Below are 252,900 nucleotides of genomic sequence, written 5' to 3' on the forward strand. Positions count from 1 at the left end.
GCATGGCAACTATTTCTGAAGCCTACATTTTCTTGCGCGTCCATTTTCTTAATCCCGTTTTAGTCACGTATGATAAAAAATAACAGAAGGCGGATAATAGAAGGAATGGGAGTCACGAGTCCAGCTTTAGCTTAGTTTAGTTTAGTTTATTGACACGTGTACCGAGGTACAGTGAAAAGCTTTTGCTGGGTACCAAATAGTTAGATGAAATTGTTGTTAGCTGTGAATCTAATAAAGAAGAAATTACAGCCCGATTTGGGCACTACTTTCTTGAAATCACGATTTTACTTGGAGGTTAGCTGGTTTTGTTTGCAAGTGGTTGATAACAAGTAGTAACATTCGCGAGCCTGTCCGTTACATCGGGTGCTTCCAGCGTCGGCTTCACCCGGGACACTCGGGGCAAGGCTGTCGTTCTCGCACCTGCAATGCCGGAGACTGTGGCTGGTTGAAAACTTCGGGAAACTCAGAGCAGAAGAGAACCCGCCCCGGAAAGTTGAATGCGGGCGGGGACTGGAAAGCCAGATTGACAGCGAGATGCGTTCATTGGGTGATGGGAGGTCCCATTGAAATCTCCCATGATTTGATTTCCATTTCCTTTCCATTTTTCCTTCGATCTCTGACCAGCTGATGAACTCTGCCTCTCGCTCTGTCACTCGCACCCTCTCTCAGTAGTTCTGTCAGTTACCCCCCCCTCCCTCGGCGGATGTCAGTGGTCGGGATCTACTCACCGGCGTTGGGACGGACTGGGAGCCGCTGCGAGTTGGCATCAGTTGAGATCGCGAGGACTTTCCACTAAAGGACATCTATTTTGAGTTGGTGGGGGGTGAGCGCTGAGTGCCGGGCCCCGTCTGTCCCGGGACATTCAGGCTGGTGGCACCGCTGAAGCCTCTTTCTCTGTGCGGGAGTACCCTCGGCTTGTCCCGGGACCCTGCCCTCGGAGATGTACCAGGGTCTGGCCAATCCCCCACCCTACACGACGCACCCTGACCCTGTCGGGGCTTTCCTCCACTCGGCCAGTTCTGCCGTCTATGTCCCGAGCTCCAGGATGAGCAGCGGGCTGTCGGGCTTCCCTTACCTGCAAGGCAGCTCCCCCCAGCAGGCCTGCCCAGTGTCCGCTCACCCATCCTGGGCTCAGGCGCAAGCTCAGGCGGTGAGCAGCGAACCTTCTTGCAGCCGCAACCCCGCTTCCTTCTCTTCCAGCCCGCCGATGTCCAGCGGTTCTCCCGCCTTCAGCAGCCCTCTCTCCATCTCCTCGGCAGCCGCCGCCGCCGCCGCCGCCGCCGTGCGGGACCAGGTCAGTATCAGCTGGACCCTCAGCGGCTCCTTCCCCAACCACTACCCGCAGTACCTGAGCTCGGAGGCGGCCGGCGCCTGGAGCCCGGCTCCCATGGACAATCCTGCCTTCAGTCTGATCCAGCATCGCAGGCACGGCGAAGGTAGGACCATGACTTGGTGCTTTGGGGAATGTGGGGTCATTTACTCCAATTAAAAAAATAGAGGCAAGGAGGTGTTTGTTCGTGTCCTAAAATAACCGTACACCAATTTCCACTTGATCTGTTCGCCAGCGGATCACCGATGCCTACCAGCCCCTCTCCCCTAAAACCAGCTTTACATTTAACATATGTAGATTCAGACAGGAGTGAGAATCAAGAAACGTATTTCTAATCCTTAAAATATCTGAACGTTGACATTTTAATTTGTGTTATGCACAGTCTACAATCTGGAAACGTGAAACTTACTATCACAATTGGAGAGTTGACTCTGTCTGTCTGTCTGATGTACATTGGCGGTCCAACAGTGTGTCAGTTTTACAAGTTGGACTCAAATCATTAATTCAAACAACTCTAAAGAAATTGTCTGTGACCGTAATAGTTTCTCAATTTAATTAACGAAAATATCTTCAGTACAGACTGTAGCATTCTACCCATATTTTTTGGAAAACAAATGCGACACATTCTAATGATACAAACTATGTGACGAATTATTGTTCTAAATATTTCTCCAGGCGTCAGTAAATCTGTGTTGATTACAAATTGTGCTCAAACAGATTAAATGCCGCGAATTCTATTAACTGGAATAGACCAGGGCGGCGCACAAGTTGTTGTTTTTCTAATACTATTGTAACAGCATTGATTATAAGAGGCGCAGGCGAGGCCTTGAAAAGATTTTATGCCTGTATTTAAACAGGGCGTGCGTTGGAACCAGTGATACTGTTAGTTTAATTGAGAGACAGTGGAACTTTATTTTTTAATAAATTCGCCGTCATATAATTTAAAGTGTAGATACTGAAGAAAAATCCCACAGTGTATAAATTCAGAATATCGGGTCTATGTTTGTTCGGCTGCATGAACACATGACAGCGAGAACATTCAGAAGAAAAATAGAGCCCATCTTTAACGCACTTGTTACATTCGTTTGTAGGCCACGTCTTGTTGTGTGGAGCGTTCTGCTATTATGGCAATCCTAGCTCGCTGTCTTTGGACGTGAAATTGATCAAACTGTTGCACTCAAATGGTAACTGATCAGTCTGTAACTGATCATGATTAGGGATTGAGAGCATTAATGTTCCTGATGATCCAGTGGCTGGATTCATAGTTAAAATCTCGCTGTTGGGGAACATCGTCCACCTTGCACATTCACTTGGGAATTAAATATTCCCCACCACTACCCACTTGCACTTCAATTAAATATTAATTGAATGAAGCTGTTGTCCCTCAAGTGTAGAACATGCCGAGAAACAGACCAGGTGTCAACGAGAAGTTAATGACTTGAATTATATATGTTATCTTAATGGACGATAAAATATTTGTTTTCTTAAGGAACCAATGCTATATATTCCAGCTAAAAGCAGTGACTTCCCCTACAATTCCTTCCTGAATTTTTTGATTAGCGCTTTAAGGGTCGATTTCAAAGCTTGGCCGCAAATGTTTATTTTCGTTGAATTTGCGTCGAAGTTTTCACATTTCTCGCGTCGTGCCTGTATGTAGGCTTCAATGTAGTCCATTGTGACGGCTCTGCCCTGTTTCACGGGGAGGTGTCAACTCGTTTTTACACACACTGCATAATAACCCAACGACCCGAAGAACCTACAGAGTGGGGTGGAAATGCGGGTTCATTGGGAATGGGCTAGCATTCAACCCATTGAGGTTAATAAGCCCTCGGGCAGGTTTAAAATACACTCCACCAGGCCTCATTGGAGCTTGCAAACTTTCCTGATATCTTCGTTGCCTGGTTCTCTAGAAAAAGAGTAATAGTATGAACTTACTTGCATTGAGCTGCCATTTTCATCTGCCACCTTGTGGGCTATAGATTATTAAAAATACATAGGAGCAAGGGAACCGACGCTTCCAGATCCAATCTTACACATAAGATGTAACCTTGTTTTTACGTGTTAGACGAACAAGGACAACCTACACTATCCAGATACAGTGATATTACTGGAAGCAGTTTACAAGTATCGGTCTGATGCCGTCTGCGACTATCAGGCAGCGGAAAGTAAGGGCGCTCCAGCCGAGCATTTCAGTCAGAGTTCTGCTCAGGCTTTGAAGGCCGGCCTGGAGCGGAGCCGCTGCTTAGTTTAAGGGGAGTAGATTTCCTTTGTTGCAACAGAATGATTCGGCTATGTGTGGGAGAGTTACAGGAAAAGGTGTTTGGCAGGAGCGGGACATGTTTAGTATCAGGAAGGGAATCATGGAAAGTTCTGTTTTTTTTAACTGAACTTGAAAGCTTTCGTTTGTTTAACTATAAAATCTCCTGAATGTCATTAAAAAAAAGCACAAGGCCCTTAGTTAGTTTAGTTTAGTTTATTGTCACGTGTACCGAGGTACAGTAAAAAGCGTTTTTGTTCGTAATAACGTATAATCATAATTGTATGTATAATAATAATAATAATTATTATTATGATTATTATTATAATTATAATAATAATAATAATTATTATTATTATTATTATAATAATAATAATAATAATAATAATCTTAGGTGATGCTTTCGGTATTTGAAGGACAAATTGCAAGTGTCAAAACGCAGACATAAGATGCTGGAATCGTGAGTGGGAAAAAACACAACCTTCTGGAGGAACTCTGCGGGTCGCGCAGCATCTTTGGAGGGAAATTGGCAGGTGACCCTTCGGTCCATCTGAGGAAGGATCCCGGCACGAAATGTCGTCAGTCCTTCTCCCTCTGCAAATGCCACCGGGCCCGCTGAGTTCTTCCAGCAGTTTTTCTTTTGCTCGCTATACAGTGCGCCGGCCAACACACAAACAAAATTGAAATATATTTTCTAAGGTCCTTTTTAAATGTTCCTATCTAACATTTTCATCTGAATAAAGCAGCTGCTATGCTTTGTTTTAAATAGAATTTTCAAAAGATTAGTTAGCTTGGTTTGTAAAGAAAGTTTCCGCATTGTAACTGTAAGAATGAAATGGTGGCTCGCAAATTGGGCTTGAGATCCTTTGTCGAATGGTCAACACTGATCGGCTTGGTGCTAAATATTCTCTTTGTAAAATGTCCTGTCTACAATGCGACTCTATAGTCTAGATTTGCCTTAAAATGCAAACACAACATTGCAAATGTAATGCAAAATCAACAATGTTTGATTTCAATTGTAGTCGAGGTTCTACAGATAATTAAGGCACAACAGGTTGCAAACGGCCTGTTGTGCCTCGCACGGGGAATTGTTTTCGTCATAGATTGAAAATCTCACAAGTCAGGCCCATTGCAAAACCATCCAGGATCGAACAGATCATATCTGATCCCGCAGTACCATTCCCAAAATAATGCCGCAAGAACCTCCGTCTAATTCGAATCGGTGATCTCTTTGGACTTTGTAAAGGAACGGCGAAACTCATTTGTAAAATAAATGTGACGTGTTCTTTTACCCAAGAAAGGTTGATCCCCGCACCCCTCCCCACCCCACCCCACCCCGAATTCTTCCAGAGTATTTAGGGTTGAAGGGCTGGTGAAACGGATGTTGGTGTGAAAGCAACAGACAGGAACACCTGAAAATGAACGAAACGAACTTAATGGAAATCAGCACTTTGGCATGGGGGGGGGGGACAGATCGTTGCAGATTTGAGGAATTATCAAAACCCGCCAGCCTCAACATTCAGATGATACTGATACTATGCGATACATTGAATTTAGGATTTAGTTACTATCTGGAAGAGACAGGTGGTGACATCCTTCAGCCCTCGGCGCCACTCGCCATAGGGGAGGGGAAACCTCCTCATTGCACAAAGATCACTGATTTGTTTTTGTACCGTGTTGTGGAACATTGGGATGTGCTCGGAACGTACCGCAATGTCCCAGTACAGTCGGCAACCTTCACCCGCCTCGTTATTTTTACACACTTTGGGAGGAGCGGTGGGTGGGGAGGGGAGCTCGCTCAATTGCGAAATGGAGCAAGTTGCGTGGTTTCGACTGGATGGTTTGTTTTTTTTTGCACCAGTCACCGCCATCCATTTCATTAACTTTCTAGCCTCTTTGCAATTAATTAGCTTCATTTCCCCTTCAGCAGCCCGGAAGAGGCGATTTAGCTTGGGGAAATACATTGCAGACTGGATGCAAGGGAGCAGACGGACCGGGGGATGAAGGGTGTCACACCAACAGTCCGGCTGTCTCGGCCAGATATTAACTGACTCCTTCTCTAATCAGCTAAAATGGCGATATGAAATAGGGAGGGAAGGAAAGATTCAGCCAATTCGATTACAGAGTTGGAGTCTACTGCAATATACACAGATAGTATAGTTGGATAAACATCGATGAGAATTGGCAAATGTCTTTGTGAGCGAGAGAGGGTCTGATTCATTCTGGTTTGTGGGTTGATTGGCTTCTGTAAATTGTCCCTAGTATGTAGGATAGAACTAGTCTACGGGTGATCGCTGGTCGGCGCGGACTCGGTGGGTCGAAGGACCTGTTTCCAACGCTGTATCTCTAAAATTAGAAACTCTAAAACTAAATCTAGTTAACCAACGTAACAAGGGGATAATTAAATCCCCTGATCACGATTTGTAAAATACAGAGTGTCTGATGACGAGTGCGACAGTCCAGCGGCTTCCAGGCCTTACAGAAGAAGCGCCCCCTGATTAATGGTGGGGACAAAACGACAACATACCAATTTGACACTTTACGTCTTTCCCCATCATGGGAAAAGTGTTCCATTTTTATTATTACGTACTTCTTTGGGGAATAAAAGTCATTGTTTTCTGCTGAATTTCAATAGGACTTCTCTGTCTTTTTTAACATCCACCGCTAGCAATTCTTACAAAAATAGAAAATGTAAAGGCATTCGAGAAGTCAAGCAGCATCTGTGGAATGAGAAACTGTTCACGTTTCTGGTCCGCGATGCTTTAACATAATTGATTTTCGCCTACAATGGTTGAGCAGGCGGGGTGCCATCGGCCTGCACATTTATGTGAGGTTATGGAACTTGAGGCTTCGTTCGGGCCAGAAGATAACACGGCGCCCGAAGGGAGTGGAGGCAGGCGAGTTAATATTCCTGCCCCATCATCCGCGTGAACAACGCAACCTCGATGGGAGAGGTTTAGGCAAACACGTGCATTTGGCAAAAACGGTCAACTCGGTTCAATCAAATCACCTGTAGTGTGAGCAAAGCAGACGCTAGTGAGAGTAGTTGAGATACCCTACCGGAGGGAGAGATTATTTGCCCTCCTTCCCCGGGAGATTCACTTCCTCTACGGTCTAATGGTCTGCGTAGGGACATCTTCCATTAAACACAAATTCAATGTCCCGGAGTACACAGCTACACGAACGATTGCGTGGATATGGATAGTGTTGCCACGTTTATAGTGAGGGTAGAATTGAAAATTATAGACCGTAACGAAAATGGTCTTGCCATCAAACAATGAATAGCGGCGGGGATTGGATTAGCCGGCACTGAACATTGAAGTCGATGATACCACCGCAAGTTTGGGAACATACTTTTCCCGCTCTGGACAGTAAAACACTACTCTTAGTAAAAAAAGAATCGGGAAAAAATGTTCAATTGTTAAAGCGAAAAAGGAGCGACGGAGAATGTTTTTTGAAGTAGATGAGACAGAGAGGAGGTTACAACGGGGAAGGGTTCGGAGATCAACAGCGGGTGGAGGAGAGAAAGACACGCGAGCGGGGGGGTGTCTGTTTAACACGAACTTTAGACTGGAAATCCCGATCACGCTTCCACTCTTGTCCGATCCGTAATCCACATCACGAATGTAGCCCACAAACTCACAGCTGCCGAGATATGGAAGTCAATCCGAGGCTTTATTGAAAGCCCGAATAATGTGCCGCGGCACATAAGCTGTTGAGAAAGCTGCAGAATTTCAGACGTAATTAAGATTTATTTTCCGATAGTCTGGAATTACATGGTGACTCCGCCGACAGCATAGAAGCGGTGAATATCTGGGCCGCTTTAAAAAGTACACATCTTGCCTTTCAAAGAACGATTCATGAGACCTGGGTCTTTCTCACAAAGAACCGGTGTAACCAAATATTCTTTGATCAGACCTTAACCAAAAACAAACGTTTTCTTTCCAATCAAATATAAATGTGCGTCGCTTCATCCACAAGCAGTGGCGGCGAAAAGACCCCGGCAACCCAAGCGGAATTAAAAAAAAAATCCACTGAACATCGGTTTGCCTGCCCAGGTCAAATGTATCACCTCCCACTTCGCGAAAATAACGCGCGCATTTTAAAGTTAACAGCCGATCACTTTTGTATTTGGGCGAAGAAGGGTCTCGACCCGAAACGTCACCCATCCCGTCTCTCCAGAGATGCTGTCTGTCCCGCTGAATTACTGCTGCATTTTCTGTCTATATTTTGTATTTAATTCCCGCTGCCCAAATACTCCTGCCGCTCACCAACTTCCTGGTCTCTGGTGTGAACCGCAGTAATGTTGGGCCGGCTAGCCTATCTTCCTTAATTATGTAATGTAATCGTTCTATCTCCTCAAATCTAATTCGTCTAACGTGATTATTTTTACAGCTTCTCAAACTGAATATTAAATATCGCAGACACCGGCTGCTCTGCTTCCATTCGAAACAAAAAAAAACGCTTTGTTTTGTTCAGGCCTTTGGAAGCAATTTGACTAACGTTACACAATAAGTAAAACACGACAAATGTCAGAGGCGGGTGTTCCCCGTGGAAAAAATCACACTTCACCAAATGTCACCATCTCAGCGTTCCTTGCACCAAATTTCTGATGCCGATTTTTCTCTCTCCATATTTTCCCCGTCGTTGACGAAACATGATGGCAGTTAGATGAGAAATCTATATCACAACGCGATTTGTATCCATTTTTTGCACGATAGAATAACATTGGATATCCAGTGTTATCCTGCCATGCACAAAATGTGAGCGGTCACTGTCCCAACTACAGCAGAAATGCTAAATCCGCTTTCAATATATTTTTGTTTAAGAAGGAACTGCAGATGCTGGAATATCGAAGGTACACAAAAATGCTGGAGAAACTCAGCGGGTGCAGCAGCATCTATGGAGCGAAGGAAATAGGCAACGTTTCGGGCCGAAACTCTTCTTCAGATTCTTCAATATATTTTTCACAGTTTGCGAAATTACCAGGATGATCAAAATATCTGTGAAAGAGCACGAGGTTATATTGAAAACAGTTCTTGCATCGGGTGCTGAGCTAATAGAGATAGAGGGGAAAAAAGCTGAAGTAACTCAGCAGGTCAGGCAGCTTCTCTGGATAAAAGGAATAGGTGACGTTTCGGGTCGAGACACTGACGGCGATGAAGTCACTTCAATGAGTGCGTGGAGTGGTTTTATGCAGCTCAGCTAGAATTACGTTAATCGGCTTCTGGAAACCCATTGTCAGATTGTGTCAGTCAGTGGTTTGGTGAGACAGTATGGAGGGGGGAGTGGGGCGATACACGGTGATCAAATAAGTAAAGGTTACTTGACGTCTGAACTGCCACCGGATCAACTTCGATCAAACTATTGATTTGGTCTGACTGGCACTCGAACCACAGTGACTTAGTACCGACGCTTATAATCAATGGTTAGAGAAATTTCTCTTGCGAACTAACATTGAATTGGCTGCAGATTAGGACCTCCCCGTTAGTCCCCATCGCTAACCCCCCATGATTCCAAATTCAAAATCATTTCACGCATATTTTTGTAACAAAATATCTTTTAGATAGGGGAGTCAGTTATTTCTTCCAGCTGTTATTTGTGGAAGTTGCACTGAGGTTCTGTGTAGAAACTGATTTCATTAATGATTCCACTTCCCCGACCGCTGTTGACTTGCTGCCAGTATACAATTGATTGGATCCTCCAGTACTTGCATTTCATCTGTGACTGTGTAGAACATGTGGGAATGGAAGAGGGGGCAGAGGGGGCTAATTTGAGCTGACGATGGGTTCAATTGCAGAGTTTTTGAAAGCGCGGTCTGGGTCTGAAACCAAAATTTAGACCCGACGTGAAATGATTTCTTGTTGTTCTCAGCTGCGAGGTGAGGCTGATTACGAACAGTTTTCACTCATTTTCAGCTAAAAGTTGGTATAGCCCATAAGGCCTCCGACATTCAAAGCAGGAATGGTAACGTGGAACAGTATTGAAGTTGGACAAAAGGGTTGGGACAGCGGCGCAATTACCACATGTCGCGTTATATCTAAACTGGCAATTATTGATCACTCACAAGAGGCGCTCAAAATAACTGACCGGTTCCAAACTGTGCCGTTTAACTTCAGACTGATGTAGACAGACGCTTGGTTAGCTTACATACCCCAGCGGTATGAACATTGACTTATTTAACTTCAAGTAGCCCTTGCTTTCCGTATCTCACCATCACCTCCCTTTCCCAGTTCTCCCACCAGTCTTACTGTCTCCGACTACATTCTATCTGTTCCGCCCACTCCCCTGACATCTGTCTGAAGAAGGGTCTCGACCAGAAACGTCACTCATTCCTTCTCTCCAGAGATACTGCCTGTCCCGCTGAGTTACTCCAGCATTTTGTGTCTGCCAAGCTGAGTAAGATTATCTGCGGAAGTTTCGATTCCTCTGGCTTCGGAGACATTTTAGATGCCGGCACAAATTTGACGTTACAATGGAAGAGATAAAGGGTTCAGGCTCCACTAACTGCACTGAATGTGAATCTAATCCAACGTGCAGTTCTGAAACTGTGAGCCGGAACGCAATAGCGTGATTCATCCTTTCCTTCTCAATTGAGTCCATTGTCGCTTTAAGGGAATCCCACCTTCAGCCTTTGTCTTCAAAGCAGAGATACAGACCCATCAAGCCACTAAATCCTGGACACAATAAAGGTCTTCAAATTCATAACACGTTATCATGTTGACGATATGAAGGGCCGGCAAATCTTCCAGGGAAAATGTTTATGCATTACATTCAAGTTATGTTTCATTATGTTCTCTAAAAGGCTGCAAAGTTTTCAAGGTCACCAGACCATACATTTACTGCGAATATTACACCGGGTCTTCCTATGTTTTGTTTTCTGAAAACATCTTGGGAAGGCCGAATCCACTGTCGCCAGTTCTCTATTCTCTCCACTTCCTGGCTCCTCTCTGAAACTGAACCAGACCGTTCACTATCTTAATCTCCTGCTTGACCGCGTTGAGGTTCTGATGGAGACACAATAGACGACAGTGGCTGGAATCTTGAGCAAAAAAAACAAACTGCTGGAGGAACTCAGCGAGACCCGAAACGTCGTCCGTCCATTGCCTGCCCAGCTGAATTGCTGCAGCAGTTTGTTATTCTTCCTTGAGTTCCTGATTCTTACCTCCCCCGCTGCTAAAGACGCCTGTATGAACATCTGTGGCATTACACTGCTGAAAGCCTATCCCCTCCCTCCGACACTCCCGCGCCTGAAAATTCCAATACAATCGGTGGGCCTTGCTTGTTCTACTCTGTGTAACCTTGAAGGCACAACAAGCGGTGCTCGATCACTAACAGCGATCAAATACCATTGACCACCGGCCACATCAGCTACTCTCAAAAGCTACACCACATTTCGATAATTAATTTTTTTTTCAGATACCTTCTTTAACTCGACCTTCCCTAAATCTGCAATCTCCTCTGGCTTCATAACCCTCTGAGATATTTGTTCCTCGAGTTCTAGTGGCTCCGCCGATTGGCTGCTTTCAGTGAACCAAGGACGTATCGTCAAATTTGGGTTGGTTTTAGAAATGTCCCCGAAGTTAAAGGAACTGAAACTCCCGCAAAGGAATCCCCTCCATGCTACCTCACCTTTCTACATAGAAACATAGAAACAGAAAATAGGTGCAGGAGCAGGCCACTCGGCCCTTCGAGCCTGCACCGCCATTCAATATGATCATGGCTGATCATCCAACTCAGTATCCTGTACCTGCCTTCTCTCCATACCCCCTGATCCCTTTAGCCACAAGGGCCACATCTAACTCCCTCTTAAATATAGCCAATGAACTGGCCTCAACTACCTTCTGTGGCAAAGAATTCCAGAGATTCACCACTCTCTGTGTGAAAAATGTTTTCCTCATCTCGGTCCTAAAAGATTTCCCCCTTATCCTTAAACTGTGACCCCTTGTTCTGGACTTCCCCAACATTGGGAACAATCTTCCTGCATCTAGCCTGTCCAACCCCTTAAGAATTTTGTAAGTCACTATAAGATCCCCCCTCAATTTTCTAAATTCTAGCGAGTTAAGACGCATCAGAATCAATGGTTACCAAACCATTGACTATTGTTTTTCGCAGCACGTGTGTGCCTGGGCGTCAGTTTATTTCTCCCGAAAACTTTCATACAAAGATCATTGAAATGTTTTTTACTCTAGATGTTTACAACATGGCCCAAAAGCTCAGCTCACATCTGAAACACGTTTAAAATTCAGCCTGGCATCACCCTAGATTCCCCACCCTGTCAGGCCGCTCCGGGATCATTGCTTGCTGATTAAAGCAAAGTTCGCTGGGGATTTACGCTTGTGAACGGACTTTTACAATTATCATTTACGCTCAGGGACAGGAACTGCGGCTGGCATTTCTGTAACATCTTTAGTGACAGCTCCCTTGCTGAATGCAAGAGCAGTTCCTCGCTGCCATTTTCCCATCAGCAACTTGTACGCCGACAATTAAATCTCATTAGAAACGAGAACGAGAAGTAGTGATGGACTACTCAGCCCATCCCGGCTGTTCCATCATTTAGTGATATATTTGATCTAATCGCCATTTCCAACACGTTTCATGTCTAAATCCATCGATGCTTGGTTGCGGTTATGGACCTACATCCACAATCCAATACCGCTGGTGTAGAGCGATAGATAGACTTTAGTACTTGTCATTTTATAGCGTTGATTTATATTTCTTCTATCAGTGTGCTGACTTGGAATCACTTGGAATCTTCTTTCTACCTAGAGCTACTTGATGATGTCCTTGAAGGCCGGGAGTGCGTGAATTGCGGTGCTATGTCAACTCCACTGTGGCGGAGAGATGGAACTGGTCATTATCTGTGCAATGCCTGTGGACTCTATAACAGAATTAACGGGATTAACCGGCCCCTTATCAAACCTCTCAAACGACTGGTAAGATACAGGAGACGCGTGCAGCGGAGCGGATATAGGGGGTGAGGTTAATGCGCTGTTGAAAGAAACAAAGCGTTCTATTTTATTGAAACAATCAGAAACCTGACCAATAATCTCAAAGCCGTCAATAAATGGGCCCCGCACCTCCATCAAGGTGATCATTCAGCATGAGAAGAAGTTCTTCACGATGACTTTTGTTTTCAATATTTGTGCTCACTACACGTAAAGGCTTTGTGTTAATCAAGATAAAAAGCTTTAGGGGAAATATATAATATTTTTCTTGTTTTTAAACGAGTAAACATAAATTATTGAACGTGCTTTAAGGAAGACAGTGTAACATGTGTATATTAATACTCCTCATTAATTCAGCCATACCTATTTTATTTTTGTTGACTAGTTTTACTGCTATGATAACCTTGGCAATTACTGGTTTTAAGACATCCTGATTATTTTTTTAGGAGGATTTAAAAAAATTATTTACAATTCCCCAACATAACATTGACAGAGACCCGGGTTTGACCCTGACCTCGGGTGTTGTCTGTGTGGAGTTTACACGTTCTCCCTGTGGCCGCGTGGGTGTCCTCCGGATGATCCGGTTTCCTCCTACATCCCAAAGACTTGCAGATTTGTAGGTTAATTTGCCTCTGTAAATTACCTCGAGGTGTAGGGAATGGATGTGAAAGTGGGATAACACGGAACTACATATTAATGTGTAAACGAGCGATCGATGGTCGGCGTGGATTCGGCGGACCAAAGGGCCTGTTTCCATGTTGTATTTCTAAAACTAAAAACTAACAAAATTGGGCTTTGGAAATCGCAGTCTACGTGACTATTGTCTGTTCACAGAAGGAAAACAATGCGGTAAAATAAAATTTAATCTCTTCATTATGCAAAGTTTTCAAGGTCCCCAGGTCATACATTTACTGCAAATATCACACCGAGTCTTCCTATGTTTTTAATTTCATCTCTGGCCTGTGTGTACTTCATATATTTTTATACCCCGTGGCATGGATAGAATGGATATGGAGAGGATATTTCCACGAGTGGAGAGTCTAAGACCAGAGGTCATAGCTTCAGAATTAAACGACGTCCCGTCAGGCAGGAGAAGAGGAATTTACTTTAGTCCAAGAGTGGTGAATCCGTGGAATTCATTAACACGGGAGGCTATGGAGGCCAAGTACATTGATATTTTTAAAGGCAGAGATAGCTAGATTTTTGATTAGTACGGGTGTCAGGGGTTCTGGCGAGAAGGCAGGAGAATGGGGTTAGAGGGAAAGGTAGATCAGCTATGGCTGAATGGCGGAATGGACTTGATGGGCCAAATGGCCTGATTCTGCTTTATCAGTTATGAACTTATGAAGTTCCTTCTGCGGACACGTTCCCTGAACTAGTATTGCAAGCACGACTGTAGCCGATTGGAATCGAAGCATTGTTCATTCATATCACACTGAGTTGATACAAGGTGGGATTCGTTGCTTTGAATTGATAAGACTTTACTAAAATAATTTGAGCTGGCAATGGTTATATGCAGGAATACAACACATTCCAAGGGAAGGCAATATAGACTCACCAGCATGGCTATCCATCCATTGAGTTCGTAGCGCACATGTAACCTTACTTCGAATGTCCCGCGTTATCCTCATTCCTTCTATCAATCCCAGATCCAACATTACAGTTGATTTTGCATCAATGGCTGTTTGAGAGAGAGAGAGAGAGAGAGAGGGTGGGGGGGGGGGGGGGGGGGGGGGGGTACCGAGTCTGTGGAGGGAATCCCCATCCTGTTTCATCGAAACCAAGAAATGGAGCATGAGTAGGCCATCCACCCCCTTGAGCCTCACAACAAAACGTCCGATGATCTTCTATCTCCACGTCATTTCCCGGCCCTGCCAGCATACACCTTCTTCAGTTTTAAATCCCAAATCTACCGAGGATGAGAAAGGCGGACAAAGGGAGATAGAATCGGCGTGGATCGGCAGGAATGGGAAACATGTACAAGTTTCTCATGCCTGTGTTAAATGAAATTGAAAAAATAATTGTTCGTGCCATCGGGTTGTAGGCTATTGGAGTTGTTTTTGTTTTTTGTTTTTTCTACTTCCAAGTTTTCCATTCCCTGCAACCCCCGCACCTCATTAACTAGATCCGGGGGTGACACAATAAACTGCAGGTCTGGAATCTTGAGCAATTAGAGAGGTAGAGGTGGGGCAAAGCCTGGCGAATGACACGTACATATCGGTGAGGAGGGTGTGATTGGCAAATTAGCTACAGTGAGTCATAAAGGCTAGCGGCGAAAAGAAGAAAAGCGGTATCAGAAAAGAAAAGATGGGGAGTGAGTTGTAACGCCCGAGGAAGCGATATCGGTGAATATTTCTCTTGGGCAGATAGACACAAAATGCTGGAGTAACTCATCAGGACAGGCAGCATTTGTGGAAATAATGAATGGGTGACGTTTCGGGTGGAGATTATTTCTCTCCAGAGATACTGCCTGGCCCGTTGAGTTACTCCAGCATTTTTTTAATCTATCTTCAGTTCCTTCAGCAGTCCCTTCCTACACATTCCTCTTGGGCAGTATACTCCTCATATTCCGTTTGGGTGGCGTACAGCCTAACGGTATGAACATTGGATTCTCCAATGCAAGTAAGGCCCCCGCTCTCTCTTTCCCCCAAACCGATTCCCACACTCATCTCCCATCAGCCCAATCACCCTGTACCTTTCCCATCCTCCGTACGCTCATCCCCCATCCCGAGTCTCATATTTCCCTTCTATTCACCATCTCTCCCTCCCCGTCCCCTTCCACCCGTATCCCACCTTCCGACTTCACACGTCACTTCTCTTCATTCTTTATCTGACACCCTGTTGGCGTTTGACCCAGAGCTTGAGTTCTTCCAGCAATTTAATTTTTTGCTGCAAACACTTTCATCCAATGTTAGCTATCGTTTGCAAATCCTCCCGTGGACTCTACAACGGAGTGAAATGATGCAACCTGCAGTTGTCCCATCCTACATTACCGGCACTTGGTAATTTACCAACAGAAGATGTTGGAGTAACTGTGCTACAATGCACTGGCTTTTCCTACATGTCCCAAGACACAATTTGGCCTCGCGATCATGTTCTGACATTTATGGATGATCTATATCATCACTTCAGCTACCGCCCATGGCCCCCAACCCACATCTATTGAATTAGTTTCTTCACATTCTTCCCCAATTACATTTAAAACATTTAACCAAACTAAATGTGTTTCTTACATTGTGACCATTCGCATTCTCAAAAGATCGAATATTCAATGCAACGTTAAACTAGAAACATGTATTAGTATATGTTCTGCACGGGGTTCCCCTTAAACAGCATGAGCAACTAGTTTTATTCTTCCCATTTTAATGCCGCGGGGAACGTAATGGTGCACATGATGTGGTTAGCAACCTTTAAACCAAGCCACGTCAAGCCAATACGACGCCTGGTTTTAAATATAAATTCAAAACGTTCCCAATAGAAAGGTAGAATACAATAGTTTCTATTCGGAGTTGCCTAGTTGTAAAATAATAATTATCTTATTGTGACAGGCAAATATAAACCTTCATTCGATAATTATAACGTAACTAATTCACATAGACGAGGCTCTAGGTGGTTGTTGCCATTCAGAAGGCAGGTTCGTGTAGCATTATCTGTTTCATGGCCGTGAAGAACAAAACAGACTGTGTGGTTTGCACGTTCTCCCTGTGGGGTTCCTCCGGGTACCCCGGTTTCCTCCCACATCCCAAAGATGGGCGGGTCTGTAGGTTAATTGGCCTCTGTAAATTGCCCCCTAGTGGATGAGAAAGTGTGATAAGTTAAAACTCGTGTGACACGTGATCGATGGTCGGCGTGGGCCGTAGGGCCGAAGGGCCTGTTTCTATGCTGCATCTTTCCATCACTTCAATCGTTCAAACCAGTAACAGTGACGTGAGAACTGTTCGACCTCCTTGTGTTTGAGAGCGCTACAACAGGTTCATACTGGGGCTTCCACGACGCTATTTTTGCAGAAGAAACGCTGCTTCATTGAGTGCCACGTATCTATAATAATATTTTGCGTAATTTGTGAGATAATTATTCTTATTTACGCTTTCCCACATATCTACAGCGCTCATTATTAAATACTCGTGAGAAGATAATTATTCTCACGGTGTCCTATCGGAATTCAATCTTGCCCTGACGGCAATGGGGGAGGGAGCTACAAACACCGAAGACTTTACTGCAGTTAATAGATGAAAATAGTAAAACGAAGGTTTCGCTGAGTTACTGAAGGGAATTCGGTTTAATCCTCAGCTACACCCCAGATAATTAAATATAATTTAGATATACCTTGAGCCCATGATGCACACTTCGTTGTGAATTAATAGTACTATCAAAACAATTAACATTGTGATCAGGTTCACCAGAGACGTGTATTTTAAACAAGTAACTGTTAATGTTTAAGGTCCCAAATCCATCCATTAATCAGCAAAACGATAAGGGCGGCAGGAATTTCATTCACTTGTGGAAATGTTTTTTTTTTTAGCCTCTGGTTTATCAACCGGGGTAGCTGTTACGATAATAGTGTCTGTGAAATGTAATCTGGGGGCTTACTTGGACCATTCCCTCCCCAGTGTGTGCTCAGTGTGATGTATGTTTGTTAATGTGGCACCAGTGGTACAATATACACATGTCCGTTACCCCGCTCATAAGATGAAGATTAAAACGACATCCCAGTGTTTGTTTTATTGTTACTCTCTCAGCGCTCGCTGGCAGAATGGGATCCGGAACCCAGATCAAATATGTGCTCAGAAATGATCCTTGGCCAGTCCTTCTAAACGGAAAACAAGCTATTTGGTCAATTATTGACGAATTGTCAGTCCAGCTTGGAGATATCGTGGCCACCTGTCCACACTTAGACAGGTTAATCCGCGCTTTCAATGCACGCTCCTGACATTTAAAATATGTAAATCAGGCAGAGGGGGACTTCCCACTTTGACCCTGCTCTTTGCGACGTGAAAGCATTTTATTTATTAACGCCGTGATTATCAGACAGCGCTAGGAATGGTCCTGACCTCGGTATACCTTTTCAAACCTAGACGGCAAACCCCCTAAAGAGAGATATTGGCTTCCTGGACCACATTTCTGCTTCTCTCGCCGGTGCCGCTACCCTGACATTATTGTGGGATAACGACAAAGTTATGATTCGCTAAGCCAAGGGGGGGGGGGGGGGGTATTGGAGGAAAGCAGAGGGAAAGCAGAAGCAAGCCGGATCTGGTACCGCAGTTCGCCGAGGATATCCAATCTGTTGGGGGAACTGTACATATGAGGTGAAAGGCAAGCAAAGGCAAAAAGCAGTCCCTCTCCATCAAGGTGGAATATGCAACTGATTGATGTTTAATGTGAAAATAAACAGGCGAGAAACAGACATAGATGCAAATGTGTTTCAATGACTGCGCTTACACATTCCTTCCCAGTAGGGCCAGACTTTTCCCCATCCTTTTCCAAGAATAAGCGCGCCTTCGCCAAAGAGAACACAACTGTGTTCTTTCACATCTTTGCCTTGCAAGTCTTGATCGTACAGCTGGCAAATTCGGAACTGCAAATATAAAAGAAGCACTTGGCAGACGGAACGACATCCCAACGGGTTTCTGCTTCTGAATTCACGCGTAGGTCAATTATATTAGCCAGTCATCTGCAGTAACTCATTAATATTATTGTTGTCTCAGACCACCTTGGGATAACAGAGCTGTCCCCACAGTCCGCGATATAACAGTGCACGCCCATTGTGAGGTCAACTATTCAAAGGTGCATAACTAACAAAGGCCACTGTGTATTATTAAAGTCTAACAGCTAGTCTTAATAGCCTTTACTTATTAAGCAACAGTCAATATTAAAGTATGTTGTCTTGACTGTCAGATAGGCTAAATGATTTACGGATGAGACCAAAGGTCCAACCTGTCATTGTTCTGTCAATAAGTTGGATACAATTAAAATGATTCTTGAACTAAGGCAATCTGTGGTGCTAAAGGTTATTGGAAACCAGGGAGCCATTGGCAAAGGTGTTTCTTAGATTCCTAGAAAGTCTTGCGTAATAGTAAATTCCAAGTATCCAATGTGGAGTTTGATAATAAATAACCATCGTCATCTAGGAAGTTGAGATTTATTGCAAAGTGGCTGTTGTTCGTGGGCAGTAACACCGTCTTGTCTCTGTTAGTCTGCATCTCGGAGAGAGGGACTCTCATGCTCCAACTGTCACACTGCTACCACCACCCTGTGGCGGCGCAATGCGGAGGGAGAACCCGTGTGCAACGCCTGCGGGCTCTACATGAAACTCCACGGGGTGAGTAGACTCTGAAAGGCAGAGAGCCGTTCGCAAGCGCGTCTCGCTAAATAATCCTCGCTACATCCAACACACGTAATAAACTCACCGCTGAGAAACTCCAGCTATTTGTGTCTATCTTCGGCTTAAACCAGCATCTGCAGTTCCATCCTGCACATACACCCACAGAGTTAAGGCATGTTACATCTGCTTCTCCTGTAAATGTTAACTTAATTTGGATTTCGGCTGGGAAGAAACCTTTAAAATTCTGCGTAATTTGTAAATAAAATTATGGAATTCAAACGAGGCTTTTGCCGCAAGAATCAGCATTTTTCTTATTGCCCCTGTTCCCAAAGTGGAGCTTCTATTATTAATTACTGTTTGGTTTACAACTCTGTGTTTAATGGAAAGACGGAACCAATACACATATAAAATATTCTGTTTGCTCAGTAATGTGTCAGTTCTAAGGTCGAGTACGTGGATCATCTTAAAATCATTGTCATGCGAACTGTCAAAGAGCGACACAATGGCGCAGCCGCTGCCACACAGCGCCAGAGATCCGGGTTCGATCCTGACCTTGGGTGCTGTCTGTGTGGAGTTTGCACGTTACCCTTGTGACCGCGTGAGTTTCCTCCGGGTGCTCCGGTTTCCTCCCACGTTCCAAAGACTTGCGGGGTTGTAGATTAATTGGCCTATGTAAATTGACCTAGTGTGCAGAGACTGGATGAGAAAATGGGATAACAAAGAACTGGTATGAACGGGTGATCGACGTAGACTCGACGATCTTTCAATCAATCAAAAAATCGAACAAAGGGATACAAAGTGCTAGAGTAACTCAGCTGGTCAGACAGCATCTCCAGAGAACATGTTCCTTCTCATAGAACATAGAAAACGTAGAAAAATAGGTTCAGGAGTAGGCCATTCGGCCCTTCGAGCCAGCACCGCCATTCAATATGATCATGGCTGATCATCTAAAATCTGTACCCCGTTCCTGCTTTTTCCTCATATCCCTTGATTCCTTTAGCCATAAGAGCTAAATAACTCTCTCTTGAAAACATCCGGTGAATTGGCCTCCACTGCCTTCTGGGTCAGAGAACCGATTCACAACTCTCTGGGTGAAGAAGTTTTTCCTCATCTCAGTCCTAAATGGCCTACCCATTATTCTTGAACTGTGACCCCTGGTTCTGGACTACCCCAATACCGGGAATATATATTTTTTGTATCTAGCCTGTCCAATCCTTTAAGAATTTTACGTTTCCATGAGAAACCCTCTCATCCTTCTAAATTCCAGTGAATACAAGCCCAGTCGACCCATTCTTTCATCATATGTCAGTTCCACCATCCCGGGAATTAACCTCGTGAACCTCGCTGCACTCCCTCAATAACAAGAATGTTCTTCCTCAAATTAGGAGACCAAAATTGCACACAATACTCCAGGTGCGGTCTCACTAGGGCCCTGTACAATTGCAGTAGGACCTCCATGCTCCTAAAATCAAAACCTCTTGCAATGAAGGCCAATTAGCTTTCTTCACTGCCTGCTGTACCTGCATGCTTACTTTCAGTGTCTGATGTACAAGCACACGCAGGTCTCGTTGTACCTCCCTTTTTCCTAATCTGACACCATTCAGATAATAATCGACCTTCCTGTTCTTGTCACCAAAATGGATAACCTCACATATATCCACATTATACTGCATCTGTCATGCTTCTGCCCACTCACCCACTTATCCAAGTCACCATGTAGCCTCAAAACATCCTCATCGCAGCTCACGCTGCAACCCAGCATTGTGTCATCCGCGATCTTGGAGATGTCACATTTAATTCCCTCGTCTAAATCGCTAATATATTTTGTAAATAACCGGGGTCCTAGCACTGAGCCTTGCGGCACCCCACTAGTCACTGCCTGCAATTCTGAAAAGGACCCGTTAATTCTTACTCGTTGCTTCCTGTCTGCCAACCAGTTCTCTATCCATGTCAATACCCTACCTCCATTACCATGTGCTCTAATTTTGCACACTAATCTCTTGTGTGGGACCTTGTCAAATGCTTTTTAAAATCCAGATACACCACATCCACTGAATGTCCCTGATCCATTCTACTTGCTGTATCCTCAAAAAAATCCAGATGATTAGTCAAGCATGATTGCCCCTTCATAAATCCATGCTGACTTTGACCGATCCTCTCACTGCTTTTCCAAATGGGTTGCTATAACATATTTATCAATCGACTCAAGCATCTACCGATGTAAGGCTATAACTGGTTTATAATTCCCCGTTTTCTCTCTGCCTCCTTTCTTAAAAAGGGGGTTACCTGAGATGCTGCCTGCCCGCTGAGTTACTCCAGCAGTATATGTCCCTATGTGTAAACCAGTATCCGCAGTTCATTTGTTTCTAAAAATGCGATCAGTCTAATTATCAGGCCCGAGCCGGCAAGTCGTCGGCTGAAATGCCACAACTTCAACAGGTCCGCAGGCTGGAAGCCCAGCGAGCGACTGTGGGACCAATGTGCCGCCGCTTCTTTGAGTGAGAACTGAAACACTGTTCCATCAGGTCGGCATTTAAACGATCCCAAGGCACTATTCCGAAACATAAAGAGCAGAAACGTTATCCACGGTGTGTTAGGTATAGTTTATCAATCAACATCGATTCAACAACAAATTATCGGATCGCCCGAGCGTGATACGCAAAAATCACCTGCCTCGTTTACTAAAACTGAAACCGCCCGTGAAAATTAAAATGAAAAGAAAGGTATCATTGGTTGTAAACCACAACAAATGCAAGGTTCATTTTTGTTTTGTTAAAGATCTGATCTGAAAAGAAAGATATATAAGTGGACTCCACTTGACGAAGCCCGTGACTCCTGAGACTGGGGCCCCATGCACATATCATATGCGACAGCACTCTCGTTTCTTAAATAAATATGTGGTCCTATTTTAGCTCAGAGTGTTATCCCACATACCACCTCCTAATTTAAAGATAATCGAGAGGCGATGCGAGTGAGCAATGGGCTGATTTAAATGCCAACATTTTGTTTCAGAATGAATCCAGGGTATTAGTTGCATGGCACAGCCTGACACATGAATACAGTTACACTCTGATGCCTGATATGATTTTGGAATTCAAATCAAATCTGCGCCGTCCTGCTTTATATTTCAAAAGTGATAAAACAGAGAACAGTTGGGATGGAGTACAGAGCAGTTAATGCACAAAACGAGGCCATTCTGCCCACCATCCCCGTGTTCTCCACCCCCATTATATCCATACAATTATTTGCTTGGCCACTTCACTGAATCTTCGCTTCGCTTCGCCTACTAGATACCGCGACCTTTAGCAATGAAGAAAGAAGGGATCCAGACACGGAAGCGGAAACCAAAGAATGTGAACAAGGACGCATCTTCCGCTGGTAAGCGACAGTCGGCAGGACTGGTAACTTTCCTCTGACAATCTTTCAGTATTTTTGCCAGGATAGTCCGAGCATTGGGAAGGGGCAATGGAATAATGACACGCTGAGTTACTCCAGCACTCTGTGTCTTTTTGTGTATTAACCAGTATCTGCAGTTCTTTATTTCTCCATCAACGCAGGTCCTGAGAACAAATGCAAAATTCACATCGCTTTATAAATGATAGGACATTTTAAACAATAATTTAGAGACAGTTTGTGGGAAATGCAAGTGCTGGCACAGATTGTGTAATTATGTTAAAGGATCGACATCCGAAGGACTATTTGTTGGAAACGGGTTAGTACTGCTCTACGTAGCTCAACTCAGTTGGTTCAGACTGGCCAATCGACACTATTCCGTCTGAGAGCCGCCGCCGCCGAGAAGATAGGTCTGCAGAAGGGTCTCGACTCGAAACGTCACCCATTCCTTCTCTCCAGATGCTGCCTGTCCCGCTGAGTTACATCTGCATTTTGTGTCTTTCTTCTGACTGAAGGAATTTGCATTGGCTCACACTTTTTGTCATTGAAGTTCGGCGGTGTGCTGCTGGAAGATGAGCGCCAGCCAAGAAGGTTTGGTGGACAGCTGTGGGCGAGGGTAGGATTAGTGGGTTCCGGGCAGGGTGGCATTGGTGAGCTTGCAGTTGTCGAGGGGCAGGATTGCAGTCGAGGGAAGAGGAGGTGGGGAAAGGAAGCATAGGTTTACCTGTCACGGTGGTATATCGGGAGTATCGCTGATTGCGGTTCATAGTGATTGGAAGAGGCTCGCTGGTTGAGGGATGCTGCGGAGTTCTGTGCTCAGAGGGGTGACCAGTGGTGAAATGCAGCCAACGATTGTATGGTGGGGCAAGGAGATTGGGCCCGGGGCGAAAATGGTGGGTGAGGTCCATAAATGAGACGGATACTTATTACCCCCCCCGCCCCCTTAAAGGGGTTCCACTTGCATCGATTTCCCGTCAGCTGTCCGTGCCTGCTCAGACTTTGCTCATGCACTCAAAGATTTTCCTGGAGTTGTGAGCATTTGGGGTGGCGAGGTGACGCAGCAGTAAGTCCAGGATCGAAGCCAGAGTCCCGGGTTCGATCCTGATCCGGGTGCAGTGTGACCGCGTAGCTTTTCTCCGGGTGCTCCGGTTTCCCCCCACACTTCAAAGACGTCCAGATTTAGGGCTGAAGATGTCCTGGTTGTGTTGCTCCTAGGCCTGGCCATCCGCGAGTCACGAGTCTGCCCGAGCCGGCTGCCTGCCCCTTTTCCGGGGTTACGCCTAAGATCTTCGCTAGAGAGGGGCTAGCGCTGTCCACGGGCGCCCTGGGGGATACCCGGGACCGATGGGCACCGCGGGGGGTGGAATGTGTCGTCAATAAAGATGGGGTAATAGTGGTTTCATATTTAAGAATATTTGTCTATTTTGTATTGTGGTGGTGGGTTTGGTTGTATTTTTGTGTATATTTCTGTAAATAGTTGATTAAAATTATGTTTGGAAAAAAAAGACTTCAGATTTGTAGGTTATTGTAGCATTATATGTTTCATCGTGTAGATAAAACAGTGCTGAATGGTGTTTGTAGCTTCTCCCTGTGAGTTTCCTGCTTCCTCCCGCACTCCAAAGCCATGCAGATTTGTAGGTTAATTGGCCTCGGTAAAAAATTGTAAATTGTTCTTAGGAAAGCTGCTAGTGTCCGGTGATCGCTGGTAGACACGGACAGTGGCAAGAAGAGCCTGTTTCCGTGCTGTAGTCTAAAGTAAAATGTAAAGTCATTCCTTCTGCCCATGTTTACTGCGGGCGGTGCAGCAGTGGCAAGCGTGCATGCTGGCGGGTGTCTTTGCATTGGCGCTTCAATACAGGGAGGTCCTGAATGAAACTAACAGCCCGAGCCACCTGCATGAAGTCCACCCATTTGCAATGATGTTTCATTTTGCAGTGAAAACGATCACACGCGTCCGAATATGTGATGCTGCTACCAGCTCTGCATTTTGTTTGAATTGACACCAACCCGATGTCTCTATTTTTGTCGTTCAGCGCCCTTTTCCAGTTTGCCATCCACCCCTATTAGCACTTCCGCGGGTGCATTGGAACTTATCACACCAAAGACGGAGCCAGGCCTTTACTCATCTGCATGCAGAGTTCAGAGAGTTAGCACCCAGGTAAGTCCGGGAAGCGGGGCGAATTTCAAGGGGCCAATGGTACTTTATTGTCACGTTTACCTAAATACAGTGACATTCTTTTGTTGTTTGCAAACAGTTCAGTGATAATCCTAATAAATTGATAAGTAATAGGAGCAGAATAAGGCCACCCGGCCCATCAATTCTACTCTGCCATTCAGTCATGGCTGATTTATTTTTTCCCTATCAATCCAATTCTCCTCCCTTCTCCCTATAACCCCTGACACCCTTACTAAGTAAGAATCTGTCAATCTCCGCCTTAAGAATATCCATTGACTTGGCATCCACAGCGTCTGTGGCAATGAATTCACCACCCTCTGACTAAAGAAGTAATGCTAGGTTAGGCACAATCATATTAAGTGTAAGATTGTAAGACGGTAGGCCACACTGAGTCATCTTGGGATCTGAGAAAGGTGACTCCGATATTTTCTTTTGAAGTGTAAAGAAACAAAGTGGTCCAAGAGATTAATAGGTAGAAACTCTAGTTGTGCTCTACTAATTTCCCCTGTGACTTAGTACCACCATAACTCTGTCCCAACATCTTGGACTGGGTTGATGTTGGTATTGCAGCGAGCCACCTACTCTATGGTCAGAGTTTCCATCTGTCTGGGACAGGAGGCAGTATGTGGTGCACATGAATGGGACCCCAGAGCTTGGCGGGGTTAAAGATCCGGGTCAACAGACAATTAACCGGACAGAGAAGGATTTAGATAACACGAAGGTCCAGTAATCTTCTTGGAACTTGAAGGAATCTTTCCTGGTCCTCACCAATTGCAAGAAATGCAGTCAAACTGTGCCAAACTTCTTGCTAGGTTCTTTCTTCCAGGCTGCAAGCTTACACTAAATTACTTTGTGCTAAATGTTAATATTTAACCATTCCAACATGACAATACTAACATAAATAGCACACCCAATGTTTCTAATGTTCCATGTCAACGTGTCCTCTGCTCTTTATTTCCAGGACACATTCGGGCCAGGTGGCAACAGTCTTCGCTTCAGCATTCCAACTTTGAAACTGTCAAACTCAAGTGAACCAAGCACCAGTAGAGAATCCAAGGGGGGCAAATCCTACCCCTTCGGAAGTATGGAGCTGGTCTGACGCCAAACAGACCGCCACCACAATCTTCACGAATGCTAGTTTCATTAATGGAGTTTGCAATGGAGATACATTTTATCTGAATGAAAACTGGAAATGACGAAGAGGATACAAGAATGCCAAGAGGAGAAATCAATGGAATGCTGGGTCATATCATCTTATAATTTAAAAAGAGTGAGTGTTGCCGAAATGATGTCTTATTGCCAAGGTTTAACACCACCTAAATTCTCTGTAGGTGACCTTGGTGCATTCTGATCCAACATTGTTTGTAATTAAGTGCCTTATTTTGGACCACCATTTGCTGTATGTCTCTAACTTTCCACTTGAAATGGATATATTTGGAGTGTGCTCCCTGGACCGTTGCACATGTGGAATAGTTTGAACAGACTTTGCCTCTGGTAAAAATACATTTGCATTTCATCGAGGAATTATTTTTTTCGTAGTGTAAGTAGTTCTTGTTCTATTATGGATGGTTCAAGCTAATAATAAAATACAACTTAATAAATTCAGATTGTCTCTTGGCTATGGGTGTCACGCCTGCAATGTGTTGGTTGTTTTAATTGAAGTTGGTTAAGTTGCAACCTCTTTGGACTAATACCCATAACAATCTGTGTATTTACCACAGGAAGAAAAGTTAATGATACCTTTGTGTCTGGGCTTTCAGGATTGTTTGCTTGTTTATATGAATATACATGAACTCAGGTCGGGCTCAGAGTATGGTAAGGTTTTTATAAGAAGAAATATTTTCAGGAAGAATGCTTCACTCTTTTGTAGTCAATTGGAGGCATTTGTCTTTTTCATTTATAAGGGGTACTGTGCACACAGTAGCAAATTTATGGTTTTGTGAGAAGGAATAATATAATTTGAGAAGAGCAACAGTAACGTGCTAAATAAGGTAAGGCATAACGTGCTGGAGTAACTCAGCAGGTCAAGCAGTATCTCTAGAGAACATAGATGGATGACATTTCGGGTCAGGACTCTTTTAAAGACTGCATTGTCAGTCTGTTCATGAGCTGAATAAGGGTCCTAATCCAAAACATCACCTATCTATGTTTGCCAGAGATGCTGCCTGACCCACTGAGTTACCCCAGCACTTTGTGCTTTTTTATTTATAAACCAGCATCTGCAGTTCCTTTTTTCTGCTAACTAATTTAAGGCCAGATGACCAAATATACCCATGGAATCAACGGTATGCACAATAAAGGACTCTTTCTTGGAATCTGGATGACAAGAAGCATCATCAGATGCACTACAGTAAGTGTACACCAATGGTATATTTACAATAGTATCGTCTTACAGATTGAACAATGTCTTTATTATTGATGGATAGAATGAAGGTCATTTTGCAGATACATGGTCATGATGAAGAAACGTGCTCCAAGATCTCAATGGACTACTTTACTATATTCATAAATTACCCACTGTATGTGAATATAAAACACACTCATATATAGAGAATCGCAGACAGCACCTGATTTATATGGAACCATACGATGTCAGATGCATCCCATTTCTCAGGAAGCCAATATGTGGAACGGTTGCTTTCATTCTTGCACCTATCATTCCATAGAAGACAGGGGGAGACAGAAGGGTCTGGAGGAATGGACTCTTGGGAATTCTATTATTTTAATGTGTCTCCTGGAAGAATGAGTTTGACTTTTCTCCAAATTAAACTTCAGATTCCTTTAAAAAAGCAAATGTTGCATCAGTATTTACACTTCGTGAGTCATGCAATGAACAAATTGACATTGTCCTTTACATGTGGCTAAATGGTTTGCTTCTAAAGCCTAGAATGTATGATAACATAAAGTCAAGAACGCAGCGATGCTCAACACATATGCCTTTGCAGTTACATGTAGAAATCAGGAAGCCATTGTGCAATTTATTCTGCTTCTCCAGAACTATATTTCATAGCATCTCACCGAGAGGCCTAACATTCACAGATAGTTAAAGGTGTGAACTAGCCCGAACTTGTCTATTCAAGGATGTCAATTTTTAATGCTGTGTAGTTTTAATTACACAACAAGCAATATCTCTGGCACCAACGATGTACTTCTATCATGTCTAAGAAGGAACTGCAGATGCTGGAAAATCGAAGGTACACAAAAATGCTGGAGAAATTCAGCGGGTGTAGCAGCATCTATGGAGCGAAGGAAATAGGCAACGTTTCGAGCCGAAACGTTGACTATTTCCTTCGCTCCATAGATGCTGCTGCACCCGCTGAGTTTCTCCAGCATTTTTGTGTACCATGTACTTCTATCATTGTGGTGTTTCATACCTGGAACAACAACGGGTGTATTTTCTCTTCCACTCATCTTTTCTATTAAACTGACCTTATTTCGCGTTCACATACCTTATTTCCATTTTTCCTAATTAAGGGGATCTGCCGTAATTGTTAAAAAATGGATGGGATGGGATTATGTCAGAGAATAAAATGAAAAGTGTGTGGTTTGGAAGCACATGGATTCAACAAGCAGATTCCCTACCCTAAAATCCATCTGTGCAAATCACCAAATATTTCTTCCTGTTGTGGCCATCCACTATTCTGAATCAATGCTGCAAATCACAGAGCAAAAGCCTACAGAAAGCCTGGGGCAAGTGGAATGGTCAGGCAAGTGCTGTCATTTGTGACTGGCAGCAAGTTCTGGCTATTGAACGATACTGAATAAAAGTTATTTTTGATCATAATGTAGTCGAATGCTAAAGATCAACTGAAGGATAAAAAGGACAACGGCAATGCTTACGGTAAAATATCACCAGGCAAAGCAAAGGATTTTGAGTTTGATATGTGCAATATTCTGCCATGGGCCCGAATTCTTGAAGCAAAGTGCAGTCATCCCCACATCAACGTCCCTTACAGACGTCAATTCTAACACCATTCCTTCCCGAACTCTTTGCATTTTATGTTCAAAATAGAACCTGAGGTGATCACAATGTTTCTGGATACAGAAAATCAACTGACCTCCATTGGGAAATGACCTGTAAGTGTGGCTACCTGTCACTGGAGAGGCTCTGGTGGGGAACCCACATCAGATTCACCTGCTGATGCTGGTTGCTTCCATGAATAGGAAGGAACTGCAGATGTTGGTTTAAACTGAAGATAGACACAAAAAGCTGGAGTAACTCAGCGGGACAGGCAGCATCTCTGGAGAGAAGAAATGGGTGACATTTCAGGTCGAAACCCTTCTTCAGGCACATGGATGATGGGCACCCACTTGGTGAGGGTTAAATGCCTTTGGTTTAGCCACAGTTAGCTATTGTGGGACCTAATAGGGAAAACTATCTAGGAATAATTAAGTCATTTTGCAGAATTGCCTACCCCAACAAGTGGTGGAAGCTGAATTATTGCACATATTTAAAATGGTGTTGGTAAAACATTCAATAGATCAAGGAAAAGAGGGGTATGATGTAATGGCGCAGAAGAGGAGTTGAGCCCAACATAGATCAGCCATGATCATATTTAATGGCAGGGGAGGCTTAAGGATATTGATGGCAACAGCTGATCCTATTTTCTTGTGTTCTTCTGTGTTGCGTTCTCTTCAAACTGAAGATTCAGACGTGTTTAGGACGAAAATGCTACGTTGAGAAAAAACAATGATGAATCATGCAAAACAAAATAGATTGATACATTTATATTATTATCCTCACCTAATTAATGAAGCATATTTAAACAAAGTTAATTGAACCCACCAACCAGCAGTTAATGTGCCAAAGTCGTATCTTCACAAACACAATAGTTTGCTGATGGTGAAAAGATACTGGCCCTACTGTCTTCTGTTGATAATTATGATCCACCACTGATAAATACATTTGGACTTTGCATCCTCTGTTCATAAGGTTTCAGGGGCTTCCCAATTTAGGGGGATATAATGTACACCGTGATCACTCATGGAATGTCATTGCCAGACTTTGTTCTGTGTAGATGGAGTCACTAGTGGTTCCCACAACTTCAGTTGCTATATTTGTGCTGGTGATTGAAGCCATAGGAGTGCTGATACAATAATATCAAGACAGTGAAGATATTGATGCAGCAGGAACAGAACACAGGATTTCCCTTGTCAGAGATTAGGTCATGGTGGTGCCAGTAAAAGAGTCCTGTAAAGGGCTGTTGCAATAGTGTATTAAGCCACTGCATATTTACAGTGTTGACTTTAGGAACTGTGTTGTGGTTTCTGTACCTCTGCAAAAGGATTGTATAAACTGTTATCCATCCCTGTTCTTGGCCAGCTTTTCATCAGATTGTGGTCAGTTTAGCTAAGTAATCCTTATAAGACTTTAATAAAAGCAGAACAATGTCTGATTTTGTTATCAGTACAAATGAATCAGAGGTTAGCATCTCAATTGCAGTCTGAAAGTAACAAGCACGTTCAACTATGCAAATTTAGTTCATTAAACAATTACAAGTATATGATATACATCAGTTACACATTTTGTTCTTATGACACACTTGTACTATGAGCAAATTGTGTATTAAGTGTACTCGACAAAACGGCATCATTATTATCAAGAAGATATTTATTAAAAATTGGGTAATAGTCTTTACAGGAGCTAATAGCACAATATTCATTATAGGAGCCAACAGCAACAATAAACCTCAAAGTGCACCAGCAAAGGGATGTCACATTTTATCAAAGTAGCCACTGGTATTGTAAAGCCCTAACATACTGTTTAATTTATTGTTAATTATAGGGTACATTTCCAGCGTTTGAATTGCAAATGTATTCTTACCAACAAATCATTTGCATATTTACTACATTTAGATTAAAAATGAATTACTTTCCTTCCTTTCTTGACAATTAGTTTAAATATATATAATCAAGTTAATTGTTCTCTGAGTATAACCGACCAGTAATGCCTTGGGAACAACGGTTAAATTTTTCTTTATAGAATTTTATTTTTACTACATTCAATCCTCCTTGTTGCTTTACATGAAATCTATCTTAAATAAATCTCAAACCTCATCCTAATATCTCGCCGATACACTCACTAACAACTGAGCCAGAAATTGTCACTTCATGATGATCTCTCTCTGTATTACTTCAGCCATTCTACTGCATGGCGCTGGTGTTATCTGGAACTACACAAACAGATGATAATGACAGGACCTCCTGTCAGTGCTGGCGTCTTAAACTTGGATGGCAAAATCCTGCCTTGTAGATTTCGTCCCTGACTCCAAAGCTGATGTATTTTTTCTGGCACCACCCTTCTCGCAGTTTAGAAGCCAAATTATTCCAGTGCTCCTTATTTATTGCTTAGTGAAAATTTAAATCAACTTTTCTTCGGCATTCTTCTTTGTATAGTTTCTTACCATGTTGCCTGTGCTTGCTTTCTAAAGCTTTCTATTCCTCTTGGAAATACACATATATTAGATTACCTTCCCATTAGGTTTGGTAAAGTTTAAAGAAGTTTAGGAAAGCGACGAGGAGCAAATTCTTTAGACAGAGGGTGGCGAATCTGTGGAATTCATTGCCACAGAATATCAATGGATATTTTTAAGGCACAGATTAATTGATTCTTGATTAATACGGGTGTCAGGGGTGATGGGGAGAAGGCAGGAGAATGGGGTTGAGAGGGAAAGATTGATCAGCCACGATTGAATGGCAGAATAGACCCGATGGGCCAAATGGCCTAATCCTGCTCATATCACTTATGAACCTATGATGATCCAAAGGTTTAATTTTGATTTTTAGACATGTCAAATAAATTATTTTATTATAGACAAGAGTTATCAGGTTAAACACACGATGATGTCCATCTCTTTTTCTTACCATGTTGCCTGTGCTTGCTTTCTAAAGCTTTCTATTCCTCTCGGAAATACACATATATTAGATTGCAGTGTTAGAAAGTAACATCCTGTGCCAGTTTTGTAGAAGGGCTGCTGTAAGTTTGGACCTGTGCATGTTTCATAGCAAAGTAACAAAATCCAACTAGAGACTAGTTGATGGTGGACATCTTACTATGTACTTCAATATCATTTGTGAAGAGATGGGAAACTCTGGCACTCATTTGTATACCAAAGGATTTTAGAATTTCAATAGATACAAGGATAAATCATAAATTTGTAATGCATAGAATAAAAAAGCAAAATGAAGTTTTATTAAAGTCAAGAAAAGGTACAGTACAGCCTGATGCATTTAAAGATTTTTTTCATGCTGTTTGCATCTTTTTGCTGATCATAACACCATACCCACCTGCAAGTAGTTGAGGAACTTGATGCAACATTGACACGAGTGGGAGAAAATCCCTGCAGGCGAATCAATCATTCTCAGAGCATCGGGGATTGTTGTGGAGAAAGAGGAAGATGGGAACCAAAGACAAGATCATAACCAGTGCTCTGAAAAAAACAATCAAGTATCCTTTTCAATGCTATTCTTAGATTGCCAATGCTTTATCTGAACTCCAGCCCATGTTTTTTTTCCCCTTCAATCCTCCATTTGACTTCTACGCCAAGATAATTGGCATAGAAGTCAATTTCCAGAATAAGAAGGTTGGATTAAATAATATAAACATTGAGAGACATGGAGTTTGAAATAAAGCAGCCCAGATCTCTTTGTGATTATTTGAATCTTTGAGTCTCTTGTATTTCTCAAATAATTTTGCATAGTTAACTTTCATTTAATGCATGTGTTTTCAAATGTATAACTGATCCAAATATTTAATTGTCTTATTTGGTCTTGCAATTTTGATGGCATTCATTGATCCATCTAGGTTACGGTTAATCTATTAAACAAAAGGCTTCCTGGGTGGAGATTTGATCAGTTCCTCATTATAATGCACAGCCATTTAATGAATCAACAATTTCAATTATTGAACAGCCTCTATATATGTTACCTATTTCTATCAAATCTCATTGTCATTTACTTGGACACAACGTCACCAGTGCACACAATATCATCAGAATCAAAGTGACAATTAGATCCCTCTATTCCAGCCAAATTCAATTTATCCAATTAGATATATAGAATGTGCAACATAACATTGGATGTACGTTGCCCTGTTTTCAAGATTCGGTTCCATTGAAGTCAATAAAGCCAAAGGTGTAAAGCACATATGTTGCTAAACCAAGAATAAGTGCATGCAACTGGAAGAATTTATACTCCCACCCCCTACCCCCACGAGTCTCGGTAAATAAGTTTAATCAGAATCAATGTTCCCTTAAAATATAGACTGGGTAGTCATAGAGTCACACAGCGCAGCAACAGACCCTTCAGCCCAACTCATCCATGCCAACCAAGATGCCTCATATAAGTGAGTCGCATTTGTCCATTTTTGGCCAATATACCCGTAAACCTTTCCTATCCATGTACCGGTCCAAGTGTCTTTTAATTTATATTATTGTACCTGCCTCAACAACCTCATCTGGCAGCTTGTTGCATATACACACAATTCTCTGAGTGAAATAGTTGTAGCTCAGGTTTCTATCAAATCTTGCCCCTGTCATCATAAACCTTTGTTCTCTGGCTCTTGATTCCCCCAGCCTGGATAAAATACTATGCATTCACCCTATCTATTTCAGATGGCAGATTAAATAAATATCTGCTGGTTCTACTGCATTTTTCTTTCTCTACTCCAACTTTTATATTTATGTAACTGCTTTACTTAGACTTCAGTTGTGTTTAGTAACTTCTGCTATACGCTGTCACAAAGTTGCATCAGTAACCAATTTGATTCTCTTCATATGATATCAAGAAATGGCTGACAGCATGAGATACTGGACAGGCTACTGGACTAGACAATTTCCCAACTCTAGTACAAAGACTTACATTCCAGAACTACTGCAGTTCTGGTCAAATGATATCAGTACAATTCCAACCCTGGCATCTACCCAACAACACAGGAAATTGTCCAGATATGTCCCATTCACAAAAAGACAAGAAAAATCAAATATGGTTATTTACCTTTTAATCATTCTAGCCTCCGTTATGAACAAAATTGTGAAAATTGACATCAACGCTGTTATCAAGTGGAACTTACTCACCAATAACCTACCCATCAATATCTGGTTCAGATTTTTCCTAAAACCACTAGACTTCAGAGCAAATATGTCCCAAAGAGTTGAATTCTAAGGTGAGGTGAGATTGATTGTCTTTGATATCAAAGCAGCGTTGCACCGAGAGTGGCATCATGGTGCCCAGGCAAAACTGGGAAAGCAATAGGCATCAGTTGAAAAAAAATGTGATAGTTGTTCTATCTTGCACCTTTAAAAGGTGTCTGTCTTTCTTATACATTTAGAAAGGAGATGCAGAGGAATTTCTTTAATCAGAGGGTGGTGAATCTGTAGAATTCATGGCCACTGTTGGCTGTGGAGGCCAAGTCAATGGATATTTTTAAGGTAGGGATTGATAGATTCTTGAGTCGTACGGGTGTAAGGGGTTATGGGGATAAGGCACGAGAGTGGGGTTGAGAGGGAAAGATAGATCAGCCACGATTGAATGGCGGAGTAGACTTGATGGGCCAAATGGCACAGTTCTATGTCTTATGAACTCCGGCTTCCTTCCACATCCCAAAGTTCGGAGGTTAATTGGCCTCTGTGAAATTGCCCATAATGTGGAGTGGATGAGAAAGTGGGATAAACATAGAACTAATATGAACGAGTGATTGATGATTGGCGATGACTCAGTGGGCCGAAGGGCCTGTTTCCATGCTAAACTAAAGTAAACATAAACACAATTGTAAGTCCTAATTAAAACGAAACTTTGGAAATATGCAGCAGTCATTCAGCATCGGTAAGAGAGAACGCTTCAGGATTTTATTAAAACCAGGAAAAGTTAGAAATAAAACAAGTTTAACATTTTGGAACAAGTTATATTTCTTTTTTCCTAGTCCTGTTGAAATCTCATTGACCTGAAATGTTGTCTTTGCTTCTCTATCCATTCATGCTGCCTGACCCTTGCATATTTTCAGTATACTTTAGGTGAGAGGTAGAACGCAGAAGCAGGCCCTTCAGCCCATTGAGTCTGTGCCGACCAGCGATCCCAGTACACTAGCACTATCCTACATACTAGGGCCAATTTTACAATTTTTACCTCAGCCAACTAACCTACAAACTTGTACATTTTTGGAATGTGGGAGCGAACCAGAGCACCCGGAGGAAACCCACACAGTCACACGAAGAATGTACAAAGTCCGCACAGGCAGCATCCATAGTCAGGATCGAACCCAGGTCTCTGGCACTGCACCGCTACTACCACGGGCATTACTGCTGCACCACAGTGCTGCCATTAATTTTCCCGTGTTTTCTGTTTTTGTTTTAGATTTCCAGCGTCTGCAGTATTTTATGTTTGGACAGTCATTGGTCAGTTAGGCTGAGCATCTTCGTTATGTTGTGCGATTCAACATAAAAAAATGGCAGTAATGAAATCCAATGCCAGAAGATGAAATGCATTATTAGCACGTGCACAACATTTCACACGATAACGTTAGCACAGTTGCTGCTTTGTGTAGTGTTTTATGGCAAAGAAATAGCCACTAAAATGTAATGTTTCAATTTTGCAAAATATTATCTATGTTTTTGTTATTCTCATGAACGCTATTCTCGACCGTGGCAAATGATGAAATATATCTAAAGTTCTCTGCCAGGTTTGGAGCTTATATTTGCCACAAGAATATGACCAGATCTGGAGAAAGGGAAGCAGGGCATAAACCTGAGTAAATTTAATACTGCATGGCCAATCTGATGAAACCCATATCAGAATAACCTCCTTAAAGTTAAGCTGTGAAAATAAAATGATTCAGCTATTATCCTCAAGACACGCTGGTCTTGAGTACAGACACAAAAAGCGGGAGAAACTCAGCAGGTCAGGCAGCATCTATGGAGAAAGGGAATAGGCGACGTTTCACGTTGAGACCCTTCCTCATATCTTGAGTATCTTTGGTGTAAATTTGAATTAACAGTGATGTTTACAACTGGATATTATGATATGTTCCCAATATCTGACTTTAATATATTATATTACACAATACTATTCATAATATAAATTGTTCACACTATTGCTTTGTCTACATAGATGTCAATGTTTTAAATAGAGTCAACAACAAAATATCTTCCACTTGCCTGTCAGTTAACAATAAAAGTGACCACACATGTGGAATACTTTCCAATCCACTGTGACATATTATGACATACGGTTAAACTCGACAGCATCACAAGTTGGTTAATTTGCTTGTCATTATCATGTTTGGAAAACAGATCAAGTCTGTGACTTTCTGTAAAAACATTCTGTCTCTGTTCTCAGAGTACTGATAAGCACAAATGACAGAGTGTCTGTACTGTGTCTAATGATAAAAGTGTCTGTACTGCTTCATGTATCAGAGTGAAAATACATTACTCTAACTCAAGCAAAGGTAATGATAGTGTGTGTTAACTCTCTGAGCACTGGATCCCTATGGTTTTCAAGATCCATTTGTAACCTCATAAAATATACTTAATGTCAGAAAGATAATTAAATAAGCTTTTGACAGAAATGTCCAGCATCTCAGAAAATGGATGGACATCTGATGCCTTACAGTGGCTCATGTGCTTTGGAGTTCAGAGATAGGAACAAAGGAATTAAAACTAAACACTGGGCATCAGCAGATGTGAGAATACTTCCTGGGAGTATTACATACTAAACAGTTTTGAACAAAAGACTTGCATTTATAATACATTTTGTCGTGTCCTTCAGAAACTTCCTTCCCAGATGGTTTTGCGTATGGTGAATTAATCTGAAGTAGGGTGACTTCCGCACACAATTACAGTGTGAAATCTATCTGCAGCAAGATCCTACTAAGAACAACTGAATTAACGTCATTTAATGAGAAATACAATTCACGGTCAGATATCAACACTGAAGAAGATTAATGAATGTCGGCACACAGTTGTGAACTGAACATCACAGCTTTGCAACTTGTGAATGCATTACAGCTTGTAACTAAGTGGAGCTTCAAAAGACATTGATATATTACCTCAAAAGAGTGGCAATGGGTGCAAGATCATGAAGTTAGGAAAACACTTAAAAATGGATTAAAAGCATATCTAGATAATTGGAAATAGGTATTTGAACAGGAGATTCCCACTTAATTAAGTCAGTAGCTTAATCGTGATTATTCTCAGTGTTCAGAAGCGACTTGGAGGAAAGGTTCAGTGGTTCAATAGTTCCTTTATCATCACGTGTACCAAGGTACAGTGAGATTATCTTTCTGCATATGGATCAGTAAGATTATTGCCATACACAAGTACAATCCCTGGTTAAGTACAGAAACAGCCCACTGAGTCTATATGCAAGAGTGGCCAGGTTTTGGTGCCATTTCACAGTCCCAACTGCAGTGGCCTCAAAGGCCTGTTGAAGCCGTCATCTCCATCCGGGTCACCAGCGAATTGTCGTCCCTTTCTTTCCTAGGCCACCTTCAATGTTTGTGCCACAGCGGAGCCTCCAATAGCTGGTTTTGATGGCACGGAAGGTAAATCCCTCCTGTTCATCTTGCCTTGCCCAGCGTCCACCGCCTTCGCCAACTTCCTCCACCTCCTCTCCGGTTCCCGGTATTCGGGGGAGCGAATAGGGGCCGGGCTCAGTGGCTTCCCTCTCCCGGTTCCAAGTCTGCTGTCAGGGTACAGCCGCGGCTCATCGGGACCTTCTGCCAAAGCGTCATATCCAAACTTAATAGAAAGACATTTCTGCATAGGGAACACGCATTGCACAGGATGCTGTTGTTATTCAAGTACGTTCTGATAAATAATTTACCTGAGCTTGTCAGGGATAAATAGAATTTCAAGTGAATTAATCGACAATGAAAATAGATGCAAAATAAATATATTCAACATGATCAATGAATGGATGTTGTAGAAGGTGGAACAAAGGATGTTGACTGAGTACAGTGAGATGCTCATGAGTAAAAGCTGAGTTTAGATTCCATCAGAGTGTTAGGTGCTTAGAGTTGATGTTCAAGGACATTGCAAACCCTCACTGCAACTCTTTTAAAAATAAATGTAGGAGGAAATATGATACTGGCTTGTAACAAAACAACAGAAAGGGAATGGATAGAGAGCAAACAGCGACAGTGTTCAAACAAAGCAAACAAATGTCGGTTATATGAATCCTAAACTCAATGCATGGAGCTAAATTTATGACAATTTAAGGTTGAAATAATTGTTTTATGTTGTTTCACATTTTGATAGAATCCTTGCACCACACAACATGCCATTCACCCATGAAGTTTGCAACAATTCGTTGTAGCACACATTTCCTTTTCAAAGCTCTGAGTTATTTTTCCTCCCTCATTGCTTCCATGTCATCACCATTCCCTGCAGGATAAGTGTTTCCTCACGTCCCCATTGTGTGAATTGCCCAATTGATTATTGGTGCTTGCTGGTCATTTTTCTTTCAGCTCATGGAAAGATTGTCCCTCCGTCTTTCCCAACTAAATCGCCGAAGGTCTTGTTCTGGAGAAGGTCGCTCTCCTGAAACATTAACGGTCTCTCCTTCTACAGATTCACTGATTTTGCCCTAAGGAAAACAACGAGTGAATTCTCAGTCGAAATCCATGGCTGAAAATATTCCTCACCGGAACCATTCCACCAAATCTTTCTCACACCATCTCTAGAGTGTTTATAACCTTCCTAGGGCATGTTGATCAGAATTACATTGAAGATTCCAAAGGTGGCTTTGCCAGAGTGTTATGCAGTTTAAGTGTAACACCACCAATACCCATTCCCCACCCCTCCCTTCCCCCCACCCCCACACCCACCCACTGGTCTTGAGTCTCTGCCTCTACTTAAATATCCCATGCGTTCCCTTGGAATGTCTTTACACTTATAGCGGTTTATTTGCATGTACACCCAGTCCCTCAGTTCCCGCACATCTTTAATAACTATGTCATTTCGCCGATACTGCTGTTCATCATTTTGCCAAAACTTATATCTTCACATTTTTCCGTCATAAATTTCATCGACTGCTAGTTTGGTCACTGAGCCAGTCTATCTATGTGTCTTTGCAGGATATCACTAATTACCACACCGTACTATCACGGTTTGACACGCTTCTTAGCTTTGTGTCAACTGTAAAACTCAACAGTTTACTCTGCGCACCCATTTTCAAGTAATTAATATACACCAAATCAAAGGAATGGCTGCAATTTATAAACAGTGAACAAAACAAGGAGGCGTTCTACAGATCTCAGCCTTGACTATATTCAGTGACTGAACATCCTGTAACATCAGCTACAGAGCCAAGTTTGCAACAACTGGACTGCGGCATCTAATTATAAAGCATCTGAAGGATAGACACCAGAATTAAACTCATCAGGTCACTTCACTGCCTGGACATTACATTAGAAGTCCATATTTACGAAATTATCCTGCCAACAAAATAGGATCTGTGCTCAGATATGAACCAATCAAAGTTCCATAAATTCCATAAAGATCAAATAATCAAAACTGAAACACTGCAGGAAAGAACTGCAGATGCTGGTTTAAACTGAAGATAGGCACAAAATGCTGGAGTAACTCAGCATGACAGGCGGCATCTCTGGAGAGAAGGAATGGGTGCCGTTGGATCCACCATGTGGATTTTCTCCCAGATCCCAAAGACATGTAGGTTTATAGATTAATTGCCTTCTGTTAAATTGTTCCCAGAGTGTAGGGATGAGAAAGTGGGATAACATATAACTACTATGAGCAGGTGATTGATGGTCACCATGGACCCAGTGGGCCGAAGGGCCTGTTTTCATGCCATATCTCTAAAACTATATTTAATACGGCTTCCATTCATTTCCATTGAACCGCGCACTAGAAAACACCTCAAATCTTGCTGCTGTGTGAGTTGACTTCTAACGGACCAGTCCAGAGTATAGAGGGAGAAAACCCCAACTCCAATACAATGAGAGCACCCTGTTTAACTCGCACATTATATGTTGTGCTTCCTTTTCCCTGATGTGCTCACTGTTTACTTACACTTCAAGCAATTGCTGCAGTATTAACAGCTTGTTATATGCGCAAACTAAAAAGACAGATTCATTTGAAAACGGACAGATGATGACTGAGATGTTCAGGCTGTGAAGTTAGGATTTACAAGGATTTATGGAGATTTACACCCCATCATTGCAGAAAATAAGCATTGGACTCTGGGTGTGATCAATCCATCCACTGCAGAGCAGTGTGAATAAGCAGCATGCCTAATTTAAACAGAAATATCTCAAGCGATTCAAGATAGTTTAATTGTCATCTATACTGAAAACAGAATTATGAAATTCGTACTTGCAGCAGCATGACAGACCTGTAAATGCAATAGATAATATATAATAAACAAAATAAAATCATTACATTAATAACACCCATAACTAATGCAAATATAAACCTGTAGATCTTAGTACAACCAAAGAGACTTCTTAGTTCATGATGTTTTTATGTATTGTTCAGCAGCCCAATTGTTGTTGGGAAGAAGCTACTGTTGAACCTGGTGGTCATGGTTTTAGATTCCTCTACTTTTTTCCCCCTATGGTGGGAATGAAATGAGAGTGTGCGCAGGGTGGTGTGGGTCTTGGATGATACTGGCTGCCTCTTTGAGACAGCATCTCCTATTGATCCCTTTGATGGAAGGAGGTCAGTATCTGTGATGGACCGAGCAGTGTCCATCTACCATGCTCTGGAACCTCCTTCCTCCCTGGGCGTAGGTACACACATTTCTTTGGATGCTTTTCAATATTCCGTTTAATGAGAATTCATCAATAAGAACAACAATGACATGTGTTTGTGGATTTATGGAATAATGCTGCTCCACGTGTAGAAATGAGCTGGATAATGGGACCTACTTTCAGGAGTTACCACAGATGTCTGCAGTTAATCTAATTGCCTCAGAGAAGAGAAGAATATCCCAAAGATTCCTCGCACTCTTTCTACTCCACTCTGGTGATTGTATCAGTGCAGGGATGAAGTGTGAGAGAATTGGTGATGAGTGTGATGGTCTTGGGTTGACACAGCTCAGTAAGACTGTTCCAGCATTTTTATTTTTATATATTTGTTATTGAGCTTATTTATTGCAGAAGAAAATAATGGGATAAACTGATAGGATGTGGGATTCAATGCCCTTAATGTTTTGAAAATGTTTCAAAGAATTTCAAAGGTGGGGCATGTTGGTTGGCGTGGGCAAGTTGGGCTGAGTGGCAATTTGGGCTGAATGGCCTGCTTCTACACGGTATGACTCTATGACTCTAACATGTCTATGACCACACAACATAATTACAGGGACTTCAAGTGCAGATAAAGTATATGGCATACAATGTAAAAACTTGTAGGCTATTGCCAGAGTGAGGCTATTGTAATATTGTGGCCAGAGAATGACTAACGGTCCTACAGCTCCAGCTCTAGAAACATAGACACATGGCAAATAGGATCAGCTGGAGGCCTTTGTCCCAGTGAGATTACTCCACCACTCATTATGATCATGATTCAACATTTATCTTAGTGCCATATTCCCATTCTCTCCCCTACTATTTGATTGTGTATAGAAATCTATCCACCACCTTCTTATATATGATGTACACAAGTTCACCACGCTCTAATCAAAGAAATATCACCTCTTCTCAGTCCTCCATGTCTTAGCTCATTTGTGGAGACTGTAAACCCTAAAGCCCCTGTCCCACGACACAAGTTCACCCAAGAGCTCTCCCGAGTTAAAAAAAAATCAAACTCGTGGTAAGTATGCAGAATGTCTGTAGCGGGTACATCGGAGCTCGTGGATGTCCCGTAGCGGCTCGTAACGCTAACGGCAGGTACTCAGGAAACGCGGAAACTCATGAAATGTTTTCAACAGTGTGAAAAATTTCCAAGAGTCAAAAAATACTCGTGATGAAGTACCACGAGTTTGATTTATTTTAAACTCAGGAGAGCTCTTGGGTGAACTTGTGTCGTGGGACAGGGGCTTTAGGATTTACAGTCTCTGCAGGGAGAGCTCTTGGGTGAACTCGCATCGTGGCTTAATTCTAGACCCCCATTCAGGGGAACCAGTCTCCCTGAATCCAATTCATCTCGTTCATCAATAAAATCCCCCATTCTTCTAACCCCGATTGAATGAGTACAGGTCTCATCAACCTAATCCCTCCTCATCAGTCAATCCTTCTCATCTCAGGCACTAAATGCTCGAGTAACTCAGTGGGTCAGGAAGCAACCCTGAACAATATGGATGGGTGACATTTTGGGTCAGGACCCTCCTTCGGCCTGAGGAAGGACCCTGGCCCAATATGTTACCTATCCATGTTCTCCAGGGATGCTGCCTGACCCATTGAGTTACTCCATCACTTTGGGTCTCTTCTTTTTGTAAATCAGCATCTGCAGTTCCTTGTTTCGACTTTCTTCCCATTTGCGGAATCATTTTGCTGGACTCTCTCGATGGCAAGCATAACCTTTCTTGTGTAAAGAGACCAAAACAGATATAGACTCACCAAGGACCAAAGTAATAAAAATAAAACAAGGCATCCTATAGTTATAACAGGACATCCATGCTCAATTGTGTTATTTCTGCACGGTAACTGCACTAATTCTCAACACATATGTTGACATTCAATGCTGACAATATTTATAAAGACATTGATTATATATAAATTAGCTCTCATGAATAGCCAGCTCTTCGGAAGTGCAAATAAACTTTAATATTTGCCTCAACTTACATTAAAACAGTGAATGCATCATCATCATTTCCAAGGAACTGTAAAGCCGTGTTTGATGCCTTGAAGTCACGTACTGCGCTCCATAAATGGATGGTAATTTTTCCTTGCTGTCAAAAGGTAGCCAGCAATAAATTGGAATAGCAAACAATCTAAGAACTAGGGTGTAGGAAGGAACTGCAGGTGCTGGTTTAAGCTAAAGATAGACACAAAATGCTGGAGTAACTCAGCGGGTCAGGCGGCATCTCCGAAGAAAAGGAATAGGTGATGCTTTGGGCTAAGGCTGAGGAAGGGTCTGAGGCTGAAATGGTTGTCCTATTTTTTAATGCACTTCAGGCAGCCATTCCACGCGTTAATATCTGGTGTTGTAGATTAATTTATGTGGCTGGAAGAAGCTGCAAATAAAATCCCCCTGAGGCCGAGAGGTGTATAAGATCATGAGGGAAATAGAGAGGATGAATGCACAGGTTCTTTTCCCCACAGTGAGGGAATCAGGGACCTGAGGACATAAGTTTAAGGTGAGAGTGGAAAGATTTAATAGTAATCTGAGGGGCAATTGTTCACACAGAGAGTCGTGGATATATCGAATGAGCAGTCAGAGGAGGTAGTTGAGGCAGGTACTATTACAACATTTAAAAAACATTTAGACAGGTACATCGACAGGAAAGGTTTAGAGGGATATGGGCCAAACACAGGTAGGTGGGAGATCTTTGTCGGCATGGGCAAGTTAGGTCGAAGGACCTGTTTCCATGCTGTATGATTCTATGTTATAACTACAGAAAACATCAAACAAGAAAAATCCTTTCAGTTTGTCATGACATTCTTATAAACCCCAAGAAACCTAGTTCATTCCCAAATTTAAATCAAGCAGTTCAGAGTGATTTACATTCGTACATGCCTATCTTGTCCCTTCCTTCCCCTTGTATAGTAATCCCATGACTGCAGCAGGTCAGAAGTACTTGATTTTCAAACGGTTTGATTTAAACATGTCCTAATTAAATTATGCCCATAAAGTATTCTGATATCCCTATTCTTCTAAACCTCAGCCTTATTCCAATTTATTATCAAGTTATCTATGACCTATCTTAAACGACATACAATGTTAGCTCAATCAGGGAATCTATTCATGATTCAATATTCGATGCCCTCCCTTTCTTTAAATTGATCTGAAGTGACCTACATAATTTTGAACAAAAACTAGTGAGGAGAAGTTGATGAACGATCTACACTTGTTCATTTGTGCATCTTAATAAGAGACAGAATGTCCACATCACCTCAGAGATTCCCCCTTCTATTAGCTATGAATAAGGGCAGCAAATCATTCCATGTATCCTTCTGTCACATTGTTAATACTATTTTCCAATTTCTTCAGCTAGCATCTTCAGACAAACTTCACCGCCTTCCTTCATTTGCAATGCTTCCTCTTAAAGGGGAGCGCTTGCCTAAAGATCTAGCAGAGGCCACTTCATTAAATGTTAGATCCAAAACATTTTGCTCTGGGCATTAAGCACTACCTCTTTCTTTACAGAGACAAAAGTTCCTGAATGTTCCACACCGTATTTACGCAAGCTAAGCATTTTATCCAAAATAAAACCTGTAGCTTCACACTCACGAGACGAGAATCCGCTGAACACAAGGTATTTACAAAGCAGCAATGGGTAAAATACACAGGCACAGTTATCAAGCTACTGTGCGATCAACTATTCTTTCCAGAGGAACTGATTATATCCGCTGTCTCACACTCCACTCCAGTTAAGACGCCAAAAGCCGAAAGACTTAGACCGATCCACTTTTTCAAAGAATGTAAAATCCACGTAGAAATCTCATTACAACATCCAAGTGGTATGTTTTCCTTTCATTTACTCCTGCGAAGCAGTGAAACTCCAGCGAGGAATGGATCCGTAATCCTATCAATTGCCAGCTGGAATACTTGGAACATTCACCGGATTGAATTGAAACCTGACCAGAAATGAGGCCTCGGCCAAGCAAAGTCACAGGGCCGTGAGAATAGGCTCAATCGTCAGCAGCAGCTGGTGGCTGAAAGGGTCCTTAGATCAACTAATGTATTTCTTGCTTCCCAGTCTTTTGTGAAACTCTACTAATAATTAATGAGAGGGTATAAAACTGTTAGCTGTACAAATATATGAAAGATCAACAAGCCAATAAAGAACTAACGTGATCAAATTGAGCCTGCTTAAAAGTAGCACTAATGCTGGGTAGCAGAGGACATTTGCTTATGAACTATTCAGTCAACATCCTACCTCAGCATTGCAGTAACAGATATGAAAAGCGTTAGCAGTTTAACGATCTAGGCCTAGTCCTTACTATGAGTGACTGAAGCTGTGACAGTTTCAGACATGGAAGAACATTTTTCGACAACATCTAATATTTCACCTCAACCACACCTCATCTTTCACTTCGGCAGTTTACAATCCAGCGGTATGAATATTGATTTCTCTAACTTCAAATAACCCTTGCTTTCCCTCTTTCTCCGTCCCTCCCCCATCCTAGTTCTCCGACTAGTTTCATTGTCCTCCCGATTAAATATTACTGATTGTATGCCTCGTTGTCACCTTCCCCTCAGCTAACAATGTACCATTCTACATATCCTTGGTCACCGTCCCCATTGATCTGTTTTCACACCTTACCCTTTCATATCTGTCTCCCTCTCTGCTGTCTCTCAATTTGAAGAAGGGTCGCCACCTGAAATGTCACCCATTCCTTCTCTCCAGAGATGCTGCCTGGCCCGCTGAGTTACTCCAGCTTTTTGTGTCTATCTTCGCCATTAGATGTTTGTTCTGAATCTATTCTCATGGGTTTTTGACTTTGAGTTCATTCACGCCTCATTTCTGTTTATCCTTATGAATTAGAAGCAGAAATTAGTGAAGTCTTTCAGGCCTGCTTTGCCATTCAATGATATGCTGATTAATTGGAATGTAATTTTAAATTTACATTCCCACCTAGCCCAGGTAACCTCTCACCCACACACTTATTCATCTACTCTTGTCTTAAAAGTATCCAAAGCTTCTGCTTCCACTGCCCTTTGTGGAAAAGACTTGCAAAGAGTCACAACCTTCTGATTTGAGAAGTTTATTTATTGGCAATCAAGCGTTTTCAAATTCGGTTGACCATGCCTCAGAGGTCATTGACTGAAAAGTGTTCATAAATGCAAGGAAGAGTGTGGCAATGGGCCACCTCAGCAAAACCGACAGGAGAGAAAAACACATTGGATGCCATTCAGTGCCATTCTTGTTATTCAGAGTGTGTTGCTACTTAACCTACTGCCGAGAGTCTTGGGATGCCCTCACTGCATCTGCATAAGAAGAAGTTGTTTATTCCCATGGGCTTGTTTGCATTTCTGACATTCCAACAACTCAGTCTACACCATTTTACCCAGATAATCTGTGGCAAAGTCCTTGAAAGTTTCAAATAAAAAGTATACTCCACAGCACTTCAAAATGGACCCAAGCACCTGATAAATCAAGGTCATTTCTTTGGTTTTTCTGCATTGTTTCCATTTCTCCATACATTTTTTAAAAACATTGTAAGTTCGTAATTATTAATGCTCCGTCCATTTGTGAGAGCCAATGCTACTACAGGTAATTCAATTGTTCCAATCAGTTTCACACTGGAATAATATTACACGTTTATTTGCCTCAGGTAGCATAAGCATGAGCATTAAACAGAAATGGATTTATGACTCAGCAAGTTAACATATCCCATTACTGTACAAGGCAACACAGCCATCCACTAAACTATTACAGAAAATTTAAAGTGGCGATTTTTAAACTTAAATTGCCTTTTACATTCACTCTCCATAAGAGTGCACATCTTGTAAGTGTATAAAATAATATTGAAATATGCAGAATTAATAGTACAATGTCATTTTGGGAATATTAAGGAGAGACATCTGTGAGAAGAATGTGTCTCATTTAGGTGTATGGCTTCCATATTAAGGATGAACCACAAGAAGAGGTTATATTTTGTTTCCATTATGCAGTTTGGAGCTGTTGTGCCACATGATGCACTGGCACATAGGACTTGTGGTTTTAAGGATCCGTAAAAACAATACACCATTTTGGGAAAGATCATTTAACTTGGGCCCGCACTGTGACGCAGCGGTAGAGACACAGATTCGATCATGACTACGGGTGCTGTCAGTACATAGTTCGTACGTTCTCCCTGTGACCTCGTGGGTTTTCTCTGAGTGCTCCAGTTTCCTCCCACACTCCAAAGACGTACAGGTTTGCAGGTTTAGGTAAAAATTGTAAATTGTCCCTAGTGTGTAGGATAATGTTATTGTATGCAGTGATTGCTGGTGGGAACGGACTCGGTGGGCCGAAGGGCCTGTTTCTGCACTGTATCTCTAAAGTAAACTAAACTGGTTTGATTAAATTCAACTCTGTGCCCACTTAATTGAAATACAAGCAGACCCTAATACATACACTCTGTACGATTGAGAGGGTTTAATGAACCATTAAGTTACTTATGTTTCACTCCAAATATACAAGATCACTCAGCAGCACACACGTCTCCTCACAGTTTGCCAGCAGGGTTTATTTAGATTTCTCTCTAATCTGTCGATGCGCCACAATTTGGTTCATTTAAAAGCTTTTGTACTTCTTTTTATCAAGGGTCATCTGGCGCACACTGGGATTACAGTTTAACTTTCAGTTGAACCTCCACGACAAGTAGAGAGCTCTCTTCTCTGGAAGGGCCATAGGTTAACACCAGTGCACTTGGCGGACCAATCCATCCAACAAAATTGTGTCATTGAAAACCTTAAATGGAGATAAACTGTTAACAAATTGGTTGACAGTAGGACCACAAACTTCTTAACATTTTCAAACAAAAAGATTAATTTAAAGGCTAATGTTTATTAACGTGATTTCCTGTGGTCCGGACAGCAATGGATGAAAATGCATGGAACTCGAGGCTGAGGTAATCAGATGTGATCACTCGGATCAGCTTCATCCACAGAATTAGTCCAATTCATCAGCTGATACTGCAGCAGATTCTGTCGAAGCGGTTCTTCATGTGTAATTCAGCATCAATTTCCTTCTTTCTTTTGTGTCGGATATAGATTTACTTACAGTAAACTGAGGCATCTGTCATTTATAAGCTCAGAGGTAGGCTTAATGTGCTTTCCCCTGCTGGTAATGGTGTAGGTAGGTCAAGCAACCAGGCAGTAAGTTCCTCCCAGATACAACCATAGAAATGCCAGCAGATGTTCCACATGTAACAATTAATGATAAGTGCACTGGGCAAAAGTAGATTAAAAGTAGCTGAGAACAAAAAAATACATATTCAGTTATTATTCTGCAGTGCTGGTATGAATATGTGACAAGGGCAGCATGGCAGCGCAGCAGTAGAATTGCTGCCTTACAGCATTTTCAGTGCCAGTGACGTGGGTTAGATCCCGACTACAAGTGCCGTCTGTACATAGTTTGTACGTTCTCCCCATGGCCGCATGGCTTTCCTCCAAGATCTTCGGATTCCTCCCACACTCCAAAGACGTGCAGGTTTATAGGTTAATTGGCTTGGTATAAATGTAAATGGTCCCTAGTGTGTGTAGGATAGTGTTTATGTGCGGAGATCGCTGGTTGATGTGGACTCGGTGGGCCGAAGGGCCTGTTTCCATGCTGTATCTCTAAACTAAACTAAAAAGATCAAGATCCATTCAGTGATCAGAAAACTGCCCCATTATTGCATTTCTCCACTCACTGGTGCTCAGTTTACAACCTTAGTCTCACTCGAAATCCCAGTGAGTTGGGCCTGTGCAAATCAGCTAAATAACTCTCACTAAGTATCTAAAGAGTTTAGTTGTGGGTTTGGAGAGCACTTTACCATCTTTTGTTATCACCAGAATTAATTTCTCAAATGCATTCTCTCTGATAAGTTGCCTAGAAAAGTAACTAACTGAAAGTTGACCACCATAGCACAAACCTTTTATAATTAGTTCAAAGAATGCAATGTCAATTGATCTCTGAGAGCAACATTAGAGGGGCTAAAATTAATCTGTGTGCTTTGGTTAAGATGGAGATGGTATGAGAGTCTCTAAGTCCTATTTGCTATGTAGTAATCCTGCTAAAATGAATTGCATGGGTATCTGTGTGTGAGGGCAGAACCAAGTTTCCAGTTGTCCTTTTCCATTTTGATATTATCTATGGTCACACACGAAGCATGATAATGTAGATGAGGGGGAGCAGGATATCTAATGACCATGTCAATGTACACCAGCACCAGCTAGACAACAAATTCAACTGGCCATCTTAAAGTACTTGTTTTCACTGGATGAGTTTTGACAACTGTCAGCTATCTCAGTCTCTATAGCAGTGCATTAGTGATAAGGTTTGACTAATCTGTCTTCCTCCATTTGAAGAAGCATCTACTAAACATAGAGTGCAGAAGAGATTTACCAGGATGCAGTCTGGATTTGAGGGCATTAGCTATAAGGGGTTGTTAGACAAACTTGGATTGTTTTCTCTGGAGTATCAGAGGCTTAGAGGAAACACGACAGAAGATTGTAAAATTATGAGAGGCATAGATAGGGTGGATAGCCTTCACCTTTACCCAGGGTCAAATACTAGAAGGCAGAGCTATATGGTCAGTGGGAGAAAATTTAAAGATGTGCAAGGCAAACATTTTCTACAGAGAATGGCGGGTGCCTGTACTGTGCGACTAGGGGTGGGGGTGGAAGTTGATATGATACAGGCATGTAAGAGGGTTTTAGATAGATACATGAATACACAGGAATGGAGACATAAGGAGCACATGCAGGCAGAGGAGATTAGTTGATGTAGGCAACATGTTCGGCACAAACATAGTGGGTTGAAGGGCGTGTTCCTGTGTTGTCCTGTTCTATGTTCTACATGTTCTAAATGGGCTGAATCGTGTTTGACACAGACTCAACTCCAACTCACCCCATGATCAATCCACACAGCCTCATTAACGTTATGTGACACTGCGTGTCCAGTTGTGATATGACCATCACCTGAAGGGTGTGTCTCTGGGTCTCAGATGGCAGATCTTAAGGTCCCAGCCCTGCATGGCCAACCCTTTTAAAGCAGATATCAAAGGAACTTAAGGTAGAATCAAATTATCAAAATAACATTACAAATTAAATATGTATTTATAACACATTATAACACTAATATAATTTAAATATTAATGAATAAAACCAAACCATATCACTTAGCTATTCCATTCAGGTTGTGATGCCCTTCAAATGGGATATCTAGGTATACCAGAATTGGCTTAAAGTTACGATGGAGATATGGGGCAGATTCAGCCTCCTGGCTTGACTTGGACTCAGTGTTAAGTCCAGCAGCAGTGTGAGGATGCCAGTGGTTAGAAACTGCAAAATGAAGAGGAATGCAGTGTGGGCCAGTGTTGTGTCTACTCTTCTGACTATTAGCATCTTGAGCAATGCACAGCTGTGCAAAATAACCAAGTTACATCAATGGGTATTTCAAACTCCAATCATCAGTGGGGACACAAGGAACTGCAGATTCCGGTTTACCCCAAAACTACAAACTGCTGGAGTAACTCAGCAAGTCAGGCAGCATCTGCGGAGTACATGGGCCGGGTCCCTTCTTCAGTATCTAAGTTTTGAACAAGGGCCCTGATACAAAATCTTGCCTATCCATGTGCTTCAGAGATGCTGCCTGACCGGCTGAGTTGCTCCAGCACTTTGTATTTTTTTCATCAGGAGGCAGATCAGATGTTTAACAATATTGAACAATTCACAAGTGCAGAAAAGTTATCCCAGAAAAATATTTTTTTTCTTGTGGCATAAAGTATGAGTTAATTAGCCCTGAGATTGAAATTCAATCAGCCAATGATGGCATGCATGGTGGGGAATAACCTCAGTTAAATGGCCTTACAACATGGATGGAACAACTAAAAATAAAGTGACTTGGTTTTATTCTTTATATCAATGAACATTAATGTTTAAATTAATTCATAATATGAAATATGTTATTAAATATACTTTTACAATTTTATAGGCCTGCTTTTTCTCATTTGAACAAAGCACTTAAAAAAAAACCCACTAGGTTCAAAAATATATGGTCCAGTGACTGCTTAACATTGAATACATCTAACAAATATAATTAATATTCGAAGACACATTATATATATCTACCCCTAATTAAGTCAAGGAAATTGTGTACAGTAATACATGCTAAACACTAGGATGTAGCCTGAACAGTTATCTGTTTAACTTAAGGGCCTGTCCCACTATATGAGTTTACCCAAGAGCTCTCCTGAGTTAAAAAAAAATTTATACTCGTGGTAAGTACGTAGAATGTACGTAGCGGGTACATCGGAACTCGGGACGTCTCTTAACAGCTCGTAATGCTAACGGCAGGTACTCGGGAAATGCGGTAAGCTCGTGAAGTTTTTTCAACATGTTGAAAAATGGCCACGAGAGCCCCAAGTACCTCCGAGCGGCTATTACCGTAATTCTCCGAGTTCGAATCAGGGGAAACTCGAGAGAACTCTTGAATTACCTCGTACAGTGGGACAGGCCCTTTATTGGATCAGTATTTGGGTACTGGAAGGCACAGATGCATTTGTGAAAGTGGCCTGACTCTTGAATCTGAATGAAATGTCTTTTGTGAAAACCCACAAGAGTAGTACTACAATATGTAAATAGCAGTCAATCCAAGAACAATATATTTTTCCATTAAATAAATGGATTTAGGGGGATGTAGCAGAGAGATTTGGGTAACAGGACCATTGAATTGGAGACACAATTTCAAATCTTGCCTTAGTTCAAGTTCAAGTTCAAGTTCAAGTTAGTTTATTGTCATGTGTCCCTGTGTAGGACAATGAAATTCTTGCTTTGCTTAAGCACACAGAAAATAGTAGGCATTTACTACAAAACAGATAAATGTGTCCATATACCATGATATAAATATATACACACATGAATAAATAAACTGATAGTGCAAATAACAGAAAGTGGTTGGTAATAATCAGAGTTTTGTCCGAGCCAGGTTTAATAGCCTGATGGCTGAGGGGAAGTAACTATTCCTGAACCTGGTTGTTGCAGTCTTCAGGCTCCTGTACCTTCTATCTGAAGGTAGCAGGGAGATGAGTGTGTGGCCAGGATGGTGTGGGTCTTTCATGATACTGCCAGCCTTTTTGAGGCAGCGACTGCGATAGATCCCCTCGATGGAAGGAAGGTCAGAGCCTTCTCTGATTTAAATTCATGTAATAAGTCTGGAATTAAAAATCCAGTGTTAACAATGGTGATCATGAAATGGCTGTATTATTATAAGATATCATCTAATTTATTAATATCCCAGAGAGAGTGCCTAACCTGCCTAGTGATCATATACCCCTAGCATTTGTGGCCATAATGGTTGATTCTTAACTGCCTTCCCAAATGGACCACAATTCCCACAACTGGTGAATGAACAATCTTTTTTAAAAAAAAGCAGGAACATGAGAGACTAGAGATTGTAGTTTGACAGTGATATTGAAAAGGCAACGGCATTTCTGTCCCTTTCCACCAGTATAAGACATTTCCTTTCAACTTTTGTGGCCAAGATATCGTCTGGAGCTGCGGAGATGACCAGACACTTGTGCAGGAAAGAAAGGCTCGCCTTCGAGTCTCACAGTCAGTTTTCCTTATCCATCTCCAGTGGGAAAACAATAGCCAGCACAAACACAATTGTCCTGTATTGTTTATGTCACAGGGGACTTATCTGCATGTCACTATGATAGCTTCCTATTACACGGTACATTGAAGACTGAGTAGTGGTATTTTCAAATCAACAGCAAATTTGTTAATTAACCAACATTATATTCTGCTCTTAAATAAGGGTTTCGGCCCAAAACATTGCCTGTTTCCTTCGCTCCATAGATGCTGCCTCACCCGCTGAGTTTCTCCAGCATTTTTGTCTACCTTCAAATGTACTTTATTTGCAGTAAAATTAGGTCTTCTTCCAGTTTTTCTGCCCAGGTCAGCCAGGAGATGCCTGATTGCTATAAGTGTGGGTTACCAGGCCGCTACTCAAAGTCAATTCACCCATTTTACGTAAGATGAACAGGCAAGTGGAGGAGGCTGGATGGGCTTGTAAAACAGTGGGAGTATTTTTAGAATGATGCAATTGGAGCAGAGTGCTGCCTCTGTTCCAATGGTGAGCTCATTAAGCTGAAGAACTTGTTATCTCTCAGTTGCTATAAATAAGATTAAATGTGATGTTGCATGTTAGTTAATGGTAACCAAGTCCACATTCATTCACTTAAAGGAGCATTGAGTTTATGAGAATTATTTTTGCAAACCATTTACATTTAATTACAAATAGCACAAACTGCTTCATAAAAAACATTTCTGCAGGCACATTGTTTGAGTTGGAAACTTGAGCGGTGTTGATGCATCGTGATAAGAGGATATATTTAACTATTTTGGACGTGTACTGTTTGCTTTCCGATTATTCAGTTTTGTTGTTTAATCTCTGAGGAAAGGTCATCAACCTGAAACGTTAACTCTGTTCCTCTCCCCACTGCTGCTGCCCAAAATGCTGAGTATTGTTTGCATTTTATTTCAGTTTCAGGTAGGGAAATATAGATCAGCCATGATCGAATGGCGGAGCAGGCTTGACATCAGCTGCCCTGGACATTTTAATGATTGTTTTTACTGTATTTTAATGTTGCTGTTTTACCAGCTTTTAACTATTTATACTGTTTCATCAGGGACTGGATTATTTTTACTGTTATTATGTGTGAAATGTTTTAAGTTTCATGTGCGATGCTCCGGTATTCCCTGGGAAACGTTCTCTCATTTTGCACTGTACAACTGTTGCTTTGCAAGATGACAATAAAGGTTGATTGATTGATTGATGGGTTGAATGGCCTAGTTCTGCTCCTAAGTCTTATGCTCTTATATGAGTCTGGACAGAGGCTCCAATCATGATAGATGTGGACAAGGTGCCTGGTCATTTCTAGGACCAGTCCAAGGAATCATTGTTCTCACAGACCCCACATTCTCTGATCTGGGATTGATCTCGCTCTCGGGGATAGACAGCAAGATCTTTGCAGCAATAAGCGTCAGGTGGTATGAAATAGAGCCACTGCCCCTTAGCAGTCCTGACAGCCCTCGCACAGAAGGCAAAACCAGGGATGCAGCATTGCTTGCTGTCATGGATTGTAATGAGTTTTAAATGTTTCTGATCACGTTTAAACTAACAGGGCAGGGGGATGGGAACCAATGGAAGGAGACAGAGGGCCATAAAAGGACAGAAGTAAAAGGTAGAAGGGAGATAAGATAAAACAACCCTGAAAGCTTTGTGCCTTAATGCGAGGAGCATTCATAATAAGGTGGATGAATTGAATGTGCAGTTAGTAGTTAAGGAATATGATATAGTTGGAATCATGGAGACATGACTCCAGGGTGATCAAGTCAAGTCAAGTCAAGTTTATTTGTCACATACACATACGAGATGTGCAGTGAAATGAAAGTGGCAATGCTCGCGGACTTTTGTGCAAAAGACAAACAACCAAACAAAGTATAAACACAATCATAACACACATATTCTTTTACATAATAAATAATGGAAGGAAAAACGTTCAGTAGAGTTAGTTCCTGGTGAGATAGGCGTTTACAGTCCGAATGGCCTCTTGGAAGAAACTCCTTCTCAACCTCTCCGTTCTCACCGCATGGCAACGGAGGCGTTTGCCTGACCGTAGCAGCTGGAACAGTCCGTTACAGGGGTGGAAGGGATCTCTCATGATATTGTTGGCTCTGGAGTTGCACCTCCTGATGTATAGTTCCTGCAGGGGGGCAAGTGAAGTTCCCATAGTGCGTTCGGCCGAACGCACTACTCTCTGCAGAGCCTTCTTGTCCTTGGCAGAGCAATTCCCAAACCAGATGGTAATGTTCCCGGACAAGATGCTTTCCACCGCCGCTGCGTAGAAGCACTGGAGGATCCTCGGAGACACTCTGAATTTCCTCAATTGCCTGAGGTGGTAAAGGCGCTGCCTTGCCTTACTCACGAGTGCTGAGGCGTGTGATGCCCATGTCATATCCTCGGAGATGTGGACTCCCAGATATTTAAAACAGTTCACCCTATCCACAGGATCCCCATTTATCCTCAATGGAGTGTACGTCCTCGGATGATGTGCCCTCCTAAAGTCCATGATCAGCTCCTTCGTTTTTTTGATGTTCAAGAGGAGGCTGTTATCCTGGCACTAGAGTGCTAGACTTGCCACCTCCTCCCGGTAGGCCTTCTCGTCGTTGTCTGAGGCTGGGAGCTAAACATGCAGGGGTATTCAATATTCAGGAAGGATAGAGAGAAAGGAAGAGGAGGTGGGGTGGCATTGTTGATTAAAGAGGAGATTAATGCAATAGCAAGGAGAGACATTAGCTTGGATGCTGTAGAATCTCTATGGGGAGAACTGTGAAATAGCCAAGGGCAGAAAATGCTTGTTGGAGTTGTATACAGACCACCAAACAGCTGTAGGGAGGTTGGGGATAGCATCAAGCAGGAAATTAGGAATGCATGTAGCAAAGGTACAGCGGTTATCATGGGTGACTTTAATCTACATATAGATTGGGCCAATCAAATTGGTAGCACCGCTGAGGAGGAGGATTTCCTGGAATGTAAACGGAATGGTTTTTAAAACAATATGTAGAAGAACCGACTAGAGGGCAGGTCATCCTAGGCTGGGTATTGTGTAATGAGGGAGGATTGGTTAGCGATCTTGTTGTGCAGAGCCCCTTGTGCAACAGTGACCATAATATGGTGGCATTCTGCATTAGGATGGAGAGTGACATGGTTAATAAAGACTAGGGTCCTGAACTTAAAGAAAGGAGACTTTGAAGATGTGAGACTGGAATTGTCTAGGATAGACTGGAAAATTATACTTAAAGGGTTGACGATAGAGATGCAATGGCAAAGATTTAAAGACCGTATGGATGAACTCCAAAAATTGTTCATCCCTGTATGCCGAAAAAATAAAACGGGGAAGGCGGCTCAACAGTGGCTAACGAGGGAAATCAAGGATAGTGTTAAATCCAAGGAAGAGGCATATAAATTGGCCAGAGGAAGCAGCAAACGGGAGGACTGGGAGAAATTTAAAACTCAACAGAGGAGGAAAAAGGGGTTAATGAAGGGGGGGGGGGGGGGGGGGGGGGGGAAGGGCATGAAATAAAGCTCGCGGGGAAAATAAAAATTGACTAAAAGCTTCTTTACATATGTAAAAAGGAAAAGATTAGTGAAGACAGATGTAGGTCCCTTACAGTCAGAGACAGGTGAATTTATAATGGGAAACAAGGAAATGGCACAACAGTTAAACAAGTACTTTGGTTTTGTCTTCACTAAGGAAGACACAAACAATCTCTCAGAAATACTAGGGGGCTGAGGATCTAGTCTAGTGGGAGGGAGGAACTGAAGGGAATCCACATTAGTCAGGAAATGGTGTTAGGTAAAGTGTTGGGACTGAAGGCAGATAAATTCCCAGGGCCTGATGGTCTGCATCCCAGAGTACTCAAGGGGGTGGCCCTAGAAATTGGTGATCATTTTCCAATGTTCTCTTGGCTCTGGATCAGTCCCTGTGGACTGAAGGGTAGCTAATGTAACTACACTTTTTAAGAAAGGAGGGAGAGAGAAAACGGGGAATTATAAACCAGTTAACCTTACATCGGTAGTGGGGAAGATGCTTGAGTTGATTGTTAAATACATAATAGCAGCACATTTGGGAAGCAGTGACAGAATCGGTCAAAGTCAGCATGGATTTTTGAGGGAGAAATCATGCTTGACTAACCTTCTGGAATTTTTTGAGGATGTAACAAGTTGAATGGATAAGGGAGAGCCAGTGGATGTGGTGTATCTGGACTTTCAAAAAGCCTTTGACAAGGTCCCACACAAGAGATTAGTGTACAAAATTAGAGCACATGGTATTGGGGGTAGGGTATTGACATGGATACAGAACTGGTTGACAGACAGGAAGCAAAGAGTAGAAATTAACAGGGTCCTTTTCAGAATGTCAGGCAGTGACTAATGGGGTGCCGCAAGGCTCGGTGCTGGACCCCAGTTATATATATTAACGATTTAGACGAGGGAATTAAATGTGACATCTCCTAGCTGGGTGGCAGTGTGAGCTGCGATGAGGATGCTATGAGGCTGCAGGGTGACTTGGATAAGCTGGGTGAGTGGGCAAAAGCATGGCAGATGCAGTATAATGTGGATAAATGTAAGGTTATTCACTTTGGTGGCAAGAGCATTATTATCTGAATGGTGTCAGATTAGGGAATTGGGAGGTGCAACGAGTCCTGGGTATGCTTGTACATCAGTCACTGAAAGTAAGCATGCAGGTGCAGCAGGCAATGAAGAAAGCTAATGGCATGTTGTCCTTCATTTTGAGAGTTCAGGAGCAAGGAGGCCCTACTGCAGTTGTACAGGGCCCTGGTGAGACCACACTTGGAGTATTGTGTGCAATTTTGGTCTCCTAATTTGAGGAAGTATATTGTTGTTATTGAGGGAGTGCAGCGTTGGTTCACCAGGTTAATTCGCAGGATGGTGGGACTGATATATGATGAAAGAATGGGTTGACTGGGCTTGTATTCACTGGAATTTAGAAGGATGAGAGGGAATCTTATGTAAACATAAAGTTCTTAAAGGATTGGACAGGCTAGATGCAGGAAAAATGTTCCCAATATTGGGGGAGTTCAGAACCAGGGGTCACAGTTTAAGAATAAGTGGTAGACCATTTAGGACTGAGATGAGGAAACATTTTTTCACCCAGAGAGTGGCCCCATAGCAGGAGCATCCACGTTGTGGGACATTTGTAACAAAATGGGCACGAGAAGAAGAAGAAGACCCAGAGAGTTGTGAATCTGTGGAATTCTCTGCCACAGAACGGAGTGGAGGCCAATTCACTGGATGTTTTCAAGAGAGAGTTAGATTTAGCTTTGAGGTCTAAAGGAATCAAGAGACATGGGGGGGAAAGCAAGAATGGGGCACTGATTTTAGATGAGCAGCCATTATCATATTGAATGATGGCGCTGGCTTGAAGGGCTGAATGGCTTACTCCTGCACCAATTTTTCTATGTTTCTATTCAGAAACAATTAAAAAAAATTAAAGATAATGATTACAAAAATTAAAAACATCTCAAAATTTAAAACACACATAATTAGTTAAGCATAATTAAAAACATTATGTTAAAGCAAAATCATTTTCTCACTTCTACCTAATAATCCACAGGCCTTCACCCCCAATGGAAATTGATGAGGTCTCTGACCTCTTGCCAGGTCTGACTGCAATCTCCATTGAGATGCAGCGCCATCTCTGAGTGGGTCCGACTCAGTGGAAGAATAACACTGGCTGAATGCTCAGGGGCTATGGGATAAGGCAGAGAATGGGGTTGAGAGGGAAAAATAGATCAACCATCATTGAATGGTAGAGTAGACTTGATGAATGGACTAATTCTGCTCTTTTTACTTATGAATGCTGGTGGTTCTGGTCAGAATCACTAAACTCACCCAGCAAGATTCACCCATTGACATAAAAAAAACTACGATTTAGATGTCAACAAATGGGAAATCAGGGAAGGTGGAGATTGCTGAGGAGGCATTTGTATAAATAAATCACCTGTTTCAGCTTTCCCTGTAGATTTGGCGTTCTGCTGAATGAATCATTGCATTGATCAGGTGTTTTTTTTAAATAAATGAATAATGCAGGAGTATTTTACTCAAATGCTTGGCGTTTTAAAATCCCCTTGCTTAAAACAGATTTGTTTGCATCAGGTAATTTTAAAAAGCTGACAGTGTATTTCAGAACAACACACAACCACAATGAGACCAAAGTGCAGGGAGATTCATTAATTCTTTTTTCTGACAGCTGAAATTGTGTGGGGTGTTTGCACTTGAGATACCGTATGCGTGTCAGGCAGGTAGCTGGTACTTGTTTCTTGAGTTGGTCTTCATTTCCTTAAGACATTTTTGAGAGATTAGTCAACTCTGACTCAATAGTTTTGTTGCCTAAGAAAACAGATGCTGGATTATATTTTATTACACGTATATTTTAGCAAGAAAATGTAGGCAAGAGGATAATCTGGGAAGAATGAATTGTTGAAAGAGCAACGTGTAGTTAGTGGTTAAAACTGAGTGTTTTTGGTGTATTTAATAAAGAAACTATTGTGACAAGTGAGATAAAGGCTCTTCATTGCTCTGCTGTGTACATATATATGAACTCTAAGCAGAGAGGTTTGGTTTTATTATGTTTATAACAAAGAACTGAAGTGATTAAAAAAAATAAATAAAGGCCAGTAGGGCAATACATTTTGAATTGACAGATTACAAGTGAAAGCCCAGAAGAGGCAATGCAGTCCATCATGTTTATTCTTCTGATAGAGGTATCTAATTCTAATACATCATTAACCTATAATATGTAGGAAGGAACTGCAGATGCTGGTTTAAACCGCAAATGGACACAAAATGCTGGAGTAACTCAGCGGGACAGGCAGCTTCTCTGGAGAGAAGGAATGGGTGAGGTTTCGGGCCGAGCCCCTTCTTCAGACTGCTAATGCCTCTTCCAAATCAAATCTCTTTATGGAAAATGATCACTGAAGTTTCATCTTACACTTATTAAATATTTTTGCTTCCCATTTTATCCTCACGCCTATTTTCTTTACAAAAGTTTTATCACTTTGTGTTCTGATGACAATGCTGAAATTGTGTACCAATAAAATATGGGCTTTCTGAAGACATAACAGAATGTTTAAAACTTCAATCAAATCCTTCTCTGCATTCAAGACTGGATATACAGTACATAGAATCCCAAGGAGGAGAATGCTACATTGTTACTCAATATGCAGTGTTTGAAGTCTTGTATTTGGATTTGTTTCTTCCCGAGATGGTTCTCTAGATTCTCATCCACCAGACAATAGCTTATCCACACTCAACAACTGCTCTTTAGACTCTTCTCACTTTCTTCAAGTTAGACGTGTAGCCACGGGGACTCGCGTGTGCCCCAGCTACGCCTCCTGCCTTTTTGTTGGTTACATCGAGCAATCCTTATTCCAAACGTACACTGGCACCATCCCTCAATTCTTTCATCACTACATTGACAACTTCATTGGGCCTGCCTCCTGCACCCATGCAGAACTCATTGATCTCATTAACTTTACCACCAATTTCCGCCCTGCCCGCAAATTCATTTTGACCAGCTCTGACACCTCTCTCCCCCTTTTTTATCTCCATCACAGGGAACAGACTATCGAGTGACATCTACTATGAACCTACCAACTCTCACAGTTATCTCGACTACAATTCCTCCCACTATTCCTCTCGCAAAGACACCATATGCTACCCTGAATTTCTCCATCCCCGCTGCATCTGCTCCCAAGATGAGTCTTTCCATTCTAGGACATCCAAGATGTCCTCTTCCTTTCGTAAACATGGTATCGCACTGCTGTCGTGGATGGATCCCTCACCTGCATCTCCTCAGCATTCTGCAATTCTGCTCTGGCTCCCCATCCCCTCAGACGGAACAAGGACAGAGCTCCCCTGGTCCACACCTTTCATCCCACCAACCTCTGCATCCAACACATCATTCTCCGACATTTCCGCCACCTTCAACATGAACGCACCACCTGTCACATCTTCCCATCCCCACCCTTTCACCTTTCCGCAGAGAGCACATCCTCCAAAACTCTGTGGTTCACTCATCCCTTCCTATCCAAACTATCCCCTCCCCAGGTACTTTTCCCTGCAATCACAGGAGATGTAACAGCTGTCTATATACTCTTCCTTCACATCTATCCAGGGACTCTGGCAGTCCTTCTAGGTGTGACAAAGGTTCATATTCACCTGCTCTAACTACATCTACTACACTCAGTGACCTCATTGTGGCCTTCTGCACATTGGCAAAACCAAGTATAGGGGTAGGGGGCGCTGCACTGGCAGCAGCCTGTCGGCAGCGTGTCCGTCTTTTTTCAACTTTTTTTATTTTTTTAGTATGTTTAAAAGTCAGTTTTTAATGTATCTTTGTGTGTTTTGTGTGGGGGGTGGTGTGGGGGGGTAAGGGGGAAACCGTTTTGGCCGCCTCTTCCATGGAGAGGCGACTTTTTCAGGTCGTCTCCCCCGTGGCCTAACAGCAGGATCGGCGCGGACTTTCCCGAAGACGCGCCCGGAGCTTCAGCGGCGGGCACAGCGTGGACTCTCGGCGCGGAGCGGGTGAGACCTCGCTGGAGGGGAGCGCTCCGTTACGCTGGCCCGCGGCAGCCAGCAGCCTGAAGCCGCAGTCTGCAGAACTCCAGCTGGTGCGGCGTCCACAGCCCGGGATCTCACGTTGGGGACCCGGGTGGAAGAAGAAGCTTTCACTGCCGGCCCGCGGCCATCTTCTACCGCGGGCGCGGTATGGACTTAACATCACCCCTGGAGGGGAGCTTCGACCGCCGGCCCTGCAGACTGCGGTGCTTCCGGCTGCGGCACGGTAGGTACTTTAAAACTTTGACCGCCGGCCTGCGGCCTACACCAGCCTGAAGCAGCGGTCTCTGGTTGGGAAGAGCCGATCCTGGACTCACCTTGACTTTGACTTTGTCCCTTACCATCTGGACGCCCGCAGCAACGGCTGTGGAGGGTGGAGGTCCCGACCACGGGGGAAAATGGAGGAGGACTGGCCAAGCTCTGTGTCTTCCACCACAGTGATGAATGCTGTGGTGGATGTTTGTGTAAATTTTTTATTGTGGTTGTGTTCTTTATTATTGTGCCGCTGCTGGCAACCCAAATACCACCGACCTTGGTTGTGTGGCAATTAAATTATATCAATCAATCAATCAATATAGACTCGGCAACCATTTAGCCGTACACTTGCACTCGGTCTGCCAGGGCCTGCTGAATCTCCCGGTTGCGAACCATTTTAACTCCCCTTTCCATTTCCATAATTATTTTTCTGTCTTGGGTCTCCTCCATTGCCACGGTGAGGCCACACGCAAACTGAGAAACAACACCTCATATTCTGCTTCGGCAGCTTACAACCCAATGGTTTGAACACTGAATTCTCCAATTTTAGGTAACTAACCAACAGGCAACCCCATTCCGCCCAAAGATCCTATAGCGGAGCAAGATAGACCACTCCTACTAAATGCAAAGGGCTGACGTGTAGCATGCAACGGAACGGAACGTGGTCCTTTTTTTCATCCATTTCCGTAACCGGACCCGACCCGACCCGACTCGCAGTGTAATCAACGCTGCGGGGGAACAGTTTGTGTTAATTAATTAAAATTCTGAAAATGAGAAGATTTTTACCAAATAAATTTTATTTTTACGAGGATGTTTCTGTAACCGACTTCCGTCTCCGCACTAATATCCTATGGGATCTTTGGTGCAGACACGGAAGCCGGTTACAGAAATGGGGCCATGAATCTGCCCATGACCGTACTACGTCTTTTTCGTCAAGTGGACTATCTTGCTCGCTAAAGGATCCATGATTCTGCCTTTTTCACTTCTTTCCACCCCCCACCCTCTCTTTCCTGCACCCCTCCTGGATGTGCATTCATTTATCCCCTTACATTCCTTCCTCTTGCATCACAATTCTCACCTCCTCGATCCTTCTCACTCACACTTCTTGTCTTTTCATCTCTGGTCTTTGTCCAACTATCTGCCAATCAATCCCCCCCCCCCCCCTTCACCTGGATCACTTATCACTTGCCAGACTTCGTCCTGCACTACCTCTCTTCCTCGCCCACCCCCCAATACTTCAATCAGTTTGAAGAAGGATCCCGATCAGAAACATCGCCTATCCATATTCTCCAGCAATGCTGTCTGATCCACTGAGTTACTGCAGCACTTGGTGCCTATTTTAGTAAACCAGCTTCTGTTGTTCCTTGCATCCCTGCATGAAACGTATTCAGAGTCATGCTCTCTAACCACGGCTCATTCCATTGATATAATCCAAGTGTGAGTACATGTTTATCCTCCCCGCTTAAATTTCCTTTCAAAATTGGGCTTTCGTTTTAAATTGCTGCAAAGTAATTGCTCAAATGACAAAAACTGCATCTTCCATTTCATGAAATTCCTTTTGAGCTTCCACCAACTGGTAACTTTGTACCTTTTCCCTGTGTTCCTGATACATTGTTAGTTCCAGGGTCATTGGACTGGTCTTGGTGTTACAGTCCTATCTTGGGTTCTTGCCTTGAAGGAAATAATCCATATTAAGTGAAGAAAAAAGGATGAAAAGAAAGAAATTGTTAAAAAAAATTTAAATAAACAAAATTCTTGTACACAGAGCGCAATTTAAGAAGGGCTTAAATAGAGTACAAGGAGAATCACATTGCAACATAACAATGAAAATAATGTGGAAAAGAAGAGGAGCAGAATAAGAAAGGAACTGATGTAAAAAATATTTATATTTCCTTAAGGTGGGTAAGCCATTTACTAGCTGTACTGGGGAACTGGTTGAACAAGGTAAAGTCAAAAATTTCCCTTGTACAAAAATAACACTTTGATGGCTTAAAATGTAGAATATTGAACTGCACCACACAGGAACTGGCCCTTCGGCCCACAATGACTGTGCTGAACATGATGCCAAGATAAACTCATCTAATCTGTCTGCATCTCATTTGTATATCCCTCTATTCCCTGCATATCCATATGCCTATCTAAAAGTCACTTAAACACCACTATCGCATCTACCTCCACCACCACCCCTGGCAGTGCTTATCAGGCACTCACCGCCCTCGTGTAAATGATTTGCCCTGCACATCTCCTTTAAACTTTTCCCCTCTCACCTTAAAGGTATGCCCTGCTGTTATTGACATTTCACCCCTAGGATAAAGGTTCTGACAATCTACCCCGTCTATGCCTCTCATAATTTTAGATACTTCTATCAGGTCTGCAAATGTTCCAGAGAAAATAATCAGTCTGTAGAACCTCTCCTTATAGTTAATACTGGGGTAGGAGATTGCAACCTTCACGTGGTCCACCCTGTTTCAATGAATGCAATCAACCTGGCGTGCACAATCAAATAAGATCAAACAGAACAAATTGTCCTACAACTTTAGGCCGTGCACACCATACGCAAGAAGAAGATAGTTAATGCTCTCCAATGCAGGCCACATTCTGGTGAACCTCTTCTGCACCCTCTCCAAAGCCTCCACATCCTTGTGCTATTAATATACTCAGAACAGAAAAAGGCTATTTGCCCTCATCCGCTCTCCCTCCCCCGCTCAGTGTGGTTGTTGATGACCATTTAACCTGGTCGTTTTCCTACCCAGTGCATTATTCCATTGGTGTCCCAAAAGTGCTTTAAGTAAATGGGAGCTGAAAATATACAAGACAAGAGCCGAGAAAGCTGATAGAAACATCGGCAAAAAATATTTTTTAGAGGGTGGCATTGAATGTTGAACGTTTGCTTTTTAATTTTCAGAAAGCAGGCCGATAGTTATTACCCATACTAACAGCCCTTGGGAAGGTGGTGAGTTTAGAGACGCAGCATGGAAACAGGTCCTTTGGCTGACCATCAATCACCCATTCATGCTAGTTGTATGTTTGCAAATTTATTCCCTACACACTAGGGGCAATGTACAGAAGCTAATTGACCTTTGGGAGGTGCGAAGAAACCGAGGCACTCAGAGGTAACCCTTGCGGTCACAGGGAGAACATGCAAACTCCACGCAGACAACACATGAGGTCAGGATCAAACCCGGGTCCCTGGCACTGTGAGGCAACAGCTCCACCAGCTGTGCCACTGTGCCACCCCTTAAATGCAACTTCTTGAACTGCTACAGTTCTTCTGATGTAAGAACTCTCACAATGTCATTTGGTAGCAATTTCCAGGATTTGGATGCAGAAATGAACAAGGAATAGTGATGGGAGATGCATGGAACTGCAGCTGCTGCAATCTGGAGCAAAATGCAAAGTGTTGTAGGAACTCAATGGGTCAGGCAGCATCTGTGGAGGGAATGGACAGGAGGTGATTCGGGTCAGACCCTTCTGCAAACTGATCAGTGATGTATTTCCAGATCATGACACTGTGTAACTTGGAAGGGAACCTATAGGTGGTGATGTTCCCATGTACTTGCAATTTGAGCAGTGCTCAATGAGAGGTAAAGCGCCCATGTTTGTGTGGAGAAGGGAGTGCCAGTAGATCATATTAGGAAGAGTACACAGTGCAAGCCAGAAGGTTGGGCTGGTTAAATTTTACAGATAGGTGTAGTCAAGCATGTTATTGGAATCATTGCTGAAAACAGAGACCCTGAAGTCTATGTGTTTGTGGAGGGCAACAAAATGGGGGGAGTTTGTGGCTAAAGAGGACTTCATGGAGTTGAATGTAGGAGCAGAGGTCTGGTAAATGGAAGTATGGTGGGCTACACTCTGAAAACAAGCAGGCAGGAATGTGGGTCAGCTGAGTCTGAGGAAATTGTGTGTTTCATTTTTATCCAAGGTAGCGATGAGATAGGGAGAGTAAACAATATTACACAAGTGGGATTAATGGTTCTAGGTGATAGGCAGGACATAGTAAATTAGAAATTTGCCGAATCCGTAGCATTATTGAAAGAAATCTGATATTTCAGGACACCTTATGGTTAAATTAAGTCAGATCCATTATTCAAGCTCATAAATCTAATGCTATATAGAGGTTATTTCAAAACCTGCAATGCCCCTTACTATGTTTCAACAGTGTGGTTCTGTCAATCATTATAGGAACTGCACAGTTGATCATTTCAAATGGCGCGACTAAAATGCAAAGTTTGTAGATAGTGCTTTTAAGATATTAGATATAGTGATACATCCTTTTGCATTTTATCATTTTGGTAAATATACTTCATTGCAATTAAAACAGAGCAGCTGTTATGACTCTGCAAAACTGTTGTACTGGCACTTGGACAAGAATTGCAGAGAAAATGGTCCCAAACATGATCTTCCACACTGGAAGAACTAAAATATATTTGTGCAAGCTGAAATACTTTATCTTTGGCAGTTTTTTTGTTTAGGGCCAAGCCTTATGTTTACATTCAGCAGACACCCAGTGACATTTTGAGGACAAAGAAACATTATTTTCAACAGAAGCACTCCCCCTGCAGTTAGTTGCACATATTGCTAAACAAATCGTGATTAATGGATTATAATCTCATGTATGATTTATCACCTATATTTTACAAAAGCCAAAAAGGCCCCACTATTATTTGCTTGAACAGCTTCACTCTATAGGAAACAAATAGTTTGGTAAGCAAATAAAAGTGTTGTAATTGACACTGCAATAAACAGAAAGTGGTAATATCAAACTTTCAATTGGATTCATATAAATCAAATCGCTGTATCATTTATATATGTTTATTGTCTGTCTTACTCTGGTCTGGTTTATTGTGGGACTCCATACTCACCCAGTTAGATGACTCTCTACTACTTTCCAAAATAACCTAGAAAGCCATTAAATTCAGGAGGCGATTAGGGGTGGCCTATAAATGCCGACTGAGCTGGCGGTATCATCACCCTGTGAACTCGCACTTACAGCCATAGCTTCTGGAAATGTCAGTTTTTTAGGAAACTAATATGGGGTAATACTGGGGTAATGAAGATTATATCAATTGTTTTAAGCTTTGATAGTTTATTCTAACACGGGTCATGTTTACTTAGCCCCAGCAATTTACTGGTAACAATTTTTTTTTCAGTTTATCAGATTTAATCAAATGTTATAAACAGGTGGGATGTAGTGGAAAATATTCATCAGCAGTACCACCTGTATCTCCCTAATTGCTGGTGTGGAATAAAATATGTGACTGCATTGAAAGTAAGAATACACTGACCCAAAACAAGTTTCCCCATTTATGCACGATCACTTTTAATTGATCATCATCTTTCACGTGAATAGCAGCTATTCACATTTGACCTGTTATATTGCAATGTTGACTCTTTAGCCACTTAAAGATGTGAAATAGAATCTTTGATGATCCCGCTTTGCTTTGTTTGTCCCTTTGAAAATAATAAATGTAAAAACACGTTTTGGATTTATTTTATCTATTGATTTGTAGAGTACTTTTCCATAAATGGGGAACGGTGATGACACGATGAAAAAAAATAGCAAGGAACAGTTACTGAGATGAAAATATCAAGTCAGATTATTTTTACAATCAAATTTCCATAACTTTTACTAATATTTCAAGAACATCACTGTAGTTGCATTGGTAACAGTCTCAAGCAATTCTTGGAGTACATAAAAAGTATAGGTAAAAATAGATGACTTTGGAAAAAATCGAAAAGATAATCAAAAGGATTATTAAAAACAAATAACAATCCTTTTTTATCATGAATAATGCATTTCTAACAGCACAATTTGTTTTCCATAGATTGTTCACCCCAATTAAGCAGACTTTAGCACAGCTGTATTGACAAGAGAAAACGTGCTTGAGAATTTGTAACACTTACTTTTCTATGTACACAGAAACCGCTCTTTGACCCACAACAGAGTTGCTTGTTCTTAACTTTGTACAGATTTGGTCTTCCTATTTATCTATTAAAAAATAAATTAATAGTCAGTGGCTGTGTTCGTGGAACTACAGCAATTGGGAATGAAGATGCTTATTTTCATCACTCGGTCAGTGACTAGCTGAATAAATGCAGCTCCGTACAACTTCAATTGCACTGATTGCAGTTCAACGAGCTTCAAGCTCAATGATCGATCCGCACTATCCGGGCCTCTGTTTAAAGTTCTTTTCTGATAACAGACTCAAAGTTCAGGGACCACTCCTTCTTCAAGATATCATTCAAGAGTATAAACCAAATGAATGCAATTACTTGTTATCTGACTAGTTCAGAAACTGACCATTGAAACCAGTTAATTATATTCTGAAGAGAAAATATAGGCATAGTAGCTGTTGAGAGTAAGGATTTCATGAGAGAGTTGACTCCTTTTAATTCAAATTATTTATCAGCTATCGGTAAGTTCTTTAAAGTGATTTAATTCCATCCTTATGCAATTTGCATGACTGTTCATTTTTAATGTAGAATTCAATTTTAAATTCAAGAGCAGAATGTATCAGTTTTTTTTTAATATTCCCATCATTTCCCCATAGACTAGAGCTGAAATATATAAAAATAGGCATGTTGGCAAGCTAGAACTTGTGCAGGAGCATAACTTTCCTTTCTTTGAGGAGGGAACTAAAGGGATGCATTAAATAATGACTTTACATAAATCATTACTTGTGCAAAGCATTAGTTGTTCCAAAGTTTGCATGACAACCATTTCTTTATGTAATCACAACATTGTAATATAAATTGCATCAATAAATCAATTGCAACTGATATCATAATGATTATATGTAGGAAGGAACTACAGATGCAACTTTAAACCGATGATAGAAACAAAATGCTGGAGTAACTCAGAGGGACAGGCAGCTTGAAAGGGAAACGAGAGATAAAGAACAATGAGGTTTCCCTTTCCCGTGACTTTCAGTCTGAAAAAGGGCCTTGAACTGAAACGTCATCCATTCTTTCTCTCCAGAAATGCTGCCTGTCCCACTGAGTTACTCCAGCATTTTATGTCTGTCACAATGATCATGTTCTTCATCTCAGAACCATGGTAACATTTTCCTCATTAAGGTAATGAGGAAATAATTAGGTAATAATTAGTAAAGTAAATTTAGTGTTGTTTTTGAAATGCATAATACAATCCAGCAGAGACACTGAGGTTTTAAGAGAAGGAAACTGGGTTTGACAGATTTATTATAGTTCTTTGAGAGCATAACAAGTTGGATAGATAAAGAGGAAACATATTGTGTATCCGGATTTTCCGAAGACCTTTGATAAGATGCCTGTAATGATTTATTAAGAGAATAGAAAGTCTGGATCAATATAATTATTTTCATTATAACTAGTGGGGTGCCCACAGGGAACACTGTCAGGTGTAACGTACTGAAATATCTGTCTGTATGATATAGATGGAAGGGTTGAGGAGACTTTACCCAATTTTTTGGCTGATGATACAAAAGTAGGAAAGCAAATTGAGAATAAATCATTGTGGAGAGAAATGTAGATAGGTTAAACAAGTGGGCAGAAATGTGGCAGATAACATATAATGTGGGAAAATACAGGGCTAGATTCATTTCAACTGAATGTGATCACAGAGGCACAGCAGGCAGGTATAGCTAGTAATTGGGAAGGCAAATATAATATAGGCTTTCATTGTAAAGGGCGTGGAGTATAATACATCCAGAGCACACCTTCAGTTTCTTCCCAGCTGTTATCAGGCAGCTGAATCATCCTGCCACAAGCAGAGAGCAGGACTGAACCACTATCTACCTCTTTGGTGACCCTCGGACTATCCTTGATCGGACTTTGCTGGCTTTACCTTGCACTAAACATTATTCCCTTATTATGTATCTATACACTGTAAATGGTAATCATGTATTGTCTTTCTGCTGACTGGATAGCACGCAACAAAAACGTTTTACAGTACCTTGATACATATGACAATAAACTAAACAGAACTAAACTAAACTGAGCATAAAAGTAGGGAAGTCTAATAATAATAATAATGAATTTTATTTATGGGCGCCTTTCAAGAGTCTCAAGGACACCTTACAAAAATTTAGCAAGTAGAGGAAAAACATGTAAGCGGAATGAAATAAATAGTAGAGACATGACTAGTACACAAATTAAAGACAGAATTCAATTCAAAACACAATATGAGGCAATTCAAGCACAGATGAAAAGGGAGGGGGACGTGGGGCTAAGGATAGGCAGAGGTGAAGAGATGGGTCTTGAGGCGGGACTGGAAGATGGTGAGGGACACGGAATTGCGGATCAGTTGGGGGAGGGAGTTCCAGAGCCTGGGAGCTGCCCTGGAGAAGGCTCTGTCCCCAAAACTGCGGAGGTTGGACGTGGATGGAGAGGAGACCGGCTGATGTGGATCTGAGGAGGTCAGTGAGATATGGGGGGGGCCAGATGGTGGAGGGCTTTGTAGGCGAGGACCAGGATTTTGTAGGTGATCCGGTGGGAGATGGGAAGCCAGTGAAGTTGTTTGAGGACTGGAGTGATGTGATGCCAGGATTTGGTGTGGGTGATGAGTCGGGCGGCTGCGTTCTGGACCAGTTGGAGTCGGTTGATGTAGGTGGAGCTGATGCCAAGGAGAAGTGAGTTGCAGTAGTCCAGTCGGGAGATGAAGGCATGGATGAGTCTTTCAGCAGCGGGAGGTGTGAGAGAGGGTCTGATTTTGGCGATGTTGCGGAGGTGAAAGAAGGAGGTTTTAATGACATGGCGGATGTGAGGCTCAAGGGAGAGGGTGGAATCAAAGATCACGCCAAGGTTGCGGGCCTGGGGAGATGGGGAGACAGCGGTGCCGTCGATCGTGAGAATGGGGTTATTGATTTTGCTGAGTGTGGATTTGGAGCCTATGAGGAGGAATTCTGTTTTATCGCTGTTGAGTTTGAGGAAGTTATGTTGCATCCAGGTTTTTATAGCTGACAAACAGGAGTTGATATGGGAGAGGGGGGGGGGGGGGGGGGGAGGGTTGTGGGGGGATTTGGTGCCGAGGTAGATCTGGGTGTCATCGGCGTAACAGTGGAAGTCCAGGTTGAAGTGGCGGAGTATCTGACCAAGGGGGAGGATGTAGATGATGAAGAGGAGGGGGCCGAGTACGGAGCCTTGGGGAACGCCTTGAGTGACTGTGGCTGTAGCAGAGGTGTGGTTATGGAGAGAGATGAAGTGGGATCTGTTGGAAAGGTAGGAACAGAGCCAGCTGAGTGCAGAGCCTTCAATGTGGGAGTGGCGGCGCCTAACGGCAGCGGCTCGACTACAGTCGTCTGTCTTTTTTTATTTTTGTCTTGTTAAATGTATGTCTTGAGTTAGTTTTTATTATTTTTTTATAGTTGTGTATATGTGGGGGGTGGTGGGGGGGGGGGGGCTGTGGGGGAAACCGTTTTAAATCTCTTCCCTGTGCAGGGACCCGATTATTCCCTGTCGGGTCCCTGTCGAGGCGGCGACCTCCGGCTGGGACTAACCTGAGGGCTCCAGTTGCAGAGCCTGCGGAACTGAGATCGCGGAGCTGGCCAACTTCGGAGCGGGAAGAGCTGTAGTGGCGTGCGGCTGCGACCCGACTTTGGAGTTCGGAGGCACCGGCGGCAGACCCGGTGAACAGGAACATCGGGAGCTCGCAGGTCCCTGGTGGGAGACCGCTTTTCCGAGCTCCGCAACGGCGACTTCTCCCGCTGGAATCGCGGATTTAAAGGACATGGAGCCGGGGCCTAACATCGCCCGGCGTGGCTTAAACGGCCTCAGGACTTACCATCGCCCACCGGGGGCTTTAACATCGGAGCCCCAGTTCGCCTCGACACTGCAGTTGGACTGCTGAACCACGGGAGAAGGAACAAAGGGAAGAGATAAAGACTTTGCCTTCCATCACAGTGAGGAGATGTTGGAGACTCACTGTGATGGATGTTTATGTAAACTGTGTTAAGTGTGGGTCTTGGATTGTTTTGTAATGTAAAAAACTGTAGAAATTATATTTCGTTCAAACCTAGGTTTGAATGACAATAAATGCATTCTATTCTATTCTATTCAATGCCAAGGTCCCCAAGTCTGGTAAGCAGGATGTTATGGTTCACTGTATCGAAGGCTGCACTCAGGTCGAGGAGGATGAGGATGTTGAGGGAACCAGTGTCAGCAGAGGTGAGGAGGTCGTTGAGGACTTTGACGAGAGCAGTTTCTGTGATATGGAGGGGGCGAAAGCCAGATTGGAGGGGTTCAAATAGGTTATACGCAAGGAGGTGGGAATGAAGTTGTGACGCAACGATACGCTCCAGGGTTTTTGAAAGAAAGGGGAGGTTTGAGATTGGGCGGTTGTTAATGAGAGGAGGAATCAAGACCAGGTTTCTTTAAGATAGGTGTGACAGCAGCAGTTTTGAAAGTGGAGGGGACAATGAGGAGTTGAAGAGATTAGTGAGGTAGGGGCAGAGAACGGGGAGGCAGGACTTCCCACCCATGACAAGTCTGGCTACAATTTATTAAGTTGTTGGTGAGATTAAACTTGGAAGTGCATGTATTTAAGGAGAGATAGGCTTGCATTGGAAACAGGTCAGAGAATGTTCACTGTGCTGAATTTGGCTAGCTTAAGAGGAAGTGTTGAGCATTGGGGGCCTGCTATCGCAGAATAATAGAAACCTGCAGCTCAGAAACAGACCCTTTGTCCCACCTAGTCCACCTATTTGCTGTCTTTAGGCCTGTATCCCTCAAACTGTTCCTATTCCTAGAATCCAAATAACTTTTAAATGTTGGAATATTATCTGTCTTGACTTGTGAAAAGCAGGGGTAGATCTCCACAAAACGTCTACTCGCTCACCTTAAATCTGTGCCCTCTAGTTCTAGACTGCTCTGGTCTGAGTAAAAGACTATAACTGTCTATCCCATTAATAATTTTGTAAACCTCTATAAATTCACCTCTCAATCACCTGTTTCAGTAAAAATAAACCCAGCCCAATCAATCCCTCCTGATAACTACAGCCCTCCTGGCAACGTCCTGGTGAACCTGTTTGGCACTTTTTACATTGCTCCCATAACTTGATCGCTACAGTAACCCACTTGTTACAGATTTCCCATCAGAAGAACACCCATTCATCACCATCCTCTCCCTCCGATGTATCCAATTCACTCACACGTCTTGAGCCTTAGATAGGCACAAAGTGCAGGAGTAATTCAGCAGGTACACAAAAAAGCTGGAGAAACTCAGCGAGTGCAGCAGCATCTATGGAGCGAAGGAATTTCCTTCGCTCCATAGATGCTGCTGCACCCGCTGAGTTTCTCCAGCTTTTTTGCGTACCTTCGATTTTCCAGCATCTGCAGTTCCTTCTTAAACACAGTAATTCGGCAGGTCAGGCAGCATCTCTGCAGAAAAGGAACAGTGAGGAAGGGTTCCGACCCAAAACATCACCTGTTCCTTTTGTCCAGAGACGCCTTCAGTGAATCAAGTTCAACCCTGGCCTTCGGTGCTGCCCATGTGGTGTTTGCATGTTCTTCCTGTAACTGCGCAGTTTCCCTGGCGTGCTTTAGTTTCAGCCTACATCCTAAAGATGTGCTGGTTGTGAGGTTAAATGTAAATTACCACAAGAGGGTAGGTGAATGACACCCTGTAAATTACCCAAGAGGGTAGGTGAATGACAGAATCAGAGTGTTAAAGAGAATAAAGGGATCAGTGTACAATTAGAGTAAATGTACGATTGATGGTCGGCACAGACTCAGTGGGCGAAAGGGCCGGTTTTGATGCTAAAATTCATGTAGCAGCAGCACTGGCCTCAGTGACTAGCCACTGCCACGTAACCTATTTATTGCCTTAGTGCATGCCCACAAGGTTCAACGTTGTTAATGGGCAGCACCACACTTCACTGAGTACTGTTGACTGCAAAATCAAAGAGGTGACAATCTTTATATAAAATATCACCTAACCACCTCCAGACTCGACTGCTAAAGACATTTTAAAACAGTGATCAGACATATTGACCTTAAACATATGATTTTATATGCTATCAATTAGTAAAATCGCAGTAGTAAGGCAGTACTGTACATTCAGGGGTGTTGTCTTTAGTACGGTCATGTAAGTGGATATAAAAGCTGATGCAGTATATTTGGAAAGTATTTGATTTCATGTCGTGCTATAACAATTTTACAATGTTCAAATATTTAACGGCAAAGTACTTCGGGATCTCCGAAACATTAAAATATTGATCCGTGTCTTTAATTTGTAATTTCTTAGTAATTGTGCTTTTCAATGCATTTTCATTTTTCAAGTGGATTTTAAGCAGAAATTGTGGGGATGGATCAATAATTCCCATCTGTGTACTAATGAAGACATGGGTTCTGTGCCTTCTCTTCAACCTTGTCTTTAGTGATTCTTCCCATAAGACAGTGTAGAATGAAGTTCAGGTTCAGGACCGTTGGCAGCTCCAGGGATTTCTTGCTGAAATGGCAATTCTTAATCTGAGTCCTGATGAACTACAAACAGGATTATGAAATTACCAGAGTTTAAATCTGTCCGCAGAAGCAAATTTCAGCTGCAGTTAGGAGTAGCTAAACTATTTTAGATTTCTTTGTCTTTACATAAAGGAAAGCGAGGCAAGAAGTGTAAAGGATTAACCTTGATCGAGACTTGTGAATAGGGGCCCCAAAAAATAGCAAACTCACTTTCATAATGGCTCTAATAGAGCACTTGGCTCGGCCTCTTGACCATTACAATTGCTACGTATATATAAGAATTGAACTTGTACCTTTGATTCTAATAGAGCCATTTATTATAAAAAGCTATTGGTTGATAAAATGAAATAAATCTCAGCACTAGAGATTGTTCTAAAAAAACGGATCATTTATTTTGCTGCTGGATTCTGCCAAATTTGTATTAATTTATCCAGTTTCAAAAGGACCTTGATAACAAACCACACTGTGAAATTTTACTTTCTTTCCTCCACTCAACCAGGCTTAGTTGTATTAATTTATAGAATAGTTTTCAAGCACTTGGCTCTGCCTCAGGACCAGTACAATTGCTACGTATATACAGGAAGTTGGACTTGTATCTTTGATTCTTTACTTCATTTTAGCTGGTCAATCTCTTGCGTTGCCCATGTACTGTTTTATTGTCTTTTATGATTTGGATTAATTACATTTTGTATGTTGGCTTATCTGCATATCCTCAACTGGTCTAGCTAAAATGTGTCCAATATTTTCTGTTTTTATTTCTAGTTAAAACCATCTTCATGCCACATGAAGTTTCCTGATCTAATCCAGCATCATCCCATTAACTAAAACTATATATTTCTTTGCAGGTCAGTATTCCACAAACTTTCTGGATATACACTGAACCACTGAGTTACTCCAGCGTATTGTGTCCTTTTGGGCAATTTATTATATAGATCATTTGGGAAAGATGCAATATTGCTGATTATGGGACAACTGACACATTGATCATCTGGGAAAGCATATATCATTGATGTTAATGATAACATGTATTATAATATATTATAATATGAAACATACATATTATAATACATGAAGGCCACGCCCCTTCAGGTGGGAGGGGGGAGGGACTATAAAACCCAGAAGTATGGGCGTGACTCAGTCTCTGCAAGATGGAGGAGGGAGAGGTCACGACTCGCTGTCTTTAGTGGCCTTGCACCCTGCTTGAAGGGGTATGAAACTGCACTTGAATTTGGTGGAATTGCACCCTGCTTGAAATGGAATTTCAAGGAATAGCCGTGAGTCAACTGCCAGCCCACCAGCCGTGAGTCAACTGCCAGCCCACCAGCCGTGAGTGAGTGAGCTGCCAGCACAACAGGCTTGAGTGACAGAGCCGCCAGCCCAAGAATCCATTCAGCCCACAACGTCCATACTAGCCCTCCGGAAACCAGTCCCTTCAGCCCACAACACCCATACTAGCACTCTAGAAAGCCCCCCCTCCCCCCCCAATGGCCACCAATATTGGAATTGGTGGAGAGGTGGAATATTGCATTGGGGGACCACCCCTCCCATGTGATGCTGGGACCCAACGGGTCCCACTTAGTCTAGTATATATTTAGTAAATGTATAATGTTGATCAGATTAGTATACTGTCATATACACCGTGCGGTAGAATTCCTTGATCGCAATAAGCTTTCAGAGTAAACAGTATATAGACAGTAATGTTAAATACAACAATAAATGCAATGTGAGCATGAAACAGCAGAATGCAGCTAGATTGAAGTGTAAGAACAGCATAGAGTAAATGAAAATTAAAGTACAGTAACAGAATAACTAAAGGCAGAGTAAGAGAATTTGGCTGTACGTCGCAGAAGGGAGTGTGAAGGAAGTTATTGGTTCAGGAGATGGAAAGAAGTGGGGAGGAAACTATCCTGAAGTCTAGACATCCGAACATTCAAGCTCCTGTATCTTCTCATAAAGTAGGAGGAATGCCACCCTACAACCCCAGGACTGCTTTGATCGCACTGACTGGGACCTGTTTGCACAACAGGCAAACAGTGGTACAGAGGTAGACTTGGAGGAGTACACATCCACTGTGCTCTCCTACATCAACTGCTGTGTGGAGACTGTCACAGTGGACAAGCAAATAAAGATGTTCCCAAACCGGAAACCCTGGATGAACAAGGAGGTTCAGGATCTGCTAAGGGCACGCAACAATGCCTTTAAATCCAGGGACACTTCTGCCTACAGTGCGGCCAGGTCGAACCTGAACAAAGGCATAAAAAAGGCCAAAGACATCCACAGGCAAAGGGTAGAAGACCACTTCAATACCGCGGACACCAGAAGCATGTGGCAGGGTGTCAGGGAAATCACTGACTACAAGAACAGCCCCACCTGCCCCCAGGGTGATATCACACTGGCCAACGAACTAAACACCTTCTTTGCCCGCTTCGAAACTGGCAACACCACCAGGAGTGGAATAACCCCGGCCATGGCGGAGGGACAGGCCTTAACACTGAGCACTCAGGAGGTACAGGGCGCTCTGCGTAGGATCAATCCACGCAAGGCTGCAGGCCCGGATGGAGTCCAGGGAAGGGTACTAAAGGACTGTGCTGTACAGCTGGCGGAGGTATTCACGAGAATCTTCAATCTGTCTCTATCTCTGGCAACGGTCCCCAAGTGCCTGAAAACAGCCACCAAATTGATGCCGAAAAAGTCTAAAGTCACCAACCTGAACGACTACCGCCCGGTTGCCCTAACTCCAATCCCAATGAAGTGCTTCGAAAGGCTGGTCCTCTCCCACATCAAATCCAGTATCCCTGCCTCACTGGACTCTCATCAATTTGCATACAGGGCAAATAGATCAACAGAGGATGCCATCTCTCTGGCTCTTCACACTGTCCTGACTCACCTGGACAGACAGGGCACGTACGTGAGGATGCTCTTCATTGACTATAGCTCTGCATTCAATACGGTCATCCCCACCAAGCTCACCACCAAACTCCACCAGCTAGGCCTCAGCTCGCCGATATGCGATTGAATCCTGAACTTTCTGACGGAGCGACCGCAGGCAGTGAGACTGGGCCCGCACCTGTCCTCCACTATCACCCTGAGCACCGGCACACCACAGGGCTGTGTACTAAGCCCCATGCTCTACTCCCTCTTCACTCACGACTGTGTTCCTGCATTCGACACCAACACCATCGTGAAGTTTGCAGACGACACAACAGTGATCACCAACGGTGATGAAACAAAATACAGAGCGGAGGTGCAGAACCTGGCGGACTGGTGCGCATGTAACAACTTGTCACTAAACACCTCCAAGACGAAGGAGCTGATTATTGACTTCAGGAGGTCCCATAATGGAGAACACGCCCCAATCTCCATTTACGGGGAAAGTGTGGAGAGAGTGTCCAACTTTAAGTTTCTGGGCACTCACATTTCAGAGGACCTCACATGGTCCACCAACACCGCTGCGCTGGTCAAGAAGGCACAGCAACGACGGTTCTTCCTGAGGACATTAAAAAAGACTGGTCTGCCCCAACAGCTGCTGACAACGTTCTACCGCTGCACCACAGAGAGCATATTAACGTATGGCATCTCTGTGTGGTATCTCAGCTGCATGGAGGCGGAGAGGAGAGCTCTTCAGCGCGTCGTCCACAGAGCGCAGAGGATTATTGGGACACAGCTACCAGCCTTGGAGGGCATCTACCACACACGGTGCCTCAGGAAGGCCGTCAGCATCCATAAAGACTCATCACACCCCTGTAACAGACTGTTTGAACTACTTCCCTCCGGCAGACGTTACAAGGCCTTCTACGCCCGAAGCTCCAGACTCAGAAACAGCTTTATTCCCAGAGCTATAGCGGCTCCGAACCGGCCCTGCTGAGTGCCCCCCACCCCCCCTGGACTGTCTCCCTCGGATGGTCACGTCACACAGCTTATTTATTTATTTTACTTTTCTTTTACATCGGTTGGAAGCTGCATACTAAATCTCGTTGCACTGATGTGCAATGACAATAAAAGATATTATTATTATTATTATTATGCTTAGGGGGACAGCATCCTTGACAATACTTCCAGCCTTCCTGATTCAACACGTGAATATGGACTAGATGGAAGGAAGTGATGAGCTCTGTGATGGACTGGGCTGTGCTCACCACCCTCTGCATGTTCAAGTTGGCAAGAACAGAGCACTTGCCATACCAGGCCGAGATGCATCTCGTCAGAATGTTTTCTGTGGTGCATCCAGACAAATTCGAGCAAATCCTCGTGAATATGCTGAATCTTCTCAGAAACCTCAGTAGTAAATATGCTCTCGTGCTTTTTTGGCCATCTCATCAATGTGAAGGGTGATCATAAAGCACATTGGGTTAGGTTGCTGGGAACTTGAAACTGTTGACCATCTCTACTGCAGCTCCATTAATGAATATAAGGTTGAGCCACCTCCACCCCCACTCACTTCCTTAGCTTAACAACCAACTCTTTTGTCTTGCTGACATCAAGGGCTAGGTTATTATCCCGACACCATAACATGTGATTCTTGATCTCTTTCCTGTTATTTGCCTCATTTTTGTTATAGATATGGTGGACAATAGTGGGATCGTTGGTGAATTAAAGATCGAATAGCTCTTGTACTTATCGACACAATCATGTGTGTACAGGGAGTGGAGCAAGGCACTGAGCACATAACCCTGAGGGGTAGCAGTATTGAGGGTCAGGGTGGAGGAAATGTTATGACAAAGTTCTATCTGAATGAGGTCTAGCTGACAAGAAGTCCAGAATCAGGTTGCAGATGGACGCTCCAAGCCAAAGGGCCAGAGGTTGAGGGATGATCTTGTTCGTAATTATGGTGTTGGAAGGCCAAGTTATAGTTAATGAATAGCATCTTGACATAGGCTCAAGATTATGCAGTCCCAGAAACCTGTGAAACAGTAGCTTTGCTCTTAGCTCTTCAAGCTTGTTCTCAAGAAATTGAATATTAGCTATAGGCTGGGGAAATAGCAGTGTGGGGCAAAATTTCCATTGTTACAACCATACCTGGAGCCTGCTTCACCACGTTCCAACCTTGTTTAGTTTGAGTGCTGGGGTAGCAGGGCAAAGGCCTCAGATGGCATTAGGATTAACAAACTCATCCAGAAGGCTGGCTCCATCCTGGGAGCGGAGTTGGATTCATGAGAATTGGTATTGGAGGGGAGGATGCTCCTCAAACTGCGGAGCATCTTAGACAATACAGCTCACTCCCTCCATGACACACTGGTCAACTTCAGCAACAGACTGGTTCAACCAAGATGCTGTACAGAACGCCACAGGAAATCCTTCTTCCCTGTGGCTATCAAACTGTACAACTCCTCCCCTTTCTGTCGTGGGGTAGGCTGACTCCCCTCCCCCTCCCTCCCTCCATCCCCCTCTCAATCTTTGCACATCCCCAATCCTTTCCATTTGTCACTTTAATTTCAAGTATTTTGTGTTTTATGACTGTTAGCAGATCAATTTCTCTCCTGGGATAATTAAAGTTCTATCGTATCGTATCGTAAGCATTCATAGTTGCGCCGGTAACGCTGTGTCTGACAAAGATCAGTAGTTTGGAGAGTTCCTTTGGAATAGCGATGATTGACAGATTTTCACCACTGCAACAAATTACTTTCTCAGCAGTGGAACGAATAATCATGAAATACTGTTTTAAGAGAAGCTTCATGTAACTTTGTAACTTTAAAGTAAATGCACAACATAACCTGCAACCATATCATCAAATGAGTTTCCATTCAGCCAAGGGGAAAAATGGAAATGTAATCAGGTATGATATTAAATGAAATCCATCTTGGACTTCCTACAGCAGGTATCTCAAACCATGGAGAGATACCACTTCTGCCCCCATAAAATAAATCGAATGCATTGCAAGAATAAACAATTCAATGTCAACATACTCTACTTGGCCAACATTCATAGAACCAAGGCCCTAATTATACTCAGTCATCTCCGCATTGTTCCAGGTCCAATAAAGCACCATCGACTTGAAATGTTGACTCTTTTACCCGTACTACATTTGCTGCCTGATCTGCTGAGCAATTCATACGTTTTCGACTTTTATTTCAGATGTCAGTGCTGCTGCAGGTTTTTGATTTTCATTCACGTTATTCCCTGGCCAACGAAACAGACACTCTATTTCAAACTCTAGCACAGGAAGAGATTGCAGCAGGGCCAAGGCAAAGATTGAAGGATATTCTCAAGGGCCCTGTGAAAAGATGCAACATACCCCCCGACTCCTGGGATTCCAGGCCCATGGCTGCTCAAAATGGTGCAGCATTTAGGACACCAAGCCCAGAAGCACAGAAAATCCACAATAAACAGTGGAAGGATGCACCACCTCAAACTATCCACATGCATGTCCCATCAGATGCCACCTGTCTCACCCGACATGCCTGCCCCATGTGACCTCCATCAGAAACCACAGGCGAAAGTGGAAGCAAGTCATTCTCAATCCTACGAGCCCACCTTAGATTAAATGAAAATCCTTTTGTAAGACAGTCCAATTTGAAAACATATGGCATCATTCTTAATTTGGCATGGTATGCAAAAATCAATCTAAAATTTAAAACTCCACGCAACCGCATCTTAAATGGAACAGAATTAGGTTGTTAAATAATCAAAAGGAGAGTTACAGGATAGAACATTATTACATAAACATACTGAAAATTGAAATGCTTCATTTATTGACAGGAGGGCTATTCAAAGCAATTCATACTAGATTTTATCCAGATCACAGTACACAGACATAATTTAAAAATGCAATCAATACATTTGAAACATTTTACATTTGCAATTTGTAAATTGGTTGTTTTTGACTGAGCACAGTAGCCAGAAGTTGACGTCAAAGAAGCCATCCAGAACAATTCTGAGGCAGATTGAACACAGCTCCCCGATGGTGGAAGAAATTCATATTACAAATGAAAGCCAAATTCAACACTAAATTTTCGACATATAATTTTGATCTTACAGGACATCGTACTGGTTTTCTTTATTTTATTGTTTCTTGAGGTGCAATGAATTAAAACAAATATTAAATAGCAATTCTTAATTTAACTTTAAAAATTGAAGAAATAATAATAAAACCACAAACATTGACAAATAACTTTAAGCTTTTTGCATGCATGATGTAATAATAAACACCCAGAAAACCAATGGAGTAGAAATTTATTTGGATATCTAAAGAATATTCCATAGAAATAATTTGTATTACAATGCATTCTTTCAATAAATTGCAAGAACCCAAGAAATAATGAATGTAGTCCTGTCTATAAATGCATGTAATTTCAATTAAATTCAGATATTCTAGCTAAATTTTTGATGCATTTATTCCAGATAAGAGGTAATTTAAAATTGATGGCTCAACAACAACCAACAACATAAACTTTCCAAAAATATTAACAAATCAACGTGGGCCTTTCAATGAGTTTAAACAAATAAAACGCAAATGTTGTCTATATAAATGCTATGCATGGATTGGTTTTGAATGGTCTATCAAAATTCAATTGGTAATGGAGTACTGTTACCTAGATACAATTTAGTATGAACACACCTTTATATTTTAGGAATAAAAGCGAGTTCAACCAACAATTAAAAAAAACTGATGAAGGTAAATTTCCATGAAGGATATATCACAACTATCCAGGATAGGCTCATATCTCCACAAAGGAAGTTGACTAAAATAACTCATCAGGGATGAAAAAAAAGTACATGGGAAAATATACCATTTTGTCATATCCAGTTGGGCCCAATACAACCGAGGAAATAATCTGAATGAAGAATTCTATTTTAAATTACTTTGGGGATGTGAAATCAAACGCTGATGCATTGCCCATTTTGCAAAAAATACAACCTCATTCTGCTGTCATTTTTCACAATCAATCAACCTCCTGGATAATTCAATATCAAAACAATGTAGCAAACAAGAAACTAACCCGTATAAATCAAATTATTAGTTATTTTCTCTTGTAAAATCAAATTTAAACATTGATAAAAAAAATTAAATGTTTGTCAGTTTGCTACTTTTGTTTAAAAAAAAATTATTTCAACTGATCAGCTTATTCTCAGAGACCATCCAGTTACTTGTCAGAGCACAGGTCATGCTTCACAAAAATAAACACTGAACCATTCAAGCATTTTCACAGACACAAATGCTGGTGCATAGTGCATAGTGCAACTTTCCAATACAGTGTATGCTTTACAAGCAAGGGTGAACGATACAACGGTCTTTTCCTACAACTGTATATGTTTACTCAATCTTTACATCTTTAACGTCATTTAGCCGTTAGCTAGCTTATGACATGAATAATTAGCCTCTTGGTATAAATATTATAAACAAATTTGCAAGTTCAAAAGCAACTTACGAGCACTTTGTGATCGCATTAATCCTCACTAGTGTTATATTTATTAAAAGCTTAGTTACAAATCAGATTTAAATATGGATATTTATAAAATATCATAATGAGTAATTGCTGGTAGCTTACTCTGAAATGATACCAATGCTATCAACAAATCAATCTGGTCATTATACCCTGTAGCTGCTAAAATGGTAGATTAATTTTAAATAAATGGATTTAATATTATTGTTATTCTGTGGCCTGAATGACTTAAAGTGTGTTTCTGGCAACGATGAGCTGATACAATGTCAAACTGCTAATGAATACAAACACTTGTTTATTCTCTATCAATTCTGCATGGAGTCAAGAGTGTTTTATTGTCATACATCCCAAAAAGGAACAGAATGGAAAAAAGTGTATGAAAGAAATGCAGATGCTGGGTTACACTGAAGATGAGACACAAAATGCTGGAATAACTCAACAGGACAGGCAGCATCTCTGGAAAAAGGAATAGGTGACGTTTCGGGTTGAGACCCTAAGAAGGGTCTGAATCCGAAACGTCACCTTTTCCTTCACTCCAGAGATGCTGCCTGTCCCGCTGTACTCCAACATTTTGTATCTAACTTTGGAATGGAGAAAAGCTGCATCCAGTAATTTGACAGAGTATCAATAAAAGTAATTGTGAATTTCTGCACTAAACCTTCATCAACCTAGCTGGTAAATCATATACATTATACGGGCCAAGTTTAGAAATTTCTTTCTTCCGTTAGGTGATCAAAAATGGCATCACTGGATATTTGTACTGCTAAACTCAGCTCAATCTAGAAAATGCAACTTTTGAGGATTTGCAACTTTCAGACCACTTGTTAAATTGAAGCCATATGTGCTGTCTAGGGATGGTAAAAAAATCCCAACCTAATCAAATATTCTCTTGAATAAATATGATTGCATATCATGATGCTGATGGAAACACGATAGTTCCTTCTTGCACGTTATCTCCTGGGCCTGATTCAATCTTCTGACATTGACATGTGACAAACCTTTGCCTACAAGAATGTTGAAATTCTCTCTTTCTAGTGCTTCTGAATATGTAATGCTTTGCAGTGTGTTCTCTATTATGTGTTTTCTATTACATTTTTTTGCCTTGACTTGATATCATCAGTATTTTGGCATGATATGCAAAGCATCACCACTAAACACAAACGCATCCACACATGTGCTCAAAATTCAAGACTTTCTGAATCCTTTTCCTCTTCTCAACTCGAGGACAGCTGACAAGATGATGTGGTCCAGCACACAACACCAACTCGGAATCTTCTCAGATGATCGGCTTTGTACCACAAACCACATTCATTTACTCACTTAATGAGCAGCGAATCCTTCCATGTTTTAAAAGTAAAGACACTCAGAGCACAAGAATCAATCTGTAAGCGTACCAAATTTGGCTAATTTCCATTCACATCACTCCAAATTTGGTTTGAATGACCTTTCTGTAAAGCATGTCAATCTTATCATTATAATTAAATGACCCAATTTACATCATTGTTATGTAATTTTTTTAGTCTAATTTTAACTGACAGCAGAGCAATGATGCCGAACAATAGGACAACAATTTCAACATTTGAGTCGTGAAGTTAAAACTGAATATGCTGGAAGCACTCAACAAGTCAGACAGTATCAATGGAGAGAAAAACAGAATTAAGGTTTCAGTTTAATGAGATTTCATCAGGCCTTTAGAAGAAAGGTCAGCAACCTGAAACATTATCTAATGCGGCATGACTTGCTTAGTATTGCAGAATATGTATTTCTAACCAGATTTCTACCATCTGCAGTATTTTAGTTCACAATTGTTCAAGTCTTAGCAACCTATTAATTATAACACAAACCTTTGCGACTTAAAGTCATCATCTAACAGAGCGGTTCTGCATTATGCAGAACAGATTCTGGTATCACATTGGTCTCATTTTTGCCATTTCAATTTAAGGCGCACAATTAATTTGCAACATTTTTTTCATTATTGTCACCACAGCAATTTGCTTGTTGGCATACAAATGGTATATTTCCAAAACGGTTAAAATCTTACCCCAATTAATGGCATTATTCTGGGGAAGATTATCACTTGCTAATTAAATTATGTCAAGTTACCACCAATTGGATCGTTCACCAGTGATGAGATGTGGTCTGGTGCCAGTGTATTAAAAGGAAGACTTCAGTTTTATTAAAATAAAACAACCCAGCAGCAAATATTGACCTACATTCAAAGGGAATAACAATACAATGCAGTTCCTTCCCATCAAAGTATAAATTAAAAACCACCCTGTTAATTTTCACACTAACAAAAATTTAAAAAACACATTCCCAACATTGACAAGAAACAAAGCAGTGAGAATCAGTTTTATAAAGCTAAAATGACTGAGGTCATTACCAGTTGTGCAATGTTCTATACAGGAGTTAACTCAAACTAAACAACAGGTGAAAACAGCAAATCCCCTGTGTGCTCGCCTGATAATTCTTCAAAGGTGTAAGTTCATTGCATTTTATCCAGTATTAAAGGATAGTGTTTAATATCACAGTATTTAGCTTTCCAGAGATTTCAGTTATTAATAAAGTCATTGACCTGAAGAAAACGGTCATTTGCAAATCACAGGTGATAATTAAAGTTCACAGGACATCCAGTGTGTTCTTCACCACATTTTTTGGTTCTTTGAGATTTCCTTCATGCTGCAATACAATTGATTTCCAGCAGGTGTCCCACTGGAAACACAAGACCTCAAAACCACAAGAGGGCAGCGAGACTGTACCCATAAGTTTCAGCTTCAGAAATTAATGAAATGCTACGGTTGCAATCATATACATTTTTTATGACCAGTTTGCATCTCGCCTGTGTCTTTTCTCTGGACTTCAAATGAGAAACCAGTTCTGGTAAACTTATGCAGAGCAGTTTAAGAATTGGGCGATTGAACCGACACATTTCACAGGGATTGCACACAACTTCTCCATGTAGCAGTCACTATTGCTTCAGATCAATCTTCATTTTACTGAGCAGAAACAGTGTAATACTGGGAGACAGGTTCTACCCTAGATCTATAGTTTTTACAGGTCGGACAAGTCGATTCCAGTTATAGGACTTCTTCTCTTTGTTTCTTAGTTTTATGAACTATTTGTCCATTATGGATTGATCCATTCTGATTTGGCAGTAATTTCCCTTTCTCTCTGTCTGGCCAGGTGAAGATGGCTTCATCACTGTCAAGTTCAGATTCCGAAACCATTAAGCTGGTGTTCTGTGCTGGAGCTTTCTGCCTGCCAACTACAATGAGACATTTATCAGCAATGCTGTAATGCAAGCGGTGGGAAAGGGAGTGTTCTCAGGCAGGAAATCATTCTTGAAAAATACCATTCTTAATTCAATTTTTTTTACTCATGCAATAGTTAATAGTTTGATAAAACCATGTACTTGGTAAATGAGAATATAAATTTTCCAAATTCATGTTGCAGAGTTGTAATTTAAAATGCGCATTCAAATCACAGCTGCAAATTTGTATCCACCGGCAACTCCATTTTGCAAATAATGCATTTTGGCAATTAAACAAAATTTGGGTAACTGAATAGCAGGGATCACTTTAGCAAATCTGAAGATATCAATGTTTAATACCCGTCAAAAATGCAACAATGAAAAATAGAAAACTCTGCCAGGATTTTGGGTTGTTGCCCCAAAGAGCTATCAACAGAGACGTTTAATATGCTATTACACTAATTTCAAAGTGATCATTAGTTTTAAACTGGTTATACAAGAACTAATTTGTAAAAATAATTTCAGTATGGACAATAGAAATAAATACCTATAAATCTTACACAGGCCACGTACGCACATTTATAACATGACAAAAAAACATTACTGTATGTGATAAATCACATTTATTGGTGTTTTGGCCACAGTGCACAAGGTTTAATCACAATGTACTTAGACTGTTATGACAGTGCTTGAAAATAAATAATGTGAATCATAAAAAAATCATGAACCTGGGAAAGTTACTGTAAGGGATTCTGAAAGACAGGATTTATTTTCAATGGAAAGGCAAGAGCCAATTAGGATTAATTAGTATAGCTATGTGCATGAGAAATGATCTCAAATTTGACCAAGTATTTTTTGAAAAGGTAACCAAGAGAATTGCCAAAGAATGGTGGTAAATATTGTCGAAATGGAGCTTAACAATACCTTTGACAAGGTCCCGCACAATAGGGTGGTCCAGCCAGTTACGGCACATGGGATCTAGGGTAAGCTAGCCAATTTACCTGGTAGTAGGAGGCAGAGTATGGTAGTGGACTGTTGTCTTTCAGATTGGAAGCTTGTGACCAGTGATATGCCACATAGATTGGTACTGGATCCCCTGTTGCCCAATTTATATTTAAGAATTAGAATTAGAATATAGGCTGCATATTCTAGAATGAGAATGATCTAGAATGAGAATATAGGCTGCATATTCAGCAACTAGAATGAGAATATAGGCAGTAAAGTTACAGATTATGACAAAATTGGTGGTACCTGTATGATGAATAGAGAAAAAGGTTGTTTTAAGGTTTATATTAGGATCCAATTCAATTGGGAAAGAGGGCAAGAGAGTGGCAGATTAAATTTAATCCAGTTAAGTGCAAAGTCATGCATTTTGGTAAATTACACTAACATTTTTGTGAAATTATTTGCCACAGAAGGCGGTGGAGGCCGTCAATTGATATTTTTAATAGATATTTTATTTTTTTTATCTATAAGATATTTTATATTTTTATAGGCATAGATGGATCGATAGATTCTTGATTAGTAGGGATGTCAGAGGTTATGGGGAGAAGGCAGGAGAATGGGGTTAGGAGGGAGAGATAGATCAGCCATGATTGAATGGCGGGAAGACTTGATGGGCTGAATGGCCTAATTCTGCTCCTATCCCTTATGACCTTGCCAGGACATATATAGCAAATGACAGGGCCCTGGGGAGTGGTGATGAATAGACTCCTTGGTATACAAGTACATCATCCATGAAAATGGCAACATAGATAGGCAATGACATGGTATATTTGCCTTGATCGGCTGAGGCATTGAGTACAAGAGTTCAGTTTAGTTGAAAGATACAGCACGGAAACAGGCCCTTCGGCCCACCAAGTTCATGCCGACCAGCGATCCCCACACACTAACACTATCCTAGACCCACTAGGGACAATTTACAATTTTACCAAGCCAATTAACCTACAAACCTGTATGTCTTTGGAGTGTGGCAGGAAACCAGAGCTCCCAGCGAAAACCCACGTGGTCACGGGGAGAACGTACTAACTCCATACAAGCAACACCCGTAGACAGGATTGAAATTGGGTCTCAGGCGCTACAAGGCAGCAACTCTACTGCTGCGCCACTGTCACCCTATCTTAGTGTGAACACAGTCCCCCACTACCACAACTTTTGCAGTTGAGAATCCCGCCTTTGGGACATCACAGGTGTCAGCACACCCGAAGTGCAATGGGATAGCCTCGATCTGGGAGAACTGGCTTTTTGATCATGGTCTCTCCCCCACCAGGTAAGTATTGACATTGTATCAATCCACCCTACCAGAAACACATTCTTCTCCCTTAACAACATATTAAGAAACCATTTCCTTTGTGACTCACTGGTTTACCTGTCCATCTGCATCAATCATATGGTTTACCATCTATAAAACAAGCTTTACATATTGCATAAAAAATGCTGGATCTGTAGCTAGTTCAACAAGATGTATTCAAGAGAGAGTTAGATATAGCTCTTAGGGCAAACGGAATCAAGAGATAGGGGGAGAAAGCAGGAACTGGGTACCGATTTTGGATGAACAGCCATGATTATATTGAATGGCGGTGCTGGCTCAAAGGACCAAATGGCCTACTCCTGCACCTATTTTCTATGTTTCTAATGACGAATAGAAGTTGAAAACTTAAATTATATCCCATATCTTCTTTTCTCAGGTAAAGTTAAACTGGAAATTGATATGATTCGCCATAGGTGAAAAGGTTGAAGAACACTTTTTAAAAAATAGCATAATTAACAAGCAGAGGAGTGCTTCACAGGAAACCTTTTTGAAGTATGAAAGCTATTAATGATAATGTAATTATGAGAAGGAATAACCATGAAGAGGATAAATTTCAAAAAAAAAAAAATCAGCTAAATCTTTATTTCACTTTATCAATGTTCCAATATCTTAACTTAGATGGTGGGTAGCTCTACAAAGTGACAGTTTCTATTTTTCATTCCAGCCTGAGAACTGCAAAAGTCTGACGGACTGCATCATTTATCAACACATATTAGATTCCAAAACCTGATACGACTTGACATTTTAAGAATGAGCACATTAAAGAACTTAATTGTCACCATTTGACCTGTAATTGAAATGAAGATGAAACAATTGATGCAAGGAAAATAAGCAACTAAATCTCACCTTTGGTGACACCAGCAAGGTCATGTCTTTATAAATGATGGCTCAATGAAAAAAAGAGGAAAATGGAGACAGGGAGTGTGAGATGAGCGTGCACGGTTAGTGCACGGGCCGACAGATGGCACAATGGGCTAAGTGTTCGGCTGGCAACCGGAAGGTAGCTGGTTCGAATCCCGCTTGGAGTGCATACTGTCGTTGTGTCCTTGGGCAAGACACTTCACCCACCTTTGCCTGTGTGTGTCCTTGGGCAAGACACTTCACCCACCTTTGCCTGTGTGTGTGGATGTAATTATGTGAAGCACTTTGGGGTCAATGCAAGTTGACTAAAAATGTGCTATATAAATAAAGAATTTATTTTTTATTTTTTAATTAGTCCACCAGATTTGCAGTGCATTGAATTTTCCAGAATAATCTTGATAAATGGAAAACTGGGAATGTCATGAATTACACAATCTGATCTCTGTTGAACATGAGCTGATTGAGATAGCACTGAGTGAAACATTGCATAGGAACAGAACTTCAAAATTTACTCTGCATTGGAAATCAAGCTCTATTGCAACCTGCCTCAAGTACATCAATTCTGAGATTGCACGGTGGACAATAAAATAGGATATATAACAAGGATACACAAGGAAGTGCAGTTGCTGGAATCTTGAGTAAAACACAGTGCTGGAGGAACTCAGCGGGTAAGGCAGCATCCGTGGAGAGAATAAATCGGTAATGAGTCGGGTTGCGACTCTTCTTCAGATATATAACATCGCTTGATATGTCATTGTGTTAACATGTGGTATATAAACTAATACATTTCTGTACGTCTTCCAAGAAAAAAATGTTTCTTGCTTATTGGTTTTCAAGGGTACTGTACAAAAGGTGCTATACAGAACTGAGCAAAGGTTTGAGGGGTAATTTTTCATTGGGTGGGTTCCTGCAACTTGGTGGAAGACAGAGCAAGAAATGTAAGAGTTTGCATTCCTTTCACAGAGGACGATAAGTGATGCCTGGCCATACAGAAAGGGGGTGGGGGGGTAAACAAAATGTATAGTAATTTCACCTCCCCCCAAGAGTCACAGCTTCAACGTTTCCTTCTTATTCCAATACCTGGCTTTGAAGTAGTCTTAAATTCCATACTTTCATGATCATCTGTTGCATCTAATATTTTATATCTGCTTTTTCTTCTAGGCTTTCCTTTACGTCTGAAATAACAATAATTCATAATTACTATTTTAATTGAGTTCATATCCTAATAAATGACATATTAAACATATATGTGTTAAGGCGTTACTTCACAATAAAGCTTTGCATTTCAGATTATTTTCTTATAAAGCAGATCCTCTATTTCCAAAAAGATTTATTTAAAAGACAAATATTATAAAATAGATTACCCAGGCTGAACAAGAAGACTCAAACATTTTAACAAATGTATTAAAATAAAAATGGAATAACAAAATAAAATTATTTTATTTCTGAATTTTCAAAACAATGTGTTTGAGATTTTCGTCTAATTCATTCATAGGACATGAATGCTGGTTAGACGAGCATTTATTATCCAACCTTGACAGCCTTTGAATCAAATAGTTTCCTGAATCATTTCAAAGGGGAATTAAGAGTCAACCACAATGGTAGATTTGGAATTACAATTACATCAGAAAATCTACATTAAAGATCTGCCATCTTTAGCTCAAAGGATATTAGTAAACCAGATAAGATTGTAATGACATGCAAGCAGCTCTTTGGAGATGATTACTAATACTAATTTTTACTCCCAATTTATTTAATTAACTGAATTTAAATTCTCCAGATACTGTGGTAGGATTTGAATTTTGCCTCTGGATGACATCTGGATTTCTGGACTACTACTGAGAATAATACATTAACAGTATGGAGGACACGGTATCAGGACAAAACTCTTTCCCTCAATGCCAACAAAAAGAGGGATCTGCACATCCACTGCAGGAAGGGAGGTAGAGCAGGCAACCCAATCTGCATCAATGGAGGTGAGGTTGAGATGGTTAGAAAGCTTCAAGTTCCCAGGTGTAAATATCTCCAATAATTTGTCTTGATCCAAACACACTGATGCTATGGCAACACGCCAACACTTCTAGTTTCTCAGACGGTATCTCTGCAATGCAGATGCGCCTGAGAATGCATCCTATCCAGATGCATCACAGCTTGTTGTCTTGTGCAACGCGTTTGCCCAAGACAACAAGATATTGCAGTTATGAACGCAGGCCAGTCCATCATGCAAACAAGCCCTCTCCCCCCATCAACTTCAGAGATGTAGCCAACATAATAATGGACCACTCACTCACTCCCCTCTCCCGTTGGGTAGAAAATACAAAAGAGAAGGGTCTCGATCCGAAACGTCACCCATTCCTCCTCTCCCGAGAAGGAGAGGGAGAGAGGTGAGGGAGGGTTTGGGGAGGGGAGAGGGGAAAGAAGAGGAAGGGTGAAGAGGAGGGGGAGAGAGTGCTAGGGATGAAGGGAAATGAGCTGCGCCTGTTCAGTTGGGGGCTATGGGTGAGTGGTGGAATATTGCGTTGGGGGACCAAGCCTCCTGTGTGACAGGGACCCAACCCACTTATTCTAGTAGTTAATTAAGCCTTCTATTGACTCCATTTATACATCACTACCTCGGCAAGGCCAGCAGCACAATCAACGATGAGTCGCACCCTGGCCACTTCTTCTTCTCCCCTCTCCCATCAGACAAAAGGTATACAACCATGAAAACATATACCTTGAGATTCAAGAACAGTTTCTTCCCAGCTGTTATCAGGCAAATGAATCATCCTACCACAACCAGAGAGCAGTTGTGAACTACTATCTACCTACCTATATACTGGTGTATTGTGTGCAGTTTTGGTCTCCTAATTTGAAGAAGGACATCTTTGCTATTGAGGGAGTGCAGTGTAGGTTCACGAGGCTAATCACCAGGATGGCGGGACTGTCACATGAGGAAAGGTTGGAAAGACTGGGCTGGTATTCACTGGAATTTAGAAGGATGAGGGGGATCTTATAGAAACATATAAAATTATAAAAGGACTGGACATGCTAGATGCAGGAAAGATGTTCCCAATGTTGGGGGAGTCCAGAACCAGGGGCCACAGTCTAAGAATAAAGGGGAGGCCATTTAAAACTGAGATGAGAAAAAACTTTTTCACCCAGAGATTTGTGAATTTGTGTAATTCTCTGCCACTGAAGGCAGTGGAGGCCAATTCACTGGATGAATTTAAAAGAGAGTTTGATAGAACACTTGGGGCTAGCGGAATCAAGGAGTATTGGGGAGAAGATAGGCACGGGTTACTGATTGTAGATGATCAGCCATGATCACAATGAATGGCAGTGCTGGCTGGAAGGGCTGAATGGCTTCCTCCTCCACCTATTTTCTATGTTTCCATGTTTCATTGGTGACCACTCGGACTATCCTTGAACAGATTTTGCTGGCTTTTCCTTGCACTAAACATTATTCCCTCCTCTTGTATCTATACACTGTAAATGGCTTGACTGTAATCATGTATTGTCTTTCTGTGGACTGGAAAGCACACAACAAGAGCTTTTCACTGTACCTTGGTACACGCGAGACAATAAACTAGAAAACATTTAATAGCAATTATCTTTAAAAATGCTTTAAAAATATGCGAGACTTTACGTAAATGCGGACATCTTTAAATGAGCCATATATAACCCAGCAAACCCTGTACTTCTGCTGCATAGTGTAATTTCTCCTTTGTCAACGCTATATGTTTAGTGGCCAAATGTTTTCCATTTTATTTACTACATAGAAACATAGAAACATAGAAAGTAGGTGCGAGAGTAGACCACCAGGTCCGTCGAGCCCGCACCGCCATTCGCTCATGGCTGAACACTAAACAGACACACTTACCCACAAACAGTAGACACAAGACACAGAACACAAGACACTACCCTCCCCTTTATACCGCTATCACCCCTCTCCACCCCAAAAACATCGTGATCTCCTGGGGGAGGCAAAAAAACGGATAAAAACCCAGGTCCAATTCGGGAAAAAAATCCGGGAAATTCCTCTCCGACCCCAATCCAGGCGATCGACACTTGTCCAGGAGATCACTCAGGTCTTACTATACTACCTCCTCAGTTTCTGGCTAAATTAAAAAATAGGCATTTATAGCAAAGGAAAATTAAAGCTTCTGTCTATATATAATGGCCAATAAGTATCTATGTGATGTAGCAACTACTGCACTTAGTAGTGAATTTGTGTACAGACTACAATAACCACGGGATAATCTCTTTTTAATTTAATGTTGATTGAGGAATAAGTTCTGGCCAATAACTACTCTGACCAAAACAACATCTTTGGAAAATAGCAGACTTTGTTTTGAGCCCAGTAACTATGAATACAAGGGTTATTGAATTTTTTGAATAGACAGTGAAGAGGTATAATGTTCACTCCGGAACAATAACTTTATTCATGGCTTGTAAGTAGTCTTTTCTGTCAATCTCATGTTTCATGCTTTAAAAGATAGATACCATGGATTGAGAAAAGTGTGATAATGTACTCAAGTTACAGGTGCATGTATATCAGCAGAGATATTGACATTTTAACTTAAATGCAAATAGATTTAATATTTTGCAGATATTACAAGATTGAATATTTCCCATTTAAGGATCCATTTTTAAAATCTTTTTCAATTTTTGCCGTTATTTTGAGCAAAATCAGACTGGACTGGAGAGGTGGAATAGCTGAAGGAATGTCTCAATTTACCAAGGAGTTGATTTTTTAAATTGAGTTTTTTTTTTTAAAGCTGTGAGTGTTGTCAAGTAGTAGCGAGCAGCATCTTCAACCATTGCAGTTCTTCTGGTGAAAATACTCCCACAGGGCTATTGGATTCAAGAATTTAGATCCAGCAATGAAAGAGAAACATCAGATGTAGGGGAGCCTGCAGATAATAGCTTTTCTATATACCTGCTAGTTTCATTTTTAGAGATGGCAGGGGTTGCAGGGTTGAGAGATGCTGAGAGAATAGACCAGGTGATTTACTGCAGTGCATTTCATACATTCCAGACATTGTAGGTATGGCGAAGCATATGAATGTTTCATGGGTAGGTGGGGTGCCAATCAGTAATTGTTTTGTCCTGGATGGTAGCAAGATTCAAGTGTTTTAGGATATCATTCTTAGCAGGTATTCAATTACACTCGTGAACTATGCATTGTAAACAGTTGAGAGGTGTTGGAGTGTTGATACAGATGAACTAGGTTCAGTTAGTAAGGATCAACCTTTAAATGGACCATCGATGATTTATCTTTCCCTTCAGTAAACATGCATCTCCATAGATGAGATTGGAAGGGCATTCAAAAGAAGCAGAATAGGTTATTTGTTTTTAATTAATTCCAATGGGTTCAGAAAGCTTGAATAAGGAGACAAGACAGGTACTATAGATTGCAGAGGCATTCTTACCTTTTACAGAAGCAGTGGACCATCCACACTAAAATGCCAATGGAGACAAGTATGACGAATGCAGCTATGACAACATAGAGCACACTCCATTCTAGAGACAGACAAAGATTGAGATGTAAATATTTAAGAGTTTTATAAATGCGCACATAGACACCTACAAAGAAAATAGATTTACTACGATGCACGCATTTATGTTCTGTATATATTTGTTCTCTAAGCCCATTATAAAGAAGATTTCAGGTGTAAATATTCCTTGGTTTTCACAAAGATATTACTACTATCTTGCAGCTGCTAGAAATATGTAATGATATTATTGCAACACTCAAGTGTTGGAAAAAGGGTGGCAGGACAGACCTGGGGGCTGGCAGACTGAAAAGGTGCTTACTGGGCTGACCCACATGGGGGGCGGGGTGGGAAACGCCCAGCTTACAACCCAACAGTAGGAACGATGAATTCTCCAATTTAAAAAAATGTTAACAAACTCCACCCCCCTCCCCATCCCCCCACCATCCTACCCCCCCCCCCATCCTCCACCATACCCCCCCCCCCCCTATACCCCCCCCTAGCCCCCCCCCCCCCCCCCCCCCCCAACGCCCACTCTCACCCTTTTCCCTGCCTCTCATCTCCTTCTATTTTTCCATCTTCTGGCTTCACAATCCGCAACTTCACAACTTCTGTGCTAATCTCACACTTTTTGCCTTTTCATCTCTGGCCTCATCCAACCTTCTGCCAATCAAACCCCTGCCCCTCATCTATATCCACCTAATTCATGCCAGACTTTGTCCAGAACCCTCCTCTGTTCCAGCTTTCTTCCCTTCTCCGTCACAATCAATCTGAAGTAGGGTCCTGACCCGAAGCGTCACGTATCCATGTTCCCCAGAGATGCTCCCCGACCAGTCGAATTACTCCAGCACTTTTGTCTTTTTCATATAATTTTTTTTGTAAAATAGCCTTGAGTTGACATCCTTCACGATTACACAGATACATATATTTTATTTTGTTCCCATTTCAGTTTCTTCCTGTATAAATGATGTTTCTCTCGTTGGACACCATACAAAAGCAATTTACTGTCAGAGTTCCAGAGATAATAATTTCAAGTCTATGTTCAGACTGGAAAGATTAGAATAGTTCTGCTCAGATTTAAGAGACAAAGATATGTGATAGATCTACATGAACATTGCAAGGTAAAGTGAGACAAGCTGTTCCAATTAGGAAATGCACTGAGGAGCAGGGTCACAGATTCAAAGCAAAAAGAGTAAAATATACAAGATGGGCAGGGGGAGGGGAGAAAATAACATTTTGTTTAAACATAATAGGAAAAAAATGCTTATGGTCTGGAACTCAATACTTGCAAGGATGGAAAAAACAATAAAGTATAGCTTTCAAAAGAGAACAAGAATAACTCGTGGAGAAAAAAAAAAAAAATCCCATTGGAAAAACTGTGGGGGAAATTAAATCAGACAGACTTATCTCCACAGAGTTGGCATGCGCTTGATGGTTGATAATGCTTCTATTCTTCCAAAGCTTACCACAATTACTTTCTCCATCTCCCAGATGAACTCGAATGAAGTTCTCCATCCAGAATGGGTCACATATGCAGCGCTTATTGAAAGAATCACACCGACCATGGTCTGAGCAATTCAACTGACAAACTTAAATCAGAAAACAGCAAATAGAAGGGAGGGGAACAGAGCAGGTTAGTAACAGTTAGCGGTAAATACATGCTTTAAGACTCTAATTTCCAAGGAGTTATTTTTATTTCAGTTGCAAATAAATAGACCACCTATGAAATATTTCTCTCAACGTGTGAAATCATGTTTCCTGCTGGTTCCTTATTCCAAAATAAAGCTATTTTCTGCTCACATTGCTAAGCCATGTTTTAGTCTAACCGTATTTCTCAATAGAAATATAATTTAGTTAGAGTAAATCATTTTAATACTAATGATAGATGTACGGTGCCCTCCATAATGTTTGGGACAAAGACCCATCATTTATTTATTTGCCTCTGTACTCCACAATTTGCGAGTTGTAATAGAAAAAATCACATGTGGTTTTCACATCAAAGTGCACATTGTCAGATTTTATTAAAGGGTATTTTTATACAGTTTGGTTTCACCATGTAGAAATTACAGCTGCGTTTATACATAGTCCCCCCATTTCAGGGCACCATAATGTTTGGGACACATGGCATCACAGGCATTTGTAATTGCTCAGGTGTGTTTAATTGCCTCCTTAATGCAGGTATAAGAGAGCTCTCAGCACCTAGTCTTTCCTCCCGTCTTTCCATCACCTTTGAAAACTTTTATTGCTGTTTATCAACACGAGGACCAAAGATGTGTCAATGAAAGTCAAAGAAGCCATTATGAGACTGAGAAACAAGAATAAAACTGTTAGAGACATCAGCCAAACCTTAGGTGTACCAAAATCAACTGTTTGGAACATCATTAAGAAGAAAGAGAGCACTGGTGAGCTTCCTAATTGCAAAGGGACTGGCAGGCCAAGGAAAACCTCCACAGCTGATGACAGAAGAATTATCTCTATAATAAAGAAAAATCCCCAAACATCTGTCCGACTGATCAGAAACACGCTTCAGGAGTCAGGTGTGGACTTGTCAATGACCACTGTCCGCAGAAGACTTCATGAACAGAAATACAGAGGCTACACTGCAAGATACAAACCACTGGTTAGCCGCAAAAATAGGTTGGCCGGGTTACAGTTTGCCAAGAAGTACTTAAAAGAGCAACCACAGTTCTAGAAAAAGGTCTTGTATGGAGGAGAGAAGGAACTGCCCAAGATCTAAAGCATACCACCTCATCTGTGAAACACGGTGGTGGGGGTGTCATGGCCTGGGCATGTATGGCTGCTGAAGGTAGTGGCTCACTTATCTTCCTTGATGATACAACTACTGATGGTAGTAGTATAATGAATTCTGAAGTGTATAGACACATCCTATCTGCTCAGGTTCAACCAAATGCCTCAAAACTGCCGGTGGTCCATTCTACAGCAAGACAATGATCCCAAACATACTGTTGAAGCAACAAAGGTGTTTTTCCAAGCTAAAAACTTGTCAATTCTTGAGTGGCCAAGTCAATCACCCGATCTGAACCCAATTGAGAATGCCTTTTATATGCTCAAGAGAAAACTAAAGGGGACTAGACACAAAACAAGCATAAGCTAAAGATGGCTACAATACAGGCCTGGTAAAGCATCACCAGAGAAGACACCCAGCAACTGGTGCTGTCCATGAATTGCAGACGTCAAGCAGTCATATGCATATGCATATGCATACGCATAAGCATATGCAACAAAATATTAAACATGACTACTTACATTTTATGACATTGCTGTGACCCAAACATTATGGTGCTCTGAAATAGGGGAACTGTGTATAAACACTACATGGTGAAACCAAAATGTATAAAATGGCCTTTATTAAAATCTGACAATGTGCACTTTAACCACATATGATTTTTTTCTATTACAAATCTCAAATTGTGGAGTACAGAGGCAAATAAATAAATGATGGGTTTTTGTCCCAAGCACTATGGAGGGCACTGTATTTTATTCAAAGTACAATTCTTGCAAGCACACTGACCTGTAATTTTTAAACTGTAAGCAGAGAGATGTTAGTCTTGCACACAGCATAAACAGGAGGACCTGGCGTGGGGGAGGGGGGACGGAACAAAAGAGGACCTGTTACTTTGTAACTGTTGGCACCATTTATGTGGCGACTCTGCATACCTTGGGTCAAAAACTGTGACTGTTTTTCACTTTCACTGTGACTCGTCACATGTGACAAAGTATTCACTCATTCATTCATTTCAAGAAATAGTCAAACTGCTAAGTGAATGAATGCATGGCAAAAAAAGAGTTGAGTATGGGAAAAATATTCTGCCCCTTGGTGTGATATTGTAAACAGTTGAAGAAATCACACTCTCAGCAGAGCAATCTGATGGCTATCACAGACAGCTATCACTATCCATCAGGTTCATACAGTTTGAAAAAGTACTAAAGTCAAGATGCTTTGCACTGTATCGCCATAAACAGAAAACCCTTGATATTTCTGTACTCTAATATATATCTTTCCAAGAGCAATGTTGTATATTACATTGCTGCATGAACTAAAAGGATACAAACTATACAGGTGGAAACATATAGAAACACTCGCTAACATGTTTGATGTAGATTTCTGGCGTAACTATACTTGAAATGTGTAAAGCAGAATGCTTTTGCAGGGCAGGATATTACAATATTGCATTTGAAATGTTTTACCAATGTTAACCAAGGTCAACCAAATGATTTTCATTTTAATACAATTCTTTAAAAGAAGATTTTGCTGGGCTTTCAAATTGGATTGACTTTCATGGCAATTTTGTTTTTCAGTAACTAGCAGTGCAAATAAGTTTATTCTAATCTATTCATTTGCAACACAAGCACCATAGTATAAACATGCTAAAGCCATACCATTAAGCACCAGTAAAGTTACCGACTATAGCTATCATAACACAATTAGAGATAAAGTTCATGCATGTTTGTGCAACCTCCAAAAATAGACTAGCAAAGTGTACAAATATAGTTTCAATTTTCTTTTTAAAATAAAGAATAAGATACAAGCCAACTTAATAACGAGGGCAATTCCATAATCCACACAGTTTTAGAATTGATATTGATGCTTTAATATTAACAAAATTAGAAATCTGCTTATCTTTGTTTTAAAATAACTCGTTCCTCGATATACATCAGATGCCAGCTTGAGTTAAAATGGGTAGCTATTAAATAAGAATCGTTGGGGGTGCAAATTTATCAATTACACGTCGTGCTAATTAAACTGACCAGGCAGTACTATTTTCCAGTCTATAATTTCCTGGAGTATGTTTGTAATGCAGGAGAAGTACAGATAAGCCAAATGAACCACAACAATCCTGAAAAGGGTTTGGTTTTATATTTATATTCACAGATAGTACAATGAAGCTATAATTATGGAATCTGGATGAATATGCACCAGTCACCCATTTTTAAAACATGACTAAATATGATAGATCATTATGTAAAGGCAATGAAATGGCAAATGATCAGAGCGGCCATTCTCAATTACCAACTTTATGTAATTTGCTGCAAATACCAAATACATTATCACCATTCATTTAAGAATTCCTTGCTGCAAGGAATTTCATGAGAGACAACATATAACAACGAAAAGGAATTATTTCAGGGTAAGTGGGTTATAGGAGAATTTTGGAAGCAAGGAATTTTAATTTTGCTTTTTAATGGCTTTTGGCTAATGACTGTATAGCAATGAAAATGAATTTCACACAACAAAAAAAATAAGAACAGCCAATGAGTCAATGATGCCATTAAGTTGAGCTTTCAACCTACGCACAAACTAGATGTGAACATGATTCATGACATTCAATGAACGTAATCTCTCCTCCATTTAGGAAAGATTATATTGTGGTCTGATGGAATCTATCCCAGGTTATTGAGAGAGGCAAGAGAGAAGATTGCAGGAGGCTGGAGGACGAATCTTTGTATCTTTAGTCACAGGCAATGTCCTGGAGGATTGGGGAGTAGCCTATCTTGTTCATTTGTTGAAGAAGAGAAATAGGGATAATCCACGTAGTTATAGCATGGTGAGCCTCACATCAGTGATAGGGAAGCTGTTAGAGAAGATATTTCAGGATAGGACTATGCATTTCGAAGAGAATGGGCTAATTAGGGACAGTGAGCATGGTTTTGGCCGCTACAGATCATGTCTTATGATGTTGATTACGTTTTTTGAGAAGATAATTGCTAAGGGTAGCACAGTAGCTGGTGTCTACATGGATTTTAATACAGCATTTGATAGAGACTCTCATTTTGGGCTGATCCAGAAGATTAGGATACATGGTGATCGGTTGTTTGCCTTTCTCATAGAAGACAGATTGTTGAGATGGAAGGTTGATATTCTGGCAGGTGGTTTGTGACCACTGGAGCTCTGTGCAAGGTCCTCTGTTGTTTGTGATATATATTAACATCATGGATGTAAATGGAGATGGGTTAGATAGTTTTTATAGACAGCTTCAGAAGTGGTGGAATTGCGGTCTGTGAGGAAGGAGTTCAAAGTATAAAGCAAGACACAGATCAGCTACAGAAATGGGCGGGGAAATGGCAGATGGAGTTTAATCTGAGCAAATGTGAGGTGGTGCACTTTGGGAGGGAGGAAAGACATCTGAGGAAAATATATAATTAATGGCAGGACCCTTATTGTCATCGATGTTCAGTGGAATCTTGGGGTCCAAGTCCATCACTCCCTCAAAGTGGCAACACAAGGAGATAGAGTGGTAAAGAAGGTGTATGGTACACTTGCCTTCAATAGTTGGGGTAGTGAGAATAAGCACCAGGAAGTTGTGTGGCAGCTTTATTGCACTTTGGCTCAGCTCATTTGTGGTATTGTACACAGTTCTGGTCATCCCAACATAGAATGGATGGGAAAGCTTTGAGAGGGTGCAGAAGAAATTTACAAGAATGTTGCCCGGATTAAAGGCTCTTAGCTATAAGGCAAGTTTGAACAAATCTGGATTGTTTTCTCTGCAAATTTGGAGGTTGAAGGGAGACTTGATAGAATGTATAAAATTATGGGAGGCATCGGTCGGGTAGACAGGTAGAACATTTTTCTAAAGTGTCAAAAACTAGCTAAGGTGGGTGGGGCAAAGGTAAAAGGGGATTTGGGGTGTATTTTTTTATAGGATGCCCTGGAATAATTTGTTTGATGTTATTCCAGGTCACAACAAAAGCAGTATTGTTTATTTTTTGCGTTTAAAACTCTGAGATCAGAAATTAATTTCTACCCAAAGCAGCCTGAATTTTTTTGCGACAAAAACATTAACCGTTCTTATTTCTGATTTTCCTTATAAAACTTTATATTTTACACGAAACCAAATATCTTCATTTGCATATATTTGTATAAAACTATCTGATCATTAATTATTACTCACTGACTGTAGCTACTTGGAGAGCACGAAAAACTAGGAAGTCCGATTTCTGTTTCCGAAATTTATTCTTCAATATGCGAGCAACATCCTGTCCCTTCAATACCTGATGTATTTGTGTATTCCTTACACAGAAAATAATCTGCGTGCTGTGAAAATCATTGAATAGAATTACAGAACATTGTGTGACTGAATTGTTAACTCTACAGTCCATGTTTTACATAAATCTTGCTTATTGCCTTTTTTTGGTAGAGAAATAATTTCACTTGAATGATTTTGAGAAAACAAACTGCCGAGTAGGCCACCATATTTATTAATCTAGTGAAAAACTAAAGAACAATAAATATGCCTGTTATACAAAACAAATACATATATATAAATTATAGACAACAAAAAAGTTTGTGTAAATTGCAACAGAGAAAGTAACTGTGTACAAACAAATTTAAGTTTAAGGAAAGAAAATTAATTATGTGCAACTGAGATTGGGATATAGGCTTAGCAACAAAATGGGGAGGTTTCCTTTCAATTTGAGACCAATATTAATAACCATTCAATGCAAACTTATTTTTTTCAGTAAAAACAATTTTTTTCATTAAGAAATCTATTTTCTTCACTGTAACTCACATGCCACTAAGAGGATAATTAAAAAAATCTTTGCAGCAATTCAAACACTGTACACAAGAAGCTCCTTACCTCTGTTCAGTGTAGGGCTGAATCTTTTGCACAGTGATATCTGAATCAAGGACTCCCAGTAGGACAGCTATTTGCCGGATAAGCATGCCCTTTTGCCTTTCAGTTAACTGGCTGACACTGACATCCAAGATAATTTCTACAAGGTCATTCTTTCTGGGATCTGAAAACAAAAAACATTTTTTTCTTTAAAACAGCAGATGAGTTACATTTTGTTATATTTTCAACTTAAATACCAAGATTAGAGGTTTTAAAATTGAGGTTATTAACTCTAAACTAAAGTTATTTTGTCGTACAGGATATGCCAGATTTTCCATAATCCAAGCAACTTCTTGAATTAAGTGGCATGTTGGATCTTTTAAGGCAGCAATCAAAAATTGTTCATATTTGGAAAGTCAGATATACTTACAGTTTTAACCTGGTGAAGGATGTTAGAGAACGAAAACGATTTTTATGAAATACATAGTGGTGGAATTTAAAATATTTTATTTTATATTACATTAAAGCAATGAATGGTTAGTGCCATAGAAAATAGGTGCAGTAGGCCATTCGACCTTTCGATCCAGCACCGCCAATCAACATGATCACGGCTGATCATTCAAAATCAGTTCCCCGTTCCTGCTTTTTCCCTCATATCCCTCGATTCCTTTAGCCCCAAGAGCTAAATCTAACTCTCTCTTGAAAACATTCAGTGAATTCGCCTCCACCACCTTCTGTGGCAGAGAATTCCACAGATTCACAACTCTCTAGGTGAAAAAGAAAAAATGTCTCCTCATCTCAGTCCTAAATGGCCTACCCCTTATTCTTAAACTGTGACCCCTGGTTCTGGACTCCCCCAACATTAGGAACATTTTTTCTGCATCTAGCCTGTCCAATCCTTTAAGAATTTTATATGTTTCTATAAGAATCCCTCTCATCCTTCTAAATTCCAGTGAATACAAGCACAGTTTATCCATTCTTTCATCATATGTCAGTCCCGCCATCCCGGGAATTAACCTGGTGAACCCACGCTGCACTCCCTCAATGACAATAATGCCCTTCCTCAAATTTGGAGACCAAAATTGTACACAATACTCCAAGTGTGGTATCACCAGGGCCCTGTACAACAGCAGTAATACTTCCTTGCTCCTAAACTGAAATCCTCTTGAAATGAATGCCATTAGCTTTCTTGCCTGCTTTACCTGCATGCTTACTTCCAGTGACTGAAGTACAAGGATACCCAGGTCTTGCTGCATCTTCCTCTTTTTATAATCTGACACAATTCGGATAATAATCTGCCTTCCTGTTCTTGCCACCAAAATGGATAACCTCACATTTATCCACATTATACTGCATCTGCCATGCATTTGCCCACTCACTCAACCTTTCCAAGTCACCCGGCAGCCTCATAGCATCCTCCTCACAGCTCACACTGCCGCCTAGCTGTGTTATCCGCAAACTTGGTAATGTTACATTTAATTCCCTCATCTAAAATTGCTTATATTGTGCATAACTGCAAATAACTGGAGTACCACGATTGAGCTTTTGGGGAACCCCACTAATCACTGCCTGCCATTCTGAAAAGGACCCGTAAATTCCTACTCTTTGCTTCCTGTCTGCCATATGTAGCAGTGGTGGGTAATTTAATTGTAGCATTCAAGCAAGTGCTATAGAAGTATTTCAAAGGAAGGAATTTGCCGGCTATAATCCACAAAGTCCTTCTCCAACAGTGCCTTCCAACATAGATACAACTACATCAGGAATCAGGACAGATGATGCAATGGAAACAATGTCCTTACTCAACAGTATGGTGGGATGACTAACATTAGAAGAATGGCTCACCATCACATTCTCAGGGGCTGAATGGACAGCAAACACTGGTCTTGCCAATGATGCCCATATCCCCCAAAAGTTAAAAAAGTATGGTTGAAAATTTATTTGGGCAGTTATTCCATCTTTAAGTGAATAAATGCAATGTTTATTACAGTAGCCATACTAAATACAGTGGAGTACCAATGACTGTTTTTTCCTTGCCTGGTCTAACTTCCAATGTTGCTCTGTCCACATGATTTTCTCTTTTCGCATCAGTTACTTTCAAACGAAATGTATAAAGACCTTCAACCAAATTGGATAGGAAAAGCACAGGCTGGTGGTCAGAGTTATTCAGCACATCCTAGTAAAGAATAGTGAAAAGCACACAAGAAAATTTATATGGAGAAATGCAACTGAAGGACGAATTCTAGACCAATGGTGATATGAAACATCAACAATCAAACAGAGGTTTTATTAGTGTACAAAGGAACGGCAGATACTGGTTTACACCAAAGATAGACACAAAATGCTGGATTAACTCAGCAGGATAGGCAGCAACTCTGGAGAAAAGTGAATGGGTGACGTTTCGGGCCGAGACCCTTCCTCAGACACCGATTCAGAGTCAGAGCTTGAAGAAGGGTCTTGACCCGAAATGTCACCCATTCCTTCTCTCTAGAGATGCTGCCTGAGTTACTCCATTATTTTGTGGATATCTAGGGCTTTTAATAGTCCACAATGATACAGGAAACATTTTGCAGCATAACATAATGAAGTACTGTCAATCTACTCACATGTTTAGGAGGAAGTCAACAAACTTAAACACTTTCATTTCATTATTCATTCTTAGAACAATTTTACGAAATAATACATTTTCAGATATCCACTGCTAAAGTTTAGCATAATACATTCAACAATGACCACCATATACTGCAATATTTTCTCAGCTTATTTCGCCTGTGAACGTCAAATACTTACTCCAGCTGCTGGGCTGCTCTCATCCCGCATCCACAAGTAGCTGATGATTCCATTATCATCCGATGATTTTGATCCATCAAGCATTGCTGTGTTATTAGGAAGTGTAATCACAACATTCTTTGTTATCTTAGCAACTGGAGCCTTATTGATTTCTGTAAAATGAAAAGCAAAAAAAAAAGAATTGTTATCTCTATCTTAGATCTTCAAAAATATTGCAAAGTGCGATTCAAATATCAGTTAGAATGCTATGCAGCAATAAACAGTCTATGCGGAAAACTATTCCCCCTTGTACCTTATTTAATGATAGCATAATTATTCATTTCAAAACCCCAATAATTGATGGAGGCTTTCTGTAAATAATTTCACCTTACCTTGTGCAAGGTAACCACGGGCTTACATGTGGTTGGCCTTAATATGAATTTATCATGAGCTAAACTTTGAAAGAACTAGCAAAGGTCTTCAGCCACATTAATTTCATATGGAATTAACATCCAGTAATTGTGAATTAAAGACAGAAGTATCAAAACACAGCAAATCGGCCAGGACATTGTCACATGTTCGACACAAATCAGAAACATTATTAACTGAATTGCCAAGTTCTTCACTTTAGTCTACAATAATAATTTCACAACTAAAACTAAGGAACAGAGTAGCCATTAACAAAGGAACCATAGAGTAAAACTAGCAATCGGATAATTTGTAATGATCATTATTAATTTGTGTTGTTACTTTCCTTAATCACTTGGATATAAACCTAATGTTGTCATCTCCAGATCTGAAAAAAAATACATACCTTCCCTCACAATAACGCGAACAGAATCATGACTCTCCAGATTTCTTTCATCTTTCACCGTCAGTGTAATCACATAAGTCCCAACCTGGAGACCTGTTACTATGGCAATGGCACTTTCTGCATTCTCAATTTTCACACCATCTGGGCCACTGAAATATCAAAGCATCAAACTTTACTTAAGGTTTGGGTTAACAGGAGGGCACATGTTATTCTATCATCAGAGGAATGCTGGCTGAAAACGCAAGTTTCAAAACATTTACTTCAACCCTAGATTTGAAGGTCTGCATTTGATAATATGAGTTGGACTTTTGATTCATCTCATCAGTGTTGGAATAGGACACGCTACATGAACAGTGTTTAACTTCTAATGAATAACTAAGTATATATTTTCATTTCAGTTGAAATGTTGCTGTCAGATTAATTACATGCTGACAGGTGACTGACCTACTTTTCCAAGTATGGGTAACAAAATACCTGAAGAATTCTTGGCAAGCAACTTATTCCAAAGAAAAGCTGTAAAATCATAGAATTACTTTCAGCTCATTGACCTCCCCATCCCTCCCCAACAAATTAAAGAGCTATCCAACCTTAATTTACCTTATAGCACCATGTTCATAGTACTACAAATTATGATTCTTAAAGCAAATATCTGAGAACTGTTTAAATGTGTTTAGGTTTTTGCCTCTCATTACCTTTCTGGCAGCAATCCCAACTTCCTCCTGGCTTCTCGATGCAAATCATTTTCCATAATCTCCCTCAAATCCTTCTACCAATGACTTTAAATTAATCAACCCACCAAGATAAATAGCCATTTCGTCAAAGTTGGTTTTAAAACCTCTCAGCCTCTTCTTATATTTAAACAAAAACAATTTTTTCTCTTCTAATCATTCCTCACAATCATAGTTCCTGATAACAAAGGACTTGTGGGTATACACCAATATTCTTTCGTTCTTCCACACCACTCAATATCATACGATTCATTCTACATTCCCTTTTCTAACAGCACCACCCTGAAAGTTTTACCTTGCACTACTTCTACATTCCATTTGGCATTTTCTTCCAGTTGATCAGACAATTTATACCATCCTCCATTCTAAAGTCTTCCTTCTCACTGTTAACTACATGGCCAGTTTTGTAGCATCTGCAACTTCTTATCATGCTCCTTTTTATTGCCCAAAACCTCAATATTGCAACAACAAAAAAATCAAGGTTTAAAAATGTGGAGTGTTGTGGAAAAACATTGGTATTCTTGACCAGAAGGCCGTTACCATCGTCTGAAGAACGGTCTCAACACAAAACATCACCCATTCCTTTTCTCCAGAGATGCTGCCTGTCTGGCCGAGTTACTAAAGCTTTTCATGTCTATCCTTGGTGTAAACCAGCATCTGCAGTATCTTCCTACACCATAATCCTTTGCTTCCCACCCCGAGTCAATCTTGTATCCAATTTGCCATTCTCCCATGAATCTATTGGGCTTTTATTTTGTCCAATGCATCAAAAGCCTCATTCTCGTTGATTCTTAACACCACCTCAAAAAAATTTTGTTTCTCTCAATGTAATCAATAATAGCTCATGTTAATCACTAAAAACACATTTGTTGCAAAGCTTAAAGGGCCTGTCCCACTATGGCGACCTTATTTGCGAGTTTAGGAGAGTTTGCACATGCCACAAGCTCGCAGCATGGTCCACACGTGGTCATAGGTGGTCACTGGTAAGTCTCCTTCATGGTCGAGAGGAGTTCCCGCATAGTTTGGTCGCGGAAAAATTTTCTGTGAGTAAAAATTGGTCGGTATGGAGAAAATCGATAATTTTGAACTCGTGGTGCAGTGGTAGTGGGGTTGGCATGTCGTTGTAGGTAGTCGAGATAGCCGTAGATAATCTCCTTTGCTGACCGGGCATTTAATTGGCTCATTGGGGGGAAAAAACGTAAGCACGAGTTTTCAGAACCAAGGAAAACCGACCGGTAATGTTAAATGTCCGTTAAATTTCACAGCTGTGTATCTCTGGCTTATTAAAAGTTGTCTGGCTTCTTAAAAGTGTCTCCACTCCTTCTCCCCCCCCCCCCCCCCCCCCCCCCCGGCTCTTCTAAAGGACTTACCGTACACTGTGCCAGCCGTCTTTAACCTTCCTGTTCACCTTGGTTTTGCAGTATGAATTTGAGACAGCGCTCCCCCACTTCCCCTGGCCCCCGTCTTTGGTGTGTGTGTGTGTGTGTGTGTGTGTGTGTGTGTGTGTGTGTGTGTGTGTGTGTGTGTGTGTGTGTGTGTGTGTGTGTGTGTGTGTGTGTGTGTGTGTGTGTGCATGTGCGTGTGCCTGTGCGTGTGTAGCGTTGCTGGTCGATCCAGCTTGCGGTTTTTCAGGCTAGTGCCCCCGAGCTTCAACGTCGCAGACAGTTTGCTGAAAAGTCGCGTAAGTGGGACAGCCCCTTAAGTGCTAACATAAAAACAAATTAAGCATCATTGAGTTCTGAAGCCTTTCAGAGAGCTGCAGATGCTGGTGTACAAGTAGCATCTCTGGAGATCATGGATAGATGAATTTTCAAGTCAGGACCCTTTGTCAGATTGGAGGAACTTTTCAATCGCTTAATATTTTGAACAACATTGCTTGAGTTTTCATAAATAGTGGTAATTAAATATAGCTTTCAACGGTTGAAGCTGGAAATTGCACCACAAGGTCAGGCACATTTCCAACTGGATTCGGATGGGACAATACAAATAGTACCACTGGGATTAAGCCTTATGGAAAGATGGCTGGTTGTTGCAGCCATCTTGGTGCTCTATCTGGGAAAGTTCCTTGTCTTCCACTGGAAACCTGCTCAGATATGCCACCAACAGGCTTAAGGGAATCAATGCCCTAGTTCTCTTATGGGAGAGTAAAATGCCCAAAATGCTTGTAGCCATGGGATCAATAACATTGAGAAGTCTGTTTTGATACACCAAGACAAGGAAAAATGCCACATTTAGCTTATCTGCTAGATAAGAGACATTGACTTTCTCACTGCTGTAACAATGTGTACTCTAATTTCTAAGCCCATGTTGGGAAGATGCTATTGATATGTCAATACAAACATAGGCCTCTTATTATAAGCATTTAGGATGGTGTCTGCATCATTGTCAGTAGACAAGTATAAAGCTCACATGGTTGTTTATTCTGCAGATATGGCAAATCAGATTTCCAAACTTGGGATGAATAATGCAGAGTATTTTTTTTATTACATCTTATGCTTTGCTCTTAACAGGCATTTCTAAACATCAGATTGGTTTATGACATGTCATCGCAGGGAAACAACAAATGGAAGTGGAACATTCCTTGACTAGACAGTTTGGTATCATTTACCAAAGTGCTTTTTCCCCAGTTCTGTGATGTACAGTATGTGTGCCAAAGGAAAATGTCCTGGATGTCAGTACTGTAGCTCAATTATTAAATATCAGATTCTTATCTAGAAAATGAAAATGACACTTTTTGGGAAGGTTAGCAACAAAGATACCTTTGGGCACCCAAACTTGATTTTTTATACTACAGATAACAATTGTTTTTGTTTGATTATAGTTATTTTGAATGAATAGGGCACGGGATAAACCATTGGTTTATAAAAGTGTTTTGATGATTGTTTTTACCTCACTTTTTCCCAAAGGTAGGATATAATCTTCTGGTCATCTGTGCTTTTGCTGCCATCCAAAGTTGTGCTGTCCACAGGGAGTGTCAACTCTTTATCAGGTCCTGAGTCTGCCACTGGGGCTTTGTTATTTTCTGCAAAAAATGAGCAAGATGGAAAAGATAAACTAGTTCAAGTTCAAGTTCAAGTGAGTTTATTGTCATGTTGTCAGTTTTATACTTCAGACCTGCTGTAGTATTGAAAATCCTGTGCTTTGAGTGAAATGTTAAAACAAGGTGAAGAACGTAAACAACCAAAAATGGTTAGCAGGTCATTTGACTCTCAACTTTCTGAAAGCTTACTGATCACAAATCGATCAAGGAGTGTTCCCTGAAAGTGTTGCCACATGTAGATAGGGTGGTGAAGGCAGCTTTTGGCATGAAGGAATGAATACTTAATTGTCACATGTGCTGGCCTACATAAGTCAGGGAATTGAGTACAGAAGTTGGAACATTATGTTACAGTTGCATAAGATGTTAGTCAGGTATTCAAATCGTGTTCAGTTTTAATCATCCTGCTGTAGGAAAGGTGTCATTAAGCTGGAAAGAGAACAGAGATGATTTACAAGGATGTTGTCACAACTTGAGAGCCTGAGCTGTAAGGAGCGGTTGGTCAGGCTTGACTTTATTCCCTGGTGTGCAGGAAGCTGAGGAATAATCTTATAGAGGTTTCTAAAATCATGAGGAGAATAGATAGGGTGAATGCACTAGGATATTGCAAGGATGTGAAAGTCCGCATTATCAATGCAAATTAATCCTTCTGTAGCATATGGTTGTATAAAAGTGCTACAAAAAATACCCATATTACTTATGGGAAGTAACATTGATTGCATTCATAAAGTGTGATAAATGAAATTTAAGTTGGAGAACAATAATAGGCAGCATGTGTTTGTGCAGCAGACCCCTTTCTAAGCATGTACCTGGTTGTACTATAACCATCACCTCCGCGGTAGCCTGGTGGCCTAATGAATCGGTAACTGTTAGTTGAAAGATGTAGTCCCCTTCCTGCATTGCTGATAGTTGGAGTGATGATGTCCGTACACCCTGAACAGAAAGAACATGTATTTTGTTAAATATCCACCCTTGGCAACTTGAAAATGGACAGTTGTGGCCCATTGACAGCAATACCAACTTAAAACTTCTTTTCTGTCACCTCGCTGACTTAAGGCAAGCCTCATGAAATTGATTTAACTTCATTTTGAACTGAAGTCGATTACATTCTCTGAACACATTGCTGCAATTGAATGAGATTAAACTGTCTAGGGAATTTAAAGTATCTATCAGACACATGTGGAATGTGTGCACTTTATGGGCCTGTCCCACTTAGGCGATTTTTCAGCAGACTACCGGTGACTGTCAAGTTGCCGGCAGTCGCCTGAAAAACCGGCAACTGGAACAGCGACTGTCAGAGTGAAACACACAAACGCATTGCTCCTTCAACAGCCCGTTATGCATGCGGGGGACAGGGCAAGCAGGGGACAGAGCAAGCGGGGGACAGGGCAAGCGGGGGACAGCCAAGGTGAAACAGACACAAACCGCGATGGCGCTGTAAAAAGATAGCTAAATCACAGTGTATGGTAAGTCCTTTAAAAGAGGGGGGACAGAGGAGGTAGAAGGAGTGGAGAAGACTTTTAAGAAGCCAAAGATACACGGCTGTGAAGCTCGGCGGACATTTAACATTACCGGTCGGTTATCCTTGGTTCAGAGAACTACTGCTTACCTTTTTTCCCCCCAATGAGCCAATGAAATTCACCGGTCAGCACCAGCTACAACCCACGAGAACCTCCGACCTCCTGTCAACCCATTAGGACCTCCTGGCGACCCACCTATGGCTCGTGAATTCTCTCTACTCTCCATGGCGGCTTCATTCTAGTCGCCACTAATTTTTCAACATGTTGAAAAATTCATGTCGACCATAATGAGGCTGCGACAAGTTCCCAGAATACAGTAACTCCTCACGACCATGAAGGGAACTCCCGGGCAACCACCCGCAAACATGTGGCGACTGCATAGTCTCCTGCAGTTGCCTAAAAAGTCACCTAAGTGGGACAAGCCCATTACGGCCTTTTCCTCTTCAAGTGTGGATTTACAATGGACATCTTCATTTTATACCGTAAAACAGAATATTGTTGAAATTTTCCTACCTGCATTTCAACTACCTTGCTCTTGCTTTTTGGACTTAGGGACCACTCATAGCCAATAATTCCATGGTCATCTGTGCTTTGATTGCCATAAAGCATGATGGAATTCTTGGGTAGCGTAAGGACTTGATTTGCTCCAGCGTTAGCTATAGGCGGATAATCCACTGCTTTATGCACCATTACATATGCTGTTGCTGAGTTGGTGGCTTCATCAGAATCCACAACTGTTAAGCTGAAAAAAATAAGAAAATAAATTACACCAATCTTCCAAACACACTGGACTGCACTACTGGACTACATTAGCAATATCCACTGATGACTAACATGGCAATATTAGCCCAACAAGTGCTCCAAATATTGTTCAAGGGAACAGAAAATTCCTTATAAATAAAAGCCTTATAAATGTTAAAATAAAATTGTTCAGAGGATGTGACTGCAGTGTTTAGAGAGCAGAGGAGATTCACCAAGGTGTCACCTGGGTTCGTTTTTTTCAGTTACCAGAGACTGCTTCGGCTTGAGAACGTAGTGGAGAAGTGTGAGAGGCATATGGTTTAAGTTCATAAGTGATAGGAGCAGAATTAGGCCATTCAGACCATCAAGTCTTCTCCGACATTCAATTATGGCTGATCCATTTCCCCTCTCAAACCCATTCTCCTGCTTTCTCCCCGTAACCCCTGATACCCGTACTAATCAAGAATCTATCCAGCTCTGCCTTAAAAATACCCATTGACGGCCTCCACAGCCTTCTGTGGCAATGTATTCCACTAATTCACCACCCTCTGACTAAAGACATTCCTCCTTATCTCGTTCCTAAAGGAACGTCCCTTTATTCTGAAGCTATGACCTAGACTCTCCCATAAGTGGAAACATCCTCTCCACATTCAGTTAAATTTAATTGAACAAAAATAGTAAAATGATTGTAAAATAATTGAAAACTACTTTATCTTCCCCTTTGCTTCCAAATGCAAAGCTCTGCATTTACTAAAGAAATCGGTGAACCAGAATCTAAGTCAGTGTAACATTGAAGTGGCAATTCTCTGGCAAGATGCCACCCCATGTCAGCAAGATTAGGTCCCATCAACAGTAAAAGACACTGACTCCTAAATCTATCTGCAAGTGCAGGACTAACCACCGGTGGATCTCTTTGTATCCACAGGAATCATCCAATGAGATTTGTCCTTGAAATATAATTGACTGAACAATAGACAATAGGTGCAGGAGCAAGCCATTTGGCCCTTCGAGCCAGCACTGCCATTCAATGTGATCATGGCTGATCATCCCCAATCAGTACCCGTTCCTCCCTTCTCCCCATATCCTCTGACTCCGCTATCTGTAAGAGCCCTATCTAGCTCTCTCTTGAACGCATCCAGAGAACCTGCCTCCACCGCCCTGTGAGGCAGAGAATTCCACAGACAGGAAAACAAGATAACAAATTGAAGTTTCATGCAGACATAAATAATTGCAGATGCTGGTTTACAAAATAGGACAACAGTGCTAGAGTAACTCAGTGGGTCAGGCAGTATCTCTGGACAACATGGATAGGTGAAGTTTCAGGTCAAGGCCATTCAAGACTGATGAGTCTCATCAAGGTGAAGAAGTGCCCCGACCCAAAATGTCACTTATCCATGTTCTCCAGAGCCAATGCCTGACCCACTAAGTTACACTGGCACTTTGTGTCTTAAGTTGAACTTTCTATGTGTCATGTGCACTAAATGCAAATCACTAGGGGGCAGTCTAATGTTCTAGTTAAGATTTTTTGCAGTAATAAAAATAAATTAAGTCTGAATTTGTATTTAATTTAATGTTACCATTACAATTTACCACATTCCTCCTCCAACAGTAGATACTTCTATTTCTGTTTGATCCATATTAACAAAAGTCATATCTTGGTCTATTAATGAATTTGCCTCAATGTTTTGTGGAAATAATGATCCATTGCTTTGTTCCAATTATTGAATTCATTAAGAGTACCCAGTGAATGCTCAAGCTTGGAATATCTTCATAAGAGTGAAGATATTCTATTCTATTTGCATCTTGGATTTCCCAACGAGGACAAGATTAACAAGCAAGATAGGATTTTAGATAATTCGGTGTTACACTAATCATTGGCATCCTTCGATGAGAAAAACCTGCGACTGAAATATATTTTCTTGGATAAGTAAGTTGGGAATACAGTTTCAGTTAACTGTACAGTTACAGAATCAAGCAATTCTGCAAAGGGAGGAAAACTAGCTACAGTGTAAACCAAGGGGACATGACTTGAGAATTAAGGGACTGAAGTTTAGGGGTAACATGAGGGGGAACTTCTTTACTCAGAGAGTGGTAGCTGTGTGGAATGAGCTTCCAGTGAAGGTGGTGGAGGCAGGTTCGTTTTTATCATTTAAAAATAAATTGGATAGTTATATGGATGGGAAAGGAATGGAGGGTTATGGTCTGAGCGCAGGTATATGGGACTAGGGGAGATTATGTGTTCGGCACGGACTAGAAGGGTCGAGATGGCCTGTTTCCGTGCTGTAATTGTTATATGGTTATATGGTTATATGGTTATTTGCAGCGTTAACTGTTAAACTAGAACCTGAAGTTAAATGAAAGGGAGCATCATACTAACTTCAAAAGTGCAGAAAGGAGAGATTTATATTTAATACTTTTCTGCAATATATTCAAAGGGAAAGAAAATTGAAGTTATTTCCCAGGAACATATCCCGCCAATGTACTATGCACAGTACGTTTTCACACTGATTTGGAGCATCCAAAAATTCAATAACAGAATAGCAACTCCTGCTTTTTGGATGCTGGCATCCATTTCTGGGGATGTTAATGCAACCCACAGACTACAGTTGGGAAAACAAATTGATTTAAATCATTTTTAACATGAAGTCTTATGCATACTTAAACTTTTGCACTTTGGTACCTGAATGTATAATTTCCTGGGACCAAGTTAGTCAGCTTCAGTATCTGTGTATCTGCTGACACCTTCTCCTCTCGCAATGGACCCTTCACCTCCTCCCATTGGTAGCTTATGATTTTATCGTCATCTGTGCTCTCTGCAAATAGAAAAACATGAATTTCCAATTCAGTTGATGAATGTATTATGACAAGACTAATTAATTTTACTTCGGAGTCACGTGAGTGACTACGTGAAGAAGGGCCGTCCGTCTGCGTGCGCGTCATTACGTCTGAACGCAACGCGCGATGGACTGGCAGAGGCACTGCGTCCTCCCAGGCTGTTAGGATGGGCAGGTAAGGAAAGTTGAATCACTTATCTGCGTTCTTTCGGGCTTGAAACTTTTGTAGTTTCAGGGCCCAGATGTCGAGGGTACGGTCCGCGGGGAAGTCGGCTGCCGAAGACCGCAGCATTTCCCAGTAGCGGGCAACGGTGTTTCCCGACATTTAGCGCCGGCAGCTGAACCGGCAGGAGACTTGTTGCAGGAGGAGAGCTCCGTTGGTGGTCCTGCAGTACGGGAAAATCCACCCGCAAATCAAACAACACGTTGACTCAGAAGAGTCCGGGGAGGGAAAGGGATACCCTCCCTCAACGGAGAGCGTCTGAGGACGACTCTCCCACATAGGAGCAACTTTTTGGAGAAGTTGCTCCAACAATGACCTGCTCTAAGGAGAGAGCTGTGTCAGCCCGGTGCCTACAGCAGCAGGCAGTACCGGGAGCCTCGCATAATGGGGCAACCCAATGTTTTCCCCATTGGAGGGGGAAGTACATATGGAAGAAACCACTCTGAATCAGAGTACAAAAGCAGGGGGGGGGGGAACCTTCCCAGGGACAAGCAGAAGAAAGGAAGTAAGTAAGTAACTTTTACTTATATAGCACTGTTTAAGTTAACTTGCACCAAAGAGCTTAACATAAAATAAATAATAAGCACAAAAGAAAAGAAATACTTCTGCAATCATCCAGGTTCCACTGGGTGCTTCCCTGGATAGAGATCTAGAAAATGTCTCCTGCTCTGAGGAGAGGAGCATTCACGGCCAGTTTCAGTCTGACCCAAAGCAAGAATCTCATTTAGGCCCGCTGGAGGGGCCATGTCAGCGCAGGTATCCACAGGGGCTTGCGGCAGCACCTGTTTTCAAGGCTACCTACAAATCTCACTCTCAATGGAGGGGAGTGTGAGTGATCAGTAGGCAACTGATCTCGAATTACAATACTATACAATACCATTTATTTGTCATTTGAACCTCACATAACGTTCAAACGAAATTTGGTTTCGAGATCAGTAGGTAACTGATCTCGAATTAAAGTATGAACATACTGAAGCACAAATGCCGGCAAGGGAACAGTGCTATCAAGGTGACTTTGGAGAAACCAGCCGCCGAATCCTCTCTTCAGGTAAGACCAGAAGAAGGAAGCAAAAGCTGTCGGACCAATCAAGGTACCAACGACAGCAATTTTTTGTTACGGTCTAACTACTGTTTTATAGGAGCTTCCTATAAAATGGTCACATGGCATGCATCGATCTCTAAGATGCATACTATTCGGTGTCTATTCATTAAGAACAGGAGATATTTGAAGTTTAACATGGCTCTGCCAAATGGGTTGACATCAGCTCCTAGACTATTGACTAAACTACGGAAACCAATTCTGGGACTACAAAGGTCTCAAAACCACATAGTAATGGCATATTTGGAGGACATTTTCATTTTGGAGTCACCAAGAATTGGCAGAAGCATCAGTCAAGCAAACCAAAACCCTGTTTGAAAGAATTGGTTACCTCATCCATCCAGTTAAATCAAAATTGACACCTACAAGGGTAATTGATTACCTAGAATTTACTATCAAAAACAGTAAATATGTTGGTGACTTTGCCTAGGGGCAAACGACAATATTAATTAAGCCTGCAATGACCTGATAGTCAAATTCTAGACATCTATCAGGCAAACAGCGAGTGTAATTGGCAAATAGTAGCTGCATTCCCAGCAGTACGGGCCTTTGCATTACCAGAACTTACAGCAAGCAAAGGAACGAACACTCAGATTACATGCAGGCCGAATTGGCAAACTATGGATTGCCAGCAGAGGCCATTGTTGAATAACTATGGTGGATAACGAATGGGAGACAGCTCAGGGAAATTTTGCTCAAAAGCCATCGAGGGTTCTTCAGACCTATGCAAGCGGATAAGGATGGGGAGACACCAACACAGTCTAAAGCTGTGGGGGCAGATGGAATGAGCAGGAGTCTGTAATTCCCCAACACATGGAATCAATTACCCAGAATTGTTGGGGGCACAATATGGACTCAAGGTTCTCTGTAGCGATATGCAACCGGTGCTTGTTCAAATTCAGATTGATAACACCACTGCGGTGGCATATATCCATTAACACGGGTGGTGTAAAATCTGTATCTTACAACAGATTGTCGAACCTCATTTGGCACTGGTGTATCGAGAGGAATATTTGGGAAATCTACGAGGTAGATATAACACGGTGACAGATGCTGGATCACGAATGTTTAATAACAACACAGAATGGATGTTGAATCAGACAGTATTTAACAAAATAACTACACGATTTGGCATACCAGATGTTGATCCGTTTGCATCTAGACTAACCATTAGTTATCCAGATATGTGTCCTACGAGCTAGATCCAGGAGCAAGGCAGTGGATGCTTTCTCCCTCAATTGGGGAGGAATGTTTATGTATGCTTTCCGCCAATTTGTCTCACAAACCGATGCTTGACAAAAATCAAGCAAGACTAAGCCACAGGCATATTGGTAGTGCCAGATTGGCCTACTCAAGCCTGGTCCCCAAAAATTTTGGGAATTATAGTCCAGCCAGTAATGGCTGTACCCAAGAGCAGGGACCTCCTAGTGAACCCAGTTACAGGGAGCAATCATCCACTACATGAACGTATAACTTGTTGGTCTGCAGATTCTGAGGAGGCCATTTCAAGGCATAGGACTGTCCGAACAAATACAACACAGTTCGGATAACGGATGTCTTGGAGTTCCTATCAACTGTACTATAACTATAAACTAAGTTATAGTGCATCTATAGTGCCAGAGGCGCACTCTCCTCCAATCTGATGCCGGAAGCAGGGCACAGTTCGATAGGAACGCACCCCTTTACAACAAAATTCATGAAGGGAATTTACAATTTAAGACCTCCAAGGCCAAGGTACACTGACACATGGGATGTGAGCGTGGTACAAACCCTACTTTGACAGTGGGGACCGCCTATAACTAACCCTGAAGGTGGTATGCTGACAAAGAGTCCAGACACTGCAAAAGCTACGGTTGGACTACATGACCACCAATATGAACAACATAACATTCCTAATCAGGAACCTGATAAAACAGAGCAGGCCAGGAATGCCAGGGATGGAGATCCAGTTCTTGGCATATCCAGAGGACCAACAGTTGTGTGGGTGGTAACATACTAACACCACTATCTGAGAGTTATGGAGAACCTCAGAGGCTCAGAACAATCGGTCCTCATCAGCCATAAAAAATAAATAAATAAAAAATAAAAAACACACCAAAAGGTGTCAACTCAAACCATCTCCAGATGGTCAAAAGGGGTAATGGCAGTAGCAGTAAACATTTATATGGGTAAATCTCACTCCACCAGGGCTGCATCTACGTCGGCAGCAAGAGCTATGGACGTGCCCCTTGACGACATCCTAGTGGCTGCAGGATGGACGAATGAAATAACGGTCCACCGGTTTTATAACAAACCCATAACCGGACTGGGGGTGTTTGCACGTACTATTTTAAGTTCTGTCCCTTAGTTTCCCCCCCCAAGGTTGGGAGGGGTAACTTTTTTAAAAACTTTTCTTTCATTTAAAGCATCAGTTTCTTTACTTAACTACGATATGTCTGAATGCTTTAATGATTACACACATCCATGGTCAATCCATTCTGTGTGTGACGCCTGGATTCGTAACCGGCGTAAAATCACAGAGCTTTGAAATCTTCACGTAGTCACTCACGTGACTCCGAAGTAAAATAGTAAGATTAAACGAGCTTACCAGTTTGAAGTTTGATCTTGATTTTAATAGGAGTTACGATGAGCGATTACGTGCCCACCGCTCCCACCCTCATACTATCAAGGTCATATGGAAGTTCTAGTTTCTTCACAATCTTACTATTCTCAGGTCTTCTTTTTATCTGTGATTTAACACCGCTACTTTGAAGATTGACGCGCACGCAGACGGACGACCCTTCTTCACGTAATCGCTCATCGTAACTCCTCATAAAATCAAGATCAAACTTCAAACTGGTAAGTTCTCGTTTAATCTTACTATTATTATGATGTTGCTAATAGCTTCAAAGAGGATTTTCAGAGGAAGAATTAATTGTACAGTGGGCTCTAGGCAAATGGGAATTTGCTTGGGTTCAAACAAATTAAACATTTGCATTAAGCAGAATTCTGGTTAAGGTTGTTAATAATTGATAATTATTCAAGTTTGTGATCATCATAGAGATGTACATCACAGAAGCAGTCCCTTTGGTACTACTTGTCCAAGCTGACCATGATGCTTGTCTACACTAATCCCATTTGCCTGCATATACCCACATCTTTCTACTCCTTTCTACCCAAGTGCCTTTCCAAATGCCTTTTATATATTGTAATTATTTCTACCTCCACCACCATGTGGGATATAGTTCCATAAAACCACCACTCTATGTTGAAAACATGTCACTTAGAGCCGTTTTAAATTTCCCGCCACTTATCTTAAAATTATGGCCTCTGGTTTTAAATCTTGTTTTAAATCCATTACTATGAGAAAAAGTTTGGTTATCTATCTTGCTAGTGCTCCTCATAATCTTATAAACCCCAACAGTCCAAACCCCAACCCCATTCCAGGCTACATCCTGGTGGATCTCTTCTGCGTTCTTTCTCATGCTACCACATCCTTCCCGTAGTGTGGTGAACAAAACTGTGCAATCTAAACAACATTTTGTACAAATGCAACGTGACATTGCCTCAAATCATGGCCTCAACCATGAAGGAAGGCATGCCAAATGCTTCTTCACCACCTTATCCACCTGCAACACCATTTTCAGGGAACTTTGAACTCAAGATCTCTCTGTATATCAACACTCCCAAGAACCCCACCATTTGCTACATATGCCCTGCTGGTTTTTGACATCCCAAAATATAATACCTCACATTTGTCTGGATTAAAATTCCACCTGTTCGCTAGTTAACAATTTATAGTATTTAGGTAAAGCCAGTCTAATATGTAGCTTCATCTAAATATCTCAAATTTTAACCTAACTCATTGTAAAACTGTACATATCCTCTTTTGTATTCATCTTAACAAACAGACACCAGGATTTAGAGAGAAGATTCAAAGTGTTCACAATCTAAAAAAAAATAATCAGATTTTAATTTACGCAAAGTAAACATACTCTAATAGTATTTTAATCATAGCCTAATAGCAGATCTGTGTTACACTGCAGTAAATCTACGAACTTACGGCTTCCATCAATAAAAGTAGACGTTGTTGGCAGTGAGATCTCTTGCAGTTTTGGAGACACGACAGCCACTGGGGGCTGATTTACACGAGGTGCTGCAAAATAAACCATTCATAGTTAAATGAAAGCAATATTGAAAGTAGTAAATATGGCAAAAATACACCTACTAAAATGTGGCTTTGCTGCAAACAAAAGCGATACAAACAATTAGCTAGGACAATGCAGCAACAAATCCAGCTTCATCAAATAGCCTTTCTATAATTAGAAAACAATTCATTTACTTGAAACATACGGGTAAAGAACAACCGTTTCAATATTCTAAATGCAAATAGTTTTTGGCTAGGGCTATTCAAATGACTGCAACTGAAAATCCTGCTGCCAGCTGAATCAGATTTAGGAGGCAATTGCCAAAAGTTCCAATTGAGACAATCAGGATTTCACCTCAAGTGCAAATGTCTGGAACCCGCAGGTCAATCTTTGCCCACTTTGGTTCAACATTGGACTCCACAAAAATGCCCCATGGAAACGTAAACCAGCTCACTGGCCATCATTGTATCAGAACACTCCCTTGCTTTTCACCAAGTGACCAATTGGGTGTGTTGTCTGTTTTTGTTTGTAAAATAATCACTGCTGTCCATCATAAGCTACTATGTTGGATTACAGAAGGAAACCAAAAAAACTGCCATCATTGCCTTATGCGCAAGTACAATTCCCACAAGGATATGAAATCAGTTCTCCGAACCTGCCTGGTCAGCCCAGGCTCATTTGAATTAAGAGATGACTGTGAGTGAAAAGATAATTAATATACTTCTTAAGTCAGTAAAGAGTTCAAATGTTTTAATTTTATATTTGTTATTAATTGATTTTAGTTTTTTAAATAGTTTTTGAAAACTTCGTAATGACAATAGCATCACAGGTGTAATTAGGAGATTGTGGGGAATTTGCTGCCAGCACTGTGCTACTTATTCCCATTTCCAATTCTCAAAGGAAAAGTATGAACTTAAACTTTGCCAAGCCCCACCCAACACCAAATTGCTGACAAATGGCATCCTGATCCTAAATGACAGGGCCCTGTGCAGTTGGCGAAAATGTTATGACTTAATACTGTCAATGGGGTGGACGGTCCACTGTGGACCAGAATTTAAAAAAACATGTAATGCCTAGGGTGAAAAGGAGTCATCATCAGACTTTGCAGGCAATCCAAGTTGCCAAGGACATTGAATGTTTCTTAATGTCACTAAAATTTAGAAACTTCCAAAGCCAACTAAAAAGCGATTTAAGAATATTTTAAAACGTGTGATAAGAATGGAAATTAAATTATTAAAATAATAAAGCCAACTCAATGCAAAATTGTAAATTATCATATACTTGTCATTCTCCCTGATACCAAGAAATCTATTTAAATGAATAACCTTGCAGTTTCTATGTCAAATCTAACTAGTTCAATGGGTAGACTTCTGGGGATCTGCAAAAGTTTGTGCCTGAAAATAACTACATTTTCACAAGAGCTCAGCCAGTCATTTCAAGACTTCCAGACAAAATGTATATACAGATGCAAAACATCTTGATACTGCCAGTATTTCTACATGAATTCTGGACTGTTATGTCCACACCTTTCCACATTATGAAGTTCAACATCCATTTACAATGACGACTATGGTTTAAGCCTGTTCTAGTGTGACTAGTAGGTGGAAACAATGCATTGTGAGATAGATTTTACTATAAAACATTAAATTTGCATATATGGTTTCCATTATAAATACAGTCACAGGAATTTATAATGGAAAATGTTGACTGTTGGTACTGTAGTTTTAATGTCATTAATATTAATTCCAGTATAAAAAGAACACAATGTGGATTGCATTTCATCTTTGTGACCTATTTTAATTATTCCTTCCACTTTAAATGATATTTCTTCAGAGGATTACATCTGGTTTTGAATTTTACATGCAATGCATTTGCAAAATTAACTAATATTAAATATAATAAATTTATTCCTCTCTACAAAGCACATTTTTGAAAATATTAAAGGATTTTAGTAACATGCTGCACAAACTATTGATATTAAATACATTAATTTACAATGTTAACTCACCTATTTCAACTTTAAACCTTAACTCTTTTCTTTTCACAGATGTTGAGTATTCAAGTGTTTCTACTTTTATTTCCCATTTCCAGCAGTTAAAATATTTTGCTTTTATATTTATTCACTCACCCAAATAATTTAGGGTTATTTTAATTTGCTTCCTTTTCTATTACACTTTTAGTTTCTAAAGCATAGACACTGCTCTTTAAAGTATTTGAACCTTAATCAGAACAATTGACCACACTGAGCCAATTGATTTGTTGTTACATGATAATTTTTAAGAGTTTTAATCATATCCTGAGCTGCTACACTTAAGATTATAAAATCACGAATACTAACCTGGTTTAACAGTCACATTCACTGAGCCTTCTCCGTATGCATTGTCTCCTTGAACTATTACCTTGAACATGTAGAAACCAGCTGAAAGCTGAAAAATTGAAGTACCAAAACACTGTTTAGTTCAATGTGCAATGCACTGGATAAGCACTACACGAGTGCTAAGACTGCTTATATTAATCAAATCGATCAGTAGTCATTTTCCAAACTTCCCTAGAATCTATAATAGTCTGAGTAGAATGAAGCAAACACAATTGCAAAATTCACTAACATTATAAATTTAACAAATGCATTAAATTCCTCTGTACAAAGCACATTTTTGAAAATATTCCAGGATTTTTGTAACAAAATGTACACTATTGATATTAAATACTTTAATTTACAATATGAACTCAACTATTTCAACCTGAAAGGGGAGTGACAGCAAACTCACTTAGCCTGATATCATCTATCAGGAAAAGACTGAAATCCATTAAGAGCAAGATAACAGAATGCTTAGAAAATCTACATGACTGTTCATTTAAAGGAAATTATGTTTGCCAAACCTGATGAGTTTTTTTTAATATAAAAAAGGTAAATAGGAGTTTAGTTAATGGTGTAGAACGTACAGATTTTCACAATAATAAGATATCCCGGGAAGGATAATTACAAGCAAATTGCAGGAAGGAGGATAATATGCTAGTATGGAAAGAGGATTGATTAAATATTAGAATACAAAGAGCAGGAATCAATGGGTCAGTTTGAAGTTGGCAGACTGTTGCTGGTGAACTGTTGCAAAGAGCTTCCCCTTCAGCCATTCTAGTGGCCCAAATTAAAAGAGAATAAAACAAATCCAAATATATTGATGATACAAAGCTGGGTGGGACAGTGAGATTCAAGAGGGATTAATGCATCTGAAAAGGGACATTAAAAGCCAAGTGAGTCAGCAAAAAGTCAGCATGAAGGAGTGAAGCACTGGAAATGTTGATGTCGAGAATAAATGGATTGGATTATCCTGTTTTTTTATGAATACACTCTACCTAGCTAATTTCAAATTGTCAGGGAGATACCAGTGTTGTTGCTACAGTGGACATGGTTAAAGATAAGGTTATTTGCAGAGTGGAAATCTTCAGAAATACTGCTGGTATCTTGTCTGACCCAATGTCTTTCCTATAATTGATTTTCTCAGCCTCTTGATTATGTCAGATAAACCGAGTCAGATTAGCGAAAGGCCGGCTTCTGTGAGGCAAGGTTCTCAGAAAATTAGTTCATCATTTAGCACTTGCATTGGACACGGATGCAAATCTTCAGCATGGTCATTGCACTTGCCTGTTGGGCCCTGCTAGCAATGAGGCAATGAGGCAATGGATTTTCTATGGCTGTTTCCTTCTGATAACTGTCCAATTCTCCACCACTTTTTAGATTATCTTTGTCATTAATTATTTTTATATACTTACTTTGGAGAGTTTCAGTGTACTCAATTGTTGACCCTCCATTTCTCCCATATAGTCATGTGGGTGAATAATTAGTTGCCAATCATATTTATAGCCTGGAATTAAAAATAAAGAATTAGAACCAGGTTGCATGTTAAAAATCAGGTCCTGATGTGACAATATATAAAATCAAATAAGAAAACATTTGAATAGTTAAGGGATGTCTCAGCCAATTTTACTGAGAAGATTATGTAAACTAACGAACTGAGGCATAGGAGTTGTGATGTCTTAGATTATATACAAATTACTTAAGAGGCAGCTTTAAAGTGCATTAAGACAAATCCTCAAGACCGGACCAAGTACATCCTCAGACCGTGTGTGTGTGTGTGTGGGGGGATAAGGGAGGAAATTGCAGAGGCCCCTGCAGAGATATTTGCATTATCTTTAGCTGCGGGTGAAGTTCTGGAAGACTGGCTAATGTTGTATCATTATTTAACAAGAGCAGCAAGCACAAGTCAGGAAACTACAGGCCGGCGAAGTAGATTCTTAGGGACATAATCTACTAGCATTTTGATAGGCATGAGCTGATCAGAGATAGTCAGTATGTGTGCCTGGGCCTTATATATCAGAAAAGTTTTTTTTTTAATATAAAAGGTCACAAAGGATTGATGAGAGCAGTGAGCAGGACTGTAGCCAATGCCTTTGAAAAGTTCTGCATGTTAGGCTAGTCTGGAATGTTAGATTGCATGGAATTCAAGGTGAGCTAGCCATGTGTATTGGCTGAAAACTAAAGAGCTGAAGAAATGAATGAATTCAATATGGATAAACAGCCAAGATGAATCAATACGTTCATTCATTCTCTCACGAGTAAATAGAGATCGAATCACTTACCTTCTGGGGAAGGGGGCAACACAAAGGCATTCAGATCAACCTTATCCGTTGGCAGAGTTATCTCCACTCTGTCCCCAGCAGAAACAATCAGTTCCTTCACTGTTAACAACACATCAATGTTTTAATATCAGAATAATTGTTTTCATTCTTTCCAAACCAATTTTGTGATTCTATAAGCTTCTAATACTCAGTTCTTTATTCCTCAATCGCTTAAAATCTACTTAATTGTGAACTGTTGAAATTGTTGTTCACAAAGGTTGCTTTTGACTTGCTAAGAGTCAAGTGTGTTCAAAAGTCATTATGCACTGAGAACAGAACGATGAAATATTTACAGCTTAACAGGCCCATTAATGTAATATCACAACAAATAAATATACAATCATTAATACGATAAATTATCAATCATACTACGTAATCCACAGTAGAAGACTGCTAAAATAGCATTGTGTTTAAGTTTGTATGTACAGTACCTGCTTCTCAATCATAACAGCAAAATGAGAGCTGAGCTGGTTATGTTAATACTCATTTTCAGAATGATCAGGATGGATGGTTTTCTTTTTGTCTAAACTTATGATGGATTAAATCCAAAATTATATGAAAGGGCATTTAACGGCAACATCTGGGGAACTTTCTTTTTCACCCCCAAATTTATGACTTAATTAACTGTTTTCTCACTCAAGTCAACATTTATTCCAAAGATAGACAAAAGTGCAGGAGAAACCCAGCGGGTGCAGCTAAATCTATGGAGCGAAGGAAATAGGCAACCTTTCAGGCCAAAACCCTTCTTCAGACTACATGAGCACAGAAATCTTTGCTGGCATATGCTAGTGCATACTGAGGATGCACAGTAGTCTCATCATTCCAAATTGCACATGAGATATAAACTGAGGCCCTATCTGTTTTCTCAGGTAAATGTAAAATAAACCATGCCATTATGATCATGGCAGCTATTCTAAACAGGTTACCCATTATTCTAGATAATATTTCTCTCTCAAACATTGTCAAAGAGATTAGTGGGCAATAGCACTTATTGGGCAGTGACACTTCCCGCAATAGTGGACTAATTTGCAGTGCATTGTAATGCACGTATGACATCCCGAGGTGGAGATGAGAACTTTTCCCTTGTTAATGCAATCACATTCATGAGCTAAGAAAAGTGTTAGTTGTGAATAGCAAACTTGATTTGAAAGGTTTTAATTCAAATATCCCATGGAAAACATTTCTGAGGTTACTCTTCAATTATCAATCACTATCAAGAGAATTAAATGGAGGTGAACAAATAAATAAATTGCTGCAGTGGATACGCAAAGTCAGTATTTTCAGCTCACCTGCAGTGGCATCTGTGACACTGGGTGGACGAGTTGTAGGCTGAATTACAGCAGTGGTGTTCAGGAGTGGGGATGCAACCGTGACTACTGACAATGTTCCATTTATGCTGTCATTCGTTGCGTTCATTTGGTTGGATGATGGAGTGGTCAATTTGGAATCATTAGGAATGACCAAAGAGGAAGCATTTGGGAAAGGGTTTTCTTTACCAACCTAAGTAAAGCCGTAAGAAAATCAAAGGTTAATTAAACAGAATTGAAACATTTTCCTTGGAGTTTTAATGGAAACATTTAATAAACTTGGAAGACAACTAGGTCTAGAAAACTTTTAAACAACAAGTGTAGGAACGTTATGCCACTGTATTAATGCTGAAATATAAAAATATAATGCATTTTTCATATATCATCAAAGCATCATTCCATACCAATGAGCAATGCCATTTTTAAATGTTCAATCTGAAACAGCCAGTATGGTAATGAATAGTCTCATGATTATAACGGTTTTCATTTATATAACTGTTTTCATTTATGACACTTTTAACAAAATGGGCAAGGAAATGAGTAAAACAAAAAATGAAAGATTCAGACTGCATTCAGAATAAATTTCCACCATGCAACAAGTGGTTCGAATGCACATGGAATCTTACTATAAGATAAGTACACTCTTTCTGGAACAGGAGCCCTTTCTTGAAGAGTGGTTCAACACAAACTAAAGCTGTCCCTATGCAATGCATTCCTCCAACAACATCATTCAGCCTGATCAGACAAATTTAGGCACATGAGGAGATCATTCAACACAGAAGGTTGTCATGTTGACTGTGTGGTACCACATGTTCACACCATCATGTTCAGTGTGTGGTACCACATCCCTCCTGTGAAATGCTAGGAACAACAAAATGCAATACCATAGATGAAGCCCAACTAGTGTTTTTTATTAAAACACCTGTGCTGGAGTAACTCAGTGTGTCCGGCAGCATCGCCGGAGAACATGTCTAGGTCATGTTTCACGCCAGGATCATGTTCTCCAGAGATGCTGCTTGACCCGCTGAGTTACTTCAATACCTGGTGTCTGTTTTTGTAAACCAGCATCTGCCAGTTCGTTGGTTCTAATATTTTATATAGTTCCACCTTCAAGTTCTCATTTTCTATGGCTCAAGCTGATGCATAATAAATTTCAAATGCATAAAAATATAAAAATCCACAAAACAGGATGGTGACTTAATCACTACGGAATGAAAAGCCTGACTGAAGTATTTGAACAAATTGGATAATTGGAGAGATGAACCAAAACAAGAACCTGCATCACTTTTCACCTCCCAAAACCAGGGCTAAATAGGGTGACTGAAGTACCCAGGTTCCCAGCTTGGTGTAATCAGCTACGTTAACAAAGTACAATCATGGACCAAAACACTGTTATAATCTTTAACCACTATTTACAAGTGAAACTCACAGACTTAAGGGGAGCTACATAAAAATGTAACACTCGGCTAGCCGAGTGCTTTTATTGGAAAACTATTTTGTTGCATGAAACAAATGGAGTTCATTAATATTATAAATATTTATAAATATTATAAATATGCAACTTAAAACAAAAATTAATTACTTGTTGCCATATTCCTCTGAGTTTACTCAATATTTGTCATGGAAAAATGCAGTCTTGAAGGAAGAATGTTCTCTTGTCCTCATTGCTACCCTTTTCTGATCCTTGGGTCTTAACTGTTGCTTTAATTTAAATCAGACTTGGATATTCAGAATCTTATCGCTTAGTTCTTTGTCCCGATATTATTCCGGAAGTGGCGGCGCTGGTGAACGGCTGCGGCTCGCCTGCAGTCCGTTTGTTTTTACTTTTTTGGTTTTTTTTCCGTCTTGTTTAGTTAAGTTTTTGTTTTTTAGGTTTGTGTTCTGTGTGTGGGGGGAGGGGGGGGGGGGGTTGAAACAGGGCTTTTTGTCTCTCCCTTCGGGGGAATGCGACTTTCTTTTTAAATTTTTTTTAAATTTTTTTATTAGAAGTAGACATATTATAAAATGTAGTTACATATTATAGTAAAAAAACTTTTCATATACATCAGTCATACATTATTAAAATTTTCCATTATCAATTACTTCTGCTTCTAGTGTTTTTATTTTTTATAGAAAAAGGGAAAAAGAGAGGGTAGAAAGTTACAAATAAAAAAGAAAGCAAAAAAAAACACAACAGAAAAACAAGGGAGGTGGAATGGGTTACCTGTAATACATCAATAGGAGATAGGTTCGTAGGTTATAAAGTATAGCTTTTCATCTATTCCTGAGTTCAAGTTTCAGTTGGGTCCTCGTGCTGTGCCAATCTATCCCTTCAGATAGTTAATGAATGGAGCCCAAATTTTATGGAAAAGATCTTGTTTGTCCATTAAGACAAGTCTAATTCTTTCTAAGTATAGGGTCTCCGACATTTCCGTAATCCACATTTTAATTGTGGGGGTTGTAGGGCCTTTCCAAAATTTTAATATTAATTTTTTTCCGGTTATTATACTGTAGTTGAGGAAATTTATTTGGTTTGTTGTGAGTGTTAAGCTTTGTTCTGATATTCCAAGTATTATTAATTTTGTGTCTGGGTCCAGTTTTGTATTAATAACTTCTGAAGTTATTTCAAAAATGGAATGCGACTTTCTTGTCGTATCCCCCTTCTCTGCCTCCGTCTGTGCTGAGGCCTAATGGCGGAGCTGGCCTCGAGCTCGACCTCGAGGCTCCGGAGGCAGAGCCTGTCAGGACTCGCCTTGGGCTCGCTCCCGTGATGGCGGCCCGGCTCGGGGCTGGAACGGCGCTCCCGTGAGGGGTTGAGACGCTCCCGTGAGGGCGGCCCAGCTCGAGGATAACGGCGCTCCCGTGAGGGCGGCCCGGCTCGAGGTAACGGCGCTCCCGTGAGGGCGGCCCGGCTCGAGGGTAACGGCGCTCCCATGAGGGCGGCCCAGCTCGAGGGTAACGGCGCTCCCGTGAGGGCGGCCTGGCTCGAGGGTAACGGCGCTCCCGTGAGGGCGGCCTGGCTCGAGGGTAACGGCGCTCCCGTGAGGGCGGCCTGGCTCGAGGGTAACGGCGCTCCCGTGAGGGCGGCCTGGCTCGAGGGTAACGGCGCTCCCGTGAGGGGCTGAGACGCTCCCGTGAGGGCGGCCTGGCTCGAGAGTAACGGCGCTCCCGTAAGGGCGGCCCAGCTTGAGGGTAACGGCGCTCCCGTGAGGGGCTGAGACGCTCCCGTGAGGGCGGCCTGGCTCGAGAGTAACGGCGCTCCCGTAAGGGCGGCCCAGCTTGAGGGTAACGGCGCTCCCGTGAGGGCAGCCTGGCGCGGGGCTGAGACGCTCCCGTGAGAGCGGCCTGGCTCGAGGGTGGAACGGCGCTCACGTGAGGGCGACCCGGCTCGGGGCTGGAACGGTGCTCCGGTGGCTGAGACGGCGTTCTGGCGGCGGCGGCCTGAGTCCGGGGTTCGGCCACAGGCCAGTGGACAACATCGTCAACAGCTGCTTCCGCTGGACTGGAGAGCGGCAGCTTTGACCACCCCCGGGCCGCGGAGTTTGAACCGGGGACTGACTTACCATCGCCCGGTGGGGTATCGCCTCAGCGCAGAGGGAGAAGAGGAGGGAAGAGACTGCAGCCCTAAGATTTTTGCCTCCATCACAGTGAGGAGGTGCTTGGTGGACTCACTGTGGTGGATGTTAATTTGTGTTTACTGTCTGTTCTGTTGTTTATTATTGTATGTATGGCTGCAGGTAACGACATTTCGTTCAGACCGTAAGGTCTGAATGACAAATAAAGGATCTAATTCTAATTCTAATTCTAATATTACACAAGGATCCATTAAAGGAGCCACAGATCACAAGTAAAATTAATGCCCAGTTTAGGCTTATACTCCATAAATCCAGATCACTAGATCAGGAATGTGCTTAATGCTGGTAATGAGCTAATAAGGCAACGTTGCCGTTTCTCCGATCAGTGAAGAACCAAGATTTCGCATTTTTATCTTCCCCTTAAGTTGTACTTGCCCAACAAGTACAACTGAACACTAATTTTGTTGGGCAGTTGTACTTGCCCAACAAGTACAACTGGATACTAATTTATTTACAAAATTAAACTGAAACGAGTCGTAACTAGTTGAGCCCAAACTTGTCGGCATCAGCTTATTGCCACAGAAGACTGTGGAGGTCAAGTCAGTGGATATTTTTAAGGCAGAGATAGATATATTCTTGATTAGAACGGGTGTCATGGGTTCTGGGGAGAAGGCAAGAGAATGGGGTTAAGAGGGAAAAATAAATCAACCATGATTTGATGGCAAAGTAGACTTGAGGGGCCAAATGGCCTAATTCTGCTTCTATCACTTATGAACATGAACTATTGTCCGTTAGTGCTGCCCAAAGTCAGCCTATTGAACTTGCATACTCCGGCTACAAAGGACCTGATGTGTTGGTGTAAGATGCCCAGGACTCCAGTAGTGCAGCTATGCTAAGGCTGGCCCATCAATGGCAACTTAAAAGATCTAATGTGAAATTGCCCAAAATGCTTTCAAATACTCTGACATTGAGAAACCTTTCCAATTAAGATAATTAGGGCAATTTTAAATAATAAAAATTAGTGAAAGATTTAAATAATTATAATTATTAAACTAATCTTTAATATTTAAGAGAAACTTAATTTTCTCAGTTTACCTCCCTTGAGCACACATCTTCTGCCTGGCCCATCTAGTTATCACACTTTTCTCCACCTTATTCATGTGAGGATTTCACTTCATATTCTGTTATTGCATTTAATCTGTTCCAATGATGCCTCTCTCACGACAGTGGTTATTTCATGTTTTCCTTCATCTTCAAAGGGAACTTCTACTTTATCAAAGTTGACAGCGCTATATTTGTCCCATTTTCCAATGATCTGCTCTCAACCCTCTCTTCTCAACCATAACAAGAATGGTGAACCTCTTCTCCTCACCTTCCATTTTTTCCTAAACTTAGTTGGCATTCGGTTTACTTATAGAGCGTTTAGTTTGACACGTTAAAATTAGCAGAAATGTTTTAGAAAATAATCGAGAAGGGCTCAGACACAAGTTTAAAGAGCAAATATGGCTTAACATTTGTAAAATATTAATGCTGAAAATCTGAAATAAAAATAGAAAATGAACAAATGCAAACTACTGAGACAGAAAATGAAAATGTAATCTTTCATCAGAACTCAGATCATTCACCTGAAATAAATTTTATTTCTCACACTTTCTGAATTTATGGATTTTGCTGGAAACATTTTATGAAGTTTGTCACCTAATGCAAAAGAATCAACATTTAACAATGCCCGATGTACATTCCATTAAGAAATAAATATAAAAAGAAAACACCATTCCAATTAACTTGATAAGTGACATTGCTTATGGCTAAATTTAAAGAATAATTACACTGGCATAATTAAGAATATTCATTTTCAACATGTCAATTTTTAAATTAATGAATCATTGTATTTTAATTAGGTAGAGCACCCAGTAGATGCTTCCTCTTTTGAGTGATTAGCAGATTGCTTAACTGACCCAAATTACCCATTTCATTAGTCAAGTCGTCATTGTGGTTAGTCAAATGGAAAATCTATATCTTATCACATTAAGATATCAAGCATTTTTCACAGACACCAACTTATTTTTTTATATAAACAAGTCAAAGCTTTGATTCAACATATATTTTAGCTTTGGTCAATATGTGACAATCCTTCACTTTGAGTGCCACACCCTACATTAGTATTCTCCTTTCAAGACTGTAATTCAATCTTGGTGCTCCCATATCTGTAAGCCATTCCAGTCTTGCCTTAGGGCCAATTGAACACTCAATTGCATTACAGCCTTATAACCAGTTGGCAGGTACTTCTTAACCTGTCTAGTATAGTGTTCCCATCCATACCCCTATATCACATTTGACATTTCATAATGCATGGGCATTTCAAACCATCCCAACATGAGTCTGAAAATAATAACATAAAACCTACGCAGGAAACATTTCGAAATACATCAGCAAAATAGTTTCAAAATAAGATAAAACTTAATTTGATGCAAGGAGAACACATTTTCAGCAGTTGAGCAATTAAATGTCAGAATAATATTAACAGCGTTGTCTTAACTCTAAGCTACGATATCAAATACTTGAATCACAATTTATCAATCCAGTCAAAGATGACCAGTGCATTAGCTATTTAGCAACAACAATAAAACATACTTTTAAGTCACTAAGCCAGTAAACTCAAGTTTCATGGATAATTGGAGTTTTAGTTTAGTTTTTTAGTTTAGTTTAGAGATGGAAATGGGCCCTTCGGCCCAACGAGTCTGCACCGACCAGCAATCCCTGCACATTAACAATACCCTACTAGGGACAATTTTACATTCATACCAAGCCAAATAACCTACAAACCTACATGTCTTTGGAGTGTGGGGGGAAACCGAAGATCTCGGAGAAAACCCACGCAGGTCACGGGGAGAATGTACAAACTCTGTACAGACAACACCCGTTATCAGGATCGAACCCAGGTATTTGGCGCTGTAAGGCAATAGCTCTACCGCTACGCCACCATGCCACACCCTGTAGTGTAGAACATGCCGAATAAAGATTCTGTTTTAATTTAATGCACCCTTTTACATACTTTATACCTGTCACTTGCACTTTTCGTCCACCATCCTTTTAATCAGGTAAATTTAGGTGGCATGTGTCGCTAAACACACCACTTAGTTCAATCCTACTGTTATGCCCCTGTCCCATTTAGGAAACCTGAACGGAAACCTCTGGAGACTTTGCGCCCCACCCAAGATTTCCGTGCGGTTCCCGGAGGTTGCAGGTGGTTGCCGGAGGTCGCAGGTAGTGGAAGCCGGTAGGGAGACTGACAAAAACCTCCGGGAACCGCATGGAAACCTTGGGTGGGGCGCAAAGTCTCCAGAGGTTTCCGTTCAGGTTTCCTAAGTGGGACAGGGGTTACTCTGCAAGAACATCTTGGAATCTCCACAAATTAATGGTTAATCTCCTGAACACTGTTGCAAGAAAATGTGAAGTATGTACCATTCAATAATTGTGCATATTTAAAAATGCTTTGATCACTTTAGCTTTGGTTAGAAATGAGGTGGAAGGGAGAGACAGGGAGGAGCTTAATTGAGGTGGGTTCTTGGCACTCACGTCATATGTAGAATCACAGCTTGCAACCCAACAATCAAAAAGACACGACTATTATTTGTATGATCTTTAAAAGTATATTTAAAGTAGGGCAATGGCTGCATCAAAAATGCAGATACAGCAAAAGTAAAATGATAACTGTTAATTGCTGGGGAGGTTTGGATGCATCTGTGGAGAAAGAAACTTCCTTATGCTCGTGTTGGACCTCATTGTGATAGTATGAGGCTACAGACCATAGGTCAGAATGGAAATAGGGTGAAGACATAAAGTGGCAGAGAACTGGAAATTCAGGGTCGCCACTGTGTACTGAGCACAGATGTTCTGCAAAATGATCACACAATCTGCTTTTGGTTTTTCCAATGTTGCGGAGAAAACATCTTGAACTAAATGGAGTGGCATATCATCGTCTCCCACATTAATTTTCTGTCCTTCTCCCATTCTATCCGATGGGTCTGTAGCTTCCCTGAAGCTTGGGGAAGAGCACTTCATCTTCTGTCTGGGCAATTGCAGGCTTCTGCACATAATAATGGATTCTATAGCTTCAGGTAATTTGATTTTTCTGTTTGTATCAGTCATCCATCTGTGATATTGGCTCAGCTTGTTTATTGTTCTCCACCTAGCCCACTCCACATTTTCTCCTCTTTCAGTGGAGGGCATGCCCAGTGTAACCTGCCTGCTACATCTTCCTGTTCTGCATTTCCTAACTCCAACACTCTTTTGTCCATGTTCTCCCACTCTAACTTATCACTCAAGCCCATTTAATTTTGTTTATAGTTGATCCCCGCAGTCTCCCTGCTGAGAATTTTATGCTTTTATTTTAGTTTCCTTATGGGACAATCTAGATATCATTTTTTGCAAAATGCATAAACAATCACTAAACCAATAATTACTAATTTTGGCAAAATATAATCTCTTAATCAAAAGGTTAAAGGTGGATATACTGACCAATATAATTCCAAAATATTACCTTGTATTCTCAGAAGGAAATCCTTCCCTCCACACTACTCGAACACTGCAATGGCTCACACAAACATTGTTCACAAAGTAACTTGTATAAAATGACATGTCGGTACGATGAATCACCCAAGCAGCACTTCAGGCTATTTCTTGGGCTAACACCAAGTGAAGATTTAAAAGTCATCAAAGCGTATTCAGTAATATGTAATGCCATCCATCATTTTTTAATATAGTTCAAAATGACAATTATAATCACACATCAAACTCTGCACATTTTTTTTAATAGTGAAGCATTAGTTTAGGTGATTAGTTTAAAACAATGAAGATTTACCTTTGGCTGCAGAGCCTGCATCGTTGTTAAATTTTGCTCATCTAAGATGGGAGCAGATCTTTCAGTATTTTGGTCATTCACAGTGTTATTATTTTCCTTGATGCTTTTTCTATGAGACTGTTCATCTTTTTCTGCATTTTGTTGTGATTTTGAATAGTGAGTGCTTTGCTGATCTACATTTTCAGATGAACGTAATTTCTTATTATCATCTCCGATGGGCTGTGTTGCTTGTGTTTGTTGCGAAGTAGAATCTTCAATTTTTGGAAGCTTTGCAAGACTATCAGAGGGTGCAGATGCCTCACGTCTGGTCCTGGTAAATGTGTTATTTTCCATTGCGACCAAAGAATTTCCAAGTAATTGGCCTGTAACTGGAGTTCTGTTAATTCTGGTCAAATGAAGAAGTTTAGCCTTGGCAAGAAAATTATATTTTATAATCCTGTGATTAGAACTCTGCGAATCCCCACAAGGCAGAAGTTTATCAATAAATATTAGGATAGAGTTGGAACTGTCTGTTTTGTTAAACTGGCAGTTTCCTCGTAATCTGCAGTCCAACAGGTAACACTTCCCTTCCAGTAGCCATGCCACATTACAATGGCATCTTCGACAGCAGGCTTCTCTGCAAGACTGAGAAGAGCTGGCTTCCACCACAAATACACTTCCCTGTCTGACTCGCGCAAGCATCCCTTTTTGATTCGCTACTGTCCAACAGTTCTCTGTGCTTGCACCTACATTGGAGACAAATGCAGAAAGTGTTAATTCTTTTATACTTAGTTAGCTGCATCACTTTTGTTTCATTTTCTGATCAAAGTGAAACTCTTCCAAAAATTCCAAGCATTCATTTTTGAAACATGCGAGGGTTTATCTGCCAAACTTAACACTGTATTAATACAGCAAATTTAATATATCTGACAGAAGAGTTAGAGCGCACTACATATGTTCCTGGCGTTTACCAAAGTGTAGATAATTATAAACAGGAGGTGGCCATTTGGAAAATTGATTTGTGCCAGTTAATGGTAGAGTAATCCCATTAGAGTTATTGCCCCGCTCTAAACACACAGCCTTTGACATTATTTTCTTTGAAGCACTGATTCAATTTTGAAACATCACATTGATTCTATTTCCACCACTCTTACAGGCTGTGAAGTCTGGATTATAACTATTCTATGTAAATAAAAACTTTTCTCTGCATCCAGATTATGGCATCATTTACTCAAAGCTGCACATCTGCTTCTCCCCAAATTCCAACACTGGAATCATCCACCAATAGGATAAAATAGAGAGAACTATTTCTATGTATCTGATATATACATCACTATAATCCCCACAAGATCTGGACCCAAGACAGTAGGAATACAGTTGCACAATGCTTAAGGTACACAAAAATGCTGGAGAAACTCAGCGGGTGCAGCAGCATCTATGGAGCGAAGGAAATAGGCAACATTTCGGGCCGAAACCCTTCTTCAGACAATGCTTAAGTTATGCATAAGCAGACAGGGTTCTAAATCATTGATCCAGGGAAACACGTTTGAATACCATCATGGCAGCTGGAGAATATGTAAAAAATATATAATAAAATCTGGAATTTATAAACATCCTGTCTCTAAAATGGTAACTATAAAATTATCTGAATGCTGCAAAACTTACCTGGCTGCTAATGCCCTTCATCTTTATCTGGTTCTGATACATATTCTAACTGGATTTCCTCAGTTATAGCACAATCAAGAGTGGATAATGAGTTAGCTGAGGCACTCAGTTGACCCATAAGAGCTTGGCATTCCAATTTAAGATTTAACCATCATTCAGGTAAATAGTTAAAACCCTCTAAAGCAGCATCAGCAAAACCCCTGTAAGGATATTGATCCCCTCCAACCCAGGTGCAATCTGACTTTTTACAGATTATTCCTGCCCCAGATGAGATCCCAATCTAAAAACCTCACTTTCTCCCTCCTGCATCTGCTCTTTAGCGGATGCTCTTTGTGGACTACAGCTCTGCCTTTAATATCATCCTTCCCCACAAACTGGTGGACAAACTGGGGACTTGGGACTTCCACACTCCACCTGCATGTGGATAAATAGCTTCCTGTCGGGTCGCAGCCAGAGAGTCAGAGTGGGCCATCACACATCTACGGCCCTCAGCCTCAGTACCGGCTCTCCACAGGGCTGCGTGCTGAGCCCCCTGCTCTACACCATCTACACACATGACTGCACCCCCGCCCACCACAGCAACACCATTGTCAAATTTGCGGATGACACTACGGTGGTGGGACTCATCTCCGGGGGGGACGAGTACGCCTACCGGGATGAGGCGGAGCAGCTGACAGTGTGGTGTGGAGAAAATAACCTGCTCCTCAACACCTTAAAGACAAAGGAAATAATAATAGACTTCAGAAAGAATAAAACGGACATGGTACCATTAATTATCAGAGGGGACTGTGTGGAGAGGGTGGCGGATTTCCGCTTCCTGGGAATCCATATTGAGGAGGACCTGACGTGGAGCGTGAACACCTCTGCGCTGCTGAAAAAGGTCCAGCAGAGACTGCACTTCCCGAGGGTCCTCAGGAAGAATAACATCACTCAGAGACTGCTGCTGTCCTTTTATCGGTGCTCCATTGAGAGCATCCTAACATACTGTGTATGCGTATGGTACACCAGCTGCACAGCGGCTCAGAGGAAAGCGCTCCAGAGGGCCATTGACAACGCCCAGAGGATTGTCGGCTGCCCTCTCCTTACCTTGGAGGACTTACACAGTTCCCGCTGCATCAAAAAATCCCAGAGTATTATAAAGGACATTTCCCACCCCGGACACTCCCTGTTTGAACTGTTACCGTCAGGCAGACGGTACAGATCTACAAGGACAAGGACAAACAGACTTAAAAACAGTTTTTACCCCACTGCTATAAAGGCACTAAATGTAGCCGCCAAGGAACGCAGGGGCGATACATACTAAGAGACTGTGAAATCGACAGAAGGATGTAGGGCTGGGTGTTTATGCGTGCTATTTTTATGATATTTATTTTAGTTGTTTATCTTTTTTTAAATATTTTACCTTGTATGTATCGTTAGCTTTTAGAAATGTTTGAATGGTGCACTGACTGGCTGACATTTTACAATTTCGTTGTACATGGTTCATGTTACAATGACAATAAAGAAACTATTCTATTCTATTCTAGCCATTTGTTCATCTGTCTACCTTCCTATTTCTATGCTCGCTAGCACATGGTACAGGAAATGATCAGAGATGTTGGACTTACAGGACCTGCCTTTCAACATTCTACCAAACTCTCTAAATTCCTTTTGTAGGACCAATCTCTGTGAGGAGGGATTGGGGTGCTCATTTACACAAAACACAGAGGGTAATGGAAAACTAAAGGACTGGGGATGTAATTGCAACGTTGACATCTGGAGGATGGGGAAAGAGAATGGGGAGGAGTAGACAACAACAGCAAAGAAGTCTTTCTACAACTTTGCTGTTTTGGCAAGAACACAATTAATGGCCCTTTAGTCTCTGTAGCCAAGAAAGAATGGACCTGCCTTGCCAGCAATGCAGCATAGATTCAGTTAATTTATTTATGGATGACATAGTCGACAGACAAAGAGAAAGAGAGTAGAAAGGTTTCCAGAATCATTGCGGTTTGTTAGAATGAGAGGTAGTCTCAATGACACTCAAGATTCGGAAAGGGATTAATGGGGAGATGCTGCTTTCTCTAACTGGGAAATATCAAAAGATTCAGGGGCAGAGAAGCCAAATTGGCTGATCCTGGATTGTAACGATGAAAAATCTTTTACGAAGTATATCTTTATCATTCTCTACCTGTGCAATATTTCCTCACACTTTTCCATTTACTTCAGGGACATCTTAGTTGTGTAGTTGTAATACATTGCTAATATGGGGTGGAAGATTGCAACCTTCACATGGTCTACCCTGTTTCGATGAATGCAATCAACCTGGCGTGCACAAACAAATAAGATCAAATAGAACAAGTTGTCCTACAACTTTAGGCTGTGCACGCCATATGCATGAAGAAGATTGCTAATATGCAATATTTTAATGGCAAATGAGCATCTGCCCGGTTATACATGATCAGTGTAACCTGCCTCCCAGCACAGAGTCAACCCAGTAAACTCCCTCTGGTTGTAGGATGACCTAAATAAAGCTACAGTGCCTGTCTGCGTTGATTAACTATTATTGTGTACGAAGGAACTGTAGATGCTGGGTTACTCCGAAGCATTACACAAAATGCTGGAGTAATTGAGTCAGAGGAGAGGGAAACTAGAGATATGGAAGGGTACAGAGAATGTTAGGTGAAAACGACACATCAAAGCAGATGTTTAATAAAGAACTGCAGATGTTGGGAAAATCAAAGGTAGACAAAATATGCTGAAGAAACTCGGTGAGGCAGCATCTCGGGAGAGAAGGAATAGGCGACGTTTTGGGTTGAGACTCTTCTTCAGACCAGATGTTGATCAAGAAATAGTGTTTCGTTGTTGGCAGAGGGGAAGATGGCAATGGAGCATACAAACAGTAAAATTAATCAGGAGAACAGTGAAACTAGTCCTAGAACAAGGGTGGGGGAGGAACGGAGAGAGAGGGAAAGCAATGGTTACTTGAAGTAAAATAAATCAATATTCATGGGTTGTAAGCTGCCCAAGCAAAATATGAGGTGCTATTCATCCAATTTGTGTTTGGACTCACTCTGACAGTGTAGCGGCCTCAGACCGAAAGGTAGGTATGGCAATGGGAGGGGGATTTAAAGTGTTTAGCAACCGGGATATCGCGTAGGCCTAGGCAAACTGAGCGGAGGTTGCAAACTCAGCAAAACGACCACCTAGTCTGAACTCAGTCTCCCCAATACATAGGAGTACCTGGGGAGGGGGTGGTTTGGGCGGGAAGGAATGAGTTAACCAGGGAGTTGCAGAGGGAACGGTCTCTGCAGAAAGTGGAAAGGGGTGGAGATGGGAAGATGTGGCTAGTGGTTACCGGTGGCGAAAATGTGGGAGGATTATGTGCTGTCACATAATATTAAGATCATGTTCAAATAAGACCATTTAGGATTAACCAATGCAGATTGAAATAAGACATAATTTGCTTTAGTATTTCCCCACTAACTCTCCATCAGTAGTGAGAAGCAGAAATATTATATCAAATTAACTGAAAGAGTTTCCACTTTGGTTATGTTTTAAACTTAATAGAAGCAGTGCAGACACAACTATCATTTATACAACAATGTTTCTTGAACCTTCAATGAAGCTTGTCCAAGTTCATTTAAAAAAACAATGACATTAGAAAATATAAAATGCCAGAATTTGAAACAATTGGAGTTATTAGAAGATTTAAGACCAAGATTTAAATGCGAATAATCTTTCGGGGGAAGCACTGAAACAAGTCATCATCTGCAGCTGGTAATCAGCAGATAATATTATACACATCAACCATGATTAGCAAACTGACATGCATGATTCACTCTGCCAATTAGATATTACTCATATTAACAGAAGAATAAAACTTGTGTTCTGGTACTTATTAAAACGCATAGCAGCACTATTAATGAATCCAATGTTCCAACAGGAGAACATGCACACAAAAGTTCGGAGAAATTTTGGTGTTAGAATTGTTCTCAAGGCAAATAATCTACAAATATTTATTAGATAAACAACAGTGGAGTCAGCCCACATATTTGCTTTTGTGGCCAAATGGCTAGTAAAGCCTAACATTTTCCAAATGTCACTGACATGATTCTCTAGCAGCCTAATAGCAATGACTAGCCTTACACAGCTAAGACAAAAGTCCATACCCATTGGCCACCTTGATGTATTTCTGACAGCTCAAATTGTAAAAGATCTTTGGTCTCTTTCTGCATTTCTCCAATGTCCAAATACATAATAGAGTCATACAGTGTGGAATAGTCGCGATAGTCGCTGCCTCAACTACCTCCTCTGGCAGCTCATTCCATACACCTACCACCTTTTGTTTGAAAAAGTTACCCGTCAGATTCCTATCATATCTTTTCCCCTTAAACCTATGTCCTCTAGTTCTCGATTCCCCAACTCTAGGCAAAAGACTCTGCGTGTCTACCCAACCTATTCCTCTCATGATTTTTTTTCACCTCTAAAAGATCAACCCTCATCCTCCTGCCCCCCAAGGAATAGAGTCCCAGCCTGCTCAACCTCCCCCTATGGCAAGGACTCTCGAGTCCTGGCAAAATCCTCATAAATCTTCTCTGTACCCTTTCCAACTTGACAACATATTGCCTACTGTATAACATGGTGCCCAGAACTTAACGCAATACTCACCAACATATTATTTAACTGCAACACGACCTCCGAACTTCTATACTGAATATGGATATACTGATGAAGGCCAATGTGCCACAAGCCTTTTTGACCACCCTATCTACCTGTGGCGCCAAACTTCAAGGAACTATGTAGCTGCACTAGTAGATCTCTCTGCACTACAACACTCCCCAGAGCTTTACCATTCACCGTGAAGGTCCTGCCCATGTTAGACTTTCCAAAATGCAAATGCAATTCCATCAACCATTCCTCAGTCACCTAGTCAACCGATCAAGATCCTGCTGCAATTTTTGACAACCATCCTCACTATCTAAAATACCATCCACTTTTGTATTGTTTGCAAACTTACTAATCTTGCCATGTATGTTCTCATCCTAATCATTAATATAGATGACAAACGGTAATGGGCCCAGCACTGAACACTGAGACACACCACTTCTCACAGGCCTCCAGTCAGAGAAGCAACCTTCTACCTTCACCCACTGCTTCCTCCTATGGAGCCAATTTTCAATCCATTCAGCTATCTCTCATTGAATCCCATGCAATCTAACCTTCCAGTTAACAACTTTGCTTAATATACGTAGCTCCACATTTTTAAGGGCAATGAATTAAGTATTACATGTTGGCATTATTAACAGCATCGACTGACAGATTACAATCAAATAATATGGCACTTTCATAAAAAAGCAAACCTTTGAGCATAATAAACAATTAAAGTCCAAATCACCACCACTGCTATCATAAATGTTACCAGTCATCCCTATCCTATCAGATGGTTTTTGTTACTGCAAAATATGACAAATACAGTTTAACGGATTACACACCAGCCACTTTTGGGATATTGGTGGTGGTGGATTAACAGATTTTCTGGACAATGGGCTGTCACTATTAAAATACTCAAACAATATTAATATTACATTTCTATTTGAAATAAACGTGCCACAGTGTTCCAGTGAACCTAGCGATGATAAATGGAGCAGGAAATATACAAGCACTCTAGATCCCAGCTCTGGTCACAAACCTATTCAAACCCCTGGTTCTTCGCAATCCAATCCCAGCTCCAGCAGCACACCCAGGTCACGCATCAGATGGTGGCCTCAGCTGCACTCAGGACCCTTGAATTTAGCCACATACACTGTTTGCACTCTGGACTCTGGCTCTCATCCTTGAGCAAGTCAGATGTCAAACATTCAGGATTTTCTAACAATCAAATAACAGATTGTCGGGAGTTTATTGTGATATAAACATGAATTATCCACTCAGGAATAAAGTTAAACACTAGCATGACATGTTTGTGTATGGTGGTCCATTCTCTTTATGTCCATAACAAATTAAAAGTAATTCAGCAGAGACTAGGTACAGGAAAATTGGTGATATTCACTTTTCTGGGAGAGGGGGGGGGGGGGGGGAATGTTTGAGCCATTGGACCAGGATTCAAACTGACAATCTCAAGTTCAATCATACAGTTTATTTTCTCTTCTGGAAAGATCATGCAAATCAAGGCAGGAAAGTAAACTTCCTTACATCCTCTTCAATTTAAGTGAGTAAGAAGATAACACCTAGAGTACATTCTGTGCAAAAATTAGGATTTTTCACTTTGATAGGAACAAAGGAAAAAAAATGTTTTTAAAATGAAGAACATCCATTAAAACTTGCTAACTTGAGGGTTTCCAATGCGTTGCACTAGAGATGAAGTATAATTCACGAATTATTACGTAAGACTTTGAGTTTCACAACTTTGAATTCTGTGTAGAAATTATACAACCGTGTAATGATTAAAGAAATTAAATCATCTTACTGATCTATTATATCTTTTTTACCTCTTTTACATCTTTTACGTCGAACAATCACTGTTCCAGGCGTACACTGGCCCTATGCCCAAACTCTAACACCGCTACATTGCCGACTGCATCGGTGCTACCTCCTGCACCCATGCAGAACTCACTGACTTCATCAACTTCACGACTAATTTCCATCCTCCACTCAAATTCACTTGGACCATCTCCGACATCTCCCTACTATTTCTAGATCTCACCGTCTCCATCACAGAAGACAGACTATTGACCAACATCTATTACAAACCCACTGACTCCCATAACTATCTACACTACACTTCTTCCCACCCTGCTTCATGTAAAGACTTTATCCTCTACTCCTAATTCCTCCGTCTACACCGCATCTGCGCCCCCGATGAGGTTTTCCATACCAGGTCATCAGAGATGTCCTCATTCTTTAGGAAATGGGGGTTCCCCTCTTCCACTCACCAAGGTGTCCTCGATATCCCACAGCTCCGCTCTTGCTCCCCCTCATCCCATCCGTAACAAGGACAGAGTCCCCCTTGTCCTCACCTTTCACCCCATCAGCCGTCGCATACAGCATATAATCCTCCAACATTTTCACCACCTCCAGCGGGATCCCACGACTGGCCACATCCTCCCATCTCCACCCCTTTCTGCTTTCCGCAGAGACCGTTCTCTCCGCAACTCCCTTGCCAACACGTCCCTTCCCACCCAAACCACCCCCTCCCCAGGTACTTTCCCCAGCAACCGCAGGAGTTGCAACACCTGTCCCTTTACTTCCACCCTCGACCATCCAAGGACCCTGACAGTCTTTCGGGGTGAGGCAGAGGTTCACTTGCACCTCCTCCAACCTCATCTACTGTATCCGCTGTTCCAGGTATCAACTCCTGTGCATCGTCGAGATCAAGCGCAGGCTTGGTGATCGTTTCGCTGCACACCTCCGCTCAGTTCACCATAACCTACCTGATCTCCTGGTTGCTCAACACTTCAACTCCCCCTCCCATTCGCAATCTGACCTTTCTGTCCTGGGTCTCCTCCATTGTCAGAGTGAGGCTCAGCGCAAATTGGAGGAATAGCACCTCATATTTCGCTTGGGTAGATTACACTCCAGCAGTATAAACATTGACTTCTCGAACTTTAAATAGCCCTTACTTTCCTTCTCTCTCCATCCCCTCCCCCTTCCCAGTTCTCCCACCAGTTTTACTGTCTCCGACTACATTCTATCTCTGTCCCGCCCACTCCCCTGACATCAGTCTGAAGAAGGGTCTCGACCTAAAACGACACCCATTCCTTCTTTCCAGAGATGCTGCCTGTGCCGCTGAGTTACTCCAGCATTTTGTGTCCACATTTTATCTTTTTTAGTTGTGTACTTATTAATAATAATAATAATAATGGATGGGATTTATATAGCGCCTTTCTAATACTCAAGGCGCTTTACATCGCATTATTCATTCACTCCTCAGTCACACTCGGTGGTGGTGAGCTACTTTTGTAGCCACAGCTGCCCTGGGGCAGACTGACGGAAGCGTGGCTGCCAATCTGCGCCTACGGCCCCTCCGACCACCACCAATCACTCACACACATTCACACACAGGCAAAGGTGGGTGAAGTGTCTTGCCCAAGGACACAACGACAGTATGCACTCCAAGCGGGATTCGAACCGGCTACCATCTGGTTGCCAGCCGAACACTTAGCCCATTGTGCCATCTGTCGTCCCGTATTGTAGAGTCTGCTGTTGTGACACATTTAACTTTCTTTTATTTCTGTACTAGAAAGCTTTTTCTAGCTCAAGGTTTTAAAGAGAACATAAGAAATAGGAACAGGAGGTGGGCATATGACCCTTTGAGTCCATTAGAATAGATCATTATAAAATTACAACTGTCTAGAAGATGATTTTCTTTCCTTGTCTCTACATTAAAATTTACTATTCGTGTAGGTTTAGGTATTCTCATAAGTGAATTGCATAAAATTAGCCTTGGTACAATAAACAATTGGTAAGAACTAGACCAAGTGGGCCCTGTCACACGGGAGGCCTGGTCACCCAATGCAACCCGTTCCCCCAACACAATATTCAACCACTCACCCATAGCCCCCACCAACGCAACCCATTCCCCAAGGCAATATTCCACCACTCACCCGTTCCCCCAATGCAACGCGTTCCCCCAACGCAATATTCCACCGCTCACCCTGCGTAGGGGCAGCTCATTTCCCCTTATCCCCCAGCACCCTCCCCCTGCTCTTTACCCTCCCTCTTTTTAAACTTTAAAAAATTAACTTTACACTTTAAATAATCCAATTGCACTTGCTGCCAGGACTCCGTGTCCTGTGATTTGCAACATTGTAATGGGCAGAGCCAGCAAATGCAATTGGATTTTTTACAGTGAAAAGTTAAGTCATCAGTTTATGTAAATGAATCCCATTGTAACATCATAGCTGCTAACCAAAGATCCTATAGCAAGCAAGATAGATCACTCGACGAAAAAGACGTAGTGTGGTCATGGGCAGATTCATGGGTAATTTTCGGCCCCATTTCCGTAACCGGCTTCCGTCTCCGCACCAAAGATCCCATAGGATACTCGTGCGGAGACGGAAGCCGGTTATGGAAACATCCTCATAAAAATAAAAGTTATTTGGGAAAAATCTTCTCCTTATTTTCAGAATTATAATTTATTAACACAAACTGTTCCCCCACAACGCTGATTACACTGCGAGTCGGGTCGGATGACTGAAATGGATGAAAAAAAGGCCCACGTTCCGCTCCGTTGCATACTACACGTCAGCCTTTAGAAGGAGTGGTCGATCTTGATTGCTATAGGATCTTTGCTGCTAACTGCCACTGCAACTTGAACAGATTTTTGGCAAACTGGATTTTGTAAAGTTCAAAATGTGAATAACTTGTAAAATATACCATCAATGTGAACAAAACTTGATACAACACACCACAGGACAATGGTGTGCAAAAATTGTAGCGCTATCCTGTACCGTTTTGGCGTAATTCAGGGCATGACTACACAGACACACAGACTCACAAACAAACAAGATGAGAGTTTTAGTAATATATAGATAATAGCCCTTGTACGTTTGTTATTGTGAATGGGTTGCAATGCAATTGCAGAAATGTTTTCTCAAAATTGCAGTCCATTGATGGACCATGCCTGGAATAGTGTGCGCAAATTAGCTCCTTTTGGGTCTCAGAAAATGTATTTGCACTACCTGAGAGGCAACTGGATTAATTCCCAGGACAATAGAGCAATCCCGAGGCAAAATAGAGTTAAATGCTCTCAATCTCTAGAGAAATAATTTTATTACAATATACAAGTTTTTAAACAGGAAAAAGAACAACAATAAAAATGTCCAGAGGCAATTTCCCTTGGTTAGAGAGTCAACAATAAAGTATAATGTAAACATTGTGTCAGGATGGCATCTAATGCATGGCATTTAGGACAAATGACAGGAGAAAGAAAAATGTCTTCTAGAGTAGTGATTTTAGAATTATCTATCCTAATGGTCTTTGAATACTCAGATGCTCAGTGTATTCAAAGGTTGATAGATCTTTGGGAATGTTGAGATATGGGAATTGGACAGGAAAGTGGGGTTGAAGTAAAGACCAGATATGACTTTTTATAATGCCAGCACAGGTGCGAAGGGCCACCTGCACACCTCGTGTTCCTATTTCTTACTCTCTTCTTTAAAAACTCAAGCTAAAAAAGCTGCCCGGAACAGAAATAATGGAGTGTTAAAAGTGTCACAACAGCACTCTACACACGTAGACAACAAAAAAAGATATAATACTGTACATAAGGCGATTCAACTTCTGTAATCATTATACTTAATAATTTCCACACAGAATTCAAAGTTGTGAAAATATAATAATTTGTAAATTATAACTAATCTCCATTGTAATCTATTTATCGAAAACCACAACCTAAAAGTGGAGCTATCCTAATAACTCCACTGCCATGTTTCCTTCCAATCTTTTATGTTTCACAAGGAATTCTTTTAAAGTCCAGAAAATACAAATGCAACTTTTTTTGCAGTTCTTCTTATCCGAGGTATAAACCTTGCGAATTTCTTCTAGACTGCCTGAAATGCTGGCATATCGTTCTTAAATAAGGGGACCAACTTTGTGTACATGCTCTCCACCCCGCACAATTATAATAACACCTCTCCATTTTCAAACTGCAACCTGGCAAATGGCATTTTGGTCTATTATATTCCGAACTACATGCTGCATCTGCATGCATTTCATGCACAAACACACCTAGATCCCTTTTGCATGACTTTAGATCGGCAGTTCAATGATATACTGTCTGCAAACAATAAGTAACTATTGTCCTTTCATTCAGATCAAGAATGAGGCACTCAGGCCCACAATTCTTCCATAATCACTAGAATATCCCAACTATGTAGTTCTTTAAATGAGAACTTACGAGTGTGGGGGAAGCAGCACAAAATACAGATAAAAGTAGGACATGAAAAACCTGCTGCTATGAATAAAAACAAAGATAATGGGGGAAAAAAGGATGCTGCTTCTTTGACTTTGTATTGACTTTTTTCAAGAACCTCTCCCTAAAATGTCAATAAACAATCTTTCATCAAACATTCTTTCATCAAACATTCAACAGCTGGCATCTGACAATATATACAGGGACAGAAGTGCTATCAAAGCAATTCATCATCGGCTAATACACTGGAAAAAGATGAGAATTACAGATGGTGATGAGTCAGAGCATTGAAGTGAGATCGACCGATTGACCAAATGGTGCCAGCACAACGAACGGCTCTCAATATCAGTAAAACCAAGGAACTGATTGTGGACTTTGGAGAGGAAGGATGAGGACCCACAATCCTGTTTATATCAATGGGATGATGGTGGAGAGAGTCAAAAACTGCAAATTCCTGGGTGTGCATATTTCCAAAGATCTTTCCTGGACCCAGCACACTGATGCAATTATAAAGAAAGCACATCAACGCCTCTACTTCCTGCAAAGATTACGAAGATTCTGTATGTCAAAGAGGATTCTCCTGAACTTCTACAGGTGTACAGTAGAGAGCATATTGACTGGTTACATCATAGCCTGGTTCGGCAACTTGAACGTCCAGGAGCGGAAAAGACTGCAAAAAGTTGTGACCACTGCCCAGTCCATCACCGGCTCTGTCCTCCCCACCATCGAAGGGATTTATTGCAGTCGCTGCCTCAAAAAGGCAGCTAAAATCATCAGAGAACCACACCATCCTGGCCACACACTCATTTCACCACTGCCATCTGGAAGAAGGTACAGGAGCCTGAAAACTGTAACGTTCAGGTTCAGGAACAGCTTCTTCCCTTCAGCCATCAGGCTATTAAACACAACAACAAGTATGCTCTGAACTACAACAGACTATTAATATTATTGCACTATATTTGTTTGTTTTTTGAGTACGTGTGTATGATATTCTGTTGTGATGCAGCAAGTAGGAATTTAATTGTTCTATCTGGGACATATGACAATAAAACACTCTTGCCTCTTGAAAACAGCTGTGCATCAAAAACAAATAAATTAGTTCTTTGAATTTGAACTGCATTAAGTTAAGATTTCAGTGTAAAACTGCTTGCAATAAAATGAAACACATGTGATTAGATCAGAGGGTGCAACTTACTTGTAAATGAACTCAATATGGTCAGATAGAAGCAGATGTACAACAGGTCCCCAAGCTTTGAAACGCATGCTCGCCTAAAGAACATCGAAACTATTACAGAAGACATCGCAGGGACTGAAAGGTTTTTCTGGCTCCTGTACATGGTCACCTTGTTACTGAAGATAACAATTACCTGCAAAGAACACAGAACACATATTTTTGCAATGTCAGACAACTACGCAATGCTGAAAATTCTCATTCAATCAACTATTCCTAAAATTGAACTTTGCCACAGAAAATTGAATATAGTCACAGTGGCAAGTGAAAAAAATATTTTCATGTACTGGCTATTTTCTGTTTAGCTCTTTATAAAATTAAGGGCTTTTGGACAATGACACAAATAAAGATTTCTTAGTGACAGGGTTAATAAATTGGGCAGATGTTTAAGTTGCATTAAGCAATATTCAGTTAATTACGCCATTGGTAACAAATACATAACATTGGACTCAATGCATAAACAAGAGAACTCTGAGATACTGCACATAGTTTAGCCCACAGATGGATTACAAAAGATCCTATTCACATTCACAACTAGCTTGGCTTCAGTCTTCTTTCTTTCTAAATCACAAATAAATCTGTAATGTTAGCCAATAATGTTAACTATTGAAAGGTGAAATGAAACTGCAACCCAATTATGGAGAATAGCAAAATACTTATTAATTTGTTAAGTAGGATTTTTTACTAATTATAATGCCTTAGATACAAACTAACTCTGGCTATTTGCATAAGAAAAACTACACCACGACTGTAATGATCCACAAAGCAAAAAATGTAATTACTGAAGCCACATACATTCTCTTAACCATAAAAAAAGTAGTGAGTTTTTTCAGCTCCTTCAAAATAACTATGCATCAAATAAAAGGTTAAAAGCAATCTGATTTGATCCTTAATGTCAGTGTTATTTGTGGGGATTGTCGCACTCAATTAAGTTGCCATATTCCCTGTATTACACAGGAACCACATTTCCAGAAAACATATTCATATTTTTATTTTGCATGTTTTCTTGGAACATAGAAGGCATCCATTTGATTAATTTAGCTTGTGCCAGCTCTCAGAGCATTCCAATCAATCCCATTCCATTTACCTCCTCACATTGTGTAGGAAGGAACTGCAGGTCCTTGTTTACACCAAAGATAGACACACAAAGCTGGAGTAACTCAGTGGGTCAGGCAGCATTTGGCCACTGAGTACCTCTGGATTTTTGTGTTTACCTCCTCACCTTATTGGCCAAGGGGCCATTTTTCACTAGAGGTTGAAAAAGATATGAACAAAAACAACCCTACATTCTGCAAAATGAAGAGCTATTGGAAAATGACAATAGTACTAGACCACTAAAATGTACTAACATGGAAAATGTAACTAATTCAAAGTTTTTTTTTTTAAATCTTCGAGAATGAGGGACTGCAAGTTTCCCCAAGAATTTTACTTCCTAAGAAAAATAAGTACATTTATATATTGGGAAAAATGGCTTTTAAGATTTTTTTTTGTTTGATCAACTCAGACTCAAAGCTGTTTTACACATTGATAATTATCTGGTTGTCGATCTTTTAATTAACTAGACTGACCTTTCACTTGCATTAGCGGGTCATAACAACAAAGCTTCCATTTCCAAAATACTGTTAATAACTCATAGCATCCTTTACAACAGCACTAACAAAAATAACATAAATCTTGCACAATGATATCAGGGCAGGTGGCAGATCAGGGCACCACTAATGACAGTGGATCAATTAAATATTTTAATGTTTCGGGATTGGGCAAGATCAGGTATTTTTGAAGACATCAAAGCTGGAAAGGCATACAGAGACTGGAAGAGTGGCCAAAACATGGAAGGATTTAGAAACATAGAAAATAGATGCAGGAGTAGGCCATTCGGCCCTTCGAGCCAGCACCGCCATTCAATATGATAATCATCGATAATCATCAAAAATATGTACCCTGTTCCTGCTTTCTCCCAATATCCCTTGATTCTGTTAGCCCCAAGAGTTATATCGAACTCTCTCTTGAAAACATACAGTGAATTCTCCTCCACTGCCTTCTGTGGCAGAGAATGCCACAGAGATTTGAAAACAATTAGAATTTTGTTATAGTACTGTACCAAAGAGAAGTTACTTAAATAAAGTTTATTTTTCTTGGTAACTGCTATCATCAAAATCAATAGGTGCCGAGGAATACAAGGGAAATTAATATTCTTAAATGAGACTTAGCCTGAAAAACCTTTAAAAACCTCTAGGCTGATGCAACATCTGTGACTAGGCACACTACACAATCAAAATTCAGCAGATGGAATCAATTCTGACAAACATACAAATGGAACTGGAAATGAATTTGATAGAATACTGAGTATTAGAAATTTGATTTACCGAGAAATAAAATGGCAAAAGAATAAGACTGACGAAATATTTTGGTACTGTACAGTAAAAGATTAGTTTCATCACACTTTAAAACGTTTAGACATGTGGAATGAACCAGGAGACCATAAACAATGAGAAGTCACACAGAGTGAAAGGCTCTCATAATTAAAACAGTGATAAATTTATACTATAGCCAACAATATAAGCTCCTTTAATTAATATAACCTGATTTTAAGTCCTTCATTCTTGAAATGGAGCCTAAATTAATATTATTTAATGTGCAAGTAAGATTCATGATTTGACTTTATTAAATATTGTTTCTGGTCAATGTTATTTTGCCAACAGCAAGGATCATGAAGGAGAACAATGCATGACTAGTTCTGTCAACTGAATTACATGATTTGTATTGAAATTCTACTTGCTTTTTTTTTTACTTCACAGGGCAGGGATTGTCCGTCATCTAAATATCACAGTATCTGCTCACAGGATTTGCCTACTTTATTGATAACCAATTGACCATCCACAATAAATTATTTCAGGAGTTACCAAAAATGCCATCTATGAACAACATTACAAAGGCCACGGTGCACATTTTAAATCATTTTGTGCAATAAAGTTGTTGGCATCCTAGTTTTAAAAAGGATGTGCTTTTAACCTTGCAGATCTGACTCACCAGTTTTGCTCTTTTATCTTGGTGTCATCTGAAACACTTCAGACAACATTGATTCTTAACAACTTAGCAAGCCATTCTAAGCAATCATACAACAGGGTGCAATTAGGAGTTCAACAATGTATTCTTCTTCTTCATCAAGAAGAAGAAGAAGAGGAAGGGCAAACTTGAAAAGATATTACAAATAAGCTTTTAACTAGCCCATCTTTTCAAATTGGTTTTAATCTTACAAACAAATCTCATCAGCAAAATGCATTTTGAAAAGTGCTGCACCACACAAGAACATTGCTTCTAGGTATCACAATCCTAAAAAACTAAAATATTTCTACTGTCCTCAATATATTTCATATCATGAATGCTCTTCACATTCTGCACCAATTCCTCATTAACTCACTGCGTACAAGAACTATGGAAATGTTTCAGTAAAATGCTGGAGGAACTCAGCGGGTCAGGCAGCATCTGTGGAGGGAATTGACAGACAGTGTTTTGGATTGGGACTCTTCTTAAGACTGATTAGAATAGAGGAGGGAAAGCTTGCAAAGAGAAGCTGGGGTGGGACAAGGCAGAGCAATTGATAGGTGAATTAAGATGCGAGAGGTTTGATTGGAAAATGGATAGATTAAGCAAACAAGGCTAAAGATGAAATGGAGACAAAATGGTATGTGATAGAGAGAGAAGATGTGGTGTGAAATGTCCAGCCAGAGGGAGAGATATGGGTATGGGGTACAGGCTTTGTCCTGCCCCCGCCTTGGTTTTCCAGCCTTCTTTTCCCCTACTCAGGTCAATCTTTTTTGCTCAAGATTCCAGCATCTGCAGTTTCTTGTGTCTCCAAACAATGTTTCCTGTTCTGAGAGGATACAGGGATTACTGGTTGAAAGCAAGCATTTAAGACAATTGGAAGAAAAAATTCTTCTCTCAGAGTTGCAAATCTTTGGAATCCTCTTCCTCAAAGGGCAGTGGAAGCAAGGCTCATTAAGGCACAAGTAAATAAGGAAGAGAACATTTACAAATGGGACAGCGGAGCCGAGTTTAAAACCTGGCCAACCTCAATCTTAATAAACAACAGAACAGGTTTGAGGAGCTGAGTGGCCCACCCCTGCTCCTAATTTATATGTTCATATAACTGAGTAAGGTTTCAACCATTATACTTGGCTAGAGGAGCATTGAAATTTAGCCCATGAACGTACAGGAAGAAGATCCACATTGGATGATCAGCATGAAATTCATAAACTTTTAATTCTGAAGAAATGGTTCCTTCATCTTTCCTTTTGTGATAGATAAGTAGTCTGAGTGTGGTCAAAACACTCAAGAAATCCACAAACGTATGACCAAAAGGCAAAAACAAAATATCCCTTCACATCATGCACTTTTCAAAAACATTGTAAAATTGCATCACAGACCATAGTTGAAAGCAAAGTTTATAATAAATCTTATCACAAAAAGGTTCTTACTCTACAACCGTATCTTGAAGAGTGCTCTATTTTCCAAAATAATCCAATAAGAATTCTTAGTTACTCCAAAAACATTCAGGGACTGATAATGTCTTATTGATTGACTGGTGAAATGTAAAAAAGTGTATTGTGTCAACATCAATATCAAGATTTAGATTTTTCATCCATCAGTTTCTTCAATTTGAAACTCAAAATCAATTAATCAATAGCAAGTAATTTTAAAATATAACTTGGTATATTTTTCAATTTTCTTCAATAATTTGTTTTGGTGGAAAAGTTCAATTTTGCTCATTCATTAGTGTACTTGTGTCAATTACAAACCCTGTCAATTAAAATCTCCCTTCAAGATATCAGTGATTAAAAACAGAATGCTGGGCATAAAGCATCAGCGAGGAGAGAAAAAAAAATCTATAATTACATGGTAATAACTTTTGATAACTGGCCAATTCTAATGCTGACTGGAGAGGCTGTAAAACATTGAATTTAACAATGTAGTTGAGTCTTCAGGGCAGTAATACACTATGTTGGAAGATGAGCTGCTGTCTCTCCAACTTGCATCTGTAAATACAGAAACATAGAAAATAGGTGCAAGAAAATGCCATTCGGTCAAGGCTGATCATCCAAAATTAGAACCCCGTTCCTGCATTCTCCCCATATTCCTTGATCCCATTAGCCCTAAGAGCTATATATAACTCTCTCTTGAAAAAATCCAGTGAATTGTCCTCCGCTGCCTTTTGTGGCAGAGAATTTCACAAATTCACAACTCTCTTGGTGAAAAGAGGTTTCCCCTTGTCAGTTCCAAATGGCCTACCCTTTATTCTTAAACTGTGGCCCCTAGTTCTGGACTTTGTAACAATGTAGGAGACCAAGGATACAGGTCAAAATGGAAATGGTATGGAAAATTAAAGCTCTGAAAGGTCAGTGTCGTTTTGACCTTTATTTTTGCAACACCTATTATCAGTTGTAAAATGATTACCAAATCTTTAATGTAAGGTAGAGAAATAGTATCCAATTAGTGTCTCACTGAGAAACAATGCTTCGGCCTGTGGATGTTGGGAAGCAAAGAGTGGCTAGTGGAACCCAGGGATATGGGGAGAAGGCAGGCACGGGTTATTGATTGGGGACGATCAGTCATGATCACAATGAATGGCGGTGCTGGCTCGAAGGTCCGAATGGCCTCCTCCTGCACCTATTTTCTTTGTTTCTATGCTTCTAAAGAGGTAAAAGGGCAGCTGTTGCATCGTCCCAGCTGTATAAGAAGATGCAATGAAAATGAAAGTGCTTATTGTTGGAGACGGAAGAGTTAATCAAATTTCAAGTTTTCAACATCGCCAGCAGATTGCATTTCACATTTTCTGTTCCCCTTCCCGATCACGTTCCACCCATTTTCATTTATCTCACCCAGACTGTCTGCAATTAATACATTCTCATCACCCTATCTCAACCAGGACCAATCTGCCCGCCACATTTACTCTACGTTTTTTTTTGGTGCTCTGTACCTCTTCCCTTCTCTACGACTTGAAGGTATTTTCATTTTTAAACTTTATAAATGCTGAAGGAAAATCTCTGATCCGAATTTTTAATTCGGTGTCTCTCTTCGCTGAAGCCGGATTAACACCATCAGCAGTTTGTTTTGATTTTCGGCCTGCGAACATCATTACATTTGAAACTTCGTGCAGATGAGATCTGTATCTCATTTGTGAGCCCTCAAACTAAACATTGCCTGCCAAGATTCCAACGACACTAAACTAAAAGGATAAGGGGACATATGAGTGCCCTAGTCAACACCGATTGATCCCTCAGTCAAAGAGATTGTCAAGTGAGTTAATTAGTTAGTTGTTGCCTTCACTCGCCTGAGTAATGGTATTTGTTGACTGTAAAACACTGGCAGAAACGGGAACATGGACAGTACATAAAGCAGACAAAAACTTAAAGATGTAAAACCTTATATCACTGCAAGTATTAAGTCAAATCTTCTCACACCAATAGTTGCCTATCTTGCAGAATAACTTCAATCGTACTACTGAACAACTGACGCATTACTCTCATCAAATCTAAAAACTAAATCCATTATAACAACACCGCGCGTATATTCAGCCGCGAACAAGCGGATTTCGTCTGCCAGTTGAACACATCGATATTCGGCCTCTACTAACTCACAACTCCGGTCAGTAAAAACGCAGCCGATGCCATATGGCAGTCTTGGGCTTTAGACAGTCGAAGGTAATAACCTCGCCAATATGAATCGACACTGCGACCCCAGAACTCTGCATTAAAGACACGTCTGTCTTAGAGAATTATAAACGCAGTCACATCCGTATAACCGACACCAAGCATTCGGACTCCACAAACCCTGATCAGATTCAGACTCCTCCGGACGATGTTCGCCTGTCAAATCTGCATCCAGACTCCTCCTCGTTTTGCTGCCGGCAGATGCGCTGGGCCCGGACCCGGATCTCCGGTCTCTCACTGCCCTGTTCCCATCATCGCACTTCTCTTCAGCCTCCGGCTCTCTGTATCTCTCTTCCCCGGTGTCTTATTCTGGATTTCACCGGACTTTCGCTGACGGTTCCTTACTCTCCCTTTTGAGAGCAGAGGGAGGGCAGCTTAACTCAGCTCTCCGCACCTTCTCCCTCTCCCAGTCAGTCCCCTTCGCTCTCCCCACTTTCTCTCTACCCTTCTCCCTGTCTGAATCGCCCTCTCTCTTGTGCCTCCCTCTGCCTAACAGAGCCTGTCTCCCTCTCTGTGTCTGTGTCTGTGTGTATCCCCACGGTGGGTGGGTGGGTGCTCGCCGGTACCTGTGCCTGCCTCTCTCTCTCTCTGTTTCTCGGTGCCTGTGTGTATTTGCCTGACTTTCCCCTCCCCTCTGTGTGCGCGTTTCTCTGATCACGGGGAGGGAGGCATCGCAAACCCTCCAGCGTCACTTCCGCGGCCGACATCCGCCTCAGAAATACACTTAGAGACTTTTAATAAATTATTTCCGCCCTTCAACAAGTACCCATCACCTCGTTCTTCCACCAGGTCAGGAAAAACACCCAGAACCATTTAGAGTGCTATTGAGAGAATGCAACACGGCGACTAGAAACCGTGAGGAGCAGGTAAGGGGTCTGGAGGAGGCGGGAGTTTTATTCCCCACCAACAAGTAATGCATCAGTGTGAAGGAAGCAACTGCAGATGCAGTTTTACAGCTAAGACAGACACAAAATGCTGAAGTAACTCAGCGGGACAGGCAGCATCTCTCCAGAGGAGGAATAGGTGACGTTTCGGGTCGAGAACCTTCAGTCAAGTCAAGTCAAGTTTATTTGTCACATACACATACGAGATGTGCAGTGAAATGAAAGTGGCAATGCTCGTGTGCAAAAAGACAAACAACCAAACAAACTATAAACACAATCATAACACACATATACCTTTACATAATAAATAATGGAAGGAAAAACGTTCAGTAGAGTTAGTCCCTGGTAATGCATCAATCAGTAATGCATTAGATTGAGAACACGCCATTTAAATGCATGCAATGTTAACAAAAACAATCGGGAGGAAAGTGAAACGTATGAAACAAGATGTTTGCGCCATTGTTTCGCCCGCAAGTCAATAGCAGCGCCACTATCATGTGGCTGCTCTCATAGTAATGGAGGGAGGAATCCAGCAACTACTGGAAGGGCAATGAGGGTCTCTGATGATGGCTCCGGACCCGAAACATCACCTATCCATGACAGGTACACAAAAATGCTGGAGAAACTCAGCGGGTGCAGCAGCATCTATGGAGCGAAGGAAAAAGGCAACGTTTCGGCCCGAAACGTTGCCTATTTCCTTCGCTCCATAGATGCTGCTGCACCCGCTGAGTTTCTCCAGCACTTTTGTGTACCTTCGATTTTCCAGCATCTGCAGTTCCTTCTTAAACACCCACGACATGCTGCCTGACTCGCTAAATTACTCCAGAAGAGAATGTTATGTCATGTTGCTACTGACAGGGTACCGGCGCCCAACACGACACGTGTAGGAAGGATCTGTAGATGCTGGTTTATACCGAAGATAAACACTAAATGCTGGAGTAACTCAGCGGGACAGGCAACACCTCTGGAGAGAGGGAATGGGCGACGTTTCGGGTCGAGACCCTTCTACAGAACCGGGCCCGGGCCTCCAACCGGCGCCTAGCAACCGTTGCTTGGCGATGAGTCACGTTCGCATTGGTCTGGCCCTGTGAATACAAGCGCCCCTGATTGGTTCGGATGGTTGAGGTGAAAGGTGACAGTTGCTTTGCTGCGCACCGGGAAGTCACGCGTGTTCCCATTGGCCGAAAGAATGGAAGCAGAAGCAGCTGCTGATTGGTTAACGACGTTCGGGGTGAGAGTTGACTGTTCCCGGATGGTGCGTGGAGGACCAGGTGGGTTTGTTCTGTGTGGTTTGCTCCAAAGATCCTATGCTCTGCTATAAGATCTTTGGTTTGCTCTTTTCCCCTCCTTTTTATTTTAAGCGGCGACTTCATGCTTTAGAATCACAACCATTATTGTTGGTTTAGTATTTCATCATAACGAGGTGAGCGCTCCAGCAAGTGAGGGTCCGCAGCTTTGTTGGGAGACCCTAAGAGGTGGTGATGTCAAACCAAAAGTTAGTTTACCTGTTTTTAGTCGAGAGTATTTTATTACCATGGGTCTCGAAAACTGAATAATTAAATTCTTACTTGCAGCAGCACATTAAGCATGTTAACATAGTACTCTGTAAACATCATTATGGACAAGGAAAGAATAGCTTAGTGTATAGAAATACAAGCAATAATAATGCAAAGATAAAAAATAATGCCCCCAGGTCTATGTCGTTCGGAACTTTGTTGGAGGTTGTCGTAGCCTTGTGATTTTTTTTTGTTGGACAAAGCTGCTCCTGAAACTGGATGTTACAGTTTTCAGACCTGATGGCAGGAGTGAAGATTCAGCAGATCGTACTGCAGATATACTGCCTTTATTGGAAGGTGCTTTGAATTCTTAATAATCTACATTATAACCATAACTTATACTTGCACACTCACTTATCTTTGAACACTGCTGTCTTTTATTAAAGCTACACTGGAATACTGATGATATATATCATGTATCTATCCAGTCCCAGAGAAAGACAAATGAAAACAACATTAACTGAGTTAATGTGTAGGAAGGAACTGCAGATGTTGGTTTACACCAAAGGTAGACTCAAAATGCTGGAGTAACTCAGCGGGACAGGCGGTCTTGATCCAAAACGTCACTCATTCCTTCTATCCAGAGATGCTGCGTCCATCTCAGTTGCACCAACATTTCGTGTCTATCTTCAAACTGAGTTAATGGATCCACAGATAAATGCATTAGACTGAGAAATCAAATTACCTGTTGTGCCCAAAATGGTAGAATTCAATGTTGAATCCAGAAGGCTGCAATATGTTTAGACAGCGAATGAGGTTTTGTTCCTCAAGCTTAATTTGTGATCGTACATGAGGCCTCGGAGTGATAGATCAGAGTTGGACATTAATGTGTAGGAAAGAACTGCAGATGCTGGTTTAAACCAAAGATAAACACAAAAAGCTGGTGTAACTCAGTGGGACAGGCAACATCTCTGGAGAGAAGGAATGGGTGACATTTGAGTGACATCTTGACCGGAAACGTCACCCATTCCTTCTCTCCAGAGATGCTGCCTGTCCCGCTGAGTTACTCCAGCTTTTTGTGTCTATCTTGGGCATTAATGTGGCTGGCAACCGGAAGTTTGGGGTCACCTTGCATTTATCTATCTGGATTGTTTTGTCAGCATGTACTCCAATTCTACACAGTATTTACCATTTTCTTGAAATAACATTCTTTGAAGTTTTTGTCCATTTTCTTTTTTACTGCCATTCAGATAGCTTTAAATGGCGTCAAATTCAGACAAAACAACTGGGACTGAAAGTCAGTCAAGCAATAGAACACTGGAACGATGTCTTAAGGTTCTACAGGATGCAAAGAATGATAATGAACAATTTGCTGCACTTTTACTGGTAAGAATGTTTGAATACATCAGCTTAAATTTGGTTGGATTCGTTTTCTGTTGTAACTAACTCAATGTTAGATGAGATTTTTCCAACAGAGTTTTTCAATGTATGAATTGAGTTTATATTTCATTTTATCAAATATTGCATTTATTTTACTATATAAATAGTCACTCCATTAGGCAGATAACTTAATTTTCTATGTAATTTGCTTACAATTCAGTTTGAGGTAATAGTCAAGAGTGTTTAATTGTCAAATGTTTCAAAATGGAACAATTAAATTCTTATATGCAGCAGCACAACAGATATACAGACAGTATTCTGTAATCTCATAACAAACAACAAAAAACTTCAATATATAAAAACAAATGGACAAATAAATAAATAGCAATGCAAAGTCAAAATTAATGCCCCCAAGTCTGTTGTTTGGTGCCTATTTGGAGGTTGTAGCATTTAATAGCTTGATGGTTGTAGGGAAGAAGCTGCTCCTGAACCTGGATGTTACAGTTTTTGGGTTCCTATCCCACCTTCCTGATGGTAGGAGTGAAATGAGAGTGTGACCAGGGTGGTCTGGGTCTCTGATGCTGCTTCCCTTTTTTAGAGGCAGCAACTCTTGTAGATCCCTTTGATGGTGGGGTGGTCAATTCTCGTGATGGACTGGGCAGTGTTCACCGCTTTTTGCAATCTTCATTCCTTGGCGTACGAGTTTCCGAACCAGGACGTGATGCAACAAGTCAATATGCTGTCTACTGTACTTCTCTAGAAGTTCAAGAGAGTATTTGTTGACATATCAAATCTCCTTAATCTTCTAAGGAGGTAGAGGTGTTGATGGGCAAAGTTAGGAAGTGATAATCAAAATGGTATTTAAAAACAATTCTAACATTCTATCATTAACTGGTGGAATGGGTAATGGTGTTGGAGTAACTAAGTGGGTCAGGCAGCATCCTGGAGAACATGGATAAGTGACATTTTGGGTTGGGGCCCTTCTTCCTACTGAGTAATTACATTTTGGTTCTGTGCAGGCTTCGACAAAAGTGTTTGAATTTTTTGCAGACAGGTTTGAATAGGACATGTTAATTTTGGTATCCAAAGAGATTTACCAGTGTTATGCAGATGTTCAAAAGGTTAAGTTTTGGTTATTGTTGCATGGACTGGTAATCTAGAAATTGTGAACTCTGTTCTGAGATTTAGTTTGTGGTTTCAGCTTGAAAATTGAAGATCACTATCATTGAACCAAACAAATGATTGCTGACCTTCTGTATATGAATGTTTTATAAATAAAATGATTGCTTTTTATTCACTTTAGGTGACCAAAGTGGTGAAGGCAGGTGAAACTGATGCAGACTCTCGGCGACGGATATTTGATGCTATTGGATTCTCTTTCCCAAATCGACTCCTTATCACCAAGGAATCCCCCAGTGGTTGTCCCAATTTAACTTTCCGAGCTCTGGGCATGACTCTGTTTGCATGTTTTTCCACAAATCCAGAAATGGTTTCTCACCCTCAAATGTTAAATACAATTCCCATTTTCAATGAAATTGTCAGTTCATCAATAGAACCTGGAGCAGATATTACCACCTTCACATCAATGATTGAAGATTCATATCAGTGTCTTCAGGCAATATCCTCTTCTCCTGAAGGACAAAGACATTTAATAACTCAAGGAGCAGTGTTTGCATTATGTCGTGCTTACCTAAACCAATGTCATGGCTGTGAGAAGGCATTGTATCTTCTTGTCTGCCTGCTGAATGCAATGGAAAAAGTATGCTGGAACACTTGTAAGCCAGAGCTCCTGAAGGTGCGCAACATACTTAGTGAACAGTTTGCTACAGATCAAGGTCATCAGAAATTTGAATTGTGTAACCTGATGCAGCATTTTCTACCTACCCCATCTGAGGATCCAACAGAGGATCCAACTTTCACCACTTGCTTGAAGAACTGTTATATTGGTCTCTTCAGTATTCTAAGCAGTAAATTGAGTATCTCACAAAGGGACCCAGCACTGAAACTTGCTGGGCTCCTGTTGGCTGTTTATGGCACAGACTGGATTATGACAGTAAATGCTGAAAAAAGACGTAAATTCTTATCGTTGTTAGTGAACCTGGCCTGTGTGGAAGTTCGGATTTGCTTGGAAGATCCCAGTCTAGAGGCAGCTTACTCTAAACCAGATGTCATCACAGCATGCTACAGTATAATTGAGTTTGGGATGATGGTTTGTGTGCTTGACGATAAAGTCCATTTAACCGAAGCTGAAAGTAGACAATTAATTGGAATAATGGTGGAGGCCTTTGGAGCGATCATTGACTATATTAAACAGGTGAGGTGTGGAAAGGGTTTCTCGTATGAATTTACTGCATTTTTAAATTTTTATCTTTTGTCTCCATTTTCTAGTTTAGAAATACAGCATAAAAACAGGTCCTTCAGCCCACCATTCCACTATCAATCACCCTTTTACACTAATTCTGATATCCTTCTTTAGCATTTGTCCCCCACACACAAGAGCAATTTACAGAGGCCAATTAACCTACAAACCTGAACATCTTTTTGGGATATGGGAGGAAACCAGAACACCCAGAGGAAACCCACGTGGCCACGGGGAGAACGTGCAAACTGCACACAGACAGCACCTGATATCAGGATTGAACCCAGGTCGCTGGCACTTTGAGGCAACAGCTCTACCAGCTGTGCCACTGTATGTACAGATCTGTGAAGTAATAGCGGGGGAATTTGTAGTACCTTGACACTAACCAGGATGCAGTTGTGTAAGAGGCAATGAGTGTACATGACTCTTTCACATTAAAAAAAAATCCTTGACAGATCTCTGTTTAATCTTTCCCCTTTCAACTTAAATCTATGCCCACTGGTTTTAGTTCATGCTATTCTGGGGCCTCTACAAGGCCCGCCTCTTATGCCCTTGGGGGGGGGGGAGGGAGTGGTGGAGGACTTGTTGTGGAGGACTTGTGCTGTCCTTGTAGCTCAACCTTCTCAGACTTGACTCAGTACTCCAATTTGATTCAACTTTTTGATCAGGGATGGATGATGAGGCCTATGTATTTATTGTAATGCAGATTTTAACAAGGTTTTTGAGATCCCATTTATAAAGAACTAGTCAACATATAAAAGATTCAAGGATCTGACAATGTTGGCGAATTAGATCTAAAATTGATTTGCCACGAATAAAGGGCGATAGTGGATTGATATTTTTGTGAATGGAAGACTGTTATCAATTGGCTTCTGCTGAGATAAATGCTCAACCAATCTATCTATCTTCTATCTATCTATATTTCTAAATCTCTGTTCTTGACCGCTTTTGGCCTTCTGTGCTGCGATTTCCGAGAGAACGCCGCCACCTACGGCCGTCATTTTTGGCCATCTTGCTCAGAGCCCCCCTCCGCCGCATGTGTGCCGAGGATTTATCCCGTCGATGAAAAATGACGGAGATATTAATGTTTTTACAAAATTCCCCATTCTCTCTGCTGCCCCTGCTGGAGGGACTATAAAACCAGGAAGTGGTGTGCCTCAATCAGTCTCTCATCAATATGGAGCTCTGTCAATTAGTCTCTGTCACTCTGAGCTCTGAATGACTCTGAACAAATTTCTTCATACCTGTGAGTAAGTACCCTTAATGTGGTTTGAAAATGAAAATATGGTTAGTTTGAAATAAAAAAGCACTGCCTGCAAATGGTTGTTTGGAGGGTTTGGGTTGAAGTAAAAAGGCACTCTCTTTCTCTCTCCCTTCCTCTCTCTCCCTTCCTCTCTCTCCCTTCCTCTCTCTCCCCACCTCTCTCTCTCTCTCCCTATCCCTCTCTCTCTCTCCCCCCCTGTCTCTCTCTCTCCCCTCCTCTCTCTCCCCTCCTCTCTCTCCCCTCCTCTCTCTCCCCTCTCTCTCTCTCCCGTCTCTCTCTCTCCCCCCTCTCTCTCTCCCTCCCTCTCTCTCCCCCTCTCTCTCTCTATCCCTCTCTCGATCCCCCTCTCTCTCCCATCTCTCTCTCACCCCCCTCTCTCTCTCCTCTCTCTCCCCTCTCTCTCTCTCTCTCTACCCTCCTCTCTCTCCCTCTACCCCCTCTCTCTCTCTCTCTACCCCCTCTCTCTCTACCTCCTCTCTCTCTCCCCCCTCTCTCTCTCCCTCTCTCCCCCCCCTCTTTCTCTCCCCCCTCTCTCTCTCCCCCCTCTCTCTCACCCCCCCCTCTCATCTCCCCCCCTCTCTCTCCCCCCCTCTCTCTCCCCCCCTCTCTCCTCCCCCCCCTCTCTCTCCCCCCCTCTCTCTCCCCCCTCTCTCTCTCTCCCCCCTCTCTCTCCCCCCCTCCCTCTCCCCCCCCCTCTCCCTCTCTCCCACCCTCTCTCTCTCCCCGCCTCTCTCTCTCTCTCTCTCTCTCTCCCCCCCCCCCCTCTCTCTCCCCCTCTCTCTCTCTCGCCCCCCTCTCTCTCTCCCCCTCTCTCCTCCCCCCTCTCTCTCTCCCCCCCTCTCTCTCTCTCCCCGCCCTCCTCTCTCCCCCCTCTTCTCTCTCCCCCCCTCTCTCTCTGCCCCCCCCTCTCTCTCCCCCCCCCGTCTCTCCCCCCCCCTCTCTCCGCCCCCCCTCTCTCTCCCCCCCTCTCTCGTCTCCCCCCCCCTCTCTCTCGCTCCCCCCCCTCTCTCTCCCCCCCCCTCTCTCTCTCCCCCTCCCCCCTCTCTCCCCTCTCTCACTCGCCCCCCTCTCTCTCACCCTCTTTCCCCTCTCTCTCTCTCTCCCCTCTCTCTCCTCTCCCTCTCCCCTCTCTCTCTCTCCCCGTCTCTCTCTCTCCCTCCCTCTATCACTCTCTCTCCCTCTCTCTCCCTCATTCCCTCTCTCATTCCCTCTCTCTCTCCCTCCATCTCTCTCTCTTTCTCCCCCTCTCTATCTCTCTCTCCCTCCTCCCCTATCTCTCTCTCTCTCCCTCACTCCCTCTCTCGCTCTCTCCCTCCATCTCTCTTCCCATCCCCCCCCCTCTCTCCCCCCCCTCTCCTCTCCCCCCCCCCTGTCCTCTCTCTCTCTCCTCTCCCCCCTCTCTCTTCTCTCTCTTCCCCCTCCTCTCATCCTCTCTCTCCTCCCCCCGTCCCCATCCCTCCCTCCTCTCTCTCCTTCTCGCCCCCCTCTCTCTCCCTCCCCCTCTCTCTCTCTTCTCCCCCTCTCTCCTCCCCCCTCTCTCTCTCCCCCCCCCTCTCTCTCTCCCCCCCTCTCTCTATCTCCTCCCCATCTCCTCCTCCCCCCCTCTCTCCTCCCCCCCTCTCTCTCTCCCCTCCATCCCCTCCCCCACCCTCCCTCCCCTAAACCCCCTCCCCTCCACACCCCCTAGCCTCTTCCCTCCACCCTCCACCCTCCCTCCCCCTCCCTGCTCCCCACCTCTCCCTCCCTGCTCCCCACCTCTCCCTCCCTGCTCCCCACCTCTCCCTCCCTGCTCCCCACCTCTCCCTCCCTGCTCCCCACCTCTCCCCCTCACTCCCCTCTCAGCACCCCCTCTCTCTCCCCCTCACTCTCACCCTCTCTCTCTCCTCCCCTCCTCCCTCACCTTTCCCCCGTCACCCACCCTTCCTCCTCTTCTCCTCCTCTCCACCCCCCTCTCCCTCTTGCCCCTCTCTTTGTGTTTCTGTCTCTCTCTCTGTCTCTGCCCCTTCTCTCTCTGCCCTCACTCTCTACCCCCGCCCCCCCACCCCCCCTCTAGATGTGACTGCAAGTTGGGGGCTATGCGTCAGTAGATAGTGTGGTTATGGGGTAAAAGGAGCAAATTAATAATAATATAATATCAAGGGGGGTAATTATCGTGAGTGCGCGGGGGGGGGGATAGTTAGTGTGTGTGACGCTGCATGCCGCCTCCCCCCCCACAACCGCACTTGGTCTAGTACCTTTTAAAATATTTTAGGGATTCAGAGTTGCATGTTGTGTATTGCTTGGTGGCAGAGGAAAGTAAGCTTGCAGATGATGCACGTGTTTGTGAAGAGGGAAACTAGATTTTATGAACATTCAGATTTGCTCATCTAGCAGGAATTGAATCCAGACAGGTGTGAGGTAATGAATTTGTGAAGGTGCAACAGATCAAGGGAATGCACAGTAAACAGTAAATTGTTGATTTAGTGCAGAGGTAACAAAGTGACCCTGAAATGTTTGTCTCAATATCTTGAGCCAAATAAGGTTGTTTAAAACGATAGGGATATTTTTCTTTACTGAAGATAAGAGAAAGGGAAACTACACTAGAATCTTATTCAGTGTTAGATCATGAATCTGGTCAGCATATTATAAAATTGTGATTACGTTGGGGGAAGGAGGTTAGAGGAGCTTTGTTACAGAACAATAACTTGTAGAAACGAGATAAAATGGGACAGACTGATTTAATTTGGAACAGAGGAGACTTAATTGAAGTGGATACATTTTGAGGGATTGAGGGGGAATAAATAGGAATCACCTATTTCTCTTTGCGGGGTCCAAAACAGCAGATATGGATTACAATATTTTTCAAAACATTAGATGGGAGACATGGAAAAATACTTTCATTTAGGATGTCTGGTACTTGCTGCCTCAGAATAATACTTGGAAGAACTACGACCTATGTGGTTACAGACCTGTGTTGGAAGTCGGGATTAAACTGAGTAACTTTTTTTTGCCCAGCCCAGAACTTAATGTGCTGAATAGACTCCACTTATGTCTTTCACTTCCTGTGGTTGTTTTTTCTGTATTGAAGAGCACCCAACTATCAGAGATTTGTTTTAATTCCACAGCTCTGATGCTGTTTCATAGTTCATTATTTCTTTGGTTTTAATAGAACTCTTAAAATTATACTTTATATAAATTTGGCAAGAGGACTAATTATACGTTTGCATAAAACTGCATATGGTTGTATGCTACATTGTACAGATTGTGTGTCATTTTTCAGTTCATGACAAATGTACAATTGGTTTGCTTTAATATTAGATGAATGCAAATTCTAATACAAATTTAATAATGATGTTATTTAAATGAATGCATTTTGTACAGCAAAATGTATAATTGAGATTTGGTGATCCAATATTTATTAAATAATGTACTGCAAATAGTAGAATTCACCAGACAGTATATTTTTAATCAGAATAAGAGGCAGCAGTTTGGGGGAATGATTGGATTATTTACCGTTCATGTGTTTTGAATCTGCTTTAGACTGTGTGAAAAACCAGAAATGACCAAACCTCAGATTGAGTTTGGATAGCTGAGTTGGCCATGCATGTAATGTAAACAAACATCAACATTGGCTTATGGCTATAATCAAAATAGACTGATGACAAATATCCATGGGAAGTAGAATTGCTATCAAATGTATATGGAGTTTCATACAGCCTATGGTAAAGGGTGGAATTTCGATAATGAACAGCTAGAGTTGAAACTTCAATTATGTTATTTGCTCTGAGTGCATTTTCTCTTTAGGGTGCAGCAAAGCTGATTTTTTTAAAATCTTATGTAATTTTCTGTGTTCTGGTGTAGAAAAGAATAAGACACCATGTCCACAATTTATTTATGTAGCCAAGCAGAATTTCCTATCAGTGGCTTATTGTTTAGAAGCTTTCCCTTATAGTTAATTGCATTATACTTCAAATATTCTCAATAATTCCTTTTAATGGGAATGTATTACTTCTATTTCACTTTTTAAAATGTGGTTGTAACTAAATCAATTTGGTTTTTACCTTAAAATTCTTCCTATAACGCAGGTGAAAGAAGAACAACTGAGAGACCCATTTCTGTTTGCCTCGATCAGAGTATTAGGTGCATGGATGGCTGAAGAGACTTGTGCATTAAAACAGGAAGTCTGTGATGTGCTGCCTTTTCTGATTCATTATGCTCGGGTTCTGTTTGAATGTCCAATTAGATCAGATAACGTGGACAATGAAGTAAAGGAACTCTCTCTAACGGATAGTTCTGAGGCAAAAACCTGGTCGAGGGATGCTTTGAGGTAAGAAAAAATTGCAATATAACATTTTATGGTCTATTTCAGAAACTGGTTGTGTAATTTTACTCTTATCCTGAATGAAAATTCAGCTGTAATTTTACAATCGCAACAATAATAACATGGAGACATGCTAAATTCCAGAATTTGGATCTCTGCTGTGTAAAGGCTGGATTTCCAATTGAGAAATGTTGAAGGTTATTGAAGCTCGGGAGGACAGAATTGGAGAAACGTAGTAGGAAGGAACTGCAGATGCTGGTTTAAACTGAAGATAGACACAAAATGTTGGAGTAACTCAGCGGGACTGGCAGTATCTCTGGATAGAAGGAATGGGTGACATTTCAGGTGGAAACTCCATCCAGAGATGCTGCCTGTGCGCTGAGTTACTCCAGCATTTTGTGTCTATATTGGAGACACTTGTATATCTCAGGGAGTTGAAAAATATTAACAATAATATGGAAAACTGAGATTATGGATGAATGTGAATATTTTAAAACAGGTTGCCAATTTAAGTTAATGGGACTTTGCTGTCCTCTTCTTAACTGACACTAATATTTTGATCTCAAGTTAAGAGGGTAAAACATGAGAGTGCTTTGGAATAATTGGTTCTAAAGGTGCAGCTGGAAGAGCTCCTACCCCACAGCACCAGAGACAGAGTTTGTTCTTGACCTCAATTGGATAAGCAAATTGCTCCCAGGTGAATGGGGGAAGAACATGATAATGTAATGTGAATATTTTTGTTAAATGAATAAATGTAGGATTAATGTAATGGGTGGTTTATGGTCAGTATTGACTTGCTGAACTAGAGACTTATTTCTGTGCTATATAGATATAGATCCTTGTGACAAAGACACAGATTAGTAGCAGATGATCTGAGCTTGGATGGAGATGGGCAAATAGCAATAGGCAGCCTAAGTGTTGATGTGGGTTATGTGTTTGGGAGTTTCTCTTCGGGTTAAATATAACAACAAGACTGTATAGACTGGGACCATGTCAGATTTTTTTTCCTCAGAAAAGAATGGGTTGTTTGCTGCTTAACAGCGTTTGAGGAGGAGATTAAAGACCATAGTTTGTATTTTGCTGTGCTTCATTGGAAGACATTACAGCCTATCTAGAATTTGATTTTAAGAAAGCAGTTAGAATCGTGGTGAGCAGAAAAGCAACATTGAGTTCAGTCTGAAGAAGGGTTTCAGCTCGAAACGTTGCATATTTCCTTCGCTCCATAGATGCAGCCTCACCCGCGGAGTTTCTCCAGCATTTTGGTTTACCTTCGATTTTCCAGCATCTGCAGTTCCTTCTTAAATATTGCTTCCTACTTGCTGGAGTTCCCCCAAAACGTCTAGATTGATTTAAGAAAAGAGCTCCAGATGCATGAAATATAACAGCAGAAAGTTCCATGAACACAGCAGGTCCAGCAGCATCTGTAGAGCTAGGTAACCCTCCATTAGAACTGGATTTTAAACTGCGAGATTGGGGAGGGGTAGGGTAGAGGTTTATGGAAAGTGTAAAACAAAATCTGTGATAGGGTAAAGAACATACTTGTCCAAGTGTTAGATGCTTTTGGGTAACATCTATTTAATAAAAGAATGCAGGCAGTTGCACGGTGGCAAAAAAAAAACCCTCAAAAGAACATACTGGCTCAGTGAAATCTAGAATACAGCAGGTACAGGAAATTTAAAACAAAAGAAAATGCTTGAAATATCCATCATATCCATTTGCATTCAGGTTAAAAGAAAAATAGGTAATTTTACTAGTGGATGACCTTGCATCAAAACTAGCCAATACTGATATAAGACTGGTAATCTGAAATTATTGTATTCACCATAGGACTATAACATGCCAAGGGCAACATAGTAGATGAAGCAGATTAACCTGATCTCCCAGTTGCTCAACACTAACTCCTCTTCCCATTCCCGCATGACCTTTCTGTCCTGGGTCTCCTCCATTGTCAGAGTGAGGCCCAGTGCAAATTGAAGGAACAGCACTTCATATTTCACTCAGGCAGCTTACACCCCAGCTTTATGAATATTGACTTCTCTAACTTCAAGTAGCCCTTGCTTTCCCAGTCACTCCATCCCCTCCCCCTTCCCAGTTCTCGGATCAGTCTTTCTGTCTCCGACCACATTTTATCTCTAAGGTAGACAAAATGCTGGAGTAACTCAGCGGGACAGGCAGCATCTCTGGAGAGAAAGAATGAGTGACACTTCGGGCTGAGACCCTTCTTCAGACTGTGAAAAGCCATGTATCGAAATTAGATATTGATACAGATAGTTTGCATTTCGAGCAATGCAGATAAATGTATAAAATACAGGAAAATGTGGGTAACATAGAAACATAGAAAATAGGTGCAGGAGTAGGCCATTCGGCCCTTCGAGCCTGCACCGCCATTCAATATGATCATGGCTGATCATCCAACTCGGTATCCTGTACCTGCCTTCTCTCCATACCCCCTGATCCCTTTAGCCACAAGGGCCACATCTAACTCCCTCTTAAATATAGCCAATGAACTGGCCTCAACTACCTTCTGTGGCAGAGAATTCCGGAGATTCACCACTCTCTGTGTGAAAAATGTTTTTCTCATCTCGGTCCTAAAAGATTTCCCCCTTATCCTTAAACTGTGACCCGTTGTTCTGGACTTCCCCAACATCGGGAACAATCTTCCTGCATCTAGCCTGTCCAGCCCCTTAAGAATTTTGTAAGTTTCTATAAGATCCTCCCTCAATCTTCTAAATTCTAGCAAGTACAAGCCAAGTCTATCCAGTCTTTCTTCATTTGAAAGTCCTGACATACCAGGAATCAGTCTGGTGAACCTTCTCTGTACTCCCTCTATGGCAAGGTACACAGCTGCAGATCGGTCATTACATGTTGAATAGGGTCAATCAAGGAGCTAAATATCAATTATTTGAATGTTTTTCATGCGTACAAAATAAAATATGTATTTTGTGTTTTATCATTAACTTCTGAATCAGGTTTGTGTTGTCCTTTCATTTCATAGGAGCACAGCAAGAGTTACTTGAAAAGATGAGGATTACTGGTAGAATCTGTTTCTTAATACTTGGGTGTACTTAAAATATAGAGCTGATTATATGTCTCTACTTACAGGTTCTTGTTACCTGGATTTTGTCACCTTTCAGTTGAGGATGCTCCCCGGAGAATCTTAATTTCACATGGGTTTCATGTTTTGCTTCTCCGCTATTTTACACAACAGTGGGAAGTCTTCAGTTCTTGCCAAAATGCACAGCGTTTACCAGATAAAACAGAGATGAATCTCCGAACGGCCTGTGGAATTTTCCTGAATCTTGTAGTAACTGACCCTGCACTGATAAGGTATAAACAACTCAGCTGAAGAATTACTCTGTAATTTGATGAAAATTAGTTAAATATTGAAAAAGAAATGTATATTAGGATAGTGAAAAGAATGCACAAGAGTACCAAAATTAACTTCTTTATAACAACATCTCTAATATTTAAGTAATACATCAGTGGAGGGAACAAAGAGAATCTGGAACATTCATTACACAACTAGACTTGGGTACAATAAACAAAACATTGGTTGGGTTTCAGTTTACAGCTTGAGCACAGGTGCTTAAATGTTGCTTGCTGATCACAATCAGCTGCAAGAAAACTTAATCCATGGGTCACGGTTTAAGTTTTTTGCTATTTTTTCTGTTAAATGTCAAGCATCTTGGCCAGGTTCCAGCAATGATAATTCTGCAAGATAACCACAGTTTATGTTGCATACCTGCTCCTGTTTGGTCCCAAGACAGAATTGTAATTGTGACCACTTTTTATAATGTATTAACTTTTTCTGGATATGGTTGTCATCCTTTCCCAAGTACAATTACCAATGATCAGTCATGGACCAAGCACATTGAAGCAACAGCCAAGAAGGCACACCAATGCCTCTAATTGCTCTGGAGACCGAGAAAATTTGGCATGCCTTCATTGACTTTCAGACTTCTACAGATGCACCATAGAAAGCATACAGCTGGGTTGCATCACAGCTTGGTTTGGGAACAGCTCTGCCCAAGACTGCACAAAATTGCAGAGAGTTGTGGATGTAGCCCAGAACATCATGCAGACCAGACTCCACACCATTGACTCCATCTATGCTGTCTCAGAAAAGCAGCCAACATAAAGGAAGTCTCAGCCCCATCATTATTTCACCAGGCTCCCATCAGGAAAGATTGGACAAACTAGGCTTGTACCCAGAAGAGAGAAGCATGTGGACAGGATGAATGTGGAGGGGATGTTGCCTCTTGGGGGAGAATCTATATAGACCCTTTATATAATTTCATTTATGACCAATATGTGATGTACTGTTTTGCTCCTTAGGTGTTGTATTTTGGAATTCTCTTTGTCAAAGGGCTGTGGTAATAGTCTTTGAATATGTGTGAGCCAGAGATTATCCATATTTTCTTAAGACGTACCATTTGGCCTATTGAGTTTGTGCTAGTTCACAAATCAATTATGTCAATCTTATTCCCCTATTCCCTGCTATCTATTCTCTCATGCTTATTAACGCTGTCCCTCACCCAATTCTCTCACTAGCCATTTATTTGAGTGTTCATTTATAGCAGCCAAATAGCCTAACGACCAGCAAATGTTTGGGATAAGGGAGGAAACCAGAGCAATTGAAGGAACCCCACCGAGTACCATGGAAAAAAATGTAAACTCCACATTAACACCACCAAAGGTCAGAACTGAGCCCTGGACCTTGAAGCTATGAGGCAGTACCACTGTGTCACATTTGATTCTTGACAAGCAAGAAGTTGAAAGATTACTGTGGGTAGTCTGCAGTAGGTAGGTTTGAGTGGCAAGTGGCCTACTCCTGTTCCTAACTTGCATATTCAGTTTTGCAACTTTCAATGTTGGGGTGAGTTGTGAGTCAGCCTAGGTAAAACTGATAGATCCTTGCCAACAGCTACCTTTGCAGTTTTACCTTGGCCCCACATCCTTGTATATATGTCCAACATTGTAATTGTTGGATAAATCTTTTTTTCCCCCCAAACCAAAATTCTGCCATCGCATCCAGCTGTGATGTCTAAATACAGCATGGATTAATCTTGCCTCCTTCCTAATCTCTATTATTTTGTTGCTAATTACGTTAATCTGTGGCGTTTTCGATGGCCACTATTAACCTTTTGTTTTAACATTAAATAGTTAGCATCCGTCCATCTGAGAGGATGATGCTTTGATTTCCTGTTTGGAGAGGGAAATGTTTCACATATGGTTGCATTTCCTGCTTGGCTGGCTATGCCTATCCTTGACAGGCATACCCTCCCGCAGCTTCCACAGGTGAAATTTCTGGGGGCCAAAGTTCCTCCAAGATCCCCACACAGTTTTGTCTGACTGTGTTATCGTGAGGAGGCACTGCGGGATTCTTGATGATGCACAGGTTAACATAACAATAGCACTAAATATTCAAGTAATATAATGTGGGTATGCATTATTACAAGTGGATCGGTGTTTATGATTGGTGAAAGTTCATTGGCTTCTCATTCAATTACATTACTAAAAATGATATTACTAACTGGTTCCACAAAATTTTATTCTTACCCAAATTTGTATGGGTAAAATATTGCCAATATTGTAAGTCTTCAATTCATAAAATTAATATCAGCATTTTCTGGTTTTAATTAATCTTTATTAAACATTGCTTACCCTTGTTTTCTTTTAATTTATTGTTGCAGGCAGGAAGAGTGCTTCTTAACATTACTTAATTTGTTAATGGAATCCTTGCCTTCACTGCTCTGCAACCAAAGTTACCTGATTCTTGCTGCTAATTTTACCACTTTGGGATTAATGATGAGCCGCATATTGGCTGGCACTCCAGGTACAAAATTAAAAGGCTAAATTGTTATATATCAGTGTCTCAATTATTGTTCAAAAGTCCAAGTTTGTATCTAATGTAAATATATCTGTACTTTAGAAAATGGAGATTGTACAATATTTTACAGTAATGACCATCTGCACTAGAGCAATGCTAATGCAAATAAATTAAAATCATTTTACATAGTAAACGCTGAATAAGAGTTCAGAAAAATTGGCAAAGCTAAGACTATGGAAACCAGTTTTGAGGATGCCTTTGAATGTAATGGAGCTGGGTGGGGAAGAAAAATGTTGCCAAAAAAACTGCAAATGCAGGCAATATTGGTAAAGATTCTATCACCAAGGTCGAGTTTAGTGACAAACTAATAGCAAGTAGCCAGTGTTGGAAGATTAGATAATCTGACTTGTGACTTTACTGGAGGAAATTTCCTGTATATATGTGCCTTGGTGAAATTTGCAATGGAGCCGTAATTCAAAATATTTTTAACTGTGTTGACGAGAGTGAAAGGTTGTGGATTAGGTCATTAAAGGTTAGCGAAGACAAGTTCTAGGTGAGTCTGATCTGATTTGAATAGAAATCTTATGAATAGTTGAGGCTTGGAAAGATAATCCAGAAAATGTTGGTCAAGTTTAAAATAAAGTGATAATTGTGGAAATGACTTTATGAATATGAGGTAGAAATGAAGTTACAAGGTGGAAAGTAACTGTGTGAAGTATAGCTTGGACAAATGGTTAGCCTACCTTTGGGTGTAACCCCAGTGACTAATCAAAATAAAATCATGAACTGGTTTCCTGGGTGCTGGTGAAATATATGTTCAGATATTCATTAGGAGAAAGTTTAAGCTGAAACACGTCATGCGTTTTTTTAATGATCTTAAGCATGTCAATGAGATGAAAATTAGTTCATTGTTTGTTCATATTTTTATCAAAAAGCTATGTTTATGTATAATGAATGAGGCAGCAAAGGATGCAGCTTAATAGGAAGGTGGAGGTCATTGTGCAAGGATAGTAGGAATAGCCTTTCCAAAAGTAAAGCTGGGACAGATAGTCAAGCAGCACGGAAACAGGGCCTTAGGCCCAATTTGCACATGCCGGCCAAGATGCCCATCTACTTTAGTCTCACCTGCCTACATTTAGCCCATATCACTCTAAACCTTTCTTATCCATGTACCTGTCCAAATGTCTATTAAATGCTTCTTATAGTACCTGCCTCAACTACCTCCTCCGGCAGCTTGTTCCATACACCCACCACTCTCTGTGAAGAAAAAGGTGCCCCTCAGGTTCCTATTAAATCTTTCCCCTCTCACCTTAAACCACTTTAGTGTCATTTGCAAAATGATACCTTCTACATTCTCATCCAAATTGTTTTAACTTTTATGTCGTTGTGTGTGTTTTTTTTAGTGTGGCTGTATGATAATTTGCATATCACTGAACTTTAATTGGTACACATGACAATAAAAGATCTTTGAAATCTTTGAAGCAGCAATGGGCCCAGTACCAATCCCTGAGGAACACTTCCAGTCAAAGGCCTCCAGCCCAAAAATCAATCTTCTGCCATTACTCACTGCTTTCTTCCATGAAACCAAGTCTCTATCTAGACGACTATCTCTCCCTGCATCCCATGGGATGTAACCTTCCGGACCAGCCTACAATGCAGAACCTTAATAAATGCATTGCCAAAGTCAAAGATAATGGTAGAATGGTGAAGAAAAATATGCTTCTTAATGGTCAACTTTGAAGATAGTGGATCTGAGAGCATAAAGTCAAATGAAGATATGGGATTTGGGAACAGACCTGTGTGGTATCTTCTGGTCTGAGCTGAAATACGTAAAGACTGAAAGACTTTAGAAAAATTACAGATTGTTGGAAGAGAAGTGAGACAGCCAAATCATTATTTAACTTTTGAGCAGAGGTGGTTGATCTTGTACTTGATATTAAATAAAGGTCTGGTCGTTGGGTTGTCTTATCATTTGTATTTTGAAAAGATATCTTTTTTTTCCAGTGCTTCAGGAAAACTCAGTGCCCCAGGGATTTTTCCAAGAAGCAATTCAATTTCTTTCAAAAGCACATGCGGCTGAAAAGGAAGAGGCAGCTCAAAGAACACTTATTGTCCTGACTGAGCGATACCAGGAAGTTTGGGATCAAATCTCTGAGCTTTGGTTTCTAGGAATGCAAGCTTTTAGTGGTTGCATACCTTTATTGCCATGGCTACCACAAAATGTAATTGAATCGAAGTGGATGAATAATATTTTTGATTTGCTAACTCAAGCTTCCCCCACGTCTGTTGAGCTTGACCTTGTTGCTGCCTTTCAATGTGTGTTAGCTGAGCTAGCAAAGAACAATAAATCATGCAAGGACTTTATGTTACTCAAGAATGGTGCAGAGAGAGCAAACCTGTATGGAATGTCTATTTTGAAAGATGTTCTCTGCAAAAATTAAAAACCTAATCTTGCTGTCCTGAATTTGCTAGATTAAGCAACCAGCGTAACTATTTGAAGCTTCAGTCTGCTCTCAGAAGCTTAATATGTTTACCTGTGAAGATTTTTTTAAGTAGTCACTTGAATTTTATGCTTTGAGTCTTTCTGCTATTTAAAGTTTCATCCTTAAATGTTTTTATATTCAGTCAAACTTAGCAGACGGAGCAGGTTTGGCCCTGCACATTTTTGTAACCAGAAATCTGTTTTCTTGCACTTACTCACTTTTGTCCCTGGTTTTAAAAGTTTTATGGTAAGTTTGATTGAAAAGCTTATGCCTGAAGATATCTTGTCATCAACAGCATACAATTAAAAAGTGAGCTTTTTGCAAAGAAGTATGTATCATAACTATTTTTGCTTAATGTAAAAATAATTAGTGTGTATGTAATGTCAACCATCAATGTGATTGACTCTTGTAGTGTTGTTATATTTTGGAATAATCTAGTTTGCTTGATGAGCTTAGTTCTGTTCATAATGAAAATAAATGCGTCAATATAACCATATAACCATATAACAATTACAGCACGGAAACAGGCCATCTCGACCCTTCTAGTCCGTGCCGAACACGTATTCTCCCCTAGTCCCGTATACCTACGCTCAGACCATAACCCTCCATTCCTTTCCCGTCCATATAACTATCCAATTTATTTTTAAATGATAAAAACGAACCTGCCTCCACCACCTTCACTGGAAGCTCATTCCACACAGCCACCACTCTCTGAGTAAAGAAGTTCCCCCTCATGTTACCCCTAAACTTCTGTCCCTTAATTCTCAAGTCATGTCCCCTTGTTTGAATCTTCCCTACTCTCAGTGGGAAAAGCTTATCCATGTCAACTCTGTCTATCCCTCTCATCATTTTAAAGACCTCTATCAAGTCCCCCCTTAACCTTCTGCACTCCAAAGAATAAAGCCCTAACTTGTTCAACCTTTCTCTGTAACTTAGTTGCTGAAACCTAGGCAACATTTTAGTAAATCTCCTCTGCACTCTCTCTATTTTGTTGACATCCTTCCTATAATTAGGCGACCAAAATTGTACCCCATACTCCAGAATTGGCCTCACCAATGCCTTGTACAATTTTAACATTACATCCCAACTTCTATACGCAATGCTCTGATTTATAAAGGCCAGCACACCAAAAGCTTTCTTTACCACCCTATATGGTAGTAACTTCTTGAATTGACATATTCTTGTTAGTACCTCCAATTTAAAAGTGTGGCTATGTAATGTGATCTAATTTGGATTACATTACTGTGTTGAGACAGAGTAGAAAACTGTTTTAGGGTACATATATTCAATATTGAAAGAGAACTGTGAACTTTCAATGCTCTTAATAAGCACATAAATATCTCTGAAATTATAAAGAGGTTCTTGAAGGTGATTCTTAGTTAATTCAGATCTTAACGATCTAATAGTTAGATGTGTCAGATTATGTGCAATTGTTCTCCCAGCAACAAAATCACAAATTTTTCCTAATGTTAAATTTTCCAATTTTGTAAAGATTATAGATATTGCTGTCATTGTCCTTGGACTAATTTGGGTTGAAGCAATGTCTTTTGTGTTTGGCAATATGCTGCTAACCATGAAAGTTAGAGGGATTGGTGGAACATGTTGTATGCAAATTATGCAGTAATACTTGATGCATATAAGGGAGATTTTGTTTTGCTTTCAAAGAATGTATGGATCCAGAAACAATGGAAAAAAAGACTAGACTTATCCATGTGAAGCAAAGCTTTTGAAATTGAATCAACAAATATTTTGTCAGCATAACCTGAGTTTTCCTAATCGTCATTGTTTTCCCATCTCATGAAACTCGCTATTCTAGTTAAACAAGAGCTTTTGACATGGAGTGATATAGAAACATAGAAATTAGGTGCAGGAGTAGGCCATTCGGCCCTTCGAGCCTGCACTGCCATTCAATATGATCATGGCTGATCATCCAACTCAGTATCCCGTACCTGCCTTCTCTCCATACCCTCTGATCCCCTTAGCCACAAGGGCCACATCTAACTCCCTCTTAAATATAGCCAATGAACTGGCCTCGACTACCCTCTGTGGCAGAGAGTTCCAGAGATTCACCACTCTCTGTGTGAAAAAATTTCTTCTCATCTCGGTTTTAAAGGATTTCCCCCTTATCCTTAAGCTGTGACCCCTTGTCCTGGACTTCCCCAACTTCGGGAGCAATCTTCCTGCATCTAGCCTGTCCAACCCCTTAAGAATTTTGTAAGTTTCTATAAGATCCCCTCTCAATCTCCTAAATTCTAGAGAGTATAAATCAAGTCTATCCAGTCTTTCTTCATAAGACATTCCTGACATCCCAGGAATCAGTCTGGTGAACCTTCTCTGCACTCCCTCTATGGCAATAATGTCCTTCCTCAGATTTGGAGACCAAAACTGTACGCAATACTCCAGGTGTGGTCTCACCAAGACCCTGTACAACTGCAGTAGAACCTTCCTGCTCCTATACTCAAATCCTTTTGCTATGAAAGCTAACATACCATTCGCTTTCTTCACTGCCTGCTGCACCTGCATGCCTACTTTCAATGACTGGTGTACCATGACACCCATATTGTGGCTCAATTCCATTAACGTCCAAAATTCCACACTTTTTTTTTTCATTTTGGGTCTATTTCTGTTTTGAGAGCCCAAGAGATGGACATGGAACTATAATAATAATAATAATAATAATAATAAATACTTTATTGATCCCCTCAGGGAAATTCAGATGTCCAGAAGCTCCCAACCAACAAACCCACAGATTCAAAACGAACGCAGACAGAAAATACATAGAATACAATGTGGACACTACCTGAGAGCAATAAATACTTAAAAAGACCAATAATTAACAATTAAAAATTGCAAAATGCATCCCCCTACAGCCTGAAATCTAATGGCTGCAGGGGTGAAGGTTCTCCTGAACCGCTCCGTTCTACAGGGCAGGGAGAGGAGCCGGTTGTTGTTCCGAGTGCTCTTTTGACTCTCCAGAATTACATGGAGGGGATGCCCGGGGTTTTTCAGGATGACCTGCACCTTGTGCCTCATACGCCTCTCAAGCACATCCATCCCAGAGTCTACTCTCCCCTCCAGCACTGAGCTAGCTCGTTTAACCAGTTTGACCAGCTTCTTGTTGTTTTTTTGCACTAATGCTGTTGCCCCAGCAGACAACAGCGTAGAAAATAACACTTGCAACCACAGTGTTGTAAAACATGTGCAGCATTTCATTACACACATTGAAGGATTTGAGCCTTCTGAGGAAAAAGAGTCTGCTCTGGCCTTTTTTGTAGAGGGAGTCAGAGTTGACAGACCAGTCCAGTTTGTTATCAAGGTGTACGCCAAGGTATTTATATGTCTGCACCACGTCCATGTCAGCCCCTGCAGCGTTGACCGGCTGAAGGGGGAGCTTGGACCTGCCAAAGTTAACCACCATCTCTTTAGTCTTAGTTGTGTTCAGGATGAGACAGTTGAGGATTGAATGAATACTTTATTGTCATGTGACAAGCGAGTGAAATTCTTTGTTTGCTTACCCAAGATATGCAAATAGTCACCACATAAGGGGGCTGACAAAGTTACATAGGTCCACCTTTGTTCTCCCCCTCCCCTCCGCCCTCACGACAGTCCTCCCACACTGGGTTGTCCATTGTTCCCCTACGACCTCACGGCAGTCCCCCCAAGCTGGGTCCTCCTTTGTTCTGTCCCAAGGCAGGGACGTCCTCACTCCACATGGTCCGTCGGTCGGCAGGCCGCTCCCCTATTGCCTGTTGATTCCTCCCCGGATGCCTCTGTGGCGCCGACCCAGACCTCAGCCGCATGGCTTTGTCGACTCGTGGGCTCCGATCTTGGTTACGGGCTCCGCCCACCCTGCTCCGTCAGCCATGTGCTCTGCTGGCTCCAATCTGCGGGGGCTCCGGCCATGCCGACCCACGGCAGCTCTGGCCAGATCTGACATACATTCCCCAGCTTCAGCATATCAGAGGTAGAACTGAGGTGGTGATTATAGCACATTTCTTCCCCTCCCCGCAGTTCACAATCACCCCTCTCCCTCTAAATACCAGTTCTTTCTCCATCTCATAATTGCAGCCTTGTGTGCAGCCCCGAGCTCCAAGCCCTCTTCAGCCCCCATGCTAAGATTCTCTGCAGGGGTCAATTTACCACAATCTAGTTAATTGGCACGCCTTGATAACACTGCCCAATGTTTTACAAACTACATTTTATTTTGCTATTGTGATACATGTCCTTTTGAACAAGTAGGAACTTCAGACCACAGAAGCGAGAGTTTGACGGTGCAGCTCAGCTAGTTGTCCCAGCTACACTAGTCCCACATTCCTCCCAACCTGTCCTATCCATGTACTTGCCTATAATTTCCAAATGTTGGTATAGTCCCTGCCTCAACCACCTCCTCTGGCAGCTTGTTCCATACACCCACCACCCTTTGTGTGAAAATATTACCCCTCAAATTCCAATTAAATCTTTTCCCCTTCACCTTAAATCTATGTCCTCTGGTCCTCGATTCACCTACTCGGGGCAAGAGACTCTGTTCATCTACCAGGTCTATTCTTCTCATTGTTTACACCTCTATAAAATCATCTCAACCTACTGCGCTCCAAGGAATAGAGTCCCAGCCTACTCAACCTCTTCCTATAGGTTAGACCCTTTAGTCCTGAAAACAGCCCCGTAAAGCTTCTCTGTACTCTTTCCAGCTTAACATATCTCCTATAACATGGTGCCCAGAACTGAACACAATACTCTAAATGCGGCCTCACCAACGTCTTATACAAATGCAACATAGATAAACGGGTCCTTTTCACAATGGCAGGCAGTGACTAGTGGGGTACCGCAAGGCTCAGTGCTGGGACCCCAGCTATTTACAATATATATTAATGATCTGGATGAGGGAATTGAAGGCAATATCTCCAAGTTTGCGGATGACACTAAGCTGGGGGGCAGTGTTAGCTGTGAGGAGGATGCTAGGAGACTGCAAGGTGACTTGGATAGGCTGGGTGAGTGGGCAAATGTTTGGCAGATGCAGTATAATGTGGATAAATGTGAGGTTATCCATTTTGGAGGCAAAAACAGGAAAGCAGACTATTATCTAAATGGTGGCCGACTAGGAAAAGGGGAGATGCAGCGAGACCTGGGTGTCATGGTACACCAGTCATTGAAAGTGGGCATGCAGGTGCAGCAGGCAGTGAAGAAAGCGAATGGTATGTTAGCTTTCATAGCAAAAGGATTTGAGTATAGGAGCAGGGAGGTTCTACTGCAGTTGTACAGGGTCTTGGTGAGACCACACCTGGAGTATTGCGTACAGTTTTGGTCTCCAAATCTGAGGAAGGACATTATTGCCATAGAGGGAGTGCAGAGAAGGTTCACCAGACTGATTCCTGGGATGTCAGGACTGTCTTATGAAGAAAGACTGGATAGACTTGGTTTATACTCTAGAATTTAGGAGATTGAGAGGGGATCTTATAGAAACTTACAAAATTCTTAAGGGGTTGGACAGGCTAGATGCAGGAAGAATGCTCCCGATGTTGGGGAAGTCCAGGACAAGGGGTCACAGCTTAAGGATAAGGGGGAAATCCTTTAAAACCGAGATGAGAAGAACTTTTTTTCACACAGAGAGTGGTGAATCTCTGGAACTCCCTGCCACAGAGGGTAGTCGAGGCCAGTTCATTGGCTATATTTAAGAGGGAGTTAGATGTGACCCTTGTGGCTAAGGGGATCAGAGGGTATGGAGAGAAGGCAGGTACGGGATACTGAGTTGGATGATCAGCCATGATCATATTGAATGGCGGTGCAGGCTCGAAGGGCCGAATGGCCTACTCCTGCACCTAATTTCTATGTTTCTATGTTAACATGACCTCCCAACTTCTATGCTCATTACTCTGACTGATGTCAGGTGAGACTAGTATGGGATGGGATATGTGGGCAAGTTGTGCCGAAGCGATGACCCAAATTATGGTGAGAGCTCTCATGATATGACAAGGAGGTAACCCTAGAAAAGGGCGGAGCTTCTGTTGGTGCCACGTGACCGGGTTGGCGGCGGCCACTCCCTCCCCTCTCCTGCCATGTATGGTATGAAAGGAGGCGGGGACGTTGGTGTAAGCCAATCACCGAGCGAAGGGGGCGGGACTCTGCACCCGCTTGCTATATATGGCAGGACAAGAGGCGGGGCCCCGCTGGTCAAAGCCAATCGCAGGTCGGAGGGGCGGGTCGAATGGGCCGAGGCGCCTGCGCATCGCGGCTGAGCGGGAAGCTGATTTGAATCATCGCTTGTGTTGGTGTCATTTTTCCCGCTATTCGAAATCGAGATGGGGAGCGGCGGCGCTCTTTTACTTTTACATTGAATGACTCGAGTATACCAGGCCGTCGGCAATCGGGGCTTGTTTTAACATTTTACTCAAACAAACTGCCTTTTCCAGGAATGTCTGTGGAGGAGCCGCGCGGCGAGGTAAGGAGCCAGCAAAATGGAGCCGGGCGGCGGCAGCGGGCCGCTCTAGGAATCCCGCGATGGGGCAAACGTTGTGGCCGCAGCTACTGATCTCCCACAAAGGGTCTGCAACCTGCCGCCGGCCGCCTCCGCGACGGTGCAACAAGAATTAAGGGAACCGTGAAGTGGCTGCTGGCATTTTGCAGACCTGTCATCCGCCGCGGGCTGTCCCTTTGCCTGTATTTAAATGTGACTTCGGCTGCAATTTAACTGTGCCTGTTCCTATTTTATACCCAGTGCCTGGTTCAGGTGGATGCAGCATAAATCTTTGCCCTAGTTCAGATGGATGCAGCGTTAATCTTTGTTCATAGTTTTTTTCCATTTTGGCGGCAGCTTGATTGGTAGTTAGGTTAGCCGTGACAAGGTTGGCGGGTAAGTGACCTTGTGTGGTTCAACAGAGTGCAACATTCACACATTTTATATCCTGTATTTAACTTCTCGGACCATCGCCACATAAGTTGACGTTTATTGTAGAGCAATCTTGGGAACATTTATCTTTTAAATAAAATAATGTAAAATATATTTTCATGCAACGGCTCAAGATAAAACGCGGTCAGTGAGGTATTCAGTGTCTATAAATGACTATTCCAATTTACGTAAGGTTTTTATTTCAGAACATCTGAGTACAGCTGTTATAGTTGCGATTTACAGACTATTGCTGCTTTCTTGTGGGTGAGTGGGGTTAAATTCCACGAGGATTCGAACTAGTTTGAACGACATTGTTGGGTCGCAATATTCACGTCTGAATGACGAGACTCAGGAGGGTGGGGATTTGAGAAAGAATAATATTAAAACTTTATGTTTTTCGCCCAGTGTCCAAGTAAAGGAGTAGAGTTTAATCGTTGTCAAACTTCGGTGTCAGTGTTGAAGAGTCAAAAAATCCTACAATCAAAACAATAGATTCCATTTGCATCTCATTCTAAAAATACACTTTTTATAATATCAGAGAATATTTGTATCATGCCTAATAGTGTGGCCAGGCTTTGTGTTTTCGATCCAAAAAGTTAACTTTGTTCTTTCTGTTGGTGGCCTGAGATGCTAAATGTTTCTGGCACATTCTGTTTTTATCACAATTTTGCGCATTTACAATTTTTTGATGTTGATTTAGTCTGATCTATTTTATTTCTTGTTGGACTTTTACCTCTGTTTGGAAGTGGAAATTGGGTGTGGGAGTGATGGGTTCAGTGGGATTCTGAAATCACTTTCTTTGATTCTTTCGGTGGACGCTGCTAAGCTTCAATTGATCATATGATCAATTGATCATATTAGCAAATTTAAGAGACACAAAGCTGGGTGGCAGTGTGAACATTAGCACATTTGCAGATAACAAAGCTGGGTGGCAGTGTGAACTGTGAGGTGGATGCTATGAGAATGCAGGGCGAATTGGACAGGTTGGGGGAGTGGGCAGATGCATGGCAGATGAAGTTTAATGTGGATAAATGTGAGGTTATCCACTTTGGTATAAAAAACAGGAAGGCAGATTACTATCTAAATGGTGTCAAGTTGGGAAAAGGGGAAGTACAATGGGATCTGGGGGCCCTTGTTCATCAGTCTATGAAAGTAAGCATGCAGGTACAGCAGGCAGTGAAGAAAGCGAATGGCATGTTGGCCTTTATAACAAGAGGAGTCGCGTATAGGAACAAAGAGGTCCTTCTGCAGTTGTACAGAGCCCTAGTGAGACCTCACCTGGAGTATTGTGTGCAGTTTTGGTCCCCTAATTTGAGGAAGGACATTCTTGCTATTGAGGGAGTGCAGCGTAGGTTTACAAGGTTAATTCCCGGGATGGCGGGACTGTCGTATGCTGAGAGAATGGAGCGGCTGGGCTTGTACACTCTGGAGTTTAGAAGGATGAAAGGGGATCTTATTGAAACATATAAGATTGTTACGGGTTTGGACACGCTAGAGGCAGGAAACATGTTCCCGATGTTGGGGGAGTCCAGAACCAGGGGCTGTAGTTTAAGAATAACGAGTAAGCCATTTAGAACGGAGACAAGGAACTGTTGCAGTTTAACCATATATACGGGGTACATTACAGAGTGATTAAATTACTGGATTAGTATCCCAAGGCCTGCTACTCGTATTGATGTTAAATTTGGAATAAAAATGTCTAGTATCAGTAATGGGACTCATAATAGTGTATCACCGTGTTCAGGAACAGCTTCTCTGCCATTACCAACCTATTGAACAGTCCTCCCATTGGCTAGGGTATAGCCTCATTTTCCAACTTGCTTCAATGCAGACCTTGGATTTTTCCTCTGCAATTATAATGCTATGGTGCTGTAACACTATATTTTGCACTCTGGTACTTTTCACTTTGCACAACCTATTGTTCTTGTGTATTACCTGAATTGTGTATTACCTGAATTGACTGGATCGCTTGCAAACTAAGGTTTTCACTGTGTCTTGGTACCAGTGACAGTAATACATCAGTACAAATAATAGTCTCACATGTCCTTAAAGGAAGGAAATATTTCAATCTGAGTAGCATGGCCGACACACTCGCAAAGCGATGCAGTTGCTTCTTATGTACTCTATGAGAAGGCTGGAAATCCAGACTGTTCTGGGGGCAATTAGGCAAGGAGTACAAAACCATTGCTGCTGCCAGCAATGTCCATGAGCCATGAACGATTACATAAATACTTTGTTGCTACGTGTGCAACTTCAAGTGCAGTACTGTTACAAAAATATTGCATATTAAAGTCTCATACTAGTGCGTGCTTCCATCCATTACGTTTTTGTTACTGAATTATGAAATTACAATAGTAAAATTGATTACTTCTATTTGCCTATATAAAGTGCCCAAAATATAGCAAATGTAACACTAAATGAAGAATTGTTTGTTGTGTATCCACAGCCTTCATTTTGATCCATTTCACCATCATACTGAAAGTAAGCATGCAGGTACAGCAGGCAGTGAAGAAAGCTAATGGCATGTTGGCCTTCATAACAAGAGGAGTTGAGTATAGGAACAAAGAGGTCATTCTCCAGTTGTACAGGGCCCTAGGGAGACCGCACATGGAGTGTTGTGTGCAGTTTTGGTCTCCAAATTTGAGGAAGGACATTCTTGCTATTGAGGGAGTACAGCGTAGGTTCAAAAGGTTAATTCCCGGGATGGCGGGACTGTCATGTGTTTGTATGGGTTGTACCAGCTGGGCTTGTATACTCTGGAATTTAGAAGGTTGAGAGGGGATCTTATTGAAACATACAAGATTATTAAGGGATTGGACACACTAGAGGCAGGAAACATGTTCTCGATGTTAGGGGAATCCAGAACCAGGGGCACAGTTTAAGAATAAGGGGTAGGCCATTTAAAGCGCAGATGAGGAAAAACATTTTCACCCAGAGAGTTGTGAATCTGGAATTCTCTGCCTCAGAAGGCAGTGGAGGCCAATTCTCTGGATGCTTTCAAGAGAGAGTTAGATAGAGCTGTTAATGATAGTCAGGGGATATGGCGAGAAGGCAGGAACAGGCACTGATTGTGTATGATCAGCCATGATTACAGTGAATGGCGGTGCTGGCTCGGAGGGCCGAATGGCCTACTCCTGCACCTATTGTCAATTCAATAATGTGTCATCAAAATAGCCGCTGTTTCTCGTGTTTCAAATAGTCATCCTGTGTTTATCTTCCTTTCCAGCTAAACCCTGGTAGTGAAGAATCAACAAATGCCAATAATACTGACAGTGGTGGAAGTTATGGAATGCATTCTAACAAAGGATTAAGTCACTTTAATGGAGGTTTGTGTTCCTTTATTGTATTCCTTGATATGATGCTAATAATTTAATCAACCAATCTAAAATTGATATGATCCAAGTGAAATTCACACTGGTATTTTATAGAACTTCTACTGTACATTAGATGGCTTTCGTTCATCATGCTCATATTGACTATGTAAGCTAATCCAGCCCGTCCCATTATTTTGCTCTTATAACCTAGCAAATTACTTTCCATCAAATGGCTATCTGGTTCCCATTTGAAAGTCCTGATTGACTTTGCCTGTCACCCTTGAAAGTACAGAGTTCCAGATCATCATCACTTAATTTTTCCTTGTGCATCCAACATTGCCATATTGTTTGGTCATCTTTTTGAATCTGTGACTCCTGATTCCTGAACCATTCAAAAACAGGACCTGCTTCATTCTGTTTAACATATACCATAAACCCATTACAATCAAATCACTTCTCAAAGTTCTGTTGCTTAAAGGAGAACTCTAGGTTTTCATTGCAACCAAGAAACATAATAAATAGATTCTGCAGATTATTTTAGACCTTTTATATGCATCTTAAATTGCAATGACCAGTATCTGGTAACGTTCTCCAGTCATAATCAATCCAGTGTTTTTAAACCATTCAAAATAACTTCCCTCCTTTTGTACTTGTTCTTCTATGTATGGTGTCCCATGGGCATGGAGAACTGCTTGATCAATATTTGGAGGAACTCCAAAGTTGTACTGTTGTTCCTGTAGAAAGTGGTATAAACCAAGTAATTGAAAGCTAATGATTTTAATATTGGTGTTGGGAAATTATTGGAATCTTTTCTCGGGGTCGGGCTGAACCTTATTTAGAAAGGCACAGATTAATCATGGATAGTCAAATCTGAATTTTTTGAAGTGGTAATAGCAGTTTGAACGGTCACTCATTTAGTAATTTATGCGGAATTTAGAAAAGCCTATGATATGTTTTTTTAACGTACCTTGGTTTAAAAAATAAGGCTTTTATGATCCAAAGAAGAGCGGAAAATTGTATCCAATATTTATCTATGTCCATAGTAAAGATGAGGGGGTGGGGGCTCGGAAAGCGCAAGTCATTAAAGAGACGAAAGGCATGCGAGGCATCTTGGACATAGGTTGAGAGAGATTGGACAGGATGGAGTTGAGGGGGGGAAAGGATAGAGTCGAAGTACATGGAAATCATTTCTGTGGGACAGGAGCAGGCAGAAACAATGGGCCTGCCAGGAAAGTTGTGTTTGTGGATTTTGGGGAGAAGGTAAAAACGGGCTGTGCGGGGCTGGGAAACGATAAGGTTGGAGGCTGTGGAAAGCAGACAGCGAGAAGTGATTAAATCAGTAATGGTGTTTGAGATTAAGGCCAAGTGCTGCTCTGTGGGATCCTGGTCGAAGGATAAGTAGGAGGAGGTGTCTGAGATTTGTCGCCTGGCCTCAGCCCAGTGGAGGTCAGTGCGCCAGACTACCACGGCACCTCCCAATCCAGGCAGCATTCTGCTAAACCTCTTTTGCATCCGCTCAAAAGCCTCCTCATCCTTCCTGTATTGTAGCAACTAAAACTGCACACATTACAGATAACCCTTGTCATATTGATTCGGCTCTAACCACCTAGCAGTCATTCCGCAAAACAGTGAGCTTTCCAATAGAAAGTTCTGCTACCCTGCTGGGTATTGGGAGGCTAAAAGCACAATCCCATTAGAGTGATCGCATCTTTTTTATTTTTGAGCTTAATCCATATTGCATGGTCAGGTCCGGGGGAGTCCCCCGCCAAGGGTACCATGATATTATGTGCTACCTGCTCCATGGCGGATAGTCTTGCTTCTGACCCTTCAAATGTATATACAGTTTCAATACAGCATTTTTTTTCTCTATCAAATTGTCAATTGGTTGTACATCGAAGTGCTTATTAAATCAACACAAAATATATTTCAGTTCCAATTCCATATTCATGCTAAGATACTGCTTTTCTGAACTATATAATCAATTTAATGGCAGATAAAGCAAGGATTTAAATACTAAATATTATTTTTTAAATTAATTGAATAAAAACAGTAATAACCAAAGATCCTCTAGTATCTTTGGTGATAACAAAGTTAATTGTTACATTGAGAGAAGACAATGTAACTAATATTGTCAGAAGAACTGTTTAAGAAGGAACTGCAGATGCTGGAAAAGAATCGAAGGTAGATAAAAAAGTTGGAGAAACTCAGTGGGTGAGGCAGCATCTATGGAGCGAAGGAATAGGTGACGTTTCGGGTCGAAACCCTTCTTCAGAAGAACTTAACACTTTGTTTCTTTCCAGATTCAGATGAAGAAATTTTTGTCTGCAAAAAAGTGAAGAGAAAAACTCTACGAGATAGTGATAGTGATGAGGATTCAAGCAACGTAAAAGAAATTGGGAGCACCAAGTTGGATAGTGCGACTGATAATGAGGAGCAAAGCTTAAATACCAATGATAAAAACAAGAAAAAGAAATTCCATCGTGTTCAGAGAGTGATAAAGAATAGTGGTGAGAGTGATTCTGATGTTGACAATGAATGCCAAGCTAGACTAGTAAAATCCAGTTCTGTTAGTGATGAAGATGAGGAAGTATCCACAGGAGACCTACAACATAGAACTTCTAGTCTGGATGATTCTTCAGCTAGTCAACAAATGACTAAAAATTCTTTGCATCGGGAAGGGCAAGTAAATCCAAAGAACAAATCTCAGAGATCACGAGACAAAAAGAAGAAACAATTGGAAATGGTTGAGAAGTTGAAAAGAAAAAAGAAACAAAAAAAACAGGTGTGTTGAAAGAAAAATGGATTCTCAGCACTGTTTTAAGGCAACAAAAATTTGCATTTCCCAATTAAAAAAAAATTGGGAAGTTTTAGCTTCTATGTTTGAATAATTAATCACGTTAAGATATCTGAACCATTTCAACTGTATTTAGGAAGTGCCAACAGAATTGAAGACTGCGGATGACAGTGGCTGTCTGCTCAACAACAGTGACCTGTTTGAGACTGAAATGGACGATGAGAATAACCTCAATGGAGAGGAAGAGGAGTTTTCATTGGATGCCATACGAGCAGCAGTGAAAAAGAAAGCAAAACACCCCAAAGTAAGTTTTTTATGTTTTATTTTTGCTTATTTTATATCACAATATTAACTGTAGTTTTGTGTACCAAGTGAAAGTTAACTGGTATTCCACAATGCTTTCCTTAATTCATTTACCATAAAGCTGATGATTGGCTGCTAGTCATGGTTTAAAATATAAAATTCCTGCTAGCTTTGTCTTCCTTGCACTGATCTAATTTTGAAGTTTTGAGCTCAACCTATTGGCCAAGCATACTGTTCCAACAAGTATCTAAAAAGGGAGATTTTACTATTTGTACCCAATTAGTATTATAATATGCTGACTATTTTTCCATGAACTTAATCATATTGTTCTGTGTCCGCTGCATGGAATAGTGAGCATGCTCATCCATGTCATATCCATGTATGTAGGGACTACCTTGCGAGACTATCCTGTATTCCAGTTGTGTGTGAAGTGAGTGGCAGGAAGTTTCCAGAAGTGCAAGGGAGTTCAAACCTTTGATACATGGCATTGATAAAATACAATTAATTGACATTAGGAAAATGAAAAGCAGCTAAAAATACTCAAAGATAAATTGAATTCACTGTTAAATTGAAATTATTTAAAAATAACTCCTGCTTTGCTTAGCAAAACAATACAATTCTAAATGCAGACCCAAGTCCTCATTTTAAATAAATGTGGACATGAACCTGTATTTTTAACCTGGCATAAACTTTCTGAGCATAAATATACGGGAACCTCAGCCAGATAGAGCTCCATTGTTGAACTCTGTGTGGAATCCCGTTCACCATTCTGAATTTGTGCTAACTTACAGCCTTGTGCAAATTAGTTGAATAATGGACATTTTGATATTTTTTCATAAGATGAGTTTCTATGTCCTCCATTTGTTCTTGTATTTAAAACTGTTAATGTTCAAAATAAATTAAAGGCAAAATAACAACCTTGCACCAGTATTGCACCATCCAGTTTTATTTGAGAACTAGTCAAGACTACATATCATTCCAAGGAGGTGAACAAAGATTATAACCTTGCATCAACTTAGCTCAGTCACAATGAGAGATCATAAAGTTGGTAAGGGTGGGCCAAGCTTCCAAGATTGTCAAACAAGACTATGAAACTGGATCGCTATCGCCCAAGAGGACGGGCTGGTGTGGCCACAAAAGGAAGACGATGCCAAGAAATGAAGCTTTGCTGACTCGGGGAAAGTAAGAAAGATCTGAGAAAGAGAAGCGATGCCCCGAAGAAAGTTTTGGATGCAGCAGGAGTCTCAATAAGCTTAAGCATCCTGCGCCTCATTGCAATTGTATAGCCAGAAGATTTGTGAAAAATCAACTTCTAACTGCTGTAATGAAGAAACAACAATACCAGTGAGCCTTCAAATATAAAGATTGGTCATGTGATGACTGGAGAGAGGTATTGCTCTGTGACAAAATCCATTTCCTGATTCAGGGCTACGTGGCCAACATATTCAGATATTAGTTGGAGAGCCGATGAGAAAATGCCGTATCGACCAATTCATCAAACATCCTGAAAAGATTATGTTCTGGGATTGTTTTGGCTACTTCTGCGCAGGTCTGCTGCATCCAGTTGACAGAATGATGAGATTGCCGCAATATATTGATGTATTGCAGAGAAAGATGGTGCTGGAGATGACTAAGACTTTTCCAAATTGATCTGGGATATTGCAGCAAGACCTTGCAGCGTGCCACATATCAAAGATGGTGACCCAATTTATCCAGCAGAAGGGTATGCATGTCTCGGACAGGCCTAGTAACTCGTCTGGCCTGAATCCGATTGAGAATTTGTGATCAATTATCAAGTAGTGACTACAAAAGAAAGGACTGTACCACGAGACAGAAGCTCATTAAGGCCATAATTTACCTGTTGTATCGAGATGTAAAAATCCTTGGAAATTGTCAGAATCTGGTCGATTCCATGCCAAATCATGTAAAGACTTGGTAAAGACCTGTGGTGGACACATAATCTACTAAAGACATAACAATGTGATGATAATGAGTAAAATGCGACATGTAAATGGCGAATTGCTATATCCCAGTGTATACTTGATTTGCACAAGAATGCAGGATGTTGGTGTTTGATAGAAAAGTACTTAACTTTGAACTAAAATTAAATTGTAAAAGTTATTGCTTATTTTTCCCTGGTCAAAGCTTGTGTATATAGCTTTTATTATGAAATAAAGATTTAAGAGATTCAAGATTTGTTATTATTTGTCAAAGGCACTAGAAATGAACCGGAACAATACCATTCTTATTTGCTGCGCCTTTACAGGCACGTTAAATACAACAACAAGAAATACAATTAATTATTAGGTATTCCTATTAAACCAGACCATGAGATGCTGCCTGGCCCGCTGAGTTATTCCAGCATTTTGTGTCTAAACCTGTTGCTCATGATGTTGCTCTATTTACTCTCGTATTAGACTCATGGCCGGTTCTCACGGTGCGACCTGACGCAAGATGTCACCAGAGTGAAGTGGTCGTGGTCCAGCACGAGTTCCGCACGATATAACGGGGGGTAGATAAAGAGTTCCCACGGTACTCGGCAATTCTGTCATTTGTGCGAGTGACTTGTCCGTCTCCCGATCTTTCCCGTTAATCGTGAATGAACATCGTGGACTGTAGTGTAGTTAATCACGTGGCACAAATGATGTCACTTTTTTTCACACACTATATAAATATCCTCCGTTCGTAGAATTGGCTCATTTGCAGACATGCCTATACAAAGTTGGTTCGAGTACAGGCTGGTTGTTATTTTCATTGACGCGCTGTATGCATTAGCGCTACATGTGCATCGAAAACGCTTGCGTGAAGGCAGAAGGGTGAGATTAATTATAAAGAGAATTAAGAGGAAGTCTCACTGGGTTAAGCCCATGTTTCAACGGAGACCTCAATTTGGACAATATGAGCAACTGCTTAATGTGCTGTGCGAAGAGGATAAAAGTGCATTCAAAAACTTTGTCAGAATTTCACCCGAGCTCTTTAATGAGTTAAAGAATAATTTGGGACGCTGAAGAAGACTGACACTGCAATGAGAAAGGCACTGGAACCAGGGTTGCGCATAGCAATCACCCTCCGCTACTTGGCCTCAGGCAATTCTTATAAAAGTCTATCTTACAACTTTCTTGTCGCCACCAACAGCATCTGTGGTATTGTCCGAGAAACCTGTGAGGCGATCATCCAATTTTATTCAGCTGAAGTGATGGAATGCCCCAGTACACCAGATGCGTGGAAGAGAGTTGCACTGGGGTTTGAAAACAGGTGGAACTTTGCTCACACATGTGGGGCTTTGGATGGCAAGCATGTGGCAATTCGTAAACCACCCGAAATTCCACTCAATTGTACTCATGGCGGTGGTTGATTATAACTACAACTTTCCTGTATGTGGATGTGGGCACACCTGGAAGTGTTGTTGATGGCCGGATTTGGAAAGAAACCTGGCTTGGAAAGAAAATGGAAGGTGGAACAGCAGGCATGCCTGATCCAGAACCTCTGTCAGGAGAAGACAGCCCGGACATCCCATATGCGATGGTTGCTGATGAAGCCTTTGCACTACGGCCCTGGATTATGAAGCCATATCCACAGAGGAATCTAACTAGGGAACAGAGGATCTTCAATTACAGGCTAGTAGAAAATTATTTTGGCATCTTGGCAAACAGATTTAGATGCTTGCTCAAGACAATGGAGCAGAGGCCCAAAGATGTGGAGAGTATAATATATGCAGCATGTGTTCTGCACAACCTGATCCGAATGAGAGGTGCAGCTGCTGGATCAGCAACATCCATCCAGGACGGTGACATAGTGGACAGTGACACAGGGGAAGTAACACTAGGTGCTTGGAGAAGTGGTGCGAACAAGTTGAAAATGGTCTCACTGCAGCGTTTGAAAGGTAACTCGGGCACATCCAGTGTGAAAGAGCAAAGAGACCATCTCTGCGCTTACTACAATTCACAATTGGGGAGTGTGCCGTGGCAGGACAGTTATATTGATGGGTAGCCGACCACAGGAACACTACTGCGTGTTATAGAGAATCTCATTGCATTGGTACCACTCCACCAGTTCCCCCTCTTGTTCCCTGTTGAAGTTATATGGCCTTACCTTCTGCCATCTTCCCTTTATGTTATTGTCTGCTGAGGCTATTGGGGAGGCAACAGCTACTGGGGAGGCAATCTCAAATCCACCTTGATCACCCTCTCCCTGCTCCAAGGAGCCCACAGGCAGTGGTATCTCTGGCATCTCCTCTTGCCTCTCCACCTGTCTCTCTTGCTGAGTCTCCTCCTCATTTACCTGCATGGCTAAAAACTTTCTGTCTTTCTTTGGCCTCTTTCTTTGCGCTTTTCTGAGAGGCATCTCTGCAAGTCTTACTGTGAAAAAGATTCTCAAACAATGACAATTAGGTGGGACGTCCTCGATGGACACATGGTCCATTGGCGATATTGAGACCACCTTTTTTACTCACCTTATGTCCCCTCTATCCGGGTTTACTGTTCGCAGGAGTTCCCACGGTACCCGCAAGAGTCATTACGGATATCGCACGGATATCGCACTGGCATCTGCGTTCATACAATGTTGCAACGCTCACCAAAAAGTGCTCAAGTCACTCTTGGAGAAATTCAAAAATGTTTCAATTTTCTCCCGACCTTACAAAGTTACACGACTACCTGCCGTTAGCGCCACGGAGGTCCTCGGTGGTCCACGAATGCCGTACTGTTATCGCAGGAGGTTCCCACGATGTTAAACTCTTGTTAAGTCTCGCGTCAGGTCGCACCGTGAGAAGGCCCTTTAAGGAACCGAGCAGATAATGTCTTTGGATGTCTGTTCCCTACATCCTATCTAATTGGTGATGTGATAGTTAATAGATTTTCATATTGCAAGTTACTTTTTTGAGAACACACTTTATTCCATTTAATGATAATTCCTTCAATGAAGCTTTTTGAGATCTGTGGGCCACAATTAGATTTCACATTTCATCATGTAATTCAGATCGTTGCTTTATTTCTCAATGTCTTTCACTTTTAATTATAGAATCGACAACTTGTTCCTTCTGAAAACCTTCATGATTATGACTGTGAGGAGCAGGTGCAAAAAGATGGAAAGAAGGTGATAGCATATGTAAACTTTGGTTGCTTCATTGTTTAACATGCTAGTTAATTTGCATATAATATGCAATATAACAAAATAACGTCCTTAAATTTATACGAATGGTCAATTGTACAGTGTGGAAACCGAACTTTCACTCCCAATATGTCTATGCCGACCAGTCTAACCGAGCTATCCCACTTGCCTGTACCTGACTCAAAAGCCTTCAAACCACTCCAAGTGTCTTTTAAATGACACAATTGTACCCATCTGTACCATTTCAACTGGCAGCTTGTTACATATACATAGCACCCACTGTGAAAATTGTGCGCTTTTAAATCTTTCCCCTCTCACCTTAAATCTATGTCACCTCTAGTTTTAGGCTCCCATACTCTGAGGAAAATACTGTGGCTATTCACCTTATCTATGCCCCTCATGATTTTATAACTGAAACCCTCCAGTTCCAGTAACATCCTCGAATCATTTTTGCACCTTTCTAATATAATGACATCCATCCCATAGTAGGGCGACTACATCTGTCCACAGTCCCCCAAATGTGACCTCACCAATGTCCTATCTGCCTAATGTTACTACTTGTAATGTTCACAGGGTTAACTGAGTTGTTAAGTGCTCACCTTGAATGGGTTGATGTTTAAGTTTGTGCATAAGCATGGAGTAAAATCTAATAATCTGACTATCTGGAAATCCTGATTAGTTTGCCATCTAGCTCACCAGCTATATTCCCATTCCAATCGATAGGCCACGATTCCACACTTCCTTTAAAGTTTTTTGGGTATCCAATGTATCTTTCTATCTGTAACATCTTTTGTATATGAAAGTCAGTAAGATATTTTGGAGTGACAGCCAATATTCTGGTCGGCCAAAGTATGCTGCATTAATTACATTTTACTGTTGGGGTTCAACTGCAATATCATAAATAAAATGTAGTTACGGGCATCGTAATTTCATTAACTTAATCATGTACGTCTTTTGATATGGTGGCTAATTGTACATGAAAAAAATCCAGGAAAGCTCAAGACCATTTTTTCACTACAGGGTAAACTAATGACTTTTGTGCCTAAGAATTTGTTTAATATATTAGATTAAAGGCATCTTCAGCTTTGTGAACAATCTGAACAATTTATTGTAAGTTTCTGAGCTTTACATTGTCCACAGTTTTAATCTATTAGTCATTTGAGGCTGGTCTGCCCTAAGTTTGAACACCTGCAATTTAAAACAAATAGAATCGAAACACAAGACATTTTGTGTAGAAAGGAACTGCAGATGCTGGTTTATACTGAAAAGAATACCCCAGTCGCCCCAATAGGACAAAATAAATGCTTCTTTGTCCTTTGTTAAAGCGTGCAATATAAATGCTCTAGGATGTCAGTTAAATGCAACAATCAGGGGTTTCAGAAAATTAGCTGCTACAGTTGTAATAATAATCTGCATTGTTATTACAGGTGCACAACCTTTTATCCGAAAGCCTTGGGACCAGACACGTTTCGTAATTCTGAATTTTTCGGCTTTCGGAATGGAAGATTTTTAGCGTAGATTTTAACGGCTGGCTCAGTGGTAGAGTGCTCGGCTCATATCCGCAAGGTCGCGAGTTTGCGCCTCGATCCCGGCAGTTACTCGATCGCGAGTTTGAGTCTTCAATGTAGTTTTTTCTTGCAGAATAGGAGAGAATAGGGAGGGTTAGGCTGGGATCATTCTCTGCGAGATGATCTTAGTGCGGGAGACAAGTGTAGGAGAGGTGTACTGACTGTGTGGGCAGAACTTTGGAAGTGATTGCCCACCATTCTCAAAAGCCGCTGTGTCTCCCTGTCCCTCCAACTCCAGAGGAATCCGCTCCCCGATGGGCCGCTACGGCGACAAGTGGCAGTTCGCCCACAGCCCGAGCTGCGCCACCCCAAGAACAAGACGTACCTTGCACACCATCAGCTTCTGCCCCTACGGGGAGCGTGTTCCTCTGGAGTTGGAGCGGGGCTGGGCTGGAGTTGCTGATCTGGGATCTCCGTGCTTGCAGTGGGCTTGGGGGTCGGTGTACCGATGAGGGGGCGCAGCTCGGGCTGTGGGCGAACTGCCACTTGTCGCCGTAGCGGCCCATCGGGGAGCGGCTTCTGGTGGTCCTGACGTCTCTCAGCTCCTGTCCAAGGGGGTGGCCGGACACATCAGGACCAACAGGAACCCGCTCCCCGATGGGCCGCTACAGCGACAAGTGGCAGTTCGCCCACAGCCCGAGCTGCGCCCCCTCATCCGCAACCCGGGTTCCTCTGGAGTTGGAGCGGGGCTGGGCTAGAGTTGCTGCTGGCTGTGAGTCTCTGGGATCTCCGTGCTTGCAGTCGGTGTCCCGTTGGTCCTGACGTCTCCGGCCACCCCCCCTGGACAGGAGCTGAGACTGGGAACTGTACCGCCCTTGCCCCCTCCCTCTGCAACTGCAAACAACCCCACTCTCCTGCTCACCTGCAAGGGCGGTACAGTTCCCAGTCTCAGCTCCTGTACAGGGGGGTGGCCGGAGACGTCACAGCCCGAGCTGCGCCCCCTCATCCGCAACCCCAAGAACAAGACGTACCTTGCACACCATCAGCTTCTGTCCCTAAGGGGAGCGTGTTCCTCTGGAGTTGGAACGGGGCTGGGCTGCTGCTGGCTGTGGGTCTCTGGGATCTCCGTGCTTGCAGTGGGCCTGGGGGTCGGTGTCCCGTTGGCCCTGACGTCTCCGGTGACTGGCACTGACCTGCTGGCATCGCCGACGTGAAGACAGTGCAAAGCCCCCGCGCCGGTGCAATGGGCGGGGAGCTGGAGAGGGGAGGGAAGGGGTCACACACATGGCCGGGAAGCAGAGGGGTGTAGGTGGGGTGAAACTGAAGGGAACGACAATCTGCTGCTGCCTGCCCGCTGAGTTAAAAAGTTCCCACGCAAGACTCACGATACACTGTATCGTGAGTCTACCATGGGAACTTTTTAACTCAGCGGGCAGGCAGCAGCAGATTGTCAATTATTAACCCTCCCGCGCAATATACCCTCACCTTCTCTTTTATGAATGGGGATTTAGTTTCCCTTTCTTCGAGGACCGACCGGAGGTTCCGCTGTCACCTCTGCGGGCCGCCCTTGGTGAACGTCTTCAAGGACCTTTCTTCAAGGACCGAAAAAATGTCCGCTATTCGGAGCTTTTCGTTATTTGGAATTTCGGATAAAAGGTTGTGCACCTGTATTGGGAAAAATATGCACAGCGTCTGTTTAACACTGAGCTGACAATATGTATTAAATCTGGGCCATCATCTGCCACATACATATGCATTTTGTTACATCTGTCCACCAGAAAGATTTTGCATGGCACCTTCATATGAGCGTGCCTTTTACAGAAAGAATGGGCAGCTGAGGCAAAAGTCCAAGTGAATTTCCCGGTCTTGAATTAGAGTAATTCTTTGCCTCAACCAACATACAGTTCTGCTGCTCTGTTCATTGAGATATCTCAATTTCACATGCGTGCCACTTTCCCGGACACAGAGCCACAAGTATTAATGCTAACATCTACCATGTGATCAATTATTATAAAATGGTCTTGACTATGGGATCATTGGAGGCATCTCAAAGGACCACCTGTTATCCAGTCCCTGTAGAATAATGTTAGTTTCATTTTGATTCTGATTATTAATTTGATTATTTCGCCTTGGATAAATCAGCTTTTATTGATTCTTATAATTAAAAGGTGCGTACAGAGAGGAAGGCAGCCAAAATGAGTAAGGAGGCAATGCGCCAGATTCATAGTGAAACTCAACGACTGTTGCGAGGTGAGTTTTAAGAATATACTGTCACTTTTATATCCCCAAGCTATTAGGTATTGTTGGTTTAATGACCGGTTCCATTGTGTTTTATGTGGGATTGCATAACATGATGATAAGTGAAGTTATATAAACTGTTGTGTCCAGACGTTAATGCTTCATGCTTTTCCTTCGTTTAGAGATGTAGTGTGGAAACAGGCCTCTTCGGCTTAGCCAAGTATGTAAAAACGTACAAGGAATTTGATTTGCTATACAGTCATACCAAAAAAGCAACTAGACACACAACTGCATAAAAATTAACATCAATATGTTACAATGTATTATCTGGCGCCGTTTTCTCCCGCGGTCGGGGCAGTAGAACATCCGCAGTCAGGGCGATCGAAGCTCCTGTGATCGGGATGGTCGAAGCTCCTACGGTTGGAACTCCCGAAGTTGATCCCTAATCAAGGAAATGCGAGCGCCATGATGTTAAGCCCGCAGGCTCCCGCGGTTGGAGCTCAGATTCAGATTCAGATTCAAACTTTATTGTCATTGTGCAGTGTACAGTGCAGAGACAACTCCCGAAGTTGATCCCTGACAAAGGGACCGCCAGCTTCATGATGTTGGGTCGCAGTATGGACGGGGATACAATACGGAAAAAGTCTAGGAAAGAGATTTTTTTAACAAGTTTCCCCCACCCACCACATAATACAAAACCCTTCTTCAGCGAGAAGTAGCCAATGGTCTTGAGCTACCTGGACCTTGATCATGATGTGAAACTGCTCATGACAGGTGGGGGAGATTCATGCCACTGTAGTCGGGTTTACTGTCATAGGCACAAGTACGGTGAGATACAGGTACAATTAAAACCCTGCTTGCAGCAGTATCACAGTAACAGACTCAGTGTAAAGAAATAGATAAGACGCAATGTTTGTGCAATAACACAGTTAGAAACATGGCAGTGCAAGACATGGTCCGCAATGTTCCATTGCTGAAGTAGATTTAGGTTTGTGTAAAGTTGCTGCCTTACAGTGCCAGAGAACCGGGTTCGAACCTGACTACTGGTGCTATGTGTAGCGAGTTAGCACTTTCTTCCTGTGACTTGCGTGGATTTTCTCCGAGATCTTCGGTTTCCTCCCACTTTCCAAAGAAGTACAAGTTTGTAGATTAATTGGCTTGGTATAATTGTAAATTGTCCCTAATGTACGCAGGATAGCGTTATTGTGTGGGGATTGCAGGTTTGGCGTGGATTCGGTGGGCTGAAGAGCCTGTTTCTGTGCTGTATCTCTAAACTACAACTAAAGATACACTAAAACATACATTTAACAACAGACTAAAACAACAAAAGAAGAAAAGGACAAGACAGACTTAGTGAGGCTGCCATCGTACGGCGCCACCCGGTTTAAAATGGAGTAAAGACAGAGTTAGAGGTGCAATTGTTCAAATTTTGCTTTTGATTATTTTATTAGGAAAGGAATGTGACAGATCTTGGTCTAATGGTAATGCTGAAATCATCTTAAATAAATTAAAATCCATGCCAGCTACAATTATAATATTGTGTTAAGTTTTTTTGTACCCTGCTTTAAGATTGAAATCAATGCTAAGGAAGGAGCTGGTGAGATTTCAATAAGATGACCAGTGTTTTTAAATAAATTGGCATTTGCATATCTAGCCTAGTATCTTGGTTATTGTATAATGCAGTAATTAATAGGTTATTTTGTTTTAAAACCCCAAAAGAAGCAGTGAGTGAGAATATGGTCAATTAAATCACTCATCATCTAATTTCACGGTTCTACTCAATCATTGAGGTTCCTTTCAAAGCGGGGGAGCAGGTGTGAAAAAGAGGGGGAATTCTCAGTTATTACACCCGTCTAAGAGCCCGTTTGTACCGACGTCAAAGTTACCAGCAACTAAATATTTGTTATATTGTGATCTTATTTTTCCAGAGGCAAATTTATCTTTGCCCTATCACCTGCCAGAACCACAAACCATTCATGATTTCTTCAAGAAACGCCCACGTCCAGCCTGCCAAGGAAGTGCCATGTCATTGCTCAAGTAAGCATGTATTGTTTTGGAGAGACAATAACTAGTATGTATATATGTGTGGTGGAACTTCTTGTGCTTTGCTTCATTGTGTAATTTTTACTATTTTATGACTTCCTAGTATAAAAGGCTAAAATAATTTAGCTTATTTTGTACATTGCACTTAATACACTCCTGGAAACTACAATGGTTACAGTGGAGTAAATAGCCGCCATCTGCACTGTAATAAATATATAATATTAGCTGTTTTAGACAGCAATGCTTCCCATTGCCATGGTTCAGATATCCTTTAGTTTGAATTGCCAGAGGGGAAATTGCAAAGGGTTCATCCACTGTAGGCACTGCACTTACTCAGTCTGCATGGACTTCTTCCGAGCATTAATTTAAACTCTTGTATTTGTAGTGAAATAATTAATAATCGGTGCAGTGAGATTTAAGTGGAAAATGTACATTAGTCTGAAAAGGGAAAATTGCTTATTTGAGAAGCAGAGAAAAAGTATATGCCGTAGCAATTTTCTTGTCCCTGGATGTCTTTGTATGCCCTGCAAATCAAACTTTAACCATATAACTAAATATCCTGGTCTTGTATTTATTTATTAAACTACTTATTAAAAGGCTAAAATAAGTTTCAGCACATGGGAAGTGAGCACATTTCCAAAATTAATCGTGGTAATTTGATTTTGAATCCAGATGTTTCAACTTGTGATATAAACCAGCACATTATTCAAATATTGAAAGTGGGCTACATTGTTAGCGATGTAGGCTTTTGAAATGGATCTGCCTGCTGCAGGTATGCTCAACATGGTTGAAATTATTTGTATAGTTAACATGTTGAATAATGTCTCAACATTTTGGTTCCACTGCTCTTATTTTTACTTGGATTTAGAATTTTTATGTTGTGACTAAACAATGCATAATCTTCTTTCAGATCATCTAAGTATCAACCTTGCTTACAGCAGGACACCTCTGATTCCACAACAGCGATTGAAATGTTAGCCGGCATCCCTCAAGATGATAGGCTAATTGATCAAATGGTGCCAAATAATACAATTTCCATTTCTACAACAACTCCAGAAATAGAAGAATCGCCTTTAAACAATTCAGATAATAAAGAAAATACTTGCCTTAACTGGCCTGTGACTGAAACCCACATTGAAAAAAATGAGGGACAAACAGAAATAGCGGACCAGTTGAGTCTCTCCACTGACATAGAGGATGGAGGAAAAGAATTAGTAACTCTTGTGCCTAGCACAGAATCTGACCATCACTCTTTCACTTTGAAACTATCTGAGGAAACTGGATCAAATGAAAAACTTGCAATTATGCCTGGGGATCCTCCTGTGGATAAAATGCAACCTGATGCCACTGTGAAGCTTCCGGGTGATGTCTCAACTGTTACAGAAGAAGAGCGGCAGCAATTGGCAGCAGCTTCAATGAACAAGCACAGAAAATCCAAATTGGATAAATTACGGGTGCTGGGAGTGGATCTAACATTGAAACCTCACCTTTGTGCCGATGAAGGTGCATTTGTTAACCTGGAGGAGCCCAAAGTAAACAAAGGTTATATTTCTCATATGTTGCACGTAGTAAATAATCATGAGATTTTAATCTTACACTAATTTTTCTTGAGGGGGCACATTCTGAGAATCTAACTTTGTGTTGTTGAAATTAAGGTATCATAATTCCACATCTAGTTGGAGCGTCTAAATTATGGTAGGGTACAAATTGATACTTCTGAGTTTCCTGAGATGAATTTCTGATGGGCTTAATTGTGAAAAAACATTGACGTGTGGAAGGAAGGTTCTTTAGGAAATGTAGCTCTAGCCGTTTTTTAGGCATCATCTAACTTCAGAAATGGGTGAAGACGAGGTGCCAGATTATATTTGGTTGATGTATAAGAGTGGTTTATTATTTAAGAAGTTAGAATTTGTGAATTATTAGCCAGTATTGTCTAGAATTTGAACCTGAATTTGTTCAGTGTATTTATTCAACTGCCAATGCTATGATCACAGTGATTTATATAGAATGATAACTGAATTAGTGAATGTCAGAGAATGATACAGCAATAGCAGGAGAGTACTTGAGCCATCATAACCTGAAAGATTCATGTTATGTTCAAATGAATCACCCCCCTGCTGTACCCCAGAACTAATATGGATAGTTGTACAATTAGTTATCTAATTTCCAATTATTGAATGGTTCAACAGTCCTATAGGCAATGCACTTTACACCAAAATATGTTCCATCTCTTTATGCTATTGACCTTAAGTCTCTGGCTTGAACATACTTCTTGCTAAATGCGTTAAATTTCAATAAAACGTTGTATCTTTTCAATGCATGATGTTTTTGCATGATACTTTTGCTTTTAAATTAACGAAACAAATTTTAATTGAACGAAAATGAATTCAAAAGAGCATTCTTTCTATTCTTCACTCATTCATTGATCAGTATTTGAATAAATTTGTTTTTGTATTCAGAGCTTCAAGCATTAAAGGAGCGTTTCCTTAAACATGGTGTCAAGTCTGCTAAGCAGAATCAAGAACGGCGTGTTGAACTTAACATTATTCGAAAAGCAATCACTGCTGAGGGGAAGGAGGAGCTCAAAACAGATTCCGTAACCGTGACCGTGGGCAAAAAAGAAGCGGAGGATTTTGTGCCAACAAAACCAGGCAAGTAATAATACAGAGGACTGCTGATCAGTCTGAGCATTACTTTTCATCTTGGAAAATAATGTAGACCCTGAGCCATAATTAATTCCTCCTCTGGCCATAAAATCAGCACAGATGTTCACTACTACATTTAAAATGAATGGGTTAATGTGACTATATTGGCAATACTTGTGATTAATTGTGACATTTGTATACAATGTGCTCACATTCACCACATTTCGTGTTTGCTTGATTGTTATTGTGGTTTTATTCTTATAATGTTGATCGCATTTTTTTAAACTAAAATTCAACTCTGTTTGTTTTCAACCATTTCTCTAAACTACTAATCGCCTTGCCAAACCTAAAAAATAAAGATTTCCTAGCTACATGTTATGAGGTAGTTAGGAAAATTGAAAGCCAACGAACCAGAATAAATAATAAAGGACAATAGCAATATTTATTAACCTCAAGACGCTGACAATATTTGTTCGAGGTTAGTTACATTGTGCATGAAACGACCTTGCACCCGTCTTGCAATAACAGTATGTTGGCCTGGTTGATTTTTTTTCTAGGTGGATTTATTCCTGAATACAAGCAAAATATTCTTAAATGTCCTGCAATTTCGCCAGATCTAGTTTCTGATTCAAGGGCATTGAATTAAAAGCTTTGACAAGTATTTTGCCAAGAAACTAATTTTACAGAAATGGCAATAGGATATGTTTGAGTTATGTATTTTTATTAAATTATAATAGTTAAGTAATCCTTCATCATTACATTTTTGTTGCATTATGCAGGGGAGAAGCTACAAGCTTTGAAAGCCAAACTCCAGGAAGCAATGAAATTGCGGAGGCTAGAAGAGCGCCAGAAACGGCAAGCACTCTACAAACTTGATAACGAGCAGGGTTTTGAAGATGAAGAGGATGAGGAAGAAGAGCTGACTGAGTCTGAAGAAGACGAGTCTGAGGTACATTCAATGTGGTTTTTTTAAAGCTTGATAATAATGAAAGGAAAGCGAAATAGCACAGGGAGACATTGTTCTTAATGTACAAAGTATTCCCCAATCTATTACAATTGAACAAAGTAACTCTGGGCAGATCTCAATTTGTTTTTTACACATTACAGGCACCATTGTTCAGTTTTTCATTCCAACTTTGACCATTCTGCTGATCTGTATCATAGCAGGGTGCAGACGAGGGAGGGAGGAGGGTGGCAGCGAGATTCACATTCATTCTATATGTTTCTTTCACCTTTTGTCCTGCTAATTCACCAAAAAATGCGAATCTGAATTAACTGAATCGGGAATCGAGGCATCAAAATACATCTATGATGAAAGAGTGAATTTACTTACCATTTTTTTAAAAAAATGTGCAAAATTAGGATTCCATTTCTACATATCAAAGATTTAGTCCAGATTGCAATAGTCAAATTAAATAAATTTTGTCCTGTTATAAAAATTGGTAATTAAATTGATGGGGAAGAAAACTTTAGGCTGCAGAAAGATTAGTGGTGTGCATAAGTAAATGGCAAATAGAATTTGTTCTGCTGACGTTTGCTTTCGTGGAGAGGAAATCAGGCCATAATAAATGATGGGATACTGTACAGAGTAAATGAATCGAGAAATCAAATTGACAGATTCATGAAGATAGCAAGATAAGAAATGTCTTGGTCTTTTTTGTCCTGGCATAGTAAATATGTGAAAGGTCACACTGGAACTATATATAACTAGTTGGGGAAGAGATGTAATATGGTGTATATTTCTGGTCAACACACAAAAAAAGTTACAGCACAGATTTATGAAAACCTTGCCAGGGATGTAAGTTCTGGTTATGAGGAGAATTTGGAATTGAATTCTTTGGAAGGGAAGAGATTTAAATGTGATGTATAAAAGGGAGAGATCTGTACAAAGAGAATAAGGAGGGCCAGTTTTCTTAACTGAAATTTAAAAAATAGGGAACATAGATTAAAAGTAAATTGTGGAAGGAACATATTAATTGGTTATCAGAAAGATTTTTGTATTTGTCAAGTATATTTTCTCACATTATTGGAATTATTATATTTGTTTCAGACTGTAGAATTCCTTCTTGGTGATGGAGGAGAGCCAGCAGGAGAAGCAGATGATGATACTCAATCTACTGATACTGCTCATAGTAGGTGAAATCCAATTAAAAGGCACTTTGCCGGTTGGATCAGTCTTTCTATATCTTCTGAATATGATCAACATGTGGCGCATAACTTGTTATATATTTAAGAATCTTTATCTTTAGAGAAAAAAATGTATCCAAATTCAATGTGAGATTTTCCTGATTTCTCTATGGCTTCATGTTGTAACATGACATGGCACTGGCAGAACGGTGGTACAGTGGCAAGGTTGCTGCCTTTTAGCGCCAGAGACCCGGGTTCGATACCAAGCCCTCCCTTCACCATGTCCAGTTTAAATTCCATTTGGAATATTTTGGAGGACCAAGAACCAAGTACGGTTGCTGTCTACGGAGTTTGTACATTCTCCCTTTGACTGCATGATCTTTGGTTTCCTCCCACATTCAAGTTGTACAGGTTTGTAGGTGAATTGGCTTGGTATAAATGTAAATTGCTCCTAGTGTGTGTCGGATAGTGTTAATATGCATCTCTAAACAAAACTAATATTATTTGGCACTGACCTATTGGGGAGAAGTGAGTGCAGTACTATTATATTTTAATGGCTCTAGCGAAAAAGGCTGTACATTCTTATTAATAGGTTATATGAATCAACATTTTATAGTGGTTTTGATTTGACAGGTTCCTTTAAATACACCAAAGCTCTGTTCAGATTTACAGCCATATGTTGAATACAAGTAGTCCTTATGGGGTTTATTTCTGCCATGTTTTCGTTGTTTAAAATATTAAATACTTTTTTGTATCTTTTTTCCGCTTTCCGCATGATGTAGCTTAAAACAATGGAACATCTAAATCAGGGGTCGGCAACCTACGGTCCTCGGGCCGAGTCTGGCCCGTAACCCGAAATCATCCGGCCCGCAGGTGTATTTTTTTTCCCTGTAATCATCCGCCCCGCAGACCTCCGTCATCTCCGGTACCTCTTGAGGCCGAGGCGCCCAGGCACGGTGACGCAAGGAGGCTGCAATGGCGGAGCCGCCGAGTGCGGCCTAGCACCGAGCTCTGGCTGTACCGCATCCTGCGCAAAGCCACCGGCACGGCCACGCACCTATGTCTGGGCTTCAATGTCGGCATCAGGGTTGTCAATAAGCCGGGACCGAGTGAGTATGGGTATTTGAGCCACAGCCTTCAGGACAGAGCCAAGGCAATGGTCCGTAGGCTCGCCATGTTTGTGAGCGCCCGTAACTAGGGGCCAGTGCTCCGGGTGGCGTCCTCGAAGGGGCGGGATCTATGTGAACACGTGATTTGTTCCCTGCCATCCGGGATGGGGGCGGGATGCATGTGTACACCTGATAGATGTGGCCCGTCATCCGCTCACAGACATGCGTCCTGGCCCCTGTGCAGAACAAGGTTGCCGACCCCTGATCTAAATGTTAGTGAAACAGATATTTAATTAGTCTATGTGCAACATTTGATGTTTTGACTAGGAAACACTCAAAGTAAGACATTTTCAAAATGTGATTAAAACAAGATTTGTTGCCGAGATTTTATACGGCAACTTGTTTTACCTGCCCGCTTTTAAAGCTTGTGAACAGCCAGCTAAAGTCAGTCTCTCAGGAACATATGTCAAGTCCAAGAAAGAATCAGTTTATCTTGTGAATCTACATGCAGTAATGCATATTCCCTATGTTCACTTTCAACTTGCAATTTTATATTCTGATAAATGGATAAATTAATGGTGTGCATTTTTAAAAGGTGCTTTAATTTGCTAATCTCGAATGTCTCTTCAGGCAGCAGATTGATTGTAGACTGCTAATTTTATGTGAATACTTGATTTCATTTCTAGACCCAGAAACCCAGAAGGAATCTACTCCAAAACCTGTCAAGTCAGATTTTTTACAGTCCTTTAATTTTGGTACAGATTCTTCTTCTAAAACGAGGTAATTTCTAGATATTTGTTCCATAATTTGCTTAGTACGGATCCTTTGATATGAACTATTAAAATAGTGTTCATTCTCATCTGATGATGGACCCTAGATTTGCCTGGAAATCAATTCAAAAAAAGTCTAATGTAATTTAATTTCTTTTTTCTTTCTTACCTCCCTGTATCGTCTAACATTTGAAAATGGAACTTAATTCGATTTGAACTTGTTGAAAGTACTCTTTCTCCATTTTTGCTTTCTTGTGAAAATTATTGGTTCAGGTTGAGATGCAAATACATTTGGGACAGGTGCTTAATTTTGCTCCTTATATTTGTGGGAGAAAAATATTATCTGTATGATACGATTATGGTAGGACGTGCATGAAGTACTGATCTTTGCAAACATCTTAAAATTTAATGTCACATTTGTGATATTCAAAATAAGAATTCAACCGTTACTGTGCTTGTTGTGCATGGTGGTGCTACAGCACCAAACCTGTGGAATGGAATTTTTAATCAATTCACTGTTGAAGAATTTTCTACATGTTGTTTTTGGAATAGCATTAGTAAATGATATGTGTAACAATAACCTATAATTATATCAATTTGAGAATCTTTTTTTTTTTTTTCAGTGAGCAGGCTTCAGGCAACAAATTGAGGCTGCAACTTCAACAAACCCCACCTAAAGGAAGCAGTAAACTTAGTAAAGAATTTTCCTCTCGTGTCTCACTACTACTAAAGAGCAATACAGGCAAGGATTATTTAAAGATATTATTTCAATATCTGGAAGCAGAAACAATTCTATTCTCATGTCTTGCCCTTATTTCATGCCTTCCACTTGATCAATCAAAAAAGCAAAATATAAAGAAAGCCGGACCTTTGGCTCTGACTGATCTAGCAGAATTAAATTTGATTATGTTATTATCATTATTTCTATTGACTGGGCAGTGCCTTGTTACAATTCTACAGGTTGCAGCCATGTTTGATACCTAGATTGTTGTTCGAAGAGAACCTCATCCAGCAACTTCTGATCCTTCCTTCTTTTACTTTTATACAGTTTTCAGAATTGTAATTTATTTTTCCTCATGAATATCTTTTCCTTCCTTGTACAAATACCGAGTCAGTCCTAATATCTTAATTGCCCAACTGATTTATCTGGACTTGATAATTTTGCAAACCAGTACTTACTTTTTTAATGTAAGTATTTCAAAGATACATACCTCCTTAATGTGCTTTGGTGAAAATGTTTTTGTTTGTAGCCTTTTGAAACTTGGCATGGGTAACTTGAAGCTTCGTCGAAGGCAGACTGCTGAATATGGCAGATATTTAAAGTGGCACAAGGTATTGATAACCATTGTTTGAATAAAATTGTTTGACAATATATGCATCAATGTTTCAGATGAAGATGACTCCACCTCCCAGGCATCCACAACAAAGGACAATAGCCATAACAGCAGCTTTGAGCTAATTGGATCAATGATTCCTTCATATCAACCAATTAATAAACATCCTGGCAGATTAGGAATTGCTTTGCATGGAGGATTCCGATCACCATCACCTAACCTCTTTAATCCAAATAGTCAGTTCAAAACAAGCTTCATTAGTTCAGCATCTAAGGTAAGCATACAATGCTAAATTCTGATGTGGCAGATTTGTTTTTACATTTATTGATCTCCTGGATTGAGGACTGTACCATAAATCCTTGTCGCTCTACAATACTAGCTATTGCAAAAGTCAACAGGTTAACAAGACCTATCTGTCCTGGGTCTCCTCCATTAGCAGAGTGAGACTAAATGCAAATTGGAGCAACAGCATCTCATATTTCACTTGGGCAGCTTATAACCCAGTGGTATGAATATTGAGTTCTCTCACTTCAGGTAGCTCCGGCATTCCCTCTATCCCTCCTTCACCCAAGTCACACAAGCTTCTCGTTTTCACCCTACAAACAGCTAACAATGGCCTGTATCATCATTACTTTTTTGCATATCTTTTATTCATTGCTCTTTATCTCTCCACATGATCGTCTATATCTCTTGTTTCCCTGATCATTAAACAATCTGAAGAAGGGTCTCGACCGGAAACGTCACCCATTCCTTCTCTCCAGAGATGCTGCTGTCCTGCTGAGTTACTCTAGCTTTTTGTGTCTTATCACCAAGTTATACATTACATTTCACAAAACATTTGGTCTCAATGCCCTGAGGCAAAGCAGGTTCTGTTTGGGAACACTAACTAAAAAGCTGCCACTAAAAGTTGTGCTTTTTACAAATATTTAACAATGATTCTGTATGTCTGGCAGTATATCAAGGTTAACCTTCTTCTCCTTCTTCTTCTTCTTCTTGCGTATGGCGTGCACAGCCTAAAGTTGTAGGACAACTTGTTCTATTTGATCTTATTTGATTGTGCACACCGGGTTGATTGCATTTGTCGAAACAGGGCAGACCACGTGAAGGTTGCAATCTCCCACCCCAAGATTAACCTTAATGAGCAGGCACGGAAAATTGAAATGTCTTTATTGAGTAAAAAGAAAGGAAGCAGAGGGTGGTGGTGGTGGAAGGTTGCTTCTCGGACTGGAGACCTGTGACTAATGGTGTGCCCCAGGGTTCGGTGCTGGGCCTGTTACTGTTTGTCATCTGCTTCAATGATTTGGATAAGAACATACATGCCAAGATTAGCAAGTTTGCAGATGATACAAAAGTGAGTGGTTTTGCAGACAGTGAAGATGGTTGTGAAAGATTGCAGCTGGATCTGGATCGATTGGTCAGGTGGGCAGAGGAATGGTTGATGGATTTTAATACAGAAAAGTTTGAGGTGTTGCATTTTGGGACGTCAAACAAGAGCAGGACCAACACAGTAAATGGTAGGCTCTGGATAGTGTTGTAGAGGGGAGGGATCTAGGAGTATAGGTGCATGGTTCCTTGAAGGTTGAGTCGCAGGTAGATAAAGTGGTCAAAGAGGCTTTTAGCACTTTGGCCTTCATTAGTCAGGGTATTGAGTATAGAAGTTTGGAGGTCAAGTTGCAGTTGTATAAGACGTTGATGAGACTGCATTTAGAATATTGTGTTCAGTTCTGGGCACCATGTTATAGGAAAGATATTGTCAAGCTTGAAAGGGTTCAGAAAAGATTTATGAGGATGTTGCCAGGACTTGAGGGTGTGAGCTATAGGGAGAGGTTGAGTTGGCTGGGTCTCTATTCCATGTAGTGCAGGAGGATGAGGGGGAATCTTATAGAGGTGTACAAAATCATGAGAGGAATAGATCAGGTGGATGCACAGAGTATCTTGCCCAGAGTAGGGGGATCGAGGACCAGAGGACATACGTTCAAGGTGAAGGGGAAAAGATTTAATAGGAATCCGACGGGTAACTTTTTCACACAAAGGGTGGTGGGTGTATGGAACAAGCTGCCAGTGGAGGTAGTTGAGATTGGGACTATCCGATCGTTTAAGAAATAGACAGGTACATGGATAGTGGAATAGGCGGAGGAATTGGGAGTAGGGGATGGAGTCTTTACAGGGGGCAGGGTGGGAAGACGTGTAGTCCAGATAGCCATGTGAGTCAGTGGGTTTGTAATGTATGTCGGTCAGGAATCTGTCCCCTGCGATGGAGATGGTGAGGTCAAGGAATGGTAGGGAATCGTCCAGGTGTATTGGAGTGCCGGATGGAAGTTGGTGGTGAAGTGGATGAAGTCAGTCAGTTGTGTGTAGGTGCAGGAGGTGGCACCAAAGCAGTCGTCAATGTAGGCGGAGGAATTGAGGACAGGTACATGGATAGGACAGGTTTAGAGGGATATGGACCAAGCGCAGGCAAGTGGTACTAATGTAGCTGGGACATTGTTGGGCCGAAACGTCTGTTTCCAAACTCCATGACTCTAAAGCTGTGACTTTTTGGGTGGGGTAAAAGGAATACACCTGTAAGAGTGAAAATACTGTGTAATCAACAAAATATATAACAATGCATTTAATGCCATCAGAGTTCTGGGAAGCTATCTGAACCTTCTATGCCAGTGGAAGATTCGCAAGACTTGTACAATGCATCTCCAGAACCCAAAAACTCAACCGGTGAATCTCAATCCAGGTTCTCCCTTGAAGATGAAACACAAAGTCAGCTACTTGATGCAGATGGGTAAGTTGCTATATTCATTAAAAGGATCAGAGCCAGGAAAATAGGTTTTTGTTATTAATAACACTATTTTTGCTTAGAGCCTAGAATTTTGCATACATCTGTATACTTTAATACTATCAAGATGTGGAGTTGTAAATAAAAGCTACTGAAACAATAATGTTTTAAGTTCTTGAGAATTTGATCATTTTATACCATTTCAAGTTGAGAATGTCTGTAGTAAACAGCCACGTCCCCAATCAATAACCTGTGCCTGCCTTCTCCCCATATCCCTTGATTCCACTAGCCCATAGAGCTCTATCTAACTATCTTAAATCCATCCAGTGAGGGAATTCCACAAATTCACAACTGGGTGAAAAAGTTTTTTCTCATCTCAGTCTTAAATGGGCTCCCCTTTATTCTAAGACTGATTGTATGAAATATTGGGTTTTAAACCTTCCTGGTAGTTATTAAGACATTACACAAAATTTGAAATTTATTTTTTGAACTAGGTTCCTGAATGTGGGTCATCGCAGCACCAAGTGGCAGCCCTTAAAGCGGCAACTGATTTTGGATAGTATGGATGAAAATGCAATGGATGCAAATATGGGCGAGTTGCTGGGTCTTTGTTCAGGAGAGTTCAAACCTCAAAACCTTGATACACTAAAGGATAACAAAGAAAAAGAAAATATTGATGAGCTGCTTGGACTTTGCTCTGGGAAATTTATTTCTCCAGGTATGCTCTTGCAGTTTTAACTTGCATTCTAAATTCTAAATGCTTATACAGGTAATGTGTACATACTATAGATTGGTATATGTTGATTATTGCAAAATATAATTGAATAGGTGTGCAGATGCTGCCTTAAACCCAAGATAGACACAACATGCTGGAGGAACTCAGCAGGACAGGCAGCATCTCTGCAGAAGGAATGGGTGACGTTTTGGGCTAAAGAAGGGACTCGACCCGAAATTTCACCCATTCCTTCTCTCCAGAGATGCTTCCTGTCCCGCTGAGTTCCTCCAGCATTTTGTGTCTATAATTGGTTAGGTGTTAAATTTGAAAATTAAAAACACATAGAACGGTCATTTTCTCGGGGTGGGAGATTTAGGGGATGTAAGGAAGAATATTTTCATTTAGTGAATGGTTGTCATCTGGGACTGCTCTGCCTGGGAACCTGGTGGGGACGGCATCAGAATTATTTAACAATCAATTGAAGTGTTGCAACAGATAAGGTCGGGGGAATTGCTGGAAAATGGGGTTAGTATAAATAGGCACTTGATGGTTGGCACGAACACAGTGGGATGATGCACCTGTTTTCGTGCTATGGTACTTTGACTCAGTTTACTACTCTTGGGGAAAAAAATGTGTTAAGTGGAATAGAATAGAATTTAGAATAGAATCTTTAATTGCCACACAACCAGGGTTGGTGGTATTTGGGTTCGGTACATGATGGTACACTGCTTTTGTTACATACCACTAATAACACAGATCACCGTAATAAAGTGCATCCATACCAAATCACAAATCTCACCAACAATACATAGTGCAAAAGAACAAACAAAGACCATAGACAAGACACTGTATACATCAAAAGTCATATTATTGTCTGATTATTGGACGGAATTGAGAGTTCTTATTGCTGAGGGGAAGAAACTGTTTTTAAAGCGGGTGGTTTTAGTAGCAAGTGACCTGAGGCGCCTCCCCGAAGGGAGAGACTGAAAAAGGTGATTTGCTGGATGGGAGTGGTCCGAGATGATCTTTTTTGCCCGTTCTGAGGTACGTTGGAGATAACTGGAATGGATTGAGGGGAGGGGGGAGTTGATGATCCTGGAGGCCTTGGAGACAATGCGTTGTATTCTGTGTAGTGAGTGACTATCGGTGTTACCATACCAGACTGATTGAGGAGGTGATGATGCTTTCAATGATTGATTGATAGAAACGGACCAGGAGGTGTTTATCGACTCTGAACTTTTTGAGCTGTCTGAGGAAATATAGGCGTTGTTGACCTTTCTTGATGACGTGGTCTGCATTGATGTGCCATTTTAGATTATTGGAGATATAGGTGCCTAGAAACTTAAATGAGTTCGTGGAGGTTATGGGGTGAGAGTTGACATGGACCGGGGGTTTGTGGTTTTGATTGCGTCTGAAATCTATGATGATTTCTAAGGTTTTTGAAGTATTAAGCTGGAGGTTGTTGTCTGCGCACCATTTGACTGCGCTATCGACTGTTAGATGGTATTGTGATTCTTTGTTGTCTGAGATAAGGCCAATTATTGTTGTGTCGTCTGCATATTTAAAATTTTTAACTGAGCTGCATTGGGATGTGAGGTTGTTGGTGTAAAGTGAGAAGAGCTGGGGTGACAGAACGCACCCTTGGGGGGCTCCTATGTTGAGAGTCAAAGGGCTGGAGAGTTTTTCACCCACCTTGACTCTTTGCTGTCTGTTTGTTAGAAAGTGTAGAATCCAATGGCACATGGCTGGGTGAATGCTCATGTCCAACATTTCGTATACCTCAAAAGTTAGGTTAATTAAGCACATTTTTATGTGTATTCCTATGTATGGCGAGTGGTAGGTTATTTGTAAAATTAGATTCGGAAATTGAAGATGAGTATTGCAGAGAGTCAATGGCTTTACAGTAACTTTTTTCTCTTTGCAGCAGATTCAATGTCTTCCATCACTTCAGCTGTAAAGCAACAAAAATCAACAACCGCAGTATCGGATGATCCTATGACTGAGGTGCTTGCAATTTCCTTAGGGTCTTTTCCCATAAACAGGTAATGTTTCAAATCTGCAAAATGGTGTTAATTGGAGCCTAATGTTGTCTGGATGAGGAGCATTTTATAATTTGCACTTCAGTATCACATATGTTTCTAGAGTGAAAAGTTTTTAATTGTCTGCACTACTTCACATAATAAACGTAAACCTTCTATCCTTCATCCAGGGAAAATGATGAAAACGAAGACGACCAGTTTCAGTTGCAAACAGATGATGAAGTTTTTGAGAGTGAGGTGAGAGATTGTATGAAATTTGAAGCAATGATTCTGTGTGTAAATATTTAATGTTCTACTTATCAAAAGTTTGATAATTTAGAGAGATGTCATGTGTGCCACGTAGCAAAGGAATGATATTGTTGAATTATTATTTATGACAAATTTCTCTACTTAGGATGATAAAAGTGAAGACGAAGGTGGGGAAGAAGACGAAGGCGGTGAAGAAGACGAAGGCGGTGAAGAAGACGAAGGCGGTGAAGAAGACGAAGGCGGTGAAGAAGACGAAGGCGGTGAAGAAGACGATAGCGGTGAAGAAGATAAAGATAAAGATAGTGAGGAAGACGAAGAGGAGCAGTTGGCTCAGAAAATTCAACGGAAAAATAAATTGTTAGTATAGCCATGGTTCTTTTCTACCCCTTCCTGCAAAATCATAACCATACCTTTTATACACCTTCTCTGTATTTCTAAAATATACTACTTGATTAAACTTTGGGGGGGGGGGGGGGGGCTGTCAACCGTGGTCCGCTGCATTCTTCCTAATCATTGTTCCATCTACTGACATTATTTTATTATTTCTGATAAAGGTGGAATGTTGTTTTTTTTATGTTGCCTGGTGGTCGTATAACAATCTGCAGTAGACTATTAGCTACTACACTAATACTGAAATTATTTGACAGGAAACTTGGAGACTTTGTAGAAGAAGAGGCTGAACTCTCTGGAGACGGCGGGGCAAGTGATGAGGAATACGATGCAGAATCTGATGAGTACGAAGAAGATGAAATTGATGAAGATCTGCCCTCGGATGAGGAACTGCAGGAACAAGTGAACAAAATTCACATGTGAGTTTTTGCTGAACAAGTAAAATTATTAATTTTATCTGTAATGTGCAAAAAGGATTTGGTTGAAATAATGAAAATGTTTCACTCAATCTCATTTTAAAATCCTGGCGCCTTATCTAATATTACTTGGGAGCTACATTTTAATTGGATAAAAAGTTATTTTATAACTTCTGCTTGCTTAATCCAAGAATTTAAACGTCAATTATCATTGACTAATTTCAAGTCAAGCCAACTGAGTCGGAGCGGGGGGGGGGGGGGGGAAGCAAATGTGAGATATAGACATTGATGTAGAAAGATATGAACAATTAAATAAAAACGTTAGCTGCTGAGTGGAAGCATGCTGTGTTGCTGTTAAATGACTATCGGTACTCTCTTATTGCACACAAATATCTGCAGCTTCTTGAAGATGATCAGAGGGCATATGGCATGCTTACCTTCTTAGATCAGGGCTAAAATACTAAAGTGGACAATGGACAATAGGTGCAGGAGTGGGCCATTTGGCCCTTCGAGCCAACACCGCCATATAATGTGATCATGGCTGATCATCCACAATCAGTACCCTGTTCCTGCCTTCTTCCCATATCCCTTGACTGCTATCTTTAAGAGCTCTGTCTAGCTCTCTCTTGCAAGCATCCAGAGAACCAGCCTCCACTGCCCTCGGAGGCAGAGAATTCCACAGACTCACAACTTTGTGTGAAAAAGTTTTTCCTCATCTCCGTTCTAAATGGCTGACCCCTTATTCTTAAACTGTGGCCCCTGGTTCTGGACTCCCCCAACATCAGGAACATGTTTCCTGCCTCTAGTGTGTCCAAACCCTTAATAATCTTATGTTTCAATAAGATCCCCTCTCATCCTTCTAAATTCCAGAGTATACAAGCCTAGCCGTTTCGTTCTAGAGACGTTGTGTTACAACTTTACGAAGCACTAGTTCGACCACATTTGGAGTATCATGCACAGTTCTCATTTTCACATTGTAGGAGTGTGAGGAAAGAAACAAAAACCTGGAGTAACTCAGCGGGTCAGACAGCATCTCGGGGAAAGGAATAGGTGACATTTCAGGTCGAGACCCTTCTTCAGACTGAGTCAGGTGAAAAGCAAATGAGAGATATAGACGGTGATGTAGAAAGATATGAAACAAATGAATGAAAGATATGCAAAAAAGTAACGATGATAAAGGAAACAAGCCATTGTTAGATGTTTGCCAGGTGAGAACGAGTACACAAAAATGAGACAGAGAGAGCCCAGATGAGACTCACCAGGATATTGCCTGAATTGGAGGACTTGCATCTGGGGACAGATTAAATAAACTGGGTTTGTTTTCCCTGGGGTATAGGAAACTGAGGGATAACATTATCCGTAAATTCCGCAATCCTATAAAATAGAATAGATAAAACGACAAAAAAAAAAGATATTAGTTCAAAAATCGATTTGAACAAATGATATCACTACATGGTGGTGCAAGATGTTGTCCATATTGTTCGTTTTTGAGATGGGATTATCGTTGTGCAGGTTGGTTCAAGAACCTGATCGTTGTTGGAAAGTTCCTGTTCCAGAACCTGATGGTGTACGGCTTCAGGCTTCTGTACCTCCTGTTCATTGGTGATGGTGAGAAGAGCGTAAGGCCTGCATGGTGGGGAACCTTGATGATAGATGTCGCTACCTTATGTCGATGTTAGATGGCAGGAGTGTTGTGGCAAAGTCCACTGCTCTCTGCAGTCTCTTGATGTCCTTAAGTCAACAGTCAGGTGGATATAGACATTTAGAGCTAAAGACTATGTATTGAAGCAAGATTGTACGATGATGTAGATAGGACAGATTTTTTTGTCTCCTACCATCTGATCACTATTTTCCTTCCTCCACAACCGCATACCAACGTTTTGCAGGAAGGTTTTGATGGATGACGATAAACGACAGCTGCGTCTTTATCAGGAACAATACTTGGCCGATGGAGACTTGCACAACGATGGACCAGGGCGGGCACGAAGATTCCGTTGGAAAAATATTGGTGAGTTTCAAAGTATTTTTTGGATTGCCATTTGGATTTGGCGTTTTTCCATTTCAGCAGGAGTTAGTATTTCTCGTGTGTTATTCTCTGATTACCTTAACGAAATGCTCCGGGGAAAAGGAAACTGAATCATAGTGACTATATAAAAACAATTTAAATTTTATGTTAATATATCTTATTTGTGTGCTAGTAATAGTGTGTGCCAGTAGAGCTGATTCATTAATCCAATGCTATTTTCTTTTGTCTAAGTCAAGTTGATTTTGGTTGACTTTGACAGGATATAGTTTGAAACACTTTTAGTTTTAATTTCTTCCTTATCGATCCATTGTTGATCTCAACTGTTGTTGCATGCAGATGTATTGTGCAGCTGTTCAGCATGCATGTCTGGCTCAGCTGCAAATCATTGAACAGAAAATGTTGATCGTATCTAAACTCCACTTTGAATATTTGTAAATGTATTGCTTCAGATGATTTCTCGCCCATTGACCAGTCGCATGACGATTCTGAAGATGAAACAAATGAGGAAGTAGATGAGGCAGAAGTAAAATGGCGGAAGGATCGGTTTGAACGCGAACAGTGGCTTCGTGAGAAGGTGCTTTTTCTACATACAAGTTTTTTATTTTTTTTATTTGATCTATTAGTTATGTAAGTGATTCTTTTTTTACGTTGCATCCCTGAAGCAACTATATTTTATTAAGTTAACATTATTGTGTAATATAAATATTTGAATCAGTTCTGGTTAATTGGCCAGACCTGCTACATAGCATACATGGATATTTGTTGGGGAAGGAGGGGGCAAAAACATGCAAATTTGCTTTTGTCTTGTAAATGTATCAGATTTGCAGAAGTATCACAAGAATAGATGATCTGCTTCTGCTGGCTCAAGGGTGCTCTTAGTTTAGTTTATTATTGTTAGATGTATCGAGGTACAATATAAAGCTTTTGTTTGCGTGCTATCCACTCAACGAAAAGACTATACAAGATTACAAGTCAAGAGAGTCGTGTTTTATTGTTGTATGTCCCTAAACCGAGCAATGAAATTCTTACTTGCAGAAACAGATATGTAAACCTTGTACTCTGAAAACACCATTATAAACAACAAGAAAAGTTCAATATATATAACAAACAATAATAGTGGCAAAACAAAAATAATGCTCCCAAGTCTATGTAGTTTGGAGAATTTTGGAGGTTGCAGTGTTCAACAGGGATGGCTATAGCCTGATGGTTGTCCATGCTGGAGATTTCTGTCCAGAGACGTTGCAAAACCCTGTCCAGCAAACTGGTCCAAGAATAGTCATTGGTAATAGTCAATGCTGCTGTCGCCAGCCGAAGTACATAAAAACTGGCACTCTTCCACTTAGTCAAAAAATAAGCTAGTCCGTTTTTCTGATAATGTATGTGAAGGTGTGAACTATAGAGATGAATAAACTTCACATCATACTGCATGAGATTTTAGTTCAAATATTATAGGATTTTTATTTTGCCTTTAGAGGTAGTAGACAATTTATTGCATGTAAGATAGCGATGAAGGAAGAAAGGCATTTTCTGAAGTTTAAGGTATTTGTTGGCACACTACTTATTTTGTTTACTGACAGCAAAAATATTTTTTTCTGCTCCCCCCTTCAGTCCCAGGATGCAGACAGTGAGGAAGACGTTGGTGAAGGAAGCCAATTCATGAAACTGGCAAAGAAAATTACCATCAAAACTTTACATAAAAGTAAGTACATCTGTTCAAATCAATATTCACATCCTGTGTATAAACATTGAAAAATCACAAATGAACTGTAGAAAGTCAATACCACGCAATAAATGAAACCAATTTTAGTTCTGCTCTTAAATATTGCAGTTGTAACAATGACATTTAAAGTTTTCATCAAAAATGTGTGTGAGGAAACTGCTAAAACTTGTACGTGTGAATATAAAACTCTATTGTGTCATAAAATGTAGATTTCTTTTCAGCTCGAAATTGCCTTGTGTATGAGATTACATTCTTAAGAGAAGCCAAATTAATATTTGTCACATCCGGTTTGCAGGTAGTTCTGCAGAAGTGGTTCCAGAAACAAAAACGCAGGAATCAATAGGAGTCAAGTCGCACAAATCTATTTTTTGGGTATGTAATCAACCTTGTCAAATATGTTTTGACTCTCAATTTCCAGAAATGAGAGGTGAAGGAAGCACACAGATCAGTGTTATTTTTTACATGTGTTGATCTATTTTTAAAAGATGTTACTTCTTTACAATAATGTCATTGTGAGTAAAAATGAAACTTTTTTTAGATGTATGAATATTTTGGAATATTGATTCCGTGCTCCTAAACTAATAATCTGTCATAAATTAAGTAGAGTGTGTTTATTTGATTTCAATTGCTTTTATTTTCTCATCATCATTGAGCAATATTGAAAATGTGGCTGTAATGAACTTTTCCTTCATTGGCTAAATGATTGTAGCTAATACATTTTAGATCTAATGTATTAAGAAGGAAATTAAATTGAATTGAAGTATTTTTTATTTTATGGTGTGAGATCACTAGTATGGTGTATTGTGAAGAAGTCTGATTTTGACTGCAACTGAAAGCAAGTATACCAAGAAGTATACCCAGCATTTTAGTTGGAGAGATACTTGCCTTTAGAAAAGGGACAAATATTTCCTGGTTTGTGGCTGGGACAAGGCAGGTCCACTGCTGTTAGGTGTGGAAAAATGAGTAGAAATTGGAAGATTTTAGATAAATTGTTTAGCTCTTGTGAAATCCTGTAAAATAAATCCTTTGAAATGGTGTCTGTGTTTTTAGTGAAGTCTTAATAGTATGTTGCATATGTAGGTGAGTTAAATAATCTAACTAAAGTCATGTCAAACAATGATTCCAGGACATATTGCTTGTTAGATCTCTTAGATAACAGTTATGTAGAAACATTTGCATTTCATGTTTTGGTCCATATCTTGAGAATGAAATGTCTGATAAAGGCTAGAGAATGTAAAGTTATTGTGTTTTATTGTGGCATAGAGGAAGAATGGATCCCTGCTGAACCAACCTCGAGAGGTACTACAGAAGCTGGCAGCAATATCAGACTTGAATCTAAATGCTCCTCGTGCCAGCTCCCGGAATTTTGTCTTCCACACACTATCTCCACAAAAGAATGACATGAAGAAACTGGAATCAAAACCACACGTAAGACTGAAAAAGAGTGATGATATTGGAAAGCTGCAACTATGTCTCGCACTCAGGAGATTTTCCAAACATAGGGCGTGGGCATTTCTGAATTTAGTCTCGGGAAAAGGTGGGCATTCGGAAGAAACATCAGAGGGGGACATTTTGTTGATGGTGATCAAAATCAATTTACATAATTACAAAACAGGAGCAAATTATGGCAAGATTAATTTTACTTGATATAAATTGTTGAGCAAAAATGGTGTGGAAGAAGCTACCATGACAAAGCAGTGGGAGCCATTTAACAAGGGTTTCAGTGGATTCATGGCGAGTACACCACTGCACAGGGAGAAGGTGAGATTGCCAAATCCTTAGCTTGCCCGATGACAATATCACAGAGAGCAAGATAAGTCAGTGAAGGAAAGCTAATGTCAAACACTGTCATTCTGTAAGTGTCGAGGAAATATAGGAGTGAAATTAGGAAAGCAAAGAGCATTTATAAAAAATATTGACAAGAAATTGTAAAGACATGTTGTGAGCACCAAATAAGCATGCTAGTAAGTTCAAAAGGATTTGTCCTTTTGGGTACTACAAGGATTATATGTATGGAGACTCATTTTGTAGGTAAAGTTCTTAATATTTTCTGAACATTTTGACAAAATAACGTGATGCTGATATAGTTCAGGCAACTGAGTTTAAAATACTGGAGAGATAAGCACAAGAGCGTTATCTGCGGAGGGCGCTCAGCATCGCCAAGGACTGCTCTCACCCCAACCATGGACTGTTTACCCTCCTACCATCCGGGAGGCGCTACAGGTCTCTCCGTTGCCGAACCAGCAGGTCCAGGAACAGCTTCTTCCCGGCGGCTGTCACTCTACTCAACAACGTACCTCGGTGACTGCCAATCACCCCCCCACCCCCCGGACACTTATTATCACTTATTATTATTTATTTAAATCATTTGCTATGTCGCTCTTCCAGGGAGATGCTAAATGCATTTCGTTGTCTCTGTACTGTACACTGACAATGACAATTAAAATTGAATCTGAATCTGAATCTGAATCTGAAGAGATAGAATTAGAAGGTGTTGCATACTTGACAGTGGAAAAATTGCCAGAACTGGATGAAATATTCCAGGCTGTCACAGAAGTAGCCATTTGGCATCTCATGTCTGCTTTGTCATCCAATAAGGTAATCTTTAACCTTGGTGCCACTTACCTGAGTTGGCCCAGATCCCTCGATCCTTTTATATCTACAAATCCTTGCAATCTCTGTCCTCAGTTATTGAGCCTCCCATAACTCTGGGCCCAGAGAATTCCAAAAGTTCTGTCCCAGCCAGACAAGCACATAAAATTGTTGGTATAAACATTCTGAAAGAAACATGTTGACCCTTAATGTGGGGTGGATGATGTTGAATTCAAAAATCAAATACTACATCAAATTCTGCAGAATCTTGGTAAGACAGTATCGGGAATATTGCTATTAGTGTTGGGCATTTAGCTGAAGGAGAGAGTGATTTCAGAGTGCATATAATCCAGATTTGCTGAATTATACCAGGGGCTTAATTTCCAAACAGAGCACATGTATTCTTTAGTTTAGAAAGTTGAGTCGTCTAATTGAGCTGTATTTTCCTAGAAATAATATGTTTCCATAGATGAATATTAACTCCAAGAAGGGGCTTCCATCGTTTTTTGCAACAATTAAAATATGATTGCATTTGGTTGGCTGTGGATATGGAGAGAAAATGCTCTTATTGTCTTGTGTCCATTCATAGATTATTGTTTTTTGTGTATAGCTTTGGTAATGGTGTAAAAAGAATATTTCCAACAGAAATTAAGAATCCACTTTATTTTGCAGACAAAACGAAAGACTGCTGCTACCCCGATCACTTCATTAGCAAAGCGACCACGCACTGAGAAGACACCAAAAACGCCCCCCCAAACTAGAAGTATATTTCGATATTTAGAGAATTAATTATTGTAATTATAATATAGCTTCACTTGGTATTCAGTTTGTTTTGTAAATTAGGTGTGTTCTGCTTGTATATGATTATAAATGCTCTTGCTAGATTGTTTTATCTGAGAAATAAATACCTTTTTTATAAATCTGTGGCAATTTCCTATTCACTGAGTTGTACATTTGATGCATTCATTATAAAAATAATTAGTTATTATTTCCCCATAGTCCCTACACATACCACAATGTATTGTAGTGTGAGTGCATCATATGAACTTAGAAATATTTTTTTAATATTCCTATAGATTCCTTCTGTGGTAAGGAGGTCAGTGACCATGATGGACCGGGCAGTGTCCACCACTTTTGTAACTTTCTTTGTTTCTGGGGGTTTGAGTTGCTAAATGAGCCCATGAGGCAAAAGGTCAATATGCTCGCTTCAGTATATCTGTAGACAATTATGAGTGAATTCATCCACATACTGAATCTCCACAATCTTCTAAGGAAATAGAAGCATTGGTGTACTTGGCCCAGGACAGATCTTCAGAGATATGCGCACCCAGGAACTATATAGTTATTGACACTCCACCTCCAACCAGTTGAAGATGACAGGTTTGTAATCGTCAGCCTTCCCTTTCTAAAGTCAAAAATCAGCTCCTTGGTCTTGATGACATTGAGAGCAAGGTGGTTGCTCTGGCACCATTCAATCAGATTTCAGATCTCCCTCCTGTACTCCGACATTACCCATTATTCATCCACGGTGGTCCAGCAATTGTGGTGTTGTTGGTGAATGGCATTGGAATTGTATCCAGCGACAGTGATGGGTGTAGAGAGAGCAGATCAGGGGACTAAGCACACAGCCCTGAGGTGCTGTGCTGAGCTGATGGTTATCGAGGAGATTTGTCCTGCCAATTTGTACTGGTTGTGGTCTGTCAATGAGCACGTTGGACATCCAGTTGCACGGATGAGCAGAGACCCAGTTCCCTCGGTTTGATGTCAATTTGAGAACAAACTGAGTTAATTCATAAACCTTTGCCAAATCTCATCTCTTCCAGAGAACAGACGTCCGCATGCTTAGCATTTGCCTCATCTGAATTTTGAAATATTGTAAATCTTCATACTCCCAACATTTTGATATTTGTAGCGGTGTATAGACTACCTGTGTTCAATCCTCACAAGTGTGGGCTAATCAAGGATCTATATGAATTTACAGGAGTGTATGCCACTGCTCATTAACACACTCTGTAAATACGTTACCAATGTTCCCAGATATGCTACTCTATGCATTTAGCTTGTTGCTGTCTAAGAAGCATATAGTATCTCCTCTGACCAAATTGAAACATCTTATTTGTGAATTAGAATTATTGGAGACTGTCCATGCAAACCATTTAGATTACTTGGTAGTACAACATAATGAGTTACTCTATTAGTCACAATTTCCTATCCTATCCTTCTCTTTCTAAATGAATTTCCTTTCAAGTGTTTATCCAATGTAGTTTTAAAGTGTGTCCACTTCCACAATGTTTTCAGGTGTTGCAGACATAACTGGCTGCATAAAACAGTAGTTTACTCATGTTGCTACTTTTTTTTTGGTCCAGTGATCAAGAGAAAAATAAAACACTTCACAGTGTTGAACACAAAGTTAATTTGCACCCGATTCACAGTCTGGCCGTTCTTCATAAAGTATGCGATTCAGAAGTGAATGCATTTCTCCAGTCAGAATAAATCTTTTTTTTAAATTTTACATGTATGCTAATTCTTCCTTTTTTCCTCAATGTAAAATTTAGAAAGTTGAGCTTTAACACCTTCCTAATTTTACTGCCATCTTAAAAGACTTGCATATGTACACTCTTAGACAGTGTACTACTCAACTAGGGTTATTTACCTATTCCTACTAAAGTGTTAACTTGACGCTTGCATGTGATTTCATTCACGTAAATCTGGCCATCTGGAATCTGTTGCTGTCCTCCCTATTTATTAATTTCCATCTGCAGACTTTGAAATGATGCCCAATGTGTTCAAGTCTGCATCATTAGCAGGGATGGAAATTGTGCATATATCACATTTGATTATGCTACTCGTTAATGCTATAGAATAGATTGCTTCCAGTTAAGTTTTTGTTATAGACAAGGTGATCTTTGTAGAGAATATTGTTCAACTGCCCTAGAAAAATAACATAATGCTGAAAATACCATGACCTGCTCCAAAATAAGATAGTGGAAAGGTAAAGAATGATTGACTTTTGGGAGATAGTTTTTACTACTAAAACTGACCAGAACTACATTATTGAAAGATTTTTGGAAGCTAGCCATTAATGGGATCCCATAGATGTTTTTTTCTTTGTTGATTATCTTAATATCATTCGGGAAACTAAGATATGTGTACTTCTGGTGGGGTGGAGGAAGGAAAAATCAGCCTGTGCCTATCAGAAGATCTTTTAATTTTTCTAGTCCCAGATAAATAACTTGTTGGCTCCATTGTTTTAATCTTGAGTAGTAGCTGATATCGTTACAAGTTTGAGCATCTTTCGTTCCCAGGACTAGTTTGAGAACTGGGGCAGATTACTTTGAACAGAATAGATGGAGCGGCACAGTGGCGCAGCAGTAGAGTCGCTGCCTTAGTGCTAGAGTGACGGATTTGATCCTAACTATGGGTGGTGTCTGTATGGAGTTTGTTCATTCTCCCCATGGCCTGCGTGGGTTTTCCCCGGGTGCTCTGGTTTCCTCCCACAATCCAAAGACTTGCAGGTTTGTCGGCTAAATGGCTTGGTAAAATTGTAAATTGTCCCTAGTGTGTTTAGAATAGTGCTAATGAATGGGGACCGCTGGTTGTCATGGCCTCGGTCAACCGAAGGTCTATTTTCACGTTGTATCTAAAACTATATCTCTAAAATTAAAGATCACGATGCTTTATTGGCATAATTGAAAGGAAAGCAATGGGAAGATTAGACTCTCCAGCTAAAGATCTTATGTGTTAAATAAAAGTTTGCATTAAATTAAAACAAAAGATGACATTGGATGGACTGGTTTCATTTGTTTCATTGGCATTAATCTTCAGAGTAAGTTGTTGGTGGGCATGGTAAAAATAAATAGGGAGACAGATGTTTACAGCAAAAGAGACTTTATTATCTTTCTTCATGACCAATGCCTAAAGATGCATATTTGAGAAGACTAATGTTCGCTGAAAGTTGCTCCCAAAAATATTTTAATAGCTTGCATTCGCAGGTTGGCATATGCCACTGTTCACTTTAGTTATACCAGCTGTTGTTATGACAAGAGGCTAAACAAAATGTTAAGTGTTCCCTTAAGTGAAGTTGGAATGTAAACATCAGTGGATTTCAACACTAGAGGGAAACCTTGTATACAGTTACTGAGTAGTTTGTGCTTAGCAAGATTATGTGAAAGATAAATTTTCCTGCTTCATTACAAGCAAAAACAATTTTAAGTGACATCCATTGTAAAATTTGATCTGCATTGCATTAGACTGAAATGAGCAATTTGTATCAATTACACTTTTCCTCATTAAACTAAATGTCAGATTACTTTATCTGTGCACCAGGCTGAAGAAAATTATTATTCCTACGGTGATGGAATTATGACAAAGTACGCTAATGGAAATAGTAAAAAGGTGGTTATTAATGCAATTAATGGGCTGAAAGATGTCATCAGCTATACCTGCTGCTTGTTAGCAAAAAAGATGCATCAAAATGAATTTAACCCTGCTTCGAATGATGAGCACATCATTAAATCATTGCAGATTAAAACAACTCGTTAATCTCACTCTGTGTACACAGCGCTATCACTAATAGGTAAGGCCCACTTGCTGTGTCTTTTTAAAGAACGCTGATGTGTTGTGTTTTAGATTTTCGCTATTTTATTTTTAATATAGCAGCTTGTGACATGAAAAAGTACAGATTTCTGCAAACCAACCTCACTTCCATTGACTCCATCTACTATTCACGCTGTGTCGGCAAGGCCACCAGCATAATCAAGGAGAGTCACACCCCGATCACTCCCTCTTCACACCCCCTCCCATCAAGCAAGAGATACACAAGTGTGAAAACGCAAACCTCCAGATTCAGGAACAGTTCCCAGTTATCAGGCAACTGAACCATTCCATCACGAACTAGAGAGCGGTTCTGACCTACCATCTATCTCGTTGGAGACCCTTGGACTATCTTTAATTGGACTATACTGGTTTTATCTTTCACTAAATGCAATTCCGTTATCTTGTATAATACACTGTGGACGGCTAGATTGTAATCATGTATAATTTTTCTGCTGACTGGATAGCACACAACAAAAAAGCTTTTCACTGTACCTCAGTTCATGTGACAATAAACTACACCAAACTGAAAAAAAACCTCAACTTTTTCTTCCTATTAGAAGAGAAGGAGCAGATATTTATCCAATTTTTCTGGGATTAAAGAACAATAATCCTGCAATTAAGTCAGTCCAGCCACAAATCTGACATTAATCTAATTTTGGGTTGTTAATTCGATATGATTCTTTCCTTGATATCTTTCATCTGCTAATTTCAATGTGGCTTTACTTGAGATAGTTTAAGTTACTCGTTACATTTTTCTCAGCCTTCACAGTTAGCTAGAATGATGAAGAAGGCATGTAGAAAATATTTTTTTCATTAGATGGGGACCTGGATCACGAAGATGTGGCATGGAACATTTCAGTTATAAGGAATAAGTTAGGTATGATTTCTTTGGAGGAAAGGAGGGTTGGGGGAGAAGGTGATATGGGTATACAAAATGATTATGGGTGTCGATAGGGGTGGATAATGAGAAACGGTAAACGTTTCCATAAACTGTAAGGTAAGGGGTAGGCGATTGAGAAGTACTTTGAAGAATTATTTCATTGAGAGATTGAAATCATAAATGCACAGACTGAGAGGGTGTCATAACATTTAAGAAGGATTTAAAATTAAAGTGGCACTTGGAGCATACAGTAGCAATAGAAGGCTACAGGCTGAATTGGGAAATGGGATTAGAATATAGCGGTACAATGACTGGCATACACACTGGGTCAAAGCATCTTTTTTTTCTTTGGTCATTTTTTTCTGCTGCTGATAGCTAAGAAGAAAGTGTCAACCTGCTCAGTGAAGGACTGAAGAAGGTCATCCCAACAATATTCAGAATATAACGAGAGTAACAGTCTGCGTACATTATGTGACCTCAAAGTAATTCATTCTACCCTGTATTCTCAAAAAAATTAAATGTTACACTCTTGGATATTTGCTAGTTTCCAAATCAGTTGGAACTCAGTATAACAATCTACCATCCATTCCCACAATTTGTTTTGTTATCCATAAATAACTGTATTCTGTGAATAACCTTCATCCTTGAATTGAATATATAATTAATGAACCATTTTGTAAAATTTCTAAGGCAATCTTTTTACTTATTTTATTAGTTTTCCTCAAGAACACATTATGGCCTGAAGTCATTTTCTTTGGTTCAGTTCATGTACCTTGTCATTTTTAACTCTGAATCAACCACCTTTGTTTTTCTGAGGAATGTCACTGCCTGCTGAATAAATCCAGATGAGAAATTGGGATTACGAGCTCCCCATTACAAGCACAAATAAATTTAGAACAGACACAGGAGAACTGAATAGACTGATGCTGCAAATTATAACATGTGTGTTGGAACTGAAGAAAACAGGTTTCACCATTGATTTTTAGTATTGTTGGTATAATTATATTTTTAAAGATCAGAGATTAGGTTTTCTGAGAAATCGCCATGATACCCTCAGGGCTCGGGACCCGGTGAGAGAAGAGTTATTAAATGTGACTAGGGTTGTATGGCAGTTCAATCTGTGTACTCTCTCAGCACAAGTTCAGGGAAAACTGCAAGTAGCATCTGTCCATTTTTACAGCGGTAACATCCCAGAGCCCAGGGCAAGGTCCCTGCAATCTGCAGCACTCCATCTTAACTCCAATTACGTTTAATCTGGGGCCAACAATCAGTTGGGGTAGGAGGGGTGCCCTGGGGGGAGGAGCTGCGTTTTCCACTGCCTGATTTGAAGGTTTACAGTATTTAGCAACGCGTGCAGGCCAAACATGGAATTAAACATTTGTTCACAAGGATTTCCACGCATCCAAAGTAATTGCACTAAATTCTTCATGAAAAGCATTATCTGCAAAATTATACACCATTGTAATTTATAATGAAAGTGAGGATCAAAAGGATGATTTGGTTCAATTATGCATGCTAATCTCTTATAACCTGCCAGCCCACTAACTTGTAGACCACCATATGGTGTTATCTTTCATGACATCAATGCTTGTGACATCAAAACTTATTTTTTCATGATGATAGTCTTTTTTAATTACATGTTTTTATATTCTGCATAGCTATTCAGTGATTCTGGCCTAATTATTTTAATCTCCCTGTTAGAATGTATTCAGGACTTCTGCATGATCAGAAGGTTCAAGGCCTGCTCCAATGACCTGACTAGCAATTAAAAAGGATACTTGCCTCAGTACCGCAGGGCGAACGAGGAGGCTCATTTGATCTTAGTTGATCTTGATGAACCATGCATACAGCTCCTTGCTATCGAACGTAATGTACTGATAATTCACAAATTGATTGTGGCAATTGATTCCATTATTTCCTCAGATACTATATTTGATTATTTCTGTTGTGTTGCTTGCAACATGTCATTGCAGACAGGCGCCATCTTAAGATGTAAGAATTTAATTGTTCTATCTGGGACACTCTTGACTTGAGATACTTATCATTAAAGTGTTGTAAAACATTTCTTCGTGGTGGGATTATGACATTTTATATAGATAATGATTTATCTGAAGCATTATTCCTCTTTCCATTGATCTTGCTTCTCTGAGTGTTTCCAATGTTAAATAGTTTTGTTTTTAAACTTCGGGCATTTGCAATGTTTGCTTTTAGAATTTGTAGAAATTACTCTCATTCCATTTCCAAATAAATTGTTTTAAACTCATTGTGATTTATATTTCACTTGCTAATCTGCCTTAGATAAACTTATTTGCCAAAGAATTTCAGTCAAGGACCTGCGTTTGTTAGCCCCACACATAACAATAGATGTCCTTGAGTGCAAAACAGTCACGTGGTTTTCCAAGCTGAATCAAGCCATCCTGAGAATTCAACCGATGACTTCTTATAATGAATCATACATTTCAGGTTGGGACCCTTCTTCAGACTGATTGTTGGGGAGGGGGGAGCAGGAAGAGAGGAGGGGCAGGACAAAGCATGACAGGTAATAGGTGAACTGAGGGGGGATTGTATTAATCCATTGAAGATTTGTAATCTACACTTCGTTATTCCATGTCATCTCTTCAGGCCCTTTGTCATTCACTGGGGTCAAATACAGGAGAAACCCATTTGACTCATTTTCCCATAGATTGGCAAAGGACAGAAATGTACATGAAGGAGGAAAGAATAGAAGATGATATTAATGCGATGGGGGAAGGAGGGGTGCGTGATAGAGGTAGGCGAGATTTGAGTGAAGATCAATTACCAGCATAGCTGAAGAAGGGTCCTGACTTGAAACATCACCTATCCACATTTTCCAGGGATGCTGCCTGACCCGCCGAGCTACTCCAGCACTTTGTCTCACCAACATAGATCCACTGGGCCAGTTGGCCTGCCTCTGCACTGCAAAATCTGTGGCAATTTTATAAATGTAGACTGTTTCTGTCTTTATTCCAGTGTTTCTGACAATCTTTCACTGAAGTCCCAGTAGGAGAATCGCAGTGAAAATTCTACTCAGTTATTAGAGGAGCTTGATGTCAGGGGAAGGATTAAAAAAAAACTTTTCTTTAAGTGGATTAATACCCCAGTTAAAATGGCAAACGTATTAAACCTTTGTCAGCTAATGCTGGTTACAATAATTTCGGAGCTATATTTATCCCAGAAAGATTGAGAATAGACATTATCCAGGGATTTTTTTTTTAATGCTGGAAGGCATAAGTAAAGTAGATGTAAATATATCATTTAATTTAATCTGTGATCTCACAACTAGAGGACACTAGTACAAATTTGGCAAGTCTCATGCGAGCTTACAGCCTGGAGATGTGAAGAAAAAGTAAATGTGCATGTCAGCTCCTTCAAAACCTGTTAACTTTTGTTGTTTGACATTCTTGTGCAGTCCGCGTCTTTGTACCATGGGACTGTAGGTTATGAAGGTAAGGAACGCGTCTTCCAAATCAGAACGCGGAGTTTCTGCTTTAACATACAACCAGTTAAGACAGAATAATGTAATTCACTAAAGTGCTTTATGTGTTAGATCAGATTCTGACCTGGCCCCTACACTCATTAAACAGCTGTTCCCATCTGCTGCGGAAACTGCAGGAGGCTTTATACAGGAGCCCTGCACTGTGCCACCCTTCTGCACGGTGGAGAATACTGCAAATATCAACCAATCTAAGGTGACTAAACCCAAAATCACGCTCCCCTACATTGCCTTAATGGCTTTTGCGAGATGCTGTGGTCAAAGGAATTTTTACATTTTAAATATATTGAATAGCTGAAATTTTCAAAAGCACTTAAAATTGACTAAACAATTAACATTATTTAAAAAAAACTATTAAGAAAGATTATTGATGTCTTAAGTGAATTACAGGAGTTTCACATAAGGTGAAATAAGGAAAGATAAACCCTTAGCTTGAAGCTGAGGATCAGTGGCCTCCTTGAAATGAACGGAATTGTTGCATGTACACTGGCCAGAGGAGGAAAACAGCAAAGCTGCCGGTGCTCAAATGTGAAATGCATCGAACCCCTCAGATCAGTACAGTCCTGAAGGGTGTGAAAGATGTCAGGGAGAAGGCAAGAGAATGGGGTTGAGAGGGAAGATATAGATCAGCCACAATTGAATGGCAGACTGGACTCGATGGGTCGAATGGCCTAATTCTGCTCCTATGTCTTACGTTCTTGTAAAATGAGTAAACTGAGAGTACAGCAAAAGAGCAAGGTGCCCCATGCGGCCTCCAGCGTAATACTAACTTCCACATTGCAGAGTACAACAGGCACGCTGAATATGAGAGGCAAGATGAGCATAATAAATCAGGCTCCCCTTCTCAGAATTATTTTTGAAAAAAATTGGTGCTTTTCTTCTCAGATAAGTTGTGAAAGATTCGGCATGTTTTCGTAACATAATATCCACAATCTTTTCGAAATTGTATGTAAGTGATCCCTCTTCACTTCAGTGTTGTTGCATTTTCGTTAACTCTTATACATTATCATGTTTTTTCTATATTTTTGAATTGATTTTGGAATCTATTTGTTAATTTAAACTTTGTTGCCAGATTGCTTTAAGGAGGCTATTTTAACCGTGCAAGTCGACATGGGCAAACAGAGTTACCCCATGGCCCACTTTTTTTCTGTGATCTATTTCCCCATATTTCCCCCTCATTCATTAGAATCCTACAATTGTCTATGCTGGTGACAATCCACAGAGACCAATTATGCAACATGTATTTGGGATGTGAAGGACGCTGGAGCACCCCATGGAAACACGTGCGGTCACGGCAAGAGTGCAAACTCCACACAGACAGCAGCGGAGATCAGGATGGAATCTGGGACGCTGGAAATGTGAGGCATCTAGCCATGCCACTGGGGCAATCTGATTTATATGGGCTAAATTGGTAAATTCATAAGTGATAGGAGCAGAATTAGGCCATTCGGCCCATCTAATCTACTACATCATTCCATCATGGCTGATCTATATCTCCGTCCTAACCTGAACAAATCAAGAATCTATCTCTCTCTGCCTTAGAAATATCCATTGATGGCTGCCACAGCCTTCTGTGGCAAAGAATTCCACAGATTCCCCACCCTCTGATTAAAGAAACTCCTCCTCATCTCCTTCCTAAACGAACGTCCTTTAATTCTGAGGCTATGACCTCTGTTCCCAGACTCTCCCACTAATGGAAACATCCGCTCCATATCCACTATCCAGGCCTTACACTATTCGGTAAATTTGAATGAGGTCTCCCCTCATCTTTCTAAACTCTAGCGAGTAGAGGCCCAGTGCTGTCAAATGCTCATCATATGTTAATCCACTCATTCCTGGGATCATTCTTGTAAACCTCCTCTGGACCCTCTCCAGCGCCAGCACATCCATCTTTGATAAGCGGCTATCTGTAAAGTTTCTTCATTCAATTTAGTCTTCCATTTGTAATGTAGACTGTCTTTGAAACTAGTCATTTGTGAAAAACTATCAGCAACTTTCAGTTGCTGATAGTCTCTTGTGTCTTCAGTAACTTTCAGAAACTGACTGACGCTTTTAAAAATCATTGAAACGGACGCATCCTTTATATTCAAATGGATAAATATTGTATTCTCCAATTAGCTGCTGTATTGTTATGGAAATATAAAATGTTTTTTGTATTTAATTACTCACGCAATAAAGGTGATTTAATGCTGCCAGAGGCAATTATAGTGAGGACAGGAATCACTCAAATTTGATCTTTAAGAATGTTGTAAGACCTAGAGAGGTGGCATAGAACGACAAAATGTAGCTACAAGGTTTCCATAAAGACATGCTCCAATATCCTGGCACAGATATCTAAGCAGGGTATTAATTAACCTTGATGTTTATCTGATCTGCTTTATTTTTACTTTTAGTTTAGTTTGGAGATACAGAGGGAAACAGGCCCTTTGGCCCAACGAGTCCACGCCGAGCAGCGATCCCCGCACACTAACCCACACACATGTGGGACAATTTACAATTTTTACCTAAGCCAATTAATCTACAAACCTGTACTTCTTTGGAGTGTGGGATGAAATTAGTGCATCCGGAGAAACCCCACATGGTCACGGGGAGAACGTACAAACTCTGTACAGACAACATTCGTGGCCAGGATTGAACCAGGGTCAGGCAGCAACTCTACTGCTGCGCCACCGAGCTTTACTGTTTGGTAAGTTTGTAAAGTACTGAATTCATATAATAATCTTGACAGGCAAAGTGGGACCGATAAGCAAAAGGTTCCACTGTGAGTATAGAAGATTAAAAGAAAGTCTTGCTGATAATTTTAATGATTTCTGCAGAATGCATCATTTACAAAAAACAAAGCCCCCATGATGTGTTACTTCTTCATTGGTTGCCAATGTCTCCAGACATCATCCTGCTGGGATTAAGCACACAAACTCCCAGCAGTGTCTTGTCATCAACAAGACAGCGAGAGGCTAAACACTCAGCCACTTAAATCTCGACTATGTCTAATGATGGTGCTTTCTGCCAGCCCCAACCTACCCCCACCAACAGACCCCAGCCAGGAGAAATCATTAGACTAAATGAACGCAAACTACACTTAACAACATCTACAATTACTGAGGTTGGGGGTGCTGCTAAATGAGGATTAGTGGAGAAATGCATGGGGAAGTAATCACCATATGAGTGAAATCAAATCCCAGTGTCAAACTCGTAGGGAAAGTGCAACTCCTGATGTTAAAAAAAAAAATTTGTGTGCATGTTTATTTATTGACCATTTCCCATTAGCCTCCTGGAATGTCCGCGATGGATTAAGAGTTACATGAATATTATTACCTCAGTCCCAATTGTGTGGTATTTTATTCTCGTCTGTTTTTTAATAATGAACCATATCACACTGTGCTGACCAAAATTGTCCAAGTACAGACAGAGCATCTCCAACATCAATATAATGCAAAGTTAGGGATAGCATAGTAAGTTGCCAGTGCTGATTTGTTCTGGCCTTTTCCTACCTCTAGTTCCCGCCCCTGTACTTTCAGTCTGAAGAAGGGTTTCGACCTGAAATGCCACCCATCCTTTTTCTCCAGAGATGGTGCCCAACCCGTTGAGTTACTCCAGCACATTGTGGCTGTCTATAGTAAGGGAAATTTACATGTCTGCCTGCCTGCCAGCATTGGTCCTTATCAGCTAATATTTCTACCAATCGGCATGAGACTGAGATGTTAACATTAGTGCAACTGGTTCAACTTCAGAGCAACTATTAATAGATAGAGACACAAGGAACTGCGTATGCATTTCATGGTGCTGGTGTAACTCAACGGGTCAGACAGCATCTGTGGAGGAAACTGTCCCGACTCGAAATGTTACCTTTCTATTCCCTCCATAGATGCTGCCTGATTCTGATTAACTCCAGCATTTTGTGTTTTATTTACTAATAGATAGAGCCCAACCACTGAATTATAAAGGCACTCTAATGGAATTAATTTTGTTCTCACTGGCAAAAAGAAAATGTTAGGGCAAGGTTCCCATTCCTTAACAGTGCTGATGGATAGTGATGTGTAATTTGAGTGTAAATGTTTGAGCAATTTAACACAAATGCAGAATGAAAAGATTACCAAGCAAATTACACCCACACCCATTAATCCACCACGACAGATCTCTAATAGCCATTTGGTCTGGATGTGACTGAGCCCATGCACCTGCAGTCTTTGCACAGGTATCTTGATCTTTTTCTTTATAATTACCTACATCACAAATTGGCAACGTTGTGAAAGAGTTAATGTTAGTACCTGTACGAGTTAGTACAAACTCTGGCCAGGTGCACTCAAGAGAAACTAATCAGAGAACCACAAAAAGATAGGGCTCACACAAGCTCTCCCTATCAGGCAGATTGTGTGTCAGGCAAGCTCTCCTTTCCCTATATATCAACGTGTCTATCTAAATGCCACTTGAACAACACTATTGTATCTGCTTCCAATTATCACTCCTGGTAGCACATTCCAGGCACCCACCACTCTCTTTGTAAATAAACCTGCCCTGCACATTGCCTTTATTCTTTCCCCCTCAGACCTTAAGGCTACAGCCTGTGGTCTTTGACATATTCTCTCTGGGGAAAAGGTTCTGACTGTCTGCCCTATCTATGCGTCTCATCATTTTATACACTTCTATCAAGTTTCCTCTTTACGTCTGACACTCAAGTTAGTCCAAGTTAGTCCAACCTCTCCCTAGAACAAACTGCAACATGAATACCTGACATATACTCAATGCCTCAACCAATAGACAATAGCCAATAGGTGCACGAGCAGGCCATTTGGCCCTTCGAGCCAGCACCGCCATTCAATGTGATCATGGCTGAACATCCACAATCAGTACCTCGTTCCTGCCTTCTCCCCATATCCCCTGACTCCGCTATTTTTAAGAGCCCTATCTAGCTCTCTCTTGAAAGCATCCAGAGAACCTGCCTCCACCGCCCTCTGAGGCCCTCTGAGGCAAACATACCATGTGCCTTCTTTATCTTCTTCCATCTTGGGAAGCTCTGGACTTACATTAATGATCTTAAGGGTCTTGCGTTAGCTGTATACTTTCCACTTACATTTGACTCCCAAATTGCAGCATCTCACACTTGCTTGGTTTTAACTCCATCTTACATTGCCCAGCCTTCTTCCAGGAGCCACCAATGTTCCACCCAGGCCCATGAGTGTACAATTCATGACATTGAAGGGCCAGAATACAAGCATGCACCATATGCACATACACACATCTGTTCATGTTTGTAGCATACATGACAATTCACTGGGGATGGCCACATTTCCTGCTGATCCCTCCACTCAGTCCCACCCTTCGCCCTGTTCACATATGTGGAGGTGCAGGACCACACGTAATAGTTTATTTCAAAAGTTTACTTGAATTCTTATTTAACTGATTGTGGATGATCAGCCATGATCACATTGAATGGCGGTGCTGGCTCGAAGGGCCAAATGGCCTACACCTGCACCTATTGTGTATTGTCTAAACGGATGTTCTCCAGATGAACTATAGCGTAGGCTGCCACAACTGCTAAATAGGAAGAAGGCCTTGTTCCTTGCTGCTTTTTCATGGGTAAAGAAATTACCAAGCATGCGGTCAATAGCTCTCCTCCACAGCATGTTGCTTAGTTCAGAACTTTCTGTCAGGCATCAAAAAAAAAGGAGCTGCCGTGGCCTTTTAATATTTTTCCTCTGCCTGTGCACACAGCAGGTTTCACTCTGTCAGTAGATCCAGTGCCTTGCGGTGGTGGGAGGGAAGTGGGAGCCGGACAGATCAATACCTGGAAATTAGAAACTGAGCTGGTCTTAATGTGAAAAGCAGCACCACCAATGTGGCAACCACTGGGGACAGGCACAACATGATGAATGGCAATGGGAAATGTGTGTGTGCGCGCGCGATAGTGAGAGAGAGAGAGAGAGAGAGCAAGGAAGAGAGATAGAGAGCAAGGAAGAGAGAGAGAAAGAGCGGGAGAATGAGGAGGAGAGAGGGGGGGGGGAGAAAGCAAGACAGAAAGAGAGAGAGTAGGAAGGTGAACTATTAGTAAAATGTGCAGGAAGCTCAGCACTGATTTAACATGTAAAACAGTTTTATAAATCAAGGCAGAAACATTAACCACATCAACCACATACGGAAAGGAATTTACATGCAAATGAACTCTGAATCCAACAAGATCAGAAGCAGACCCTTCGGTCTTAAAGCTGCCTCATCCTTTTATAAAGGGATTATGCTGTAAAAATCCATTGGCATTGTCGGCTGGAATTATGGAGAGACCGTGTTTGCCAGGGCCATGTTAGGGTCACTCGAGGATGAGTGGTGACAGATACAGGTTTTGCCCAGATTACTTCTGCAACACCCTACTGATAAGCACATATAGAAAGCGCATGGAGCATTGGCAATCTGTGTGGAACAATAGGAACGTGCACTGTTAAAGCAGGGTCGGTGGGGACATTGGAATTAAAAGGAAAAACTCATGGCCAGACTCATGGATAGGAAAGGTTTAGAGGGATATGGGCCAAACTCGGGTGGGACTAATGTAGATGGGGAATCTTGGTTGTCATGGTTGGGCCGAAGGGCCTGTTTCCATGCTGTTTAGACAGATAACACTCCAGAAGAAATGCAGAGAAGGAAAGGATATGATGATACGTAACACGGATTGAAAGCCTTTTACTCTCATCCCAGGTTACAATGAGGATCTTGAAGTGAATGACTGACCGTTATTTATTTTTTATTTTTTCTGATTTGGATTTATGTTGCCACTAGTTTAGAAAGAAAGAGGTCAGTGCACCACCTGAGTGCTCCCTCTGTGGTGCAGGTTACATTGCTGGCTCACCTTTGCCTGCTGTTGTGATGCTTTGAAGACAAACCCCTTTAAGAGTTCAAAAAACAGAGTAAATGTTTGCAAGGCAATCTATATTTAATAGTTGATAGTTTGGCCACGTTGTCAAATGTTGAGCCACTGGGTAAAATGCCCCTTCAGATTATTGTCATCTTAAAATATGCTGAATTGCTGAGCTGTAACCAGCCATTAATTCAAGTTGCAAACCATACTTCTATTTCTGCAGTGAAACCATGGATGCAGCTTTTATGAGTTTATATCGAGAATGGTGTCAGTTGTGGAAAGGTGTAGCAGTGCAGGTGACCCTGTGCTTGCATGCATGCTTCACTGCACTGTGATGTGGAGCGGGAGGTTGTGCAGTGGAGCTTGTCGTTCCTCCACACTGCGTGTTCCTGACCTGGGTTCCAGCATTCAAGGGAGGAACACCGGGTACTACCACAGGGAACATGGAGACACTTGAACTGTTGGATTGGCACTGAGGAACAGAAGCGTGTCGATGCTCGGGATTTGCAATGTGAAAAAAGGAAACAGTTAGAAAAAAAACACATCAAATAGGAGACCGATTTCCCAAAGAAAACAAGTGTAGGAGAGAAGAAGACATGCTCCAATACTCTGAATGCAAACAACGCAGAGAAGGAAAGGATGTCAAAGCATTCAAAGGGTTCATGGCTTGAGAGACACATAGTCACCTCCATATGTTAGAGCCAAACTAAAATATTCATTATTAAAACAGGACTGGTTTGGAGGGATATGGGCCAAATGTTGGCAGGTGGGACTAGTGTAGCTGGGACATGTTTCCCAGTGTGGGCAAGTTGGGCTGAAGGGCCTGTTTCCACACTGTATCACTCTATGACTCTATTCTGATATCTAGTGCCAAAGCAATGAATAGGTGGGTGGGACTGCTCTCATTCTGGATGTCACTTTGTTTCCATAAATAAACATTCAACCCGATCAGGACCAGAAAAGAGTCAGAGGAAGCAAAAATTTAAAACCTTCAAAGATAATTAGATGGACTAAAATGCCAAGAAAGTTGTTCCTTTGTCAGAGCAGTGGAGTTCATACTCCAGCAACATCAAGTTCGCCAGCAAAAGGATCTTTACATTGTTATGTCACTACGTTTTTATAGGGGGCTTAACAACCTAATAGTGTGAATGCACAAATGCAACAACTTTTAGCAGTTGATATGAGATTGATGTTGAAATTAAGGTTAAGCAGTTGGACAAATCTGCCAGGAATTTGAAGCAATTTGCAGATGATGACATTTTGCCACTAATTTCTGGGTTGTGGATTAGTTGCACAATATTTAACAGTATGTGTACAAAACCTAAATATTGGTTTTGGAACAAATTCTAAGCTGATGTGTGTCACTAAAAACACAGTACATTACATCTGTTTTTGAACTGGGTCACTTAAGAAATTGTGTTATTTTACTGCTTCATTAACGATGTTAATGAATTTCTTCTCAAAGAATGTGACACAAATAAAACATATGTGTAAATCAATCCTCTAAAAAGAAAACAGGTCATGTAAGTCAAGGGCATTATTGATGATGAAACTTTTATTAAATGTTAGAATCTGCCAAATATTTGATCGGTAAGATAATTAAGACTCATTAAAATATATGTATGGGGCAAGACCAAGCATAGACAAGGCAACAGTTTTGCAGAAAAAGTTTCGCTCGGTTCACCAAGACCCACTGGATCTTCCTGTCGCCAACCATTTTCACTCCTCTTCCCATTCCCTTATTCATCTTTCTGTCCTGGGCCTCCTCTATTGCCAGAGTGAGGCCACACGCAAATTGAAGGAACAATACCTCAGATTTATTTTGGGTAGCTTAAGGGCCTGTCCCACTTAGGAGACCTAAACATCAACCTCTGGTGAACTTGCCCGCCACCCAAGGTTCCCATGAGGTCACAGGAGGTTTTTGTCACTCTCCCTAATGGTCGAAAGTGGTTTCCGCATGGTCGAGGATTCATCTAGGTTGCTGCTATTTTTTAATCATGATTAAAACCGGCCTCGACTAAAAATAGGTTGCCGTTTTAAAAATCGATAATTTTTTTAGTCGCAGGTATAGTCGAAGCCGGTTTTCAACATACGCGTGGGAGGTGGTAGAAGGTTGCAGGACACCTCGAACTTGATTTTTTTTGGGTGGCGGGTAAGGTCACCAGAGGTTGCTGTTTAGGTCTCCTAAGTGGGACAGGCCCTTTACAACCCATTGGTATGAAAATTGAATTCTCTAATTTTAAATAATATCTGCCCCTCTCCTTCCTGGCACCTCCTCAACCTTGGTGCACACACATTTATCAAACCACTCCCCTCTTCACCCCCACCCCAACCCTTCTACTTATATCCCTCCCTTTGACTTTACATTTCACTCTTCTTCTCTCCTTATATCACACACTTTTGTTTCCTTGTTTTCAACAGGCTTTGTCCACCCATCTGCAAAATTCCCTCCCCCCCTCCCCCCCCCCCCCCCTCACCTGTATCCACCCATCACTTTCCAGGTTTTGTCCTGCCCCCACCTGTTTTATAGCTTTCTCCCCAATACTACAATCAGCCTGAAGGGTATCAACCCGAAACGTCACATATCCATGTTTTCCCAGAGATGCTGCCTGAGCTGCTGAGTTACTACAGCACTTTGGGGCTTTCTTTGGTAAACCAGCATCTGCAGTTCCTTATATCTACATTGCAAATGAGTGGGGTGATTCGTATCTCTCCTGAATGTTATGGTCACTTCAACTGTATGGTCACTTCGACTTCTATCTATATAACTAAAAGTCTCATCTTGACCACTTCCTGTCCGCGCTGTATATTGATTTTAGAAAAAAGCTACCATATATCGCTATGATTTTTGGCCATCTTACTCACAGTCCTCCTCCGCTGAGGCAACCCCGAGGATTTTTCCGATCGATGGAAAATATAAAAGTTATGAATGTTTAAAAAATCTTGAGATCAGCTGATTGGTCCTCTTGCCTGTCAATCACCATGATTAAGGTTACGCCACTTCTGGGGGGGTGGGGGGCAGGACTATAAAACCCCGGATGCCTGGACATCACTCAGTCACTCTGGAAGATCATGAGGGAGAGGCCACAACTGTGATTCTGCTGTGAGTCTACTGAACTGTGAGTCTGCCCTTTATGTTCTTTATGTGGTTATGTGCTTTATGTGGTTAACCCTTAAAGTGTTTGCAATAAATTATTTGTTAGCCAGCAATGTGCTTGCAATGAATGATGATTTGTTAAACCGTAATGTAGTTGCAGTAAATTATTTGTTAGCCAGTAATGTGCTTGTAATGAATGATGATTTGTTAACCCTTAATGTGCTTGCAATAAATGATTTGTTAGCCAGTAATGTGCTTGCAATGAATGATCATTTGTTAACCCTTAATGTGCTTGCAATAAATGATTTGTTAGCCAGCAATGTGCTTGCAATGAATGATTTTTTAACCTATAATGTGCTTGCAGTAAATGATTTGTTAGCCCTTAATGAAATGAAATTAGTTGTTTGGCCTGCCCTGTGCTTGAAATTGTAATGGAAATGGAAATGAAATGAAATGAGTTGTTTGGCTTGCTCTGTGCTTTTGCTTTTGCTTTGTCATTATTTTGCTTGACCTCATCTGAAATGAAAGCAAATGGATTGTATCATTGGCTGGCCCCGCCTGCCCTGCCCTGTGCTTTTGCTTTTGTTTTGCCTTTGCTTTGCTTGACATCACCTGAAATGAAAGCAAATGGATTGTATTGTTGGCTGGCCCCACCTGCCCTGTGCTTGACTTGACTTGAAATGGATTGATTTGACATGAAATGGATTGAAATAGATTGTTGGCCCTGCAGTCACTGTGCTTGACTTGACTTGATCCACAACACCCATGCTCGCACTCCAAAAAAACCCTCCCCCTCCTCCCCCCCCCCCCCCCCCCCCCCCCTCCCACTGGCCACCAATATTGGAATTGGTGGATAGGTGAAACATTGCGTTGGGTGACCAGCCCTCCCGTGTGAACCTGGGACCCAACGGGTCCCACTTAGTCTAGTTATACATTAAAAAACATCCTTCTTTTGTTATGAAAGCTGCAATTTCCATTAAAATTGTAAAAATTGTAAAATTGGAATTGAAAATGCATTGTGTAATATTTTCTTTAGTATGTATCAAAACAGTTCACTATGGATAGGAAACCTTTTCCAAAACAGGCTGCTCTTCATGGTTGTTTCAGGAAGTTCCAGCTAAATGACAATGGTAGTTTAATCTGATTTAGTAGTGAGTGGCCAGTGGCAAAATGAGACCAAGCCAATGGATAAATGCACCAGGTCTCCTGGAACAGTAAATGCAGGGGACTTTAATTGCAATGAAATCATACTGTCTAAAAATAATTACCAACGCTTTTGCTTGAAGTAACGTTTTCAATCTGTGTACATATGCTATTTCTACAAGATGCCTGATGTGATGTGAAGTTGCCCACAGTGAAGTTGGAAAATACAATGTGTTATTCAATCAAGCATCTGTCATGTTGCAGCAAGATTGTATTTGGAACCATACCCAAAAGATGCATTATTCTAGGTATTTATAAAGCATAAAAGGTTATACAACATTGAAATAGGCCCTTCAGCCTACCACATCAATCATTAAGCATCCATTTATACCAAACCCATTTTTTTCTCTCACATCCCATCAATTGCTCTCCATCCAATTCTCTTTCCATACCCCCAACCCTCCCGAAGCTAGGGTCAACTGATTATATAGTCAGCTTATTTACCAAACACAATGTGGCATAAAGGCGTGGAACATACATTGGGACGAATTGCATGTGTTCAATGGAAGATTCTGCAAACTCTTCCAAACTGTGATGCAGCACAGCTAACCATTCTGCCACCTAAATCTCTTTATTTATGTGGCCATCAATCCATCACTTCTTTTCCAGTAGCAGTATTGAAAAGGGTAAAGAGATGCTGAACCTTGTAATGGGCCTGTCCTACTTTCACGACCTAATTCACGACCATTTTTACTCGTGGACATTTTCCATCATGTTGAAAAAACGCCCCGACCTACTTGATGCCACGGGTACCTACGACCTCCTATGACCTTGTGACGACAATGCTGCGAGTATGAGTCAAGGGCAAACTCGACAGAGGTCGTGAATTAGGTTGTGAAAGTGGGACAGGCCCTTTAGAAGATTTCTGGACAAATTACCAAAAAGCTTGGTCAATGAGTTGGGTGTGAGAGAGCACATGGGAGGTTGAGAATTAAGTTTAAGGATGGTATTCCTGACAAGGATGAGAATTTTAGCCTGGGCAGATTAACAATAACAGGGTGGTGATGTCTGATTTGTTTGTATCACAAAGTGCGCCAGGCAACAGGAAGGCAATGAAACACTATATCAAACTATATGAGCACAATTTACAGACGGATGTATATCCAGAAACTTGTGACTGCTGCCTGAGTATCATTTCAACAGACATTAACTGGCGTTATATAGAGTTCCTATTGCAGGCTCATAATATCTCACCTGCGATTACAGCAGGTCGTATAAGAACATTGTGCTGAATGAGTGCGCCACCTTGTCTCTGTTATGACAATCTTGCCTCTGGGTCAAAGTTTCAAGACTTACACATCTCCGGACCTCAAGCATATAATCTGCTTTGCTACTTGTGAACAGAACTGACCGAGTTCTGCATTGTTAGAAATATGTAAGAAATAATGACTGATAATCTGATGGAATCATGTACATCATTTCAATCTCTAATCAGAATACCTAATCCAAATATATACGCAATCGCAAGACTCTCCTCATTAATATAAACTGGATTACTTTGGGTAAAACAAAGATAAAATGAGAGTTACTGATGCATGTGACCAAAGTTATAATTCCGGAACCATATACTAAACGATGAACTAGTTACATTTATCAAGGTGTCAAAGCTTATCCATTGATGAAAATGGCTAACATGCAACAAACTAATTAGGAAGGAGGAAAATTGGAATGCACATATGATGTAAGATACAGGATGTCAAACTCATGCATATAGAAATGAATCTGTAGGGGTAGATCGAGGAAGGGTATTGAAGTGTTTTAGGCAATGAATGCAAAAAGGAGAATAACTAAAAGATGTAACAGAGATGAATTGATTGAAGAGATCCATCAATGATGCCAGCTCTGAGCTTCTCCGTCATGATGGTAATCTCTGTCTAAATGTGATGTTGTAAAGCTGCTCCTTAACTGGGTCTGGGGGAGATGTGCTTTCATTATTAATGTAAGAAAGTTCATGTAACCAGATTGGTGCTACATTGATGCACCAAGTTATTATGTGTGAATAAAAAATTATGAGATAATAAAAGAGGCTTATCTGCTTGATTATGAATGGTTGGAAGATTCCCCCGGTGACTTGCCCAAACTTCAACAAACGTCACTAAAATGGATTAACTACAATTTATACCATTGTGTTCTCTGGAACTTTTTCTGCTCAAACCAGCTACAAACAAAAGGTGGCTGCAATACAAAAGTGCTTGGTTGGCTGCAAAATGGTTTGGGGAAGTGCTACAGGGAGTAATATAATTGCAAGTTCTTTCTTACGGTTTTACTCCTAGTTCAGATTCATTTCAGTCTAAATCTACCGGAAGCAAAATTCTTCCAACAGCTCTTAGTGTTAATTTGCACGATTAAGTTGTTGCAAAATTTATGTCAAATTTCATGGGAGTTTGAGAATATTATGTAGTGACTTTCTGGATTACTGAAACACTGCAAATGCTTGCCAAGTGAATTTAAAGATAAGTAGAAATAATACTTTATCCGGTACTTCCAAGGTGATGAAGAGTTTGGGCAATACAGTAGTATTGTTTCATATTTAGAAATGTGTTTTTGGACAGTTTTGGAACCATTCTGATTTGGACACCCCAGGATGATCAAGGTGTTAAAGAAATCTCTTTTAGGTCTGTAAAACAACAGTTATCAATCAATCTTTCCTCGAGCCTCCCCACACCCAATGAGTTTAGCTCCCACCCTGTAATAAATCTAACCTACACAAAGCAGAGAAACTGGTTTTCAGACACCATTTTGAGGTGGGGAGAATGAGCCCAGTAAACAGTGATGTAACTGAGAAGTTCTTTAATTGGGACACTATTGGTCACCATTACCCAATTAATCCCGACAGAAAGATTGATGTGTGTAGGAAGGAACTGCAGATGCTGGTTTAAACCAAAGAAAGACACAAAAAGCTGGAGTAACTCAGCGGGTCAGACACCATCTCTGGAGAAAAGGAATAGGTGACATTTCGGGTTGAAATCCTTCTTCAGATTGAGATATCTTTGAAGCCAGGTAGCCTTTTTCATGTTAATGAAATTAATCGATTAACCATAAATAAATCTGGATTGCTTTATTTACAGGCAAGCTATTAATTGTTGAATCTTAGTGGGACAGCTTCTACACTGGATCACTTCCATTTGGTACGTGAATAAAATTTTATAGCAAACTGTTGGACACCTAAAATGAACAGAAAACATCTCAAGTAACACAGCGCGTTGGCTTGGCATTACACTGGCATTCCTTCCTTGTTGCTGGGATAAATCCTAGACTCCCACCTGAATAGCACAGCGGGAGTTCCTTTGCTACAAACACAGCAGCTGTTAAGAAAAGCAGCTCACCGCCATCATCTCAAGGGCAGTTAAGAAAGGGAACGTCCTCCGTTGCATAGATACCCACATCCTATAACTGAATTTTAAAATATAACAGTAATCATCAGCAACCCCTGTAGTAAAAGGGCTTGAACTTCAATAACATATGTTTCTATTTATATATACAACAGTTCTCATGTCATTATGAACAATGCCTTCAATTAGAACATTAAGATCTGTCCTTATTGCTTTGCAAAGACCATCCTTCTGTCCAATTAAGTCCTGCTTGTGGTTATCGTAATGTTACATCTTATCATTCCAGCTGCAAACTGCAGCTTCATTCTTCAGAAATGTTACTGAGTAAGAAATGAAGCAAATATCAGACATCAGGACCCTATTGTCTCCCCTTGCCTGTAAAATGTATTGATCACCATGAACTTGCTTTGAATAGAAACATTTAATTGCCATTGTGTGGCAATAAAATCACTTTTTTCCCCCTAGCTTATGGAGTGTACTCAGTTTTCTCCAAAGGGTGACCTTATAGTAAAAGATTTCAGTATAGTTTATGATGCATGCTTTTGCCAGTTTTTTTTCAGTGGTTGGAAAAAGTCTATTTGTTTGTCTTCTGTAACATAACTGATGTTATTTATCAAAGAGACAGGTTATTTGGAGAAAGCGATGTACCTGAGCTGCAATCATTAACATTTTTAAATTGAAAAATTACATCCAATGGACATATTCTAGAATAATGGTTTAATGGGAACATCCTTTTCTGTGTTTAATCTGTCAGGCAATGAGTGCAAAGGGCAAGAACAGACCCTGGGGTCCTTCTATTAAAGAAATGCAGTCATTTCTTGTTAAGTAGAGAAGTTGTTTGATACAAAATTGTATTCACTTATCAGAGTGCTGATGGAAATGGAATTTATATATTATGGGAGCTGTCCCACCAAGATTCAGTAATTAAGACTCCTCTTGTAAATAAAACAATCTAAAGAGTGCAAATTTATTTAAATTTAATCCATTAATTTTGTTAACAAGCATAAAAAATCATGCCAACTTGATGCACAGCCGACATTGTTGGGCTGTGGAATGAAAGGTAATCTGATGTCAATAATACCAGATCCATATTTACTGCTATCCTTGTGTATTTACAAATGTTTTCGGTTAATTGGTTTTGCCTGTTCCACAATCCTGCTGAAATAAATTAAAATGGCCAACAGAGGAAGTGCTGCTTCAAGTTTCAAAAAGAATTTCATAATTTTCCGTTTATGCAATCATTTACAAATTCTGTTAACACATTTTATTTTTTGATTTGTAATAAGCATTTTAGGATTTTATGAACTGGAAAAGCATTCTTCTTAGATAATAAACTAAAACTAAACTGGGATGGTGTGACGATCGAATCATATATATATGTTCATTATTCCAAATTTTACACATAATGTCACCCGTAAAAAGTTTTGAGTTCACATGAGCTTCCCACATTACTGAGACTTGCCGCTCAGTATCTTCAAAGGTGAAGGAAGGAACTGCAGATGCTCGTTTACGCCGAAGATAGACACAAGATGCTGGAGTAACTCTGCGGGTCAGGCAGCATCTCCAGAGAAAATGAATACGTGACATCACCTATTCCTTTTCTCTGGAGATGCTGCCTGACCCGCTGTGTGTCTTCAAAGGTGAATTGGATAAGCACTCATGAGATAATAATTTGGGGTTGAGTTGGCATAAACTTGATGGACCAAATGGCCTTCTGTGCCATGGTCACTCTATGATTCTGTTCCATTCATTACGATTACATTGAATCATTGGTGTTGCTCCGTAGTGTGGAATATTGAAGTGTTCAATTATGTGACCTGCAAACAGAATCTCTTCCTCCTTTTCTCATCTTTACCATGTCATGTGCAATAATAACTATAACAGAAGATTTTTTTTTGGGGGGGACTGTGATTGAGATTAAATCATTTACTGCCTTGTCCTTTAAGCTAATTTCTGCACTAAATTATTAGCAGCTACAAATGGTGAGATGATGTGTGACTTGGGCATTGAATACAGTCAAGTGTAACTATCGCCATATAGATTATTTATTTCTTAATCTGTTTATATGTCCCCTAAAGCTGAAGATTAACATAGGCCACTAGTCACCTGAGTCAAAAAGGGTCAATAGTTTAGTTTCAGTAATTATTCAATTGTGCACTGGACATCAATCTGGACCCTTCGCTATTAGTGCGTTTGTCCTTCATTTCACAAAGAGCCATAACAATAAATACAGATTTTAAATGTATTCCATAATATTCCATAATTCTATAATTGGGTGGCACAGTGGTGCAGGGGTAGAGCTGTTAACTGACAGCACCATAGAGCCAGGTTTGATACTCACTACGTGTGCCGTCTGTACAGAATTTGTATGTTCTCCCTGTGACCAGATGGGTTTTCTCTGGGTGCACTGGTTTCCTCTCACATTTCAAAGATGTGCAGATTTGTAGGTTAATTGGCTTCTGTAAACTGCCCCTAATGTGCGGGATTGAACTAGTGCATAGGGTGGATGGGTAATCGCTGGTCTCCGACTCGGTGGGCCGAAGGGTCTTTTTCCAGGCTTTTTCTCAAAACTAAACTAATGTAAATCTTCAATGACAGTCAGAACCTTTTTCCCAGGGTAGAAATGTCCAACACTAGAGGGCATAGCTATAAGGTGAGAGGAGGAAAGATTGAAGGAGATGAGCAGGGCAAGTTTTTTACATAAAGAGTGGTGGAGCCCTGGAACCATTGCCAGGGGTGGTGGTGGAGGCAGATACGATAGTGGTGTTGAAGAGAATTTTAGATAGGCACATGGAAGTGCAAGAAATGGAGGAATATGGATCATGTACAGGCAGATGAAATCGGTTTAACTTGGCATCATGTGCGGCACAAACGTTGGGACCAAAGGGTGCACGGCTGTACTGTTCTATGTTCTATGATACCAGATAGATAGCACAGTGTATAATAATGCTATTAACTTTATTGGTGTATTCTTTTATACTGTATAAGCTGCAAAGTGGATGGTTTGCATCACACTTAACTCGGAGTGCTCCTTATGTTTGCACAGCATGGCTTTGGGAATGCTCAGTAGCTGTTGACTCCTCAGGTTGAAGCACCAGCATTGTCTTGCTCATTTTACAGGTAGCCACTATGCTGCAGATGGTGGAGGGTAAGGCCCCAGCACGGACTGCCCCAATGACAGCTCATGATGATCAGCAACATTTAGAGAGACTTGAAACAACGTTAAGTAATTTAGAAAAGTGGTCAAAAAAATGTTTTAAAAAACAATGCACTGTTGCTAATTAACATTTTTGAGCAATACAACATAGAAATAGGCCCTTCAGCCCAATTCATTCATGATGACCAGCTGCTCATTCCATGTACTCTGTGTGAAGAGTTGCCCCTCATTTGTGACTCAAGTTGCCCCTCGGTCCCTTTTAAATATTTCCCCTTTTACATTAAACCTATTCTCTCTGGATATTGATTCTCCTTTCCTGGGGAAAAGGCTGTATGCATTCACCTTATACATCCCTGTAAGGTCAACCCTAAGTTTCCTATGCTCCAAGGAATAAAGACCCAGCCCACCCAACCTCTCCCTATAATTCCCCATGAGCAAAAAGACAAACATACAATTAAATTTAAAAAAAATAACAAACTTGACTACACTTATATTTTAAATGAATGTCAGTGACCCTGTTCAAATCAAAAGTGCTGCACTCAATGCTGATATGAAATATAAGCTGCCTCCTGACCTCCAGAACATTTCCGACTTCTTTCTTGTGCAGAGTTCTACAGAACTACCAGCTGGCCAGCAGCGTATTCCAGCCCAATCTTTCTCTTATCTCTTCTAGAGTGAATGTACTGACAACATTTGGCAAGTAAAGGCACTTCAGCCGAATCATCCTGTCCCGAATCCCTGATTCACAATGTACATCCACTCCACATCATGCAATATCATGTGATCTCCTATGAGAAGTGAAAAACAAATAGACACAAGCAAATCAGGGAGGAAAATTCTCGGACCCATCCGGCTGTTCAACTCTGGTCCAGGAGATTTCATTAGCGCTGAATTCCTCCCATTCCCTCTGTGCAGCATAAGGTGACCTCCATTAGCCAGGAGCAGGCTCGTTTCTCATGAAGCTATTCAGTAAATTAGCATTCACCCTTTATGACAAAGGGCCATTCTCTCAGGGAAAAGAACCATCTACTGACATTCATCTGCCATCTAGCCTGGTGTCATTGAAGGTCGCAACTCCCTGGCACACACTAATCTTCCCAATGAGAAAATTCAAATATCGTGCACCCTATTCCATTCATTCTCTCCTCACATCATTCATTCTGATCATTTCTCACACTATGCCTCTCTCGGTACTGGCTCATCTTGATCACTAAAGAACTTTACACCAGGAATTAGAGTTAATCATCTGCGTTCTTTTCAAAAGACAATGTAGGCTGATATCTCCAATATTCATTAAATTCAAAGGATTGTTTAATACAACTGTTTGTTATTTTCATAGCCTTAGATAATTAAAGCATGTCTATGGTATATAGACACACTGAGCTTTTATCTCCTGTTCTGTATTACGTTTTCATGTTCTGCAGTGCTGCAGCAAGCTAGAATTTCATTGTCCTGTCTGGGACACATGACAATAAAACTCTCTTGACTCTTGACTTGACTCTTGACTCATACAAATCAGGTTGCCACAACTATTGACGTTGTTCTAGTTGTGTAAGCCCCAACTATGAATTTTTATGGGCAGTCTTTGGTTGCACCGTTTGGGGGTTATTTGGACTCCATTGTGGTTGTTAATTTATTGATTTTTTGTTTATAATATTTTATTGTTTATGTGTTTAAGGCCCTGTAATGCTCCTGCAAATAAGAATGTCATTGTTCTGTTGTCAGTACATATGACAATTAAACATTCTGCATTTGCCTCAGTACCTTACGGAGAACTGCGTAAGGTCTTGTGGGTGTGAGATCGTTGGTTGTAAGATTGAGATTGTCCATGATGTTTCTCAAAGTTGAACTCCCCCTCTTTGGGTTCTCACAGGAAAGGTAGTTGGCTCAGGCGCCAGGGCAAAAGACTAATGAAAATATAGCGACTACTAATCAAACTGAGAACGAGGTGAGGAAAATATTATAATCAGTACAAATGCTTTGAAACAATTTCTACCTCCTTTTAAAATGTTGACAAAGAGCATTGAAAATCATTTTTGCAGATCGGAGCAAATGGCATTTGCCAGACAAAGGGTTAAGTTGCTCAATTCAGTTGAGAGATTCAGTTACATTCAGAAATGCTGAGTGTGTATAGATACCAACTTGTACATATGATCTTAAAGGTGAGAGATGTTGGTACCAGGAAGGAGAAAGTGCTGCACTTTATTTTCAGGCAGTGTGAAACACTCTTAATTCAGGCGCTGAATAGCATGCCGCAGATAAAAATCCTGAGTCCACACTTATATTACTGTGACATTGAATTTAGAACCAAGCCTCACAAGAGCAGCTTCCTTCGTCTACCACACCAATGTGACATTTCCATCTCTCTTGCCCTCCATCTATATTGCCCTGTCTCTAAGATTGCTCAGTCGTGTAGAATTATAGGCAGCTTTGTGCAATGGACTAGCATCCACAGGGGACTGGATGGAGTCGGTCCAAACATGTTTTATTTAGGACACTTACCAGCTGTCAGGAAAAGGAGGAAAAATATAGCTACTCCAGGACCATAAGATAACTGTTTAACAAAGAGATTACAAGTGTGAAAAGCAAAGAGATTTTACATTGCACCCTACCCTGCAAGTCAGCAAAAAGAAGGGAGTAATGAGTTGTAATGATTTATAAGTGGAAAATAATTGGACTTCGTGGAGATGGATGGTAGGACATTTCACCTCTTTTATTGCAGAATTTCATAGAATGATACAAACTGGCCTCATCTATAACAGGCACTGCACTGTCAAGCACACACACACCGACATTTAAAATACAAAACTGTATAGCACACACACACTGTGAAATGGAGACATTTGTGAGCCCATTTCAGTATTTCACAAATTCTCCTTTTACTTATAAACATGAAGAGTCAAACAGTGATCTTGAAAATAAGGAATTAGTAACAACTAAGATTAGTTGGACATGAAGCTATAGGATATTTTGAAATCATAATAATCTTTTAAAATTTATTTTATAATTTCCCCCTAAAACACACAAAGTGCTGGGGGAATTCAATGGGGCAGGCTGCATCTCTGGAGCACCTGCAATTCCTTGTGCCCTCCAAAGATGCTGTCTGCCTTGCTGAGTTACTCCAGCACTTTGTGTTTGATTTTGTAAACCAAAACCTGCAGTTCCTTGTGCTTCTTTATATTTTTTCCTCTTCACTTTTATTTGATGCACATGGAGATAGGGGTTAAAGGGAGGAATGGTCGGATCTCACGTTTCTCCATTACTCTAATTTCCTGGCAGAGAATGGGCTTCAACCGGGTGAAGTGGTGGTTGATAATTGTTGCCTCCTCAAGGGAGCCAAAGAGAGAGGAAAGGGGTGAGAGGAAAAGAAGTCAAAGGATGCAACGTGGTCTTGCAATGCTCCAGAAAGCCCCCCAGTGCAAACTGCAAGAACTGGTGACCCCACAGACCCCCAGGAAGCTACTTTAACTGCTCGGACACAATAGAAACTTACACTCTCTTATAAAAAATACAACAACGTGCCAAACTGTTGGAAGGTCACAAATAACCTGGATTATTTTATTGAAATTATTTAATTTTCCCAGGAAGGTCTGCAGCAATTCAATTAGTCAGCTAGTTTAAGGAACATCAAAACTCACCTTTCAAGTATATTTAAAATGCACCTTTTCTGCTATTACTTATTCAAGCCGATTGGTTAATGGGTAAGGGGAGGGGGGGAGGTGGGTCTGGGGGGTTGGTGATGGGGTGATGTTGGAAGTGATGAGGGAGACGGAGAGAGGAAAACTGGTGATCAAAATTCACAGCATTCTGAATATGTAATATGGCAGCACTTCATTTCTAAAATTTGGTTCCATGAACCTAAGTAAAGTTCACACAATTAGTTCAAGTGATTAGAATTAATTTCTGTCCCTATCATTACTGGGGCATTTTGAGTGTCAATTGGTCCTGCTTCCTGAGAAGCTGCTGGTGGCATCCAGTGATTGCAACCAACATAGCGACACTACACAAGTTAACCAGTAAGGTTTGCAAAAATGCCTCCAGTTAGAAGTGGTAATTAAAAGACATTTTAGCAAGAGTAGGGCATATGGGGAAAATCTCAAATCTCTTAGGGCACTTGATGTTACTTACCTGGGCCACCTTTGTGAAACGGTTTTCAATGTCTCAGTCTTTCCCATAGTCATGCTATGATTCCCTCTTCAGGAATAAAAGTGATTATATATTAATATTATGATTACTACAGGATTTGCTTCCATTGCCCATGGTATCGAGTTCCAGATCATAACAACTCATTCTGTTTGTCTGCCCTCTGGCACTTTCACAATTACATTTGAGTTCGTCTCTTCACCTGACAATGTCAACAGTCTCTAAATTAATTTTGTCAAAGCCCTTTGTAATTCTGATTATCATCATTAAATCTCCCCTTATACCACTCTGGTGTCAGGAAGATACTTCCAATTCCATTTCATTAGCAACCGATGGTGTGAAAGAACTGGCGGAGATCGGCAGGTTCACCAAGGCAGATGTTTGCTCACATGTCTGAGCACATGGGTCATTAAGCTTGGAGGCAAATATTGAGAGGAATTGAGAGGAGAAGTTATAATATTGTGTGATAGTGAAGACAGGGACAATGTTGACAGGGTCTTTGTTGCATTTCTTTTTATTTACTAATTCTGATCTCTTCAACACTTCTAACTAACATGTGTCCACATAAAATTGATTGTCATGGTGCCAACTATTCTCTACCCAATTCTAATGAGACCTTCCCATCAACAATAAAGAAGGTAAATTGACAGGATGGCCTTTATGGATTCAGTCACAACTGAAGGTTGTCTTCTGGGAGAAACTTGCCAGATGTTACGATTTTGTGGGAAAAATAAAATTAACTGGCAATGGGGGTGACCTGAGGTAAAGAGAGAGCAAGAACCTCTCCTGGAGCAGAAACAGGTGAATCTGTGGAATTGTTTGCCACAGAAGGCTGTGGAGGCAAAGTCAGTGGATATATTTAAGGCAGAGATAGATAGATTCCTGATTAATATGAGTGTCTGAGGTTATGGGGAGACGGCAAGAGAATGGGGTTAGGAGGGAGAGATTGATCAGCCATGATTGAACGGTGGAGTAGACTTGAAGGGCCGAATGGCCTAATTCTACTCTTATCAATTATCATTTTATAATCTCATTTAGGGGCAGGAAGGCTCTGTGCGCCAAGGAGGAGGAGAATAGCCCGGAGAAAGGTCGTAATGAGAAAATAGGAGGGATAAATAAGATGACAAGGGTGGGAGAGAAGGAAGGGGAGCACCAAAGGATTGCAAATGCTGGACATCTGAGGACAACACGTTTGTGGGTCGAGGTGTTGGTGGAGTAGGCCTCTGGAGGTCCTGCAGTAGCCGGGGGAATCACATGGATGAGGCACCCCTGGAGGTCGCTCAGACAAATGCATGGATAGGATGCGGCTAACATCAAGCAGTAGAGCTGCCGTGGAGGACACCGACAGCTTTACCAGGCCTGGTACCAGCGACCCAGTGCCGCCTACAGGACAATGCGCTTTTAAGGCCAAGATAAGATTCAATTTTTTAAAGAATTTGATATTCGGAAGGTACCAGATGGCATCAGAAACAGGGTGACTCCTTGTGTACTGCCTCAGAAGAAATCTATGATTTTTACACTACAATCATTGCACTCTTGTATTTATGTGTGATTGTGCTTATGTATAGTCTGATTGTACTGAATTTCACTCTATCTCAGTACATGTGACAATAAAGTACTATTGAACTGTTGACATTGAACATACTGGCACTGAAGTATGTATATCAGTCTGAAGAAGGGTCTCAACCCGAAACGTCACCCATTCCTTCTCTCCAGAGATGCTGCTTGTCCCGCTGAGTTACTCCAGCAGTTTGTGTCTACCTTCGTTTTAAACCAGCATCTGCAGTTCTTTCCTACACATACTGGCACTGAGCCTGATTAAAGAGTTCTGAAATCAGTGCTGTTGATCACCTCTGATTAAAGATGTAATTACTGGAATCATCGCACGCAATGGATGAGTGAATGAGGTAGCCTGGGTTGCAGGCACCTGTCGTGCTGTTGATAGATTTCAATTTGCAGCTGGAGTTATAACCCACCTCATGCACAGAACAATCAGTCTGCTCTGGTACTCATGCCTTTTGGAAGAGTGAGTTATATCCATGTAACAAAACTAAAAAGAATGCGGCATATGAGGCAGGTTGGGCAGAATTGTACACGCGTGCCAAATTCAACAGCTAGGTATGCCTTCTTTCTACTTATTGACAATCAAAGAAACATTTCAAATAATTTTAAAGCTCTCGAGTTTAGTGTTGATGATACAATGTACACCATTCCGGAAGTGCCGGCTCTGCCTTGCAGCTGCGGCTCGCCTGCAGTCCCTTTGTCTTTTCTTTGTTTGTTTTCTTTTGTCCCATTTTTACAGTTTATTTTGGGTTATTTAGTTGTGTATGTGTGGGGGGTGGGTGTGGTATGTTTTTTAAGTCTTCCTTCGGGGGGGATGCGACCTTTCTTGCCATATCCCCCGTCTCCGTGTCCGTCTGCGCTGAGGCCTATCGCGGAGCTGGCGGCCTCCAACTGGGACCGACCTCGAGGCTGCGGAGGCAGAGCCAGGACTTACCAACACGAGCTGGCCGACTTTGGGGCTGTGGTTGCGGTGCGACCCAACTTCCGACCCGACTTTGGAGGCTCGGCCGCGGGCCAGTGGACGACATCGTCGGGAGCTCACAGGTTGGAGACCTGTTTTTCCGGAGCTCCCGCAACTAGAGCTGCGTCCGTTGGACTGGAGGGCGGCAGCTTCAGCAGCTTCGACCGTCCCGGGGCCGCGGAGTTTGAACCAGCCCGTTTGCGGAGCTCGGATTCAGCCGCGGGACTTGCACACCATCACCCGGCGGGATCGGAACATCGGAGGCTAGGATTGCCTCGGCGCAGAGGGAGAGCAAGGATGGAAGAGACAATGACTTTGGGACTTTAAACTGTGTTGAGTGTTTGTTTTGTTATTATTCTATGTTATGACTGCAAGGCTAAACCATTTTGTTGCGCTGAAAAGTGCAATGACAATAAAATTGAATCCAATCTGTATTAGCTTGCAGATAAAACAAAATTGGATACCATTCACTAGAGCTCAAGCTCGGGCAGCACAGTGGTGCAGCGGTAGAGTTGCTGCCTTACAGCGTCAGAGACGCGGGTTCGATCCTGACTACGGGTGATGTCTGTACAGAGTCTCTACATTCTCCTTGTGATCGTGGGGGGTTTCACTGGGTGCTCCAGTTTCATCCCAGATTCCAAAGGCGTGCAGGTTTGTGGGTTAATTGGCTTCTGTAAATTGTCCCCAGCCTGTAGATAGAATTGGTGTATGGGTGATTGCTGGTCGGTGTGGACTCAGTGGGCTGAAGGGCCTGTTTTCATGCTGTATTTCTAAAGTAGACTAAGCACCACACGTGAAATGCCAGAGTTTAATTTATCTGTTTATGTA

General features: G+C 41.1%; 4 protein-coding genes and 1 non-coding gene across 15 annotated transcripts; 3 read left to right on the top strand and 2 right to left on the bottom strand.

Moving 5' to 3' along the window:
- The first annotated feature begins 605 nt into the window (after window positions 1-605).
- LOC116988472 (transcription factor GATA-4-like) lies at window positions 606-26,047 on the top strand. The gene is made up of 6 exons (XM_033045194.1): window positions 606-1,436; window positions 12,357-12,523; window positions 18,729-18,854; window positions 22,148-22,235; window positions 24,284-24,408; window positions 25,388-26,047. Exons 1-6 carry the CDS (start codon window positions 941-943, stop codon window positions 25,523-25,525), a joined length of 1,140 nt encoding a protein of 379 aa, XP_032901085.1. The 5' UTR covers window positions 606-940; the 3' UTR covers window positions 25,526-26,047.
- A 53,690-nt stretch (window positions 26,048-79,737) lies between these two features.
- On the bottom strand, window positions 79,738-154,346 carry kiaa0319l (KIAA0319 like). Of its 4 annotated transcripts, none has more exons than XM_033045195.1 (21): window positions 153,621-153,804; window positions 146,947-147,118; window positions 133,217-133,941; window positions 124,781-124,991; window positions 123,453-123,551; window positions 122,586-122,677; window positions 121,153-121,240; window positions 118,730-118,822; window positions 113,212-113,344; window positions 110,304-110,532; window positions 109,080-109,203; window positions 108,123-108,255; window positions 104,506-104,654; window positions 103,713-103,864; window positions 102,960-103,098; window positions 100,950-101,109; window positions 100,263-100,405; window positions 94,818-94,940; window positions 93,289-93,379; window positions 88,955-89,049; window positions 79,738-84,717 (listed from the first exon to the last, which is right to left on the bottom strand). In XM_033045195.1, exons 1-21 carry the CDS (start codon window positions 153,651-153,653, stop codon window positions 84,530-84,532), a joined length of 3,372 nt encoding a protein of 1,123 aa, XP_032901086.1. In that variant the 5' UTR covers window positions 153,654-153,804; the 3' UTR covers window positions 79,738-84,529. The 4 variants fall into 4 exon arrangements, 3 of the variants coding, with proteins under 3 accessions (XP_032901086.1, XP_032901088.1, XP_032901087.1); XM_033045196.1 differs by lacking the exon at window positions 153,621-153,804 and adding an exon at window positions 153,813-154,346 and having other exon boundaries at window positions 84,530-84,717; XM_033045197.1 differs by lacking the exon at window positions 94,818-94,940 and having other exon boundaries at window positions 81,983-84,717.
- On the bottom strand, window positions 86,822-86,979 carry LOC116988662. Its single transcript, XR_004416018.1, has one exon. It is a non-coding gene; the product is annotated as a U1 spliceosomal RNA (small nuclear RNA).
- Window positions 154,347-154,407: 61 nt separating the features above from the next.
- On the top strand, window positions 154,408-174,177 carry ncdn (neurochondrin). 7 transcript variants are annotated; one of them, XM_033045200.1, is made up of 8 exons: window positions 155,339-155,847; window positions 156,622-156,623; window positions 157,323-157,458; window positions 158,756-159,766; window positions 165,140-165,381; window positions 168,478-168,702; window positions 171,069-171,211; window positions 173,210-174,177. In XM_033045200.1, exons 3-8 carry the CDS (start codon window positions 157,333-157,335, stop codon window positions 173,644-173,646), a joined length of 2,184 nt encoding a protein of 727 aa, XP_032901091.1. In that variant the 5' UTR covers window positions 155,339-155,847; window positions 156,622-156,623; window positions 157,323-157,332; the 3' UTR covers window positions 173,647-174,177. The 7 variants fall into 7 exon arrangements, with proteins under 7 accessions (XP_032901094.1, XP_032901091.1, XP_032901093.1 ...); XM_033045203.1 differs by lacking the exons at window positions 155,339-155,847; window positions 156,622-156,623 and adding an exon at window positions 154,408-154,558; XM_033045202.1 differs by lacking the exon at window positions 156,622-156,623 and having other exon boundaries at window positions 155,339-155,851.
- A 5,755-nt stretch (window positions 174,178-179,932) lies between these two features.
- clspn (claspin) lies at window positions 179,933-219,702 on the top strand. 2 transcript variants are annotated; one of them, XM_033045206.1, is made up of 27 exons: window positions 179,933-180,124; window positions 183,798-183,897; window positions 186,186-186,667; window positions 186,816-186,983; window positions 192,002-192,076; window positions 195,768-195,849; window positions 197,766-197,874; window positions 198,791-199,422; window positions 200,340-200,531; window positions 201,305-201,474; window positions 202,576-202,657; window positions 204,448-204,541; window positions 205,155-205,273; window positions 205,922-206,139; window positions 208,490-208,641; window positions 209,130-209,353; window positions 211,275-211,392; window positions 211,560-211,626; window positions 211,784-211,832; window positions 211,929-211,995; window positions 212,286-212,447; window positions 214,331-214,452; window positions 214,920-215,044; window positions 216,079-216,169; window positions 216,486-216,562; window positions 217,454-217,618; window positions 219,455-219,702. In XM_033045206.1, exons 1-27 carry the CDS (start codon window positions 180,098-180,100, stop codon window positions 219,569-219,571), a joined length of 4,086 nt encoding a protein of 1,361 aa, XP_032901097.1. In that variant the 5' UTR covers window positions 179,933-180,097; the 3' UTR covers window positions 219,572-219,702. The 2 variants fall into 2 exon arrangements, with proteins under 2 accessions (XP_032901097.1, XP_032901098.1); XM_033045207.1 differs by having other exon boundaries at window positions 205,155-205,225.
- Window positions 219,703-252,900: the final 33,198 nt, after the last annotated feature.

This window comes from Amblyraja radiata, chromosome 27, assembly GCF_010909765.2.
Source record: "Amblyraja radiata isolate CabotCenter1 chromosome 27, sAmbRad1.1.pri, whole genome shotgun sequence".
Lineage (NCBI taxonomy): Eukaryota > Metazoa > Chordata > Chondrichthyes > Rajiformes > Rajidae > Amblyraja > Amblyraja radiata.

Bases quoted from the DNA above. Each gene is read 5' to 3' on its own strand.
- kiaa0319l (XM_033045195.1), bottom strand. From the start codon at position 153,653: ATGGCATCGGCTGCGTTTTTACTGACCGGAGTT. The intron at 133,942-146,946 runs GTAAGTTGCACC...TCTCCAATGTAG, and splicing joins CATATTGAGTTCATTTACAA to GTGCAAGCACAGAGAACTGT. The intron at 113,345-118,729 runs GTAAGTTCGTAG...TTCTATTTGCAG, and splicing joins TACTTTTATTGATGGAAGCC to AGAGCACAGATGACGATAAA.
- clspn (XM_033045206.1), top strand. From the start codon at position 180,098: ATGTCTGTGGAGGAGCCGCGCGGCGAG. The intron at 195,850-197,765 runs GTGAGTTTTAAG...TTATTTTTCCAG, and splicing joins AACTCAACGACTGTTGCGAG to AGGCAAATTTATCTTTGCCC. The intron at 215,045-216,078 runs GTGCTTTTTCTA...TCCCCCCTTCAG, and splicing joins AACAGTGGCTTCGTGAGAAG to TCCCAGGATGCAGACAGTGA.
- LOC116988472 (XM_033045194.1), top strand. From the start codon at position 941: ATGTACCAGGGTCTGGCCAATCCCCCACCCTACACGACGCACCCTGAC. The intron at 1,437-12,356 runs GTAGGACCATGA...CTTTCTACCTAG, and splicing joins GCATCGCAGGCACGGCGAAG to AGCTACTTGATGATGTCCTT. The intron at 12,524-18,728 runs GTAAGATACAGG...TGTCTCTGTTAG, and splicing joins TCAAACCTCTCAAACGACTG to TCTGCATCTCGGAGAGAGGG.
- ncdn (XM_033045203.1), top strand. From the start codon at position 157,333: ATGGCGTCAAATTCAGACAAAACAACTGGGACTGAAAGTCAGTCAAGC. The intron at 157,459-158,755 runs GTAAGAATGTTT...TATTCACTTTAG, and splicing joins AATTTGCTGCACTTTTACTG to GTGACCAAAGTGGTGAAGGC. The intron at 168,703-171,068 runs GTATAAACAACT...TTATTGTTGCAG, and splicing joins ACTGACCCTGCACTGATAAG to GCAGGAAGAGTGCTTCTTAA.